At 48.5% G+C, this 220,352-nt stretch overlaps 2 protein-coding genes across 5 annotated transcripts; both read left to right on the top strand.

Moving 5' to 3' along the window:
• Positions 1–27,602: 27,602 nt before the first annotated feature.
• On the top strand, positions 27,603–73,106 carry LOC140732477 (flap endonuclease 1-like). The gene is made up of 7 exons (XM_073055188.1): positions 27,603–27,686; positions 31,031–31,162; positions 31,716–31,867; positions 34,427–34,571; positions 66,101–66,130; positions 72,131–72,209; positions 72,665–73,106. Exons 2-7 carry the CDS (start codon positions 31,052–31,054, stop codon positions 72,721–72,723), a joined length of 576 nt encoding a protein of 191 aa, XP_072911289.1. The 5' UTR covers positions 27,603–27,686; positions 31,031–31,051; the 3' UTR covers positions 72,724–73,106.
• Positions 73,107–79,631: 6,525 nt separating this feature from the next.
• Positions 79,632–202,660, top strand: ppp1r16a (protein phosphatase 1, regulatory subunit 16A). Of its 4 annotated transcripts, XM_073055184.1 has the most exons (12): positions 79,649–79,690; positions 85,331–85,439; positions 136,376–137,449; positions 142,730–142,800; positions 158,194–158,339; positions 163,119–163,222; positions 164,363–164,487; positions 178,601–178,726; positions 179,243–179,318; positions 193,522–193,651; positions 200,200–200,368; positions 200,750–202,660. In XM_073055184.1, exons 3-12 carry the CDS (start codon positions 137,203–137,205, stop codon positions 201,128–201,130), a joined length of 1,575 nt encoding a protein of 524 aa, XP_072911285.1. In that variant the 5' UTR covers positions 79,649–79,690; positions 85,331–85,439; positions 136,376–137,202; the 3' UTR covers positions 201,131–202,660. The 4 variants fall into 4 exon arrangements, with proteins under 4 accessions (XP_072911284.1, XP_072911285.1, XP_072911286.1 ...); XM_073055183.1 differs by lacking the exon at positions 85,331–85,439 and having other exon boundaries at positions 79,632–79,690; XM_073055185.1 differs by lacking the exons at positions 79,649–79,690; positions 85,331–85,439 and adding an exon at positions 87,967–88,095.
• Positions 202,661–220,352: the final 17,692 nt, after the last annotated feature.

The following is a 220,352-nucleotide window of genomic DNA, read 5'->3' as shown; positions in this document are numbered from 1 at the left end:
GTGTGATGGGATCAGTGTGGAGAGAGTTTCACTCTGTGTCTGACCTGGGAGTGTGTGATGGTTCAGTGTGGAGGGAGTTTCACTCTGTGTCTGACCCCGGAGTGTGTGACGGGACGGTGTGGAGGGAGTTTCACTCTGTGTCTGACCCCGGGAGTGTGTGATGGGACGGTGTGGAGGGAGATTCACTCTGTGTCTGACCCCGGGAGTGTGTGATGGGACCGTGTGGAGGGAGTTTCACTCTGTGTCTGACCCCGGGAGTGTGTGATGGGACGGTATGGAGGGAGTTTCACTGGGTCTGACCTCGGGAGTGTGTGATGGGACGGTGTGGAGGGAGATTCACTCTATGTCTGACCCCGGAGTGTGTGATGGGACAGTGGGAGGGAGCTTCACTCTGTGTCTCACCCCGGGAGGTGTGTGATGGGACGGGTGTGGAGGGAGTTTCACTCTGTGTCTGACCTTGGGAGTGTGTGATGGGACGGTTGTGGGAGAGAGTTTCACTCTGTGTCTGACCCCGGGAGTGTGTGATGGGACGGTGTGGAGGGAGTTTCACTCTGTGTCTGACCCCGGGGAGTGTGTGATGGGACGGTGTGGAGGGAGTTTCACTCTGTGTCTGACCCCGGGAGGTGTGTGATGGGACGGGTGTGGAGGGAGTTTCACTCTGTCTGACCCCGGGAGTGTATGTGACGGGACGGTGTGGGAGGGAGTTTCACTCTGTCTGACCCCGGGAGTGTGTGATGGGACGGTGTGGAGGGAGTTTCACTCTGTCTGACCCCGGGAGTGTGTGACGGGACGGTGTGGAGGGAGCTTCACTCTGTGTCTGACCCCGGGGGAGGGGTGTGTGATGGGACGGTGTGGAGAGGGAGCTTCACTCTGTGTCTGACCCCGGGAGTGTGTGATGGACGGTGTGGAGGGGAGTTTCACTCTGTGTCTGACCCCGGGGAGTGTGTGATGGACGGTGTGGGAGGGAGATTCACTCTGTGTCTGACCCCGGGAGTGTGTGATGGGACGGTGTGGAGGGAGTTTCACTCTGTGTCTGACCCCGGGAGTGTGTGATGGGACGGTGTGGAGGGAGATTCACTCTGTGTCTGACCATGGGAGTGTGTGATGGGATGGTGCGGAGGGAGTTTCACTCTGTGTCTGACCCCGGGAGTGTGTGATGGGGACGGTGTGGAGGGAGTTTCACTCTGTGTCTGACCCCGGAGTGTGTGATGGGACGGTGTGGAGGAAGCTTCACTCTGTGTCTGACCCCGGGAGTGTGTGATGGACGGTGTGGAGGGAGTTTCACTCTGTGTCTGACCCCGGGAGTGTTGTGATGGGACGGTGTGGAGGGAGCTTCACTCTGTGTCTGACCCCGGGAGTGTGTGATGGGACGGTGTGGAGGGAGCTTCACTCTGTGTCTGACCCCGGGAGTGTGTGATGGGACGGTATGGAGGGAGTTTCACTGGGTCTGACCTCGGGAGTGTGTGATGGGACGGTGTGGAGGGAGATTCACTCTATGTCTGACCCCGGAGTGTGTGATGGGACAGTGGGAGGGAGCTTCACTCTGTGTCTGACCCCGGGAGTGTGTGATGGGACGGGTGTGGAGGGAGTTTCACTCTGTGTCTGACCTTGGGAGTGTGTGATGGGACGGTGTGGAGAGAGTTTCACTCTGTGTCTGACCCCGGGAGTGTGTGATGGGACGGTGTGGAGGGAGTTTCACTCTGTGTCTGACCCCGGGAGTGTGTGATGGGACGGTTGTGGAGGGAGTTTCACTCTGTCTGACCCCGGGAGTGTGTGACGGGACGGTGTGGAGGGAGTTTCACTCTGTCTGACCCCGGGAGTGTGTGATGGGACGGTGTGGAGGGGAGTTTCACTCTGTTTGACCCCGGGAGTGTGTGACGGGACGGTGTGGAGGGAGCATCACTCTGTGTCTGACCCCGGGAGTGTGTGATGGGACGGTGTGGAGAGGGAGCTTCACTCTGTGTCTGACCCGGGAGTGTGTGATGGGACGGTGTGGAGGGAGTTTCACTCTGTGTCTGACCCCGGGAGTGTGTGATGGGACGGTGTGGAGGGAGATTCACTCTGTGTCTGACCCCGGGAGTGTGTGATGGGACGGTGTGGAGGGGAGTTTCACTCTGTGTCTGACCCCGGGAGTGTGTGATGGGACGGTGTGGAGGGAGTTTCACTCTGTGTCTGACCCCGGGAGTGTGTGATGGGACCGGTGTGGAGGGAGTTTCACTCTGTGTCTGACCCCGGGAGTGTGTGATGGGACGGTGTGGAGGGAGCTTCACTCTGTGTCTGACCCCGGGAGTGTGTGATGGGACGGTGTGGAGGGAGTTTCACTCTGTCTGACCCCGGGAGTGTGTGACGGGACGGTGTGGAGGGAGCATCACTCTGTGTCTGACCCCGGGAGTGTGTGATGGGACGGTGTGGAGAGGGAGCTTCACTCTGTGTCTGACCCCGGGAGTGTGTGATGGGACGGTGTGGAGGGAGCTTCACTCTGTGTCTGACCCCGGGAGTGTGTGATGGGACGGTGTGAGGAGCTTCACTCTGTGTCTGACCCCGGGAGTGTGTGATGGGACAGTGTGGAGAGAGTTTCACTCTGTGTCTGACCCGGGAGTGTGTGATGGGACAGTGCGGAGGGAGTTTCACTCTGTGTCTGACCCCGGGAGTGTGTGATGGGACGGTGTGGAGGGAGCTTCACTCTGTGTCTGAACATGGGAGTGTGTGATGGGACAGTGCGGAGGAAGTTTCACTCTGTGTCTCTGACCCCGGGTGTGTGTGATGGGACGGTTTGGAGGGAGATTCACTCTGTGTCTGACCCCCGGGAGTGTGTGATGGGACGGGTGAGCAGGGAGATTCACGCTGTGTCTGTCCCCGGGAGTGTGTGATGGGACGGTGTGGAGGGAGATTCACTCTGTGTCTGACCCCGGGAGTGTGTGATGGGGACGGTGTGGAGGGAGATTCACTCCGTGTCTGACCCCGGGCGTGTGTGTTGGGACGGTGTGGAGGGAGATTCACTCTGTGTCTGACCCCAAGAGTGTGTGATGGGACGGTGTGCAGGGAGATTCACGCTGTGTCTGACCCCGGGAGTGTGTGATGGGACGGTGTGGAGGGAGATTCATCGTGTCTGACCCGGGAGTGTGTGATGTGACGGTGTGGAGAGAGTTTCACTCTGTGTCTGACCCCGGGAGTGTGTGATGGGACGGTGTGGAGGGAGATTCACTCCGTGTCTGACCCCGGGAGTGTGTGTTGGGACGGTGTGGAGGGAGATTCACTCTGTGTCTGACCCCAAGAGTGTGTGATGGGACGGTGTGCAGGGAGATTCACTCTGTGTCTGACCCCGGGAGTGTGTGATGGGACGGTGTGGAGGGAGATTCATCGTGTCTGACCCGGGAGTGTGTGATGGGACGGGTGTGGAGAGAGTTTCACTCTGTGTCTGACCCCAGGAGTGTGTGATGGACGGTGTGGAGGGAGTTTCACTCTGTGTCTGACCCCGGGAGGTGTGTGACGGGACGGTTGTGGAGGGAGTTTCACTCTGTGTCTGACCCCGGGAGTGTGTGATGGGACGGTGTGGAGGGAGTTTCACTGGGTCTGACCCCGGGAGTGTGTGATGGGACGGTGTGGAGGGAGATTCTTCGTGTCTGACCCCGGGGAGGTGTGTGATGGGACGGTGTGGAGGGAGATTCATCGTGTCTGACCCGGGAGTGTGTGATGGGACAGTGTTGAGAGAGTTTCACTCTGTGTCTGACCTGGGAGTGTGTGATGGTTCAGTGTGGAGGGTGCTTCACTCTGTGTCTGACCCCGGGAGTGTGTGACGGGACGGTGTGGAGGGAGTTTCACTCTGTGTCTGACCCCGGGAGTGTGTGATGGGACAGTGTGGAGAGAGTTTCACTCTGTGTCTGACCTGGGAGTGTGTGATGGTTCAGTGTGGAGGGAGTTTCACTCTGTGTCTGACCCCGGGAGTGTGTGACGGGACGGTGGTGGAGGAGTTTCACTCTGTGTCTGACCCCGGGAGTGTGTGATGGACGGTGTGGAGGGAGATTCACTCTGTGTCTGACCCCGGGAGTGTGTGATGGGACCGTGTGGAGGGAGGTTTCACTCTGTGTCTGACCCCGGAGTGTGTGATGGGACGGTGTGGAGGGAGATTCACTCTGTGTCTGACCATGGGAGTGTGGTGATGGGATGGTGCGGAGGGAGTTTCACTCTGTGTCTGACCCGGGAGTGTGTGATGGGACGGTGTGGAGGGAGTTTCACTCTGTGTCTGACCCGGGAGTGTGTGATGGACGGTGTGGAGGTAGCTTCACTCTGTGTCTCACCCCGGGAGTGTGTGATGGGACGGTGTGGAGGGAGTTTCACTCTGTGTCTGACCCCGGGAGTGTGTGATGGGACGGGTAGGTGGAGGGAGCTTCACTCTGTGTCTGACCCCGGGAGTGTGTGATGGGACGGTGTGGAGGGAGCTTCACTCTGTGTCTGACCCCGGGAGTGTGTGATGGGACGGTATGGAGGGAGTTTCACTGGGTCTGACCTCGGGAGTGTGTGATGGGACGGTGTGGAGGGAGATTCACTCTATGTCTGACCCCGGGAGTGTGTGATGGGACAGTGGGAGGGAGCTTCACTCTGTGTCTGACCCCGGGAGTGTGTGATGGGACGGTGTGGAGGGAGTTTCACTCTGTGTCTGACCTTGGGAGTGTGTGATGGGACGGTGTGGAGAGAGTTTCACTCTGTGTCTGACCCCGGGAGTGTGTGATGGGACGGTGTGGAGGGAGTTTCACTCTGTGTCTGACCCCGGGAGTGTGTGATGGGACGGTGTGGAGGGAGTTTCACTCTGTGTCTGATCCGGGAGTGTGTGACGGGACGGTGTGGAGGGAGTTTCACTCTGTCTGACCCCGGGAGTGTGTGACGGGACGGTGTGGAGGGAGTTTCACTCTGTCTGACCCCGGGAGTGTGTGATGGGACGGTGTGGAGGGAGTTTCACTCTGTGTCTGACCCCGGAGTGTGTCATGGGACGGTGTGGAGGGAGATTCACTCTGTGTCTGACCCCAGGAGTGTGTGATGGGACGGTGTGGAGGGAGATTCACTCAGTGTCTGACCATGGGAGTGGTGTGATGGGACGGTGCGGAGGGAGTTTTCACTCTGTGTCTGACCCCGGGAGTGTGTGATGGGGACGGTGTGGAGGGAGTTTCACTCTGTGTCTGACCCCGGGAGTGGTGTGATGGGACGGTGTGGAGGAAGCTTCACTCTGTGTCTGACCCCGGGAGTGTGTGATGGGACGGTGTGGAGGGAGTTTCACTCTGTTGTCTGACCCCGGGAGTGTGTGATGGGACGGTGTGGAGGGAGCTTCACTCTGTGTCTGACCCCGGGAGTGTGTGATGGGACGGTGTGGAGGGAGCTTCACTCTGTGTCTGACCCCGGGAGTGTGTGATGGGACGGTATGGAGGGAGTTTCTCTGGGTCTGACCATGGGAGTGTGTGATGGGATGGTGCGGAGGGAGTTTCACTCTGTGTCTGACCCCGGGAGTGTGTGATGGGACGGTGTGTGGGAGAGTTTCACTCTGTGTCTGACCCCGGGAGTGTGTGATGGGACGGTGTGGAGGAAGCTTCACTCTGTGTCTGACCCCGGGAGTGTGTGATGGACGGTGTGGAGGGAGTTTCACTCTGTGTCTGACCCCGGGAGTGTGTGATGGGACGGTGTGGAGGGAGCTTCACTCTGTGTCTGACCCCGGGAGTGTGTGATGGGACGGTGTGTGGAGGGAGCTTCACTCTGTGTCTGACCCCGGAGTGTGTGATGGGACGGTATGGAGGGAGTTTCACTGGGTCTGACCTCGGAGGGAGTGTGTGATGGGACGGTGTGGAGGGAGATTCACTCTATGTCTGACCCCGGGAGTGTGTGATGGGACAGTGGGAGGGAGCTTCACTCTGTGTCTGACCCCGGGAGTGTGTGATGGGACGGTGTGGGAGGGAGTTTCACTCTGTGTCTGACCTTGGGAGTGTGTGATGGGACGGTGTGGAGAGAGTTTCACTCTGTGTCTGACCCCGGGAGTGTGTGATGGGACGGGTGTGGAGGGAGTTTCACTCTGTGTCTGACCCCGGGAGTGTGTGATGGGACGGTGTGGAGGGAGTTTCACTCTGTCTGACCCCCGGGAGTGTGTGACGGGACGGTGTGGAGGGAGTTTCACTCTGTCTGACCCCGGGAGTGTGTGATGGGACGGTGTGGAGGGAGTTTCACTCTGTCTGACCCCGGGAGTGTGTGACGGGACGGGTGTGGAGGGAGCATCACTCTGTGTCTGACCCCGGGAGTGTGTGATGGGACGGTGTGGAGAGGGAGCTTCACTCTGTGTCTGACCCCGGAGTGTGTGATGGGACGGTGTGGAGGGAGTTTCACTCTGTGTCTGACCCCGGGGAGTGTGTGATGGGACGGTGTGTGGAGGGAGATTCACTCTGTGTCTGACCCCGGGAGTGTGTGATGGGACGGTGTGGAGGGAGTTTCACTCTGTGTCTGACCCCGGGAGTGTGTGATGGACGGGTGTGGAGGGAGTTTCACTCTGTGTCTGACCCCGGGAGTGTGTGATGGGACGGTGTGTGGGAGGGAGTTTCACTCTGTGTCTGACCCCGGGAGTGTGTGATGGGACGGTGTGGAGGGAGCTTCACTCTGTGTCTGACCCCGGGAGTGTGTGATGGGACGGTGTGGAGGGAGTTTCACTCTGTCTGACCCCGGGAGTGTGTGACGGGACGGTGTGGAGGGAGCATCACTCTGTGTCTGACCCCGGGAGTGTGTGATGGGACGGTTGTGAGAGGGAGCTTCACTCTGTGTCTGACCCCGGGGAGTGTGTGATGGGACGGTGTGGAGGGAGCTTCACTCTGTGTCTGACCCCGGGAGTGTGTGATGGGACGGTGTGGAGGGAGCTTCACTCTGTGTCTGACCCCGGGAGTGTGTGATGGGACAGTGTGGAGAGAGTTTCACTCTGTGTCTGACCCGGGAGTGTGTGATGGGACAGTGCGGAGGGAGTTTCACTCTGGTGTCAGACCCCGGGAGTGTGTGATGGGACGGTGTGGAGGGAGCTTCACTCTGTGTCTGAACATGGGAGTGTGTGATGGGACAGTGGCGGAGGAAGTTTCACTCTGTGTCTGACCCGGGTGTGTGTGATGGACGGTTTGGAGGGAGATTCACTCTGTGTCTGACCCCGGGAGTGTGTGATGGGACGGTGAGCAGGGAGATTCACGCTGTGTCTGTCCCCGGGAGTGTGTGATGGGACGGTGTGGAGGGAGATTCACTCTGTGTCTGACCCCGGGAGTGTGTGATGGGACGGTGTGGAGGGAGATTCACTCCGTGTCTGACCCCGGGCGTGTGTGTTGGGACGGTGTGGAGGGAGATTCACTCTGTGTCTGACCCCAAGAGTGTGTGATGGGACGGTGTGCAGGGAGATTCACGCTGTGTCTGACCCCGGGAGTGTGTGATGGGACGGTGTGGAGGGAGATTCATCGTGTCTGACCGGGAGTGTGTGATGTGACGGTGTGGAGAGAGTTTCACTCTGTGTCTGACCCCGGGAGTGTGTGATGGGACGGTGTGGAGGGAGATTCACTCCGTGTCTGACCCCGGGAGTGTGTGTGTTGGGACGGTGTGGAGGGAGATTCACTCTGTGTCTGACCCCAAGAGTGTGTGATGGGACGGTGTGCAGGGAGATTCACTCTGTGTCTGACCCCGGGAGTGTGTGATGGGACGGTGTGGAGGGAGATTCATCGTGTCTGACCCGGGAGTGTGTGATGGGACGGTGTGGAGAGAGTTTCACTCTGTGTCTGACCCCAGGAGTGTGTGATGGGACGGTGTGGAGGGAGTTTCACTCTGTGTCTGACCCCGGGAGTGTGTGACGGGACGGTGTGGAGGGAGTTTCACTCTGTGTCTGACCCCGGGAGTGTGTGATGGGACGGTGTGGAGGGAGTTTCACTGGGTCTGACCCCGGGAGTGTGTGATGGGACGGTGTGGAGGGAGATTCTTCGTGTCTGACCCGGGAGTGTGTGATGGGACGGTGTGGAGGGAGATTCATCGTGTCTGACCCGGGAGTGTGTGATGGGACAGTGTGGAGAGAGTTTCACTCTGTGTCTGACCTGGGAGTGTGTGATGGTTCAGTGTGGAGGGTGCTTCACTCTGTGTCTGACCCCGGGAGTGTGTGACGGGACGGTGTGGAGGGAGTTTCACTCTGTGTCTGACCCCGGGAGTGTTGTGATGGGACAGTGTGGAGAGAGTTTCACTCTGTGTCTGACCTGGGAGTGTGTGATGGTTCAGTGTGGAGGGAGTTTCACTCTGTGTCTGACCCCGGGAGTGTGTGACGGGACGGTGTGTGGAGGGAGTTTCACTCTGTGTCTGACCCCGGGAGTGTGTGATGGGACGGTGTGGAGGGAGATTCACTCTGTGTCTGACCCCGGGGGAGTGTGTGATGGGACCGTTGTGGAGGGAGTTTCACTCTGTGTCTGACCCCGGGAGTGTGTGATGGGACGGTGTGGAGGGAGATTCACTCTGTGTCTGACCATGGGAGTGTGTGATGGGATGGTGCGGAGGGAGTTTCACTCTGTGTCTGACCCCGGGAGTGTGTGATGGGACGGTGTGGAGGGAGTTTCACTCTGTGTCTGACCCCGGGAGTGTGTGATGGGACGGTGTGGAGGTAGCTTCACTCTGTGTCTCACCCCGGGAGTGTGTGATGGGACGGTGTGGAGGGAGTTTCACTCTGTGTCTGACCCCGGGAGTGTGTGATGGGACGGTGTGGAGGGAGCTTCACTCTGTGTCTGACCCCGGGAGTGTGTGATGGGACGGTGTGGAGGGAGCTTCACTCTGTGTCTGACCCCGGGAGTGTGTGATGGGACGGTATGGAGGGAGTTTCACTGGGTCTGACCTCGGGAGTGTGTGATGGGACGGTGTGGAGGGAGATTCACTCTATGTCTGACCCCGGGAGTGTGTGATGGGACAGTGGGAGGGAGCTTCACTCTGTGTCTGACCCCGGGAGTGTGTGATGGGACGGTGTGGAGGGAGTTTCACTCTGTGTCTGACCTTGGGAGTGTGTGATGGGACGGTGTGGAGAGAGTTTCACTCTGTGTCTGACCCCGGGAGTGTGTGATGGGACGGTGTGGAGGGAGTTTCACTCTGTGTCTGACCCCGGGAGTGTGTGATGGGACGGTGTGGAGGGAGTTTCACTCTGTGTCTGATCCCGGGAGTGTGTGACGGGACGGTGTGGAGGGAGTTTCACTCTGTCTGACCCCCGGGAGTGTGTGACGGGACGGTGTGGAGGGAGTTTCACTCTGTCTGACCCCGGGAGTGTGTGATGGGACGGTGTGGAGGGAGTTTCACTCTGTGTCTGACCCCGGGAGTGTGTGATGGGACGGTGTGGAGGGAGATTCACTCTGTGTCTGACCCCAGGAGTGTGTGATGGGACGGTGTGGAGGGAGATTCACTCAGTGTCTGACCATGGGAGTGTGTGATGGGACGGTGCGGAGGGAGTTTCACTCTGTGTCTGACCCCGGGAGTGTGTGATGGGACGGTGTGGAGGGAGTTTCACTCTGTGTCTGACCCCGGGAGTGTGTGATGGGACGGTGTGGAGGAAGCTTCACTCTGTGTCTGACCCCGGGAGTGTGTGATGGGACGGTGTGGAGGGAGTTTCACTCTGTGTCTGACCCCGGGAGTGTGTGATGGGACGGTGTGGAGGGAGCTTCACTCTGTGTCTGACCCCGGGAGTGTGTGATGGGACGGTGTGGAGGGAGCTTCACTCTGTGTCTGACCCCGGGAGTGTGTGATGGGACGGTATGGAGGGAGTTTCACTGGGTCTGACCTCGGGAGTGTGTGATGGGACGGTGTGGAGGGAGATTCACTCTATGTCTGACCCCGGGAGTGTGTGATGGGACAGTGGGAGGGAGCTTCACTCTGTGTCTGACCCCGGGAGTGTGTGATGGGACGGTGTGGAGGGAGTTTCACTCTGTGTCTGACCTTGGGAGTGTGTGATGGGACGGTGTGGAGAGAGTTTCACTCTGTGTCTGACCCCGGGAGTGTGTGATGGGACGGTGTGGAGGGAGTTTCACTCTGTGTCTGACCCCGGGAGTGTGTGATGGGACGGTGTGGAGGGAGTTTCACTCTGTGTCTGACCCCGGGAGTGTGTGTGATGGGACGGTGTGGAGGGAGTTTCACTCTGTCTGACCCCGGGAGTGTGTGACGGGACGGTGTGGAGGGAGTTTCACTCTGTCTGACCCCGGGAGTGTGTGATGGGACGGGTGTGGAGGGAGTTTCACTCTGTCTGACCCCGGGAGTGTGTGACGGGACGGTGTGGAGGGAGCATCACTCTGTGTCTGACCCCGGGAGTGTGTGATGGGACGGTGTGGAGAGGGAGCTTCACTCTGTGTCTGACCCCGGGAGTGTGTGTTGGGACGGTGTGGAGGGAGTTTCACTCTGTGTCTGACCCCGGGAGTGTGTGATGGGACGGTGTGGAGGGAGATTCACTCTGTGTCTGACCCCGGGAGTGTGTGATGGGACGGTGTGGAGGGAGTTTCACTCTGTGTCTGACCCCGGGAGTGTGTGATGGGACGGTGTGGAGGGAGTTTCACTCTGTGTCTGACCCCGGGAGTGTGTGATGGGACGGTGTGGAGGGAGTTTCACTCTGTGTCTGACCCCGGGAGTGTGTGATGGGACGGTATGGAGGGAGTTTCACTGGGTCTGACCTCGGGAGTGTGTGATGGGACGGTGTGGAGGGAGATTCACTCTGTGTCTGACCCCAAGAGTGTGTGATGGGACGGTGTGGAGGGAGATTCACTCTGTGTCTGACCCCAAGAGTGTGTGATGGGACGGTGTGCAGGGAGATTCACTCTGTGTCTGACCCCGGGAGTGTGTGTTGGGACGGTGTGGAGGGAGATTCACTCTGTGTCTGACCCCAAGAGTGTGTGATGGGACGGTGTGCAGGGAGATTCACTCTGTGTCTGACCCCGGGAGTGTGTGATGGGACGGTGTGGAGGGAGATTCATCGTGTCTGACCCGGGGAGTGTGTGATGGGACGGTGTGGAGAGAGTTTCACTCTGTGTCGGACCCCAGGAGTGTGTGATGGGACGGTGTGGAGGGAGTTTCACTCTGTGTCTGACCCCGGGAGTGTGTGACGGGACGGTGTGGAGGGAGTTTCACTCTGTGTCTGACCCCGGGAGTGTGTGATGGGACGGTGTGGAGGGAGTTTCACTGGGTCTGACCCCGGGAGTGTGTGATGGGACGGTGTGGAGGGAGATTCTTCGTGTCTGACCCGGGGAGTGTGTGATGGGACGGTGTGGAGGGAGATTCATCGTGTCTGACCCGGGAGTGTGTGATGGGACAGTGTGGAGAGAGTTTCACTCTGTGTCTGACCTGGGAGTGTGTGATGGTTCAGTGTGGAGGGTGCTTCACTCTGTGTCTGACCCCGGGAGTGTGTGACGGGACGGTGTGGAGGGAGTTTCACTCTGTGTCTGACCCCGGGAGTGTGTGATGGGACAGTGTGGAGAGAGTTTCACTCTGTGTCTGACCTGGGAGTGTGTGATGGTTCAGTGTGGAGGGAGTTTCACTCTGTGTCTGACCCCGGGAGTGTGTGACGGGACGGTGTGGAGGGAGTTTCACTCTGTGTCTGACCCCGGGAGTGTGTGATGGGACGGTGTGGAGGGAGATTCACTCTGTGTCTGACCCCGGGAGTGTGTGATGGGACCGTGTGGAGGGAGTTTCACTCTGTGTCTGACCCCGGGAGTGTGTGATGGGACGGTGTGGAGGGAGATTCACTCTGTGTCTGACCAAGGGAGTGTGTGATGGGATGGTGCGGAGGGAGTTTCACTCTGTGTCTGACCCCGGGAGTGTGTGATGGGACGGTGTGGAGGGAGTTTCACTCTGTGTCTGACCCCGGGAGTGTGTGATGGGACGGTGTGGAGGAAGCTTCACTCTGTGTCTGACCCCGGGAGTGTGTGATGGGACGGTGTGGAGGGAGCTTCACTCTGTGTCTGACCCCGGGAGTGTGTGATGGGACGGTGTGGAGGGAGCTTCACTCTGTGTCTGACCCCGGGAGTGTGTGATGGGACGGTATGGAGGGAGTTTCACTGGGTCTGACCTCGGGAGTGTGTGATGGGACGGTGTGGAGGGAGATTCACTCTATGTCTGACCCCGGGAGTGTGTGATGGGACAGTGGGAGGGAGCTTCACTCTGTGTCTCACCCCGGGAGTGTGTGATGGGACGGTGTGGAGGGAGTTTCACTCTGTGTCTGACCTTGGGAGTGTGTGATGGGACGGTGTGGAGAGAGTTTCACTCTGTGTCTGACCCCGGGAGTGTGTGATGGGACGGTGTGGAGGGAGTTTCACTCTGTGTCTGACCCCGGGAGTGTGTGATGGGACGGTGTGGAGGGAGTTTCACTCTGTGTCTGACCCCGGGAGTGTGTGATGGGACGGTGTGGAGGGAGTTTCACTCTGTCTGACCCCGGGAGTGTGTGACGGGACGGTGTGGAGGGAGTTTCACTCTGTCTGACCCCGGGAGTGTGTGATGGGACGGTGTGGAGGGAGTTTCACTCTGTCTGACCCCGGGAGTGTGTGACGGGACGGTGTGGAGGGAGCTTCACTCTGTGTCTGACCCCGGGAGTGTGTGATGGGACGGTGTGGAGAGGGAGCTTCACTCTGTGTCTGACCCCGGGAGTGTGTGATGGGACGGTGTGGAGGGAGTTTCACTCTGTGTCTGACCCCGGGAGTGTGTGATGGGACGGTGTGGAGGGAGATTCACTCTGTGTCTGACCCCGGGAGTGTGTGATGGGACGGTGTGGAGGGAGTTTCACTCTGTGTCTGACCCCGGGAGTGTGTGATGGGACGGTGTGGAGGGAGATTCACTCTGTGTCTGACCATGGGAGTGTGTGATGGGATGGTGCGGAGGGAGTTTCACTCTGTGTCTGACCCCGGGAGTGTGTGATGGGACGGTGTGGAGGGAGTTTCACTCTGTGTCTGACCCCGGGAGTGTGTGATGGGACGGTGTGGAGGAAGCTTCACTCTGTGTCTGACCCCGGGAGTGTGTGATGGGACGGTGTGGAGGGAGTTTCACTCTGTGTCTGACCCCGGGAGTGTGTGATGGGACGGTGTGGAGGGAGCTTCACTCTGTGTCTGACCCCGGGAGTGTGTGATGGGACGGTGTGGAGGGAGCTTCACTCTGTGTCTGACCCCGGGAGTGTGTGATGGGACGGTATGGAGGGAGTTTCACTGGGTCTGACCTCGGGAGTGTGTGATGGGACGGTGTGGAGGGAGATTCACTCTATGTCTGACCCCGGGAGTGTGTGATGGGACAGTGGGAGGGAGCTTCACTCTGTGTCTGACCCCGGGAGTGTGTGATGGGACGGTGTGGAGGGAGTTTCACTCTGTGTCTGACCTTGGGAGTGTGTGATGGGACGGTGTGGAGAGAGTTTCACTCTGTGTCTGACCCCGGGAGTGTGTGATGGGACGGTGTGGAGGGAGTTTCACTCTGTGTCTGACCCCGGGAGTGTGTGATGGGACGGTGTGGAGGGAGTTTCACTCTGTCTGACCCCGGGAGTGTGTGACGGGACGGTGTGGAGGGAGTTTCACTCTGTCTGACCCCGGGAGTGTGTGATGGGACGGTGTGGAGGGAGTTTCACTCTGTCTGACCCCGGGAGTGTGTGACGGGACGGTGTGGAGGGAGCATCACTCTGTGTCTGACCCCGGGAGTGTGTGATGGGACGGTGTGGAGAGGGAGCTTCACTCTGTGTCTGACCCCGGGAGTGTGTGATGGGACGGTGTGGAGGGAGTTTCACTCTGTGTCTGACCCCGGGAGTGTGTGATGGGACGGTGTGGAGGGAGATTCACTCTGTGTCTGACCCCGGGAGTGTGTGATGGGACGGTGTGGAGGGAGTTTCACTCTGTGTCTGACCCCGGGAGTGTGTGATGGGACGGTGTGGAGGGAGTTTCACTCTGTGTCTGACCCCGGGAGTGTGTGATGGGACGGTGTGGAGGGAGTTTCACTCTGTGTCTGACCCCGGGAGTGTGTGATGGGACGGTGTGGAGGGAGCTTCACTCTGTGTCTGACCCCGGGAGTGTGTGATGGGACGGTGTGGAGGGAGTTTCACTCTGTCTGACCCCGGGAGTGTGTGACGGGACGGTGTGGAGGGAGCATCACTCTGTGTCTGACCCCGGGAGTGTGTGATGGGACGGTGTGGAGAGGGAGCTTCACTCTGTGTCTGACCCCGGGAGTGTGTGATGGGACGGTGTGGAGGGAGCTTCACTCTGTGTCTGACCCCGGGAGTGTGTGATGGGACGGTGTGGAGGGAGCTTCACTCTGTGTCTGACCCCGGGAGTGTGTGATGGGACAGTGTGGAGAGAGTTTCACTCTGTGTCTGACCCGGGAGTGTGTGATGGGACAGTGCGGAGGGAGTTTCACTCTGTGTCTGACCCCGGGAGTGTGTGATGGGACGGTGTGGAGGGAGCTTCACTCTGTGTCTGAACATGGGAGTGTGTGATGGGACAGTGCGGAGGAAGTTTCACTCTGTGTCTGACCCCGGGTGTGTGTGATGGGACGGTTTGGAGGGAGATTCACTCTGTGTCTGACCCCGGGAGTGTGTGATGGGACGGTGAGCAGGGAGATTCACGCTGTGTCTGTCCCCGGGAGTGTGTGATGGGACGGTGTGGAGGGAGATTCACTCTGTGTCTGACCCCGGGAGTGTGTGATGGGACGGTGTGGAGGGAGATTCACTCCGTGTCTGACCCCGGGCGTGTGTGTTGGGACGGTGTGGAGGGAGATTCACTCTGTGTCTGACCCCAAGAGTGTGTGATGGGACGGTGTGCAGGGAGATTCACGCTGTGTCTGACCCCGGGAGTGTGTGATGGGACGGTGTGGAGGGAGATTCATCGTGTCTGACCCGGGAGTGTGTGATGTGACGGTGTGGAGAGAGTTTCACTCTGTGTCTGACCCCGGGAGTGTGTGATGGGACGGTGTGGAGGGAGATTCACTCCGTGTCTGACCCCGGGAGTGTGTGTTGGGACGGTGTGGAGGGAGATTCACTCTGTGTCTGACCCCAAGAGTGTGTGATGGGACGGTGTGCAGGGAGATTCACTCTGTGTCTGACCCCGGGAGTGTGTGATGGGACGGTGTGGAGGGAGATTCATCGTGTCTGACCCGGGAGTGTGTGATGGGACGGTGTGGAGAGAGTTTCACTCTGTGTCTGACCCCAGGAGTGTGTGATGGGACGGTGTGGAGGGAGTTTCACTCTGTGTCTGACCCCGGGAGTGTGTGACGGGACGGTGTGGAGGGAGTTTCACTCTGTGTCTGACCCCGGGAGTGTGTGATGGGACGGTGTGGAGGGAGTTTCACTGGGTCTGACCCCGGGAGTGTGTGATGGGACGGTGTGGAGGGAGATTCTTCGTGTCTGACCCGGGAGTGTGTGATGGGACGGTGTGGAGGGAGATTCATCGTGTCTGACCCGGGAGTGTGTGATGGGACAGTGTGGAGAGAGTTTCACTCTGTGTCTGACCTGGGAGTGTGTGATGGTTCAGTGTGGAGGGTGCTTCACTCTGTGTCTGACCCCGGGAGTGTGTGACGGGACGGTGTGGAGGGAGTTTCACTCTGTGTCTGACCCCGGGAGTGTGTGATGGGACAGTGTGGAGAGAGTTTCACTCTGTGTCTGACCTGGGAGTGTGTGATGGTTCAGTGTGGAGGGAGTTTCACTCTGTGTCTGACCCCGGGAGTGTGTGACGGGACGGTGTGGAGGGAGTTTCACTCTGTGTCTGACCCCGGGAGTGTGTGATGGGACGGTGTGGAGGGAGATTCACTCTGTGTCTGACCCCGGGAGTGTGTGATGGGACCGTGTGGAGGGAGTTTCACTCTGTGTCTGACCCCGGGAGTGTGTAATGGGACGGTGTGGAGGGAGATTCACTCTGTGTCTGACCATGGGAGTGTGTGATGGGATGGTGCGGAGGGAGTTTCACTCTGTGTCTGACCCCGGGAGTGTGTGATGGGACGGTGTGGAGGGAGTTTCACTCTGTGTCTGACCCCGGGAGTGTGTGATGGGACGGTGTGGAGGTAGCTTCACTCTGTGTCTCACCCCGGGAGTGTGTGATGGGACGGTGTGGAGGGAGTTTCACTCTGTGTCTGACCCCGGGAGTGTGTGATGGGACGGTGTGGAGGGAGCTTCACTCTGTGTCTGACCCCGGGAGTGTGTGATGGGACGGTGTGGAGGGAGCTTCACTCTGTGTCTGACCCCGGGAGTGTGTGATGGGACGGTATGGAGGGAGTTTCACTGGGTCTGACCTCGGGAGTGTGTGATGGGACGGTGTGGAGGGAGATTCACTCTATGTCTGACCCCGGGAGTGTGTGATGGGACAGTGGGAGGGAGCTTCACTCTGTGTCTGACCCCGGGAGTGTGTGATGGGACGGTGTGGAGGGAGTTTCACTCTGTGTCTGACCTTGGGAGTGTGTGATGGGACGGTGTGGAGAGAGTTTCACTCTGTGTCTGACCCCGGGAGTGTGTGATGGGACGGTGTGGAGGGAGTTTCACTCTGTGTCTGACCCCGGGAGTGTGTGATGGGACGGTGTGGAGGGAGTTTCACTCTGTGTCTGATCCCGGGAGTGTGTGACGGGACGGTGTGGAGGGAGTTTCACTCTGTCTGACCCCGGGAGTGTGTGACGGGACGGTGTGGAGGGAGTTTCACTCTGTCTGACCCCGGGAGTGTGTGATGGGACGGTGTGGAGGGAGTTTCACTCTGTGTCTGACCCCGGGAGTGTGTGATGGGACGGTGTGGAGGGAGATTCACTCTGTGTCTGACCCCAGGAGTGTGTGATGGGACGGTGTGGAGGGAGATTCACTCAGTGTCTGACCATGGGAGTGTGTGATGGGACGGTGCGGAGGGAGTTTCACTCTGTGTCTGACCCCGGGAGTGTGTGATGGGACGGTGTGGAGGGAGTTTCACTCTGTGTCTGACCCCGGGAGTGTGTGATGGGACGGTGTGGAGGAAGCTTCACTCTGTGTCTGACCCCGGGAGTGTGTGATGGGACGGTGTGGAGGGAGTTTCACTCTGTGTCTGACCCCGGGAGTGTGTGATGGGACGGTGTGGAGGGAGCTTCACTCTGTGTCTGACCCCGGGAGTGTGTGATGGGACGGTGTGGAGGGAGCTTCACTCTGTGTCTGACCCCGGGAGTGTGTGATGGGACGGTATGGAGGGAGTTTCACTGGGTCTGACCTCGGGAGTGTGTGATGGGACGGTGTGGAGGGAGATTCACTCTATGTCTGACCCCGGGAGTGTGTGATGGGACAGTGGGAGGGAGCTTCACTCTGTGTCTGACCCCGGGAGTGTGTGATGGGACGGTGTGGAGGGAGTTTCACTCTGTGTCTGACCTTGGGAGTGTGTGATGGGACGGTGTGGAGAGAGTTTCACTCTGTGTCTGACCCCGGGAGTGTGTGATGGGACGGTGTGGAGGGAGTTTCACTCTGTGTCTGACCCCGGGAGTGTGTGATGGGACGGTGTGGAGGGAGTTTCACTCTGTGTCTGACCCCGGGAGTGTGTGATGGGACGGTGTGGAGGGAGTTTCACTCTGTCTGACCCCGGGAGTGTGTGACGGGACGGTGTGGAGGGAGTTTCACTCTGTCTGACCCCGGGAGTGTGTGATGGGACGGTGTGGAGGGAGTTTCACTCTGTCTGACCCCGGGAGTGTGTGACGGGACGGTGTGGAGGGAGCATCACTCTGTGTCTGACCCCGGGAGTGTGTGATGGGACGGTGTGGAGAGGGAGCTTCACTCTGTGTCTGACCCCGGGAGTGTGTGTTGGGACGGTGTGGAGGGAGTTTCACTCTGTGTCTGACCCCGGGAGTGTGTGATGGGACGGTGTGGAGGGAGATTCACTCTGTGTCTGACCCCGGGAGTGTGTGATGGGACGGTGTGGAGGGAGTTTCACTCTGTGTCTGACCCCGGGAGTGTGTGATGGGACGGTGTGGAGGGAGTTTCACTCTGTGTCTGACCCCGGGAGTGTGTGATGGGACGGTGTGGAGGGAGTTTCACTCTGTGTCTGACCCCGGGAGTGTGTGATGGGACGGTATGGAGGGAGTTTCACTGGGTCTGACCTCGGGAGTGTGTGATGGGACGGTGTGGAGGGAGATTCACTCTATGTCTGACCCCGGGAGTGTGTGATGGGACAGTGTGGAGGGAGTGTCACTCTGTTTCTGACCCCGGGAGTGTGTGATGGGACGGTGTGGAGGGAGTTTCACTCTGTGTCTGACCCCGGGAGTGTGTGATGGGACGGTGTGGAGGTAGTTTCACTCTGTGTCTGACACCGGGAGCGTGTGATGGGACGGTGTGGAGGGAGTTTCACTCTGTGTCTGACCCCGGGAGTGTGTGATGGGACGGTGTAGAGGTAGTTTCACTCTGTGTCTGACCCCGGGAGTGTGTGATGGGACGGTGTGGAGGGAGTTTCACTCTGTCTGACCCCGGGAGTGTGTGATGGGACGGTGTGGAGGGAGTTTCACTCTGTGTCTGACCCCGGGAGTGTGTGATGGGACGGTGTGGAGGGAGTTTCACTCTGTTTCTGACCCGGGGAGTGTGTGATGGGACGGGGTGGAGGGAGTTTCACTCTGTGTCTGACCCCGGGAGTGTGTGATGGGACAGTGTGGAGGGAGTTTCACTCTGTGTCTGACCCCGGGAGTGTGTGATGGGACGGTGTGGAGGGAGTTTCACTCTGTGTCTGACCCCGGGAGTGTGTGATGGGACGGTGTGGAGGTAGTTTCACTCTGTGTCTGACCCCGGGAGTGTGTGATGGGACGGTGTGGAGGGAGTTTCACTCTGTCTGACCCCGGCAGTGTGTGATGGGACGGTGTGGAGGGAGTTTCACTCTGTGTCTGACCCCAGGAGTGTGTGATGGGACGGTGTGGAGGGAGTTTCACTCTGTGTCTGACCCCGGGAGTGTGTGATGGGACGGTGCGCAGGGAGTTTCACTCTGTGTCTGACCCCGGGAGTGTGTGATGGGACGGTGTGGAGGGAGTTTCACTCTGTGTCTGACCCCGGGAGTGTGTGATGGGACTGTGTGGAGGGAGTTTCACTCTGTGTCTGACCCCGGGAGTGTGTGATGGGACGGTGTGGAGGGAGTTCCACTCGGTGTCTGACCCCGGGAGTGTGTGATGGGACGGTGTGGAGGGAGTTCCACTCTGTGTCTGACCCCGGGAGTGTTTGATGGGACGGTGTGGAGGGAGTTTCACTCTGTGTCTGTCCCCGGGAGTGTGTGATGGGACGGTGTGGAGGGAGTTTCACTCTGTGTCTGACCCCGGGAGTGTGTGATGGGACGGTGTGGAGGGAGCTTCACTCTGTCTGACCCCGGGAGTGTGTGATGGGACGGTGTGGAGGGAGTTTCACTCTGTGTCTGACCCCGGGAGTGTGTGATGGGACGGTGTGGAGGGAGTTTCACTCTGTGTCTGACCCCGGGAGTGTGTGATGGGACGGTGTGGAGGGAGTTTCACTCTGTGTCTGACCCCGGGAGTGTGTGATGGGACGGTGTGGAGGGAGCTTCACTCTGTCTGACCCCGGGAGTGTGTGATGGGACGGTGCGGAGGGAGCTTCACTCTGTCTGACTCCGGGAGTGTGTGATGGGACGGTGTGGAGGGAGATTCACTCTGTGTCTGACCCCGGGAGTGTGTGATGGGACCGTGTGGAGGGAGTTTCACTCTGTGTCTGACCCCGGGAGTGTGTGATGGGACGGTGTGGAGGGAGATTCACTCTGTGTCTGACCATGGGAGTGTGTGATGGGATGGTGCGGAGGGAGTTTCACTCTGTGTCTGACCCCGGGAGTGTGTGATGGGACGGTGTGGAGGGAGTTTCACTCTGTGTCTGACCCCGGGAGTGTGTGATGGGACGGTGTGGAGGTAGCTTCACTCTGTGTCTGACCCCGGGAGTGTGTGATGGGACGGTGTGGAGGGAGTTTCACTCTGTGTCTGACCCCGGGAGTGTGTGATGGGTCGGTGTGGAGGGAGCTTCACTCTGTGTCTGACCCCGGGAGTGTGTGATGGGACGGTGTGGAGGGAGCTTCACTCTGTGTCTGACCCCGGGAGTGTGTGATGGGACGGTATGGAGGGAGTTTCACTGGGTCTGACCTCGGGAGTGTGTGATGGGACGGTGTGGAGGGAGATTCACTCTATGTCTGACCCCGGGAGTGTGTGATGGGACAGTGGGAGGGAGCTTCACTCTGTGTCTGACCCCGGGAGTGTGTGATGGGACGGTGTGGAGGGAGTTTCACTCTGTGTCTGACCTTGGGAGTGTGTGATGGGACGGTGTGGAGAGAGTTTCACTCTGTGTCTGACCCCGGGAGTGTGTGATGGGACGGTGTGGAGGGAGTTTCACTCTGTGTCTGACCCCGGGAGTGTGTGATGGGACGGTGTGGAGGGAGTTTCACTCTGTGTCTGACCCCGGGAGTGTGTGACGGGACGGTGTGGAGGGAGTTTCACTCTGTCTGACCCCGGGAGTGTGTGACGGGACGGTGTGGAGGGAGTTTCACTCTGTCTGACCCCGGGAGTGTGTGATGGGACGGTGTGGAGGGAGTTTCACTCTGTCTGACCCCGGGAGTGTGTGACGGGACGGTGTGGAGGGAGCTTCACTCTGTGTCTGACCCCGGGAGTGTGTGATGGGACGGTGTGGAGAGGGAGCTTCACTCTGTGTCTGACCCCGGGAGTGTGTGATGGGACGATGTGGAGGGAGTTTCACTCTGTGTCTGACCCCGGGAGTGTGTGATGGGACGGTGTGGAGGGAGATTCACTCTGTGTCTGACCCCGGGGAGTGTGTGATGGGACGGTGTGGAGGGAGTTTCACTCTGTGTCTGACCCCGGGAGTGTGTGATGGGACGGTGTGGAGGAAGCTTCACTCTGTGTCTGACCCCGGGAGTGTGTGATGGGACGGTGTGGAGGGAGTTTCACTCTGTGTCTGACCCCGGGAGTGTGTGATGGGACGGTGTGGAGGGAGCTTCACTCTGTGTCTGACCCCGGGAGTGTGTGATGGGACGGTGTGGAGGGAGCTTCACTCTGTGTCTGACCCCGGGAGTGTGTGATGGGACGGTATGGAGGGAGTTTCACTGGGTCTGACCTCGGGAGTGTGTGATGGGACGGTGTGGAGGGAGATTCACTCTATGTCTGACCCCGGGAGTGTGTGATGGGACAGTGGGAGGGAGCTTCACTCTGTGTCTGACCCCGGGAGTGTGTGATGGGACGGTGTGGAGGGAGTTTCACTCTGTGTCTGACCTTGGGAGTGTGTGATGGGACGGTGTGGAGAGAGTTTCACTCTGTGTCTGACCCCGGGAGTGTGTGATGGGACGGTGTGGAGGGAGTTTCACTCTGTGTCTGACCCCGGGAGTGTGTGATGGGACGGTGTGGAGGGAGTTTCACTCTGTGTCTGACCCCGGGAGTGTGTGATGGGACGGTGTGGAGGGAGTTTCACTCTGTCTGACCCCGGGAGTGTGTGACGGGACGGTGTGGAGGGAGTTTCACTCTGTCTGACCCCGGGAGTGTGTGATGGGACGGTGTGGAGGGAGTTTCACTCTGTCTGACCCCGGGAGTGTGTGACGGGACGGTGTGGAGGGAGCATCACTCTGTGTCTGACCCCGGGAGTGTGTGATGGGACGGTGTGGAGAGGGAGCTTCACTCTGTGTCTGACCCCGGGAGTGTGTGATGGGACGGTGTGGAGGGAGTTTCACTCTGTGTCTGACCCCGGGAGTGTGTGATGGGACGGTGTGGAGGGAGATTCACTCTGTGTCTGACCCCGGGAGTGTGTGATGGGACGGTGTGGAGGGAGTTTCACTCTGTGTCTGACCCCGGGAGTGTGTGATGGGACGGTGTGGAGGGAGTTTCACTCTGTGTCTGACCCCGGGAGTGTGTGATGGGACGGTGTGGAGGGAGTTTCACTCTGTGTCTGACCCCGGGAGTGTGTGATGGGACGGTATGGAGGGAGTTTCACTGGGTCTGACCTCGGGAGTGTGTGATGGGACGGTGTGGAGGGAGATTCACTCTATGTCTGACCCCGGGAGTGTGTGATGGGACAGTGTGGAGGGAGTGTCACTCTGTTTCTGACCCCGGGAGTGTGTGATGGGACGGTGTGGAGGGAGTTTCACTCTGTGTCTGACCCCGGGAGTGTGTGATGGGACGGTGTGGAGGTAGTTTCACTCTGTGTCTGACCCCGGGAGCGTGTGATGGGACGGTGTGGAGGAAGTTTCACTCTGTGTCTGACCCCGGGAGTGTGTGATGGGACGGTGTAGAGGTAGTTTCACTCTGTGTCTGACCCCGGGAGTGTGTGATGGGACGGTGTGGAGGGAGTTTCACTCTGTCTGACCCCGGGAGTGTGTGATGGGACGGTGTGGAGGGAGTTTCACTCTGTGTCTGACCCCGGGAGTGTGTGATGGGACGGTGTGGAGGGAGTTTCACTCTGTTTCTGACCCGGGGAGTGTGTGATGGGACGGGGTGGAGGGAGTTTCACTCTGTGTCTGACCCCGGGAGTGTGTGATGGGACAGTGTGGAGGGAGTTTCACTCTGTGTCTGACCCCGGGAGTGTGTGATGGGACGGTGTGGAGGGAGTTTCACTCTGTGTCTGACCCCGGGAGTGTGTGATGGGACGGTGTGGAGGGAGTTTCACTCGGTGTCTGACCCCGGGAGTGTGTGATGGGACGGTGTGGAGGGAGTTCCACTCTGTGTCTGACCCCGGGAGTGTTTGATGGGACGGTGTGGAGGGAGTTTCACTCTGTGTCTGACACCGGGAGTGTGTGTTGGGACGGTGTGGAGGGAGTTTCACTCTGTGTCTGACCCCGGGAGTGTGTGATGGGACGGTGTGGAGGGAGTTTCACTCTGTGTCTGTCCCCGGGAGTGTGTGATGGGACGGTGTGGAGGGAGTTTCACTCTGTGTCTGATCCCGGGAGTGTGTGATGGGACGGTGTGGAGGGAGCTTCACTCTGTCTGACCCCGGGAGTGTGTGATGGGACGGTGTGGAGGGAGTTTCACTCTGTGTCTGACCCCGGGAATGTGTGATGGGACGGTGTGGAGGGAGTTTCACTCTGTGTCTGACCCCGGGAGTGTGTGATGGGACGGTGTGGAGGGAGTTTCACTCTGTGTCTGACCCCGGGAGTGTGTGATGGGACGGTGTGGAGGGAGCTTCACTCTGTCTGACCCCGGGAGTGTGTGATGGGACGGTGTGGAGGGAGCTTCACTCTGTCTGACCCCGGGAGTGTGTGATGGGACGGTGTGGAGGGAGATTCACTCTGTGTCTGACCCCGGGAGTGTGTGATGGGACCGTGTGGAGGGAGTTTCACTCTGTGTCTGACCCCGGGAGTGTGTGATGGGACGGTGTGGAGGGAGATTCACTCTGTGTCTGACCATGGGAGTGTGTGATGGGATGGTGCGGAGGGAGTTTCACTCTGTGTCTGACCCCGGGAGTGTGTGATGGGACGGTGTGGAGGGAGTTTCACTCTGTGTCTGACCCCGGGAGTGTGTGATGGGACGGTGTGGAGGTAGCTTCACTCTGTGTCTGACCCCGGGAGTGTGTGATGGGACGGTGTGGAGGGAGTTTCACTCTGTGTCTGACCCCGGGAGTGTGTGATGGGACGGTGTGGAGGGAGCTTCACTCTGTGTCTGACCCCGGGAGTGTGTGATGGGACGGTGTGGAGGGAGCTTCACTCTGTGTCTGACCCCGGGAGTGTGTGATGGGACGGTATGGAGGGAGTTTCACTGGGTCTGACCTCGGGAGTGTGTGATGGGACGGTGTGGAGGGAGATTCACTCTATGTCTGACCCCGGGAGTGTGTGATGGGACAGTGGGAGGGAGCTTCACTCTGTGTCTGACCCCGGGAGTGTGTGATGGGACGGTGTGGAGGGAGTTTCACTCTGTGTCTGACCTTGGGAGTGTGTGATGGGACGGTGTGGAGAGAGTTTCACTCTGTGTCTGACCCCGGGAGTGTGTGATGGGACGGTGTGGAGGGAGTTTCACTCTGTGTCTGACCCCGGGAGTGTGTGATGGGACGGTGTGGAGGGAGTTTCACTCTGTGTCTGACCCCGGGAGTGTGTGACGGGACGGTGTGGAGGGAGTTTCACTCTGTCTGACCCCGGGAGTGTGTGACGGGACGGTGTGGAGGGAGTTTCACTCTGTCTGACCCCGGGAGTGTGTGATGGGACGGTGTGGAGGGAGTTTCACTCTGTCTGACCCCGGGAGTGTGTGACGGGACGGTGTGGAGGGAGCTTCACTCTGTGTCTGACCCCGGGAGTGTGTGATGGGACGGTGTGGAGAGGGAGCTTCACTCTGTGTCTGACCCCGGGAGTGTGTGATGGGATGGTGTGGAGGGAGTTTCACTCTGTGTCTGACCCCGGGAGTGTGTGATGGGACGGTGTGGAGGGAGATTCACTCTGTGTCTGACCCCGGGAGTGTGTGATGGGACGGTGTGGAGGGAGTTTCACTCTGTGTCTGACCCCGGGAGTGTGTGATGGGACGGTGTGGAGGGAGATTCACTCTGTGTCTGACCATGGGAGTGTGTGATGGGACGGTGCGGAGGGAGTTTCACTCTGTGTCTGACCCCGGGAGTGTGTGATGGGACGGTGTGGAGGGAGTTTCACTCTGTGTCTGACCCCGGGAGTGTGTGATGGGACGGTGTGGAGGAAGCTTCACTCTGTGTCTGACCCCGGGAGTGTGTGATGGGACGGTGTGGAGGGAGTTTCACTCTGTGTCTGACCCCGGGAGTGTGTGATGGGACGGTGTGGAGGGAGCTTCACTCTGTGTCTGACCCCGGGAGTGTGTGATGGGACGGTGTGGAGGGAGCTTCACTCTGTGTCTGACCCCGGGAGTGTGTGATGGGACGGTATGGAGGGAGTTTCACTGGGTCTGACCTCGGGAGTGTGTGATGGGACGGTGTGGAGGGAGATTCACTCTATGTCTGACCCCGGGCGTGTGTGATGGGACAGTGGGAGGGAGCTTCACTCTGTGTCTGACCCCGGGAGTGTGTGATGGGACGGTGTGGAGGGAGTTTCACTCTGTGTCTGACCTTGGGAGTGTGTGATGGGACGGTGTGGAGAGAGTTTCACTCTGTGTCTGACCCCGGGAGTGTGTGATGGGACGGTGTGGAGGGAGTTTCACTCTGTGTCTGACCCCGGGAGTGTGTGATGGGACGGTGTGGAGGGAGTTTCACTCTGTGTCTGACCCCGGGAGTGTGTGATGGGACGGTGTGGAGGGAGTTTCACTCTGTCTGACCCCGGGAGTGTGTGACGGGACGGTGTGGAGGGAGTTTCACTCTGTTTGACCCCGGGAGTGTGTGATGGGACGGTGTGGAGGGAGTTTCACTCTGTCTGACCCCGGGAGTGTGTGACGGGACGGTGTGGAGGGAGCATCACTCTGTGTCTGACCCCGGGAGTGTGTGATGGGACGGTGTGGAGAGGGAGCTTCACTCTGTGTCTGACCCCGGGAGTGTGTGATGGGACGGTGTGGAGGGAGTTTCACTCTGTGTCTGACCCCGGGAGTGTGTGATGGGACGGTGTGGAGGGAGATTCACTCTGTGTCTGACCCCGGGAGTGTGTGATGGGACGGTGTGGAGGGAGTTTCACTCTGTGTCTGACCCCGGGAGTGTGTGATGGGACGGTGTGGAGGGAGTTTCACTCTGTGTCTGACCCCGGGAGTGTGTGATGGGACGGTGTGGAGGGAGTTTCACTCTGTGTCTGACCCCGGGAGTGTGTGATGGGACGGTATGGAGGGAGTTTCACTGGGTCTGACCTCGGGAGTGTGTGATGGGACGGTGTGGAGGGAGATTCACTCTATGTCTGACCCCGGGAGTGTGTGATGGGACAGTGTGGAGGGAGTGTCACTCTGTTTCTGACCCCGGGAGTGTGTGATGGGACGGTGTGGAGGGAGTTTCACTCTGTGTCTGACCCCGGGAGTGTGTGATGGGACGGTGTGGAGGTAGTTTCACTCTGTGTCTGACCCCGGGAGCGTGTGATGGGACGGTGTGGAGGGAGTTTCACTCTGTGTCTGACCCCGGGAGTGTGTGATGGGACGGTGTAGAGGTAGTTTCACTCTGTGTCTGACCCCGGGAGTGTGTGATGGGACGGTGTGGAGGGAGTTTCACTCTGTCTGACCCCGGGAATGTGTGATGGGACGGTGTGGAGGGAGTTTCACTCTGTGTCTGACCCCGGGAGTGTGTGATGGGACGGTGTGGAGGGAGTTTCACTCTGTTTCTGACCCGGGGAGTGTGTGATGGGACGGGGTGGAGGGAGTTTCACTCTGTGTCTGACCCCGGGAGTGTGTGATGGGACAGTGTGGAGGGAGTTTCACTCTGTGTCTGACCCCGGGAGTGTGTGATGGGACGGTGTGGAGGGAGTTTCACTCTGTGTCTGACCCCGGGAGTGTGTGATGGGACGGTGTGGAGGTAGTTTCACTCTGTGTCTGACCCCGGGAGTGTGTGATGGGACGGTGTGGAGGGAGTTTCACTCTGTCTGACCCCGGCAGTGTGTGATGGGACGGTGTGGAGGGAGTTTCACTCTGTGTCTGACCCCAGGAGTGTGTGATGGGACGGTGTGGAGGGAGTTTCACTCTGTGTCTGACCCCGGGAGTGTGTGATGGGACGGTGCGCAGGGAGTTTCACTCTGTGTCTGACCCCGGGAGTGTGTGATGGGACGGTGTGGAGGGAGTTTCACTCTGTGTCTGACCCCGGGAGTGTGTGATGGGACTGTGTGGAGGGAGTTTCACTCTGTGTCTGACCCCGGGAGTGTGTGATGGGACGGTGTGGAGGGAGTTTCACTCGGTGTCTGACCCCGGGAGTGTGTGATGGGACGGTGTGGAGGGAGTTCCACTCTGTGTCTGACCCCGGGAGTGTTTGATGGGACGGTGTGGAGGGAGTTTCACTCTGTGTCTGTCCCCGGGAGTGTGTAATGGGACGGTGTGGAGGGAGTTTCACTCTGTGTCTGACCCCGGGAGTGTGTGATGGGACGGTGTGGAGGGAGCTTCACTCTGTCTGACCCCGGGAGTGTGTGATGGGACGGTGTGGAGGGAGTTTCACTCTGTGTCTGACCCCGGGAGTGTGTGATGGGACGGTGTGGAGGGAGTTTCACTCTGTGTCTGACCCCGGGAGTGTGTGATGGGACGGTGTGGAGGGAGTTTCACTCTGTGTCTGACCCCGGGAGTGTGTGATGGGACGGTGTGGAGGGAGCTTCACTCTGTCTGACCCCGGGAGTGTGTGATGGGACGGTGTGGAGGGAGTTTCACTCTGTGTCTGACCCCGGGAGTGTGTGATGGGACGGTGTGGAGGGAGTTTCACTCTGTGTCTGACCCCGGGAGTGTGTGATGGGACGGTGTGGAGGGAGTTTCACTCTGTGTCTGACCCCGGGAGTGTGTGATGGGACGGTGTGGAGGGAGTTTCACTCTGTGTCTGACCCCGGGAGTGTGTGATGGGACGGTGTGGAGGGAGTTTCACTCTGTCTGACCCCGGGAGTGTGTGATGGGACGGTGTGGAGGGAGTTTCACTCTGTGTCTGACCCCGTGAGTGTGTGATGGGACTGTGTCAGGAAGGGGGAGGTGTGAGGGGATGAAGGGAAGTAAGGGGAGGCAATCAAAAGGGGAGGTGTGGGATTTGGGGAGGGGTTGGGTCTGTTGGGACAGTGCTGACAGGTCCGGTCTCACCCTACCCTCTCCCCTTGCCCAGGAGGGTGGAGGAATTTTCCTTGCCGGACATCCTGAAGGCACTGAATCTGACACAGGAGCAGGTGGGTGAAATGAGGGAGCCGCCCCTAACCCCCACCCTGGGGATTGTCATGGAATAAATAACGTTTACCTCAGATGATAAAATAAGTCAAAGTCAGCATGGTTTCTGTTAAGGGAAATCTTGCCTGACAAATCTGTTCGAGTTCTTCGAGGAAGTAACAAACAGGGTGGACAAAGAACAGGCAGTGGGTGTCATTTACTTGGATTTTCAGAAGGCGTTTGATAAAGTGCCACACATGAGGCTGCTTAACAAGATACAGTGCAATGGCGTTACAGGAAAGACACTGGCATGGATAGAGGAATGGCTGACAGGCAGGAGGCAGCGAGTGGGAATAAAAAGGGTTTTTTCTGTTTGGCTGCCAGTGACTAGTGGTGTTCCTCAGGGGTCGGTATTGGGACCACTACTTTTCACATGGTTTGCCAATATTTAGATACTGGAATTGATGGCTTTGTGGCAAACCTGTGGTCTTATGGAGTCAAAGTTAAGGTCAAAGTTTGCGGATGATACGAAGATGTGGAGAGGTAGGTAGTGCTGTGATTGCAGCAGGACTGAGACAAATTGGAAGAATGGGCAAAAAGTGTCAGATGGAATACAGTGTTGGGAAATGTATGATAATACATTTTGGTAAAGGGAACAATAGTGCGGACTATTATCTAAATGGGGAAAAGATTCAAACATAGCCGAGGAGACTTCATGCAAGATTCCCAGAAGGTTAATTTATAGGTCGAGTCTGTGGTAAAGAAGACAAATGCAATGTTGGCAATTTTTTCAAGGAGAATAGAATATAAAAGCAAGGAGATAATGCTGAGGCTTTATAAGACTCTAGTCAGGCTGCACTGGGAGTATTGCCAACAGTTTTGGGCTCCTTATCTCAGAAAGGATGTGTTGTCATTGGAGAGAGTCCAGAGGAGGTTCATGAGGATGATTCCGGGAGTGTTGGCAGCTTTGGGCCTGTACTCACTGGAATTTAGAAGGATGCGGGGGATCTCATTGAAACCTACCAGATGTTGAAAGGAGTAGATAGGGTGGATGTGGAGAGGATGTTTCCTCTGTTGGGGGTATCCAGAACTAGATAGCACAGCCTCACATTTAACTGGCAACCTTTAGAACAGAGATCAATGGGATTTCTTTTCAGACAGAGAGTAGTTAACTGTGGAATGCTCTGCCACAGACTGCGCTGGGGTCCAAGTCCGTGGGTAATTTAAGGCAGAAGTTGATCATTTCCTGATCAGTTATGGCATCAAGCGATATGGCAAGAAGAGAGGTGTATGGGGTTGAGTGGGATCCGGGATCAGCCATGATGAAATGGCAGAGCAGATTCGATGGGCAGAATGGCCTAATTTTGCTCCTGTGTCTTATGGCCTTACGGTGGAAGGATGTTGAGGCTTTGGAGAGGGTGCAGGAAAGGTTTCCCAGGATGTAGCTCGAATTAGAGGGTATGTGCTATAATGAGAAGCTGGACAAACTTGGGTTGATTTTTCCAGAATGGCAGAGGCTGTGGGGAGGATTCTCAGATTATGAGAGAAATAGACAGACATCTGGAATCTCTTTCTCAGGATCAACATGTTTAATCCTGGGCAGCATGTGTTTAAGATGAAGGCGTACATGTCAAAGGAGATGTGAGGGGCAGGCATTTTTACACAGAGTGGTGGGTGACCGGAGTGTGTTGCCTGGGGGGGGTGGTGGCAGCAGGTACAATAGAACCCACTGTTGGTTTATCATCATCTCGTGTTCCGAGATCGAGCGAACAACTTGTCTTGCAAGCTTCACGCTGATCAGATCACTCCACAGTGCACGGAGGTAGAATAACAATGCAGAATAAAGTGTTACACATACAGACTAGATGCAGTGAAGAGAGCAGGAAGGTGTGAGGCTCAGTGAAATAGATAGTGCCGTTAGGAAACCATTTCATAATCTGATGACCGTGTCCTTTAGCCTCATGGTTTGTCCACTCAGGCGTTTGTATCTACTGCCCGATCGGAGGAAAGAGAACGGCAAGGTGGGTGGGGTCTACTACCAGTGAGAACCACAGACTCTGTAGGTGCTTAAGGGGCTCTTAGAGAGACACATTTTTGTGTAGGGAACAGAGGGTCATGGACGTTGTGTACGGAATGGAGGGACGTGGACGTTGTGTACGGAATGGAGGGACGTGGACGTTGTGTACGGAATGGAGGGACGTGGACGTTGTGTACGGAATGGAGGGTCGTGGACGTTGTGTAGGGAATGGAGGGTCGTGGACGTTGTGTAAGGAATGGAGGGTCGTGGACGTTGTGTAAGGAATGGAGGTTCATGGACGTTGTGTAGAGAATGGAGGGTCGTGGACGTTGTGTAGGGAATGGAGGGTCGTGGACGTTGTATCGGGAATGGAGGTTCGTGGACGTTGTGTAGGGAATGGAGGTTCGTGGACGTTGTGTTGGGAATTGAGGGTCGTGGACGTTGTGTAGGGAATGGAGGTTCGTGGACGTTGTGTCGGGAATGGAGGGTCGTGGACGTTGTGTAGGGAACGGAGGGTCGTGGACGTTGTGTACGGAATGGAGGGACGTGGACGTTGTGTACGGAATGGAGGGTCGTGGACGTTGTGTCGGGAATGGAGGTTCGTGGACGTTGTGTAGGGAATGGAGGTTCGTGGACGTTGTGTAGGGAATGGAGGTTCGTGGACGTTGTGTAGGGAATGGAGGGTCGTGGACGTTGTGTTGGGAATTGAGGGTCGTGGACGTTGTGTAGGGAATGGAGGTTCGTGGACGTTGTGTAGGGAATGGAGGTTCGTGGACGATGTGTCGGGAATGGAGGGTCATGGACTTTGTGTAGGGAATGGAGGGTCGTGGACGTTGTGTACGGAATGGAGGGACGTGGACGTTGTGTACGGAATGGAGGGACGTGGACGTTGTGTACGGAATGGAGGGTCGTGGACGTTGTGTAGGGAATGGAGGTTCGTCGACGTTGTGTAGGGAATGGAGGTTCGTGGACGTTGTGTAGGGAATGGAGGGTCGTGGACGTTGTGTCGGGAATGGAGGTTCGTGGACGTTGTGTAGGGAATGGAGGGTTATGGACGTTGTGTAGGGAATGGAGGGTCATGGACGTTGTGTAGGGAATGGAGGGTCATGGACATTGTGTAGGGAATGGAGGGCAATGTATGACATCCTCCTGCCCCCCACCCTAGCACTGGTTGCAGGGATGTTGTTCCCCGCTCAGAGCAGTTTAGATGCCCTGCCCCCCAGCGATGGGATGAAGGTGGGGGTGTGTCTTTCTCTGTGAATTTATTTCTGTGGGCGGCCTGTGTTGGGGAGGGTGTGGATCTCTGCAGGACAGTTGACCTCAGGATCTGAGCTGTGATCCCGTCACCAGTTCGTGGACCTGTGCATCCTGATGGGGTGTGATTACTGCGAGAAGATTCGTGGTGTCGGTCTGAAACGAGCCCTACCCCTCATCCAGACCCACAAAAGCATCGAGGGCATCGTGCAGAACCTCGACACCAGGGTAGGTTGTGAAAGAGAATACCACCCAAAGCTCCCCAAGAATTCACCCTAACCTCCACCCCACCCTACTCATCTCTCACTTCTTCACTCTCACTCTCACCACAACCCCTTCAGCCCTGAATCTCACCCTCACCCTCCAGAACTCACCTTAACCTCCACCACTCCCTATTCATCCCTCACTTCTTCACCCTCAAATCTCACCCATACTCTCACCACTACCCCTTCAGCCCCGAATCTCACCCTCACCCCTCCAGATCTCACCTTAACTTCCACTCCACCCTGCTCTTCACCCTCAGTCCTTCAACCCGATTCTCACTCCCTTCCTCACTCACCACTCACCCTTCAAAATCACACACCATCCTCCTCTTCAACCCCTCTTACCCATCTTCTTCACCCCCTCACCCTCTGTTCCCTGCCTAATACTCCCCTTAACCCCCCACCCACCCCATTCAGCCCTCCTCTGTGTGTGTGTGTGTGTGTGTGTGTGTGTAGGGAGGTGGGGTGGGTGTCAGTGGCCACACGCTCTCCCTCAGCTCCCTGTCATGGCCTGGCAGAGATTCCCCGCCCCGGAGGACTGGCCATACCAGGAGGCCCGGACCCTCTTCCTGCAGCCCGAGGTGGTGGACCCTCACGATGTGGTGCTCGAGTGGGGGGAGCCTGACGAGGAGGGACTCGTGCAACTGCTCGTGCATGAGAAGAAGGCCAAGTAGGTGCCTCGCCATTTCCCTGCTGTCTATCTGCATCTTGCCCTGTCTCCCTACTGCCTGCCCTCCCCCCGCCGTCTCCCCCGACCGCCCACCATTTCGCCCCGTCCCCCCAACCATCTCACCCAGTCCCCCGCCGTCTCGCATGATCTCGCCCCGTCCCCCTGCCCCATCTTGTATGCTTTCCCACTGTCTGCCTGCTATCTCGCCTCGTTGTGGCCCTGCCTCCCCGACCGTATCTCTATACTCTCCCCATCTCACCCAGTCCCCCCACCGTTGCCCTCGCTCCAAACCAGAGATATGAGGTCCCCTGTCCTTTCATCAGCCCACATCTCACCCAGTCCCCCCACCGTTCCCCTCGCTCCAAACCAGAGATATGAGGTCCCCTGCCCTTTCATCACCCCACATCTCACCCAGTCCCCCCACCGTTCCCCTCGCTCCAAACCAGAGATATGAGGTCCCCTGTCCTTTCATCACCCCACATCTCACCCAGTCCCCCCACCGTTGCCCTCGCTCCAAACCAGAGATATGAGGTCCCCTGTCCTTTCATCACCCCACATCTCACCCAGTCCCCCCACCGTTCCCCTCGCTCCAAACCAGAGATATGAGGTCCCCTGTCCTTTCATCACCCCACATCTCACCCAGTCCCCCCACCGTTCCCCTCGCTCCAAACCAGAGATATGAGGTCCCCTGTCCTTTCATCAGCCCACATCTCACCCAGTCCCCCCACCGTTGCCCTCGCTCCAAACCAGAGATATGAGGTCCCCTGTCCTTTCATCACCCCACATCTCACCCAGTCCCCCCACCGTTCCCCTCGCTCCAAACCAGAGATATGAGGTCCCCTGTCCTTTCATCACCCCACATCTCACCCAGTCCCCCCACCGTTCCCCTCGCTCCAAACCAGAGATATGAGGTCCCCTGTCCTTTCATCACCCCACATCTCACCCAGTCCCCCCACCGTTCCCCTCGCTCCAAACCAGAGATATGAGGTCCCCTGTCCTTTCATCACCCCACATCTCACCCAGTCCCCCCACCGTTCCCCTCGCTCCAAACCAGAGATATGAGGTCCCCTGTCCTTTCATCAGCCCACATCTCACCCAGTCCCCCCACCGTTGCCCTCGCTCCAAACCAGAGATATGAGGTCCCCTGTCCTTTCATCACCCCACATCTCACCCAGTCCCCCCACCGTTCCCCTCGCTCCAAACCAGAGATATGAGGTCCCCTGTCCTTTCATCACCCCACATCTCACCCAGTCCCCCCACCGTTCCCCTCGCTCCAAACCAGAGATATGAGGTCCCCTGTCCTTTCATCACCCCACATCTCACCCAGTCCCCCCACCGTTCCCCTCGCTCCAAACCAGAGATATGAGGTCCCCTGTCCTTTCATCACCCCACATCTCACCCAGTCCCCCCACCGTTCCCCTCGCTCCAAACCAGAGATATGAGGTCCCCTGCCCTTTCATCAGCCCACATCTCACCCAGTCCCCCCACCGTTCCCCTCGCTCCAAACCAGAGATATGAGGTCCCCTGTCCTTTCATCAGCCCACATCTCACCCAGTCCCCCCACCGTTGCCCTCGCTCCAAACCAGAGATATGAGGTCCCCTGTCCTTTCATCAGCCCACATCTCACCCAGTCCCCCCACCGTTGCCCTCGCTCCAAACCAGAGATATGAGGTCCCCTGTCCTTTCATCACCCCACATCTCACCCAGTCCCCCCACCGTTCCCCTCGCTCCAAACCAGAGATATGAGGTCCCCTGTCCTTTCATCAGCCCACATCTCACCCAGTCCCCCCACCGTTCCCCTCGCTCCAAACCAGAGATATGAGGTCCCCTGTCCTTTCATCAGCCCACATCTCACCCAGTCCCCCCACCGTTGCCCTCGCTCCAAACCAGAGATGTGAGGTCCCCTGTCCTTTCATCACCCCACATCTCACCCAGTCCCCCCACCGTTCCCCTCGCTCCAAACCAGAGATATGAGGTCCCCTGTCCTTTCATCACCCCACATCTCACCCAGTCCCCCCACCGTTCCCCTCGCTCCAAACCAGAGATATGAGGTCCCCTGTCCTTTCATCAGCCCACATCTCACCCAGTCCCCCCACCGTTGCCCTCGCTCCAAACCAGAGATATGAGGTCCCCTGTCCTTTCATCACCCCACATCTCACCCAGTCCCCCCACCGTTCCCCTCGCTCCAAACCAGAGATATGAGGTCCCCTGTCCTTTCATCACCCCACATCTCACCCAGTCCCCCCACCGTTCCCCTCGCTCCAAACCAGAGATATGAGGTCCCCTGTCCTTTCATCACCCCACATCTCACCCAGTCCCCCCACCGTTCCCCTCGCTCCAAACCAGAGATATGAGGTCCCCTGTCCTTTCATCACCCCACATCTCACCCAGTCCCCCCCACCGTTCCCCTCGCTCCAAACCAGAGATATGAGGTCCCCTGCCCTTTCATCAGCCCACATCTCACCCAGTCCCCCCACCGTTGCCCTCGCTCCAAACCAGAGATATGAGGTCCCCTGTCCTTTCATCACCCCACATCTCACCCACCGCTGCCATTCCCAGGGAGAAGCGAGTTCGGGATCGAATCAGGAGACTACGGGAATCTCTCCGGGACGTGGAGCGTCGGAGCCGGATGTTCACGGCCGAGAAGCAGCAGCGGCTGGATGAGTTCTATCGCAAAGTGAGGGGACTCCGCTACTGCAGACAGGTGGGGTGTGGAGTACGGGTGGGTTGTGGAGTAAGGGGGGGCGTGGAGTACGGGGGGGCGTGGTGTACGGGGGGGCGTGGAGTACGGGTGGGTTGTGGAGTACGGGTGGGGTGTGGAGTACGGGTGGGGTGTGGTGTACGGGGTGGGGTGTGGAGTACGGGGTGGGGTGTGGAGTACGGGGGGGCGTGGAGTACGGGGGGGCGTGGAGTACGGGTGGGGTGTGGTGTACGGGGTGGGGTGTGGAGTACGGGTGGGGTGTGGAGTACGGGTGGGGTGTGGTGTACGGGGTGGGGTGTGGAGTACGGGTGGGGTGTGGAGTACGGGTGGGGTGTGGAGTACGGGGTGGGGTGTGGGTACGGGTGGGGGTTACAGACAGGTGGGGTGTGGAGTACGGGGGTGTGTGGGTACGGGTGGGGGTTACAGACAGGTGGGGTGTGGAGTACGGGGGGGTGTGGAGTACGGGTGGGGTGTGGAGTACGGGTGGGGTGTGGAGTACGGGTGGGTGTGGAGTACGGGGGGGGTGTGGAGTACGGGTGGGTGTGGAGTACGGGTGAGGGTTACAGACAGGTGGGGAGTGGAGTACGGGTGGGGTGTGGAGTACGGGGGGGGTGTGGAGTACGGGTGGGGTGTGGAGTACAGGTGGGGTGTGGAGTACGGGGGGGTGTGGAGTACGGGTGGGGGTTACAGACAGGTGGGGTGTGGAGTACGGGGGGGTGTGGAGTACGGGTGGGGTGTGGAGTACGGGTGGGGGTTACAGACAGGTGGGGTGTGGAGTACGGGGGGGTGTGGAGTACGGGTGGGGTGTGGAGTACGGGTGCGGTGTGGAGTACGGGTGGGGAGTGGAGTACGGGTGGGGAGTGGAGTACGGGTGGGTGTGGAGTACGGGGGGGTGTGGAGTACGGGTGGGTGTGGAGTACGGGGGGGTGTGGAGTACGGGGGGTGTGGAGTACGGGGTGGGGTGTGGAGTACGGGTGGGTGTGGAGTACGGTGGGGTGTGGAGTACGGGGGGTGTGGAGTACGGGGTGGGGTGTGGAGTACGGGGTGGGTGTGGAGTACGGGGGGGTGGAGTACGGTGGGGGTGTGGAGTACGGTGGGGTGTGGAGTACGGGTGGGTGTGGAGTACGGGGGGGTGTGGAGTACGGGGGGTGTGGAGTACGGGGTGGGGTGTGGAGTACGGGGTGGGTGTGGAGTACGGTGGGGTGTGGAGTACGGTGGGGGTGTGGAGTACGGTGGGGTGTGGAGTACGGGTGGGGAGTGGAGTACGGGTGGGGTGTGGAGTACGGGGGGGGTGTGGAGTACGGGTGGGGTGTGGAGTACGGGTGGGGTGTGGAGTACGGGGGGGGTGTGGAGTACGGTGGGGTGTGGAGTACGGGGGGTGGAGTACGGGTGGGGGTTACAGACAGGTGGGGTGTGGAGTACGGGTGGGGGTTACAGACAGGTGGGGTGTGGGGTACGGGTGGGGTGTGGAGTACTGGTGGGGTGTGGAGTACGGGTGGGTGTGGAGTACGGGTGGGGTGTGGAGTACGGGTGGGGGTTACAGACAGGTGGGGTGTGGAGTACGGGTGGGTGTGGAGTACGGGGTGGGGTGTGGGGTACGGGTGGGGTGTGGAGTACGGGGTGGGTGTGGGGTACGGGTGGGGTGTGGAGTACGGGTGGGGTGTGGAGTACGGGGTGGGTGTGGAGTACGGGGGGGTGTGGAGTACGGGGTGGGTGTGGAGTACGGGGGGGGTGTGGAGTACAGGGGTGGGTGTAGAATACGGGTGGGGTGTGGAGTACGGGGTGGTGTGGAGTACGGGGTGGGGTGTGGAGTACGGGTGGGTGTGGAGTACGGGTGGGGTGTGGAGTACGGGTGGGGTGTGGAGTACGGGTGGGTGTGGAGTACGGGGGGGTGTGGAGTACGGTGGGGTGTGGAGTACGGGGTGGGGTGTGGAGTACGGGTGGGGGTTACAGACAGGTGGGGTGTGGAGTACGGGTGGGGTGTGGAGTACGGGTGGGTGTGGAGTACGGGTGGGGTGTGGTGTACGGGGTGGGGTGTGGAGTACGGGTGGGTGTGGAGTACGGGTGGGGTGTGGAGTACGGGTGGGGTGTGGAGTACGGGGTGGGGTGTGGAGTACGGGGGGGTGTGGAGTACGGGTGGGGTGTGGAGTACGGGTGGGGTGTGGAGTACGGGGTGGGTGTGGAGTACGGGGGGGTGTGGAGTACGGGGTGGGTGTGGAGTACGGGGGGGGTGTGGAGTACAGGGGTGGGTGTAGAATACGGGTGGGGTGTGGAGTACGGGTGGGTGTGGAGTACGGGTGGGGTGTGGAGTACGGGTGGGGTGTGGAGTACGGGGTGGGGTGTGGAGTACGGGGTGGGGTGTGGAGTACGGGTGGGGTGTGGAGTACGGGTGGGGTGTGGAGTACGGGTGGTTGTTACAGACAGGTGGGGTGTGGAGTACGGGTGGGGTGTGGAGTACGGGTGGGTGTGGAGTACGGGTGGGGTGTGGAGTACGGGTGGGTGTGGAGTACGGGGTGGGGTGTGGAGTACGGGTGGGGTGTGGAGTACGGGTGGGTGTGGAGTACGGGTGGGTGTGGTGTACGGGTGGGGTGTGGAGTACGGGGGGGTGTGGAGTACGGGTGGGTGTGGAGTACGGGTGGGTGTGGAGTACGGGTGGGGTGTGGAGTACGGGGGGGTGTGGAGTACGGGTGGGTGTGGAGTACGGGTGGGTGTGGAGTACGGGTGGGTGTGGAGTACGGGTGGGGTGTGGAGTACGGGGTGGGTGTGGAGTACGGGGTGGGGTGTGGAGTACGGGTGGGGTGTGGAGTACGGGTGGGTGTGGAGTACGGGTGGGGTGTGGAGTACGGGGGGGTGTGGAGTACGGGTGGGTGTGGAGTACGGGTGGGGTGTGGAGTACGGGTGGGGTGTGGAGTACGGGGGGGTGTGGAGTACGGGTGGGGTGTGGAGTACGGGTGGGTGTGGAGTACGGGGTGGGGTGTGGAGTACGGGTGGGGTGTGGAGTACGGGTGGGTGTGGAGTACGGGTGGGTGTGGAGTACGGGTGGGGTGTGGAGTACGGGGGGGTGTGGAGTACGGGTGGGGGTTACAGACAGGTGGGGTGTGGAGTACGGGGGGGTGTGGAGTACGGGGGGGTGTGGAGTACGGGTGGGGTGTGGAGTACGGGTGGGGTGTGGAGTACGGGTGGGTGTGGAGTACGGGTGGGTGTGGAGTACGGGTGGGGTGTGGAGTACGGGTGGGTGTGGAGTACGGGTGGGGTGTGGAGTACGGGTGGGGTGTGGAGTACGGGTGGGTGTGGAGTACGGGTGGGTTGTGGAGTACGGGTGGGGTGAGGGGTACGGGTGGGGTGTGGGGTACGGGTGGGGTGTGGGGTACGGGTGGGTGTGGGGTACGGGTGGGTGTGGGGTACGGTGGGGTGTGGGGTACGGTGGGGTGTGGGGTACGGGTGGGTGTGGGGTACGGGGGTGTGGGGTACGGGGGGTGGGGGGTACGGGTGGGTGTGGGGTACGGGGGGTGTGGGGTACGGGTGGGTGTGGGGTACGGGTGGGTGTGGGGTACGGGTGGGGTGTGGGGTACGGGGGTGGGGGTACGGGGTGGGTGTGGGGTACGGGTGGGGTGTGGGGTACGGGTGGGGTGTGGAGTACGGGTGGGGTGTGGAGTACGGGTGGGTGTGGGGTACGGTGGGGTGTGGGGTACGGTGGGGTGTGGGGTACGGGTGGGGTGTGGGGTACGGGTGGGTGTGGGGTACGGGGGGTGTGGGGTACGGGGGGTGGGGGGTATGGGGTGGGTGTGGGGTACGGGTGGGTGTGGGGTACGGGGGGTGTGGGGTACGGGTGGGTGTGGGGTACGGGTGGGGTGTGGGGTACGGGGGGTGGGGGGTACGGGGTGGGTGTGGGGTACGGGTGGGGTGTGGGGTACGGGTGGGTGTGGGGTACGGGTGGGTGTGGAGTACGGGGGGTGTGTGGGTACGGGTGGGGGTTACAGACGGGTGGGTGTGGAGTACGGGGGGGTGTGGAGTACGGGTGGGTGTGGAGTACGGTGGGGTGTGGAGTACGGGTGGGGGTTACAGACAGGTGGGGTGTGGAGTACGAGTGGGTGTGGAGTACGGTGGGGTGTGGAGTACGGGTGGGTTGTGGAGTACGGGTGGGTGTGGAGTACGGGGTGGGGTGTGGAGTACGGGGGGTGTGGAGTTCGGTGGGGTGTGGAGTACGGGGGGGGGTTACAGACGGGTGGGTGTGGAGTACGGGGGGGCGTGGAGTACGGGGGGGCGTGGAGTTCGGTGGGGCGTGGAGTACGGGTGGGGCGTGGAGTACGGGGTGGGGCGTGGAGTACGGGGTGGGGCGTGGAGTACGGGTGGGGCGTGGAGTACGGGGTGGGGCGTGGAGTACGGGTTGGGTTGTAGAGTACGGGTGGGGGTTACAGACGGGTGGGTGTGGAGTACGGGGGGCGTGGAGTACGGGGGGGCGTGGAGTACGGGGGGGTGTGGAGTACGGGTGGGGGTTACAGACGGGTGGGTGTGGAGTACGGGTGGGGTGTGGAGTACGGGGGGGCGTGGAGTACGGGGGGGGCGTGGAGTACGGGTGGGTGTGGAGTACGGGTTGGGTTGTAGAGTACCGTGGGTGCAGAGTAGAGAGGGAGAAGGGAATGGGGGGGCTATTGCTGCAGACACATGGGGAGGTGGTGGTAGAGTATGGGGGAGGGGGAAAGGAGCAGGGAGCCACTACCTGGGACAACTGAGGGGGTTGCTGGGAGGGAACCTTCACAATCGAGTTCCAGTTTAATTATCATCCAACCACACCTGAACCTTCCCAACAGAGACGGCCTTCCTCTGGGAATCATTTTACCAACAACTCCGCACAAATATCGATGTAATTATTTAGAGCAGAACCGGTCTGCCTGGCCCTTCACAGCAGCCCACCCATTTGCCCATATCCTCATCGCAGGACCAATTAATCTACTGACCCGTACAGCTTTGGGCCGTGGCGGGACACCAGAGTACCCGGGGGAAACCCACGCGGTCCACAGGGAAAATGCAGAGTCTCCTTGCAGAACGGCCCGACTGCACTCACCGCTGTAGCAACCAAGCAGACGTGGTTTCCGTTTCGAAAAAGCATACACTGTATCGCCCGGAACTGAGTGGCACAACGAGATGGTAGGAGAGTCGGGGAGGGTGGTAGGGAACCTCTGACTAGAGGGTGGTAGGGAAGGAGGTAACAAGGATCACCCCACTCCAAGGGTGGAGAGTTGTAGGGTGGGGTACTCTCCCCGTTCTGGGTGTGAAGGGAGGGAGCTCTGGCTGCTCAGGCACCTCTGCAGCACTGATGTCTCCCCTTTGATCTGTCGCCCCCTGACAATTTTCCCCTCCTGTCTCCCCTTCACCCCTCCTTCCTGCACGTCTCCCTCTGCCACACTTCCTGCCTTTGCCTCTTCACTACTACCCCTCACCATCCCAATCTCTCCCCTCCCTCCACCTCTGGCCCCAATCCTCCATCCCTCTCCCTCCACTTCCTCCTCCATACAGGGAGATCAGCCCCACTTCCAGCTCTCTACCAAGAGACGTCGCACTGCCCAACGCAACCTCTCCCATCTCCCACTTCGCCGACGGCTTGTCCCCCCTCCTCGGAATGCCACTCCACAAGATCCCCTCCCTCAGATGTCTCCCCCCAACCCCCCTTTCCCCACAGAGCCCCTGCCGCTAGCCTGACCCACCAGCCCCTAACTACCCCCTTCCAACCCTCTTCCTTCCTCTTGCTCCCCCATCCTTAAGAGAAAGCCCATGTCCCAACCTCTTCCTCCCTCCTCCCCCTCACCTTCCCCTTGCTCCCTCTTGCTCTCCCTCCCCTCCCTCTCTTACCTCTTGTCCTACACATCCCTCTCCCCACTGTACCCCCCCTCTGTCCCCCAACAGCACGGGGTCCCAGGACACTGTCCCCTGCCCCCGAAGTGGTCTTTTTCATCGGCTCTGCCTCCACGTGGTCCAGCGTCACCCTCGACGACGGGAAACCAGAAGTTACCTCTATCAGCTTCCTGAGAAGAACCTTATCTGCTGCAGGAGTCCCAGACGAGGAGACAAGCCCTCGTCCGAGATTTTATCCCTCCTACTGTCCCACCAAGCAAGGTCCCAGTGGGAGTAGCCAAGGGGTCTACGGAGCAGTAGGCCTGTGGGAGATGTGCAGGAGAACACTGGGCCCTTACGGGTTTGAGGGCGGAGAGAGCTGAGTGTGTGGGCTGTGCCCCGAGGGGCTTCACTCGCCTGAGGCCAGTATAATTCACTGCACAATCCTGCAGCTACCGCACAGCCTGAGACAAAATCAAGGCCCATTGAGAACTCACGGCAGACTGAGCAGCGTCCGGGGATAGCTGAGACAAGAAGGGTGTCCCAGCTGGAGAGTCGAACCAACCACAACGTCAAAGGTTACAAGATCGGGGAGTGGAGAAAAAAATCAGCCATGATTCAATGTCGGAGCACCCCAGTGAGCCAAATGGTCTAATTCCGCTCCTGTTTTATGGTCTGACAGTCTGAGTTGGGAATTAAATCTGTAATTGGTTGGTTCGATCTCGAGGGAACTTCTCTCTCATGGGATTACCTTCTTTAAATTAATTTATTTAACAAAAGCTCTTAAATTAAAATGTGATCTTCCCTGTGCAGCACACACCCCTTCTCCCTTCTCCCAGGGTCCCTGGTCCCAGAATGTCTTCCTCAGAGTTGTCCGATACTGCACGCTCCCTCCACAGGGACGTCTGAGCACGGGTGCGTGCTGGTCGGCTCAGACTGAACCTCTGACCCTGTGCTCCTTGCACCCGTTAATGGCTCCCGTGCCCATTACCCAGGAGATACACCCCATCGCCTCTGCACTGCATAACCGAAGATCAGGAGGGTGATATGAAACTCAATGAGCAGCCCCTTTAGATACAGGAACGGAGGCTGCTCAGGTTCCTGCCCAGGTCCCTGGTGTATCGGAGGAGGATGCTGCACAGTGATCTGAAGTTGTAACTTGGTACATCTTCTCACATCACAATTAAACCATTTAAACAAAAACTGAAAGATTGCAAATGCTGGAATCTGAAACCACACACACGATGCTGGGGAACTCAATGGGTTGACAAGTCTCAGATCACCATGGCACAGAAACAGGCCCATGTAGTCCGTGCCAGGCCACTAATCTGCCGAGCGCGTTTGACCTGTACCCAGACCGCAGCTCTCCAACCCAAGTACCTATCCAAATTTCTCTTAGACATCAAGCTGGCATGCATGATTTCCACTGGTAGCCCATTCCACACTCAACACTGAGAGGACCTCAGTGAAGAAATCTCCCCTCTTGTTCCCCATAAACTTTTCACCTGTCACCCTTAACCCATGACTTCTAGCTCTACTCTCAGTGGGAAAAGCCTGCTGGCATTTACCCTGTCTATACCCCTCATAATTTTGGATATGTCTACCAAAACCCCCTTCAGTCTTCTGCATTCCAGGGGTAGGTCATGACCTATTCAATCTTTCCCTACATCTCAGGTCTTCAAGTCCAGCAACATCCTTGTAAATTTCTCTGTAAGTGAGAGAGAGGCATCGGGGGTGGGGGGGGGGGTCGAGACCCTGCGACAGAACAGAACAAAGTGAGCGAGGGGAGGGGAGGGGAAGTCTCTGTTACAGTCCAGACAAGCAAAGGAAATCTGCCTGCCTCACTGTCCTTGAGAAAGACGTGATTGAACAGGAAAGAGTGAGGAGATTTACAGGGATGTTAAACATGAGACACAGTTCTTTAGGTTGTCATGGCCGGGAGGAGCGGGGGTAGTGGGGATGGGCTCTCACTGCCTATGAAATGCTCCCAATGGTGTGTCTCAAACAGTCACTGACAACCAAGTCCAGCTCCTGAGCTTCTTGTGTGGCTTAGCTACTAAACTCAATGGAACCATTTCTACGGACAGGAGAAGGGGCAAAGGCAGGTTACTGGTACCTTAAAACCAGTTGCTTCAGGCAGATGGGGCTCATCGGCCATGGTTAGCAGCTCATCCAGGAGTAGGAAATCTCTGATCTCCAACCTTGCAGCTATATCCAGTCATGGGGAAGGTTTTGGGAGTAAACCCTGAGGAAAATTATCCTTGCAAGCAGAACAAATGCTACAGCTGCCCCTACACTGTCTCCCTCACAACAGCCAGGGCTCTAAACAGTTCTTCCAGGTGAGACGACACTTCACCTGTGAGTCTGTTGGGGTCACGTACTGTTTTGGTGCTCCTATGTGGCTTCTTGTTTATCGGTGAGACCCAACGTAGATTGGGAGACCACTTCACCGAGCACCTGCCAGAGAAAGCAGGATCTCCCAGTGGCCACCAATTTTAATTCCACGTCCCATTCCCATTCCAATATGTCCATCCATGGCCTCCTCTACTGTTGTGATGAGGCCACACTCGGGTTGGAGGAACAATACCATATATTCCAGTTGGGTAGCCTCCAACCTGATGGCATGAACATCAATTTCTCAAACTTCCAGTAATGCCCCCAACCCCACCCCCTTCTCCATTTCCATCCCCTTTTACTGGTACAGACCTACGTCGCCAGACATGAATGCCACAGATCTAGCCTTCAGCAGACGATGTACCTCCTGGTCCATCCACAGCTTTTTGTTTGGGCCCCATATCTTAGAAAGGATGTGTTGTCATTGGAGAGAGTCCAGAGGAGGTTCACGAGGATGATTCCGGGAGTGAAGGGGTTAACATATGCGGAGCATTTGGAAGCTCTGGGCTTGTACTCACTGGAATTTAGAAGAATGCTGGGGGGGGATCTCATTGAAACTTGCCGTAGGGTAGATGTGTAGAGGATATTTCCTGTGATGATGGTACCCAGAAATAGAGGGCACAGCCTCCAAATTGAGAGGCCACCTTTTAGAACAGGAGGAATTTTTTTAGCCAGAGAGTAGTGAATCTGTGGAATGGTCTGCCACAGACTGCAGTGGAGGCCAAGTCCATGGGGATATTTAAGGCAGAAGTTTCCTGATCGGTCAGGACATCAAAGGATATGCCAGTAAGACAGGTGTATGGGGTTGGGTGGGATCTGGAATCAGCCATGATGGAATAGAGGAGCAGACTCGATGGGCCGAATGGCACCTATGTCCTAAGGGATGGAAGACCCTGTGTGTGGCGATTTCTTTGGCAAGAGGTCCCTGCTGGGTCTCCAGCAATGGAAATGCCCTTCCCCTCCACCTTCCTGGCCACCACAGTGGCTAAGGTGCCCAGTACCTCGGTCAGGGGCTCAGTACAGTCACAGAACACTACTTCAGGCCATCTAGTCCTTGCTGAACTGTTATTCTGCCTAGTCCCACCGACCCATAGCCCATTGATACCCCTCCCATCTGTATACTTAACCAAACTTCTCTTAAATGTTGAAATCGAACCTGCATCCAGCACTTCCACTGACATTCAATAATCTCATCACCCACCAAGTCCACCTGAAATATTTCACCTTTCACCCTTAATCCATGACCTCTGATACTTGTTTCACTCGACCTCAGTGGAAAAAGCCTGCTTGCCTTTACCCTATCTACACCTCATAATTTTGTGTACAGTGCTAGCACTGTCTTTTTGCCGCTAACGGGGGTACATGAACAGTTGAAGAGCAGTGGTGAGAGACCGACCATTGGTGACTGAGTTAGCAATCTTGTCATGCGAGGCCCCTTGGGTAAGAGTGACCATAATATGGTGGAATTCTTCATTAAGATGGAGAGTGACATAGTTAATTCAGAAACAAAGGTTCTGAACTTAAAGAAGGGTAACTTTGAAGGTATGAGACGTGAATTAGCTAAGTTAGACTGGCAAATGATACTTAAAGGGTTGATGGTGGATATGCAATGGCAAGCATTTAAAGATCGCATGGATGAACTACAACAAGTGTTCATCCCAGTTTGGCAAAAGAATAAACCAGGGAAGGTAGTGCACCCATGGCTGACAAGGGAAATTAAGGATAATATCAATTCCAAGGAAGAAACATACAAATTAGCAAAAAAAAGCGGCACACCTGAGGACTGGGAGAAATTCAGAGACCAGCAGAGGAGGACAAAGGGCTTAATTAGGAAAGGGAAAAAAGATTATGAGAGAAAGCTGGCAGGGAACATAAAAACTGACTGTAAAAGCTTCTATAGAAATGTGAAAAGAAAAAGATTGGTTAAGACAAATCTAGGTCCCTTACAGTCAGAAACAGGTGAATTGATCATAGGGAACAAAGACATGGCAGACCAATTGAATAACTACTTTGGTTCTGTCTTCACTATGGAGGACATAAATAATCTTCCGGAAATAGTAGGGGACCGAGGGTCTAGTGAGATAGAGGAACTGAGGGAAATACATGTTAGTAGGAAAGTAGTGTTAGGTAAATTGAAGGGATTAAAAACAGATAAATCCCCAGGGCCAGATGGTCTGCATCCCAGAGTGCTTAAGGAAGTAGCCCAAGAAATAGTGGATGCATTAGTGATAATTTTTCAAAACTCCTTAGATTCTGGATTAGTTCCTGAGGATTGGAGGGTGGCTAATGTAACCCCACTTTTTAAAAAAGGAGGGAGAGAGAAACCGGGGAATTATAGACCGGTTAGCCTGACATCGGTGGTGGGGAAAATGCTAGAGTCGGTTATCAAAGATGTGATAACAGCACATTTGGGAAGAGGTGAAATCATTGGACAAAGTCAGCATGGATTTGTGAAAGGAAAATCATGTCTGACGAATCTTATAGAATTTTTTGAGGATGTAACTAGTAGAGTGGATAGGGGAGAGCCAGTGGATGTGGTATATTTAGATTTTCAAAAGGCTTTTGACAAGGTCCCACACACGAGATTAGTGTGCAAACTTAAAGCACACGGTATTGGGGGTATGGTATTGATGTGGATAGAGAATTGATTGGTAGACAGGAAGCAAAGAGTGGGAGTAAACAGGACCTTTTCAGAATGGCAGGCAGTGACTAGTGGGGTACCGCAAGGCTCAGTGCTGGGACCTCAGTTGTTTACAATATATATTAATGATTTAGACAAGGGAATTAAATGCAGCGTCTCCAAGTTTGCGGATGACAGGCGGTGAAAAAGGCAGATGGTATGTTGGCATTCATAGCAAAAGGATTTGAGTACAGGAGCAGGGAGGTTCTATTGCAGTTGTACAAGGCCTTGGTGAGACCGCACCTAGAGTGTTGTGTGCAGTTTTGGTCCCCTAATCTGAGGAAAGACATTCTTGCCATAGAGGGAGTACAAAGAAGGTTCACCAGATTGATTCCTGGGATGGCAGGACTTTCATATGAAGAAAGACTGGATCGACTAGGCTTATACTCACTGGAATTTAGAAGATTGAGGGGGGAATCTTATTGAAACATATAAAATTCTAAAGGGATTGGACAGGCTAGATGCAGGAAGATTGTTTCCAATGTTGGGGGAGTCCAGAACGAGGGGTCACAGTTTAAGGATAAAGGGGAAGCCTTTTAGGACCAAGATGAGGAAAAACTTCTTCACACAGAGAGTGGTGAATCTGTGGAATTCTCTGCCACAGGAAACAGTTGAGGCCAGTTCATTGGCTTTATTTAAGAGGGAGTTAGATATGGCCCTTGTGGCTAAAGGGATCGGGGGTATGGAGAGAAAGCAGGTACAGGGTTCTGAGTTGGATGATCAGCCATGATCATACTGAATGGCAGTGCAGGCTCGAGGGGCCGAATGGCCTACTCCTGCACCTATTTTCTGTGTTTCTATGACTGTCCAGCGAACCCTCAGACCACCATGTAATCACAGAACCGAGAGCAAAGGAGCTGGACGATGGGCGGGAAGGGTTAAGTCCAGCAAAGAGCCATACTGCATCGCAGCACAGAAATGGAATCCTAGCTTAATCAGAGGACAGCTTACAATGACCAATTAACCTACCTACCGATCAGTAGGTTCATTAACCTACCGGAATGTCTTTGCTCTGTGGGAGGAAACTCTTACAGTTCACGGAGAGAAAGTTCAAACTTAACGTTCTTCACAGGAAAGACTTTCTGACAGGATGCCGGAATTGAACTCAGAACTCTGATGCCCTGATACGCTACTGTGGTGCCCCAATCAGGTGAGAGAGGACGGTGTGTCGTGCTGTGGCTATGGTATCATCGGTAGACCAGTTCCGTCGGTAGGCGAATTGCTGCAGATGTAGTCTTTAACCAGCCTCTCAAAGCATTTGCTCATAACTCAGGTAGTGCGACAGGACGCCAGTCGTTCAGGCAGGCTACATTGGTTTTCTTAGGTACAGGGACAATGATGGACGATTTGAAACAGGAGGACACTGCAGACTGGGAGAGGGAGAGATTAAAAATGTCCGTAAACACACCAGGCAGCTGTTCTGCACACTGATCTATATCTTGCTGTATTCTTCGCCAGTCTTTACGCTGTTCGCAACTCCACCAAGCTTGGTATCATCCGCAAACTTACTAACCAGACATCTATATTTTAAAAGGTAACTGAGGGGAAACTTTTTCACGCAGACGGTGGTGAGTATGTGGAACGAGTTGCTAGAGGAAGTGGTTGAAGACCTTGGCTCGGTGTATGGAATGGTGGGGTTTATGGGCTGACACAGGGAACTGGGACTAAGTGGGTGGGCACTGTGGTCGGGGCGGACTGGCTCTGGAGTCTGTATTCATGCTGTTTTTCTTGATAACCAAGTCCACAGGGCCTGATGTGATATACCCAAGTTATTGAGAGATGTAAAAGAAGAGATTGCCTGGGGTGTGTCCGATATATTTGTGTTCTCGCTCGCCACAGGCGAGACCCCTTAGGACTTGTAAGTAGCAGTGTTGTTATGAATTATTCAAGGATCTAGGAATGATCGCAGAAACTGTAGACGAGTGAGTCTCCAATCAGTAGTAGGGAAGTTACTTGAGAGAATTATTTGAGGCTTTCCGTTGGTCAGAGTTGACCATGGATGTGGCGTTCCAGCTGAGTGCCGGCCAGTGGGACGAGGTGAGTGTAAGCGTCGGCACGGACTAGAAGGGCCGAGATGGCCTGTTTCCGTGCTGTAATTGTTATATAGTTATATCTATGTGATACTATATGGAGAGCAAGCTGTTACCCACGTAGCAGGTTCACGCTCTCCACACAGCTGATGAGGAACGGCAGACACTGATACAGTTTGGCTCCAGCAGCGTCACAGGAGTTGCCAGTCAGCGTTGAACTCAATGTAGGACTGCCTTAGGGAATCCAGCTCGGGATTTTCCCTCGGGGTCTACTCTCAAAACCTTCCCCATGAGTGGGTACAGCTGCGAGGTAGAGGAGATTTGAGATCAGAGTTCTCCTTCTCCTAGATGAGCTGCTATCTACCTGTGTAATCCCTGTTTGACCCGTCTCCTGACAGTAGAAATGGTTCCATCGGACTTAGTAGCTGAGCCACACGTGAAGGCCAAGAGCTGGACTTGGTTGTCAGAGGCTATTTGAGACGCACGCCATTGGGAGCATTTAATGGTGGGTAGAGGGAGCTCATCCCACCCCACCACATATAACAACCTTTGGCGAATTATTAGGAATAGGATTTATGAAAATGAGGTAAACCATGGTCTATTTAGAGATAGTCAGCATAGATCTGTGTATCTTACGAATTTGATTTGAGCTTTACGAGGAGGTGATGAAGGTGGAGCTATGAATGTTTCACAAAACATTTGATAAACTCCCTCAGAAAATTAAGATGCAGGGTTCCATGGGGAATTGGCCATTTGGATTTAGAACTGGTTTGCCAAAGAAGACAGGGTAGTGGTTGAAGGGTCTTATCGAGCTGGAGGTCTATAATTAGTGGAGTTCCTCAGGGATCTGCGCTGGGACCCCTGCTGTTTGTGATGTATATAAATGGCCTGGATGAAGATATAGATGGGGGGGGGGGGGGGGGGGGGGGTTAGTAAGCTCGTGGACATGACAACGATTGGTGGTGATGTGGATGGTGTCGAAGATTGGCAAAGAATACAGACCAATATTGATCAGTTCCAGATGGTTGGCTGTTGTATCCAGTGATGACAGGAAACCTGTGTGGGAGAGTTTTTAAAGAGGAAAAGCCGTTGTGCTGGGGGAGTTCCGCTCTCTTGAGCTTGAAAGCCCAGGTCCAGTGGTGTGAGTAGTCGTCACAAACTGGGGTCTTCCTTGGTCGCAATGGATGACTGTGACGTCTTCTGAGCCCAGTCATGCCCTTCGTTCTCCCAGAGCTTCGGAGAGCTGCCTTCCTGGCCGTTGGATCTCATCCACCCAAGCTGCCAGATTTGACTTTGCGTACTGGGACTGGAATGCCCCAATCTCACCAGGGTATGAGGCTCGCCAGCTACCTCCACCTGTCAAAGCAGCGTACTGAGGTGTGGACACTGTTGGATGCAAACAGCTACTGGGAGCCACAGGGGAGAGCTGCCCCAGAATGGACATGACAAACCCCTTCCTCAGAGGTGCTACCCCTCTCTAGATGCCGCCTGCACCCCTCAGTTGTGAGTGTGGGCATAGAAATGACAGATGGAGTGTAACTGGCCAAATGTGAGCTGTTAGACTGTGGGAGAACAAATGTCAGGACCTTCCGTACAGATGGATCCTGGGGTCCAAGTCCATACACAGGTTTAAAGGGTGATGAAGGAGACATATGGCATGTTTGCCTTTATTACTCGAGGCATTGAGCTCAGGGAATTATGTCGGACCTTCATAAAACTAGCCGGGCTTGTTGCAGAATTAGCTCGTGGGCCGGCTCGGCGAGAAGGCCACCTTTCACAAACGGTATACGTAAAAGGTCAGTACGACCAAGCAGGACGCCATTATGTTCTGATTCATGAAACCTCAGTTGGAGCAAATACCCATACACAATTGTCAGTCAGCAATAAATAACAGATCGTACACCACATGAAATTATAAAGAAAGTATATTTACAAATTTCAACTTTATCAAACAGTTAATGGCAAAGAGGAAAGAAAAATAAATGAAAGGGCCCATTACAGTTACCCAGTCCGACGTGCACGTAAAGTGGAGCCCATCCTGGAGTTGTGTTTACTCACATGCTGGACCCACGGTCTGTGAGAAAACACACCACATTCCCAACTCTGCTCGAAATCCATCTCCAACAAGCAGCCTCTCTCTCACGAGTATTGGCCCTTCCTCCTTGGAGCCACTCATCTGCATAAAACACCACATGCAACAGGGACACGCCTTCCCGTGGCATCTTCCATCCTGTCCGCTCCCAGCTCCTGCCAAAAGATATGTCTGTCACAAATCACTCTCCACCCCTCCCTCTCTAGAACTTTCTCCCAATTCCGCCATTCTGATTGACTGACACAACTTTCCTAAGTTGAACAGTCGGGCTTCTTTAGCCAAATCCAAAACATTCTGCCAACCGGTCACTCTGCTTTTGCAGAAAACTGCTGAAATGAAATAGCTACAGCATTGGAGTAGACATCACAGCCAAGGCTGGATTTGCAGTATTGCATACCACTCTGGTCACCCGGTTATAGGAAGGACAGTGTGGAGGGAGTTGTGTTCTGTGTCTGACCAGGGGTAGTGGGCAACCCAGGAACTGGCCCATTGGGTCCATGCAGGTCAGGTCAGACAGCATTGGAAACCTGGGACAGTCTTGGGGGAATGGGCAGGTATCATGGAATGGAGACACAGAGGGAGAGGGAGATTCCCTGGCTGTCATTTGACAGAAGCAAGTTGGGCAAGGGCTAGAGAGGGTGAAGCAGACAGAACTCAGGAAGGGAGGCTGAGAGAGGGGCAGAACGTTTCCCTCCCTGCTGTGTCAGACATGACACTGTCTCTCTGAGACACCAGCAGTGGCAGAGAGAAAAGAAAGAGCACTGGGTCATGACCAAAGGACTGTGAAACGTAATGACAGAGAACAGTGCAGTGCAGTGGGTGCTGCTCTCTGCTGGGTCGCGCCCCTCTCTCCCAGCTTCACTCTGTAATCAGGCTAATTCCAGACTAGGCACACTGTCATTTGGAGACCAGGAGCTTTGAACTCCTGTAGAGAAGCAGCCAAGCGGGACCTGGTGATTACATGAAGACATCTCTATACTCAGCCCTTCTGGGTGGTTGGCAGAGTCGAGGGAGACAGAAGGCAGCCTCGGGGAGAGAGGAGTTCAGACTTCGTAACGGCCCATCACACAGTCTCGGTGTCAGACAGAGTGAAACTCCCTCCACACCGTCCCATCACACACTCCCGGGGTCAGACACAGAGTGAAACTCCCTCCACACCGTCCCATCACACACACCCAGGGTCAGACACAGAGTGAATCTCCCTCCACTCTGTCCCATCGCACACTCCCGGGGTCAGACACAGAGTGAAGCTCCCTCCACACCGTCCCATCACACACTCCTGGGGTCAGACACAGAGTGAAACTCCCTCCACACAGTCCCATCACACACTCCCATGGTCAGACACAGAGTGAAACTCCCTCCACACCGTCCCATCACACACTCCCAGGGTCAGACACAGAGTGAAACTCCCTCCACACCGTCCCATCACACACTCCCAGGGTCAGACACAGAGTGAATCTCCCTCCACACTGTCCCATCGCACACTCCCATGGTCAGACACAGAGTGAAACTCCCTCCACACCGTCCCATTACACACTCCCGGGATCAGACAGAGTGAAACTCCCTCCACACCGTCCCATCACACACTTCCGGGGTCAGACACAGAGTGAAACTCCCTCCACACTGTCCCATCACACACTCCCATGGTCAGACACAGAGTGAAACTCCCTCCACACCGTCCCATCACACACTCCTGAGGTCAGACAGAGTGAAACTCCCTCCACACCGTCCCATCACACACTCCCGGGTTCAGACACAGAGTGAAGCTCCCTCCACACTGTCCCATCACACACTCCCATGGTCAGACAGAGAGTGAAACTCCCTCCACACCGTCCCGTCACACGCTCCCGGGGTCAGACACAGAGTGAAACTCCCTCCACACAGTCCCATCACACACTCCCATGGTCAGACACAGAGTGAAACTCCCTCCACACCGTCCCATCACACAATCCTGGGGTCAGACACAGAGTGAAACTCCCTCCACACCGTCCCATCACACACTCCCGGGGTCAGACACAGAGTGAAACTCCATCCACACCGTCCCGTCACACACTCCCATGGTCAGACACAGAGTGAAACTCCCTCCACACCGTCCCATCACACACTCCCATGGTCAGACACAGAGTGAAACTCCATCCGCACCATCCCATCACACACTCCTGGGGTCAGACACAGAGTGAAGCTCCCTCCACACCGTCCCATCACACACTCCCGGGGTCAGACACAGAGTGAAACTCCCTCCACACCGTCCCATCACACACTCCCATGGTCAGACACAGAGTGAAACTCCATCTGCACCGTCCCATCACACATTCCCGAGGTCAGACACAGAGTGAAACTCCCTCCACACCGTCCCATCACACACTCCCAGGGTCAGAAACAGAGTGAATCTCCCTCCACACTGTCCCATCGCACACTCCCGGGGTCAGACACAGAGTGAAGCTCCCTCCATACCGTCCTATCGCACACTCCCGGGGTCAGACACAGAGTGAAACTCCCTCCGTACCGTCCCATCACACACTCCCAGGGTCAGACACAGAGTGAAACTCCATCCGCACCGTCCCTTCACACACTCCCAGGGTCAGACACAGAGTGAATCTCCCTCCACACCGTCCCATCGCACACTCCCATGGTCAGACACAGAGTGAAACTCCCTCCACACCGTCCCATCACACACTCCCGGGGTCAGACAGAGTGAAACTCCCTCCACACCGTCCCATCACACACTCCCGGGGTCAGACACAGAGTGAAACTCCCTCCACACCGTCCCATCACACACTCCCATGGTCAGACACAGAGTGAAACTCCATCCGCACCGTCCCATCACACACTCCCATGGTCAGACACAGAGTGAATCTCCCTCCACACCGTCCCATCACACACTCCCGGGGTCAGAAACAGAGTGAATCTCCCTCCACACCGTCCCATCGCACACTCCCGGGGTCAGACACAGAGTGAATCTCCCTCCACACCGTCCCATCGCACACTCTCGGGTTCAGACACAGAGTGAATCTCCCTCCACTCTGTCCCATCGCACACTCCCGGGGTCAGACACAGAGTGAAACTCCCTCCACACTGTCCCATCACACACTCCCGGGGTCAGACACAGAGTGAAACTCCCTCCACACCGTCCCATCACACACTCCCGGGGTCAGACACAGAGTGAAGCTCCCTCCACACTGTCCCATCACACACTCCCGGGGTCAGACACAGAGTGAAACTCCCTCCATACCGTCCTATCGCACACTCCCGGGGTCAGACACAGAGTGAAGCTCCCTCCACACTGTCCCATCACACACTCCCGGGGTCAGACACAGAGTGAAGCTCCCTCCGCACCATCCCATCACACACTCCCAGGGTCAGACACAGAGTGAATCTCCCTCCACACCGTCCCATCACACACTCCCGGGGTCAGACACAGAGTGAATCTCCCTCCACTCTGTCCCATCGCACACTCCCGGGGTCAGACACAGAGTGAAGCTCCCTCCACACCGTCCCATCACACACTCCTGGGGTCAGACACAGAGTGAAGCTCCCTCCATACCGTCCTATCGCACACTCCCGGGGTCAGACACAGAGTGAAGCTCCCTCCACACTGTCCCATCACACACTCCCGGGGTCAGACACAGAGTGAAACTCCATCTGCACCGTCCCATCACACACTCCCAGGGTCAGACACAGTGAATCTCCCTCCACACCGTCCCATCACACACTCCCGGGGTCAGACACAGAGTGAATCTCCCTCCACACCGTCCCATCACACACTCCCAGGGTCAGACACAGAGTGAAACTCCATCCGCACTGTCCCACCACACACTCCCAGGGTCAGTCCAGTACATCACGAGTAAAGACCTCCAACCATTGAGTACATCGACATGTAAAGCAGCATCGATCATCAAAGATCCCCACCTCCCAGGCCATGCTCTCTTCATGCTGCTGCCATCAGGTAGAAGGTACAAATGCCTCAGGACTCACACCACCAGGTTCAAGAACAGTTACTACCCCTCAACCATCAGGCTCATGAACAAAGGGGATAACTCCACTCACTTGCCCAACCAATGAGACGTTCCCACAACCAATGATCTCACTCTTTATCTCATTACTTATTGCTATTTTTTAAATTTGCATTTGCACAATTTGTTGTCTTCTACACTCTGGTTGATCTTTCATTGATCCTGTTATAGTTACTATTCTATAGATTTGCTGAGTATTCCCACAGGAAAATGAATCTCAGGGTTGTAAATGGTAACGTATGTACTCTGATAATAAAATTTACTTTGAACTTTTGAAGATGTCCTCAGCTGAGGCTGGTGCTCATGGTGCAGCTGGCAGAGTTTACAATCCATTGGAGTCTTCAAACAAGTTGATGAATGCACTCCACAGTACATCTGTACAAATTTACAAGAGTGTTTGATGATAATCCAAATGTCCTGAAACCCCTGATGAAATCTAGCTACTGTCATGCCTCTTTGTAATTGCATCAGTATATTGGGTCCAGGATAGATCTTCAAAGATGTTGACACTCAGGAACTTGAAATTGCTCATCCTTTCCACTTCTGAAGCCTCAATGATGACTGGTAGATGTTCTGCCATTATCCTTCCTGAACTCCACAATCAATTCCTTTGTCTTACTGATGTTGTGTGCAAGGTGGTGGTTGTGACACCACTCAACCAGCTGATCCGTCTCCCTCCTGTACGCCCCCTTGTCACCACCTGAGATTCTACTGACAACAGTTGTGTCATTGCTGAATATGTAGACGTTTGATCTCTGCCTAGCTCAAGTGGATCAAATAAATCATTCCATTTGCAGATCGCAACTGGATCCTTCTGATTGTTTCCAGCCAATTTAGGAGTCCATTCCCCTGAGCTCAAGGAGAATCGGAGATGGAAGTCTCTCTGAGAGAAGAAATTCTTCCTCATCTCCATCTGAAGCCAATGATAAACAAGGAAGATGCTGGAAATCCAGAGTAACACACACACAAAATGTTGGATGAACTTAGCAGGTCAGGCAGCATCTATGGAGAGGAATGAAGAGTTGAAATGTTGGGCCGATTCTCTTCATCAGGATTTGCTGAGCCTGATTTTAAGAGTATCCATGAGTTGTAGTTCTCCCCAGTGGGGAGATGCCCTCTCAGGTTCTCATAGTGAGACTATCTCTTCCAGACCCACTCTGACCAGCTTCTCCTTGTTCACCAACTCTTCGTCTTGGGATGGTATGAATCTTATCACATTGTTTCCAATGAAAGTAAGCCCCTCCTGAAACCGGAGACCCCAAGTGTCCACAAACATCCAGCTGTGGGCTCACCAGCACCTTTGGAGATTGCATCAAAACTGCATATTCTTATATTACACAAAACTTCACACCAACCAGGGGAGAGAGTGGGGCAGGGAATTTGCATCATGGGACTCCATGGTAGTGTAGTGGTTAGCACAAAGCTGGAGACACCAGGGGTCAGAGTTCAATTCCATAGCTGTTTTGAAGAATTTCTTATGTCCTTCCTGTGTGTACGTGGATTTCCTCTAAATGTTCTGGCGTCTTCCCCCTTCCCAAAGATGTACTGGTTAGTAGCTCATTGTAAGTCATCCTGTGATTAAGCTAGAGTAAAATTGGTAGATTGCTGGGCGATGCAGCTTGATAGGCTGGAAGGCAGCGGAAGGAATGAAAATAAAAAGTAATAAAAATTTAACTTGGACAAGTGTGCAGTATGGTATCCTGGGAAAGTGAGTCAGGGCAAGGATTTGCAAATCAGAATCTAGTTAATTACTGACATATGACGTGAAATTTGTTGTTTTGTGGAAGTAGTTCAGGGCAAAGACATAAAAAATATGTGCAGTAAATTACTAAACAAAATAGTGCACAATAAAAGAATAGTGAGGCAATGTTGATGAGTTAAAGCTGATGACCAAGGGGAGAAGTTCCTCCTAAACTGTTCAGTGTGGGTCTTCAAGCTCCTTACCTCCTCCCTGAAGAGGAACAGCCAGGCTCTGGAGACTGCTGTAGAACAGAGTACAAGATAGCTTGATGGCTTTGTGGCCAAGTTCGTGGATGATACAAAGATAGGTGGAGGGGCAGGTAGTATTGAGGAGGCAGGGAGTCTTCAGAAGGACTTAGACAAATTAGGAAAATGGGCAAAGAAGTGGCACAGACTATTTTCTAAACAAAGTTCAAAGTACATTTATTATCAAAGGATGTAAATTATACAGCTTGAGATTTGTCTGCTTACAGGCAGCCACAAAGCAAGAACCCAATTATAAAAACAGGGTATCCCTCAATGCACAGAGAACGAGGGAAGAAACAGCAAACAAGAAAAGCAAGCATCAGCATTCCAGACAGAAGCGAGTCCATAGGCCCAGAGCCCGGAGCAGCTGGAGTAGGCCGTAGGCTCAGCCTCAGTTAATCACTCGGGCAGATTGCCGAGAAGCTCGTAGCTGCTGGAGCAGTCTCACAGCCTCTGTCTCAGTACCGAGGAGAAAGGAGTAAAACATCACGCCACGGAACCGACTCGACCGTCGCCTCTGGTTCTGACACCCTGCCTTTTCAGTCTATTTGGTCTTGTGTTTAAATTGTCAAAGGACTGGGCTGTTTCCCGCACTCAGACCGGGCTCCTCTGCAGTGATACGCACTCGACCTTTCCAAGTCGACCCAGTGCTTAGATGGATTAAACCCGAATTTGTTACAGGGCACTGCTCTATGCAGCAGCCTCCAGCCCAGAGGCATGGGCTGGAAGGGCCTGTTTCTAGCTGAATGGATGCAATGGCTTGTTGTGAGTCTGCACTGAGATAGAGATAGACCGAGAGATTGTGTGATAAGCTGGCAAATGGAGTTTGAAGTGGGGAATTGTGCGGTCACGCAACGGAAATCAAAAGGTTGATTATAATCTGAGAGAAGAGAGGCTGCAAGCGAGTGAGGTGTATTGGGAAATTTGGCAGATGGTTTAGTATTGTCAGGTGTGTAGTGCGCTGATGTACACATCACAACGGTACAAGAAGGTAAACCAATAACAGAGTGCAGAATGAAGTGTTACAGTGCAGACAGACAGTAAGGTGAAAGGGTCATAACTAGGTAGACTGGGGCTCAGCAGCCCACCTTACCATTCTGGTTCTTTTGTCTGGGGCAGGTTATGCTCCTGGTGCTTAGGGCAGCAATGAAGCTGCTCCATCTCCGTCTGTCCATGTCATCACACACAGATAAAGAAGGACTCTTCACTGTTGTTTCCATAACAATTACTTTTTGATCAGTCAGGGTTGTTAACCTCGAGCTCAACCCCTGAACCCAGAGGATCAGTGGATCACTCTTAGTCTGGCCTCTACCCTTTGACCTGTTTGGCATAGGTGACCCTACCTAGAGCCAAAGCACATCAATCCAGCCAACGTAGGTCTCCGGGTCACTAAGGCACGCAAGCCTCCAGACCCTACGACAAGGTTGTGGTCCTCTCAGAGATTGTCGTATTATGGGACCATTCAATAGTCAGATAGAAGCTGTCCTTGAGCCTGGTGGCTCGTGCCTTCAGGCTTTCGTATCTTCGTCCAGTAAGGGTGGAGAAGAGAGAATGTCTGGGATGGGTGTGGTCTTTGATTATGTTGACTGCTTTACTGAGGCAGTGAGGAACTAGAGGCATTGGTGAGCTCTCTCGGCCATGGTGGACCTGGACAAGCTATGAAGGTTCACACTAAGGAACCCTCTCAAACCCAACATCAGTGGCATTGAGGAAGACCAGAGCACGAGTACCGTTACTCCCACACCCCATCTTCCTGACGTCAATCTGTTGATATTGAGGGAGAGCTTGTTATTATTTTTAAGAGATGTTTATATAGGCATATGAATGAGAGGAAAATGGAGGGATATGGACATTGTGTAGGCAGAAGAGTTTAGCTTAGTTGTCCATTTGATTACTAACAACATTGTGGGCTTAAGGGCCTGTTCCTGTGCTGTACTAGTCTATGTACGTGACACCATGTTACGGACTTCTCACTCTCATTCCTGTATGGCCCACTACGGTGGTATAAGGCAAAGGAGCAGATGAGGCCATTCAGCCCATCAAATCTGCTTCACCATGTCATCATGGCTCATCTATTATCCCTCTCAATCCCATTCTCCTACCTTCTCCCTGCAACCTCTGATGTCCTGAGTAATCACAAACATATCAACCTCTGCTTTAAATAGACCCAATGAATTTGCCTCCACAGTCATCCAAAGTAAGGAATTCCGCAGATTCACTAAACAAGTTCCTGCTCAACCCTGTTCTAAATGGACATCCCTCTGTATCGTCTGGTCATAGACTCACCCAGAATATGAAACATCCTCTTCCACACTCACTCTATCCAGGCCTTTCAATATTCAATATAATGGTTAGTAAGTTGATGGAAAAGATCCTGAGAGGCAGGATTTATGAACATTTGAAGAGGCATAATATGATTAGGAATAGCCAGCATGGCTTTGTCAAAGGCAGGTCGTGCCTTATGAGCCTGACTGAATCTTTTGAGGATGTAACTAAACACATTGATGAGGGTAGAGCAGTAGATGTAGTGTATATGGATTTCAGCAAGGCATTTGATAAGGTACCCCATGCAAGGCTTATTGAGAAAGTAAGGAGGCATGGGATCCAAGGGGACATTGCTTTGTGGATCCAGAACTGGCTTGCCCACAGAAGACAAAGAGTGGTTGTAGATGGGTCATATTTTACATGGAGGTTGATGACCAGTGGTGTGCCTCAGGGATCTGTTCTGGGACCCCTTTTTGTGATTTTTATAAATAACTGGATGAGGAAGTGGAGGGATGGGTTAGTAAATTTGCTGATGAAACAAAGTTTGGAGGTGTTGTGGATAGTGTGGAGGGCTGTCAGAGCGATGTCAGTGAGACATTGATAGGATGCAAAACTGGGCTGAGAAGTGGTAGATGGAGTTCAACCCAGATAAGTGTGAGGTGGTTCATTTTGGTTGGTCAAGTATGATGGCAGAATATAGCATTAATGGTAAGACTCTTGGCAGTGTGGAGGATCAGAGGGATCTTGGGGTTCGAGTCCATAGGACACTCCAGGTTGCTATGCAGGTTGACTCTGTGGTTAAGAAGGCATACAGTGTATTGGCCTTCATCAACCGTGGGATTGAGTTTAGGAGCTGAGAGATGATGTTACACTATATAGGACCCTGGTCAGACCCCACTTGGAGTACTGTGCTCAGTTCTGGTCACCTCACTACAGGAAGGATGTGGAAACCATAGAAAGGGTGCAGAGGAGATTTACAAGGATGTTGCCTGGATTGGGGAGCATGCTTTATGAGAATAGGTTGAGTGAAGTCGGCCTTTTCTCCTTGGAGCGATGGAGGATGAGAGGTGACCTGATAGAGATGTATAAGATGATGAGAGGCATTGATCGTTTGGATAGTCAGAGGCTTTTCCCCAGGGCTGAAATGGCTAACAAGAGAGGGCACAGTTTTAAGGTGCTTGGAAGTAGGTAGAGAGGAGATGTCAGGGTAAGTTTTTTACACAGAGAATGGTAAGTACATGGAATGGGCTGCCAGCAACGGTGGTGGAGGCAGATACAATAGGGTCTTTTAAGAGACTCCTGGATAGGTACATGGAGCTTAGAAAAATAGAGGGCTATGGGAAACCCTACGTAATTTCTATAGTAAGGACATGTTCCGTACAGCTTTGTGGGCCGAAGGGCCTGAATTGTGCTGTAGGTTTTCTATGTTTCTATTCAATAGGTTTCAATGAGATTCCCCCCCCCCCCCCCCACCTTATTCTAAACTCCAGTGAGTACAGGCCCAGGGCCACCAAACGCTTCTCATACGTTAACCCTTTCATTCCCAGAATCATTCTCATTAACCTCCTCTGGCCCGTCTCCAATGTCAACACATCCTTTCTTAGATAAGGAGCCCAAGAGAAAAGGTGTGCTGACGTTGGAGAGGGTCCAGAGGTGATGTCATCTGCAACACTGCAGAGGAAGGCTGAGTAGAAACCAGCCCCGCAGTCAGGAGAGTGAAGGGGCCTGAGGATGCAGCCCTGTGGAACATCAGTTGCCATCTGTTGGTCTGGAAGCCAAAGATCCAATTGCACAGGAAGGCATTGATACCCCGGGTCCAGTATCTGGAGATTTTTTTAAAATTCTAGTTTTGAAGGCAGAGCTGGAGACAATAAAGGTCAGTGTGTCATCCCTTACCACCCAGATGCTCCAAGGATGGGTGTAGGGCCACAGAGAGGCTGACCACACTACACCTGTTTCAATGTTAGGAGAGTGTACGACTGGATGCTGCGGAGAGAGTCTCACTCTGTGTCTGACCCCAGGAGTGTGTGATGGGACGGTGTGGAGGGAGCTTCACTCTGTGTCTGACCCTGGGAGTGTGTGATGGGACAGTGTGGAGGGAGATTCACTCTGTGTCTGACCCCGGGAGTGTGTGATGGGACAGTGTGGAGGGTGCTTCACTCTGTGTCTGACCCCGGGAGTGTGTGATGGTACAGTGTGGAGGGAGTTTCACTCTGTGTCTGACCCCAAGAGAGTGTGATGGGACGGTGTGGAGGGAGAGCGTTACGGGACGGTGTGGAGGGAGTTTCACTCTGTGTCTGACCCCGGGAGTATGTGGTGGGACGGTGTGGAGGGAGTTTCACTCTGTGTCTGACCCCAGGAGTGTGTGACGGGACGGTGTGGAGGGAGTTTCACTCTTGTGTCTGACCCCGGGAGTGTGTGATGGGACGGTGTGGAGGGAGATTCACTCTGTGTCTGACCCCGAGAGTATGTGGTGGGACGGTGTGGGGGGAGAGCGTGACGGAACGGTGTGGAGGGAGTTTCACTCTGTGTCTGAGCCCAGGAGTGTGTGACGGGACGGTGTGGAGGGAGTTTCACTCTGTGTCTGACCCCGGGAGTGTGTGATGGGACGGTGTGGAGGGAGTTTCACTCTGTGTCTGACCCCGGGAGTGTGTGATGGGACGATGTGGAGGGAGTTTCACTCTGTGTCTGACCCCGGGTGTGTGTGATGGGACGGTGTGGAGGGAGTTTCACTCTGTTTCAGACCCCGAGAGTATGTGGTGGGACGGTGTGGGGGGAGAGCGTGACGGAACGGTGTGGAGGGAGTTTCACTCTGTGTCTGACCCTGGGAGTGTGTGATGGGACAGTGTGGAGGGAGATTCACTCTGTGTCTGACCCCGGGAGTGTGTGATGGGACAGTGTGGAGGGTGCTTCACTCTGTGTCTGACCCCGGGAGTGTGTGATGGTACAGTGTGGAGGGAGTTTCACTCTGTGTCTGACCCCAAGAGAGTGTGATGGGACGGTGTGGAGGGAGAGCGTTACGGGACGGTGTGGAGGGAGTTTCACTCTTGTGTCTGACCCCGGGAGTGTGTGATGGGACGGTGTGGAGGGAGATTCACTCTGTGTCTGACCCCGAGAGTATGTGGTGGGACGGTGTGGGGGGAGAGCGTGACGGAACGGTGTGGAGGGAGTTTCACTCTGTGTCTGACCCCAGGAGTGTGTGACGGGACAGTGTGGAGGGAGTTTCACTCTGTGTCTGACCCCGGGTGTGTGTGATGGGACGGTGTGGAGGGAGTTTCACTCTGTTTCAGACCCCCGGTTTGTATCAGGAATGTTAAAAAAGAAAGACTGAACTCCTCTCTCCGCTGAGGCCAACCTCTTTCCTCTGCCCTGGCTCCCTCGACTCTGCCAACCTCCCAGAAGGGCTGAGTATAGAGATGTCTTCATGTAATCACCAGGTCCCGCTTGGCTGCCTCTCTACAGGAGTTCAAAGCTCCCGGTCTCCAAATGACAGTGTGCCTAGTCTGGAATTAGCCTGATTACAGAGTGAAGCTGGGAGAGAGGGGCGCGTCCCAGCAGAGAGCAGCTGACTGGGGGCAGGAGCTCTGCCGTTGACAGCCCTCTCTGTATAAAGCTGTGTCTGCCTGCCAGCAGATAATGTTCAGGACATCTTTCCCTCTCCCTCCATTCCCAGCGGGTTGACGTCCATCGCTCAGAATGTCCAGCCGGACGCTCCGGGTAAACCTCGTCCTCCTGAGCACTCTGCTACTGCTGCACCCTGGGGGTAAGTGATAAGCTCAAGTGGTGGGATTGTCCGAAGCCCATTCTCCCCTCCCCCTCAGCACAGTTTGATTTGTGTTGTGCAAAAAGGGAGGAAAAGGACTTTTCCCATGTACACGACCTCACTAGTTTTGCACTAATTATCCAATTTAGCTTTTATATATTCTGATTGCAATATATTCCACTCACAGTCCCACCAGTCACGGGGTGGGTGGTACAGACACTCCTGATGATAGCTCACCCTCTGCCTTGCAGCAGGACGGGCCGAATGGCCTCTGGTAGGAGATACAGAAACATCTTAGTCAAGGCAGTAGATCAACAAACAGCTTCTTCCCGAGGGTTGCTGTGCAGCTAAGAAATGCTACACCCCGACTAAGGACAGTTACAGACCATCAGAATCATGTAAATGTGGGAATTGGTTTGATCAAGTCGCACCACACACATTATAAGTATCAGCTTTGCTCAGATTGGAGTAGCACCGTAATCTTGCTCTCTGAGCAATGGCAATAAAGTTCTATTCTCGATAACGGTTCCCACCCCATCTCTCTCACACCTCCCCCTCTCCACACTCCCCTCCCTCTCCCTGCCCATCTCTGCCCCTCTCCCCCTCTACTCAACCCTTCCCCCTCTCCACACTGTCCTCCTCCTCTCCACCCCTCTCTCCCTCTACTCAACCCTTCCCCCTCTCCACACTGTCCTCCTCCTCTCCACCCCTCTCCCCCTCTACTCAACCCTTCCCCCTCTCCACACTGTCCTCCTCCTCTCCACCCCTCTCCCCCTCTACTCAACCCTTCCCCCTCTCCACACTGTCCTCCTCCTCTCCACCCCTCTCCCCCTCTACTCAACCCTTCCCCCTCTCCACACTGTCCTCCTCCTCTCCCCCTCTACTCAACCCTTCCCCCTCTCCACACTGTCCTCCTCTTCTCCACCCCTCTCTCCCTACTCAACCCTTTCCCCTCTCCACACTGTCCTCCTCCTCTCCACCCCTCTCCCCCTCTACTCAACCCTTCCCCCTCTCCACACTGTCCTCCTCCTCTCCACCCCTCTCCCCCTCTACTCAACCCTTCCCCCTCTCCACACTGTCCTCCTCCTCTCCACCCCTCTCCCCCTCTACTCAACCCTTCCCCCTCTCCACACTGTCCTCCTCCTCTCCACCCCTCTCCCCCTCTACTCAACCCTTCCCCCTCTCCACACTGTCCTCCTCCTCTCCACCCCTCTCCCCCTCTACTCAACCCTTCCCCCTCTCCACACTGTCCTCCTCCTCTCCACCCCTCTCTCCCTACTCAACCCTTCCCCCTCTCCACACTGTCCTCCTCCTCTCCACCCCTCTCCCCCTCTACTCAACCCTTCCCCCTCTCCACACTGTCCTCCTCCTCTCCACCCCTCTCCCCCTCTACTCAACCCTTCCCCTCTCTCCACTCCTCTCTCTCCCCCTTTCTCCCCTTCTCTCACTCTGCCCTCCCTCACCGCCCTCCCTCGCCCCCTTCTCTCTTCCCCTTTCTCTCTTCCCCTTTCTCTCCCTCCTTCACCCTCTCCCTTTCCCTCTTTCACTCACTCTCTCCCCCTCCCCTTTCTCTCTTACCCTCTGTACTTCTCACACACACATCCCCTCTTTCACCCTGATCTTCACTCTCTCTCACCTTCACCCTTTCCCTCTTTCTCTCACCCGCCCTCTCTCTCTCACACCCCCTTTTTATCTCTCCCTTTCTGCCTCCCTCACACGCTCTGAATCTCATTTCTCGGAGACTTCAGCCTCGATGGACAGCGTGGTCTGTCCGACGGCGCGCCAAGGCTCTGTGGAGGTGACATTGAAGACCCCACCAAGGGGATTCCCTGTTTGCAAGAAGCCGTCAGCTGAGGGTAGACGGATGTGGGTGGTGCACTGGCCCACGTCTGACCCTGGTGCTGATGGAATTCCCGGGGTCTGGAGTCGGGGCGGCTGAACACCGGCTCCCCACCTCTGGCACTTCACGCGTGGGACGGGGCCGGTCCGTGGGTTCCCAGATGTCTGCCAGCTCGGTTCCGTCACGATGGTGAGGCTGGGACTAGACTGTCCGAGAATGGTGCTGAGGTCGAGGGTGGGCGGGCGGCGGGCTTTCCCTCTTCCTGCCAACCTCGTTACCCACTTCCAACCCATCTCACTTTCCCGGTGCACACCGAACCTCTCTCCACTGACACTGTGTTGACAGCAGCCTTCACTTTTGTCCCTGCAATATCGTGCCCTGGCCGGATACCATTGAAACCCACAGTCCTCCCGGCCATTCCTTCAACTCCTGGTTCCTAGTCTGACCTCTGACCCCATGGCCGTGACTTTTAATTCCATTGAATCTGATCTCTGATCCCTGGGTTCTTCACCTCTGACCTCTGGGCACTGACCTTTGAACAACCCCCCCCCCCCCCCCAAAACTGACCTACTGACCACTGGATAATGCCCTCTCACCCCTGGGTACTGAATCTGGTCTGACCTCCCACCCCCCTCGACACCACCGTTTAAACCCTGGACTGACTTCCCACTGCCTGGACAATAACCCTAGTCACCTGGTCTGACCTTTGACCCCCAGCCACTCCCTGCTGCCCTGGGACGGAACGGTAGAGTCCTAGGGAGTGTTGTAGAACAGAGGGAGCTTGGAGGCAGTTCACAGGTAGACAGGGTGGTGAAGAAGGTGCTTTGACACCCTGGCCTTCATCAGTCAGGTCATAGTGTAGTTGTACAGGAAGGACTTTGCTGAATCCGGACTTGAAATCTGGGCTACAACAGTAGTGTAGTGATTAGTGATGCTGTTAGAACTTGGGGTGTCAGAGTTCAGCTCAGGTGTCCCCTGGGAGCAAGTTGGTACATTCTTCTCTGTGAAAGCGTGGGTTTCCTCCCACAGTACGAACATGGACCCTGTTGGTAGGTCAATTGGTCATTGTAAATATAACCATATAACAATCACAGCATGGAAACAGGCCATCTCGGCCCTTCTAGTCCGTGCCGAACGCTTACTCTCACCTCGTCCCACCTACCTGCACTCAGCAAAAGTAAATTGTTCTGTGATTGGGCTGGGGTTAAGTCAGTGGGTTGCTGGGTGCTGAGGCTCGTTTGGCTAGAAGGGTGTGTTCCAGACTGTATCTCCAAATAAATAAATAAATACTGTGTGCTGTTTTGGTCACCTGCTATCAGAATGCAGCTATTAAACTGGGAGGAGTTCTAACATAGAAAACCTACAGCACAATACAGGCCCTTCAGCCCACAATGCTGTACTGTACTGAATATGTCCCTACCTTAGAAATTACCTAGGGTTACCCACAGCCCTCTGTTTTTCTGAGCTCCATGTACCTATCCAGGAGTTACTTAAAAGACCCTATTGTATCCACCTCCACCACCGTTGCTGGCAGCCCATTCCACGCACTCGCCACTCTCGACATAAAAAACTTACTCCTGACATCTCCTCTGTACTCACTTCCAAGCACCTTAAAACTGTGCCCTCTCGTGCTAGCCATTTCAGCCCTGGGAAAAAGCCTCTGACTATCCACATGATCAATGCCTCTCATCTCTGTCAGGTCACCTCTCATCCTATGCTGCTTTAACGAGAAAAGGCCCAGTTTACTCAATCCCTTCTCATAAGGCATGCTCCCCAATCCAGGCAACATCCTTGTAAATCTCCTCTGCACCCTTTCTATAGTTTCCACATCCTTCCTGTTGTGAGGTGACAGAACTGAGCACAGTACTCCAAGTGGGGTCTGACCAGGGTCCTGTATAGCTGTAATGTTACCTCTCAGCTCATAAACTCAATCCCACGGTTGATGAAGACCAATGCACAGTATGCCTTCTTAACCACAGAGTCAGCCTGCACAGTTTTATGAGGATGTTGCTGGGATTCGAGGGACTGGATTACAGAGAGAGGTTAAGCAGGTAGGAACATTTTTCACTGCAGTGTTGGAAACTGAGGGTGACCTTATAAAGGGTAGGTTAGGACTTCATTCCTTAGAACATTGGATATTGAGGAGGTGATCTTATCTGGAGACGCAGAGTAAATGCACACAGTCTTTATCCCAGTGTTGGAGAATCAAGAACCAGAGGGCTCAGATTTAAGGTGAGAGGGGAGAGATTTAATAGGAACCTGAGGGACAACTTCTTCACCCAGACAGTGGTTAGTGTTTGGATCCAGCTGCCGGGGAAGGGGTGGAGGCAGGTACAGTAACAACCTTTAAAAGGCACTTGGACAGGTTCATGGACACAGGCAAGTGAGACGGGTGTGGATGGGATTAGAACAACACACACAAAATGCTGGTGGAACACAGCAGGCCAGGCAGCATCTATAAGGAGAAGCACTGTTGACGTTTCGGGCCGAGACCCTTTGTCAAGACTGGGGTTAGCCCTGTTTCTGTCTGACCGCTCTTTAACTCTTTCTGTCACCCTTCCTGCTTGGGAAGGAGCTCCCAGCTGTCCCCTGGCCCAAGTCCAGGCTGTAACGGACCTTTCTCCTTTTCTCTTTTAGATGCCCATCCGCTGGAGGGAGAACAGACAGGTGGGTACATTCTTCAGCCCCTGGGCACACTGCTGGCAATGGGGTGGTTTCCAGCCTGCCCTATCCGATCTGGGCATCACAGGTCACAGCTACATACCTCGCACACCCCTGTCTACCCCGGGAGAAGGAAGGGGTGAGCCGCCTTCTTAAACGGCTCCAGTCCCTCTGGTGAAGGTGCTGGTGGGGAAGGAGTTCTGAGGTCTTACAGCACAGTACAGGCCCTTTGGCCCACAATATTGTGTCTACTTTTTAACCTACTCCAAGCTTGTCAAACGTGGCTGACAAGGGAAAAACAAAGCAAAAGAGAGTTAATACAACAAGGCAAAATTTAGTGGGAAGTTAGAGGATTGGGAAGCTTTCAAAACCTATGGGGAGCACCTTAAAGCATCATTAGGAGGGAAAAGATGAAAAATGAAAGCAAGCTTGCAAACTATAGCAAGGTGTACAGTAAAAGCTTTTTCAAGAATGTAAAAATTAAAAGAGAGATGAGAGTGGATACAGGACCACTAGAAAATGAGGCAGGAGAAATATTAATGGGGGACAAGGAGATAGCAGATGAACTAAATGAGTATTTTGCTTCAGTCTTCGCTGTGGAAGACACTAGCAGGGTGCCAGATGTTGAAGTGTGTGACAGAAGAGAAGTGGGTGTAGTTACTGTTACAAAGGAGAAGGTGCTCAAACAGCTGAAAGACCCAAGGATACATAAGTCACCCGGACCAGATGAACTGCTCCCTAGGGTTCTGAAAGAGGTAATGTTAGAGATTGTGGAGGCATTAGAAATGATCTTTCAAAACGCACTGGACTCCGGCATGGTGCCAGAGAACTGGAAAACTGCAAATGTCACTCCACTCTTTCAGAAAGGAGGAAGGCAGTAGAAAGGAAATTCTAGACCAGTTAGCCTGACCTCAGTGGTTGGGAAGATGTTGGAGTCACTTGTTAAGGATGAGGTGATGGAGTACTTGGTGACACAGGACAAGATAGTACAAAGTCAGCATGGTTTCCTTCAGGGAAAATCCTACCTGACAAACCTGTTGGAGTTCCTTGAAGAGATTACAAGTAGGTTAGATAAAGGGGATGCAATGGATGTTGTATATATGGACTTTCAGAGGGCCTTTGACAAGGTGCCAAAAGTCTGCTTAACAAGTTAAGAGCCCATGGTATTACAGGAAAGTTACTAACATGATTACAGCATTGGCTGATTGGTAGGAAACAGCGAGTGGGAATAAAAGGATCCTTTTCTGGTTGGGAGCCAGTGACGAGTGGTGTTCTGCAGGGGTCGGTGTTGGGACCTCTTCTTTTCATGCTGTATATAAATCATTTAGATGACAGAAAAGTGGCTTTGTTGCCAAGTTTGCAGATTCTATGAAGATTGGTGGAGGGGCAGGTAGTGTTGAGAAAACAGGTAGGATGCAGGACAAGTTAGGAGAATGGGCAAAAAAGTGGCAAATGAAATACAATGTTGGAAAATTCACCATCATGCACTTTGGTAGTAGAAATAAATTTGCGGACTATTTTCTAAATGGGGAGAAAATCCAAAAATCTGAGATGCAAAGGGACTTGGGAGTCCTTGTGCAGAACACCCTAAAGGTTAACTTGCAGGTTGAGCTGGTGGTGAGGAAGGCAAATGCAAAGTCAGCATTCATTTCAAGAGGTCTAGAATACAAGAGCAGGGATGTGATGCTGAGGCTTTATAAGGTTCTGGTGAGGCCTCACCTTGAGTGTTGTGAACAGTTCTGGGCTCCTCATCTAAGAAAAGATGTGCTGGTATTGGAGAGGGTCCAGAGGAGGTTCACAAGGATGATTTTGGGAATGAAAGGGTTATCATACGAGGAATGTCTGATAGTTCTGGGACTGTACTCACTGGACTTTAGTAGGATGAGGGGGTATAACAGGTAGACCTGTTGCCTTGACGTCGCACGTGATGAAGACCATGGAGCGGCTGATAATACAGAATCTGAGGCCACAAACCAGGCACGCCCAGGATCCTCTTGGTGGGAGTGGAGGATGCTATCACGTATTTGCTGCACAAATCACTCTCTCACCTAGAGGGGGTCAGTTGTGCAGTGAGGATTACATTCCTTGACTTCTCTAGTGCCTTTAACACCATCCAGCCCAAGATCTTAAGGCACAAACTAACGGAGATGGGAGTAGACTCGTCTTAATAAGCTGGTAAGGAAGGCGGGCTCTGTCGTGGGCAAAGTACTGGAGAGTTTAACATTGGTAGCTGAGCGAAGGGCGCTGAGTAGGCTACGGTCAATTATGGATAACTCTGAACATCCTCTACATAGCACCATCCAGAGACAGAGAAGCAGTTTCAGCGACAGGTTACTATCGATGCAATGCTCCTCAGACAGGATGAAGAGGTCAATACTCCCCAATGCCATTAGGCTTTACAATTCTACCGCCAGGACTTAAGAACTTTTTAAAAGCTATTATTAATGCTTTTTGAGATAGTGATTTAGATGCATATCATATTTTTTACTGAGTTAAGTATTGTATGTAATTAGTTTTGCTACAACAAGTGTATGGGACATTGGAAAAAAGTTGAATTTCCCCATGGGGATGAATAAAGTATCTATCTATCTATTTCATTGAAACCTTTCAAATGTTGAAAGGCCTAGACAGAGTAAATGCGGAAAAGATGTTTCCCATGATGGGGGAGCCTAGGATAAGCGGGGAGTCCATTTAAAACACAGATACAGAGAAATATCTTTAGCCAGAGGGTGTGTAAGTTGTTACCACGTGTAGCTGTGGAGGCCAGGTCTTTAGGTGTATTTAAGGCAGAGATTGACAGGTTCTTGACTGGACACGGCATCAAAGGTTACAGGGAGAAGGCTGGGGAGCGGGGCTGAGGAGGGGGAAAAGGATCAGTTAAGATTGAATGGTGGAGCAGACACAATGGGCCAAAAGGCCTAATTCTACTTCTATGTCTTAAGATCTAAGATCAATTTAACCCTTCCCCCCCCCCACATAACCATCCATTTTTCTATCATCCATGTGCCTGTCTGATCTATCTGCTTCTACCATCACCCTGGAAGTGTGTAACATGCATCCACCACACTCTGTGGAAGATATTTACCTCTGACATCCCATGAGAGTGACAAAAGTGCTGACCTGACTACAACAGTTCTTATCGGCAACATATCTGAGAAAGCTTCTGATATGTTAATCAGGTAATTACTTGATTAACTAGTTTTAAGCTAGAAGAGAGTTGAAGGAGCTTCAGGAAAGTTGCAAGCATTTGGCTCTTGTGAGTGTGAAGAACCAGAATCTACTCTGCTTGCGGTAAGGTTATCATCATGAATTTCAAGTGGGAGATAAAAAGCTGCTTGTAAACATAGATGCAACAACCAAAGCCCAGATGGGTGAATGGAAGGTCTTAAAGGAAGGAGTCAATGGAGATAGAAAAACAGAGGATTTGTCAGATGATGCTGTGGATGAGGAAACCAAGAGGAGAGATCAGATGGTAAAGGGAGCAATAGAAGGATTGATAAGAGGATTCGCCAGTGAACTCAATGCACCTTCCCAAGATCAGGATGCACAAACTAAAAGAAAAAGGAAACTGAAAAAAAGAAAGACAAGAAGTTGAAAAGGAGAAAAGGGATAGAAAGACAGAATGCAAGCGAGAAAGAGAGAAGGAACGTGAGAAAGAAAAAGTAAGGGATTGAAGTAGATAAGGGGGAAAAGGAGCAGAAAGGTATCCCGAGCTGTCAGAACAAGTTCTTACAGTCTTAGAATCAAATCCTACAACCACCACGGAGGAGGCCCCAGGCCTCAGATTGTTTCACAGCCATGAATCTCACCTGCCAAGCAGATTAAACCAGGGATTAAATCTTTAGGCCTAAATGGGACCATTTAAATTTACTATGCTGTGGATGTCTGTGTATAGTAGTGTATTATATAGTATACTGTGTATAATGTTGAGATGTATTCTATATTGAGCTAAGCAAGGGAGAGTGTTGCATATTTCATATTAGCAATATTGTAAATATATTGTTTGATTAAGCATTCTTTGTTATTAACAGAATGCATTGTGGGTTATATGTAAAAGTATGTACATGGCCTACGTCATCACGCCACCTTGTAATACGAGCACACCTTGCTTAAGGTAAAAAATGAAGTTAGACTCACATTCTGGACTCTTTTGTTTTTATTTTGTTTCATGTTTTGGAGTTACAAAACATAGCAGTGATGTTGAGGAAGTTTTAAATGAACCCGAGACTACTACCTACTTGTTGAAGTGCAGCAGGAAAGTCGAGTTGAAACAAAGTGCAGCACGTTTCCATGAGGTGCGTTTGATGGCTCTGAATGGGGACCTCATTGAAAACTATCAAATATGGAAAGACCTCGACATAGTGGGTGTGGAGAGGATGTTTCCTATAGTGGGGGAGTCTAGAACCAGGGGGTAAAGTCTCAGAATAGAGAGACATCTGTTTAGAACAAAGATGAGGAGGAATTTCTTTAGCCAGAGGTGGAGAATCTGTGGAATTCATTGCCACATACTGTCATTGGATATATTTCAAGTGGAGGTTGATAGGTTCTTAATTAGTCAGGATGCCAAAGGTTACAGGGAGAAGACAGGTGAATGGGGTTGAGAGGGATAAATCAGTCATGATGGAATGGCTGAGCAGACTTGATGGGCTGAATGGCCTATTTCTGCTCCCATGTCTTATGAAAGAGATAGAGGTATAGAGCACCCTGGTGCAGAATTCTAAGAGATCTAGGGGAGCATCTTCACCCTCATTCCAAAGATGTAAGGGTTGGGGTTAGTGTGTTGTGAGATGCTACATTTTTGTTTGGTTACATGCCCCAGCAAGTTAACGATTTAACCCTAGCCTAACCACAGGGCAATTTACAATGACCTACTGACTGGTACGTCTTTGGATTGTGCGAGGAAACCCTCGCACAGGTGGTGGAATTGAACTCGGAACTCCCTCGCCCCGAGCTGTAATAGCGTCATGCTACGTTGCTGTGAGACCAGAAGCGTGGCGACACTTACGGGCTGCCCTCACCATGTCCTCGGACTGTCTGCATCATCGACACAAGTGACGCTGCGTGTTTCAATGTTTTGGCAAATAAAGGTCATCTTTAAACAGTACGGAGGAAAAACAAGCACCCACGCGGACATGGGGAGAACGTCCAAACTCCGGACACACAGTGGTGGAATTGAACCCCGATCACTGGCAGTGTAAGGCGTTACACGGACCGCTAGCGGTGAGGATGTAGATCAGGTGGGCCACCTTGTCCTGGAGAGAGTCGAGCCCTTCGAGAGTTACAGGAGCTGCACTCACCCAGGCGAGTGAGGAGTGTCATTTTGGAGAGACCCAGGGAATCCCTCTGTCCCAGCCAATCAGAGGCTGGTGAACAGTGCGGGGGGTTTCTCTGATTGGCTTTGCCATCCCTGTCCAATCATGAGTGAGCCCTTGGTGGGTGCATTGGGTAGCGTTGCTCCCTCCCTGCTGTAGATTCCCAGGTTTGACCCCACAACCTATGGACTCTTCATCTCTTGTTCTCGATATTTATTCATTATTATGTGTCTCTTTGTATTTGCAGTTTATTGTCTCTTACACATTGGTTATTTGTCCTGTTGTGTCTGGCCTTTCATTGATTCTACTGTATTTCTCTGTACGTACTGTGAATGCCCACAAGAAAATGAATCTCAGGGTTGTATATGGTGACATATAGTATGCACTTTGATAGTAAATTTACTTTGAACCAAGTAACAGATGACCGTCTAGACTCCAGACAGGGAAGTAGTGGTGGAGGGGCTCTGCCCTCTTACTTCCCTACCCCCTCTATCCTCCCCCTTCTACCTCTTCAGGACCCACACTCTTGCCTTTTACCCTCCAAGTACACTTACTCCCCACCGCACATTGCCTCATCCCACCCTACACCTCTGACCCCTTACCCACCCACCACTTCTCACCCTTCCCCTTACACCTCACCCCTCACTCCTTGCCCATCCCAGCAGTTCTCACCGCTCTGTCTGATTTCTTGCAGATATATTCCTGGACCAGGACACCGCCAGCGAATTCCTGGGAGATGACAGATCGAGTGAGGTCAACGACTTCCTGGAGAGGTGAGGGTTCTGTGTGCAGTGGGCGTGAGAACGGGGACAGGTTAGTGAGAAAGGGATGGAGAGAGATATAAAAGCTAGAGGTTTGGAGGGAGAGGTAGAGAAAGAGAGAGTGAATGAGAGAGTGTAGGGAAGGAGGGTAATGGAGGGATAGAGTGGGGAGAATGAGGTCAGGGAGGGAGGGAGGGGAATGAATTTACAGAGGGAGGAGAGAGAGGTTTCAGAAAAAGTGGGAAGAGCAGAGAGAGAAAGGGAGGCAGGGAGATGGAGGGAGAGGCGTGGAGAACAGAGGGAGAGGGGAGGGTTAGGCAAACAGGCAGATGGAGGGAGGGGAGACGGAGGGTAGGAGAGGAGAGATGGAGGGTGAGAGGATAGGGAGGGGACAGAGGGGGAGGGGGAGAAGGATGGTGATGAAAGGAACTAGGTCAGTAAATCCAGCTTTCTGTTTCTGGTCACAGCATCACGGAAAATGTGGAGAATGCCTGGGAAAAAGTCAAGGAAGTCTTTGAGGAGATAACAGACTTTGAAATTGTTGGGTAACACGAGGACATTCGCAGGGCTGGATCATGGACCGATGGACAGGACAGCAAACAGACTGAGAAAGGATACTGCCTGAGATGTACAGACTCCTGTGGCATCTTCACTCTGTGTGTGTGTGTGTGTGTGTGTGTGTGTGTGTGTGTGTGTGTGTGTGTGTGTGTGTGTGTGTGTGTGTGTGTGTGTGTGTGTGTGTGTGTGTGTGTGTGTGTGTGTGTGTGTGTGTGTGTGTGTGTGTGTGAGACCCCATCTTTGTACAGTGGGGTATATGAGTGAGTGTGTGTGTCTGTGTGCCTCTCCCCTTCCAGCACCCAGTGTGTACAAGAATACAGTGATTTTAAATAAAGACTCTCTTTTCCTGTGTCCCCTGCCTCTCTGAACTCTGCACTGTCATCAGTGAACGGTGGGACCACTCGGAAGGGCATTGCTGTGGACTGCTTCATCAGCTCTGGCAGAGGGAGGGGGAGGGGCTGTACATTCTGACACTAGAGACAGGTTGGGTTCACCACCAAGCTGTCCTCCTTGGAACTCTGTTGCAGAGAAAGTCTGTGTCTAAAATACCCTGACTCAGACAGAGCTGTACCACACTGGAACAGGCCCTACAGCTGATCTGTCTGTCTACACCAATCCTATCTGCCCACTTTAGAGCCATGTCTTTCTGTGCCTTGCCTATGTAAGTGTCTGTCTAAATTCCTCTTAAAATGATCTGTTTCTATGTTCTCCTCTGACAGAGGGTTCCACAATAACAATCACTCTCCATATGAAAAGAAAACTGCCCTCAGATCCAGTTGAAGCCTCCTCTTCTCTCATCAAGCCAATGCCCACTTGCATGAGATACTCCATCAAGGGAGGACGAGTCCATCTACGTACTTCCAACCTGATGGCATCAACAACAATTTCTCCTTACAGTAGTTTTTTTTCTGTCTTTTCGTTTTGCCCATCCCTTCCCTCTTCTTCCATTTAGCACTCTGGGTTCCCACCTCTTCTCCTCACATGCCCATCACCTCCGCCTGCAGTCCCTTTTCCCCATTCTCCCATGGTCCACTTTCCTCTCATCAGATTCCTTCCTCTCCAGCCCTTTGCCTTTCTCACCCACCTGGCTTCACCCATCACCTTCCAGCGGGTCCTCCTTCCCCCCCCCCCCCCCCCCCCCCCGCCCACCAAACTTAGATAGATGATAGATAGATAGATAGATAGATACTTTATTCATCCCCATGGGGAAATTCAACTTTTTTTCCAATGTCCCATACACTTGTTGTAGCAAAACTAATTACATACAATACTTAACTCAGTAAAAAATATGATATGCATCTAAATCACTATCTCAAAAAGCATTAATAATAGCTTTTAAAAGGTTCTTAGGTCCTGGCAGTAGAATTGTAAAGCCTAATGGCATTGGGGAGTATTGACCTCTTCATCCTGTCTGAGGAGCATTGCATCGATAGTAACCTGTCGCTGAAACTGCTTCTCTGTCTCTGGATGGTGCTATGTAGAGGATGTTCAGAGTTATCCATAATTGACCGTAGCCTACTCAGCGCCCTTCGCTCAGCTACCGATGTTAAACTCTCGAGTACTTTGCCCACGACAGAGCCCGCCTTCCTTACCAGCTTATTAAGACGTGAGGCGTCCCTCTTCTTAATGCTTCCTCCCCAACACGCCACCACAAAGAAGAGGGAGCTCTCCACAACTGACCTATAGAACATCTTCAGCATCTCACTACAGACATTGAATGACGCCAACCTTCTTAGGAAGTACAGTCGACTCTGTGCCTTCCTGCACAAGGCATCTGTGTTGGCAGTCCAGTCTAGCTTCTCGTCTAACTGTACTCCCAGATACTTGTAGGTCTTAACCTGCTCCACACATTCTCCATTAATGATCACTGGCTCCATATGAGGCCTAGATCTCCTAAAGTCCACCACCATCTCCTTGGTCTTGGTGATATTGAGACGCAGGTAGTTTGAGTTGCACCATATCACAAAGTCCTGTATCAGTTTCCTATACTCCTCCTCCTGTCCATTCCTGACACACCCCACTATGGCCGTGTCATCAGCGAACTTCTGCACATGGCAGGACTCCGAGTTATATTGGAAGTCTGATGTGTACAGGGTGAACAGGACCGGAGAGAGTACGGTTCCCTGCGGCGCTCCTGTGCTGCTGACCACCGTGTCAGACCTACAGTCTCCCAACCGCACATACTGAGGTCTATCTGAGGATATTCTGCTTGCGCTTCCAGTCCTGATAAAGAGTCTCAGTCTGGAACGCCGACTGATTAAACATCTCCATAAAGGCTGCCAGACCTGCTGAGTTTGACAGCATCTTGAGTGTTGGTTCCAGCATCTGCAGAATCTCTTCTGTTTTAGACTATCAACCCTTCTGTGCTTGATAAACGTATAAATGTCCATCAGAACAGCCCCGTAACACTACACAGAAACGCCTTCAATGCCTCTCACGGCGGGGAGGGTAATACAGGTGAGAGAGGCAAATCTGAAATCACCTGCAGCCTCGTTCCAGGCTGTGATGCAACCAGTCAGAAGGATCCCCATTGTACACTGTAGATGGGATAATGATGCTCCTCACCGTTCACTGTAGATGGGATGACAATGTTCCCCAGTGCACATTGTAGATGGGATGACAATGTTCCCCAGTGTACACTGTAGATGGGATGACAATGTTCCCCAGTGCACACTGTAGATGGGATGATGATGTTCCTCACCATTCATTGTAGATGGGATGACAATGTTCCCCAGTGCACACTGTAGATGGGATGACAATGTTCCCCAGTGTACACTGTAGATGGGATGACAATGTTCCCCAGTGCACACTGTAGATGGGATGATGATGTTCCTCACCGTTCATTGTAGATGGGATGACAATGTTCCCCAGCGTACACAGTAGATGGGATGACAATGTTCCCCAGTGCACACTGTAGATGGGATGATGACGTTCCTCACTGTTCACTGTAGATGGGATGAGAATGTTCCCCAGTGCACACTGTAGATGGGATGACAATGTCCCCCAGTGTACACTGTAGATGGGATGACAATGTTCCCCAGTGCACACTGTAGATGGGATTACGATGTTCCCCAGTGTACACTGTAGATGGGATGACAATGTCCCCCAGTGTACACTGTAGATGGGATGACAATGTTCCCCAGTGCACACTGTAGATGGGATGACAATGTTCCCCAGTGCACACTGTAGATGGGATGATGATGTTCCTCACTGTTCACTGTAGATGGGATGACAATGTCCCCCAGTGTACACTGTAGATGGGATGACAATGTTCCCCAGTGCACACTGTAGATGGGATTACGATGTTCCCCAGTGTACACTGTAGGTGGGATGACAATGTTCCCCAGTGCACACTGTAGATGGGATGATGATGTTCCTCACTGTTCACTGTAGATGGGATGACAATGTTCCCCAGTTCACAGTGTAGATGGGATGACAATGTTCCCCAGTGCACAGTGTAGATGGGATGACAATGTTCCCCAGTGCACAGTGCAGATGGGATGACAATGTTTCCCAGTGCACAGTGTAGATGGGATGATGATGCTCCCAGTGCACAGTGTAGATGGGATGAAGATGCTCCCAGTGCACAGTGTAGATGGGATGACACTGTTCCCCAGTGCACAGTGTAGATGGGATGAAGATGCTCCCAGTGCACAGTGTAGATGGGATGACAATGTTCCCCAGTGCACAGTGTAGATGGGATGATGATGCTCCCAGTGCACAGTGTAGATGGGATGAAGATGCTCCACGGTGTACACTGTAACCTGCCTTTTCCCCTCCTCCTGTCAGTAGAAACAGTTCCGCTGGGATTAGTAGCAAAGCCACACGTGAAGGCCAGGAGCTGGATTTGGTTGTCAGAGGGTATTTGAGGCACACACCATTGGGTGCATTTACTAGGTAGTGGGAGCTCATCCTCACTACCATCAGCTCCTTCCTCTGGCTATGACAATCTTAAGGAACCATATCTCAGTACATGTGACAATAATAAACCCATTTCAATTGATTAATAGACTCGCATAGCATAGAATAGTTCTGTTAACACTCATACTTCTGGTAAGATGATGGGGCCAATCTAAGGTGTTCTTGTCTTTTTTTAAATGTATTTTGTATGCTCACGAGACCCTGCTGGACATTAAGAACCCAGTCAGTGAGTTGCTTGTTGGCGGAGAAACTGAAGGAGCTGCACTTGGTTTGGACTGGGTGGATTTGGTATGCTGTCGAATAGCAATAGCTTAGTCACTTTTCTTCTGACCCTGTTGAACATTGGTAATGTGGAACACTGCAAGCCCAGTTCACTGATTCTTCAGTGCAGAAATGGAGGAGCTGCGATGCCTTGGTTGTAGCGAGGACTAGGCCTCAAGCTGCAGTGCTTGCACTGTCCAGGGAGAGGGACGTCAAAATGGGTGCTGGAGGTGTCAGAGGGGCTGGCAGTGTTTGCTCGGCAGAGGATGGGCTGTGTCGTATTTGGCTGCAGATTGCTGAGGCATTTATGGACTCAGGGACTTGGACTCTGTTCTTTTTAGTGTGACTGTGTCTTGTATGTGCTGTGTGTCCCTACTGTGCAGACAGTGGGGGAGCTCTGTGGCTTCAGTTGTTATGAAGGCTAGGCCCAGGCCACGGTCTTTCCTACTCACAGACATTCACAGCAGCGGCATCAGAGTTAGAGCTGTTTTCCAGTGTTCGCTTGGCAGAATACAAGCTGTATTGTGTTTGCAGACTGCTGGATTCAGGAGCTTGGACTGTATTTTACAGCTAGTGAAATTATATGTGCTGTCTGCCTTGTGTTGTGGGTGACTGTTGGTACTGTGTTTTGCACCTTGTCCCCAGAGGAACGCTGTTTTGTTTGGCTGTATTCATGGGTGTTCAAAGGTTCATTTATTATCAAAGCATGTCTCCATCTATAACTCAAAGAAACAATATGAGCGTCATTCAAAGAGAAACATCAAACCCTCTGCCTGTAAAAACAAACTCCTATCATCAACCCCCCAAAATACCCCCACACCCCATGTATAGCTGAATAACAATTAAAACTTGGACTAAAGTCCTACCTCTGTCCAAACTCTTCTATAAATCAATCTCTCAAGACCTGGCAACATCCTTGTAAACCTATAACATCCTCTCAGAGGGCACAAGCGGAACTCACTCTGCAAAGGGCTGTAATTGTTCTATCTATTTATGGTTAGTTAGCCACCAAAGCATCAGGAGATGGCATTGATGGGATGGGGAGTTGGAGGGGCCAATTTCCCTCTCCTTGCTTCCTCCTCTTATCCCTCCTCATTGCCGGAGGAAGTGCATCAGTTTAAATCATCTACAGGGGTAAGCCCCCATTTGGCGCAATTAGTGGTTCTCTAACCCGCGACTGAGTTCCCACGTGACCAAAGCCCCACTCATCCACGTGATCCGCTCCCCTCCTTCGACCTGAACAGCATCGGCTCCCACGTGACTCGCTCCCAATCCTCACACTGGCGCCTGACATCATCTCAGTGCGTTACCCCGGCAACCGCCGACTCTCTCCCTGGCAAATCTCACCTCTAATCTCCAGTCCTGGCGAAGGGTTTCGGCCTGAAACGTCGACTGTGCTCTTTTCCAAACATGCTGCCTGGCCTGCTGAGTTCCTCCAGCATTTTAGAAACATAGAAAACCCACAGCACAATACAGGCCCTTCAGCCCACAAAGTTGTGCCAAACATGCCCCTGCCTTAGAAATTACTAGGCTTACCTATAGCCCTCTATTTTTCTAAGCTCCATGTACCTATCTAAAAGTCTCTTAAAAGACCCTATCGTATCCACCTCCACCACCATTGCCGGCAGCCTATTCCACACACTCACCACTCTGTGTAAAAAACTTACCCCTGTTCTACCCCACCAGCACCTTAAACCTGTATCATCTTGTGGCAACTATTTCAGCCCTGGGAAAAAGCCTCTGACTATCCACTCTCATCATCTCATACACCTCTATCAGGTCACCTCTCATCCTCCTTCGTTCCAAGGAGAAAAGGCCGACTTCACTCAATCTATTCTCATAAGGCATGCTCCCCAATCCAGGCAATATCCTTGTAAATCTCCTCTGCACCCTTTCTATGGCTTCCACATCCTTCCTGTAGTGAGGTGACCAGAACTGAGCACAGTACCCCAAGTGGGGTCTGACCAGGGTCCTATATAGTGCAACATCATCTCTCAGCTCCTAAACTCAATCCCACGATTTATGAAGGCCAATGCACTGCATGCCTTCTTAACCACAGGGTCAACCTGTGCAGCTACTTTGAGCGTCCTATGGACTCAGACCCCAAGATCCCTCTGATCCTCCACATTGCCAAGAGTCTTACCATTGATACTATATTCTACCATCATACTTGACCTACCAAAATGAACCACTTCATATTTAGCTGGGTTGAACTCCATCTGTCACTTCTCAACATTTTCTGTGTTGCTTGGATTTCCAGCATCTGCATATTTTGTCTTGTTTCTATTGGAACAGTTACCTTTTGTTTATCAACTGTTTTATAAAATAATATACGTTTAGAACAAAGAACATGTCGATCTGAGAAACACAAAATAAAATATCCAGGAGGGAATAAAGAGTTGAGCGACAGTTTTGTGAAGCTGTTGCTAGGCGACGTTGGCGGGGTCAGAGTTGAAGGATTAAACCCCCCCCTCCCCCCCCCCCCCACCCAGCCGTCGTCCGGGTGTAAGATGTAAGGAGTTAGGGTAGAAACTAATTCGTACAGAGCAGCCGAGGTCCGGCACTGAAATCAAGTGGGAGAGCAGAGGCAGGAGGAAGGTCCAGGCAAGATGGCGGCGGTTGCTAGGCAACGGGCGGAGGCGCGGCTCAGGCAAGATGGCGGCGGTTGCTGGGCAACGGGCGGAGGCGCAGCCCCGGGGTGGAGTGCGCAGGCGCGGATCGCCGGCGTTGAGCCCGGGTACCGAGGCGAGGCGGTGAGTATCCGGAACGGGGGCGACGTGGAGCTGGGAGGGATGAGGGGGAGAGGGCGGGGAGCGAGGAAAGAGAGCGGGGTGTCCGGGGCTGGGAGGGCGAGTGGAGCGGTTCGGGGCCAGGGAACGGGCTCTGGGTTCCGGTCGCTGGGCCCTGGGACGCGGATCCACCGAGATCGCGCTGTCTTCAAGCAGCCGCTGCAGTTGGAGTCAGGGTTTCTCTTTGGTCTTCACTTTGGCAATTTCGGGGGATTGATGTTTATTTTAGTTTGGGGCAGATGTGCTGGGGTCGAGGTGTAGCGGCCTAAGCCGAGGGCAAAATTCGGAGATGTGGGCGAGGTTCAAGGTGCAAAGGTTAGAGATCGGGCAGGGGTCGGAGGTGAGGACAAGGGTTGGAGTCGGGGCAGGGGTCAAGGTGCAAACGGAATTGAGCACAGGGTCTGAAGTCCCGGAACAAAGTCAAGTGGGATTCAAGTGTGAGGGTTGAGTTCGGGGGTTGTGGTTCAAGGGTCAGACTCAAAGAGCAAGGGTCATTTGAAGGGTCGGTGTCGGGGAGCAGAGGTGAGGTTGCTGAGTTGGGTACGGGGTTAGTGTACAGTAGGTTTAGGACCAGCGTTGAGCTGTCATCATCAATATGTCTTTAATACTTTAACGATGCCTGTAATCTTAGTGCCTGACGTGTACTGAAACTGAGTCATTAAATGTTATTAACACAATTGGCAACAAGCTTTAATTTTCAAAGTGTATGTTGTTTTTAATGGCTCCATCATCGCTAGAAATGCCGTGGTCTTAAAAGCTCTAGAAACCCCTCCCTAAACCTCCCCTTCTCTTCACCTTTCCTCCTCATAAAACTCACTGTGAGCCCAACTGTGTTTCCCTGCGGTTGACTTGTCAAAACTTCTGTGGAAGGCTTTGGAATGATTCATTGCATGAATGTGTTACACAACTGCATTGTTGGTATAAAGATAAGGCATCTTTCAGCAAGATATCCATGCCTATGAGTCGAGATTTATCTGAGGATCTGAGGGTTGTCATAATCACCTGATTGCACTGTGCTGCTTTCGTCCTTGGTATTGTACTGTTCGCATTACTGTGCAGACTATTCATTAAATGTCTCTGCTACCCTGTTTACTAGAATTGTGAGGAGACTTACTTTCCTTTGGACTAGGAGACGAAGACTAGTACAGCACAGGACAGGCCCTTCAGCCCACAACGTTGTGCCAAACCAGTTAAATTAGTAATCAAATGGCCAACTAAACTAATCTCTTCAGCCTGCACAGTGTCCATATCCCTCCATTTTCCTCACATTCATGTGCCTGTCTAAACTTTCGCATTGTATCTGCCTCGACCACCACACCTGGCAGCACAGTCCAGGCACCCATCACTCTCTGTGAGAAGAAAGAAGCTTGCCCCTCACATCTCCTTTGAAATGACCCTCTCTCACCTGAAATGCATGCCCCCTGGTGTTAGATTTTTTTTGTATATTTTATATATTTCAATTTCAGGAGATGATGGGCAGTGGAAAAAGATTGGGAAGAGTCTGTTATAATAAACAGTTCTTTAGTACAAGAAGATGGATTCAACCTCGTAGCTACCTTGTTATGACATTGCACGTTATTGTCTGCCTGCACTGCACTCCCTCTGTTGCTGTTACACTTCAATCTGCACTCTATTACTTATTAGAGATACAGCATGGTAACGGGCCCTGTGGTCTTGTTGAGTCTGTGCTGCCTAACTACACCCATTGTGACCAATGACCCTACTAACCAGTATGTCTTTGGACTGTGGGAGGAAACCCACATGGTGACGAGGTGAACGCACAAGCTCCTTGCCGACAGCAGTAGGAATTGACCCCAGATCACTGGTGCTCTAGTCACTTTGTGCTCACCACTAAGCTACAGTGCGCTCTATTGTTATAATTTTACCCATGAACCTGAAAAAAACATCTAAATCTGAGCTGAGACTCCACAGAGGCTGCAGCTTGGATGTGTCATTGTGAGCATCCATATGACGCTGGAGGGTATCAGTCCAGGGGCTACGGAAATGGCAACAGTGCTGGGCTTTTAACGGTTAACACTTATTCAATAGAGTGACCACAAGGAATTCAGATTGAGATTCGGTCTGGGCATGACAGCTCAGTTTTGTCAGTGTCTGTGTTGTCTGTTTCACATTCAGTCACTTTATGCATTTGCTCAGTTTTCAATGTGAAACTCTTTACTTTGTGTGTTTTTTCTCATTGGCTGTGCTTTTATCTTACTTGCACACTCTCTCTATGTGACCTCGTCTGTGACACTTCCACACTTCCTGTTACCTGCAATCATTTGCATCATGGGAGGATTTGCCACATCAATAGCATTTTTGGCTTTATGCACCATTCATGGCATTTTGTGCATTTCATTTTCTAACCTCCTTTCCTATAGTGCTGCAGTCTCTGACGATATTGTAGTGGTCATGCCCGTCCCTTAATGTATCAGAAAGTCCATCTGTAAAGTCACAGTACTGGGAAAGTTTGTGCAGTTCTACAATGTATTCAGAAATGCTTTTGTCTTTTGGTTCCTTTTGTAAAATCTAAATCTCTCAGCTATTGCCAGTGGTTTAGGGCTCAAGTGATTTTGTAAAATTGTAACAATTTTGTTGAACATCTTGATTGCTGGCTTTTCAGGGGTTACTGAGACTTGCACCCATTAAGCTAAGAAGTTGAGGGGTTTTCTTTTGCTCCTCAGTGTTGTTCACGTTACAAAAGAGTTCTACCCTCTTGATATATGACACCCAGCCTTCATTAGCGCTATTGAATTTGTCAACTTTCCTGACTGAACCCATTGCCACATTATTTTCACTTTAAATTCATTGTTGTGTCTTTCACTGTGTGCTACGCACTGTAATCACACCTTTGTTAGTGTCCGTGATGGCTTTCTTGTGCTGTTTAACTCTCACTGTTTTGTCCCATTGTAATTGTCGTGATATTTTCTGGCATTCAGGTTCATACTCGTCGCCAATTTGTTGTGTCTGTGCAGAACTACATATCAGTGAAATAAAAACACATGTGGGAGATGGCTTTAACTGGTGTATTCACATTGCAGCACGAGAGAGAGAGAATGGTGTGCATGTGCAGACAACAGATATATGTAGTATTACGGCACTAGGGGGGTCATTGCTCTAAAAATAGATCCATAGTCCTTTCCAGGTAGGACTAAAGAGAATCCCAAGGCATCCTGTACATACATCAAGAAGATAGGTTCGAACCACTCAAGGATAAAGGGAGGCAGATGATGTGGGTGAGTTCCTAATTGAAAACGTTGTGTTGGTGTTGACAAGGTAAAGGGTTTAGAGCAGGGGTTCCCTACCTGTGATCCACAGGCCCCTCAGTTAATGGTAGGGGCCCATGGCCTAACAAAGTTTGGTAACCCCGGTGTAGAAGATAGTGATGTCATCACTGATAATAAAATACAATAGCTAAAATAACTGGGTCCAGAACACACACACTCTTCCGAGTGCACTGGAGAACGGCATGGCCCATCATCCGTACTGTTCAGAAAGCTGCTGTTTTTATACTGAGTTGGCTTATCAGTTACAGATACCGATTAGTGTAAATTGTATACGTTTCAATTCCTTACTTGTGACACCAATCGACATTCAAAATAGAGATGCTAGAAGTCATTGGAACTGATGACACTTAAGTTAGTAAAGCAAGTGTCCCTTAGTTGTTAGATGTATTTCACGTTTTTCCATTATTCCTAATGCGTCTGTCTCCGGCACCCTCTACTGTGTAAAGGGAAGCTATCTTCTAGGTTGATTATGCACTGCCACAGTCATTCTTACCTATCTGTCTGAGTAAGCAAGGTTAGCTCTGGCAGTCTCATTTCAAAAGGTCTCCTTAGTGTGGATTTGACTACACACTGCCATGGTCATTATCACCTGGATGCTGTCTTTAACCTTGCCTCACTGTAACTTCCACAGTGAGCCAAATAGAGGAGAGTGCAATACGCTGGGCTGGGCTGGGCATTTTGAGATTAGGAGCAAGATGGTATTAGGACTCTTGACAACTTTAGGTTCAGATTTGTCACACATACATCAAAGCTACAGTGACATACGTTGTTTGCGTTAACAACCAACACACCTGAGGATGTGCTGGGGGCAGCCCGTAAGCATCAGCACACTTTCTGATGCTGACTTAACATTAGCTATTGACGTTGAGGTGAGTAAGTCCTTTGGGCCTGATGGGATGTACAATAGAGAGGTGAAGAAGAGATTTCTGGGCCCTGACCAAGCTCTTTGTATTTTTACTAGCCACAGGTGTGATGTTGGAGGACTGGCAAGTTCCTTTGTTCAGGAATGGAAATAAGGGTAACCCTGGGAATTACAGATCCGTGAGCCTCACATGGTAGGGAAACGAATGCAGAGCATCCTTAGGGATAGGATTAATCAGCATTTGGAGTCTACTTGGGGTCAGTGTGCCCTATATGTGCTAGGTCGAAGATGCTAGGTGGAGAGTATACTGACTGGGTTGCATCATGGCCTTGTATGGAAACACCAATGCCCTTGAACGGAAAAGACCAGAAGTAAGGGATATGGCTTAGTCCATCATGGATAAAGCCCTCCCCACCGTTGAGCACATCTGCATGAGGCATTGTCACAGGAAAGCAGGATCCAGCATCAAGAACACCCACCACCCAGGACCTGCTCTCTTCTGGCTGCTGCCATCCGGAGGAAGGTACAGGAGCCTCAGGACTCGCACCACCAGGTTCAGGAACAGTTATTGCCCCCACAACCATCAGGAAGATCGTGTGGATAGTCAAAGGCTTTTTCCCAGGGCTGAGATGGCTAACACAAGAGGACACAGGTTTAAGCTGCTGGGGAGTAGGTACAGAGGAGATGTCAGGGGTAAGTTTTTTACACAGAGAGTGGTGAGTGCGTGGAATGGGCTGCCAGCAACGGTGGTGGAGGCGGATACGATAAGGTCTTTTAAGAGACTTTTGGATAGGTACATGGAGCTTAGAAAAATAGAGGGCTATGGGTAAGCCTAGTAATTTCTAAGGTAGGGATGTGTTCGGCACAACTTTGTGGGCCGAAGGGCCTGTATTGTGCTGTAGGCTTTCTTTGTTTCTATAACTTCACTCACCTCAACACTGAACTGTTCCCACAACCTATGTACTCACTTTTAAGGATGCTACAATTTGTGTTTCCAATTAATTGCTTATTTATTATATTTTTTCTCTTAGCATTTGCAGTTTGTTGTCTTTTGCTGAGTAATCACTTGTCCGTCCTGTTGTGTGTGATCTTTCATTGATTCTGTTCTGTTTCTTCGTATGTACCGTGAATGCCTGCAAGAAAATGAATCTCAGAGTAGTATATGGTTATAATAAATTAACTTTGAGTAATCTGGACATGCTTTTCAAGAAGGTAAAGCAATGGATTTTTATACGTGGATTTTAGTAAGGCATTTAACAAAGTCTTACATGGTAGGCTTGTCCAAAAAATTAGGGTGCATGGGATCCACAGTGACTTGAGTGATTGCATCCTAAACTGGTTTGCCCATAAAAGTCAGAGGTAGTGTTCAAGGGGACTTGTTCTGACTGGAGGTCTATGACTAGTGGGGTTCCAAATGGGGTCTGTTCTGTAACTTCTGTTTTTGTCTGTCCACAGCCTCTTTCTTCTTGCTGCTAAAATGCGATCAAACTCAGGATGGAGGAGCAAAACCTCAAATTTCCAACCTCCAACCTGACAGAATGAACATCAATTTCTCTAATTTCTGGTAATTTCTCCCCCCTCTCTTTCCCTTCCCCATTCTGGTTCCCCTCTAATCCTTTCTCCCATGTTCCACTCTCCTATCCTATCAGATTCCCTCTTCAGCCTTTACCTCTTCCACCGATTACCTCCCAGATTTTTACATTGTCCCTTCCTACCTGCTCTCCATCGACCTACACCTGGTCTCATCTATCACCTGTCAGCTTGTACTCCTTCCCTTCCCCACCTTCTTATTCTGGCTACTGCCCCTTTCCTTTCCAGTCCTGATGAAGGGTCTTAGCCCAAAATGTTGACTGTTTATTCTCCTCCATAGATGCTGTCTGATATGATGTGGTAGTTAGGTCATGAAAATGTAGATTTTGAGTACTGTTCAATAACCTTATAAGAATGGGATAGAAGCTGTCCTTGAGCCTGGTCAGATGTGCTTTCAGGGTTTTGTATCTTCTGCCTGATGGGAGAAGAGAGAATGTCTCGAGTGTGTTGGGTCTTTAATTACACTGGCTGCTTTACTGAGGCAGTGAGAGGTATAGACAGAGCCCATGGTGGGGGGGAGGCTGGTTTCCTTGACATGTTGAACTGTGTCCACAACACTCTATTGTTTTTTTGTGGTCTTGGGTAGAGCAATTGCCATACCAATCGTGATGTGTCTGGGTAGGATGCTTTCTGTGGAGCGTTTGTATAAAAGAAAATTAGTGAGGGTAAGAGGTGACTTACCAAATTCTGTAGCCTCCTGATGAAGTAGAGGAGTTGATGAGCTTTTTTTGGACCAGGACAGGCTGTTGATGATGTTTACTCTGAGGACCATGAAACTCTGAACTCTCTTGACTGCAGTACCATTGATGAAGACAGGAGCATTGTGCACTGCATCCTACCCCTTCCTGTAATCTATGATCAGCCCTTTTACTTTGCTGTCACTGAGGGAAAGACTTTTGAGAGAACTGCTGACAAAACTCAGAAAATCTGCAGAAGCTGAAACAAAACCAGAGGTGCCAGAAACACTCAACTGGTCAGGCAGCCTCTGACGTGGGGTCTCTGATCTGAAACTTGACTGTGTCTCTCTTTCCACAGAGGCTGCCTGACTTGGTGAGTGACTTGGTGCAGCACAGAAACAGGCCCTTCACCCATCTAGTCCATGCTGAACTATTATTCTGCTTATTCCTATGACCTACACCTGGACCATAGCCCTCCACACCTCTACCGTCCATGTACTTATTCAAACTTCTCTTAAATGTTGAAATCAAATCTGCATCCATCACTTTCACTGGAAGCTTATTCCACACTCTCCCCACCCTCTAAATGAAGTTCTCCCTCATGTACCCCTTTAACATTTCACCTTTCACCCTTAACCCATGACCTTTAGTTCTAGTCTCACTCAACGTCAGTGGAGAAAGGCTGATTGCACTTACCCTATCTGTACCCGTCATAATTTTGTATCTGAGGTCTCTGTCACTAAGAGCTGACCATGGATATTGCGTCCGAACTGTCGAGATACGCAAGCCTGGGCAGTACGATACGGAGAGCCAGCTGTTGCCCATGGAGCAAGCTCCCCCTCTCCACACAGCTGATAAGCCCAAAGGAACGGCAGAGGCCGATACAGTTTGGTACCAGCCACGTCTCAGGAGTTGCCAGTCAACATTGAACTCTATGTAGGACTACCTCAGGGACTCCAGCTCTAGATTATTCCTCGGGGTTTACTCCCGAAGCCTTCCCCATGAGTTGGTATATCCGCAAGGCAATGAAGGTTTGAGATCAGAGTTTTCTTTCTCCTAGATAGGCTGCCTACCACGGCTGACGAGCCCCATCTGCCAAAGACGATTAGTTTTAAAGCAGCAGTAATCTGCCTTTGCCCCTTCCCCAGCAGTAGGAACGATTCTGCTCGGCTTAGTAGCTAAGCCACACGTAAAGTCCAAGAGCTAGTTGTGGTTGTCAGAGGCACAGCCATTGGGAGCATTTAATATGTATTAGGAGCTTGTCCTCATTACCACTCCTGGCTGTAACTCCTGTTTGGTATACTTCCATCAAATCTCGCCTCATTCTCCTATGCTCCAGGAAATAAAGTCCTAACCTATTCAATCTTTCCTTATAAATCAGGTTCTTAAGACCTGGCAACATCCCATTAAATCTTCTCTGCACTCGTTCAATCTTACATCTTTCCTGAAGGTAGGTGACCAAAACTGCACACAGTACTTCAAATTAGCCTTCATCAATATCTTTTACAACTTCAACATAACATTCCACTGTTCTTCAGTGCTCTTCTGTTCCTTGTGTAAGTCCTACTAAAGTACATACTTTGTTGGCTTTTAATTCCCTCTGCCATTTTTCAAGTGTTCCGAGCGCTTGCTGTTTGTATTTCAGATTGCTGGCATTTTTAAAATTTTTGCCATTCAGAGTGGCAAGTTTTCCCAGAGGCCTTGTGGTTTTATGTCCTGTGATGATTTAACTGAATGTTAGTGTAGAGCCTGTGAACCTGTAGGAACTGACTTTAAATTGAGTCATAAAGTGCTGTAGGCTGAATGATAACAAACAGAGCCACACCTTCCTATTCTGGCATTGTTCAGAACTGTAGACACCCAAGGAATCGGGACATGCAATCTGTTCAGAGAGCGGTGGTATATTCTCCTTCCTGAAAGCAGAGCTCATCCACCAGCCCCATCGCCTTCCAGGTAGGTGGCTCATTAAATCCTGTTTTGTCGGGGGGATGAAGGAGGTGTTTTCACTACACAGCAAGGTTTCACAGCATTGCTGAGCTTTCTTAGTGTGTGTTTTGGAGATACTTGTGTTTAATGCCAATCTGATAGTGAATCTAGACAAAGGAGCAAGGAGACTTGCCTAAGTCCTGTCACTCCTCCTGGAGCTCACCAGAGTCACCTACCCTGGGCCAGTCTTTCACGTTGTCTCCAGGGGTAGCCCAGCTTTGAGGATCCTTCCTCTCTCATGGTTGAGGTTTTTGGAGCTTCTGTTGGCATTTCTGCAGCTCTGGGTTGTTACCAGGGTGGGTTATGTCCTGTGATAATTTAACTGAAGGTTAGTGCAGGGCTTGTGAATCTGTGTGAGGTTCATGTCCAACTCCCCTCCTTTCACAGCTGGGCTTGGGACCATTCATGGCAGAGATGCAAGGAGACAGGTACATGGAAAGATTGTTGGCAAGTTCTCCCGGTGTTCTCAGCAAACCTCACTGGGGAAAAGACAAGCCACAATCACATTACTGTCTGCCAGATCTTGCTGTGGGCACTCTCAATTTGGTCAGATTCACAGTTGTGACTGCAATTTCAAAGCCCTTCATTGTCTGCAAAGGGCTTTGAGATCCCTCGAGTTGATACATATGAAGAAATGCAGTAAGCCCTCAGTTGCTGATAGCAAAGAGGTGATATTGAGGCTTTATAAGGCATTGAGCAGATTGTGTTTGGAGTATTCTGAGCAGTTTTAGGCCCCATATTGAAGAAAGGATATGCTGGTATTGGAGAGGGCCCAGAGGAGCTTCAAGACAATAATCCCATGGATGAAAGGGTAACTGTATGAGGAGTGTTTGATGGCTCTGGGCCTGTACTCACTGGAGCTCAGAAAATGTGTTGGGGGGGGGGGGGGCAGGAATCTCATTGAAACCTACTGAATATTGAAAGACCTAGATAGAGTGAATATGGAGAAGATAGTCTAGGATCAGAGGGTACAGTTTCAGAATAGAAGGATGCCCCTTTAGAACAGAGATGAGGAGGAATTTCTTTAGCCCAATTCCTTGCCACAGAAGGCTGTGGTGGTCCAGTCATTTAAGACAGAGGTTGATAGGTTCTTGACTAGTCTGGGCATGAAGGGTTATGGGGAGAAGGCAGGAGAATGGAAATGGATCAGCCATGATGAAATGGCAGAACATACTTGATGGGCTGAATGGCCTATTTCTGCTCCTATGTCTTTGGTCTTATACTGTGGATTGTGCAGACAAGAGGCTGTGGAGCAGTACCGGGCCATGAGGAAATGGTATGATTTGGCGGTATGAAGCGATATGAGTCACTGCTTTTTGAACACAAGCACACACAACCGACGGTATTTGAAACCTGTTTGTACCAAGCACAGTGTAGTGTTTAACGGCCACACAAGTGCACACAACTGACATTAGTTGGAACCTGTTCGGCAACAGTGTCCTGTCCCAATTAAGCAGCATAGTGTCTCAAATAAATGAAGAGAATCCAGGGTATTTTCTCAATTAGATTTTGTTCTTTGAAAGTTGTCCTAAATAAGCGGCTGCCCCAATTAACCATAATCCACTGTATGTGCTAAAAGAGAACAAACATCATGAGGTGGTATTGATGGGTTCATTATCTGTTGAGAAATCTGATGAAATTGGATGGGTATCTGAAGGTATCCCAGTCGGCCAACTCTTCCTAGGATAGGAAGAAAAATGGAATTGTTTGGAACCAGCTGTGGAAAAATATGGTGCCTCATCTTTTGTCTCTGGAGACTGGAGTGTTCTTACATAATGAGCAAATCTGAGATGTAGCCACTGTTTATGTGTAGACACATGAGCCATGTTTGCATTACATTCATTACTGAGTTATCGGGTGAACCAGTGCACTGGTTTGCTGTTGTGTCTCCGGACGGAGAATCCTGATGCTGTCGATAATCCACGCACATAACCAGGGTTATCTGTCAGACAACACGAGTGAATCTGCAGATGCTGGAAATAAATAAAAACACCAAATGCTGGCAGAACTCAGCAGGCCAGACGGCATCTATGGGAGGAGGTAGTGACGACGTTTCAGGCCAAAACCCTTCATCAGGAGGGGTTCTGATGAAGGGTTTCGGCCCGAAACATTGTCACTACCTCCTCCCATAGATGCTGTCTGGCCTGCTGAGTTCTGCCAGCATTTTGTGTTATCTGTCAGATGTTCAGTCGTATCCACACACACACACGGTAGCTGTGCTGCATTAGTCTGGTTTATATAAATTGTTAGTATTCAGTATTTGCTTTCAGTCATTAACATCAAGGATGTTGTTATTGGAAATATCTAATGCAGTCTTGATAATATTCACAATCTGGAAATTAAATCCAGTGTGTGTTCACTCCCAATGGTGTGGGCCAGATTACAGCTTCATCTCCCTTTCAGTAGGCAGTGGTTGTGTTTCTCCAAACTGCTTTTCAGGGACCAACTCCATCCTAGAGGGCCTTGAGTCTCAACTGTGGACCACTGTATAAGGTACACCTGTTTATTAATGCAAATCTCTAATCAGCCAATCCCGTGGCAGCAACTCAATACGTAAAAGCATGCAGACATGGTCAAGAGATTCTTTTGTTGTTCAGAACAAGCATTAGAATGGGGAGGAAATGTGATCTCAGTGACATTGACTGTGGTATGATTGTTGGTGCCAGATGTGGTTCAAAGTTTGAAAGTAACATTTATTATAGAAGTATGTGTGCAACTCTGAGATTCGTCTCCTTGCAAGCAGCCACAGAACCCGCTAAAAGAAAACATCAAACATCTAACATGCAAAAAAAAAGAACAAATTGTACAAACAGCAAAAAGTGAGTGAATTACACACGGAAAATTAAACATCAAACCGTAGAGTCCCCGAAATGGTTCAGGGGCCACAGACACTGAGTCAGTTCAGTTTAGTGCTGTGTCGATGATTGAAGGCCTCAGTCGCAGAGCCAGTTCTGCACCAAGCACCTTGATCAAATCATGTAAATAGTGGAAAAAGAATAATCAGAAACACATAGAGTATGTACCACAGAATCCTCCAAAAACGAGTCCACAACTGCAGAGCACTGAGGGCAATAAACATCAAAGTGCAGGGCACTCACCAAAAGAAAAGGGTCCCACAGCCAGATGCTGTGCCAAAGTGATCAAACCTGCACCTTCCTCTGGCAGCTGCAAGAGGGAAACCAGTCAAACGCAGCAGGCAGGTTGAACACCTGCTCGTCTTCAACTCTCGTTCTTGTCGATTTCAATCTTGCTCAACGTTTTAATTGGTGAGGAGTAGAATTGCTGGGGAGCAGGCGACAGAGCCACTGGACTTATCCAGCCCAGGAAAGAGGAGTTGAGGTACGATCCTGCCAATGTATTAAAACTGAAGAAGTGGAAGGATAAAGTTCAAGCAGATTACATGAGCAGGACAAAATGGAGCTGAATCTGTCCCCACTGATGTGTTCAACTCCTCTGAAATAGTCCAGAGTTCATACAGTTGGGAGTTATCTGTGAATTAGTGTTAAAATTCATTTGGGTCCAGGAGTGTGAGACCATAAGATGTAGGAGTAGAATTAGGCCATTTGGCCCATCGAGTCTGCACCACCATTTCATAATGGCCGATCCATTTTCCCTCTCAGCCCCAGTCTCCTGCCTTCTCCCTGTATCCCTTCATGCCCTGACCAATCAAGAATCTATCAACCTCTAGAAGTGTATGTTCTCTATTCACTGCCTCTTTTCGATACCTAGAGCTTCCGATGCCCACTAGCAGCTCATGTAATGCTATGTTATTAGATTTTTTTCTCATAAGGAGTGTGGCGACCATGGAAGAAAGGGAAGGGGGAGGAGCACCAGAGGGAGGCGAGAGGAGGAAACGGGAATGAGGGAATGGCAAAGGGGCAACCAGCAGAAGTTCGAGAAACCGATGCCTGTGTCATCAGGCCGGAAGCCACCCAGACGAAATACAAGGCAAGGAAGTTAGGGGCATGCCTGTGCCTCCTTTGCGCTCCACATAAGTAGCCCAGGCATTAGAGCTGGTTGTCACTTCCCCTTTCTACCGTGCACTGCACAGCTCAGCTTTGTACATGCAGACTAGATGGAGGAGAGTATTGTCATACATCGGTATAAACTGTTCTTTATTAACTGCCAATTTCAAAATCAAAATCTGAAGATCTCTTACAAAGGAGGATGAGAGCTGACAATAGAAATGTACAAAATGATAAGAGGCATAGATAGAGTGAACAGACAGAGACATTTTCCCAGGATGACAGTGGCTGATATGAGGGTTCATAATTTTAAGGTGATAGGAGGAAAGTAAAGATGATTGAGAGATTTAAGAAACTGAATGATAGAAAAAAAAATGGAGTGCTATGTGTGAGTGAAGGGTTATCTTAGAGTAGGTTAAAAGGTTGGCACATTGTCGACCGAAGGGCCTGTACTGTGCTGTTGTGCTCTATGATGGTGATTCTTGTCTAAAATAGTTTTGGATCTTTCTCCTTGCCTAGAGTTTTCCTCCTAAACCAAGTGGGTAATGTGGTAGGAGCTGTGTATTGCATTTTAATAGGTTCAGTATGCATGTTTGTGTCTGACACTGATAATCATCACTAATTCACTACCACAAAGGGGTTTGTTCTTTTGTTCACTCCCAATATCACCTGTCACCTGGAATCAGAATTACCTCTGTTAGGTGCCTTTGAGTAAAAGAAACAAATTGGAGTGCAGGGGCCATGGCACAAGATCGGAAAAAGCTGCAGAAAGTTGTAAACTCAGCCAGCTCCATCATGGGCACTAACCTCCCCAGCATCCAGGAAATCTTCAAAAGGCAATGCCTCAAAAAGGCTTCATCCATCATTAAGGACCCCTGTCACCCAGGACATGCCCTCTTCTCATTGCTACCAGTAAGGGGAGTACAGGAGCCTGAAGACACACACCTAACGATTTAGGAACAGCTACTTCCCCTCTGCCATCAGATTTCTGAATAGACAATGAACCCTCGGATACATTTTCCCCGCTCTTTTTGCACTACTTATTTAATTTAATTTTAAATATGTTTCTTATTGTAATTTATAGTTTATTATTATTATGTATTTCAGCATGCTGCAGCTGCAAAACAACAAATTTCATAATATGTACCTGTGATATTAAAACTGATTCTGATGGTGAAAGCACACAGATCATGGTGTGGCAAGTATAGTGAATCTGCTGCATGGTCGAGAAGACTTTGCCCTTCACATGTAAGAACGGGCAGAACTGCACACCTCATTTCACAGTCAGTTGAGTTTGTTGTCATCTGCACAAGTGTGGGGCCAATATGCAAAACACAATACCAACAGCAACACACAGCACAAGGCACATACAAGATACATTGGGAGCGTGGGTACACTCTAAACAACTTGCTTTTGGGCAAGCTTTTAATGTCCCTGTCTTTCTACTGCTAACTCTGAAGCAAGTAGGGTCGAAGTGCATGGGCCGGGTTTAAATACCTACCCTGCTGTCTGTGTTAGTCACCCCAATGACAAGAAGATGTCCCCTTGTATGGTAAGTAGCCATGTGATGGGAAAGAGACCTGCTCTGTTGTTTGTGTTCTACTGAGCAGGGTGGGTATGCTATTTTGGCGCTGGAAGTGGCTTGTGTTGGTTGTTGATGCAGACGATACATTTCACTGTATGTTTCAATGTGGAAGTGATAACTAAATGAATCAGAATCAGAGTCAGCTCTACGAGTGAGGATAGCTTTCAATGGGGCCAGTTCCATGTCTCCCAACAGATTCTTCAGTAGTGTTGTTGTGCTGATCAACTTCACCTATCACTTTCTAGTTTGTCCTCCTCCTCCTCACCCCCATCTTTTTATTCTGTCATCTTCCCTCTTATTTTCCAATCCTGATGAAGGGTCTCAGACTGAAACGTCGACTGTTTATTCCTCTCTGTGTATGCTGCCTGACTTGCTGAGTTCTTCCGGTATTTTGTGTGTGTTGTTCTGGATTTCCAACATCTTCAGAATCTCATGTTTACTTCTTCATGTTCCATGTCATTAATGGTACACGCATTCCCTAGCTGCCTTGGGTATCAGACGACACAGTCTGCTGGAGGAACTCACCAGTCAGGGGGAGAGAGAGGGACTTTGGTGTTTCATTTGGAAACCTTGAATCGCCCAAAAGTTGACAATTCCTTCCCCTTTCACAGATGCTGCTTGACCTGCTGAGTCTCTCTAGCAAATTGTGTGTTGCTTCAGATTCCACTGTCTGTAGTCTCATGTGAATCCACTGATTTCAGCTCTGATTCACCAGATAGTTATGCTATGAATTACTGATGTGGTAACATCACCACCACACCTGAGTTATAGAGAAAGGTTGAAAGGATTAGAACTTTATTCCTTGGAGTGGAGGAGAATGAAGGGATATTTGACTGAGGTGGAATGAGCAAGTGCTAGATGTGAGGTCAATTTCAACATTTAAAAGAAATTTGGATGGCTACATAGATGGGAGGAATGCGATCTGGGTGCAGGTCGATGGGATTAGGCAGATTAACAGTTTGGTTCAGACTAGGTGGACGGAAGGGTCTGTTTCTGTGCTGTAGTGTTCTATAGTCTATGACCAATTCCCTTCTGTAGTCTTTCATTGTGTAGATACTATAGATAAAGCATTAACTTATGGGGCAATATGAATAATATATTAATAACAATAGATAATAGTAGGTCAATCAATATCACTCTGTATTACTCAGAATGTAGTCCTGTCATTCACGCATCTGGAATGGTGAGTTGCTCTCATACTGTTTAACTTGGCAATTCCTAAGGAGTTGTCAGTTTTCAGTAGGGGCGTCACCTGGCGGCAATGAGGATAGGGACGTATAGTGATTTTGTTTGTGAAGAGGGAAACAGTTTAACTCCATACCTGAAGCATTAGCTGCTGTGGTTCATTGTTACCTGGGCAGCAGAACTGGTTCTCAACCCCCTCTGGAAATGAGCATGTAAATGAAAAGGGAGTGGTGTGGCACGAACAGGAGCTGGGTCTGGATCTGCTTCTGTACTGAGTGATTCTGTAACATCAAAATTACTTTCCGTACTGCTGAGCTGAATTGCTTTGTTCCTGAGTGTGGTTGTGAGATGGTCAGAATGTATGTGGACAACATGTGGAGGTCCTGACTGGCCCTGTGTGTAGGTGTGGACTATGAATGGTATTGACGTGGTGCCGCGTACCAACGTGTGGAGGTCCTGACTGGCCCTGTGTGTAGGTGTGGACTATGAATGGTATTGACGTGGTGCCGCGTACCAACGTGTGGAGGTCCTGACTGGCCCTGTGTGTAGGTGTGGACTATGAATGGTATTGACGTGGTGCCGCGTACCAACGTGTGGAGGTCCTGACTGGCCCTGTGTGTAGGTGTGGACTATGAATGGTATTGACGTGGTGCCGCGTACCAACGTGTGGAGGTCCTGACTGGCCCTGTGTGTAGGTGTGGACTATGAATGGTATTGACGTGGTGCCGCGTACCAACGTGTGGAGGACCTGACTGGCCCTGTGTGTAGGTGTGGACTATGAATGGTATTGACGTGGTGCCGCGTACCAACGTGTGGAGGTCCTGACTGGCCCTGTGTGTAGGTGTGGACTATGAATGGTATTGACGTGGTGCCGCGTACCAACGTGTGGAGGTCCTGACTGGCCCTTTGTGTAGGTGTGGACTATGAATGGTATTGACGTGGTGCCGCGTACCAACGTGTGGAGGTCCTGACTGGCCCTGTGTGTAGGTGTGGACTATGAATGGTATTGACGTGGTGCCGCGTACCAACGTGTGGAGGTCCTGACTGGCCCTGTGTGTAGGTGTGGACTATGAATGGTATTGACGTGGTGCCGCGTACCAACGTGTGGAGGTCCTGACTGGCCCTGTGTGTAGGTGTGGACTATGAATGGTATTGACGTGGTGCCGCGTACCAACGTGTGGAGGTCCTGACTGGCCCTGTGTGTAGGTGTGGACTATGAATGGTATTGACGTGGTGCCACGTACCAACGTGTGGAGGACCTGACTGGCCCTGTGTGTAGGTGTGGACTATGAATGGTATTGACGTGGTGCCGCGTACCAACGTGTGGAGGTCCTGACTGGCCCTGTGTGTAGGTGTGGACTATGAATGGTATTGACGTGGTGCCACGTACCAACGTGTGGAGGTCCTGACTGGCCCTGTGTGTAGGTGTGGACTATGAATGGTATTGACGTGGTGCCACGTACCAACGTGTGGAGGACCTGACTGGCCCTGTGTGTCGGTGTGGACCTTGAATGGCGCCAAGCAGTGATGTCTGTCGAGGTCATGGCTCTGACTTGGTTGTTTACTGGTCCTTGTAGGGGGGGTTTTGGGGCCAGTGCAAGGAGTTAAAGGACAGGTTAGGGATTATGGACAGGGATAAGGAGAGTTAGAAGTCAGAGCCAGTCCAGCACAGAGTGCTCAGCAGTAGAAGGCCAGAAATGCCTACAGATGGATGCTGGACCAGGAGGTGCTGAGGATGAAGACCAGTGATCTATGGAATCAGTGATTGAGGTTAGCAGGCCCTGTGCATAAGGGTTGGTGACCCACTCCCTACGTTGGTAAGTTAGGATTGGAGGTGTGTGCAAGACCGGAGTTTGAGGCCTGGACCCTAAAGTCCCGTGCTCAGCAATTCTTTGGGTCGATATCAAAGGTCAAAGACAGAAGTCGATGAGCTAGAAGTCAAAGGCCAATGTCTCTGAGTCCAGACAGAGGACTGTAAGCAGGAGGTCTGTCTGTGTGTGGGTGGCTGGCTGAGAAGGTGGGAAAGGGGCATGTTCTGCTACCATTGCTGCTTGCGTTCTGTTGAGCTTTGCAGATCTACTAAGTTGGCACTGGAATATGTGGCAATGCTTGCAGGCTTATCCTCAGCATGCCCTTAGATGGTGTTGGTTGTTAACACCTTTCACTGCATGTTTCCATGTACACGTAAAATGCCACAAGTCCCATTCACTGGTTTACTGGTGGATGGTGGGGGAGTACAGCATCAGCCATGGCGAGGACTAGGCCACAAGCCGCATTGTCACCTGTCTACAGCCGTCCCGGAGAGAGGCATTGGAGTCAGTGCCCCCTACAAGAGTGCCAGAGGCAGTGGGGCACAGTGTGCAAGTGGGAGTCAGTGCCCCCTACAAGAGTGCCAGAGGCAGTGGGGCACAGTGTGCAAGTGGGAGTCAGTGCCCCCTACAAGAGTGCCAGAGGCAGTGGGGCACAGTGTGCAAGTGGGAGTCAGTGCCCCCTACAAGAGTGCCAGAGGCAGTGGGGCACAGTGTGCAAGTGGGAGTCAGTGCCCCCTACAAGAGTGCCAGAGGCAGTGGGGCACAGTGTGCAAGTGGGAGTCAGTGCCCCCTACAAGAGTGCCAGAGGCAGTGGGGCACAGTGTGCAAGTGGGAGTCAGTGCCCCCTACAAGAGTGCCAGAGGCAGTGGGGCACAGTGTGCAAGTGGGAGTCAGTGCCCCCTACAAGAGTGCCAGAGGCAGTGGGGCACAGTGTGCAAGTGGGAGTCAGTGCCCCCTACAAGAGTGCCAGAGGCAGTGGGGCACAGTGTGCAAGTGGGAGTCAGTGCCCCCTACAAGAGTGCCAGAGGCAGTGGGGCACAGTGTGCAAGTGGGAGTCAGTGCCCCCTACAAGAGTGCCAGAGGCAGTGGGGCACAGTGTGCAAGTGGGAGTCAGTGCCCCCTACAAGAGTGCCAGAGGCAGTGGGGCACAGTGTGCAAGTGGGAGTCAGTGCCCCCTACAAGAGTGCCAGAGGCAGTGGGGCACAGTGTGCAAGTGGGAGTCAGTGCCCCCTACAAGAGTGCCAGAGGCAGTGGGGCACAGTGTGCAAGTGGGAGTCAGTGCCCCCTACAAGAGTGCCAGAGGCAGTGGGGCACAGTGTGCAAGTGGGAGTCAGTGCTGCCTTCCGGCGTTCATCGGCAGAAGCCATTGTGCTCAACTGCAGATGGCTGCAACATTCAGAACTCAGGAACATGGACTATGTATAGTCTTGTGTGTGACTGTATTTTACTATTGTATGTTGTGTATGACTGTTGGTACTCTGTTTTGCACCTTGGCCGTGGAGGAACACTGTTGTGTTTACCTGTATTCATGGGTATTGGTGTATGGTTGAGTAACAAATAAATTCGAATTTGAACTTGAATCTCACTGGAGGCTGAATAACTTTCAGGACTGTGAGTCTCTGGCAGAATCTGAATATTGTTGGACTCTAATGTTTTAACCCAAGGTTCTTTCTGAAGTTTTGATAAAGGTACAGAACTTGTTGCCTTTACTAAGCATTGATAGAACAAAGAAAAAATAAAACAGACAGTTGATGGAGCTCTGCTAAGCAAAGGAAGATAGAAGCAAAAAATGGCACTGGCCCCATGGTCAGCTCTTTTATACTACAGAGATAAGAAAATTCCATTCAAATTTGTAGATAAGAGTCCGAATAATGCAGCAGCAGGAGAAGCTTCTAGAATCATAGCAGTGTAACCACTAGGAAACACATTGAACAGCAGCATATAGACACTACACTGTAGCCACTAGGAAGCATACCAAACAGTTACTTGTATATAGCAGTAGTAGTCTCTCGAAGTCCGAGGAAGACGAATATGTTGCGCAGTCAACGTCTGTGGGCATGCATATGACTTCTGAGGCCGAAGTCCGAAGCACAGATACGGTTGCAGATGGGGCAAGGAGCACCGCCTGTTGGGGCAGGAGCGGACGCCTTCCTGTGTCTTTCTTGACTCGCCTTGAGGCGCTGCATGCACCAGTTGGCTTGGAAGTTGTTTGCTGCCTTGGAGCGTAGATTGCGCCACTTGGACCGATCAGCAGCAGTGTGTTCGAGATCGCGGGGCTGGAGTTTGGCCCACTTAAGGTTTGACTTGAGGTTGTCCTTGTACCTCTTCCTTGGGCGACCTTGGGCACGGTTGCCCTGCTCCAGTTCTCCGTAGAACAACTGACGTGGCATTCTGGACTCATCCATGCAGATCACATGGCCGGTCCATCTGAGCTGAGCCTTCAAAACCTTGGCTTCAATGCTTGTGGAATTGGCTCGGTCCAGGACTGTCAGGTTGGAGATACGGTCTTGCCAGCGGATTTGCATGATTGATCGCAGAGCACAATTGTGGAATTGTTCAAGCTGTTTGACATGTCTGCAATACAGTGTCTTGTATATAAGTAATTATATAAAATGAAAGCAGATAATTAATTGTTAAACTACAAAGAAAAAAACAATTAAACAGTTGGATCCAGTGATATCCTTCAGGACAACAGATGGTGGAGCAGGTTTTTATACAAGGAGTGGTCAGTGTCCAGAATGTGCAGTGTCGGAACCAGATATGATAGTGGCCTGAGTCTGCAGGGCAGGCAGAAAGCTTAATTTAGCATCACAGATATAGTGGGCCAAGGGCTTGTTCATGTTTTGTACTGTTCTATGGTCAGTCAGCGATAGTTTCTTGATAAGTAAGGAAGGGGGTGAAAGGTTACTGTGGCAAGGCAGGAATATGAAGACGCTGGAGTCTGAGCAGCACACTGATGAGGAGTTTTGGTCTGAAAGGTTGACTTTTGATTCTCGTCCGAAGGATATATAAGGTTGGGATTCCAGTCTGATCAGTCTTGATCTTTTTGAATGATAGAGCAACCTCAAGGAGCCCAGAGGCCATGAATTCTCAGCAGAGGCTGATGGGAGATCTGATCAAGGTTTTTAAGATTATGAGAGGCATAGATAGAGTAGACAAACAGTATCTTCTTTCCAGGGGTTGTAATGTCTAATATCAGAGGGCCTGCATTTAAAGTGAGGGGGGTAATTTCAAAGGAGGGGAGAGGGGCATTTTTTTTCACACAGTGGTGGGTGCCTGGAGAGGGGGGAGAGGCAGATGCACTAGATACTTTAAGAGACATTTAGATTGGCACATGAATATGAGGAAAATAGAAGGATATGGAATTGTGTAGACATTATTGTGTAGAGATTCGTTAGCCATTACTAAAATTGCTTGTTCATGTGCGGTCAGCCAAGGGCTGGGCTCCTGCCGCCCTAATTCATCCGAGTCAGCAATCCTCGAACAGGCCCCTGGGTCAGCCTTCAGCCTGCCCTGGCACCGTCTCCATGGGCCAACCAGATCAGTGTGGTTACTAATTTAATTGGTGTGGCACAACATAATGGGCTGAAGGGCCTGTTCCTGTCCTAGCTGACCATTCACAACCACTGGAGCACCCTCAGTGCCCAAGGGTAAGGTTAGTCCATTCTATGTTCTGACTGGAGTGATTAATGCCCAGCCACACTGATCTGGTTGGCCCATGGAGACGGTGCCAGGGCAGGCTGAAGGCTGACCCAGGGGCCTGTTCGAGGATTGCTGACTCGGATGAATTAGGGCAGCAGGAGCCCAGCCCTTGGCTGACCGCACATGAATGAGCAATTGTATATGTAAATACCAGGGGAGCTATTGTACCAATGGCAGGAAGCCATGAAATTAATAACTAGTTTTTTATTGTCACTTGTACAGTGGAACACTCTCATCTCATTACATTGGTAAACATGTCAATTGATTTAGTATTTTTACACTTTGTGGATACTGAGGTGTGCAAGTCTCCCTGTCCCCATTAGTGACATTTACCGGGAGCTTAGCAGACAAAGGGCTGGAAACATTGTTGAGGATCCCTAACACCCACCACACAATCTCTCTGACCCACCACCGTCAGGAAGGAGGTTCAGGAGCATCAGGACTAGGGCTGCCAGACTGGGTAACAGCTTCTTCCCTTAGGCTGGGAGACTAATGGATTCTCTGCCACCTCCGAGATCTCGTCACTGGGACAGTGAGCTGTTTACTGTTTACCTGTGCTGCACATTGCACATAAGTGTTAGATTTATTTATTTATTGAGCTACAGCATGGAACAGGGCCTTCCAACCCTGAGCCATGCTGCTCAGCACCCCACCTATTTAACCTTGGCCCAATCACCAATTAACCTGCTAACGCTGTACCTCTGCGGACTGTGGGAGGAAACCAGAGCACCCGGAGGAAATCCACGGTCATGGAGAGAACGTACAGGCTCCTTACAGGCACTGGCGGGAATTGAACCTGGATTGCTGGTACTGTAAAGTGTTGAGCCAGCCATTATGCTACCGTGCTGCCTGATACCCCGACTTATTTTGGTTTATGTGTTGTGAGTATGTTTTGTGGGTGCATCATGGTTCAGAGGAACATTGTTTCATTTGGTTATGCATATATACAGTCAGATGAGAATAAACTTGAACTTTGTACCAAGGATACTGTTCACACAGATTAGTTCATTGCAACAGTGCGTCAGGGTCATGCAAGGTAAAACAGTAACGGAATGCAGAGTAAAGTCTTCAAGAAAGCAGTGCAGATAAGGTGTAAGGCCATAAAGAGGTAGTTTGTGAGGTCAAATTTTATAATGGTGGGATAGAAGCTATAATTAGTCATAGAACTGCAGATTTAAGAGTAGAGCAATTACCACAGAAGTAATGGGTAGCTGATAACAAAAAAAAGGCAGCCAGAGACTTTTCCCAGAGTGGAAATGGCTAATACAAAGGGACGTAATTTTAAGGTGATTGGAGAAAAGTATAGAGGAGATAATGATATACTGTAGGTGATTTCACAAGCATAGGAAAATTGAAGTACAATAAAAATAACGATTCAACACCCCAGTCAAACACTACCCTATCCACTTGTTGCCACCTTTAGGGAGTTCTGGACTTGCACACCAAGGTGCCTCTCCTTCACTCTGTAATATCCCATCAGGATTTGTCTTCCTAATACCAGGATTAACTTCCACTGCTCCACCCAATTTTCCAGTTCTCCATCCCTCTGTCCCTCTCTATCCTTAGATAACATTCTATTATGGCTCCATCAATTCCTAAACCTATCACCTTCATACTTACTTTACATATAGTCAACGAGGTTGGAGGCAACATCGGATGTACGACAACTGTGGCAGGGTTTGCAGGGCATTACTTCCTACAAAGCACAGCCCAATAGCATGATAGGCAGTGATACTTCACTCAACAACTTCTATGTTTGCTCTGAAAGGGAGAATATAACTGCAGCTGTGAAGATCCCTACTACACCTGGTGACCCTGTGATCTCTGTCTTGGTGACTGATGTTAGGCTGTCTTTAAAGAGAATGAACCCTTGCAAGGCGGAAGGTCCCGAAGGTATACCTGGTAAGGCTCTGAAAACTTGTGCCAACCTATTGGTGGGAGTATTCAAGGACATTTTCAACCTGATACAGGTGGAAGTTCCCACTTTCTTCAAAAAGGCAACAATTATACCAGTGCCTCAGAAGAATAATGTGAGCTGCCTTAATGACTATCGCCCGGTAGAACTCATATCTAGGACTGCAGTGACTAGTGGGGTACCGCAAGGCTCGGTGCTGGGACCCCAGCTGTTTACAATATACATTAATGATTTAGATGAAGTGATTACAGACAGACAGACATACTTTAGTGATCCCGAGGGAAATTGGGTTTCGTTACAGTTGCACCAACCAAAAATAGAGTAGAAATATAGCAAAATAACCAGAAATAATTAAATAATAATAAGTAAATTATGCCAAGTGGAAATAAGTCCAGGACCAGCCTATTGGCTCAGAGTGTCTGACACTCCAAGGGAGGAGTTATAAAGTTTGATGGCCACAGGCAGGAATGACTTCCTAAGACGCTCAGTGTTGCATCTCGGTGGAATGAGTCTTTGGCTGAATGTACTCCTGTGCCTAACCAGTACATTATGGAGTGGATGGGAGACATTGTGCAAGATGGCATGCAACTTGGGCAGCATCCTCTTTTCAGACACCACCGTCAGAGGGTCCAGTTCCAGCCCCACAACATCACTGGCCTTGTGAATAAGTTTGTTGATTCTGTTGGTGTAAAGTAACATTAGCAAATTTGCAGATGACACAAAGCTGGGTGGCAGTATGAAATATGAGGAGGATGTTAGGATAATGCAGGTTGACTTGGACAGGTTGGGTGAGTGGGCAGATGCAGTTTAATGTGGATAAATGTGAGGTTATCCACTTGGGTGGCAAGAACAGGAAGGCAGATTACTATCTGAATGGTGTCAAGTTAGGAAAAGGGGAAGTACAATGAGATCTAGGTGTTCTTGGACATCAGTCACTGAAAGTAAGCATGCAGGTACAGCAGGCAGTGAAGAAAGCTAATGGCATGTTGGCCTTCATAACAAGGGGAGTTGAATATAGGAACAAAGAGGTCCTTCTGCAGTTGTACAGGGCCCTGGTGAGACCACACCTGGAGTATTGTGTTCAGTTTTGGTCTCCAAATTTGAGGAAGGACATTCTTGCTATTGAGGGAGTGCGGCGTAGGTTCACGAGGCTAATTCCCAGAATGGCGGGACTGTCATATGTTAAAAGATTGGAGAAACTGGGCTTGTATACACTGGAATTTAGAAGGATGAGAGGGGATCTGATTGAAACATATAAGATTATTAAGGGATTGGACACGCTAGAGGCAGGAAACATGTTCCCGATGTTGGGGGAGTCCAGAACCAGAGGCCACAGTTTAAGAATAAGGGGTAGGCCATTTAGAACGGAGTTCAGGAAAAACTTTTTCACCCAGAGAGTTTTGGATCTATGGAATGCTCTGCCTCAGAAGGCAGTGGAGGCCAATTCTCTGGATGCTTTCAAGAAAGAGTTAGATAGAGCTCTTAAAGATAGCGGGGTCAAGGGATATGGGGAGAAGGCAGGAACGGGATACTGATTGTGGATGATCAACCATGATCACATTGAAAGGCGGTGCTGGCTCAAAGGGCCAAATGGCCTACTCCTGCACCTATTATCTATTGTCTACAGTGATGAAATGCTTTGAGAGGATAAAATGACTAGACTGAACTCCTGCCTTAGCAAGGACCTGGACCCGTTGCAATTTGCCCATTGCCAGAATACGTCAATGGCAGATGCAATCTCTTCACATGATCTTAGACCACTTGGACAATACAAACACTTATGTTAGGATGCTGTTCATTGACTGTTGCTCAGCATTTAATATCACCATTCCCACAATCCTGATTGAGAAGTTACAGAACCTGGGCCTCTGTACCTCCCTCTGCAATTGGATCCTCAACTTCTCTGTACCTCCCTCTGCAATTGGATCCTCAACTTCCTAACTGGAATCCATAATCTGTGTGGATTGATGATAATATTTGCTTCTCGATGACAATCAACACTGGTGCACCTCAGGGGTGTGTGCTTAGCTGACTGCTTTACTCTCTCTATACCCAGGACAGTGTGGCTAGGCATAGCTTAAATACCTTCTTTAAATTTGCTGACGATACAACCATTGTTCATAGAATCTCAGGTGGTGACGAGAGGGTGTACAGGAGTGAGATATTCCAACATGTGGAATGGTGTCACAGCAACAGCCTTGCACTCAAAGTCAGTCAAACCAAAGAGCTGATTTTGGACTTCAGGAAGGGTAAGATGAAGGAACACATAACAATCCTCATAGAGGGATCAGGAGTGGAGAGAGTGAATGGTTTCATGTTCTTGGGTGTCAAGATCTCTGAGGACCTAACCTGGTCCCAACATATCGATGCAGTTATTAAGAAGGCAAGACAGCGACTATACTACATTAAGAAGGAGTTTGAAGAGATTTGGTATGTCAACAAAAACACTCAAAACTTCTATAGATGTACTGTGGAAAGCATTTTGACAGGCTGCATCACTCTCTGGTATAGTGGTGGGGGGAGCTACTGCACGGGACCAAAAGAAGCTGCAGAGCATTGTAAATTTAGTTGGCTCCATCTTGGGTACTAGCCTATAAAGTACCCAGGACATCTTCAAGGAGCAGTGTCTCAGAAAGGTAGTGTCCATCGTTAAGGTCCCCAGCGCCCAGGGCACACCCTTTTCTCACTGTTACCATCAGGTAGGAGGTACAGAAGATTGAAGGCACACACTCAGCGATTCAGGAACAGTTTCTTCCCCTCTGCCATCAGATTCCAAAATGGGCATTGAACCTGTGAACACTACCTCACTTTTTTAGTATACATTATTTCTGTTTTTGCACAAGTTTTAATCTGTTCAATATGCATGTACAGTCATTGATTTACTTAATAATTTTTTATTTTTTTCTTCTATATTATATATTACATTGAACTGCTGCTGCTAAGTTAACAAATTTCACGACACATGCCAGTGATAGTAAACCCAAGTCTGATTCTGTCCTTCTCTATCCTTGGATAACATTCTTTGATGACGCTATCAATTACTAACCACATCACCTTCATACTCACTTTACATGCAGTGCACCATTTGTTGCACATTTCCAGTCAGACACAGTAGTGTGGTGGTTAGCTTAACACTTGACAGTACCAGTGACCTGGGTCCAAATCCCACCACAATCTGTAAGGAGTTTGTACGTTTCCTCCGGGTACTTCAGTTTCCATCCACATTCCAATGACTTACGTGTTAGGATTAGTAAGTTGTGGGCATGCTATGTTGACACCAGAAGCAGGGCAACACTTGTGGGCTGCCACCAGCACATCCTCAGACTGTGCTGGTCATTGACAGGAATGACACATTTCACTATGTTTCACTGTACACATAGTAGGTATTTAATACAAATCAAGCTAATCTTTAGACATGCACCAATCCTCTGTATCTGTCTCTTATCACTAAGCGAATTTTGGAGTCAGTAGTGAAAAGATTTCTTAGTGACATGGCAAAGTTGGTCACTATCAAGTTCAAGTTCAGTTTATTGTCATTCAACTGTACACGTGTACCACCCAACGAAGCAACGTTCATCCAGCTCACATAAAACACATAAAATAATATTGCTACATATAAATGAGCAAATAATTAAGGTGCAGTTATGACAAAAATTGAAAAGTAAACACTATAATGCTACACGAGGAAATCTGCAGATGCTGGAAATTCAAGCAACATACAAAAAATGCTGGTGGAACACAGCAGGCCAGGCAGCATCTATAAGGAGAAACACGGTCGACATTTCGGGCCGAGATCCTTCGTCCTGATGCTGCCTGGCCTGCTGTGTTCCACCAGCATTTTGTGTGTGTTACTGTAATGCTACAGCTGCTTCACATGTGATGAGACCTGGGTGGTGGCAAGGAGTTCAGTAGTCTCATGGCCTGGGGACGAAGTTGTTTCCCATCCTATCAATCCTTGTCCTAATGCTATGGTACCTCCTGCTTGATGATGGTGGGTCAAAGGGACTGTGGGAGGGATCGTTGACAATCCATACACAACACTCTTGATAAATACCTTTGAAGTTTGGCCGACTCCTGTACGAGTTGAAATCAATACAGATACTGAGTTATAAATAAAGTTAGAAGGCAAGGCGTGTACATTATGGATTAAACAATTTTATTTACTGGAGACATGGGGGACTGCAGACACTGTATCTGGTAGAACGAGACACTGGAGGAACTCACGTTGAGCAGCATCCATGAAGGTAAATGGGCAGCCGGCAATTTGGGTTGAAATGGTGCAGTTACGGTTCTAGAGCAATGCAGCGTAGATATTAGTACTTTGGCCGATGCTAACTACGGTAGCCACCCGACTAGTCACAATCGCCTGCATTCAGCCCATATCCATCTAAGCCCCATCCTTCCAATCATAAACCAGAGAAAAATCTGCAGATGCTGGAAATCCAAGTGAAACACCCCGGTTTCCTTGGCTGCGTGAGTCTGGGGAAGACAACCTCTGTCCCTGTCAAACTTGTGAGATTGAGGTGTGCTTGATCCCATCCCAAACCCGGTTTGTGTGGTTGCTGTGTCATTTGCTATCCTGTTACAAATTTATGCCACGAAATAACAGATAGTACGCTGTATGCAATTAAAGGAATTATACTTATGAATCTTAACTGAATGGTGAGTAAAGAATAGCAAAAAGAAAAGGGCCCATTCTAATTAAACTGTCAAATGTGCACAAGTTGGAGCTCATCTTGAACTTCTCTGTCACTCACACGCTGGGCCCTCAGTCAACGTGGATGCTCACACCACCTTCTAAACATCGCTCACAATCCATCTCAAACAAATGAGTCTCCCACCGGATCGTACGCTACGACCGGTTTTCCCCAGCGTCTTCTCTCGAACAAAAGCCCCAAGCCCAACCCTAGTGTCCCTCACCAAAAGAAACCTCCCACTAATTGGATGGCACACATTCCACTTCATCCCTTATCTTTAACAATAACCCAAACAGGCTGAAAGCAGAACAGACAGCTCTTATAGAGCTGCTAAATGAAATACCTACAGCAGGACAGTAAAGATGCAAACCAGGGCATTGCACAAACATCACACACAAAATACTGGAGAAACTCAGCAGGCCAGGCAGCATCTATGGAAAAGAGTATTGTCAACATTTCGGGCTGAAACCAAAGGGTCCTGCTAAAGAAATAACAGATTGTACACCACATAAAATTGTAAAGAAAGTATATTTGCCTATTTCAGCTTTTTCAAATCAGTCTAAGTGTGCACATGATCTTTGGAACTGTTATACTGCTGAACCCACAGTCCAAACTTCCCTCAAAGTCCATCTCAAACAACCTGGCTCTCTCTCAGGAGTATTGGCCCTCCTCCTCTGCACAAAGCATTTCTTTCAGTGGGACTCTCCTTCCCAGGGAATTCCCTGCTCCACAGTTCCCGCCTCAAAGACCCCAAACCAGACTACTGTCTGTCACAAATCTCTCCCCATGTGAAAATGAATCTTAGGGTAGTGTATGGTGACGTATATGTACTTTGTTAATAAATTTACTTTGCACTTTGAACTTTATGACACACTGGCCTACATAACTCAAATGTATTGAGTACAGGAGTCGGAATGTTATGTTGAAGTTGTATAACACATTAGTGAGAGCTAATTTGGGAGTATGGTGTGCAGTTCTGGTCAACAACCCACAGGAAAGATAACATAAGATTGAAAAAATACAGAGAAAGTTTACAAGGGTGTTGCCAGGGCTCAAGGACCTGAGTAAAAGGGAAATGTTGAATAGGTAGAAAGAACTTTATTCCCTGGGGTGTGTAGGAGATTGAAGGGGGATTTGATAGAGATATACAAAATTTTGAGGAGCATAGATAGAGTAAATACAATCAGGCTTTTTCCACTAAGGTTGGGTGAGACTAAAATTAGAGGGAGCACACACAAAATGCTGGTAGAACACAGCAGGCCAGGCAGCATCTATAGGGAGAAGCACTGTCGACATTTTGGGCCGAGACCCTTCTCCAGGCCTGCTGCATTCCACCAGCATTTTGTGTGTGGTGCTTGAATTTCCAGCAGCTGCAGATTTCCTCGTGTTTGCTCAAACTGGAGGTTATGGGTTCAGGGTAAAAGGTGAAATGTTTAAGGGGAGCATGAGGGGAAATTTCTTCACTTAAAGAATAGTGAAAGTGTGGAACGAGCTGCCAGCACAAGTGAAAAAGGATTTGCTTTCAACGTTATGAGAAGTTTAGATAGGTATATGGAGGGATATGGTCCAGGTATGAATGGATGGGACTAGGCAAATTAACAGTTTGGCAGATAGACCGAATGGCCTTTTTCTGTACAGTAATACTCTATGACTCTTTGTGGACCAATGTTCCTAGTCTGTTGTAGCTCAAAACCCCCTCTAATGCTGTTGAATGGAATTGTAGGGACTGATTAGCTGCAAGTCCTGGTTAGAGGTTAATTGCATCCTGTAAACTGTCCCTGACATAGGTGGCTGGAAGGAGAACTGGGGTGGGTTGGCGGGCAGGGGAGTGGGATTGATTCACTGGTCGAAATGGCCTCCATCGGCATCCCAACGCCCAGTAACTTGTCCCTGAGGATACAGTCAATAAACGGAACTGCAAGAGAAATGCTTGCCACTGGACAACCTTTATTGCCAGCTAGTCAGAACATGGTCGTAGAGATGCAGAGCGGGCGGCCCAAACTAACCTAACACTTTAGATTTGAGAAGATACTCTTCTTTGGGGGCTTCTGCTTACAGTACAGCACATAGATCTCGGGTGACCGTGGAGCGGCTCTCTTCCTGACTCTCCGCTTCGTGACTCTCCTCTTCTGTCTGTTGGGCCGGTAGCAGGTCACCTGATCGACCTTGAAGTTAGGGCGCCGGAACCTCTTGACGCATAGCTGTGCCGGTTTGGTCTTGTGCTTGCGCCGTCTTTGTGGTGTTTTCCTCTTCCTGTTACAGGGGCTGCGTCCTCGTCGTCTCATCGCTCAGCTTGCTCTCCTTCTGCCGAGTAGCCTCACATTGCTCCAGTGCTTGCCAGTGATGCAGTGCATTGTGAGGTCCTGCTTACCACGTGGCCTACATCAGGCATGATTGTTATATCACCCTGCGGCCCGTCTACAAGAGTGGGTCATATCAGTTTACTGCTGCTGCTCTCAGTTGCTCCCTTCTTTAGGGGCTTGAGTCACGAGGAAGTGACTGGCTGCTGCTTTAGAACGTAGAACAGTACGGCATAGAAACAGACCCTTCTGTGCTTCCCGTAATCTTATAAACCTCAATCAGATCTCCCCACAGCTCCTACCACTGTGGATAAAGCAACCCCAGTTTGTCTAATTATAGCTCACACCCTCTAATCCAGGCAACATCCTGGTGAACCTCTTCTGCATCCTCTCCAAAGCCTCGATTTTCTAGTGGTGATTGCTGTTATCTCCTTACAATACCTCCTTGTGTTTTCAGGCTGGACTTACTGCCTGCTGATGGTTGTCAGTTGTATAACATAGAGCAGCACCATCAAAAGTTAAAAGTCAAGGTAAATTTATTAACAAAGTAAGTGTCACCAAATACTACCTTGAGATTACAGTACAGGCCCTTCAACCCCCAATGTTCTAATGACCATTTCACCTTCTCTAAGATCAGTCTAGCCCTTTCCTTCCACATAGCTCTCCATTTTTCTATCAATCATGTGCCTATCTAAGTGCCTCTTAAATGTCCTTAAAGTATCTGTTTCTAACACCACCCCTGGGCAGGGCATTCCACACACTTACCCACCTACCATTCTCTGTGTTAAAAAGAACTATCTCTGACCTATATTTCCATCCAGTCACAAAATTATGCCCTTTGGTATTAGCCATTTCCACCCTGGGAAAAAGTCTCTGGCTATCCACTCAGTCTGTGCCTCTTATCATCTTGTACAGCTCTATCAAATCACCTCTCATCCTTCGCTCCAAAGAGAAAAGTCCTAGCTCGCTCAACCTATCCTCAAATGACATGCTCGCTAATCCAGGAAACATCTTGGTAAATCTCCTCTGCACCCTCTCTGAAGCTTCCACATACTTCCTGTAATGAGGTGACCAGAACACAATATTCCAAATGTGGTCCAACCAGTTTTATAAAGCTGCAAAATTACCTCATGGCTTTTGAACTCAATCCCTCAACTAACGTAGGCCAATGCACCATGTACCTTCTTAACCACCCTATCAACTTGCAAAGCAATTTTGACAGATATATGTTTGGTTTATTTATCAGAATCTGAAGTAAGATCACTGAAATGTGTTGATTTGCAACAGCAGAACATTGCAATAGATAATAACTATTAATTACAACAGGTAATTAGTAAAAAAAAAGTAGTAAAAAATAGTAAAAAAAGAAAATTGAATTAAAGTAGTGCAAAAAGAGAAGGAAAAAATAGCGAGGTGGTGTTCATGGGTTCGGTGTCCATTCAGATGGCAGAGGGGAAGAAGCTGTTTCTGAAACACTGAGTATGTGTCAGCTCTTGTACCTCCTCCTTGATGGTAGCAATGAGAAGAGGGCATGTCCTGGGTAATGGGGATCCTTAACGATGGATGCCGCCTTTTTGAGGCGTTGTCTTTTGAGGGGTTATTCCCATGTAGTGTCAGTTATTGATTAATTAGTACCAATGATCTTTGTCACAATGAGAAGAAATTATCTCCCTAATCTAACCAGATAATTGTACTTCAACAATTCCATCATGTTTTAGATGAGTCCGAAGATCAGTTGCACACGCACACAACCTGACAAATTTTCAACAGACAGAATTGAAATTAAGCCATAATAATCTACTTTGGTTAATGAACAGGCTTCTTTATAGATCATCTAGTCTCTTTGTAAACTCAGTACAGAAGGAAGCTGTAACTCAGCTTAAACACAGTAAAGTACCACAAGTCGGGTTCACTGGTTTACTGGTGAAACCGATGGTGGGGTAGCTGCGAGCCACGGTTGTAACAAGGACTCGACTTCATTGCTTGTTACAGTAGTTCAGGTGAGGAGACGTCAGAGGGGGTGTGGGAGTGCTGGAGTCTGTGCTGGGTTGTGACTGGCCACTTTCACCAGTGCTGCCTTCCCGTGTTCACCTGATATAAGACAAACTGGACTGTGTGCATTATTGCATTTGTTTGTGTTCTTGCTGACAACAGCCATGCAGCATTAGTTTTTCAGCACATGGATAGCATAGCCCAAGTCCCTGAGTGGCTTTTTGTGTGACTGTATGTTTACTGCTATGTTACATGTGCTGTATGTGCCTTGCTCTGTGTGACTGTTGGTTCTGTGTTTTGCACCTTGGCCCCAGAGGAACACTGCTTCCTTTGGCTGTATTCATGTATGGTGGAATGACAATCAAACTTGAAATCAAATGACAAGAAAGCCCATCTCTCACACCACTGCCAGTCATTGGAATTGGAGATTCAATTCCCACCGCTGTCCGTAAGGAGCTTGTACGTTCTCCCTGTGACTCTGAGTATAGTGTAGCATCTAGCAGCCACTCAAACCTACGTGAGTAACACTAGTTAGAAACTCACAAACAAGAGAAAATCTGCCGATGCTGGAAATCCAAGCAACACACACAAAATACTGGAGGAGCTCAGCAGGTCAGGCAACATCTATGAAAAAAAGTACAGTCTATGTATCGGGCTGAAACCCTTCGGCAGGACAGGAGAAAAAAAGCTGAGGAGTAGATTTGAAAGGTATGGTGGGGGTGAGAGAAACACCAGGCGATAGGTGAAACTTAGAGGGGGAGAGATGAAGCAAAGAGCTGGGAAGTTGATTGGTGAAAGAGACAGAAGGCCATGGAAGAAAGAAGAAGGGGTGTGGGAGGAGCAGCAGAGGGAGGCGATGGGCGGGCAAGGTGATAACATGAGAGAGGGAAAGGGGATGGGAAATGGTGAAGGGGTGGGGGGTGGTGGAGGCATTACTGAAAGTTTGAGAAATCGATGTTCATGCCATTAGGTTGGAGGCTACCCAAACGGAATATAAGGTGTTGCTCCTCTACCCTAAATGTGGCCTTATCCTGACAGTGGAGCAAACATAGAAAACCTACAGCACAATACAGGCCTTCGGCCCACAAACTGTGCCAAACATGTCCCTACCTTAGAACTACCAAGGCTTTACCCAGAGACCTCTATTTTGCTAAGCTCCATGTAGCTATCCAGGAGTCTCTTAAAAGGCCCTATCATTTCTGCCTCCACTAGCGCCACTGGCAGCCCATTCCACACACTCACCACTCTCTGCATAAAAAACTTATCCCTGACATCTCCTCTGTACCTACTTCCAAGCACCTTAAAACTATGCCCTCTCGTGTTAGCCATTTCAGCCCTGGGAAAAGCCTCTGACTATCCACACAATCAATGCCTCTTATCATCTTGTACACCTCAATCAGATCACCTCTCATCCTCCGTTGCTCTAAGGAGAAAAGGCCGAGTTCACTCAATCTGTTTTCATGAGGCATGCTCCCCAATCCAGGCAACATTCTTGTAAATCTCCTCTGCACCCTTTCTATGTTTTCCATGTTCTTCCTGTAGTGACCAGACTGAGCAAGTGGACATATGGGAATGGGAATGGAAAGTGGAATTAAAATGGGCTTTGCCGTTTTGGCAGAGCTCGGCAGGTCAAGCAGCATCTGTGGAGGGAGACGGACACAGCGGATGGGACTTCACCTCTGTGGAGGTAGTAGTTGTATGATCACTCGAGTTGAGTGTGATGTTCTCCTCAGGAGTTATTCACTTAATGGAGACCATGTGTGTGAGCTTAATGTGGGGAGGATGACGCAAGGACATCCACCACACCGTCTTGGTCAGATCAGGGTCAGGTTCCAGTGACGTGGACAACAGAGGACCCTTCACTACTCAGATTTCCTCCACCTTCACTGTCGTTGTGATGTGTTTTTATCTTCTGCCAGCTTTACCTTTAAGGTCTTAGTCGGGTTGCTCTTTGTCTGAAACCTCCCCCTTGACCTTACCACCACCTGTGACCCCACCAAGAGCTAAGCTCCAGACGGCATCACTCTTGGGATCTCAGCAGCTCACAAGCCTTTCCACCACGACAAGGTGACGGTCTTTGGAGATGTTCTCTGTCCATTGCAGTGAGCAGACTGAATCCGGCAATGCTCAGTGTAACACAGTGAGGCTCTCACTGCCCAGCAGGCCCACGCCTGTTTACCTTGCAGTGACAGTGAAGGTTTGCACTGTAGTTGTATCATTTACCCCTCAACCACATATGCAGCAATGGGCACAGTGGTATGAATGGTCTGCCAACCGCGAGCAGGTACCAAAGTACAAACTTCAAAGTAAGTTTATTATTACAGTATGTATAGAGCCACAAGGTGAGATTCATTTTCTTGTGGGAATTCACAGTGAATACCAGAATCAGTGAAAGACCACACACAACAAGATGGGCAAACAACAAGGTCCAAGAAACTGCAACCTGTTAAAATTCAAAAAAGAAAAAAAAAGCAATAAATATTGAGAACATGAGATGAAGAGACTTGAAAGTGAGTCCATAGGTTGTGGGTACAATTCAGTGTTGGGGTGAGTGAAGTTATCTCCTCTGGTTCAGGAGCCTGATGACTGAGGGGTGATAACTGTTCCTGAACCTGGTGGTGGTGTGGGTCCTGAGGCTCCTGTACCTTCTTACAGATGGCAGCAGTGAGAAGCAAACATGGCCTGTATGGTGGGGGTTCTTGATGATGGATGCAAGTGCTCCTTGTAAACATGCTCAGTGTTGCATTTACCCAGGTTTGGCCCTCATGCCTCACCTTTCCTATCCATCTTCCATATCTTTTAAACCTTGTGATTATCATCTCTATAACTTCCTCTGGCAGTTTGTTCCATACACCCAACCCCCTCTGTGTGGAAAATTGCCATTCCTCTCACCTTAAATATGAGTGCAGCATGGCAGGGTAGTGGTTAGCACAACATTACAGTGCCAGTGATTGGGGTTCAATTACTGCCTCTGTCTGGAAGGAGTTTGTACATTCTCTCCGTGCCACATGGTGCTCAGGTTTCCTCCCACATTCCAAAGACGTACAAGTTAGGGTTAGTAAATTGTGAACATGCTATGTTGGTGCCGGAAGCATGGCAACACTTTCGGACTCTCCAGCACAGTGTGTACTGTGCTTCATCCGATCACTTAGAACCATAGAACATTACAGCACAGAAACAGGCCTTTTGGCCCTTCTTGGCTGTGCCAAACCATTTTTCTGCCTAGTCCCACTGACCTGCACCTGGGCCATATCCCTCCAAACCCCTCTCATCCATATACCTGTCCAAGTTTTTCTTAAGTGTCAAAAGTGAGTCCACATTCACCACTTCATCTGGCAGCTCATTCCACACTCCAACCACTCTCTGCATGAAGAAGCCCCCCCTAATGTTCCCTTTAAACTTTTACCCCTTCACCCTTAACCCATGACCTCTGTTTTTTTCTCCCCTAGCCTCAGTGGAAAAAGCCTGCTTGCATTCACTCTATATATACCCATCATAATTTTATATACCTCTATCAAATCACCCCTCATAGGGAATAAAGTCCTAACCTATTCAACTTTTCTCTGTAACTCAGTTTTTCAAGTCCCGGCAACATCCTTGTAAACCTTCTCTGCACTCTTTCAACCTTATTAATATCCTTCCTGTAATTAGGTGACCAAAACTGTACACAGTACTCCAAATTGGGTCTCACCAATGTCTTATACAACCTCGCCATTACATTCCAACTCTTATACTCAATACTTTGATTTATAAAGGCCAATGTACCAAAAGCTCTCTTTATGACCCTATCCACCTGTGACGCTACTTTTAGGGAATTATGTATCTGTACTCCCAGATCCCTCTGCTCTTCTGCTCTCCTCAGTGTCCTACCATTTACCTTGTATGTTCTACCTCGGTTTGACCTTCTGAAGTGCAATACCTCACACTTGTCCACATTAAACTCCTATCTGCCATTTTTCAGCCCATTCCTCCAACTGGTCCAAATCCCTCTGCAAGCTTTGAAAACCTTCCTCACTGTCCACTACACCTCCAATCTTTGCATCATCAGCAAATTTGCTGATCCAATTTGCCACATTATCATCCAGATCATTGATATAGATGACAAACAACAATGGACCCAGCACTGATCCCTGTGGCACACCACTAGTCATAGGTCTCCACTCAGAGTAGCAATCCTTCACTACCACTCTCTGGCTTCTTCCATTGAGCCAATGTTTAATCCAATTTACTACCTCTCCACGTATACCTAGCGACTGAATCTTCTTAACTAACTTTCCATGCGGGACCTTGTCAAAGGCCTTACTGAAGTCCATGTACACAACATCCACTGCCTTCCCTTCATCCGTTTTCCTGGTAACTTCCTCGAAAAACTCTTATTTCCTCTGGCAGGGTAAACATTACCTACCACGCTCAAAGCCATGCTGACTTTTTCTAATAAGTCCCTGTCTATCCAAATACTTGTAGATCCTATCTCTTAGTATTCCTTCCAATAATTTACCTACTACTGATGTCAAACAAACCGACCTATAATTTCCCGACTTACTTTTTGAGCCTTTTTTAAACAACGGAACTACATGAGCTTTCCTCCAATCCTCCGGCACCTGACCCGTGGATATCAACATTTTAAATATTTCTGCCAGGGCCCCCGCAATTTCAACACTAGTCTCCTTCAAGGTCCAAGGGAACACGCTGTCAGGTCCTGGGGATTTATCTACTCTGATTTGCCTCAAGACAGCAAGCACGTCCTCCTCTTTAATCTGTATAAGTTCCATGACCTCCCTACTTGTTTGCCTTGTTTCCATAGATTCCATTCCAGTTTCCTTAGTAAATACAGATGCAAAAAACCCATTTAATATCTCTCCCATTTCTTTTGGTTCCATACATAGCCGACCACTCTGATCTTCAAGAGGACCAATTTTATCCCTTACTATCCTTTTGCTCTTAACATACCTGTAGAAGCTCTTAGGATTATCCTTCACCCTGACTGCCAAAGCAACCTCATGTCTTCTTTTAGCCTTCCTGATTTCTTTCTTAAGTATTTTCTTACTCTTTTTATACTCCTCAAGCATCTTATTTCCTCTCTGTTGCCTATACATGTTATACATCTCTCTCTCCTTCTTTATCAGAGTTCCAATATCCCTTGAGAACCAAGGTTCCTTATTCTTATTCACTTTGCCTTTAACTCTGACAGAAACATACAAACTCTGCACTATCAAAATTTCTCCTTTGAAAGCCTCCCACTTACCAATCACATCCTTGCCAGAGAACAACCTGCCCTAATCTACGCTTTTTAGATCCTTTCTCATTTCTTCAAATTTGGCCTTTTTCCAGTTTATAACTTCAACCCGAGGACCAGATCTATCTTTATCCATGATTAAGTTGAAACTAATGGCGTTATGATCACTGGAACCAAAGTGCTCCCCTACACACACTTCCATCACCTGCCCTAACTCATTTCCTAATAGGAGATCTAATATTGCATCCTCCCTAGTTGATACATCTACATATTGATTTAGAAAACTTTCCTGAACACATTTTACAAACTCTAACCCACCTAGACCTTTAACAGTATGGGAGTCCCAATCAAAACTTGGCCTCAGTTTCCACTGAGCCTGCTCTGGGATGGGCCACAGAGACCGTTTCTCCTTTGGGTCCTGTTAGTACTTCCAAAGTATCTTCCGCCTTGTGTGTGGTCCCGTCACCAAGAGCTGGTTACACTTTCTGCCCTGCCTCCTTCTCCCCACTGTTCTGATGTGTGAGCCCGACGCTGTAGCATATTGTGCCCCCCTCTCCCTTGGCTCTGCCACACTGGATCCTGACTGCGTTGCATGAGGGGGCACTGACACAGCGGGTGGGCCTCCTATGAGGGGGTAACATGGTGCTGCAGTACTCTGATACCCTGTCTATAGTGTGAGGGGCATGTGTTATTAATCCCTGCTTTCACCCAGTGCATATTATTTATAACAGTGCCAGAAGCATTATGCTGTACTATATTTAGCTAGATATTGTACGTGCACTTTGTACATTTGCAGAATATTTTAAAATATTTCTGTTATCTGTTAATACTATCATGTTAATATTGTTTCACGTGCTGTTTGTGATATATGTACTGTGTTTTGCACCTTGGTCCCTGAGGAACGTTGTTTTGTTTAGCTGTGTACATGTGTATGGTTGAATGACAATTGAACTTGAACTTGAATCAGCCACTTGGGGTTAGCTTTGCTCACCCAGAGGCAGGCACATCGCCACTCAAGTGTAGCAATGGAATTGGTTTATTACTGTCACGTGTACAGAGGTACGGTGAAAAGCTTGTCTTGCAAACTGTTAATAAGATCAGATCATTACACAGTGCACTGCGGAAGTACAAGGGATAACTGAATGCAGAGTAAAGTGTACCAGCTACAGAGAAAGTGCAGGCAGACAGACATAAGGAGGTAGGTCGCGAGGTCAAGAGTCCATCTTAATATACTAGGCAATCATTTAATTGTCTTATGCCAGGGGGTAGAAGCTGTCCTTAAGCCTGGTGGGATGTGCTTTCAAGCCTTCGCCTCTTCTGCTCGATGGGGTGGGGAGAAGTGAGAATATCCAGAGTGGGTAGGGTGTATGATGATGATCATCATCGTACAACAAAGTTGATCATAGTCTTCCATGACCATGATTGGTCTTGGCAAATTCTTCAATGGATTCTTCTGGTTTAAGATGACACTACCGAAGACATGTGATAGTGTACTGGTAGTTCGAAAGCAAAGAAATTTGATTAAAAACATTACTATATGGAGCTTCCATTGGTCAGGTTTGACTATTGCATCCTAGCTATCTAGATATGCGAGTCAGGGCAGTATGATATGGAGAGCAAGCTATTGTCTATGTAGCAAGTTCCCCTGTCCACGCAAAAGAATGGCAGAGACTGGTACATTTCAGCACCAGCAGCATTGAAGGAGTTGCCAGTCAGTGTCTTCGATGCTGGAGAAGTTAGTGTCCGTGATGGAGCTGGCTGAGTTTACAAATTTCCACAGTCTTTTCTGATCCTGTGCAGCGGCACCTCCATACCAGCCAGTGATGTAACCCACATGCTCTCCACGGTACATCTGTGGAAATTTGAGAAGCTTTGATGACATATCAAGTCTCCTCAAGCTGTTAGTGAAATATAGCCACTGTCTTTGTAATTGCATCAAGATGTTAGGCCCAGGATAGATGCTCAGAGATGTCCGTCCACCTCCTCTTTAAACTGCATCATTCCTCGGGTTATACAACACTGCAACAGGTCCTTCAGCCCAGAACTGGCTGCTAGGGATGGTAGCAAATTAAACTAAACCCTTCTGCCTGTCTTCATTTTCTGCATACTCATCTGCCTGTCTAAAAACCTCTTAAACATCTCTATCATATCTGTATCCACTAAGGGAGTACATTCCTGACACGTACCACTCTTTGTGTGTAAAAATAAAACAAACCCACACATACCTTTTAAATTTGCCCCCTCTCACATTAAATGCACGTGCTCTAGTTTTCAGCGTTTCTTCCCTGGGGGGAGAAAAAGCAGCTGTCTTCTTTCGGCATTCTTGTAAACTCCAGATCTATCTTGTGTTTTTTGTTTTTTGACATGTCCACTCACTCAACCTATGTACATCCTGTTGCTGAATCACTGTTTATTTTTACTATTTAGAGATGCAGTGCAGAACAGGCCCTCCAGCCCAACAAGCTGCACCCTCGGCAACCCATCTATTTAATACTCGCCTAATCACAGCAAGGTTCCTTAAGGTTGTCATAGCCGGGGGTGGGGATAATGTGGATAAGCTTCCGCTACCTATTAATGTTGTCTGTCTCAAATAGCCTCTGACAACCAAGTGCAGCTCCTGGCCTTCACGTGTGGCTTAGCTACTAAGCCCAACAGAATCATTTCTACTGACAGAAGGGGCAAAGGTGGGTTACCGGCGCCTTTAAACAGTCACTTTGGGCAGATGGGGCGTATCAGCAGTGGTTGGCAGCTCATCCAGGAGAAGGAAAGCTCTGATCTCAAACCTCCACTTCCTTGCGGCTGTACCCACTCATGGGGAAGACTTCAGGAGTAAACTCTTGAGACACCGCTGGTGCCAAATTGTATCAGTGTCTGTAGTTCCTTTTGCTTCATCAGCTGTGTGGAAAAGGGGAGCCTGCTGAATGGATAACAGCCTGTTCTCCATGTCGTACTGGTTTGCATATCACATAGACAGCTAGGGTGCAACATCCGTGGTCAATCCAGCCAACGGTGGTCCTCAATCATAGGATCATTTACGATGACCAATTAACCAAGCCTACTAACTGGTACAATTTTGGACTTTGAGAGGAAACCAGAGCACCCGGAGGAAACTCAAGCTGTTCACAGGGAGAACGTACTCCTTGCAGACAGCTCCGGTCTAGAACTCTGAACTCAGAGCTCTCCGAGCTGTGATAGCGTCACTCTAACCACAGTGGTACCGAGGAACCTATTGCAATAAGCCTTTCCAGAATCTGCCAGTCCGGCCAAGGGGCTGGAGGCTGAAAACCCAATGTCTAAGAGTCTGGAGCCAAGGGCTGGGGGCAGCCTGTCTGTACATGTGTGTGCGTGTGGGTGTGTGTATGTCTGTGTGGCTGTGTGTGTGTGTCTGCGGGTGTATGTGTATGTGTGTGCACGTGCGTGTATATGTGTGGGGGTATGTGCCTGTATGGGTGTGTATCTGTGTGTGGGCGGGGTATGTTTCTGTAGGTCTGTATGTATGGGGTGTGTGTATATATACTGTATGTGTGTGTCTGTGAGTATGTGGGGGATGTGTCTGTGTTTGTGAGGGTGTTTTGCTGTTGTTTTGTTCTGTTATTGTCTTGTAGTTGATGCTTGTGTTCTGTTGAACATTCTGGACATGCTATATTGCCGCTGGAATGTGTGGCACCACTTGCGGGCTGCCCCCTGTACAGCCTGTGGTTGTGACATTTCATTGTGTGCTTCAATGTACACATGGTAAATCAATGAAACTGCATCTGAGAGCTGGCAAACTTAGATACCTTACTCTTCCTCCCTCGTTAGCCAGAGGGTGGTGAATCTGTGGAATTTTTTACCTCAGACAATTGTGGAGGCCAGATCATTGGATAATTTAAAGCAGTGGTTGATAGGCTGGATAGTATGGGAATCAAAGGTCACAGGGAGAAGGCAAGAGAATGGTGTTGGGAGGGATAATAAATCTGCAAATTCCACTCCTATGTCTTATGGTCTCAACGTCACAGTATCAGCTGTAAACAGTTGAGGGCTGAGCACTGATCTAGGGGCACTGGATAAGGCAGAACCTCCTTCCCATGGAAACTGTGAATGCTGTAGGGTGAGCAGGTTCACTTTTTGCTATTATTACGATGAAGCTGGAAAGCTGGGCACGTGTGTGCAGTGTAATCACTGGTCTGATTTGTAAACATCCACTCTCCCTTTTCCCGTCAGTCACTTTTATCCAGCACAATTTCTGATCTGCCTGCAGGGCAGGGAGCACAGGCTTTTGGCTTCAGACACAGGTTCTTGAGCTGAGCTGAACAGAGCAGAGATCAGGAGGAATTTCTTCCACTAGAGGGTGGTGAATCTGCAGAATTCATTTCTACAGACAACTGTAGAGGCCAAGTCATTGAATATACTTAGAGCTGAGGTTGACAGGTTCTTGATTAGTAAGGACATCAAATGTAACAGAGAGAAGGCAGGAGAATGGTGTTGGGAGGGATAATAAATCAGCCATGATGGAACAGCAGATCAAAATTGATGGGCCAAATGGCCTAATTCTACTCTTATGTCTTATGGTCTAACTCTGTGTATCAATGTGTGAGTGTAGGTGTTGGGAAGTTGTTGCGTTTGTCTGGGATGTTGGCAGGGTCACACTTGGAGTACTGGGTATCTGGGATGTTGGTGGGACCATATTTGGACTACTGAGTACAGGTTTGGTCAGCCTATTAAAGGAAAGATGTTATTAGACTAGAAAGAGTGTAGAAAAGGTTACCAAGGATGCCACCTGGACTTGGAGGCCTGAATTTAAAAGAAAGGTTGTGTAAACTAGGTCTTTGTTCCTTGGATTTTCAGAGGTTGAGGGGTGACCTGATAAAGGGATACTAGGCTGAGGGTTATAGAGAAGGTGAAAGCACATAGTCATTTTCTGAGGGAGAGGGCACTAAAAACAAGGTGGCAGTGGAATAACATCAGAAGCAAGAGATTTCAACGGGATATCTGGGACAGCTTCTTCACATAAAGGCTGAAGTATATTTGGAGTGAGCTGTGCGATTCACTATTCTGATAACAGCAGGTTAGAAGCTGTGTCTAGAGAGAGCAACTAGAAAATATTAGAAACTGAAACCTTGTGAATAACAAACTCACAAAGAATGTGGTTTCCCCTAATATTTGTGTGGTTTGTTAATGTTAGTACACTAACTCAGGCTGGTGATATCCCATGTTGTGTTGGACCACCTTGGTCAGTTTCTCAACTGTTTCACCGATGCCCACATGTAGGGTAGGGCCGAGGGCTACAACCTGAAACACATCTGATGTGCCTTGTGTAGTCGTGCCAACTGTTGGTGCCTCAGCGGCCGCACTCTTCACCTCTGTCTCTGCTGTGTCCTTCTGCACTGATGCATTCTTTCCCTGGCCATGGCACTGATGCCCTCCCCTTACCACCACTAAAGCCTGTGGGCGCAATGATGCAGCATATTGTGATGGGTTTCTTATGAACTGTTGCTATCTGCCTTATTGTGATCTATAATTACCTCAGTGGTAATGTACAGAGTCAGCCAGGTAACCCTACTGAGGTGTATAAAATCACGAGGGGTGTCACTGTAGCACAGTGATTAGCACGTCGCTTTACGGCACCACTGATCAGAGTTCAATTCCTACCACTGTCTGGAGGAAGTTTGTATATTCACCCAGTGACTGTGAGAGTCAAACATATGATAACTCTTTCATTCCTGGAATCATCCTTGTGAACCTCCTCTGAACCCTCTAACACATTCCTTAGATAAGGAGCCCAAAACCGTTTGCAGTGCTCAAGGTGAGGCCTCGCCAGCGCCTCATAAAGCCTCAACAACACATCCCTGCTCTTGTATTCTAGACCTCTTGAAATTGATGCTAACATTACATTTGCCATCCTCACCACTGACTGATCCTGCAAGTTAACCTTCAGGGTGTTCTGCACAAGGACTCCCAAGTCCTTTGCATCTCAGATTTTTGGATTTTCTCCGTTTAGAAAACAGTCTGTACATATATTTCCTCTACCAAAGTGCATGACCAAGCAGCACCCACATGATGCTGGAGGAACACAGCAGGCCAAACAACAACTATGCAAAAGACTGCAGTCGATGCTTCGGGCAGAGACCCTTCATCAGGACTGGAGAAAAAAAAAAGATGAGGAGTTAGAGTAAGAAGGTCAGAGGAGGTGAAGGGTGAAGTAAAGATCTGAGAAGTTGGAGAAAGATGCAGGGCTGGAGAAGAGGGAATCTGATGGGAGAGGAGAGAAGGCCATGGAGGATGATGGGCAGTTAAGGAGATTAGGTGAGAGAGGGAAAAGGGAATGATGAAGGAGAGGGGTGCTTCAGGAAGTTATAGAAATCTATATTCATGCCATCAGTTTGGAGGCTACCCAGACAGAGTATAACATGTTGCTCCTCCACCCTGAGTGTGGCCTCATAGTGACAGTCAAGGAGGCTGGTGGGATGGTAGGTGGATCAAGAGGAACCCTATCCCTGGTAGAATGGTGGGAGGATGGGTTGAGGGCAGATGTGTATGAAATGGAAGAGATGTGGTTGAGGGCAATGTTGATGGCGGTGGAAAGGAAGCCCTTTTCTTTGAAAGAGGAGAACATCTCCTTTGTTCTGGAATGAAGAACCTCATCCTGATTGCAGATGTGGCAGAGATGGAGAAATTGAGAGAAGGTAATGCCATTTTTACAAGTAACAGGGTGGGAAGAGGTACAGTGCAGTTAGCTGTGAGAGTCAGTGGGGTTATAATAGAGATCAGTGGATGTGTCTCCAGAGATAGAAACAGAGAGATCGAGGAAGGGGAGGGAGGTGTTGGAAATGTCCACTCAGGCTGGAGGAGCAACACCTTATATTCTGTCTGGGTAGCCTCGAATCTGATGGCATGAACATCAATTTCTCGAACTTCCGGTAATGAGCCCCCCTCACCATTCACCATTCTCCATTCCCTTTTCCCTCTTTAACCTTATCTCCTTACCTGCCCATCACTTCATCACCTCCCTCTGGTGCTTCTCCCCCTTTTCTTTCTTCCATGGCCTCCTGTCCTCTCCTATTAGATTCCTCCTTCTCCAGCCCTGTACCTCTTTCACCAATCACCTCCCCAGCTCTTTACTTCTACCTGCCCCTCCACCAATCTTCATATCATCTGCAAACTCGGTAACAAAGCCATCTATTTCATCATCTAAATCTTTGATATACAGCGTAAAAAGAACCAGTCCCAGCGCCAACCCCTGTGGAACACTGCTAGTCACTGGCAGCCAACCAGAAAAGGATCCTTTTATTCTCACTCGCTGCCTCCTACCAATCAGCCAATGCTCTAAACATGTTAGTAACTTTCCTGTCATACCGTGGGCTCTTAGCTTGGTAAGCAGCCTCATGTGTGGCATCTTGATAAAGGCCTTCAGAAAATCCAAATATACAACATCCACTGCATCCCTTTTGTCTATCCTACTTGTAATCTCTTCAAGGAATTCCAACAGGTTCGTCAGGCAGGATTTTCCCTGAAGGAAACCATTCTGACTCTGTCTTATCTTATCCCATGTCACCAAGTACGCCACAACCTGACCCTTAACAATGAACTCCAACATCTTCCCAACCACTGAGGTAAGGCTAACTGGTCTATATATTCCCTTCTGCTGCCTCCCCCCTTTCTTAAAGAGTGGAGTGACATTTGCAATTTTGCGGTCCTCTGCAATTATACCAGAATCTAATGAGTCTTGAAAAATCATTACTAATGGTTCCACAATCTTTACCACTATCTCTTCAGAACCTTAAGGTGCAGTTCATCTGGTCTGAGTGACTTATGTACCCTTGGGTCTTTCAGCTTTTTGAGCGCCTTCTTCCTTGTAATAGTAACTGCATTCATTTCTCTTCCCTCACACCCTTCAACACCTGGTACACTGCTCTTGTCTTCCACAGTGAACACTCATTTAGTTCATCTGCCATCTCCTTGTCCCCTGTTGTTATTTCTCAAGCCTCATTTTCTAGTATGCCTATATCTGTTTTCATCTCTCTTTCATTTTTATATACTTAAAAAGGGTTTTTCTATCCATCTTGATATTGTTTGCTAGCTTGCTTTCAGATTTTATCTTTTCCCTCCTAATAATTTTAGTTGCTTTCTGTAGGTTTTTAAAAGCTTCCCAAATCCTCTATCTTCCCTCTAATTTTTGCTTAGTCTGTCCTCTCTTTTGCTTTTACTTTTGCTTTGACTTCCCTTGTCAGCCACGGTTGTACTATTTTGCCAATTCAGTATTTCTTTGTTCTATCCTGCACCTTCCACATTTTTCCCAAAAATCAAAGCCATTGCTGCTCTGCTGTCATCCCTGCCAGCATCCCCTTCCAATTTACTTTGGCCAACTCCTCACTCTGACCACTACGATTTCCTTTCCTTTACTCCACTGAAATACTGCTACATCAGACTTGACTTTCTCTCTATCAAATTTCGAGCTGAACTCAATCACATTGTGATCACTGCCTCTATGGGTTCTTTTACCTTAAGCTCCCTAATCGTCTCTGGTTCATTACATAACACCCAATCCAGCATAGCTGATCCTTAACAACAAGCTGCTCTTGAAAAGTCATCTTGTAGACATACAAGAAATTCACTCTCTTGAGATCCATTAACAACCCGATTTTCCCCAGTCTACCCTCATGAACTTTAAAGTGTAAGTTGATAGGTTCTTGATTGTCAAAGATTATGGGGATAAGGCAGGAGAATACATTGAGAGGGAAAATAATCAGCCATAATGGAATGGCAGAGCACACTTGATGGAACAAATGACCTAATTTTGCTCCTATGTCTATGGTCGAGTAGGGTGGGAATGAGCAAGGTCATGATGAGATGGAGAGGTGCATCCAGAGTGTATGTGAGGCAGACCAGAGAGAAGGGACTTACTCTAAACAAAGATTAGCTAAGTTTAGCTTTATTTGCCGTATGTACATCAAAACGTACAGTGAAGTGTGTCGTTTGCATCAATGACCAACACAGTTTGAGGATGTGCTGGGTGGAGCCGCAAATGTCGCCATGTTAATGCAGCAACGTAGCAAGTCTACAACTCACTAATCCTAACCCATAAGTTTTTGGAATGTGGGATGATATCAGAGCACATTCACAGAGAGAATGTACAAAACTCCTTACTGACAAGTGGTAGGAATTGAACTCCGATTGCTGGCACTATAAAGTGTTGTGTTAACCACTACACTACCATGACACCTGGTATGTTATTTTAAATAAACATAACTTTCAATGTGCCTGCACTGTTATTCTTCTGATGTGGGCAGATAAATGATAGGGTAGGTTGCACATCTGTAACTTCATAGAGATGGTAAATGTTTTTCTTATGTCACGATGACTGAGTTGTGTGTACTGTAAAGGGTGCTGAAAGCTACTGAGCACAGTCAGCATTGGTTGGAGGAATGCAGCTGATGACGACAGAGGTCAGAAGTGCTGAAACCCTCTTGCAGCTCGGCAATGATTTCCTTCTAAGGTTCAGAGTAGTGGACCCAACTGCATGGTGCCCATGTCCCTCTGCTTAGGTAATCCCTCCATTCCTGGTATGGCCTGAGGTGGCTCTTGCAAATTTCTACAGATGAACTGTGGAGAGCGTTCTAACTGGTTGCATTATTGTCTGGTGTGGAGGGGCCACTGCACAGGATTGTAAAGAGCTGCAGAAAGTTGTAAACTCAGCCAGCGCCATTATGTACGTTAGTCCCCCTAGCATCCAGAACACCTTCAAACAGCTAGCATCTGTCATTAAGGACCCCATCACCCAGGACATGTTCCCTTCTCATTACTCCTTTACTCTCTGTGTACCCATGATTGTGTCGCCACCCACAGCTATAAATTTGCTGAGGATACTACATTGATTGGCCTTACCTCAAATAATACAGAGAAGTCATCACCCTGACACGGTGGTGTCAAGATAAAAACCTCTCTCTCAATGTCACAAAAACAAAGGGGCTGGTTGTGGACTACAGGAGGAATGGAGACAGGCTAATCCCTATTGACATCAATGGATCTGGGGTTGAGAGGGTGAACAGCTTTAAGTTCCTCGGCAAAAACATCACCGAGGATCTCACTTGGTCTGTGTGGTGAAAAAGGCACAACAGCAAACACGAGGAAATCTGCAGATGCTGGAAATTCAAACAACAACACACACAAAATGCTGGTGGAACACAGCAGGCCAGGCAGCATCTATAGGGAGAAGCGCTGTCGACGTTTCTGGCCGAGACCCTTTGTCAGGACTAACCGAAAGGAAAGATAGTAAGAGATTTGAAAGTAGTGGGGGGGAGGGGGAAATGCGAAATGATAGGAGAAGACCGGAGGGGGTGGGATGAAGCTAAGAGCTGGAAAGGTGATTGGCGAAAGTGATACAGAGCTGGAGAAGGGAAAGGATCATGAGACAGGAGGCCTCAGGAGAAAGAAAGGAGGGGGGAGGGGAGCACCAGAGGGAGATGGAGAACAGGCAAACAACTAAATATGTCAGAGAAGGGGAGGAGGGGCATTAACGTAAGTTAGAGAAGTCAATGTTCATGCCATCAGGTTGGAGGCTACCCAGCCGGTATATAAGGTGTTGTTCCTCCAACCTGAGTTTGGATTCATTTTGACAATAGAGGAGGCCATGGATAGACATATCAGAATGGGAATGGGACATGGAATTAAAATGTGTGGCCACTGGGAGATCCTGCTTTTTCTGGCGGACCGAGCGTAGGTGTTCAGCGAAACGGTCTCCCAGTCTGAGTCGGGGTCAGCACCTCTTTCACCTCAGACGGTTGAAGAAGTTTGGCATGAGTTCCCAAGTCCTAAGGACTTTCTATAGGTGCACAGTTGAGAGCAGCCTGACTGGCTGCATCACTACCTGGAATGGGAGCTGGACTTGTCTCAATCACAGACCTTTGCAGAGAGTGGAGCGGACAGCCCAGCGCATCTGTAGATGGGAACTTCCCACTATTCAGGACATTTACAGAGACAGGTGTGTAAAAAGGGCCCACAGGATCATTGGGGACCCGAGTCACCCCAATCACAAACTGTTCTAACTACTACCAGAATCAGAATCATGTTTATTATCACGTGAAATTTGTTAACTTAGCAGCAACAGCTCAATGAAGTACATAATCTAGCAGAGAAAAAATAGTAATGAATAAACAAGTAAATCAATTACATATATTGAAGATACTCTGAGTGTTTTCAGAGTCCTTTTCCTCCTCCCTGATGGCAGCAGTGAGAGAGTGCATGTCCTATATGGTGAGGGCCGTATATCGTTGATGGATGCTGCCTTCATGAGCATCGCCTTTTGAAGATGCCCCTGATGGTGGGGAAACTAGTGCCCATGATGGAGCTCACTGAGTTTACAACCCTCTGAATATAGAACACTACGGCACAGTACAGACCCTTCAGCCCACAATATTGAGCTGACATTTTAACCTACTCCAAAATAAATCTGTCCCTTCCTTCCTATACAGCCCTCCAGCATTCTGTTATCAGTGTACTGTACCACCTAGCTAAAAGTTTCTTAAATATCCCTAATGCATCTATGTTTACCACCACCCCAGCAGTGCGTTCCATGCACCCACCACTCTGAGTGTTTAAAAAACACCTATGTCTGACATACCCCCTGGTATTAGCTATTTCCACCCTGGTTAGAATTCTCGGGTCGTCCACCTGATCTATGCCTTTTCTCATCTTATACACCTGCATAAGGTCACCTCACGTCTTCCTTCACTTCAAAAACTGAAGGTTTTTTTCCGATCCTGTGCATTGAAGCCTCCAGACAGACGGTGATGCTCTCCATGGTACGTCTGTAGAAAAGTGCCAGTCTTTGGTGACGTACCAAAGATACTCATGTTCCTCATTGTAAATGATTGTCAGAATTTTTCAGGTGTTTCCAAGATGCTGAGCCCATCTGTCTGGCAGGGTTTTGAAAGCTTTAATCAGGTGTATTACCCAATGATTGTAGGGAATGCGTAGAATTCCTCTCTCGAGCACTGGTTGAGTTACATGGGCAGATGAAGGTTCTTTATTCCTATACACTGGTCTGTGAGGTTGATTGTGGCCATGTCAATATGTCAGTATTGCATGAGGGCATTTCACTGATATCCCTGTTATTTTTATTTATTTATAATAATAATAATAATAATAATAATAATAATAATAATGACCATTTATAGATCACTTTTCATGCAGATAATGAAGAAGATAATCAAATTTCACAACATGTTGGTGATATTAAACCTGATCTGAATCTGATTTGGATTCTGAAAGTGCTTTAGAATGGGATAAAAGTATAAACATGAAAATAAAAGACAAAATGATGTTAGTTAAAGCAAGGTTAAATAAATAGTTTTTGAACTGGTATTTAAAAGTGTCAACTGAGTTTGTGTCCCTTATACTTTTAGGTATTATGAGCGGTGACCTAAATGAAACCTATTGAACAGTGAAAAGCCTTGATAGAGTAGATGTGGAGAAGATATTTCCTATGGTGGGAGAGTCTAAGACCAGCGGACACAGCCTCAGAGTAGAGGGGTGTCCTTTTAGAACAGAAATGAGGAATTTCTTTAGACAGAGAGTGGTGAATCTGTGGAATTCTTTGTCACAGGCAGCTGTGGAGGCCAAGTCATAGTTAAGGCAGAGGTTGATATTTATTGGTCAGGTCATGAAGGGATATGGGAAAAAGCAGGAGACTGGGGCCGAGAGGAAAATTGGATCAGCCATGATGAAATGGGAGAGCAGACCTGATGGGCCAAATGGCCTGATTCTGCTCCTATATCTTATGCTGTTATGGTATTTAATTCTGTACTTAAGGAGTTTAGTTCAGAAAAGCTGACCTGCCATTATCTGGACTGATAGAAGGGTATGATGATATGAGAGTCATGGAGCAATCAGTAAAGCAGTACAGTGTTGTGCAAAAATATCCTTGACAGAAAATCCTACAAAAGGTTGTGGATGCAGTCCAGTTCATTACGGGTAAAGCCCTCACACCATTGAGCACATCTACATAGAACGTTGTTGCCGGAAAGCAGCATCCATCATCAAGGACCCCTGATACCCAGGTCATACTCTCGTGTCACTGCTACCATTAGGAAGGAGGTACAGGAACCTCAGGACTCACAGCACCAGGTTGAGGGACAGGCATAGCTCAAATACCATCTATAAGTTTGCTGATGATACAACCATTGTTGGTAGAATCTCAGGTGGTGACGAGGGGGTGTACAGGAGTGAGATATATCAGCTAGTGGACTGCTGCCGCAGCAACAACCTGGCACTCAACATCAGTAAGATGAGCAAGCTGATTGTGGACTTCAGGAAGGGTAAGACAAAGGAACACATACCAGTCCTCATAGAGGGATCAGAAGTGGAGAGAGTGAGCAATTTCAAGTTTCTGGGCGTCAAGATTTCTGAGGATCTAACCTGGTCCCAACATATCGATGCAGTTATAAAGAAGGGAAAACAGCAGCTATACTTCATTAGGAGTCTGAAGAGATTTGGTATGTCAACAAATACACTCAAAAACTTCTATAGATGTACTGTAGAATTCTGACAGGCTGCATCACTGACTGGTATGGAGGGGCTACTGCACAGGACCGAAAGAAGCTGCAGAGGGTTGTTAACTTTAGTCAGCTCCATCTTGGGACTAGCCTACAAAGTACCCAGGACACCTTCAAGGAGCGGTGTCTCAGAAAGGCAGTGTTCATTATTAAGGACCTCCAGCACCCAGGGCATAGCTCTTTTCTCACTGTTACCATTAGGTAGGAGGTACAGAAGCCTGAAGACACACACTCAGCGATTCAGGAACAGCTTCTTCCCCTCTGCCATCCGATTCCTAAATGGACTTTGAACCCATGAACACTACCTCACTTTTTAAATATATATTATTTCTGCTTTTTGCATGATTTTTAATCTATTCAATATATGTATACTGTAATTGATTAATTTATTATTATTATTATTTTATTTTGTTTTTTTTTTCTTCTTTAGAAAACATACAGCGCAATACAGGCCCTTCGGCCCACAGAGCTGTGCTGAACACGTCTCTACCTTAGAACTACCTAGGCTCTTCCCATAGCCCTCTATTTTTCTAAGCTCCATGTATCCATCCAGGAGCCTCTTAAAAGACCCTATCGTTTCCACCTCCACCACCGCCGCCGGCAGCCCATTCCACGCACTCACCACTCTCTGCATAAAAAACTTACCCCTGACATCTCCTCTGTACCTACTTCTAAGCACCTTAAAACTATGCGCTCTCGTGCTAGCCAATTTAGCCCTGGGGAAAAGCCTCTGATTATCCACACGATCAATGCCTCTCATTATCTTGTACACCCCTATCAAGTCACCTCTCATCCTCCGTCGCTCCAAAGAGAAAAGACCAAGTTCACTCAACTTATAAGGCATGCTCCCCAATCCAGGCAACATCCTTGTAAATCTCTGGCACCTGGGAGGCAAACTAGCATCTGCGTTTCTTTCCTGCATCCACAGAATTGCCTATCTGACCCCCTAACTATAGAGTCCCCTATCACTGCTGCCTTCCTCTTCCTTTCCTTACCCATCTGAGCCACAGGGCCAGACTCTGTACCAGAGGCACGACTGCTGTTGCTTCCCCCAGGTAGGCCATTCCCCCCACCCCAACAGTACTCAAGCAGGAATACTTATTGTTAAGGGGAACAGCCTCTGAAGTACTCTCTAGTGCCTGATCTTGCCCTTCCCTCTCCTGACTGTTATCCACTTCTCTCTCCTGTGGTCCCGGATTGACTAGCTGCCTTTAGCTCCTCCCTATCACCTCCTCACTCTCCCTGTCTGGACCAAGGTCATTGAGCTGCAGCTCCAGTTCCCTAACGCGGTGTCAAAGGAGCTGCAGCTCGACGCACCTGGTACAGATGTGGTCATACAGGAAACCGGGAGTCCCCAAGAGTTCCCACATCTGACACCGAGCACAGAAAACCAGCCTCACACACGTACTCTCTGTCGTTATTTTAAACAGATAACCTACCTGGCCTTGACCCTTTCCCGCCAAAGCCCCATTGAGCCAAATTACAAGGTGCCAGGAAAGAGCTCAAGAATAAAATTAGGAGAGCCAGAAGGGGCCAGGCAAAGGCCTTGGCGAGCAGGATGTAGGAAAACCCCAAGGCATTCTACAAATATGTGAAGAGCAAGAGATGAGCTGTGTGAGGCTTAGACCAATCAGGAGCCAAAGTGGAAATGAGTATGGAGGTAGTGGAGGTATTTAATGAATACTTTGCTGCAGTATTCACTACGGAAAAGGACCTCAGCAATTGTGGGGATAACTTATAGCGGACTGAAACACTTGAGCATATAGACATTAAGAAAGAAGATGTGCTGGAGCTTTTAAAACATATTTATTGTGAGATAAGTTACTGGCACCGGATGAGATATACCCCAGGCTACTGTGAAAAGTGAGGGAGGAGATTACCGAGTCTCTGGTGATGATCTTTGCATCATCAACAGGAATAGGAGAAGTACCAGATGATCGGAAGGTTGTTCACTTGTACAAGAAAGGGAGTAGAGATAACCCAGGAAATTATAGACCAGTGAGTCTTACTTCAGTGGTGGGCAAGTTGTTGAAGACGGTCCTGAGAAGCAGGATTTGTGAGCATTTGGAGAGACATAATCTGATTGGGAATAGTCAGCATGGCTTTGTCAAGAGCAGGTTGTGCCTTATGAGCCTGATTGAATTCTTTGAGGATGTAACAAAGCACATTGATGAAGGTAGAGCAGTGGATGTAGTGTATATGGATTTCAGTAAGGCATTTGGTAAGATACCCCATGCAAGGCTTATTGAGAAAGTAAGGAGGCCTGGGATCCAAGGAGACCTTGCTTTGTGGATCCAGAATTGGCTTGCCCACAGAAGGCAAAGGGTGGTTGTTGATGGTTTGTATTTTGCATAGAAGTCAGTAACCAGTGGTGTTCCGCAGGGATCTGTTCTGGGACCGCTCCTCTTTGTGATTTTTATAAATGACCTGGATGAGGAAGTACAAAGGTGGGTTAGTAAGTTTGCTGATGACACTAAAGTTAGTGGTGTTGTGGATAGTCTGAAGGGTTGTCAGAGGTTACAGTGGGAATCGATAGGATGCAAAACTTGGCTGAAAAGTGGAAGATAGAGATCAACCCAAATAAGTGTAAAGTGGTTCATTTCGGTAGGTCCAATGTGAAGACAGGATATAATATTAATGATAAGACTCATGGCAGTCTGGAGGATCAGCGAGATCTTGGGGTCCGTGTCTATATGACATTCAAAGCTGCTGCTCAGGTTGACATAGAAAACCTACAGCACAATACAGACCCTTTGGCCCACAAAGCTGTGCCGAACATGTCCCTACTATAGAAATCACCGACGGTTACCCATTGCCCTTTATTTTCCTAAGCTCCAGGAGTCTCTTAAAAAACCCAATCGTATCCGCCTCCCCCACCATTGCCTGCAGCCCATTCCACGCACTTACCCGACATCTCCTCTGCACCTACTTCCAAACACCTTAAAACTGTGCCCTCTCATAATAGCCATTTCAGCACTAACTATCCACACAATCAATGCCTCTTATCATCTTATACACCTCTATCAGGTCACCTCTCATCCTCCGTCACTCCAAGGAAGTAAGGCTGAGTTCACTCAACCCATTCTCACAAGGCATGCTCCCCAATCCCCAATCCAGGCAACATCCTTGTAAATCTCCTCTGCACCCTTTCTATGGTTTCCACATGCGTCCTGTAGTGAGGTGACTAGAACTGAGCACAGTACTCCAAGTGGGGTCTGACCAAGGTCCTATATAACTGCAACATTACCTTTCGGCTCCTAAACTCAGTCCCGCGGTGGATGAAGGCCAAGGCACCGTATGCCTTCTTAACCACTGAGTCAACCTGTGCAGCAGCTTTGAGTGTCCTATGGACTCGGACCCCAAGATCCCTCCGATCCTCCACACTGCCAAGAGTTTTACCATTAATACTATATTCTGCCATCATATTTGACCTACCAAAATGAGCTACCTCACACTTATCTGGGTTGGAATCCATCTGTCACTTCTCAGCCCAATTTTGCATCCTATCAATGTCCTGCTGTAACCTCTGACAGCCCTCCACACTATCCACAACACCTCCAACCTTTGTGTCATCAGCAAACTTACTAACCCATCCCTCCACTTCCTCATCCAGGTCATTTATAAAAATCATGAAGAGTAGGGGTCCCAGAACAGTTCCCTGAGGCACACCACTGGTCACCGACCTCCATGCAGAATATGACCCCTCTACAACAACTCTTTGCCTTCTGTGGGCAATCCAGTTCTGGATCATCTAAGTAATGTCCCTTTGGATCCCATGCCTCCCTACTTTCTCAATAAGCGTTGCATGGGGTACCCTATTAAATGCCTTACTGAAATCCATAGACACTACATCTACTGCTCTACCTTCATCAATGTGTTTAGTCATATCCTCAAAAAATTCAATCAGGCTTGTAATGCACAACCTGCCCTTGACAAAGCAATGCTGACTATTCCTAATCATATTATGCCTCTCCAAATGTTCAGCAATCTCCTCCCTCACCTCCCACAGTAGCCTAGGGTATATCTCATCCGGTCCCGGCGACTTATCCAACTTGATGCTTTCCAAAAGCTCCAGCACATCCTCATCCTTAATATCTTTTCAGTCTGCTGTAAGTCATCCCTACAATTGCCAAGATCCTTTTTCGTAGTGAATACTGAATTAAAGTATTCATTAAGTACCTCTGTTATTTCCTCCGGTTCTGTACACACTGGCCTTCATCATCCTTGGGATTGAGTTCAAGAGCCATGAAGTAATGCTACAACTATATCAGACCTTAGGTAGACCCCACTTGGAGTAGTGTGTTCAGTTCTGCTCACCTGATTACAGTAAGGATGTGGATGCTATAGAGAGAGTGCAGAGGAGACTTACAAGGAGGTTGCCTGGATTGGAGAGGGTGCCATATGAGAATAGGTTGAGTGAACTTGGCATTTTCTTCTTGGAGCGATGGAGGATGAGAGGTGACCTGATTGAGGTGTATAAAATGATGAGAGGCATTGATCGCGTGGCTAGTCAGAGGCTTTTTCCCAGGGCTGAAATGGCTAACATGAGGGGCACAGTTTTAAGGTGCTGGGAAGTAGGTATAAGGGGGAAGTCAGAGGTAAGTTTTTCACGCAGAGAGTGGTGGGTGTGTGGAATGAGCTGCCAGCGATGTGAGTAGAGGTGGATACAATAGGGTCTTTTAAGAGCCTCTTCAATAGGTACATGGAACTTAGAAAAAAAGAATGCTGTGCAGTAGGGAAATTCTAGACAGTTTCTAGAGTAGGTTACATGGTCGGCACAACATTGTGGGCCAAAGGGCCTGTAATGTGCTGTAGATTTCTATTTCATTGTATTTTTCAAAGTTAATTATAGGGAAGATATCAACAAAATAGAGAGAGTACAGAGAAGATTTACTAGAATGTTACCTGGGTTTCAGCACCTAAGTTACAGGGAAAGGCTGAACAAGTTAGGTCTTTATTCTTTGGACCGTAGAAGGTTGAGGGGGGACTTGATAGAGGAATTTAAAATAATGAGGGGGATAGATAGAGTTGATGTTGATAGGCTTTTTCCATTGAGAGTAGGGGAGATTCAAACAAGAAGACATGATTTGAGAGTTAGGGGGCAAAAGTTTAAGGATAACACGAGGGGGAATTTCTTTACTCAGAGAGTGGTAGCTGTGTGGAACGAGCTTCCAGTAGAAGTGGTAGAGGCAGGTTCGGTATTGTCATTTAAAGAAAAATTGGATAGGTACATGGACAGGAAAGGAATGGAGGGTTATGGGCTGAGTGCGGGCCAGTGGGACTAGGTGAGTGTAAGTGTCGGCACGGACTAGAAGGGCCGAGATGGCCTATTTCCGTGCTGTAATTGTTTTATGGTTATATAACCTAATGTTTAAAATGATGATTGCTTAGCGGTGTGAACGGAGTACCAGCTTCTCGTTGACAAGGTAATCCACATCAGACAGTCTGCTGGAGGAACACACTGGGTCGACATCCTTTCTGGGAGGAAAGTGACTGTTGGCATTCTGTCTCAGCATTTTCTCTGATAAGCAGGCATCATATTTAAACCCAAAACGTCACCCGTTCCATTCCTTCCCTTCCCACAGACGTTGCTGGACCTGCTCAGTTCCTCTAGCAGATTGTTATTTGCTCCAGATTCCAGCATCTGCCATCTCTGTATCTTCACACAATACACAAGGAGTGCACAACTTTAAACCCAGAGAGGTGTTATAGCAAAATGGAATAAAGCAGGAATGTTCAAAGTAAATTCATAATCAAAGTACGTATACATCACCAGTAAATCCAAGAAACACAGTAGAATCAATGAAAGACCGCACACACCAGGACTGACAAACAGCCAATAACAAACTGTGCAAGTACAAAATAGAAAAAAATAATAATAATAATATTGAATAAATAAGCAATAAATATCAAGAACAATTCTGATATCTCTCCTCTCGTTAAGGATGTTTTAGATATCTCTGAATCTGTGGAATTCATGTGTCACAGGCAGCAGTGGAGGCCAAGTCATTGGGTATATTTAAAGAGACTGTTGATAGGTTTTTGATTAATAGGGGCATCAAAGGTTACAGGAAGAAGTCAAGGGAATAGGGTTGAGAGGCATAATAATCAGCCGTGATGGAATGGTGGGGAAGACTCAATGGGCTGAATGGCCTGATTCTGCTCCAATATCTTATGGTCTTAATAGTTGAGGTCAGTGAGTTGGGTGATGTTAGAGAAGGTGCAGCACTGAAAGGGTTAAGTCCGAACCACTCTAACTCCAATACTTGCAAGCAATGCATGTTGCATAATAGTCTTTATTGACAGCTTTCTCTCTCCTTTTTTCAGCATCAAAACATCACCGGGAAGCGTGAACACCAGCATATGGGGTAACAGCTTCAGTCTTACGTAAAGGACCAACACTGCGTTAATCAGCAGACAGAGGAGGCGACAAGTGCCAGGATCTCCTGCGCTGCAATTGGGTCAGGGCACTTACTCTGAGGGAAGAGATCTTTACAGGGCACAGGCTCCCTTATAGCTGTCAGAAATACATTTGCAAAGAAAGTTAGCAACTGTCTGAGAGCACACCACAGGACAAATTTGCTTTGAGATTATCCATTCAGGGCGTCCTGCACAGTAGAGTCCACCATGGAGAGGAGACTTAGTGTGACAGGGGAATAAACTTCTAATGCTGTCTGCTGGGCTTCAGGGGTGCTGACTGGAGTCTCCTCTCCAGCTGCTACACGTTCCCACCATCATCGACCTCTCTGCCCTTTTGAGAATGGTATCCCAACAAGCAAGTAGCAGAGGAGGACTCACCGTGTCCGGCTAATGTCTCACCTCCCATGGTGGCAGCAGCAATGCTCATTGTCTCTCTGCACTCACCCTTGGCTGCTGTGTTGCAATTGAAGAAACAATCAGCCCTTGAATTCCTTCTCTCCATTCAGTCGTAACCTCCTAGCGCACAGACTGAGAGGGTGGGGAAATGGTTCCATATCCAACCACAGCTTGAAAGGTAGCAATCCCTGGGATATGTGACGACAGCAAGCATCCGTCCTCCAGGATCTACCACAGTGAGAGGAGCCCATTTCTCACCTCAGAAGTATACTCTATATCACTGCCAGCCCCTTCTGCCCGGAGCAGGAGCTGGGTAGGGAAGTGAGAGGTGCCCAACCATGGCAGAGCACAACGAGCTGATGGCAGAGCTGCCACTGGTTGGCCAGATGACCACGCAAGAGCGGCTCAAGCATGCCCACAAGAGACGCATGCAGCAGCTGAAGAAGTGGGCACAGTTCGAGAAGGAAGCCCGGGACAAAGAAGCCAAGTCTGAGAAGAGGAGCAACAAGAGGGCTCCGAGAAGGATCTGTTTCCCTGACAACATCAGGTTGCTGGAGGCCGCTTCTCGCAATGACGTCGAGGAAGGTAATGACCGCTCCTGGGTACAGTATGTGGGATTTTGGAAGGATTAGACTATAGATCATAGAACACTGCAGCAGGTCCTTCAGTCCACGATGTTGTGCTGACCTTTTCACCTACTGCAGGATCAATCTAACCATTTTCTCCTACATAGCCCATTGCTTTTCTATAATGCCCTCTTGTGTTAGCCATTTCTGCCCTGGGAAAAAGTCTCCAGCTGTCCACTCAGTCTTTGCCTCTTATCATCTTGTACACCTCTAGCAAGTCACCTCTCATCCTCCAAAGAGAAAATCCTTATCTCACTAAATCTATCCTTATAAGATATGCTTTCTAATCCAGGCAGCATCCTGGTAAATCTCCTCCACAGCCTCTCCGAAGCCTCCACATCCTTCCTATAGAAGATGACCAGAGCTGAACACACTATTCAATGTGTGGTCTAACCAAGGTTTTCTACACCTGCAACATTACCTCATAGCTCTTGAACTCAATCTTCAACAGATGAAAGCCAACACACTATACACCTACTTAACCACCCTATTAGCTTGCACAACAATTTTGAGGGATCTATGGGACATGAACCCTAAGATCCCTCTGTTCCTCCACTCTGCTAAGAATCCTACCATTAACCCTGTACTATCTTCTGGTCTGATTTTCCGTAGTCAATCACTTCACACTTTTCCAGGTTGAACTCCATCTGCCACTTCTCAGCCCATCTCTGTATCCCATTGTAAACTATATCTGCACTATCCACATTGCAGTGGGGTCCCACTGCAGGGTAACTGAAGGCATCTTCACTGAGAAAGGGCTCTTGTTTGTACTGTGGGTGTGGGAAGGAGATCAACTCCACACTACAGGACCCAACTGAGCTTAAGGTGCAAGGTGTGGGGAATCTGAAGTGGAAAATACTGGAAATCCAAGGCAGGCTGGACAGCATCTGCGAGGAGAAGAGCAGAATTTCAGCTCAGGATCATCAATAACTCAACATAGGGGACTTGAGCTCTGATGAAGTGTCTTCGCATGAAACATCAACTGTTTGTTCATTTCCATAGATGCTGCCTGGCCTGCTGAGTTCTATGTGTATTGCCATAGGGGCATTTATTCCATCTGTCAGATCCGTATTGCTTCTGACAATCTGTCCAACACTGGGTACGAGCACTGCTGTTCAAATAGTCAAATGCACACTGAGACTGACCCTTTGGCCCATCTGGTCCATGCTGATCGAGATGCCCACTAAGCTGGTTGTATTTGTCAGCTTGATGCATCTTTATTTTTATTATTTAGCATACGACATGGAACAGACCCTTCCAGCCCAATGAGCCATGCCACCCAGCAACCCACTTATTTAACTCTAACCTCATCATGGGACTATTTACAATGACCAATTAACCTACTAACCAGCACATCTCTGAACTGTGGGAGGAAACTGACACAGTGTCATTGAGAAGGTACACACCGCTTACAGATGGTGGCGGAATTGAACACTGAATTCCAGAACATCAGGAGCTGTAAAAATGTCACGCATTCGTGCTGCCCACTACCCTATGCATACATCTTCTGGGTGCCCACTACCTTGTGCATACATCCTCTGGATGCCCACTATCATATCCATACGTCCTCTGGATGCCCACTACCCTATGCATACATCCTCTGGGTGCCCACTACCTTGTGCATACATCCTCTGGATGCCCACTATCATATCCATACGTCTTCTGGGTGCCCACTACTATATCCATAGGTCCTCTGGGTGCCCACTATCATATCCATATGTCCTCTGCGTGCCCACTACCATATCCATACGTCCTCTGGGTGCCCACTACCCTGTGCATACATCCTCTGGGTGCCCACTACCATATCCATATGTCCTCTGGGTGCCCACTATCATATCCATACGTCCTCTGGGTGCCCACTACCGTATCCATATGTCCTCTGCGTGCCCACTACCATATCCATACATCCTCTGGGTGCCAACTACCATATCCATACATCCTCTGGGTGCCCACTATCATATCCATATGTCCTCTGGGTGCCCACTACCCTGTGCATACATCCTCTGGGTGCCCACTATCATATCCATACGTCCTCTGGGTGCCCACTACTATATCCATATGTCCTCTGCGTGCCCACTACCATATCCATACATCCTCTGGGTGCCCACTACCATATCCATACATCCTCTGGGTGACCACTATCATATCCATATATCCTCTGGGTGCCCACTACCATATCCATATGTCCTCTGGGTGCCCACTATCATATCCATACATCCTCTGGGTGCCCACTACCATATCCATATGTCCTCTGGGTGCCCACTACCCTGTGCATACATCCTCTGGATGCCCACTACCATATCCATATGTCCTCTGCGTGCCCACTACCATATCCATACATCCTCTGCGTGCCCACTACCATATCCATATGTCCTCTGGGTGCCCACTACCCTGTGCATACATCCTCTGGGTGCCCACTATCATATCCATATGTCCTCTGGGTGCCCACTACCCTGTGCATACATCCTCTGGGTGCCCACTATCATATCCATATGTCCTCTGGGTGCCCACTACCCTGTGCATACATCCTCTGGGTGCCCACTATCATATCCATACGTCCTCTGGGTGCCCACTACTATATCCATATGTCCTCTGGGTGCCCACTATCATATCCATACATCCTCTGGGTGCCCACTACCATATCCATATATCCTCTGGGTGCCCACTACCCTGTGCATACATCCTCTGGGTGCCCACTATCATATCCATACGTCCTCTGGGTGCCCACTACCATATCCATATGTCCTCTGGGTGCCCACTATCATATCCATATGTCCTCTGGATGCCCACTACCCTGTGCATACATCCTCTGGGTGCCCACTACCATATCCATATGTCCTCTGCGTGCCCACTACCATATCCATATGTCCTCTGGGTGCCCACTACCCTGTGCATACATCCTCTGGGTGCCCACTACCATATCCATACATCCTCTGGGTGCCCACTACCATATCCATATATCCTCTGGGTGCCCACTACCCTATGCATACATCCTCTGGGTGCCCACTACCATATCCATATATCCTCTGGGTGCCCACTACCATATCCATATATCCTCTGGGTGCCCACTACCCTGTGCATATATCCTCTGGGTGCCCACTATCATATCCATATATCCTCTGGGTGCCCACTACCCTATGCATACATCCTCTGGGTGCCCACTACCATATCCATATAATCCTCTGGGTGCCCACTATCATATCCATATATCCTCTGAGTGCCCACTACCCTATGCATACATCCTCTGGGTGCCCACTACCATATCCATATATCCTCTGGGTGCCCACTATCATATCCATATGTCCTCTGGGTGCCCAGTACCATATCCATATGTCCTCTGGGTGCCCACTACCATATCCATATATCCTCTGGGTGCCCACTACCCTGTGCATACATCCTCTGGGTGCCCACTACCATATCCATACGTCCTCTGGGTGCTCACTATCATATCCATATGTCCTCTGGGTGCCCACTACCATATCCATACGTCCTCTGGGTGCCCACTACCCTGTGCATACATCCTCTGGGTGCCCACTACCATATCCATACGTCCTCTGGGTGCCCACTACCCTGTGCATACATCCTCTGGGTGCCCACTACCATATCCATATGTCCTCTGGGTGCCCACTACCCTGTGCATACATCCTCTGGGTGCCCACTACCATATCCATATGTCCTCTGGGTGCCCACTATCATATCCATACGTCCTTTGGGTGCCCACTATCATATGCATATGTCCTCTGGGTGCCCACTATCATATCCATACGTCCTCTGGGTGCCCACTACCATATTCATATGTCCTCTGGGTGCCCACTTCCATATCCATATGTCCTCTGGGTGCCCACTACTATATCCATACATCCTCTGGGTGCCCACTACCATATCCATTTGTCCTCTGGGTGCCCACTACCATATCCATATGTCCTCTGGGTGCCCACTACCATATCCATACATCCTCTGGGTGCCCATTACCATATCCATATGTCCTCTGGGTGCCCACTACCATATCCATATGTCCTCTGGGTGCCCACTACCTTGTGCATATAATGAAGAAGTTGCCCCTCATGTTCCTTTACAAGTCTTTTCCCTTTCACCTTAAAGCTTTGCCCGCTGCTGTTTGATTCTCCAACCTTGGAGGAAAAGATTGACTATATTCCCCTTATCTCTGCACCTTATGATTCTGGACACCTCTATTTGGTCACCCCTCAGTCTCCTGCGCTCAAAGGATAACACCGAGCCTGTTTGATCTCTCCCTTTAACTTTCCCTGCACTCTTTCCAGCTTAATAATGTTCTTCCTATAACAGGGTGACCAAAACTGCACACAGTACTTCAACTGCAGCCTCACCAACGTCTTGTATCTTTGCAGAAATAATGCCACAACTCCTATACTCAATGCCCTGACTGAAGGCCAACATGTCTTCAAGTGCTGTTTAAATCTGGTGAAGGTTCCTTCATCTCCCTCTATACTCTTCTATCACACACTCCTGGAGTCTGACACAGAGTGAAACTCCCTCCACACCGTCCCATCACACACTCCCGGGGTCAGACACAGAGTGAAACTCCCTCCACACTGTCCCATCACACACTCCCGGGGTCAGACACAGAGTGAAACTCCCTCCACACTGTCCCATCACACACTCCCGGAGTCAGACACAGAGTGACACTCCCTCCACACCGTCCCATCACACACTCCCGGGGTCAGACACAGAGTGAAACTCCCTCCACACTGTCCCATCACACACTCCCGGGGTCAGACACAGAGTGAAACTCCCTCCACACCGTCCCATCACACACTCCCGGGGTCAGACACAGAGTGACACTCCCTCCACACCGTCCCATCACACACTCCCGGGGTCAGACACAGAGTGAAACTCCCTCCACACTGTCCCATCACACACTCCCGGGGTCAGACACAGAGTGACACTCCCTCCACACCGTCCCATCACACACTCCCGGGGTCAGACACAGAGTGAAACTCCCTCCACACTGTCCCATCACACACTCCCGGGGTCAGACACAGAGTGAAACTCCCTCCACACTGTCCCATCACACACTCCCGGGGTCAGACACAGAGTGAAACTCCCTCCAGACCCTCCCATCACAAACTCCCGAGGTCAGTTACAGAGTGAAGGGAACTTCACTCTCTGTCTGACCCATGTGACCCCCTGTCCCTAGCATTATCAGACTGTCTGAATCACTTCTGAACCTTGATGCATGATTTTTTGTCTTCTCTTTCAGTTCAGCAGTTATTGCGGGATGGTATATGCCCAGACCTGTACAATGAAGATGGTTTGACTGCACTGCATCAGGTGTGTTTGAGTCTTTGGCTAATGTATCTGGCAGGGTCCTCTCTTCGACTGACTACCAAAGTTTTCAATCTTCTGCCATTATAGAGAACAGCAGCAGGAATTCAGTTGGTGATTCATTCATAAAGTGCAGTGGATTCCGTTTAATTGGGACACTTTGGGACCAGAACATTCTGCCCCAATTAGCTGAAGTTTCATGGAAATAGTTGAAAAGGTATAAAAGAGACAAACTGCCATTTAACTGGGTGACAAATTATATATTTAAATGAGATACAGAACAAATTCAAACAATATCTACAGTATTATAAAACTGTGTATTACTTCCAGATAGTTATCCTTGGAGGATTTTATCCATGCACATTCTTTTCATTGACTGAGCACAGGTACCTAGTGTAGATAATGGACTACCTTCATACAATCGTTTTGACGACTGCATCCTCCAAATCCTCATTTCATTCAAACATTTAAGATATTTTCGACTTCTTCGTAATTCCTTATGTAGCAAAATACTTTCATTTTCATTCCCGGCCGTTTCTGGCATCACAAAGCCTGAATAGTTGGAACCGTGGTGAGCAAAACAGTTCTGAATTGTCTTACTGCTTATTTTTCAACTATCAGTGACAAAAATCACTGATTTTTGAACACAAACACACACAACTGATTCTATTTAAAAACTGTTAATACTAAACACAGCGTAGTGTCTAACGGTTACACCGGTTCACATGACTGATGCTAGTTAGAAACTGTTCAGCAACAGTCTGCAGTCCCAGTTAGGAAGCATAGTGTCCCATAGGAACTAAGAGAATTTGGTTATTAATTAATTAGTTATTATCTTAATAATTTATTGCTGTTTAAGAGTTATCTCAAACAAATGGCTGCCCCAGTTATTCAAAATCCACTGTGCTGGAACCTTATTAAATGACATGGGAGAAGGAAGCTGCACTGTCCATGTCTGGTTGGACCTCCTGATTAGTTGTCACAGACTTACTCGTGTTTCCTTTCTGATAGTGTGCTGGGGGAGAAGGGAACGATGTGGTCAGTTATACAGCTTGGAACAGGTCCTGCGGCCCAACTGCTCCACACCTGACCAAATGCCCGTCTCTGCCTGTCCCAATTGCCTATAGCTGGCCATATCCCGCTCAATTTTTCCTGACACGTACCTGTCAAACTACTTTTAAATTGTATCACTTCCTCTGGCAGCTTGTCCAGAAAGAACCACCTTCTGTGCAGACAAAACTGCCTCTTTTGTCCCATTTATGAACATAAGAAATGGGTTGGGGTTGGCCATTGGCCATCAAGCCAGCTCCACAGTTCAGTAAGATCATGGCTGATCTGGTTGTGGACTCAGCTCCATCTACTGCCTGCCTTTTCCCCATAACCTCTGTTTTGCAAAAATCTATCGAACTTTCTTAAATATATTTAATGAGATGTTGTAACGTCTACTGGTTCCCTGGGCAGAGAAATACACAGATTCACTACTCTCTGGGAAAAGCAGTTTCTCCTAATCTCCATTCTAAATCTGTTCCCTTAAATCTTGAGAATGTCTTCCCAAGTTCCAGTCTCATCTACCTGTGGAAACAACTTTCCTGCCTCTATATTATCATTCACTTTCATATTTTATGTCTCTATGAGATTGTCTCTCGTTCTTCTGAATTCCCAGTACAGAACGTCCATAGAAATTCGTAGCTGAAGAATTGGAGTGGGGGGGCAGGGATTCATGTTTCTGGATCATTGGGACCTCTTCGGGGGCAGGTGGGACCTGTACAAAAGGGACAGGTTGCACTTCAATCTAAGGGGGACCAATATTCTTGTGGACAGGTTTAGTAGAGCTGTTGGGAGTGGTTTAAACAAATATGGCAGGGGGATGGGAACCAGTATGATAGAGCTGAGGCTAAGCCAGCAGGTTTACAAGTAGATGATGTGTAATGAATGTAAGGAAGAACAAGCCAATGACTGGGTACAACTGCAGAGAGAGCAAAGAATTAAGTTCTATCACAGAGGCAAAATTCATAAGGGCAAAGAATGCAGGACTGAAGATACTGTATTTAAATGTGCATAGCATTCAGGATAATGTGGACGGAATCATGGCGCAATTAAAGATTGGTCGGTATGACATTGTGGGCTGAGTCATGGCTGAAAGAAGGTCATAGCTGAGACTTCAACATCAAAGGATACACTTTGTATCAAAAGAACAAATAGGAAGGCGAAGGCGGTGGTGTGGCTCTGTTGGTAAGAGATGGAATTACATCTTTAGAAAGAGGTCAGAGAATGTTGAATCTTTGTGGGTGGAGTTAAGAAACTGCAAGGGTGAAAATAAACATTATGGGAATCATATATAGGCCTCCAAATAGTAGCCAAGATGTGGGGTTGAGATTGCAAAGGGAGCTGGAAAACTCATGTTATAAGGGTAATGACGCAATTGTAATGGGGGACTTCAATATGCAAGGGAATTGGGAAAATCAGGTTGGCATCGGATCATGCGAGGAAATTTGTTGAATGCCTACGAGATGGCTTTTTAGAGCAGCTTGTGCTTGAGCCCACTCAGGGAAAGGCCATCTTAGATTGGATGTTGTGCAATAACCGAGATCTTATCAGAGGGCTTAATGTAAAGGAACCCTTCGGAGGCAGTGATTGAATTCATACTGCAGTTTGAGAGGGAGAAGCAGAAGACAGATGTATCAGTATCGCAATGTAATGTGTATCGTAAAGGGAATTACAGAGGTATGAGAGAGGAGCTTGACCAGGTGGATTGGAGAGGATACTGGCGAGGATGACGGCAGAACAGAGGTGTCTGAAGTTTCTGGGAATAGTTCACAAGACACAGGATAGATATGTCCCACAGAAGGACAAGTTCTCAAATGGCAGGGCTAGGCAACCGTGGCTGACAAGGGAAGTTAAGGACTTCATAAAGCCAAGGAAAGGGCATATAAGGTAGCAAATGTGAGTAGGAAGATGGATGATTGGGAACGTTTTAAAACACAACAAAAGGCACCTAAAAAAGCTGTAAGAAGGGAAAAGATGAAATATGAGAGCAGACTAGCCAATAATGTAAAGCAGGAAACTCAAAGTTTTTTTCAGTTATATAAAGAATAAAAGGGAGATGAGAGTCGATATTGAACCACTGGAAAATTATGCTGGTGAGGCAGTTATGGGGCACAAAGAAATGGCAGATGAATTTAATAAGTACTTTGCTTCTGTCTTCACTGTGGAAGACAGCAGCTGTATGCCAGAGATCCATGAGTGTCAGGGAGCAGGGGTGAGTACCATTGCTATTACAAAGGGAAAAGTGCTAGGCAAGTTCAAAGGTCTTAAGGTGAATAAGTCACCTGGGCCAGATGGACTACATCCCAGGGTACTGGGAGATGTTGCTGAAGAGATAATGGATGCATTAGTCATGATCTTTCAAGAATTGCTTGATTCTGGCATGGTCCTGGACAACTGGAAAATTGAAAATGGCATTCTACTCTTTCAGAAGGGAGGAAGACAAAACAAAAGAAATTATAGGCCAATTAGCCTAACCTCAGTGGTTGGGAAAGTGTTGGAGTCCATTATTAAAGACGAGGTTTTGAGGTACTTGGAGACTAATGATAAAATAGTCAAAGTCAGCATGATTTCTGTAAAAAAAAAGCTGGCCTGACAAATCTATTGGAGTTCTTCAAGGAAGTAACAAACAAGGTGGCAAAAGAGAGGCAGTAGATGTCATTTACTTGGATTTTCAGAAAGTATTCGATAAAGTGCCTCACCTGAGGCTGCTTAACAAGATAAAATCCTATGGTGTTACAGGAAAGATACTGGCATGGATAGAGGAATGGCTGACAGGTAGGAGGCAGCGAGTGGGAATAAAAGGGGCCTTTTCTGGTTTGCTGCCAGTAGCTAGTGGTGTTCAGGGGTCAGTATTGGGACTACTACTTTTCACATTGTCTTTCAATCATTTAGATGGTGGAATTAATGGCTTTGTGGCAAAGTTTGCGGATGATACGAAGATGGGTGGAGGGTAGGTAGTGCTGAGAAAGCAATGCGATTGCAGCAGGGCTTCGACAAATTGGAAGAATAGGCAAAAAAGTGGCAGATGGAATACAGAGTTGGGAAATATATGATGTAGGTCAATAAGGTGGTTAAGTAGACTTATGGAAAGCTTGTTTTTATTAGTCGAGACATTGAGATCAGAAGTCAGGAGGTTATGTTGCGACTTTATAAAACTCGGGCTAAGCCACATCTGGAGTACTGCACACAGTTCTGGTTGTCCAACTATAGGAAAGACTTCAAGGCTTTGGAGAGGGTGCAGAAGAGGTTTGCCAGGATGCTACCCGGTTTAGAGGGCATGTGCTATCACAAGAGGCTGGATAAACTTGGGCTGTTTTCCCTGGAATGGTGGAGGATGAGGGGAGATCTGATTGAGGTTTACAAGATTGAAAGGCATAGATAGAGTAGGTAGAGAGTACCTGTTTGCCAGGGTTGAAATGTCTTGTACCAGAGGGCATGCATTGAAAGTGGGAGGGGGTAGGATCAAGGGGGATGTGAGCTGTAAGTTTTTTATTCAGAATGGTGGGAGCCTGAAGTGTGCTGCCTGGTATGGCAGTAGAGACAAATACATTAGAGGCTCTTAAGACACGTTTGGATAGGCACATGGATGTAAGGAAGATGGAGGAATATGGACATGGTGTAGGTAGGAGGGATTCGTGTTTAGGTGTTTTTGATTTGCTTTTCAGCTGGTTCAGCACAACATTGTGGGCCGAATGGCCGGTTGCTGTGCTGTAGTCTTCTATGTTCAATGTTCTTTACACTTGTGTACTGGAAATGACATCAAACAGTCTTAAATCCAGAGAAAGCAATCCCGACCTATCCAGCTCTGAGCACTAGTTAAAACCCAGTCTAACATAAGATTCCCACTTGCACAAAGATATTGTCCCTTCAAGAATCTGAGATAACTTTTACCTAGTATTTTTCCATCCCTTAGTGGTGCCAGCCCATACAATATGACTTAAAATGTGATCAGATCTTCACTTAAGTCCTAAAACTAGATAAAGAGATCCAATTCAATAAATTACACAAAAACATTGTACTTGTTCATTTATTTATTGAGAAAAATGATCCAATATTACATGTATTTGTTGGAAAAGGTATGTGAACCTCCGGGGTAACACTACAAAAGCCATTTGGAGTCAGGAGGTGTGGGTTGTACCCTGTCCTATGTAACACCCCGGGTTCGGCTGGTGGCACTGGTCTCTGGCCCCTCCAAACTTGCGAAATCTGAGGTGCAAAACGTGCTGCTCGTGTGGATGCTGTGTGATCTGTTCCCCCGTTACAAATCAGTACCACGAAATAACAGACAGTACACCATACGCAAGTAGACGATTCAGCTTTATAATTCTTCATTTGACTAAAGGCTTAGTAAAGAAAACAAAACGAAAAGGGTCCATTTTAATGAAACAGTCTAATGTGCACAAGTTGGAGTTCACAGTTTCCCTTCCGCTGGTCCTCCATCGATTTCCTCGGGCTTCGTCGACTCTCGGCCCCACTCCAAGTCCACTCCGTCCTGCTGTCTATGACCTCCCCTTTCTCGCATTTTCTCACTTCATGCCTCACCAAACAAAAGATCCAGATCACCTCGCTCTCAGGCACACACAAGAAAGAAAACTCTCCCTTCATTAGACAGCGCACATTCCAAAGCCCCCGTTATCTCTAGCCATAACCCAAACACTGCTGCTACAGAAAAACCATTGCATTAGCAGTGAACCCTTTCCCAGGGCATTAAACCTATATAAAAAAAGACACACAAAGTTAGGTTACTGACAGAAAGATCTGCTTATGTGCACCATGCCTTGATCAAAACTTTCAGAGGACCTTCGAAGAAGAATTGTAGAGATGCATGAAGCTGGAAAAGGCAAAAAAGCATTTCTAAAGACCTGAGTGTTCAGCAGTCCACAGGAAGAGAAGTTGTCTACAAATGGAGGAAACTCATCTCCCTAGGAGTGGCATCCTGCAGAGGTCACATCAAGAGCACAACGTGCAATGCTGAAGGAAGTGAAAAAGAACCCAAGGGTAACAGTAAAAGACCTGCAGAAATCTCTAGAACTTGCTAAAGTCTCTGTTCACTTGTCCACCACGAGAAAAACACTGAACAAGAATGGTGTGCATGGAAGGACACCATGGAGGAAACCACTGCTCTCCAAAAAAAATATTGCTGCATGTCTCAGGTTTGCAAAAGACCACCTGGATGTTCTACAGCTCTTCTGGGACAATGTTCTGAGGACATATGAGACAAAAGTTGAACTTTTTGGCAGAAATGCATATTACTATGTTTGGAGGAAAAAGGGCACTACACACCAAAACCTCATCTAAACAGTGAAGTATGGTGGAAGGAGCATCATGGTTTAGGGCTGTTTTGCTGCCTCATGGCCTGGACAGGTTACAATCATTGAGGGAACACTGAATTCAAAATTGTATCGAGACATTTTACAGGAGAATGTCAGGGTAGCGGTCTGATACCTAAAGCTTAATAGAAGTTGGATAATACAACAAGATAATGATCTGAAAGACAAGAGTAAAACAACAACAGAATGGTTTAAGAAGAAGAAAGTTTGTGTTTTGGAATGGCCGAGTCAAAGTCCTGACTTTAATCCTATAGAAATGCCGTGGAAGGACCTGGAGCAAGCAGTTCATGCAAGGAAGCCCACCAACGTCCCAGAGCTGAAGCAGTTTTGTAAGGAGGAATGGCGTAAAGTTCCTCCAAGCCAGTGTGCAGGACTGAGCAACAGTTACCGAAACATTTGGGCGAAGTATTGCTGTACAATGGGGTCACACCAGTTACTGAAAGCAAAGTTTCACATGCTTTTTCCAACAATTATATGTAATATTGGATAATTTTTCTCAGTAAATAAATGAACAAGTATCATGTTTTTTGTGTTATTTATTTAATGGGATTCTCTTTATCTAGTTTTAGCACTTGCATAAAGATCTAATCACACTTTAGGTCATAGTTATGCAAAAACAGAAAATTCTACAAGGTTCACAGACTTTATAGCACCACTGTACCTTTTTATGTCTTGTGCCCTTCGTCCTCATCAAATAACCTAGAAACAGAGACACCACTATCTCATCTCACAGGCACACATCTGTGTACATCTCCAGATGATCAGCACATTACAAGGTGTCACCAGTTTGTCTTACAAACTTCCACTTGTGTTTCCCATCTTGGTAGTCACCAAGGAGAGTCAAATTTATATTGGAACGCAGAAGAGTGCAACACAGGAAGAGAGCCTTCAGCCTACATTGTGCCAAGCCAATTAAATTAGTAATGAAACGGATAAGGAAACTAATCTCTTCTGCCAACACAATATCTATATCCCTCCATTTTCCTCACATATTCCTATTTAAATGTCAGCACCGAATGGCTGGTGCTGGATTCCAAGAGGGGGAATTTCTAGAGTGCCTACAAGATGGCTGAGTGTCCAAGGTTACAGGTTATATTTGAGGGATAGGAAGGTAGGAAGAGGGGGTGGTGTGGCTCTACTGGTGAAGAATGGCATCAAATCAGTAGAAAGAGTTGACATAGGATCGGAAGATACTGAATTCTTGTGGGTTGAGATCGGAAACTGTAAGGGTAAAAGGACCCTGATGGCAGTTATATACAGGCCTCCCAACAGGGGCTGGGATGTGGACCACAGGTTACAACAGGAAATAGAAAAGGCATGTCAAAAGGGCAATGTTATGGTAGTCATGAGAGATTTTAACATGCAGGTCGATTGGGAAAATCAGGTTGGTAATGGATCTTGAGAGACTGAGATTGTTTAATGACTAAGAGATGGCTTTTTAGAGCAGTTTGTTGTTGAGCCTATTAGGGGATCAGCTATACTCGATAGGGTGTTGTGTAATGAACCAGAGGCGATTTTGGAGCTTAAGGTAAAAAAAGAACCCTTAGGAGCCAGTGATCACAATATGATTGTGTTCAACTTGAAATTTGATAGGGAGAAAGTAAAGTCTGATGCAGCAGTATTTCAGTGGAGTAAGGGAAATTAGAGTGGTATGAGAGAGGAGTTGGCCAAAGTAATTTGGAAGGAGATACTGGCAGGGATGTCAGCAGAGCGGCAATGACACGTGTTTTTGGGAAAAATGAGGAAGGAGCAGGATATGTGTATTACCAAAATGAAGAAATACTCAAATGGTAAAATAATACAACCGTGGCTGACAGGGGAAGTCAAAGCTAATGTAAAAGCAAAAGAAAGGACATGCAACAAAATAAAATTAATGGGAAGATAGAGGATTGGGAAGTTAGGAAAAAATGAAATATGAAAGCAAACTAGCAAATAATATTAAAGTGGATAGTAAAAGTTTTTTCAAGTATGTTAAAAATAGAAGAGAAATGAGAGGACTGCTAGAAATTGAGACAGGAGAAATAATAACAGGGGACAAGGAAATGGCTGATGAACTAAATCAGTATTTTGCGTCATTCTTCACTGTGGAAGACACTAGCAGTATGCCTGATGTTGTAGTGTGTGAAGGACAAGAAGTGCGTGTAGTTACTGTTACAAGAGAGAAGGTGCTCAAAAAGCTGAAAAACCTAAGGGTACATAAGTCACCCAGGCCAGAGGAGCTGCAGCCTAGAGTTCTGAAAGAGGTAATGTTAGAGATTGTGATGGCATTAGAAATGATCTTTCAAAACTCACTGGACTCCGGCATGGTGCCAGAGGACTGGAAAATTGCAAATGTTACTCCACTCTGTAAGGTAGTTAGCCTGACCTCAGTGGTTGGGAAGATGTTGGAGTCAATTGTTAAGGATGAGGTGATGGAGTACTTGGTAACACAGGACAAGATAGTACAAAGTCAGCATGGTTTCCTTCAGGGAAAATCCTGCCTGACGAACCTGTTGGAATCCTTTGAGGAGATTACAAGTAGGATAGATAAAGGGGATGCAGTCGATGTTGTATATTTGGTCTTTCAGAGGGCCTTTGACAAGTTGCCACACATGACGCTGCTTACCAAGTTAGGAGCCCATGGCATTACAGGAAAGTTACTAACATAGAGCATTGGCTGATAGGGGACAGCAAGTGGGAATAAAAGGATCCTTTTCTGGATGGCTGCCTGTGACTAGTGGTGTTCGGCAGGGGTCGGAGTTGGGACCACTTATTTTTATGCTGTATATAAATAATTTGGATAATGGAGTAGATGGCTTTGTTGCCAAGTTTGCAGATGATAGGAAGATTGGTGGAGGGGCAGGTAGTGTTGAGGAAACAGGTAGGATGCTGAAGGACTTAGACAGATTAGGAGAATGGGCAAGAAAGTGGCAAATGAAATACAATGTTGGAAAATGCATGGCCATGCACTTTGATAGTAGAAATAAATGTGTGGACTATTTTCTAAATGGGGAGAAAATCCAGGAATCTGAGATGCAGAGGGACTTGGGAGTCCTTGTGCACAACACCCTGAAGGTTAACTTGCAGGTTGAGTCAGTGGTGAGGAAGGCAACTGACATGTTAGCAATGATTTCTAGAGGTCTAGAATATAAGAGCAAGGATGTGATGCTGAGGCTTTTTAAGGCACTGATGAGGCCTCACCTTGAGTATTGTGAACAGTTTTGGGCTCTCATCCTAGAAAAGATGTGTTGGCATTGGAGAGAGTCCAGAGGAAGTTCACAAGGATGATCCCAGGAATGAAAGGATTATCATATGAGGAATATTTGATGGCATAGCTATGGAAAGGGATAAAATCAGACAAAATGGTAAAGTGCTTAACTGGGGAAGGGCTAACTTTGAAGGGATGAGGTAGGAACTAGCGAGAGTAAATTGGAAACAGACGTTCAATGGGGAAAGCACAGAAGTAATGTGGGAGAAGTTTAGGGACCACTTGAGCTGGGTTCAGGATAGGTTTGTCCCACTGAGGCAAGGAAGAAATGGTGGGAAAAGGGAACCGTGGCTGACGAAACACGTGAGGCAACTCGTCAAGAGGAAAAAGGAAGCATATGTTAGATATAAGAAGCAGGAAGTAGGAGGGGCTTATGAGAAATATAGGGTAGCCAGGAAGGGGCTAAAGAAAGGACTTAGGAGAGCTCAAAGCGGGCATGAGAAAGCCTTGGCATGTAGGATTAAGGAGAACCCCAAGGCGTTCTATGCATATGTGAAGAACAGGAGAATGACGAGAACGAAGATGGGACTGCTAAAGGATAAAGAGGGCAACATGTACCTGGAGGCGGAGGAGGTTGGGGAGGTCCTAAATTAATACTTTGCTTCAGTATTCACAAGCGAAAAGGATCTTGATCAGGATGAGGTCAAAGTAGAGCGGACCTGTGTGCTGGACAATGTGGAGATTAAGGAAGAAGAAGTGCTGGATCTTCTTAAAAACGTTAAGATTGATAAATCCCCAGGGCTGAATATGATACATCCCAGGTTGTTGTGGGAATTGAGGGAAGAAATCATAGGAACATTAGCTATGATCTTTGAATCCTCTTTGGCTACAGGGGAAGTGCCGGAGGACTGGAGAATGGCAAATGTAGTTCCCTTGTTTAAAAAAGATAATAGGGAGAAACCTGGGAACTATAGACCGGTGAGTCTTACGTCAGTGGTCTGCAAACTACTGCAAAGGATTCTTAGAGATAGGATCTACGAGCATTTGGAGAAGTACAGTCTACTCATGGATAGTCAACATGGCTATGTGAAGGGAAGATCATGCCTCACGAGCCTGATTGAGTTTTTTGAAGAGGTAAAAGAAATTGATGAGGGTAGGGCAGTGGATGTGGTCTACATGGACTTTAGCAAGGCATTTGACAAGGTCCCTCACAAGAGACTCATCCAGGAAGTCATAAGGCATGGGAGAAGTGGAACCTTGGCTGTTTGGATAAAAAATTGGCTTAAAGGAAGAAAGCAGAGGGTAGTTGTGGAAGGAAAGTGTTCTGCCTGGAGGTCGGTGACTAGTGGAGTGCCACAAGGATCTGTCCTGGGACCCCTGCTATTTGTGATTTTTATAAATGACCTGGATGTAGAGGAGGGAGGATGGGTGAGTAAGTTTGTGGATGACACAAAGATTGGAGGAGTTGTGGATGGAGCTTCAGGTTTTCGAAGGTTTCAAGAAGATATAGACAGGCTGCAGAGTTGGGCAGAAAAATGGCAGATGGAGTTCAATCCGGACAAATGTGAGGTGATGCATTTTGGAAGGACAAACCAGAAGACTGAGTACAGGATTAATGGTCAGTTACTTAAGAGTGTGGATGAACAAAGGGTCTTTGGGATTCAAATCTATACATCCCTCAAGGTCGTTGCACAGGTTGATAGGGTAGTTAAGAAGGTCTATGGGATGCTAGGCTTCATTAACAAGGGGGATTGAGTTCAAGAGTAGAGAGGTCATGTTGCAACTCTACAAATCTCTGGTGAGACCGCACTTAGAGTATTGTGTTCAATTCTGGTCACCTCATTATAGGAAGGATGTGGAAGCTATGGAGAGGGTGCAGAGGAGATTTACCAGGATGTTGCCTGGATTGGAGAACAAGTCATATGAAGCAAGGTTAGCAGAGCTGGGACTTTTCTCTTTGGAGTGTAGAAGAATGAGAGGGGACTTGATAGAGGTCTACAAGATTATGAGAGGCATAGATAGGGTGGATAGTCAGTACCTGTTTCCCAGGGCACCAATAGTAAACACCAGAGGGCATATGTACAAAATTAAGGGAGGACATCAGGGGTAAGTTTTTTACACAGAGGGTTGTGAGTACCTGGAATGACTTGCCAGGGATGGTGGTGGAGGCTAAAACATTAGGGGCATTTAAGAGCCTCTTGGACAGGCACATGGATGAAAGAAAAATAGAGGGTTATGGGGTAGTGTGGGTTTAGTACTTTTTTAAGGATTATATGGGTCGGCATAACATGGAGGGCTGAAGGGCCTGTGCTGTGTTGTAGTGTTCTATGGTTCTATGGTAAAGGGAATTATGGAGGTATGAGAGGAGTTGGCCAGAATTGATTGGAAAAGAACATTGGCAGGAATGACAGCAGAGCAAATTTCTGAAAACAGTTTGGAAGACACAGGATATATATCCATCCCAAAGAAGAAGAAGTATTCTAAAGGAAAAATGACACAACCATGGCTAACAAGAGAAGTCAGAGCCAACATAAACTCAAAAGAAAGGATAGATAATAAAGGAAAAATTGGCAGAGCATTAGATGATTGGAAGCTTTCAAATACCAACCAGAAAGCAACTCAGGAAGTCATTAAGAAGGTAAAGATGGAATATGAAAGGATTCTTTTTACATTATGTGTTAATGATTTGGATGATGGAATTGATGGCTTTATGACCAAGTTTGCATACAATATGAAGATAGGTAGAGGGGCAGGTAGTTTTGAGGATGAAGGGTATGTTTTGAAAGTCTTAGACAGATCAGGAGAATGGGCAAAAAACTGGCAGATGGAATAGTGTTGGGAAGTGTATGGTTATGCACTTTGGTAGAAGAAATGAAAGGGTTGACCATTTTCTAAATGGAGAGAAAATACAAAAAAACTGAAGCACAAAGGGTCTTGGGAGTACAGGATTCCCTAAAGGTTAATTTGCAGTTTGAGTGTGTAGTGAGGAAAACAAATGCGATGTTGGCATTCATTTCAAGAAGACGAGAATATAACAGCAAGGATGTAATGTTGAGGCTTTGTAAAACACTGGTGAGGCTTCACTTGGAGTGTTGTGAGCACTTTTGTGCCCCTGATCTTAGAAAGGATGTGCTGAACTGGAGAGGGTTTAAAGGAAGCTCACGAAAATGATTCCTGGATTGAATGGCTTGTCATATGAAGAGCATTTGATGGCTCTGGGCCAGTATTCACTGGAATTCAGAAGAATAAGGGGTGACCTCATTGAAACCTATCGAATGGTGAAAGAGTGGATGTGGAGAGGATGGTAGGAGAGTCTTAAGACCAGAGGACAACATCAGGTTAGAGGGGTATCCTTTTATAAAAGAGATGAGGAGGAATTTCTTTAGCCAGAGAGTGGTGAATCTGTGGAATTCATTGCTACACACTGCTGTGGAGGCCAACTCTGTATGTAAATTTAAGGCAGAGGTTGATAGATTCTTGGTCAGTGCATGAAAGGATACTGGTAGAAGGCAGGCGATTGGGGCCAGAAGGAAAATTGGATCAGCTATGATGAAATTGCGGAACAGACTCGATGAGCCAAATGGCCTGTTTCTGCTCCTATATCTTATGGAGTTACAGTCCCTAATGTAAGCCCCTACCACCACCCCAGACAGTAAATTCCTTGCAAGCAGAACAAGTACTACACCTGCCTCTACACCTCCTCCCTCACTACCATTTAGGGGACCAAACTGTCTTTCCAGGTGAAGTGACACTTCACCTATAAATCTGTTGGGATCATCTGCTGTATCCAGTGCTCCCAGTGTGGCCTTTTGTATATCGGTGAGACCCAGCACAGACTGGGAGACCGCTTCACCGAGCATCTATGCTCCGTCTGCCAGTAAAAGCAGGATCTCCCAGTGGCCATCCATTTTAATTTGGCTTCCCATTCTCATTCCGACATGTCAGTTCATGGCCTTCTCTACTTGTCACGTTGAGGCCACACTCAGGTTGGAGGATCTGAATAGCCTCCAGCCTGATGGTATGAACATCAATTTCTCAAACTTCTGATAATACTCCCCCCACCCCCCTTCACCATTCCCCATTCCCCTCTCTCCCCTTATCACCTCCCTCTGATACTTCTCCCCCTTTTCTTTCTTCCACGGACTTCTCTCCTCTCCTATCAGATTCCCCCTTCTCCAGCCCTGTATCTCTTTCACCAATCAACTCCCCAGCACTTTACTTCCCCCCCCCCCCAGCTTTACATATCATCTTGTGGTTTTTCTTCCCCCCCCCCCCCCACTCTCTCATTCTGATTCCTCATTCTTTTTTCCAGTCCTGATGAAGTGCCTCGGCCCGAAACATTGACTGTATTCTTTTCTGTAGATGCTGCCTGGCCTGCTGAGCTCCTCCAGCATTTTGTGTGTGTTGCTTTAGATTTCCAGCATCTGCAGATTTTCTTGTTTGTGCATTCCAGACACCCACCACTCTTTGCGCAAAAAAAACCTTGCCACTCACATCTCCTTTGAAAGTACCCCTCTCATCTTAAATGCACATCCTCTGGTATTAAGACATTTCAATCTGTGGGAAAGGATACTGTCTGTCCTCTCTTATTTATGCCTCTCATAATCTTGTAAACCTCCATTAGATCTCCCCTCAGCCTCCACCGCTCCAGAAAAATCAACCCATTATCCAACCTCTCGTATTTGCACATGCCCTCTAATCAAGGCAGCATCCTGATAAACCTCTTCTGCACCCTCTCCAAAGCCCCAACATCTTTACACAGAGGTGTCTGACTTGCTGAGTTCCTCCAGCATTTTATATGTGTTGCTCTGGATTTCGCACATTTGCAAAATCTCTTGTGTTTAAAATTCAGCTCTTTCCTTACAACAACCTTCTTCACAGTCTGCTAGTGCTAATGGTGGAGCTGTTTGGGAAAGGGAGGTTACTCCTGGCCTCACTCCCCAGTCATAGCCCTTCACTCCGTTCCCCTCCTCTTTGAGAGATTTGGTACGTCACCAAAGACACTCACAAATTTCTACAGATGCACTGTGGAGAGCATTCTAACTGGTTGCATCACCATCTGATATCGAGGGGCCATTGCACAGGGTCGGAAAAAGCTGCAGAAAGTTATAAACTCAGCCAGCTCCATCATGGACGCTAGCCTCCCCAGCATCGACAGCATCTTCAAAAGGTGATGTATCAAAAGGACCCCGATCACCCAAGACATGCCCTCATCTCATTGCTACAGTCAGAGAGGAAGTACAGGAGCCTGAAGGCACATGCTTAATGTATCAGGAACAGCTTCTTCCATCTGCCATCAGATTCCTGAATGGACATTTTCCCTCTCTTTTTGCACTACCTCTTTAGGTTCACACACGTGCAGCCTCTGACTTCCAAATTTCACATACCTCACTGCCTGGTATGGGAACTGTACCTCCCTTAATTGCAGGACTTTGCAATGTGGCGTGGACAGCCCAGTGCGTCTGTAGTTGTGAACTTCCCATGATTCAGGACATTTACAAAGACAAGTGTATAAAAAAGGCCCATAGGATCATTGGGGACCCGAGTCACCCCAACCACAATCTTTTCCAGCTGCTACAATCCGGGAAACGGTACTGCAGCATAAAAGCTAGGACCAACAGGCTCCGGGACAGCTTCTTCCACCAGGCCATCAGACTTATGAACTGATGCTAATTTGAGTGTATTCTATTATTATAAATTACTATGATCGCACATTTAGACAGAGACATAACGTAAAGGTTTTTACTCCTCGTGTATGTGAAGGATGTAAGAAATAAAGTCAGTTCAATTTCATGACATATGACAGTGCTTTTAAACCTGATTCTGATCTTGCAGTGCTGTATCGACGACTACAGAGAGATCGTGAAGCTTTTGCTGGAAGCTGGAGCCACTGTCAATGCGTGTGACAGTGAAGTGTGGACTCCTCTGCACGCAGCCGCCACCTGTGGACACCTACACCTGGTGCAACAACTGATTCAACAGTTACGTACTGTGCCTTCTTACATCCTGAGAACCGGTGGGAGGGGGGCTGGGGAGAGTGGCAGTGACATCCAGCTCCTTCTGAACCCTGCCCTCAGTCAGGGCACTGGCTATACGAATCAGTGTTTCATGTCACACTTGGGAGAATCATGTGCAGTTCTGGTCACCCTGGTTCCTTGGGGAGGTAGTGGGGATAAGCTCCCACTGCCTGTTAAATGTTCCCAATGGTATGTGTCTCAAATAGCCTCTGACATTCAAATCCTGCTCCTGGCCTTCATCTGTGACTCAGCCCAGCCGAACAGTTTCTACTGACAGGAGAAGGGGCAAAGGCGGGTTACTGGCATCTTAAATTCAGTCGCTTCCGGCAGATGGGGCTCATTGGCCATGGTTGCCAGCTCATCCAGGAGAAGGGAAACTCTGATCTCAAACCACTTCAAAAGAGGTTCATAAAAATGATTCCAGGATTGAACAGTTTTTCATATGAAGAGTATTTGATGGCTCTGGGCCTGTACTCACTGGAATTTAGAAAAATGAGTGGTGACCTAATTGAAATCTATCAGCTGTTGAAAGGCCTTAACAGAATATTAGTGCAGAGGATGTTTCCAATGGTGGGAGAGTCTAAGATCAGAGGACACAGCCTCAGAATAGAGTGACATCCTCTTAAAAGGGAGTTGAGGAGGAAGTTCTTTAGTTAGGGAGTGGTGAATTTTATTCGTTCCCATAGGCATCTGTGGAGGCCAATTCATTTGGTCTATTTAAGGCAGAGGTTGATCGGTGAGAAGACACGAGATTGGGACACGAGATCAGCCATGATGAAATAGCAGAGCAGACTCAATGGGCCAAATGGCCTAACTCTGCTTCTGTATCTTATAGTCTTATTACAGGAAAGGTGCAGTGGATTTGGAGAGGGTGCAGAAGAGATTCACCAGGAGGATGGTAGTTTGTGCGATAAGGAGAGGCTTGATGAACTTGGGCTGTTTTTTCTGGAGCATCAGAGGCTGAGGGGAGACCTGATAGAGGTTTATAAAGTGATAAGATGTGTGGATAGGATAGAGAGAATAGCTAGACCTACTGAATATTGAAGTACTGGAGGTGGAGTGAATTTCCTATAGTTGGGGAGCCTAGGACCAGAGGGTACAGCTTTAAAAATAAAGGGACCTCCCTATAGAACAGAGATGAGGAATTTCTTTAGCTAAAGAGCAGTGACTCTGTGGAATTCATTGTCACAGAAAGCTCTAGAGGCCAAGTTATTGGGTATATTTAAAGTGAAGGTCGATAGGTTTTTGATTAATCAGGGCGTCAAAGATTAAGGGGAGAAGGCAGGAGAATGGGATAATAAATCAGCCCTAATGGAATGGCAGAGCAGACTCGATGGGCTGAATGGCCTAACTTTTCTCCTACTGTATGTCTCATGGAGAGATTGCACTTGTGAATACTGTGTGCCGTTCTGCTCGCCCCCATTACTGGAAGGGTGTGGAGGCTTTGGAGAGGGTGCAGAAGCTGGTAGTTTGAGAGGCTAGGGTTGTTTTCTCTGCAGCGGTGGAGATCTAAGAGAGCTTTATAGAATGATGGGAGGCATAGGTAGAGTAGAGCTGTTTCCCAGAGTCGAAATGTTTAATACTAGAGAACATAGCTTTAAGATGGGGGGTGGGAGTTATTTTACACAAAGGGTGGTGGACCTCCCGGAGTAGTGGACGCAGAAACAATGGGTTTTGGTAGATACATGAACAGGTAGGGAACAGAGGGATGTGGATCATTCTCATGCAGTTGGGCTTACGTTGATGCAGGGCACCATAGCATTTAGCATAGCACGATTACAGCTCGGGACACTTGGAGTTTGCAGTTCAATTCGTGTCCTCTGGAAACAAGTTTGTATGTTTTTTTTGCTGTAGCATATGGATTTCCTCCAGTTGCTCCAGTTTCCTCCCACAGTCCAAAGACATACTGGTAGATAAAACATAGAAAACTTACAGCACAATACAGGCCCTTCGGCCCACAAAGCTGTGCCGAACATGTCCTTACCTGAGAACTACCTAGGCTTACAGATAGCACTCTGTTTTTCTAAGCTCTATATACCTATCCAGGAGTCTCTGAAAAGACCTCATTATTTCTGCCTCCACCACCGCTGCCAGCAGCCCATTCCACACATTCACCACTCTTTGCGTAAAAAAAACTTACCCCTGACATCTCCTCTGTAAAGCTATGCCCTCTCATGCTAGCCATTTCAGCCCTGGGAAAAAGCCTCTGCCGATCCACACGATCAATGCCTCTCATTATTTTGTACACCTCTATCAGGTCACCTCTCATCCTCCGTCGCTCCAAGGAGAAAAGGCCGAGTTCACTCAACCTATTCTCGTAAGGCATGCTCCCCAATCCAGGCAACATCCTTGTAAATTTCCTCTGCACCCTTTCTATGGCTTCCACATCCTTCCTGTAGTGAGGCAACCAGAACTGAGCACAGTACTCCAAGTGGGGTCTGACCAGGATCCTATATAGCTGCAACATTATCTCTCAGCTCCTAACCTCAATCCCACGATTGATAAAGGCCAATGCACTGTATGCCTTCTTAACCACTGAGTCAACCTTTGTAGCAGCTTTGAGCATCCTTTGGACTCGGACCCCAAGATCCCTCTGATCCTCCACACTGCCAAGAGTCTTACCATTAATACTATATTCTGCCATCATATTTGGCCTACCAAAATGAACCACTTCACACTTATCTGATTTGAACGCCATCTGCCACTTCTCAGCCCAGTTTTGCATCCTATCGATGTCCTGCTGTAACCTCTGACAGCCCTCCACACTATCCACAACACCTCCAACCTTTGTGTCATTAGCAAATTTACTAACCCATCCTTCCACTTCCTTATACAGGTCACTTATAAAAATCACAAAGAGTAAGGGTCCTAGAACTGATCCCTGAGACACACCACTGGTCACCATCCTCCATGCAAAATATGACCCGTCTACAACCACTCTTTGCCTTCTGTGGGCAAGCCAGTTCTAGGTCCACAAAACAATGTCCCCTTGGATCCCATGCTTCCTTACTTTCTCAATAAGCCTTGCAATGGGTACCTTATCAAATTCCCATTTAACTGGCGTACTGTATATATGCCAGTTTAATATCACTGGCGTATATACACTACATCTACTGCTCTTCCTTCATCAATGTGTTTAGTCACATCCTAAATTGGTCATTGTAAATTGTCCTGTGATTAGGCTAGGGTTAAATAAGTGGGCTGCTGGGCGGTGTGGCTCAAAGGGCTGCAAATGTCTGTTCCCCACTGGAACGCCCCAAGCTGTATCGCAACGGACCAACCACTATGCTATTGTAGCACCCAAATGCGTTAAATGTCCCTAATGTATCTGTCTCTCCCACCACCCCTGTTTCTGTGCACTCACCAGTCTCTGTGTGCGGAAAAAAACTTACCTCTGACATTTCCCCTCACCCCCCATTACTTCCTCCAATCACTGTAAAGTTATGCCCCCTGGTATTAGCCATTTCCACCGTGGGTAAAAGTCATTGGCTGTCCACTCAATCTATGCCTCCAACCATCTTAACATTTACTCCCTTATGTTGCTGTATTTCACTGGACATTGGTCAGTGTGGCCCTGTACTGTGGGGCTGGGTTTTCTCAGCAGTCCCACGTGGACGTTGGTCAGTGAAACACTGTCCGGTCTGGGTGGCCCTGTACTGTGGGGCTGGGTTTTCTCAGCAGTCCCACGTGGACGTTGGTCAGTGAAACACTGTCCGGTCTGGGCGGCCCTGTACTGTGGGGCTGGGTTTTCTCAGCAGTCCCACGTGGACGTTGGTCAGTGAAACACTGTCCGGTCTGGGCGGCCCTGTACTGTGGGGCTGGGTTTTCTCAGCAGTCCCACGTGGACGTTGGTCAGTGAAACACTGTCCGGTCTGGGTGGCCCTGTACTGTGGGGCTGGGTTTTCTCAGCAGTCCCACGTGGACGTTGGTCAGTGAAACACTGTCCGGTCTGGGTGGCCCTGTACTGTGGGGCTGGGTTTTCTCAGCAGTCCCACGTGGACGTTGGTCAGTGAAACACTGTCCGGTCAGTGTGGCCCTGTACTGTGGGGCTGGGTTTTCTCAGCAGTCCCACGTGGACGTTGGTCAGTGAAACACTGTCCGGTCTGGGCGGCCCTGTACTGTGGGGCTGGGTTTTCTCAGCAGTCCCACGTGGACGTTGGTCAGTGAAACACTGTCCGGTCTGGGTGGCCCTGTACTGTGGGGCTGGGTTTTCTCAGCAGTCCCACGTGGACGTTGGTCAGTGAAACACTGTCCGGTCTGGGCGGCCCTGTACTGTGGGGCTGGGTTTTCTCAGCAGTCCCACGTGGACGTTGGTCAGTGAAACACTGTCCGGTCTGGGCGGCCCTGTACTGTGGGGCTGGGTTTTCTCAGCAGTCCCACGTGGACGTTGGTCAGTGAAACACTGTCGGGTCTGGGTGGCCCTGTACTGTGGGGCTGGGTTTTCTCAGCAGTCCCACGTGGACGTTGGTCAGTGAAACACTGTCCGGTCTGGGTGGCCCTGTACTGTGGGGCTGGGTTTTCTCAGCAGTCCCATGTGGACGTTGGTCAGTGAAACACTGTCCGGTCTGGGTGGCCCTGTACTGTGGGGCTGGGTTTTCTCAGCAGTCCCATGTGGACGTTGGTCAGTGAAACACTGTCCGGTCTGGGTGGCCCTGTACTGTGGGGCTGGGTTTTCTCAGCAGTCCCACGTGGACGTGGAATTCTCACGCTGCATGGCCTAATGGTGAACTCTTTCCTCTCCAGTGGCGCTGACCTCCTGGCTGTAAATGCTGATGGCAATATGCCCTATGACTTGTGTGAGGACGAGGTAACTTTGGACTGCATTGAAAATGCAATGGCTCAACAAGGTGGGTGTGTATGAGGCTACTGTGTGTTTATTTTCTGGAGGGTAACATTAAAGATTAACTTTATTTGTCATGTATCCATTGAAACAGTGAAATGCATCGGACTTGAGGTTCAATATCACTGGCGTATGGTATGTGGTGAAATTTGCTGATTCTGATTCTGTAAAGATTAACTTTATTTGTCACGTGTGCATTGAAATAGACAGTGAAATGTGTCATTTTGTGTCACTGATCAACACAGTCTAATGATTATGCTGAGGGCAGCCCACAAGTGTCCATGAGACAATAAGACATTGGAGTACAGTAAGGCCTTTCAGCCCATCGAATCTGCTGTGCCATTCCATCATGGCTGATTTATTATCTCTCTCAACCCTATTCTCCCGCCTTCTCGCTGTATCTTTTAACACCCTGACTAATCAAGAACCGCTCAACCTCCATTTTAAATGCGTCCAATGACCTAGCCTCCAAAGACATCTCTGGCATTGAATTCCACAGAATCACCACCCTTTAGCTAAAAAAAATTCCTCCTCATCGCCATTCTAAATGGACGACCCTCCATTCTGAGTCTGCTCTCTGATCCTAGGCTCCCCCACTCTAGGAAATATCCACTCTATTGAGGCCTTTCACTATTCGATAGGTTTCAGTGAGATCTCCCACAAACACAGACATAGACTGAATGTATGTTTATAAAGTGACACTAGGTACAGGAGTGTCTGTATAAGGGCGACTCTGACAGAAGTTGATAAAGTGGTGGTGGTTGGGGTGTGGAGGGGGTGGGTTAGTGGGTGGAGGGGTTGATCAGCCTTACTGCTGGGTAAAAGTCACTGTTTTTGAGTCTGGTGGTCCTGGCGTGGATGCGGTGTAGCCTCCTCCCTGATGGGAGTGGGACAACAGTCCATGAGCAGGGTGTGTGGGATCCTTCTTGATGTAACTGGTCCTTTTCTCCACCTTTCTGTATCCAGGTCCTGGATGGTGGGTAGGCTTTGTGCTAACCTGTGTGCATGGTTTAGCCTGCTCAGTGAAGGGGAGACAAAAAGACACGATAAGGTGTACATCTGTTAGGTGTAGCTCTCCCTGCTGTGTGCTGTGTTCCAGTTGGAGCGATCATCTTGTGAGCTGACCCGTGTTGGAACTACTTTCTAGGTGTCACTCAAGAGAAGATCGACGAGTGCCGCATGGCCACTGAAAGATGGATGATCAGCGATATCAGGACGCTGGTGGAGTCCCAGGCAGACCTGAATCATGAGAATGAACTTGGTGCTTGTCTGGTACGTCCCTGCCACTCTCGTGGTACATTTCTGCCCCTCTTCATCACCTGGACATTGTTTCCCTCAACAGAACACCCTGCCAGGTGTAGGGGTAGAGGCAGATACATTAGAGATTCTAAGAGAGAAATAAAACTGGAGAGTTATATAGGAGGGAAGGGCCAGATTGATCTTGGAGTAGGTTAAAAGGTTGGCACAACATCTTAGGCCAAAGTGCCTGTACTGTTCTGTGATCTTACGTTCAGTAAAGGTGATTGGAGGAAAGAACTGGGGGATGTCTGAGGCAATTGCACAGAGAGTGGTGGGTGTGTGGACACGATGCCAGGCGTGGTAGTAGAGGCAGCTAGAGTCTTAGGATCACAGAAAAGTACAGCACAGAAAGAGACCCTTCAGCCCATCTAGTCTGTGCCAAGCCATTTAAACTGCCTACTCACTTCAACCTACACCTGGACCACAGCCCTCCATGTACCTATTCAAACTTCTCCTAAGTGTTGAAATCGAACTCACATGGAGCACTTGTGCTGCACACTCTCATCACCCACAGAGTGAAGAAGTTCCCCCTCATGTTCCTCCTAAATGTTTCACCTTTCATCTTTAACCTATGACCTCTGGTTGTAGTCCCATAAGATATAGGAACAGAATTAGGCCATTTGGCTCATAGAGTCTGCTCTGCCATTTCATCATGACTGATCCAATTTTCATCTCAGCCCCAAACTCCTACCTTCTCCCTGATTCCCTTCATGACCTGACCAATCTAGAATCTATCAACTTCTACCTGTGGTAAAGAATTCCACAGATTCACCACTCTCTGGCAAAACAAATTCCTCCTCATCTCCGTTCTAAAATGACACCCCTCTATTCTGAGGCTGTGTCCTCTGGCCCTCAACTTTCTCACCATTGGAAGCACCCTCTCCACATCCACTCTATCGAGGCCTTTCACCTTTCGATAGGTTTCAATGAGGTCACCCCTCATTCTTCTGAATTCCAGTGAATACAGGCCCAGAGCCATCAAATGCTCTTCTTATGGCAAGCCTTTCTATCTTGGAATAATTTTTGTGAACCTCATTTGAATCCTCTCCAGTTTCAGCACATCCTTTCTAAGATAAGAAGCCCAAATCTGCTCTCAGAACTCCAAGTGAGGCCTCACCAGTACACCATTACATCCTTGCTGTTGTGTTCTAGTCCTCTTAAAATGAATGCTAAGATTACATTTGCCTTTCTCACCTCAGACTCAACCTGCAAATTACCCTTTAGGGAATCCTGCACGAGGACTCCCAAGCCCCTTTGCACTCGGGTTTTGGAATATTCCCTCCGCTTAGAAAATAGTCAATCCTTTCATTTCTTCTATTAAAGTGCATGACCATACACTTCCTGACACAGTATTCCATCTGCCACTTCTTTGTCCATTCTCCTAATCTGTCTAAGTCCTTCTGTAGCATCTCCACTTCCTCAAAACTACCTGTTCCTTCACCTATCTGCATATTGTCGGCAACCTTTGCAACAAGGCCATCAATTCCATCATCCAAATCATTGACATGTAACGTAAAAAGAATCAGTCCCAACATGGACTCCTGTGGAACACCACTAGTCACCAGCAGCCAGACAGAAAAGGCTCCCTTTATTCCCACTTTTGCTTCCTGCCAATCAGCCATTGCTTTATCCATGCTAGAATCTTGCCTGTTTTACCAGCTTGTTAAACAGCCTCATGTGTGGCACCTTGTCAAAGGACTTCTGAAAATCCAAGTACATATCAACTGGTTCTCCTTTGTCCATCCTGCTTGTTATTTCTTCAAAGAATTCTAACAGATTTGTCAGACAAGATTTTCCCTGGAGGAAACCATGCTGACTACGATCTATTTTGTCATGTGCCTCCAAGTACCCTGAGACTTCATCCTTAGCAAATCAACGCCAACATCTGACAGAGGTCAGACCAGCTGGCCTATAGTTTCCTTTTTTTCTGCCTCTCTCCCTTCTTGAAGTGTGGAGAGACATTTGCAATTTTCCAGTCTTCCGGAAGCATTCCAGAATCTAGTGATTCTGGAAAGATTACTACTAATGCCTCCACAATCTCTTCAGCCACCTTTTCCAAAACCCTGGGGTGTACACCATCTGGGTCAGGTGACTTATCTACCTTCAGACATTTCAGTTTCCCAAGAACCTTCTCCCTGGTAATGGTAACTTCACACCTTCATGATCCCTGACACCTGAAACTTCCACCATGCTGCTAGTGTCTTCCACAGTGAAGACTGATGCAAAATACTCATTCAGTCCATCCACTATTTCCTTTGCCCCATTACTACCTCTCCAGTATTGTTTTCCAGTGGTCCGATATCCATTCACACGTCTCTTTTACAGTTTATATATCTCAAGAAACTTTTGGTATCTTCTTCAATATTATTGGTGAGCTTACTTTCATATTCCATCTTTAACTTCCTAATGACTCCTTTAGTTACCTTCTGTTGGTTTTTAAAAGCTTCCCAATCCTCTAACTTCTGACTAATTTTTGCTCTCGATCTGATATAATCCGGATCTTGGCACCCAAGAGGCAACATACCATCTGAAAATCTCGTTCTTGCCCACAGAAACTCCTGCCCTAATGAATCCCCTATCACCATCGTGTACCTCTTCACCCCACCACCCCCCCGACTCTGTGCCAGAGAGCTGCCCACTGTTAGGCCATTTACACAACAATATCCAGAGTGATATAAATGTTGTTTGGGGGGGGGGGGGGGTGGCCACAGGATTGTACTGGCTTATTAACCCTTTCCTCTTCCTGACCGTCTCCCAGTTTCCTGTATCCTGCACCTTGGGTGTAACTACCTCTCTATATGTCCTATCTATCACCCCCTCAGCCTCCCAAATGATCTGCAGTTCATTGTATTCCAGCTCTAACTCCTTAACGCAGTTTGTTTGAAGCTGCTGCTGGATTATTTCATAATTGTAGTCGTCAGAGACACTGAAGGTCTCTCTGCCTTCCTCCACCCCGCAAGAGGAGCATTTCAGAGATCACACCCAAGCTCAGCAGAAAAAGCCTGCTCACACTCATCTCCTCTTGTAGGCTTATCCACATATTGTGTCAGGAAACCTTCCTGAACACACCTAACAAACTCCACCCCATCCAAACCCCTTGCTCTAGGGGGATGCCAGTCAATATTGGGGAACTTAAAATCTCCCACCATGACAACCCTGTTATTATTACACCTTTCCAGAATCTGTCTCCCTATCGATGTCCCTGTTACTATTGGGTGGTCTATAAAAAACCCCCAGCAGAGCTATTGACCCCTTCCTGTTTCTAAATTCCACCCACAGAGACTCAGTAGACAATCCCTCCATGACTTCCTCCTTTTCTGCAGCCGTGACACTATCTCTGATCAACAGTGCCACGCCCCCAACTCTTTTACCTCTCTCCCTGTCCTTTCTGAAACATCATAGGAAGTCATTCCTGCCGGTGGCCATCAAACTTTACAACTCCTCCCTCGGAGTGTCAGACACCCTGAGCCAATAGGCTGGTCCTGGACTTATTTCCACTTGGCATAATTTACTTATCATTATTTAATTATTTATGGTTTTATATTGCTATATTTCTACACTATTCTTGGTTGGTGCGACTGTAACGAAACCCAATTTCCCTCGGGATCAATAAATTATGTCTGTCTGTAAAGCCTGGCACTCTAAGTAACCACTCCTGCCCCTGAGCCATCCAAGTCTCCATAATGGCCACAACATCATAGCTCCAAGTACTGATCCACACTCTATGCTCATCCACTTTGTTCATGATGCTTCTTGCATTAAAATAGACACATCTCAAACCTTCCATCTGAGTGCAACCCTCTCTATCACCTGTCTATCCTGCCTCTCGCACTGTCTCCAAGCTTTCTCTATTTGTGAGCCAACCACCCCTTCCTCCATCTCTTCAGATTAGTTCCCACCCCCCAACAATTCTAGTTTAATCTCTCCCCAGTAGCCTTAGCAAACTTTCCTGCCAGGATATTGGTCCCCCTCGGATTCAAGTGCAGCCCGTCATTTTTGTACAGGTCACGCCTGCCCCAAAAGAGGTCCCAGTGATCCAGAAATTTGAATCCCTGCCCCCTGTTCCAATCCCTCAGCCATGCATTTATCCTCCACCTCACTCTATTCCTATATGTCTATTCCTGTCATGTGGCACAGGCAGTAATCCCAAGATTACGTTTGAGGTCCTGCTTCTCAACTTTCTTCCTAACTCCCTGTAGTCTGTTTTCAGGACCTCCTCCCTTTTCCTACCTATATTGTTGGTACCAATATGTACCACGACCTCCGGCTGTTCACCTTCCCACTTCAGGATATTGTGGACGCGATCTGAAACATCCCGGATCCTGGCACCTGTGAGGCAAACTACTATCTGTGTTTCTTTCCTGTTTCCACAGAATCACCAGTCTGACCCCCTAACTATAGAGTCCCCTATTACTGCTGCCTTCTTCCATTCCCTGCCCTTCTGAGCCACAGGGCCAGACTCTGTGCCAGAGGTGCGGCCACTGTTGCTTCCCCCAGGTAGGCTGTTTCCCCCCCAACAGTACTCAAGCAGGAGTACTTATTGTCAAGGGGTACTGCCATAGGGGTATTCTCTAGTATCTGACTCTTGCCCTTCCCCTCCTGACTATTACCCACTTATCAGTCTCCCGAGGCCCCAGTGTGGCTACTTGCCTACAGCTCCTCTCTATCAACTCCTCGCTCTCCCTGACCTGACGAAGGTCATTGAGCTGCATCTCCAGTTCCATAACACGGTCCCTCAGGAGCTGCAGCTCGATGCACCTGGCGCAGATGTAGCCATCCGGGAGGCTGGGAGTCTCCCGGACATCCCACATCTGACACCTAGTATAGAACTCCGGCCTCATAGACATACTTTTTGTTTCTATTCTACACAAGTAACGTACCTCACCTCGACCCGTTATCGCCGAAGCCCTGTTGAGCCAAAGCCATCCTACTGTGTCTACATCTTCTGTCACCCGCTCTTTCAAGCTGTTTTCTTTTTAAATTCTTCCCTCTGGTCTAACTCACTGACGTCCACCCGCTTGCACAATTGTGCCTCGATCAAACCACTTAGTTGGGGTGGAGTTTGTTAGGTGTGTTCAGGAAGGTTTCCTGACACGATATGTAGATAAGCCTACATGAGGAGTGGTTGTACTTAATCTGGTATTGGGAAATGAACTGAGAGGTAATGTTGCAGTTATATAGAACCCTGGTCAGACCCCACTTGGGAGTATTGTGCACAGTTTTGGTCACCTTACTACTGGAAGGATGTGGAAACTCTATAAAAGGTGCAGAGGAGATTTACAAGGATGTTGCCTGGATTGGGGAGCATACCTTATGAGAATAGGTTGAGTGAACTCGGCCTTTTCTCCTTGGAGCGACGGAGGATGAGAAGTGACCTGATAGAGGTGTATAAGATGATGAGAGGCATTGATCGTGTGGATAGTCAGAGGCTTTCTCCCGGGGCTGAAATGGCTAGCACGAGAGGGCACAGTTTTAAGGTGCTGAGGGGTAGGTACAGAGGAGATATCAGGGTTAAGTTTTTTTATGCAGAGTGGTGAGTGCGTGGAATGGGCTGCTGGCGACCATGGTGGAGGCAGATACGATAGGGTCTTTTAAGAGACTCCTGAATAGGTACATGGAGCTCAGAAAAATAGAGGGCTGTGGGTAACCATAGGTAATTTCTAATGTAAGGACATGTTCAGCACAGCATTGTGGGCCAAAGGGCCTGTATTGTGCTGTAGGTTTTCTGTTTCTAATAAACCCCTTGCTCTAGGGAGATGCCAATCAACATTGGGGAAATTAGAATCTCCCATCATGACAACCCTGTTATTATTCGCCTTCACCTTTCTTTTAAAATCTTTTTATTAATTTTAAGAAAAACATAGATGAAATATGAATACAAAGCGTTTGAGAATACATAATTAATAGTTTAAATAGACAATCAGATATATAATAATCAATATACAAGGCCTCCCAAACTCACAGTATTTATGTAAAAGAAACAGAAAAAGAGAAAAAAAAAAGAGAAAAAAAAACCCCCAAAAAAAGTGAAAAAAAAACTAACCAACATGGGCCATTATATAATGTTAAATACATACAGTAGTGCCAATAACTCCGAACCTCCATCCAAATAATTAAGGATAATAAAAGTAAGGTTTAGGAAAAGACCATTTAACTCATGAAAATGTTGAATAAATGGTCTCCAAGTTTCTTCAAATTTAACTGAAGAATCAAAAACCACGCTTCTAATTTTTTCTAAACTCAAACAAGAGATAGTTTGAGAAAACCACTGAAATACAGTTGGAGGATTAATTTCTTTCCAATTCAGTAAAATAGATCTTCTAGCCATTAATGTAACAAATGCAATCATTCGTTGAGATGAAGCGGATAAACGGTTATTATCCATCATTGGTAAACCGAAAATTGCAGTAAAAGGATGCGGTTGGAAATTGATATTTAAAACTCTTGAAGTAATATTAAAAATATCTTTCCAATAATTTTGTAAACAAGGACAAGACCAGAACATATGAGTCAATGAAGCAACATCAGAATGACATCTGTCACAGGTTGAATTAACCTGAGAATAAAATCAAGCAAGTTTGTCCTTAGACATATGAGCTCTATGTACAACCTTAAATTGTATTAGGGCATGTTTAGCACAAATAGAGGACGAATTTACCAATAATAAAAATTTTTCCCATTGCTCAGTGGATATAGGACAATGCAATTCTTCTTGCCATTCCTTCTTAATTTTTTCTGATACATCTGGCTGTAAATTCATAATCATATTATAAATGATAGCTACTAAACCCTTTTGACAAGGATTGAGGGCTAAAATTCTTTCTGTAATGTCCAATGGACATTCTTTCGAAAAAGACTTTAATTCATTATACAAGAAATTTCTGACTTGCAAATATCTAAAAAAAATGGGTTTTAGGTAAATTATATTTATTAGATAGCTGTTCAAAGGACATAATGTTATCATCCAAAAACAGATCACGAAAACATGTTATACCTTTTGTTTTCCATAAAAGAAAAGCTTGATCCATAGGTGAAGGCCGAAAGAAATAGTTAGATATTATAGGACATGATAAAATAAACTTATTCAAACCAAAAAATTTACGAAATTGAAACCAAATTCGTAATGTATATTTGACTATGGGATTAGTTATCTGTTTATTCAATTTGAATAAAGAAAAAGGAAGTGAAGATCCTAAGATTGAAATCAGTGAAAAATCTTGCACAGATTTACATTCCAAATTTACCCATTGTGGGCAAGCAGCTATAGTCAATTCTTGTGTCCAGAATATTAAATACCGTATATTAACTGCCCAATAGTAAAATCTTAAGTTTGGTAGAGCCAAGCCGCCCTCCTTCTTAGGCTTCTGTAAATATTTTTTGCCTCGTCTAGGATTTTTGTTCTGCCACAAATAAGATATTTTAGAGTCAACAGTATCAAAAAAAGATTTAGGAATAAAAATTGGTAATGCTTGACATAAATATAAAAATTTAGGTAGTATCATCATCTTAATAGCATTAACTCTGCCAACCAACGACAAAGATAGTGGAGACCACCTAATAGCAAGTTGCTTAATTTGGTCAATTAAAGGTAAAAAATTAGCTTTAAATAAATCTTTATGTTTTTTAGTAATTTTAATACCTAAATAAATAAAATAATCTGTAACAATTTTATATGGTAAATGTTTATAAATTGGAACTTGTATATTTAATGGAAATAGTTCACTCTTATTAAAATTCAATTTATAACCAGAAAAGTTACTAAATTGAGCAAGCAAAGAAGAAATAGCAGGAATAGATCTTTCAGGGTCAGATATATATAATAACAAATCATCAGCATATAATGATACCTTATACGTCATCTCCCCACGGGTAATACCCAGAATATTGGGTGATTCACGAATAGCTATAGCCAAAGGTTCTAAAGCGTTGTCAAATAGTAAAGGACTTAAAGGACAACCTTGCCTTGTACCACGAAATAACTGAAAAAAAGGGGATCTTTGATTATTGGTAACAACTGAAGCTAAGGGTTTATGGTATATTAATTTAATCCATGATATAAATTTTGAACTAAAATTAAAATGTTGCATTGTATTAAATAAATATGGCCATTCAACTCCATCAAATGCTTTTTCGGCACCTAAAGAAATGACACATTCTGGTATTTTAGATGAAGAGGTATAAATAATATTAATTAATTTTCTAATGTTAAAAGATGAATAGCGATTTTTAATAAATCCAGTCTGATCTTCAGAAATAATTTGAGGTAATATATTTTCTAATCTAATAGCCAAAATTTTACTAAAAATCTTAAAATTCATATTCAACAAGGATATAGGCCGATAGGATGCGCATTCAGTAGGGTCTTTATCTTTTTTAAGAATTAAAGAAATAGAAGCTTCATAAAAAGATTGTGGTAATTTGCCTATACTTAATGCATCTTTAAAAATTTTACAAAGCCAAGGAGAAAGTATAGAAGAAAAAGATTTTAAAAATTCTGCAGAAAAACCATCTGGACCAGAAGCTTTACCCGAATTCATTGAAAAAATAGCCTTTTCTATTTCAAACTCCGTAATAGGTGTATCTAAAAATACGCTATCCTCAACAGTTACTTTTGGGATATTCAATTTCCTTAAAAATTCATTTATTATAGAAGAGTCCTTAGTAAATTCTGATTGATATAAGGAATTATAAAAATCTTGAAAGGCTTTATTTATCTCTTTGTGGTCGATTGTCAGAGTACCATCTTGTTTACGAATCCTAGTAATCTGTCATTTATCCGAAACAATTTTCAATTGGTTAGCCAATAATTTACCAGACTTATCTCCATATATATAGAATTGGGTTTTTGATTTAATTAACTGACTTTCAATCGAAGAGGATAATAATAAGCTATGCTCCATTTGAAGTTCCACTCTTTCTTTATAAAGTTCTTTGCTAGGGGTCATTGAATAAATCTTATCAATTGCTTTGATTTTATCAACTAATGTTAATATTTTAGAATTAGTTCGTTTCCTAACTCCAGCAGAGTATGAAATAATCTGTCCACGAATATATGCTTTAAAAGTATCCCATAAAATTCCACTAGAGATCTCTGCTGTAGAATTTGTTGAGAAAAACAAATCAATTTGTTGTTTAATAAAGTTAACAAAGTCAGAATCCTGCAATAAAACAGGATTGAACCTCCAAAATTTAGCATTAATATATGAATCCGTTATCTTAATAGATAACTTCAGAGGTGCATGATCAGGTATGTTAATAGAGTCATATTTACAATCAATAACATCTGTAAGTAAATGGTGATCAATGAAAAAGTAATCAATTCTTGAGTAATTATGATAAACATGGGAAAAGTATGAGAACTCTTTGTCATTAGGGTGTAGAAAACACCAAATTTCGTAAATAGCTGAATCAATCATAAAAGAGTTGATGAGAGAAGCCTATTTATTCGGAAGAATTTGGGTGGGCTTGGATCTATCCATCAAAGGGTTTAAACAACAGTTAAAATCCCCACCCATGTTCGCCTTCACCTTGTCTGCTCGGGCAGCCTCAAGCCACCTTTTAGCTGCCCTGCTTCCTACTTTGTGTTCTCTTGCATTTCGAATACTTCGTAAGCTGCTCTTTTTTTCTTCTCTGCCTGTACTTACTATGCACCTTTCTCTCTTAAGCAGGGCTTCAACATCTCTTGAAACGAAGATTTTCTACATCTGTTATCTTTACCATTTTTTCTCCAGGCACATACAAGCTTTGTACTCTCAAAAATGCACTTTTGAATGCCTCTCACTCCCCAGTGTGATACATTTGGGGCTCTTAAGGGACTCTTAGATAGACACATGAATGTAGAAAAAGAAAGGGTTATGTGGGAGGGAAGGGTTAGATTGACCTTGCAGTAGGTTAAGAGCCTGGCACAACATGGGCCGAAGGCCTGCACTGTGCTGTACTGTTCAAATGTTCCAAAGGGACTGGTTCAGCTGCAGCTTGTACTTTGATAAGCTGACCATTGTCTGGGCTGTCACTAACCCGAGCATCTTTAATTCCCCCATCTTTGTTCCAACTGAGTTGCTTTGAGACTGGGTATAAAGTTGGAGTGGTGTCCTAGCTTTTCTGAACACCTTTCATGTGGCATTTTATCAAGTATCTTCTGGAAACGCAAGATATTGTATCATTGGAGCACCATACAAGCTTCCAGCAGGTCAAGCAGCATCTGTGGAAGGAAATTGGCTGTGGAGACCCTCCATCAGTCCAGCACAGTTTCTGCAGTCTCTTGTGTCTCCTGAATGATAATCGGTTTATTCCTGTCACGTGTACTGAGGCATAATGAAAAGCTTTTGTTTATGTGCCATTTAGCAAGACCAATCCATATGTACGTATGTACATAAAGGTAGTGCAAATGGTAAATATCAGAATGATATTTCCACAGCCGCCTGTGGTAATCAATTCCACAGATTCACCATCCACGAGCTAAAGAAATTCTTTCTCATCTCTGTTCTAAATGGATTTCCCTCTATTGTAGGAAACATCTTCTCCACATCCGTAGAAACATAGAAAATAGGTGCAGGAGTAGGCCATTCGGCCCTTCGAGCCTGCACCGCCATTCAGTATGATCATCCAACTCAGAACCCTGTACCTGCTTTCTCTCCATACCCCCTGATCCCTTTAACCACAAGGGCCATATCTAACTCCCTCTTAAATATAGCCGATGAACCGGCCCCAACTGTTTCCTGTGGCAGAGAATTCCACAGATTCACCACTTTCTGTGTGAAGAAGTTTTTCCTCATCTCGGTCCTAAAAGGTTTCCTTTTTATCCTTAAACTGTGACCCCCCTCGTTCTGGACTTCCCCAACATCAGAAACAATCTTCTTCCCCAACATCAGTAACAATCTTCCTGCATCTAGCCTGTCCAATTCCTTTAGAATTTTATACGTTTCAATAAGATCCCCCCTCAATCTTCTAAATTCCAGTGAGTATAAGCCTAGTCGATCCAGTCTTTCTTCATATGAAAGTCCTGCCATCCCAGGAATCAATCTGGTGAACCTTCTCTGTACTCCCTCTATGGCAAGAATGTCTTTCCTCAGATTAGGAGACCAAAACTGCACACAATACTCTAGGTGCGGTCTCACCAAGGCCTTGTACAACTGCAGTAGAACCTCCCTGCTCCTGTACTCAAATACTTTTGCTATGAATGCCAACATACCATTTGCCTTTTTCACCGCCTGCTGTACCTGCATGTCCACCTTCAATGACTGGTGTACAATGACACCCAGATCTCGTTGCACCTCCCCTTTTCCTAATCGGCCACCGTTCAGATAATAATCTGTTTTCCTGTTCTTGCAACCAAAGTGGATAACCTCACATTTATCCACATTAAATTGCATCTGCCATGAATTTGCCCACTCACCTAACCTATCCAAGTCACCCTGCATCCTCCTCACCGCTACACCGCTGCCCAGCTTTGTGTCATCCGCAAACTTGGAGATGCTGCATTTAATTCCCTCGTCTAAATCATTAATATATATTGTAAACAACTGGGGTCCCAGCACTGAGCCTTGCGGTACCCCACTAGTCACTGCCTGCCATTCTGAAAAGGTCCTGTTTACTCCCACTCTTTGCTTCCTGTCTGCCAACCAATTCTCTATCCACATCAATACCATACCCCCAATACCGTGTGCTTTAAGTTTGCACAGTAATCTCCTGTGTGGGACCTTGTCAAAGGCCTTTTGAAAATCTAAATATACCACATCCACTGGCTCTCCCCTATCCACTCTACTAGTTACATCTTCAAAAAATTCTATAAGATTCGTCAGACATGATTTTCTTTTCACAAATCCATGCTGACTTTGTCCGATGATTTCACCTCTTTCCAAATGTGCTGTTATCACATCTTTGATAACCGACTCTAGCATTTTCCCCACCACCAATGTCAGACTAACCGGTCTATAATTCAGGCTAGGCAGCATCTATAGGGAGAAGCGCTGTCGACGTTTCGGGCCGAGACCCTTCGTCAGGACCCAGGAAACGTCCACAGCGCTTCTCCCTATAGATGCTGCCTAGCCTGCTGTATTCCACCAGCATTTTGTGTGTATTGTTTGAATTTCCAGCATCTGCAGATTTCCTTGTGTTTGCGGTCTATAATTTCCCGGTTTCTCTCTCCCTCCTTTTTTAAAAAGTGGGGTTGCATTAGTCACCCTCCAATCCTCAGGAACTAATCCAGAATCTAAGGAGTTTTGAAAGATTATCACTAATGCATCCACTATTTCTTGGGCTACTTCCTTAAGCACTCTGGGATGCAGACCATCTGGCCCTGGGGATTTATCTGTCTTTAATCCCTTCAATTTACCTAACACCACTTCCCTACTAGCATGTATTTCCTTCAGTTCCTCCATCTCACTAGACCCTCGGTCCCCTACTATTTCCAGAAGATTATTTATGTCCTCCTTAGTGAAGACAGAACCAAAGTAGTTATTCAATTGGTCTGCCATGTCCTTGTTCCCTATGATCAATTCACCTGTTTCTGACTGTAAGGGACCTACATTTGTCTTGATCAATCTTTTTCTTTTCACATATCTATAAAAGATCTTACAGTCAGTTTTTATGATCCCTGCCAGCTTTCTCTCATCTTTCATCTTTTTTCCCTTTCCTAATTAAGCCCTTTGTCCTCCTCTGCTGGTCTCTGAATTTCTCCCAGTCCTCAGGTGGGCGGCTTTTTTTTGCTAATTTATATGTTTCTTCTTTGTCAAGGCCACTCTGTCAAGGCCTTTCAATTCTTGATAAGTTTCAGTGAGATTCTCCTCCCATTCTTCACATATACCACAATATAGTCACTAGTTTGGCTTGCATACTAATCATAGATATCAAATCATTACACAGTGTATTGAGTAGAACAAGCGATGATGCATCTGGTTAGGAGGCTTTCTATGGTGCATCGATAAAAATTAGCAAGGATTCATTACTGTTGTAACAAATTTGATCCGGGTTTATGGAATGAACTGCCAAAGGAAGTGTTTGATGCACATAAACACAAGGGATTCTGCTGATGCTGGAAATCCACAGAATTCTGGAGGAACTCAACCGCTCAGGCAGCGTCTATGGAGGGGAATATACAGTCGATGTTTCAGACCAAGGGCCTTCATCAGGACTAGATGCTAGAATGAGAAGGTGGGGGTGGGGGGAAGGAGTACCAGCTGGGAGGTGATAGGAGAAGCCAGGTGGGTGGGGGAGAGGGGATGGATAACAAGCTGGGAGGTGATAGGAGAAGCCAGGTGGGTGGGGGAGAGGGGATGGATAACAAGCTGGGAGGTGATAGGAGAAGCCAGGTGGGTGGGGGAGAGGGGATGGATAACAAGCTGGGAGGTGATAGGAGAAGCCAGGTGGGTGGGGGAGAGGGGATGGATAACAAGCTGGGAGGTGATAGGAGAAGCCAGGTGGGTGGGGGAGAGGGGATGGATAACAAGCTGGGAGGTGATAGGTGGAAAAGGTAAAGGGCTGGAGAAGGAATGTGATGAGTGGAGGGCAGACTATGGAAAAAAGGGAAAGAGAAAGGCACCAGGGGGTGAGAAGAGGAGGTAAGAGGCTAGAGTGGAGAATAGAAGAAGAAGAAAGGGGGAGAAAAAAAGAATTTTTACCAGAAGGTATTCATGCCATCAGGGTGGAGGCTGCCCAGAAGGAATATGAGATGTTGCTCCTCCAACCTGAGTTTGGCCTCATCGTGCAGAAGAGGAGGCAATGACAGACATGTCAAATGGGGATTGGGGATTAGAATTAAAATGTGTGAGGCAGGTACATTAACAATTTTTTAAAGACACATGGATAGGAAAGGTTTAGAGGGATATGGGCCAAACATGGGTAAACAGAATGAGCTTAGGGACTTGGTCAGGGATTGGGAGGGTGGGGTGATGCGTGGGACGGGGAGGGCGAGTGTGGGACGAGGTGGGGGTGGGGACAGTTGTACTGAGCTCTGTGCCTGCTGTCGAGCGGCACGTTGATCAGGGATTTGGAGGGTGGGTCAGTGATTGGGGACGAGGTGGGATGGGGTGGGGATGGGATAGAGGTGGTGACGGCCATACCTAGCTCTGTGTCTGCTATCGAGCAGCTCCACGTTGCGGCAGCCAACGGCTACACAGAGGCGGCGGAGTTACTGCTGAGCAACAGAGCGCGTGTGGACGTGAGGGACACTGACGGATGGGAGCCGCTGCACGCCGCTGCCTGCTGGGGACAGGTCAGTCTGTGGCAAGGGTTTCAGCTGCGAGGGTGGTGTTGGGGCAAGGGTCTGTCTGGCAAGGGAGAGCAGGTCGAGAACATACGGAGTGTCTGTCTCTTAGGGGAGAGGGGTCTTACCGGGAGGGGACAGGGCGGGGTCAGTCCGTCAGGAGACATCTCCTGCTACAGGTGCGTCTCACGCTACAGGATCACCTCCTGCTACTGCCGCACCTCCCACTACAGCTGTACCTCCCACTACAGCTGTACCTCCCACTACAGGTGCATCTGACATTACAGGCACTCTTCCCCTGTAGTTGAGCCATTAGCCATATATCAGCTGATTCCCGCTATAGGCACAGGAGTCCTCACCTGTTGTCGAGGGTCACTGACCAGATGTTGCTGAGACTGTGTTGAGGCTCTGACAACAGCAGACAGCCATGTAGATCAGGATGTGTTGTGGGCCTGTCTGGCCTCTTCCCGGTCAGCCTGTAGTACCTGGGATTAGTTACACACACATGCTGCCCCCCCTTTGCAGGTTCACATGGTGGAACTCTTGGTGGGTCACGGAGCCAATCTCAACGCCAGGTCCGTCTTGGATGAGTCTCCAATCGGTAAGCTGCCTTCTGTGACATTACTGACTTTTGTGTCCTGTGCTGTTGTTGTCCTTTGGGAACTGGCGGTATTTCATTCCCCATCCCACATTCCCATCCCCGTCCCATTCCAGGGGTGTTTTGAGTATTGGTATGTGCAGTTGCAGGGACCAAAGCCGGTGAGGGCAGTGAGCTCCTCACTGGTTGGGACATTGATTTTCATTTTCTGTCCATTTCTCCCGCATTTGTTCTGTCTCCTGCACTCTGGAATGTGTTCATCTACATTCTGTGTGACAATAAACTCAACCGTCATTATAGGATTGTCTTCGTTACAGACTTGCCTCTGATTACTTTTCCCTGTGCTGGCTCCGGTGCTTTTGGGATGCCCGTAAACTCACTAACTGGGACTTGTACAGTGTCTACGGATTCAGGAAATGTTCCTTATTCAATACACAGAAGTCCCAATGAGAGGGTGCAATACTGGATCTCCTATTGGGGAATGAGACAGGGCAGGTGACAGAAGTCCCAATGAGAGGATGCATTACTGGATCTCCTATTGGGGAATGAGACAGGGCAGGTGACAGAAGTTGCATCTAGTGATCATATGCCATTAATTTCAAAGGTAGGTCTGGTTCATGGGTCGTGATTCTATATTGGAGAAAGGCCAATGTTGATGTTATCAGAAAGGATCTGGCAAGTGTGGATTTCTGGCAAAGGTGTACTTGGTAAATGGGTGGCCCTCAAAAGTGAAATTTTGAGAATAGTGTTTGCATGTGCCTGCCAGAATAAAAGGCAAGGATAACAAGTTTAGGAAACCTTGGTTTTCGAGAGGTATCGCGACCCTGGTCAAGAAAAAGGAGGTGCATAGCAGGTATAGGCGGGTAGGAACAAATGAGGTGCTTATAGAGTATAAGAAATGCAAGAGAACACTTAAGAAAGAAATCAGGAGGGCCGAAAGAAGACATGATGATGCTCTAGCAGACAAGGTGAAGGAGAATGCTAAGGGATTCTACAGATATGTTAAGAGCAAAAGGATTTCAAGGGACAAAATTGGTCCTCTGGAAGATCAGAGCTGTTATCTATGCATGGAGCCAAAAGAGATAGGGGAGATCTTAAGTGACACACTCAAAATGCTGGAGAAATTCAGCAGGCCAGGCAGCAACTATGGAAAAGAGTAAACAGTCGACGTTTCGGGCCGAGACCCTTCATCAGTGCTGATGAAGGGTCTCGGCCTGAAGCGTTGACTGGTTACTCTTTTCCATAGATGCTGCCTGCCCTGCTGAGTTCCTCCAGAATTTTGTGTGTGTTGCTGCATGGAATTCCAGCATCTGCAGATTTTTTCATTTTTGAGATCTTAAGTGGATTTTTTTTGCATTTATTGAGAGACAGACACATAGCATATAGATGTGGACACTTATACAGATTACAGAGGAGGAATTGTTTGCTGTCTTGATTCAAATTAGGATGGATAAATCCCAAGGTGCTAACAAGGTGATCCCTTGGACCCTGTGGGAGGCAAGTGCAGAAATTGCAGGGACCCTCGCTGGAGAATTGGAGGATAGCTAATGTTGCTCCATTGTTTAAGAAAGACTCAGATTAGGCCAGGACATTATAGGCCAGTGAGCCTGATATCAGTAGTGGATCAGTTATTGGAAGGTATTCTAAAGGAACAGATGTACAAGTTTTTTGGGCAGACAGGGACCGATTAGGGATAGTTAACATGGCTTTGTGTGTGGTAGGTCACATCTAACCAATCTTATAGAGTTTTTCAAGGAAATTACCAGGAAGGTTGATAAAGGCAAGGCAGTGGATGTTGTCTGCACGGACCTTTGTCTGAATTCCACAGATTCATCACCCTCTGGCTAAAGAAATTCCTCATCAGTGTTATAAGTGGATGTCCCTCAACAGAGGGTTGTGCCCTCTGATCCTAGACTTGCCCTCTATAGGAAACATCCTCTCCACATCCACTATCTATGCCTTTTAATACAGAAACATAGAATCACACAATATTACCCTAATGTGAAAGCAGCTTAATAGAAATATAGAAAACCTACAGCACAATACAGGCCCTTCGGCCCACAAACATGTGCCGAACATGTCCCTACCTTAGAAATTACTAGGCTTACCTATAGCCATCTATTTTTCCAAGCTCCATGTACCTATCCAAAAGTCTCTTAAAAGACCCTATTGTATCTGCCTTCACCACCGTTGCCAGCAGCCCATTCCACGCACTCACCACTCTGAGTAAAAACTTATCCCTGACATCTCCATTGTACTTACTCCCCAGCATCTTAAACCTGTGTCTTCTTGTGGTAACCATTTCAGCCCTGGGAAAAAGTCTCTGACTATCCACATGATCAATGCCTCTCATCATTTTGTACACCTCTATCAGGTCACCTCTCATTCTCTGTCGCTCCAAGGAGAAAAGGCCGAGTTCACTTAACCTATTCTCATAAGGCATGCTCCCCAACCCAGACAACATCCTTGTACCTCCGCGCCCTTTCTAAGGCTTCCACATCCTTTCTGTAGTGAGACGAACAGAACTGAGCACAGTACTCCAAGTGGGGTCTGACCAGGGTCCTATATAGCTGCAACATTACCTCTCCACTCCTAAATTCAGTTCCATGATTGATGAAGGCCAATACACAGTACGCCTTCTTAATGATAGAGTCAACCTGCACAGCTGCTTTGAGTGTCCTACGAACTCGGACCCCAAGATTCCTCTGATCCTCCACATTGCCAAGAGTCTTAGAAACATAGAAAATAGGCGTAGGAGTAGGCCATTTGGCCCTTCGAGCCTGCACCGTCATTCAGTATGATCATGGCTGATCATCCAACTCAGAACCCTGTACCTGCTTTCTCTCCATACCCCCTGATCCCTTTAGCCACAAGGGCCATATCTAACTTCCTCTTAAATATAGCCAATGAACTGGCCTCAACTGTTTCCTGTGGCAGAGAATTCCACAGATTCACCACTCTCTGTGTGAAGAGTTTTTCCTCATCTCGGTCCTAAAATGCTTCCCCTTTATCCTTAAACTGTGACCCCTCGTTCCAGACTTCCCCAACATCGGAAACAATCTTCCTGCATCTAGCCTGTCCAATCCCTTTAGAATTTTATACGTTTCAATAAGATCCCCCCTCAATCTTCTAAATTCCAGCGAGTATAAGCCTAGTCGATCCAGTCTTTCTTCATATGAAAGTCCTGCCGTCCCAGGAATCAATCTGGTGAACCTTCTTTGTACTCCCTCTATGGCAAGAATGTCTTTCCTCAGATTAGGAGACCAAAACTGCACACAATACTCTAGGTGCGGTCTCACCAAGGCCTAGTACAACTGCAGTAGAACCTCCCTGCTCCTGTACTCAAATCCTTTTGCTATGAATGCCAATATACCATTTGCCTTTTTCACCGCCTGCTGTACCTGCATGCCCACCTTCAATGACTGGTGTACAATGACACCCGGGTCTCGTTGCACCTCCCCTTTTCCTAATCGGCCACCGTTCAGATAATAATCTGTTTTCCTGTTCTTGCAACCAAAGTGGATAACCTCACATTTATCCACATTAAATTGAATCTGCCATGAATTTGCCCACTCACCTAACCTATCCAAGTCACCCCGCATCCTCTTAGCATCCTCCTCACAGCTAACACCGCCGCCCAGCTTTGTGTCATCCGCAAACTTGGAGATGCTGCATTTAATTTCCTCGTCTAAATCATTAATATATATTGTAAACAACTGGGGTCCCAGCACTGAGCCTTGCGGTACCCCACTAGTCACTGCCTGTCATTCTGAAAAGGTCCCGTTTACTCCCACTCTTTGCTTCCTGTCTGCCAACCAATTCTCTAACCACATCAATACCATACCCCCAATACCGTGTGCTTTAAGTTTGCACAGTAATCTCCTGTGTGGGACCTTGTCAAAGGCCTTTTGAAAATCTAAATATACCACATCCACTGGCTCTCCCCTATCCACGCTACTAGTTACATCTTCAAAAAATTCTATAAGATTCATCAGACATGATTTTCCTTTCACAAATCCATGCTGACTTTGTCCGATGATTTCGCCCCTTTCCAAATGTGCTGTTATCACATCTTTGATAACCAACTCTAGCATTTTCCCCACCACCGATGTCAGACTAATTGGTCTATAATTCCCTGGTTTCTCTCTCCTTCCCTTTTTAAAAAGTGGGGTTACATTAGCCACCCTCCAATCCTCAGGAACTAATCCAGAATCTAAGGAGTTTTGAAAAATTATCACTAATACATCCACTATTTCTTGGGCTACTTCCTTAAGCACTCTGGGATGCAGACCATCTGGCCCTGGGGATTTATCTGTCTTTAATCCCTTCAATTTACCTAACACCACTTCCCTACTAACATGTATTTCCCTCAGTTCCTCCATCTCACTAGACCCTCGGTCCCTTACTATTTCCAGAAGATTATTTATGTCCTCCATAGTGAAGACAGAACCAAAGTAGTTATTCAATTGGTCTGCCATGTCTTTGTTCCCATGCTTGCCATTGCATATCCACCATCAACCCTTTAAGTATCATTTGCCAGTCTATCTTAGCTAATTCACGTCTCATACCTTCAAAGTTACCCTTCTTTAAGTTCAGAACCTTTGTTTCTGAATTAACTATGTCACTCTCCATCTTAATGAAGAATTCCACCATATTATGGTTACTCTTACCCAAGGGGCCTCGCACGACAAGATTGCTAACTAACCCTTCCTCATTGCTCAATACCCAATCTAGAATGGCCTGCTGTCTAGTTGGTTCCTTGACATGTTGGTTCAGAAAACCATCCTGTATACATTCCAAGAAATTCTCTTCCTCAGCACCCTTACCAATTTGGTTCACCCAATCTATATGTAGATTGAAGTCACCCATTATAACTACTGTTCCTTTATTGCACGCATTTCTAATTTCCTGTTTAATGCCATTCCCAACCGCACTACTACTGTTAGGTGGCCTGTACACAACTCCCACCAGCGTTTTCTGCCCCTTAGTGTTATGCAGCTCTACCCATATCGCTTCCACATCCTCCAGGCTAATGTCCTTCCTTTCTATTGCATTAATCTCCTCTCTAACCAGCAATGCTACCCCACCTCCTTTTCTTTCCTGTCTATCCCTCCTGAATATTGAATATCCCTGGATGTTGAGCTCCCATCCTTGGTCACCCTGGAGCCATGTCTCTGTGATCCCAACTATATCATATTCATTAATAACTATTCGCACATTCAATTCATCCACCTTGTTACGAATGCTCCTCGCATTGACACACAAAGCCTTCAGGCTTGTTTTTACAACACTAAGCCCTTATACAATTATGTTGAAAAGTGGCTCTTTTTGCTTTTGCCCTGGATTTGCCTGCCTGCCACTTTTACTTTTCACCTTACTACTTTTTGCTTCTACCCTCATTTTACACCCCTCTGCCTCTCTGCACTTGTTCCCATCCCCCTGCCACATTAGTTTAAATCCTCCTGAACAGCAGTAGCAAACGCTCCTCCTAGGACATTGGTTCCAGTCCAGCCCAGGTGCAGACCGTCCTGTTTATACCGGTCCCACCTCCCCCAGAACTGGTTCCAATGCCCCAGAAATTTGAATCCCTCCCCCTTGCACCATTTTTCAAGCCACGTATTCATCTGAAATATCCTCCTATTTCTACTCTGACTAGCATGTGGCACTGGTAGTAATCCAGAGATTATTACCTTTGTGGTCCTACTTTTTAGTTTATCCCTAAATTCACCTTGTAGGACCTCATCCCATTTTTTACCTATATCGTTGGTACCTATGTGCACCACGACTACTGGCTGTTCACCCTCCCATTCCAGAATGTCCTGCAGCCGCTCAGAGACATCCTTGACCCTTGCACCAGGGAGGCAACATACCATCCTGGAGTCTCGTTTGCGGCCACAGAAACGCCTATCTATTCCCCTTACAATTGAATCCCCATCACTATAGCTCTCACACTTATTTTCCTTCCCTCCCGTGCCACAGAGCCACCCATGGTGCAATGAACTCAGCTGCTGCTGCCTTCCCCTGATGAGACATCTCCCCCAACAGTATCCAAAACAGTATATCTGTTTAGGAGGGAGATGACCTCGGGACTCCTGCACTACCTGCCTACTGCTACGCTGTCTAGTGGCCACCCCTTCCCTTTCTGCCTGTGTAGCCTTTACCTGTGGTGTGGCCAACTCACTGAATGTGCTATTCATGACTTTCTCAGCATCGCGGATGCTCCAGTATGAATCCAATCGCAGCTCCAGCCGCTCAATGCGGTCTGCCGGAAGCTGCAGTTGGACACACTTCCTGCACACATAGTCGTCAGGGACACTGGAATTATCCCTGATTTCCCACATGCTGCAGGATGAACAAACCACAGGGCCGATCTCAGCTGCCATGACCTACCCAATACTTGCCTCAACTTTTGAAACTTTCTCCTTTGAAAGGAACTTACCCGGCCTTACATCACTTGGAGTGAAGCTCGTCCTCCGCCTCTTCTCGTCGAAGCCTCTCGAGTCAAACCCTCAAATCTCCACTTCTTCACTGGCCCACTCACTCACTGGCCGCTTTCCACAGGCCACTCCACTTGAGGTAACCCTCGATTTATTTGTTTGAGCTTTTCAAACTGCTTGGTCACCTGACCTCGATTGCCCAATCAGCTGCTTTCTGCTGAGTCTGAGCTATTCAAATCTTGATTGTTTAATCAATGGCTTTCTGCCGTGCTATTCAAATCTTGATTGACTTGATTGCACAGTCCAACTGCCAAATCTGCCAGAATCTCTCAAGTCAAAGCCTCAAATCTCCACTCCTTCACTGGCCCACTCACTCACTGGCCGCTTTCCATTAATACTATATTCTGCCATCATATTTGACCTACCAAAATGAACCACTTCACACTTATCTGGGTTGAACTCCATCTGCCACTTCTCAGCCCAGTTTTGCATCCTATCAATATCCCGCTGTAACCTCTGACAGTCCTCCACACTATCTACAACACCTGTATCATCAGCAAACTTACTAACCCATCCCTCCACTTTCTGATCCAGGTCATTTATAAAAATTATGAAGAGTAAAGGTCCCAGAACAGGTCCCAGAGGCACTCCACTAGGTTTCAATGAGATCTCCTGTTGTTCTTCTGAACTCCAGCGAGTGCAGGCCCTAAGCCTCAAAACCTCCTCATATATTAACTTCTTCATTCCTGGGATCATTCTTTTGAACCTCCTCTGGATCTTCTCCAATACCAGCACATCTTTTCTTAGCTAAGGGGCCCAAAACTGCTCCCAATATTCCAAGTGCAGCCTGACCAATGCCTTATAAAGCCTCAGCATTATATCCTTGCTCTCAAAATGGTTGCTAACATTGCATTTGCCTTCCTTACCACCAATTCAGCCTGCAAGATAACCTTTAGCAAATACTACACAAGGACTCTCAATTCCCTTTGCACCTCAGATTTTGAATTTTCTCCCCATTTAGGAAAAAGTCCACACCTTTATTCCTTCTACCAAAGTGCATGACCTTGTGCTTTCCTATACTGTATTCCACCTGCCATTTCTTTGTCCGTTCTCCTTATCTGTGTAAGTCTTTCTGTAACTTCTCTGCTTTCTCAATACTACCTGCTTCTCCACCTATCTTTGTTTCACCCACAAAGCCATCAATTCCATCATCCAAACTATTGACATATAACATGAAGAGACACTGGCAGCCAAGCAGAAATGCTGCCTTTACTCTGTAATACCATGAGTCTTATCCTGTTAAGTAGCCTCACGTGCAAAAGCCATTTGAAAATCCAAATATACAAAATCCACCAATTCTCCTTTATCTATCCTGCCTGTTATTTTCACTTAGAATTCTAAAAAAATTCGCCAGGCAGGATTTCCCTTTGAAAAAACCTCATCCTTAATAATGGACTCCGACATCTTTCAAACCACTGATGTCAGACTAACTGGCCTATAATTTCCTTTCTTCTGGCTCTCTCCCTTCTAACAGAGTGGAGTGACATTTGCAATTTTCCTGTCCTCCACTACCATTTCAGAATCTAGTGATTCTTGAAAGATCATTACTAACGCCTCCACAATTCCCATCGCTGCCTGTAAGGAGTTTGTACATTCTCCCCGTGACCGTGTGGGTTTCCTCTGGGTGCTGCAGTTTCCTGCTGCAGTCCAAGGACGTACTGATTGGTAGGTTAATCGGTCATTGTAAGTTGTTCCATGATTAGACTGGGATTAAATCGGGGAATTGCTGTGCAGCGTGGCTCGAAGCACCAGACAGGCCTATTCCACGCCGTATCTCAATAAAAATAAATAAATAAATGTCTTCCACCGCCTCTTTCAGAACCCTGAGGTGTAGTCCATCTGGCCGAGGTGACTTACCTACCTTCAGCTTCCTTCTCCCTTGTAATAGCAACTACACTCACTTCTGCCCGCTGACATTCTCTTACTTCAGGCATGCCGTTAGTATCTTCCACAGTGAACTCTGATGCAAAATCCGACCTCGCAGATGTTATCGAAATTCTGACATTCGTACATTGGACTCTGGTTCATATTAGCTTCGTTCAATTCTATGTTGTTACCGTGTTCTCGCCCATTCTTTCTTCTTGCTGATTAGCGGGCTGGGGCTTGTTAGTTTTTGTGCGTGGAGTGGTGGGGTTTGTGAGTTCTTCTTTCTTTTCCTTTTCGTGCGGGGTGGGGGTGGTTGATGTCTTTCTTTCAACTTCTGTGGGTTTTCTGTATTCTATGGTAATCTGGAGAAAACAAATCTCAGAGTTGTATTCTGCCTATATACTTTCATAATAAAATGAACCTTTGAACCTTTGAAATACTTAAATTTGTTCGCCATTTCTTTGTCCCATTACTACTTCAACAGCAGTCCGATATCCACTCCTGTCTCTCTTTTACTCTTCATATATCTGAAAAGACTTTTAGTATCCTCATTTATATTACTGGCTAGCTTACCTTCGTATCTCATCTTTTCTCTCTTTATGGCTTTTTAGTTGCCTTCCATTGGTTTTTAAGTTTCCCAATTCTCTACCTTCCAACTAATTTATTATTAGTGGGACAACCTTGCACTCAGTTTCAGTCAGACCAAAGAGCCGATTGTGGACTTCAGAAGGGTGAGGCAAGTGAACAATAACAAATCCTCATAGAGGGATCAGAAGTGGAGAGAGTGAGCAGCTTCAAGTTCCTGGGTGTCAAGATCTCCAAGGACCTAACCTGGTCCCAACATATCAATGCAGTTATAAAGAAGGCAAGACGGTGGCTATATTTCATTGGAGGTTTTAAGAGATTTGGTATGTCAACTAAAACACTTGAAAACTTCCAAGATGTGCCATGGAGAGCATTCTGACAGTCTGCATCACTGGTACGGGCAATGGGGGGCACTACTGCACAGGACCGAAAGAAGCTACAGAAAGTTGTAAAATTAGTCAGCTCCATCTGGGGTACTAGTCTTTGTGGTATCCAAGACATCTTCAAAGAGCGATGCCTATGAAAGGCGATGTCTGTTAAGGACCCCCTTCACCCAAGGCATGCCCTCTTCTCATTGTTACAGTCAGGAAGGAGGTACAGAAGCCTGAAGGCACACATACAGCAATTCAGGAACAGACTTCCCCTCTGCCATAGAAACATAGAAAACCCACAGCACCCACAAAGTTGTGCCGAACATGTCCCTACCTTAGAACTACCCAGGCTTTACCCATAGCCCTCTATTTTTGTAAGCTCCATGTATCCATCCAGGAGTCTCTTAAAAGATCCTGTCGTTTCCACCGTCGGCAGCACTCACCACTCTCTGCGTAAAAAACTTACCCCTGACATCTCTGTACCTACTTCCAAACACCTTAAAACTATGCCCTCCTGTGCTAGCCATTTCAGCTCTGGGAAAAAGCCTTTCATTATCATGATCAATGCCTCTCATTATCTTGCACACCTTGATTGGGTCACCTCTCATTCTCCATCGCTCCAAGGAGAAAAGGCTGAGTTCACTCAACCTATTCTCATAAGGCATGCTCCCCAATCCAGGCAACATCCTTGTAAATCTCCTCTGCACCCTTTCTATGGTTTCCACATCCTTCCTGTAGTGAGGCAACCAGAACTGAGCACAGTACTCCAAGTGGGGTCTGACCAGGGTCCTATATAGCAGCAACATTACCTCTTGGCTCTTAAACTCAATCCCACAATTGATGAAGGCAATACATCAATCTGCCATACATTTGTTAAATGGACATTGAACCTAGGAACATACCTCACTTTTTTAGTATATATTATTTTTGTTTTTGCACCATTTTTAACCTATTCTATATACATATATATACTTACTGTAACTGGTTTATTTATTTCCATATTATCATTCATTGCATGGTACTGCTGCTAAGTTAACAAACTTCACAACACATACTAGTGATAATAAACCAAATTCTGATTCTGTTTTCACTATATCATATGCCCTCTCTTTTGCTTTAATGCTGTCTTTGACTGCCCATATCAGCCACAGTTGCCTCATCTTCCCTTTAAAGTAATTCTTCATCTTTGGGGTGTATCTATCCTGTGCTTTCCAAATTGTTCCTGGAAACTCCAGTCATCGCTGCTTTGCCGTCATCCCTGCTAGTATTTCCTTCCAGTCAACTTTGGCCAGCTCCTCTCTCATGCCTCTGTAATTCCTTTTACTCCACAGAAATACTGACACAAAAGACTGTAGTTTCCCCCTCTCAAGCTGCAGGGTAAATTCTATCATATTATGATCACTGTTCCCTAAGGATTCCTTTACCTTGGGGTGAAGATGGGATGTGAACTTCCCACTGTTCAGTTCATTTACAAAGCCAGGTGTGTAAAAAGGGCCTTGAGGATCATTGGGGACCTGAGTCACCCCAACCTCAAACTGTTCCAGCTGCTACCATCCGGGAAACGGTACCACAGCATAAAAGCCAGGTCAGTTTGTGCTGACCTTTTAACCTGCTCCAAGATTAATCTAACCGTTTCCTCCTTCAACACCCTTCTGTTTTCTCCCAGCCACGTGCTTCAGTGTTTCTTAAATAATGTATCTGCCTCTACCACCACCCACACACACACACACAACTCTCTGTGTAAAGAACTTAACTCTGACACCCCCCCTATACTTTCCTTCAATCACCTTAAAATGGTGCCCCCTTGTATTAGCCATTTCTGCCCTTGCTTTGGGAAAAGTCTGTGTCTGTCCACTTGATCTGTGCCTCTTATCATCTTGTACACCTCCATCAAGTCACCTCTCATCTTCCTCTTTTCTCCAAAGAGAAAAGCCCTAGCTTGCTCAACCTAACCTCGTAAGATATACTCTTTAATCCAGCCAGCATCCTGGCAAATCTCCTCAGCACTCCCTCTAAAGCTTCTACATCCTTCCTACTTGAGGAAGGAAGAACTGAAGACAGTATTCCAAGTTTGGCCTCCCTCCTGTAAACTGCCTGCACCCATCCAGGTTTTTCCACAACCAGTAGTTGCAGTTGTAGCCCCGGTCAGAATCAGGTTTGATATCACTGGAGGATGTTGTGAAATTTGTTGTTTTGCAGCAGCAAGGATCCAATACATAATGCAAACTACAATTACAATAATTATATATACAATTCACCTACCAACGCAACCGATCAACAGATGGCACCATAGCCACAGCTCTACACATCGTCCTTACACACCTGGAGAAGAGGGATGCTTCTGTGAGGATACTGTTCTTGAACTACAGTTCAGCATTCAACACCATAGTTCCATCCAGACTCAACAAGAAGCTCAGAGACCTCGGCCTTCACCCTGCCCTGGACTTCCTGTCAGATCACCGGCAGGTGGTGAGAGTGGGCTCCCTCACCTCTGCCCCTCTGACCCTCAACACAGGTGCCCCAAAGGGCTGTGTCCTAAGCCCCCTCCTTTACTCTCTGTATACCCATGACTCTGTCGCCACCCACAGCTCCAATCTGCTAATTAAATTTGCTGACAACACTACATTGATTGGCCTAATCTCAAACAATAACGAGGTGGCCTACAGGGAAGAAGTCGTCACCCTGACACAGTGGTGTGAAGAAAACAACCTCTCCCTCAATGTCACAAAAACAACAAAGGAGCTAGTTGTGGACAACAGGAGGAATGGAGACAGGCTAACCCCTATTGACATCAATGGATCTGGGGCTGACAGGGTGAACAGCTTTAAGCTCCTCAGCATACACATCACCAAGGATCTCACGTGCTCTGTACATATTGGCTGTGTGGTGAGAAAAGCACAGCAGCACCTCTTTCTCCTCAGACAGTTGAGGAAGTTTGGTATGGGCCCCCAAATCCCAAGAACTTCTTACAGGGGCACAGTTGAGAGCATCCTGACTGGCTGCATCACTGCCCGGTATGAGATCTGTACTTCCCTTAATCGCAGGACTCTGCAGAGAGTGGTGCAGACAGCCCAGCACATCTATAGATGTGAACTTCCCACTATTCAGGACATTTACAAAGACAGGTATGTAAAAAGGACCTTAAGGATCATTGGGGACCTGAGTCACCCCAACCACAAACTGTTCCAGTTGCCACCATCTGGGAAATGGTACTGCAGCATAAAAGCCAGGACCAACAGGCTCCGGGACAGCTTCTTCCACCAGGCCATCAGACTGATTAATTCATGCTGATACAACTGTATTTCTAGGTTATATTGACTGTCCTGCTGTACATACCATTCATTATAAACTACTATAAATTGGACATTGCACATTTAGACAGAGACGTAACATAAAGATTTTTACTCCTTGTATATGAAGGATGTAAGTAATAAAGTCAATTCAATTCAAAAGAAATTTAAATTAAATAAGTTGTGCAAAAAGAGAAGAGAAAAACAATGAGGTAGTGTTCATGGATTCAGTGTCCATTTAGAAATCTGAAGTTGTTCCTGAATGGTCAAGTGTGTGTCTTCAGGCTCCTGTACCTCCTCCCTAATGGTAGCAATGAGAAGAGGGCATGTCCTGGGTGATGGGAGCCATCAATGATGGATGCCCCCTTTAGAGGAAGTCATCGATGTTGGGGAGGCCAGTGCTCATGATGGAGCTGGTAGTGTTTACAATTTTCTGCAGATTTTTCTGACCCTCTGCAATGGCCCCTCCATACCAGACCGTGATGCAACCAGTACATCTGTAGAAATTCGTGAGAGTCTTTGATGACATTGAAAGTCTCCTCTGTTCGGATCAAGTTTCTTGGTGTTTCAGCATAGCCCAGTCTCTGACTAGGTTATCTGCTGCCCAGTGGTCATGGGCAGTGGCAGTTCCCGTGGTTGTGGCTGCAGTCAGGTGGACAGCCCAACGCTCTTGGCATCAGATTCAAGTTTAATTATCGTTCACCCATACACATGAATACATCCAATGAAAACACCATTCATCCAAGGCCAAGGTGCAAAACACATTGTGGTGGCAGAAAACATTAGTATGTACTTACTGCCCGTTACACCTGAGGGCATTTAGTACAGCAATGAAGGTCTTCCATCTTTGTTCTTTGCCATCTTTCCAGAAACCAGTTTTGTTCCTGGGCTTCCTCCATCGTGCCAGTAAATCCCTCTCAATTTTCACTGAGTCATACAAGTTCCGGATGGAGACTCAGGAATACCACCACTCACAGATGTAGGATTCTTCATTGCTGTTTCTGTAACAGTTTGTTTGACCAGTCAGGGTTGTTCGCCCTGAGCTGAAACCCCAAAACTGGAGGACTGGTGAATCCCTCTTAGTCTGGTCTCTACCTTTTGACCTGTTTGACATGGCTGACCCTACCAAGAGCCAAGGCATAGCCCTTGACTCCAGCCAACATAGCAGTCCAGGTCATTGAGGCACACAAGTCTCCAAACCATGACAAGCTTCTGGTCCTGTTGGAGGAGAAAACATACAGTCACAAAAAAATCTAGCCCAAGTCCCTATGTAGCCTGTAGACTGATAGTGAATGGGATGTTGTCCTGGGCCAGCTTCAGCGGTCTCTCTGCCAGTGGAGACATTGGTCACTGTGCAGTATCTTCACTTCTGCTATTTTAACATGTTTACTTCTCAGGAACAACCATTCCAGCTTCATACTCCCGCACCCTGTTTTGCACAGCCAGCCACGTTTGGGCCGCAGTGAGCTGGTGCAGACTGGCTCCAGAACAACATGGCGGTGGTCTCAACTGGGAGGGGACGCACGGGGGTTTGGGAGGGGTGGAATGGGGGTTTGGTGAAGAGGGCCACAGTGTTTCCATCTCTCCTACCCCCTAGACGTGTGTGGGGATGATGAGGTACGGGCCAAACTACTGGAACTGAAACACAAACGAGACGCTGTCCTCCGCTCACACGACAAGCACAGGAGCGCCCTGCAGAGGAGGACGTCCAGCACTGGCAGCAGGGGGTGAGTGTGGGTGGGTCCAATTCCCCATGAGGGTGGGGTGGGGGGTGTGGGTGGATCCAATCCTCACGGTGGGGCGTGTGGGCGGATCCAGATCCCAGAGTGGGGACATGTGAGCTTCCTGTGTGGGGGTAGTGTGTGTGTGGACCGATCACTAGTGTGGGTGGGGACTGATCCCTAGGGTGGGGAGTGATCTCGAGGTTGGGGGTGATTGTGAGTCGTGACCAATCCCCAGGGTGGGGGGAGTGTGAGTAGCCTTTCTCTCCTAAGGTGGGTGAATGTGTGTTGGGTTCTAATCTGCAGGGTGGGGACTGATCCCCAGGGTGAGGAAAGTATGGGTGGGGGTACTTTCCTAGGATGGGAGAGTATTGCTGGCATTATTTCCACAGGGTGGGGATCACTCCCCAGAATGAGGGAGTGTGGGTAGGGGTACTTCCCCAGGTTTGGCAGAGTGTGGGTGGGGACCAATTTCCAGGGCAGGGGTACTGTTCTAGGGTGGGAGATTGGGCTTGTTCTCCAGGGTGAGGGACATGTGGGTGGATCCAATCCCCAGGGTGGGGGAGTGCATGCAGGGGTTCAGTCCCCAGGGTGGGGGAGTGCGTGCAGGGGTTCAATCCCCAGGATGGGGGTATGTGTGTAGGGGTCAATCCTCAGGGTGGGGGTGTGTGTCGGGGTCAGTCCCCAGGTGGGGGTGGGGGTGTCGGGGTCGGTCCCCAGGATGGGGTGTGTGTAGGGGTTCATTCCCCAGGGTGGGGAGTGTGTAGGGGTTCAGTCCCCAGGGTGGGGGTATGTGTGTAGGGGTTCAATCCCCAGGGTGGGGTGTGTGTAGGGGTCAATCCTCAGGGTGGGGGTGTGTGTCGGGGTCAGTCCCCAGGTGGGTGTGTGTGTGTCGGGGTCGGTCCCCAGGGTGGGGGTGTGTGTAGGGGTTCATTCCCCAGGGTGGGGGTATGTGTGTAGGGGTTCAATCCCCAGGGTGGGGTGTGTGTAGGGGTCAATCCTCAGGGTGGGGGTGTGTGTCGGGGTCGGTCCCCAGGGTGGGGGTGTGTGTCGGGGTCAGTCCCCAGGGTGGGGGTGTGTGTCGGGGTCGGTCCCCAGGGTGGGGGTGTGTGTAGGGGTTCAGTCCCCAGGGTGGGACAGTATGGGTAGTGGATCAATCCCCAAGGTGGGGCAGTGTGATTAGGGGTACTTCCTGTGTGTGGGGGTAGTGCGGGTGGGGACCGATCTCCAGCGTCGGGGGATTGTAGCTGAGGAGTGATCTCCAGCGTGGTGGGGGATTGTTAGTGGTGACAAATCCCATGGGTGGGGGGAGTATGGGTAGCCATTCTCTGCTCAGGTGGATGAATGTGTGTTGGGTTCTAATCTGCAGGGTGGGTCTGATCCCCAGGGTAGGGGAAGTATGGGTCGGGGTACTTTCGTAGGATGGGAGTGTGTTGCTGGGTTTATTTCCACAGGCTGGGGGGAGTGTGAGTGGTGTCCAATTTCCAGGGCGGGGTTACTTTCCTAGGGTGGGAGAATGGGCTTGTTCTCCAGGGTGAGGGAGTGTGGGTGGTGCCCAATCCCCAGGGTTACCTCCAGGTAGAATAAGTCCTTTTGATCACCACTCTCTGTCTTCTGTGGGCAATTCGGTTCTGAATCCATATGACCAGCTCTTCTGGGTGTGAGTAAAATCCATGTAGAAAACTCGAAATACTCAAGACAAGCCCCACACAAAGCCATCTCTGCTGTCCATATTTAGACCATGGTTTTCCAATTCCTCATAAATCCGATCCCTAAGAATCCTCTCCAGTATCTTCCCGACCACTGATGTGAGACTCACCAGTCTATAGTTTCCAGAATTGTCCCTTCTTGAATAATGGAACAACATTAGCTACTTGCCAGTCGTCTGGGCTGGAGAGGACTTGAAGATATTGGTGAAGGCCCAAGCACTCATCTCTTACCTCTCTCAATAGCTTGGAGTGTATCCCATCGGATCCTGGAGACATCAACCTCAACGTGCTTTAAGAGGCTCAACATTGCCTCCTGCTTTGTCTCAAAATGCCCCAACGTATTAGCACACTCCACTCTGATCTCTCTCTTCCACATCCTATTCCTTGAAAAATGCTGATGTAAAGTCCTCATTAAAGACTTCACCCACACACTCTACTTCCAGCAGTTATTCCCTTCTTTGTACTTAACTGATCTTTCCCCTCTTGCTCTCAGTGTTTCTATTGAATGCCTTGGGGGTCTCTCATGGCCCCTCCTGAGTTTCCTAATTTTCTTCTTGAGTTCATTTCTGACTTCTTTATAATGCTCGAGCACTTAGTTTGATCTCAATTTCCAAAATTACATACATTTCCTTCCTCTTGATTAAATTTATCACTTCTCTCAACAGCTAAGGTTCTCTTACCTTGCCATCCTTCGGACTGGATCATACCTGTCCTGTACTCTGCAGTTCATTGTTAAACTCCCTCCACATGTTGGATGTGGGCATCTTCCCAGTTATTTGGCTCTTCCCAAATAACTCTTCCTAGTTCTTGCCGAATGCTCTATGAATTTGCCCTAGACATGTGTGGGGATGATGAGGTACAGTGTTTGGGTCTCTGCCACTGAATCGACCTCTGTGACTCAAAAAAAAAGGGGGTAGAAGAGGCACACTGTAGTGATAGGGGATTCATTAGTTAGGAGGTCCTGTCAGCAAGAATGGGATTCCCAGATGCCAGAGTCCAGATCGAGTCCTCAGCGTTCTTAAGTGGGAGGATGAACAGCCAGATGTTGTGGTCCAATGATGTGGGTAGGACAAGTGATGAGGTTCTGCAGAGGGAGCTCAGAGTTAGGTGCTAAGTTAAAGGGTAAGACCTCCGGATTGTGATTTCAGGATTGCTACCCGTGCCACGTTCTAGTGAAGCCAGAACTAAGAAGGTTATACAGTTTAAAACTTAGCTAAGGAGTTGCTATAGGAGGGAGGACATAAGATTTTTGGATCTTTGGGCTCTCTTAAAAGGAAGGTGGGACCTGTACAGAAGGGATAGTTTGCACCTGAACTGGAGGGAGACTAATATGCTAGCAGGAAGGTTTGTTAATGCTGCACAGTGGGGTTTAAACTAGAGTTTCAGGGGGATGGGAACCAAAGTGCCAGAACAGTTAGTGGAGATGATGTGGAGGCAGATATTGGTAAGACCTCAGACAAAGTCAGGAATCAAAAGGCTGAGCATGGTGTGACTGGTGTCCTGAGCTGCTCATATTTCAATGCAAGAAGTAATGTAGGAAAGGTGGATGATAGTGCTGAAGGTGAGGTGGCTGGTTTACAAATAGAGGCAATGAGGAGAGGCTGTTAATCGGGCAAAATTGCATCAACTGTGAGTTGCAACGTAAAAGGTGGGTAAAACTGAAAAGGGTGAATTACAGGACTGAAGGTGTTGAATCTGAATGTGTGCAGTATATGGAATAAGGTAGATGAACTTGTAGCACTGTTGTAGATTGGCAGGCGTGATTTTGAAGGCATCACGAATCATAGCTGAAAGGAGGATGAACATTACACCAAAAGGATAGGCAAGAAGGCAGAGGGGGTGATGTTGCACTGTTGGTAAGAAATGAAATCAAATCATTATAAAGAGGTGACAAAGGGTCGGAAGGGGTTGGTTCATTATGGATAGAGATAAGGAACTGCAAGGGTAAAAGTACACATCCCCAAACAGTAGTAAGGATGTGGTCTACAACGTGTCAAAAGAGCGATGTTAATACAGTCATGGGAGACTTCAGTATGCATGTAGGTTGGTACTGGATTACAGGAGGGGGAGTTTCTAGAGAGCCCACGAGATAGCTTTTTAGAACAGCTCATGGTTGAGCCCATGAGGGGATCAGCTATTCTGGATCGGGTGTTGTGTAATGAATCAGAATTGATTAGCGAGTTTAAGGTAGAAGAACCTTTATGGGAAAGTGATTATAATATAATCAAATTCACCCTGAAATTTGAGAAGAGAAGCTAGTCAGATGTATCAGTATTACAGTGGAGTAAAGGGAATTACAGAGGCATGAGAGAGGAGCTGGTTACAAATGACTGAAAAACAACACAGGCGTAATGACAACAGAGCAGTAATGACTTGAATTTCTGGAAGCAATTTGGAAGGCACAGGATATATACATCCCAAAGAGGAAGAAGTATTCTGAAGGAAAGATGACACAACCATGGCTAACAAGAGAACCCAAAACCAATCTAAAAGCCAAAGAGAGGGCATATAATAGAACAAAAATGAGTGGGAAGTTAGAGAATTCAGAAGCTTTTAAAAACTAACTGAAGGCAACAAAAAAAGTCATTAAGAAAGTAAAGTGGAATACAAAAGTAAGGTAGCCAGTAATGTCAAAGAGGATACCAGAAGTTTCTTCAGATACATAAGGTGTAAAAGAGAGGCAAGTAGATACCAGACCGCTGGAAAATGATGCTGGAGAGTTAGTAATGGGGGAGAACGAAATGGCAGATGAACTGAATAAGTATTTTGCTTCCCATTTGCATCAGACTAACTTCGGCCGTGAAGTTAGTCTGACCTCAGTGGTTGGGAAGATGTTGGAGTCGATTATTAACGATGAGGTCTCAGGGTACTTGGAGGCACATGCTAAAATAAGCCATAGTTAGCAACGAAACCCAATTTCCCTCGGGATCAATAAAGTATGTCTGTCTGTAGTTTCCTTAAGGGAAAATCTCTGACAAATCTGTTGGAATTCTTTGATGAAATAAGCAGGATAGACAAAGGAGAATCGGTTGATGTTGTGTATTTAGATTTTCAGAAGGCCTTTGACAAGGTGCCACACCTGAGGCTGCTTCACAAGCTATGAGGCCATAGCAGTACAGGAAAGATTCTAGCATGGATAAAGCAGTGGCTGATTGGCAGGAGGCAAATAGTGGGAATAAAGGGAGCTTTTTCTGGCTGGCTGCCTGTAACTAGTGGTGTTTCACAGAGATCTGTGTTGGGACTGATTATTTTTACATTACATGTCAATGATTTGGATGATGGAATCGACGGCTTTGTTGCAAAGTTTGCAGACGATATGAAGATATGTGGAGGAGCAGGTAGTTTTGAGGAAGTAGGAAGGCTACAAAAGGACTTAAAAGGAGATTGGGCAAAGAAGTGGCAAATGGAATACAGTGTTGGGAAGATATGGTCACGCACTTTGATAGGAGGAATGTATTTTCTAAATGGAGAGAAAATAAAAAATCTGAGGCACAAAGGGACTTGGGATCCTTGTGCAGGATTCCTTAAAGGTTAACTTGCAGGTTAAGTCTGTGGTGAGGAGGGAGATGCAAAGTTAGCATTCATTTCAAGAGGACTAGAATATAAAAGCAAGTATTTAATGTTGAGACTTTATAAAGTACTGGTGAGGACCCACTTGGACAAAATTGTGAACTTTTTTGGGCCCCTTATCATAGAAAGGATATGCTGAAACTGGAGAGGGTTCAAAGGAGATTCACGAAAATGATTCCAGGTTTGATCAGCTGGAGAGTAATTTGATGGCTCTGGGCCTGCATTCACTAGAATTTAGAGGGGTGTCCTTTTAAAACAGAGATTAGGAAGAATTTCTTTAGCTAGAGAGTGGTGAATCTGTGGAAATCTTTGCCACAGGCTGCTGTGGATGCCAGGTCTTTTTGTGTATTTTAGGCAGAAGTTAATAGATTCTTGATTGGTCAGGGAATGAAGGGATATAGAGTGAAGACAAGAGAATAGGCTGAGGAAAATTTGATCATGATGAAATACGGGAGCAGACTCAATGGGTCAAATGGCCTCATTTTGCTACTATATCTTATGGTCTTATTGGAACCCTGCACTGCCGCCTTAATCCCCTTATCGCTCCTGTTGGTAACCCATCTACTGTCGAAAGCCTGATCTAAGTCCCTGTTCTAAAGGGGCATCCTTCTATTCTGAGACTGTGCTCACTGGTCCTAGGCTTTCCTGCTATAGGAAACATTCTCGCCATATCCACTCTATTTAGGCCTTCCGATATTCGATAGGTTCCCCCCACCCCCAACTCTTCTTTACTCTGGTGAGTACAGGCCCAGAGTTATCAAGTGCTTCTCATCATTAACCCTTTCATTCCCTCAATCATTATCATGAGCTTCCTCTCCAATGCCAGCAAATCCCTTCTTTGATTAGGGGTTCAAAATTGTTCACAGTATTCCGATTGTGGTCTTACCATTACCTTATAAAGCCTTAGCATTACATCTAGTCCATATTCTAGTCCTCGCAAAATGAATGCTAACGTTGCATTTGCCCTCCTCACTCCCGACTCAACCAATGGCCCCTTTCTTGGACACTGATTTAAGAAGCCCTCCCTAATACACCTAACAAATTCCACCCCGTCTAAACTTCTTGCACTGAGAAGGTCATGGTTGATAGTGGGGATGCTGAAGTCACCCACTGCGACAACCCCAGTACTTTTACGCCTTTACCTAATCTGCCTCAATGTCCTAGTGACTTTTGATGGGTCTGATCAGAGTGATTGTGCCTGGCATATTTTTTGAGCTCTGTGGTATTCTGGCAGTTTGTGTGTATGACGATGTTGCCTCCTGCTCCCCCCTACAGGAAGGTGGTGCGTAAGGTGAGCGTGACGGAGAGGACCAACTTGTACCGGCAGGAACACAGGGACGAGGCCAGGGCCTGGCAACAGGTCGGCAGCAAGGACACCGAGCCCGAGCCCGAGCCCGAGGACGAGGACGCACAGACCAACTCTGAGCTCAGGCTGTACTGCTCGGTGAGGCCAGCCTTCCCTGTCCCAGGGTTAGCAGAAGGTCAGCGTTGGGGAGAGGGTCTGGGGATTCCAGGTAAAGGGAGTTTTATTCATTCAGAGTCAGGCCAGGGTCAGATAGGCTGCAGATTCAGAATCGGGTATCAGTGAGTTGCTCTTTTAGTGTAGAGGGAGGGTATTGAAAGTCGGGGCTGGGAATGTGAGTTATGCGTCAGGGTGGGGCTGTGAGTAGCTAATTAAGTGTTGGGGTAGGATGTGTGAGTTACGGGTCAGGGTGGGGCTGTGAGTAGTTAATTCAGTGTCGGGGTGGGGCTGTGAGTAGTTAATTCAGTGTCGGGGTGGAGTGTGTGAGTTGTCGGGGGTGCTGACCATCTCTTCCCTCCGCAGGACTCGGTGCAACAGCCAGAGGGGGGTGAGGCTGCCGGGGTCCCGTCCCTGGTGAATGGTGCAGTGCTGCCAGAAGCTGCTGCACTCGAAACAGAGCAGGGAGCGGAACTGGGGCCCAGGACGGGGCCAGCACCGGGGGAGATGAGCAGGAACATTTCCCACCAAACCCTGGCTGACCTCAAACGGCAGCGGGCCACCTCCAAGCTACAGCGGCAGGTTCCAGGGGAGGATCTGCCAGCTGACGGAGGCAGCTCTGGCCCTGCACAGCCCAGCTCCATCTACTTCACCAGCTCGAGTGGAGACCCCCCTCTCGTCAGGTTCACCGCCCCAGTGGAGGAAGCACCTGAACCCAAGTCCCGGAGGTGCTGCCGGATGATGTGAGGGTGGCCCCAGGGTGGGGGAAGTTATGACAAGTTCAGATCAGTCCACACCCCTCATTCACTGATCCACAACCCCAGACCTAAGATCCCCTCTCCACCCACGTCAGCGGTTAGTGTCCAGTTGTCCAACTGTGCCCAAGTAATTAAAGAGCAATCAATGTCTGAGGGCAGAGGGGATCCTCTGCGTGTTCTGTAATCCTGGCAGAGCCCAATCACTGCTGGTACCTGCGGCCTCTGTTGTAACACTGTGGCTGTTAAACAGGCCCCCCCCAACAACTGCTGCTCTCCATCTTCCTCCCACTACTGCCTGGGGTGTGTCCTGTTTGAGCCCAGTCCAGATGCTTTGTCAGATAAGCCGAGTGGGGAGGGGTGTCTCTCACATCTCCTGTCATGAGCGGTGATTCCTTGATGCTACAGGTGGGGTGAGGTGGTTAGTGACACAGGGATCTCTCATACATGGAAACTTGCCGTTATCAGACCGTAAGACACAGGAGCAGAATGAGGCCAGTCTATCATGGCTGTCTATCATTATCCCTCTCAACCCCATTCTCCTGCCTTCTTCCCATAACTTTTGACACCCTGACTAATCAAGGACCTATCAACCTCTGCTTAAAACATACCCAATGATTTGCTGCCTGTGGCAATTAATTCCACAGATTCATTGCCTCTGGCCAAAGAAATTCTCCCTCATCTCTGTTCTAAATCGACACCCCTCTGTGTTCTCTTACCATAGACTCCTCACATCCATTCTATCTTGGCCTTTCAATATGTGATAGTTATCAAGCCGCAATGACAGTGGGGTGAATTCAGATCCCACCAACCCATATGATCTCCAGGCCTGGCCCTCAGCTAGAGTACCACCATCGGTTACTCCGGGCCCTGCTGCAGCTTCAACAGGGGTTTCGGTATGGAGCAGTGTCAGGTACAGATCGTCCCCAGATTTTAGGCTGTTTGGGATCAGCACATCACTGATCTTTTGGAATTGACCCATAAATTGCTTCGGGGAATCAGGGATGAGTCCAGGACATCGGAACTGAGTCTGGTGTCCAGCCCCTGTTAGGGGTTTATCAGCTGGAAACTGATCGTCTCTCTGTCATCGAGGAGAGAGCATCAGGGTGCAGGCAGAGCTGATGTAAAGCACAAAGCAGAAACCATGCAAATCAGTTGTTGGTGGCCTGCATTGACTCAATGGGCTGAAGGGTCTGTTTCAGCACCACATCTCTGCGTCAGATATACCGAGTGATTCTCAACTTCAGAGTGACCTTCTGCACACTCTTTTGTCAGAACCTGTGCTGCGTATCGCCAAGCAAAGTGGTGGCAGTACGATCCTTGTATCAGAGCAGTCTCTGCTCGGGGTAACTGCCTTCGCCATGGGCAGCACGAAGAACGGATTGGACAATCGACGCTATGCTGTTGCAGAGACAGATCTTCCCACCCTGCCACTGATGCAGTGTCTGATAGCAGATTGTATAAAATGTAAATGTACAGTTTATTAAAATCTAAAATAACAAATTATGAATAAAATAGAAAAGTTGCCTTGTGCGTCAATGAAGAATACAATTAAAACCAGAACATAGATGTGAGCTGTTGGGTGAGTTACGGAGGGCTGGGTGGGTACTGAAGGCTATGGTCAGGTGCAGTGCAGAGCTTTAAAAAGCAGGAGTCTTCGATTGGACTACTGCACAGACACGACAGAAACATTTCCGCAAAGGTCCAGTGCAGGGTTTTATAAACCCAGTTTCTATAAATGAGAATACTGTCTAGTGGAACGGTCCTAATGGGAGTGGCCATCATCAGAGTCAGAGCATTAATTGGAGCAGGGAAATGTGGCCAAAGTTCAGGGATGTTTGCATGGCGTTCTGCATAGGTATGTTCCAATGAGACAGGGAAAGGATGGTAGTGTACAGGAACTGGTGTACAAAGGCTGTTGAAAATCTAGTCAAGAAGAAAAGAAAAGCTTACAAAAGTTTCAAAAAACTATGTAATGATAGAGATCTAGAAGATTATAAGGCTAACAGGAAGGAGCTTAAGAATGAAATTAGGAGAGCCAGAAGTGGCCATGAAAGGCCTTGGTGGACAGGATTAAGGAAAACCCCAAGGCATTCTACAGGTATGTGAAGAGCAACGGGATAAGACATGAGAGAATAGGACCAATCAAGTGTGACAGTGGAAAAGTGTGTATGGAACTGGAGGAGATAGCAGAGATACTTGATGAATACTTTGCTTCAGTATTCACTACAGAGAAGAATCTTAGCGATTGTAGGGATGACTTACAGTGGATTGAAAAGCTTGAGCATATCGACATTAAGAAAGAGGATGTGCTGCAGTTTTTGGAAAGCATCAAGTTGTTTAAGTCTCCAGAACTGGACGAGATATACCCCAGGCTACTTTGGGAGGGGAGGGAGGAGATTGCTGAGCCTCTGGCAATGATCTTTAACCATATAACAATCACAGCACGGAAACAGGCCATTCCGGCCCTCCTAGTCCGTGCCGAACTCTTAATCTCACCTAGTCCCACCTACCCGCACTCAGCCCATAACCCTCCACTCCTTTCCTGTCCATATACCTATCCAATTTTACCTTAAATGATACAACTGAACTGGCCTCTACTACTTCTACAGGAAGTTCATTCCACACAGCTATCACTCTCTGAGTAAAGAAATACCCCCTCGTGTTTCCCTTAAACTTTTGCCCCCTAACTCTCAAATCATGTCCTCTCGTTTGAATCTCCCCTACTCTCAATGGAAACAGCCTATTCACGTCAACTCTATCTATCCCTCTCAACATTTTAAATACCTCGATCAAGTCCCCCCTCAACCTTCTACGCTCCAATGAATAGAGAACTAACTTGTTCAACCTTTCTCTGTAACTTAAGTGCTGAAACCCAGGTAACATCCTAGTAAATCGTCTCTGCACTCTCTCTAATTTATTGATATCTTTCCTATAATTCGGTGACCAGAACTGTACACAATATTCCAAATTTGGCCTTACCAATGCCTTGTACAATTTTAACATTACATCCCAACTTCTGTACTCAATGCTCTGATTTATAAAGGCCAGCGTTCCAAAAGCCTTCTTCACCACCCTATCTACATGAGACTCCACCTTCAGGGAACTATGCACTGTTATTCCTAGATCTCTCTGTTCCACTGCATTCCTCAATGCCCTACCATTTACCCTGTATGTTCTATTTGGATTATTCCTGCCAAAATGTAGAACCTCACACTTCTCAGCATTAAACTCCATCTGCCAACGTTCAGCCCATTCTTCTAACCAGCATAAATCTCCCTGCAAGCTTTGAAAACCCACCTCATTATCCACAACACCTCCTACCTTAGTATCATCAGCATACTTACTAATCCAATTTACCACCCCATCATCCAGATCATTTATGTATATTACAAACAACATTGGGCCCAAAACAGATCCCTGAGGCACCCCGCTCGTCACCGGCCTCCATCCCGATAAACAATTATCCACCACTACTCTCTGGCATCTCCCATCTAGCCACTGTTGAATCCATTTTATTACTCCAGCATTAATACCTAACGACTGAACCTTCTTAACTAACCTTCCATGTGGAACTTTGTCAAAGGCCTTGCTGAAGTCCATATAGACTACATCCACTGCCTTACCCTCGTCAACATTCTTCGTAACTATTTCAAAAAATTCAATAAGGTTTGTCAAACATGACCTTCCACGCACAAATCCATGCTGGCTACTCCTAATCAGATCCTGTCTATCCAGATAATTATAAATACTATCTCTAAGAATATTTTCCATTAATTTACCCACCACTGATGTCAAACTGACAGGTCTATAATTGCCAGGCTTACTTCTAGAACCCTTTTTAAACAATGGAACCACATGAGCAATACGCCAATCCTCCGGCACAATCCCCGTTTCTAATGACATCTGAAAGATCTCCGTCAGAGCTCCTGCTATCTCTACACAAACTTCCCTCAAGGTCCTGGGGAATATCCGGTCAGGACCCGGAGATTTATCCACTTTTAAATTTCTTAAAAACGCCAGTACTTCCACCTCTTTAATTGTCATAGGTTCCATAACTTCCTTACTTGTTTCCCACACCTTACACCATTCAATATCCTTCTCCTTAGTGAATACCGAAGAGAAGAAATCGTTCAAAATCTCTCCCATCTCCCTCGGCTCCACACATAGCTGACCACCCTGATTCTCTAAGGGACCAATTTTATCCCTCACTATCCTCTTGCTTTTAATATAACTGTAGAAGCCTTTCGGATTTACTTCCACCTTATTTGCCAAACCAAACTCGTAACTTCTTTTAGCTTTACATTATCTTTACATTATCAATGGGGACGGTAGAGGTTCCAGAGGATTGGAGGGTGGCAGTTGTTTCATTATTCAAGAAAGGGAGTAGAGATAGCTCAGGAAATTATAGACCAGTGAATCTTACTTCAGTGGTTGGTAACTTGATGGAAAAGATCCTGAGAGGCAGGATTTCTGAACATTTGGAAAGACATAATTTGATTAGGAATAGTCAGCATGGCTTTGGCAAGGGCAGGTCGTGTCTTACAACCCTGATTGGATTTTTTGAGGATGTGACTAAACACATTGATGAAGGTAGAGCAGTAGATGTAGTGTATATGGATTTCAGCAAGGCATTTGATAAGGTACTCCATGCAAGGTTTATTGAGAAAGTAAGGAGGCATGGGATCCAAGGAGACATTGCTTTGTGGATCCAGAACTGGCTTGCCCACAGAAGGCAAAGAGTGATTGTAGACAGGTCATATTCTGCATGGAGGTCGGTGATCAGGGATCTGTTCTGGGACACCTTCTCTTCATGATTTTTATAAATGACCTGGATGAGGAAGTGGAGGGATGGGTTAGTAAATTTGCTGATGACACAAAGGTTGGGGATGTTGTGGATGGTGTGAAGGGCTGTCAGAGGCTACAGCGGGACATTGATAGGATGCAAAACTGGGCTGAGAAGTGGCAGACGGAGTTCAACCCAGATAAGTGTGAGGTGGTTCATTTTGGTAGGTCAAATATGATGGCAGAATATAGTATTAATGATAAGACTCTTGGCAGTGTGGAGGATCTTGGGGTCTGAGGACATTCAAAGCTGCTGTGCAGGTTGACTGTGTGGTTAAGAAGACATATGGTGCATTGGCCTTCATCAACTGGGATTGAGTTTAAGAGCCAAGAGGTAATGTTACAGCTGTATAGGACCCTGGTCAGGCCCTACTTGGAGTACTGAGCTCAGTTCTGGTCACCTCACTACAGGGAGGATGTGGAAACTATTGAAAAGGTGCAGAGGAGATTTACAAGGATGTTGCCTGGATTGGGGAGCATGCCTTATGAGAATAGGTTGTGTGAATTCAGCCTTTTATCCTTGGAGCGACGGAGGATGAGAGGTGACCTGATAGAGATGTATAAGATGATGAGAGGCATTGATCATGTGGATAGTCAGAGGCTTTTTCCCAGGGCTGAAATGGCTAACACTAGAGGGCACAGTTTTAAGGTGCTTGGAAGTAGGCACAGAGGAGATGTCAGGGGTACTTTTTTTACTCAGAGAGTGGTGAGTGCGTGGAATGGGCTGCTGGCGACAGTGGTGGAGGCGGATACAATAGGGTCATTTAAGAGACTCTTGGAACTTAGAAAAATCGAGGGCTATGGGTAACACTAGGAAATTTTTAAAGTAAGTACATGTTTGGCACAGCATTGTGGGCCAAAGGGCCTGTACTGTGCTGTAGGTTTTCTATGTTTCATTAAGGCTTTGGCTCTACAGGGCTTCAGCAAGAACAGTTGGAGGCAAGGTAAGTTCATTTTTTTTCCTGAATTAACTCGAGGAGGTATGCCTACAGGGCTAGTGTTCTGTTCTGGATGTCTGGGAGAGCTCCAGCCTCCCTGATGGCCACATCTGCACCGAGATGCAGCTCCTGAGAGACTGAGTTAGGGAACTGGAGCTGCAGCTCAATGACTTTTGGCTAGTTAGAGCAAGTGGAGCAGTGATAGACAGAAGCTAGAGGGAGGTAGTCACCCCAAGGCTATGGAAGACGAAAGGGAGAATGCCAAATAATGGAGAGCACCCCTGTGGCCATCCCCCTCAACGGTGAGTACTGTACACCATTTTAAGTAGTGTTGTTGTGGGGGGGGGGGTATGGCTGTGACTCTGTGGTTTATAAGGACAGGGGACTAAAGAAGTTGGCAGCAGTAAGAAGGGACTCTATAGTCGGGGCAGACAAGCAATTTTGTGGATACAGAAAGGAAACAGATGGTAGTTTGCCTCCCAGGTGCCAGGGTCCACAATGTTTCAGAATGCGTCCACAATACCCTGAAAGGGAGGGTGAGCAGCCAGAAGTCATGGTACATAATGGTACCAACGACATAGGTAGAAAAAAGGAGGAGGTCCTGAATGCAGAATACATGGAGTTAGAAAGGAAGCTGAGAAGCAGGACCTCAAGGCTAGTAATCTCGGGATTACTACATGTGACAGTGAGGATAGGAATACAATGTGGCAGATAAATGTGTGGTTGAAGAATTGGAGCTGGGAGCAGAGATTAAAATTTCTGAATAATTGGGACCTCTCTGAGACAGGTGTGACCTGTACAAAAGGGACAAGTTGCACTTGAATCCGAGGGGGACCAATATTCTTGCAGGTAGATTTACTAGAACTGTTGGGAGTAGTTTAAACTAATATGACAGGGGGATGGGAACCAGGATGATAGAGCTGAGGATGAGCCAACAGGTTTACAAGTACAAACGTTTGTAGATGATGGATGTAACATGAATGTAAGGAAGGACAAGCCAATGACTGGATAGAAATGCAGCCAGAGCAGAGTTAAATTGTACCACAGAGGCAAAATACAAAAGGGTGAACAATGCAGGACTGAAGGTGTTGTATTTAAATGTGCGAGCATTTGGAATAAGGTGGACAAACTTGTGGCACAATTAGTGGGCTGAGTCGTGGCTGAAAGAAGGCCATAGTTGGGAGCTTAACATCAAAGGATATAGTTTGTATTGAAAAGACAAGCAGGTGGTGTGGCTCTGTTGCTAAGAGATGGAATTACATCTTTAGAAAGAGGTGACATAGGGTCAGAGAATGTTGAATCGTTGTGGGTGGAGTAAAACTGCAAGGGTAAAAAAAACATCATGGGAATCATATAGGCCTCCAAATAGTAGCTAAGATGTGGGGTTGAGATTGCAAAGGGAGCTGGAGAGGGTGTGTAATAAGGGTAATGTCACAATTGTAATGGGGGACTTCAATATGCAAAGGGATTGGGAAAATCAGATTGTTGTCAGATTGCAAGAGAGGGAATTTGTTGAATGCCTGTGAGTTGGCTTTTTAGAGCAGCTTGTGCTTGAGCCTACTCGGGGAAAGGCAATCTTAGATTGGGTGTTGTGTAATAACCAAGATCTTATTAGGGAGCTTAATGTAAAGGAACCCTTAGAAGGCAGTGATCATAACACAATTGAATTCATAATGCAATTTCAGAAGGAGAAGTACAAGTCACATTTATCAGTATTATAATGGAATAAAGGGAATTACAGAGGCATGAGAGAGGAGCTTCCCCAGGTGAATTGGAGGAGGATACTGGTGGGGATGATGGCAGAACAGAGATGGCTGAAGTTTCTGGAAATAGTTCACAAGGCGCAGGATAGATATGCCCCACAGAAGGAGTTGTTCTCAACTGGCAGGGGTAGGCAACCATGGCTGAAAAGGGAAGTTCAGGACTGCATAAAAGCCAAAGAAAGGGCATAAGTTAGCAAAAGTGAATGGGAAGTTGGAAGATTGGGAACCTTTTAAAATCCAACAAAAGACAACTAAAAAAGCTTTAAGAAGTGAAAAGATGAAATATGAGGGTAAACTAGCCAATAATATAGTTTTTCGGTTATGTAAAGAATAAAAGGGAAGTGTGTGTTAATATTGGACCACTGGAAATGATGCTGGTGAGGTAGTAATGGGGGACAAAGAAGTGGTAGATGAAATTAATAGTAACTTTGCATCAGTCTTCACTGTGGAAGACACTAGCGGTGTGCCAGAGATTCATGAGTGTCAGGGAACAGGGTAGTGCAGTGGATGTAATCTACCTGGATTTTAGTAAGGCATTTGACAAGGTACCACACGGTAGGCTTATTCAGAAAGTCAGAAGGCATGGGATTCAGGGAAGTTTGGCCAGGTGGATTCAAAATTGGCTTGCCTGCAGAAAGCAGAGGGTCGTGGTCAAGAGAGTACATTCGGATTGGAGGGTTGTAACTAGTGGTGTCCCACAAGGACCGGTTCTGGGACCTCTACTTGTCATGATTTTTATTAATGACCTGGATGTGGGGGTAGAAGGGTGGGTTGGCAAGTTTGCAGACGACACAAAGGTTGGTGGTGTAGATAGTGTAGAGGATTCTCGAAGATTGCACAGAGACATTGATAGGAAGCAGAAGTGGGCTGAGAAGTGGCAGATGGAGTTCAACCCGGCGAAGTGTGAGGTGGTACACTTTGGAAGGACGAACTCCAAGGCAGAGTACAAAGTAAATGGCAGGATACTTAGGAGTGTGGAGGAGCAGAGGGGGAACATGTCCACAGATCCCTGAAAGTTGCCTCACAGGTAGATAGGGTAGTTAAGGAAGCTTATGGGGTGTTAGCTTTCATAAGTCAAAGGATAGAGTTTAAGAGTCATGGGGTAATGATGCAGCTCTATAAAACTCTGGTTAGGTCACACTTGGAGTACTGTGTCCAGTTCTGGTTGCCTCAGTATAGGAAGGATGTGGAAGCATTGGAAAGGGTACAGAGGAGATTAACCAGGATGCTGCCTGTTTTAGAGAGTATGGATTATGATCAGAGATTAAGGGAGCTAGGGCTTTACTCTCTTGAGAGGAGACATGACAGAGGTATACAAGATATTAAGTGGAATAGATAGAGTGGACAGCCAGCGCCTTTTCCCCTGGGCACCACTGCTCAGTACAAGTGGACATGGCTTTAAGGTAAGGGGAGGGAAGTTCAATGGGGATATTAGAGGAAGGTTTTTAAATCAAAGAGTGGTTGGTGCGTGGAATGAGTCAGTGGTGGAGGCAGATACACTAGTGAAGTTTAAGAGACTACTAGACAGGTATATGGAGGAATTTAAGGTGGAGGGTTATATGGGAGGCAGGGTTTAAGGGTCAGCACAACATTGTGGGCCGAAGGGCCTGTACTGTGCTGTATTGTTCTATGTTCTATGAAATCTACTGAATGTTGAAAGACCACATAAGGAATTTGGAGAAGGAAGTCTGAGAATCAAAATGCGAGTGCTGCGGGAGCCATTTTGATTTTTTCTTCTCATTGGAGTTAAGAGAGGCAGGACTGCGCAGGCGTGTGACGTCGGCAGTGAAGCGGGGAAGATTTAAAAGGACACAGCCTTATACAGCGGGCAGAGGAGTGAGCCGGGAGTAGAGTGACGGCTTAAGGGCTTTGGCTCAACGAGCTTAGGCAGAAACGGGCGAGGCAAGGTAAGTTTAGTTTTCAATTTTTCCTGTTATTTGAGGAAAGGGGAAGTATGAGTGTGAGGGCAGCTTGTTGTTCTCGGTGTCGGATGTGGGAGGTCCTGGAGTCTCCGAGCCTCCCGGACGGCCTCACCTGTGCCGAGCTGCAGCTCCTAAGGGACCGTGTCAGGGAACTAGAGCTGCAGTTTGATGACCTTCATCTGGTCAGGCAGCATGAGGAGTTGATAGAGAGGAGTTACAGACAGGTGGTCGCCCCTGGGCCATGGGAGGCAGACAAGTGGGTCACGGTTAGGAGGGGTAAGGGGAAGAGTCAGGTACTAGAGAGTACCCCAGTGGCTGTACCCCTTGACAATAAGTACTCCTGTTTGAGTCCTGTTGGGGGGGTGTGGGGGGGGGCAACGGTTCCTCCAGCACAGAGTCTGGTCCTGTAGCTCAGAAGGGTAGGGAAAGGAAGAGGAAGGCAGTAGTAATAGGGGACTCGATAGGGGGTCAGATAGGTGATTCTGTGGATGCAGTCAGGAGACCCGGATGGTAGTTTGCCTCCCTGGTGCCAGGGTCCGGGATGTTTCTGATCACATCCAAGATATCCTGAAGTGGGAGGGTGAGGAGCCAGAGGTCGTGGTACACATAGGTAGGAAAAGGGAAGAGGTCCTGAAAAGAGAATATAGGGAGTTAGAAAGGGAGTTGAGAAGAAGGACCGCAAAGGTAGTAATCTCGGGATTACTGTCTGTACCACGCGACAGTGAGAGTAGGAATGGAATGAGGTGGAGGATAAATGCGTGGCTGAGGGATTAGAGCAGGGGGCAGGAATTCAAGTTTCTGGATCATTGGGACCTCTTTTGGGGCAGGTGTGACCTGTACAAAAAGGACGGGTTACACTTGAATCCTAGGGGGACCAATATCCTGGCGGGGAGATTTGCGAAGGTTACTGGGGAGACTTTAAACTAGAATGGTGTGCGGGGTAGAAATCAAATTGAAGAGACTAGGGGAGAGGAGGTTAGTTCACAAATAAAGAAAGCTTGTAGACAGTGTGTGAGGGAGGATAGGCAGGTGATAGAGAAGGGGAGTGCTCAGACCGAATATGTAGGGGAGAATGAAGGAAAAAGATAATAAAGTTGTTTGCACTGCTAGGGATAAACAGAGTAAGAGGTGGAAAATTTCTTAAATGCATACATTTTAATGCTAGGAGCATTGTAAGAAAGGTGGATGAGCTTAGAGCATGGATTGATACCTGGAAATATGATGGTGCAGCTATTGTTGCAGGAGGGGTGTGATTGGCAATTAAATATTCCTGAATTTCATTGCTTCAGGTGTGATAGAATTGGAGGGACAATAGGGGGAGGTGTTGCATTGCTTTTCAGAGAAAATATTACAGCGGTGCTCTGGCAGGATAGATTAGAGGGCTCGTCTAGGGAGGCTATTTGGATGGAATTGAGGAATGGAAAAGGTGTAGTAACACTTATAGGGGTGTATTATCGATGCAGGACCTCCAGGGTAACAATCTCTGGATTGCTACCTGTGCCACGTGCGAGTGAGGCAAAGAACAGGAGGATTATAAAGATTAATACGTGGCTGAGATGATGGTGCAGGAGGGAGGGCTTCAGGTTTGTAGATAATTGGGCCTTGTTCCAGGGAAGGTGGGATCTGTTCCGAAGGGACGGTTTACACCTGAACTGGAGCGGTACTAACATTCTTGCAGGGAAGTTTGCTAGAGCTTCTTGGGGGGGTTTAAACTAAATTTGCAGGGGGCAGGGATCCAGAATGTGAGAGAGGATAGCGAGAGGAAGAATGAAGGACAGGTGGGGACTACACGGTTCCGGAATATTAAGTGTGTAGTAGAGGAAGGTGGGGCGGAACAAGTGATAAGGAGGACTAGTGTACAGAGGGATGGTCTGACGGAACATGGAGTTAAATGTGTTGAAAGAATAAGTAAATGTAGGAAGGACAACAAAATTCTAGGGGCGTATAGCCCGATGGGAGTTCGGGGAGCTGGGTTAAGCACAATAGGCAGCGATTCAAACAGAGAGAGGAGAAATGGGTTAAAAATTCTATATCTGAATGCACGAAGTGTCAGGAATAAAGTGGATGAGCTTGAAGCCCAGGTGCGAATGGGTAACTATGATGTTGTTGGGATAACGGAGACATGGCTGCAGGGAGATCAGACCTGGGAAATGAATGTACAAGGGTATACGTGCTATCGTAGGGACAGAAATGTGGGCAGAGGGGGTGGGGTGGCCCTGTTGGTGAGGAATGAGATTCAGTCCTTTGCAAGGAGGGACATAGGGTCAGGAGAAGTAGAGTCTGTGTGGATAGAATTGAGGAACAGTAAGGGCAAAAGGACCCAAATGGGTGTTGTCTACAGGCCCCCAAACAGTAGGATGGATATTGGGTGCAAGTTGAATAGGGAGTTGAATAGAACAGCTTGTACGAGAGCCGACCAGGGACAAGACTATTCTGGATTTAGTGTTATGTAATGAACAGGATTTGATAAGCGATCTCGCAGTAAAGGAGCCATTAGGAGGTAGTGATCACAATATGATAAGCTTTTATCTGAGAGGGTGCAGAGGAGATTCACCGGGATGCTGCCTGGATTAGAGAGGGTGCAGAGGAGATTCACCGGGATGCTGCCTGGATTAGAAAGGGTGCAGAGGAGATTCACCGGGATGCTGCCTGGATTAGAGAGGGTGCAGAGGAGATTCACCAGGATGCTGCCTGGATTAGAGTGGGTGCAGAGGAGATTCACCAGGACACTGCCTGGATTAGAGAGGGTGCAGAGGAGATTCACCAGGATGCTGCCTGGATTAGAGAGGGTTCAGAGGAGATTCACCAGGACGCTGCCTGGATTAGAGAGGGTGCAGAGGAGATTCACCGGGATGCTGCCTGGATTAGAGAGGGTGCAGAGGAGATTCACCGGGATGCTGCCTGGATTAGAAAGGGTGCAGAGGAGATTCACCGGGATGCTGCCTGGATTAGAGAGGGTGCAGAGGAGATTCACCAGGATGCTGCCTGGATTAGAGAGGGTGCAGAGGAGATTCACCAGGATGCTGCCTGGATCAGAGAGGGTGCAGAGGAGATTCACCAGGGTGCTGCCTGGATTAGAGAGGGTGCAGAGGAGATTCACCAGGATGCTGCCTGGATTAGAGAGGGTGCAGAGGAGATTCACCAGGATGCTGTCTGGATCAGAGAGGGTGCAGAGGAGATTCACCAGGGTGCTGCCTGGATTAGAGAGGGTGCAGAGGAGATTCACCAGGATGCTGCCTGGATTAGAGAGCATGTCTTGTATTTGGAGCCAGCTGTGAAGGGAGAAGGCAGGAGAAAAGGGCTGAGAGGAATGATAAATCAGCCAATGAATAGCGGAGCAGAATCAATGGACTCAATAGCCTCATTCTGTTCTTGAGTCTTATGGTCTTAGGATAGGCCGAGTGAGCTCGAGCTTTTCTCTTTGGAACAAGGGAGGATAAAAGGTGACTTGATAGCGGTGCACAAGATGATAAAAGGCAGAGTTTGTGTGGCCAGCCAGAGATCTTCTCCCAGAGCATAACCAAGTGCACCCCAGAATTTTTTTTTTTTAATTTTTTTATTAGTTTTTCAAAACATTTTACAAAATTAAAAACCCCAAATCCCAATGAGGAGCATTAATACAGAGCAAGGTTAAGCATACAATAACAATATGCTACAAAGGAAGAGAATTTAACAAAAAAGCACCTAAATTAAAGACAAGTGAGCTTAGTGTCCTCCCCAAGCCCCACAACACAAGAAAAAAACAACAACTACTCCAGACCAACCACCACACAATATAAAGAGTATAAGTCCGGACAGTCAAACTCCCAGACTGTGAATACACTTAGCAACAGAGGATAATAATGCCTACTACCAGAACAAAAAAGGGAGCTGAAAGCAAGGGACCGAAAAGAAAAAAAAACCCTAGTCAAGAGGAAGGTTATGAAAGTACTCGATAAAAGGCCCCCAGACCTTATGGAACTTTAAATCCGAATTGAGAACTGAATAATGAATTTTTTCGAGGTCCAAGCAGGCCATAATGTCGTTAAGCCATTGCGCATGAGTGGGCGGGGCAACATCTCTCCATCTAAGGAGGATCAAGCGTCTCGCCAGGAGAGAGGCAAAGGATAGTATTCGGCATTTGGTCGGACCCAGACATAAATCTGTCTCGCCCCAAAAACCGAACAGAGCAATTAAGGGGTTTGGTTCTAGGTGCTGATTCAGAATACCCGATAGTGTAGTGAAGACATCTTTCCAGAATTTCTCCAAGCTAGGACAGAACCAGTACATATGGATGAGAGAGGCCACGCCCCTCTTGCATTTATCACAGAGCGGACTAATGCCAGGGTAGAATCGAGATAGTTTGGATTTAGACATATGGGCTCTATGAACAATCTTAAACTGTAAGAGACAATGGCGAGCACAAAGAGAGGTTGAGTTAACCAATTTGAGAACTGAGTCCCAGCTCTCCTCGGATAAGGAGATATTTAAATCCTGCTCTCAGGCCATTTTAATTTTATCCACAGGGGCCCGTCGTAAGGCTGCTAGCTTATCTTGGATAATTGAAATTAAACCTTTACCTAGTGGATTAATGGAAAGAAATAGGTCCATAGCATTTTTCGCAGGCATTTCAGGAAAGTTAGGAATTAAAGGAGTAGTAAAGTGTCGGATTTGGAGATATCTGAAAAAGTGAGCGTTAGGCAGGTTGAACTTAACAGAGAGCTGTTGAAAAGAAGCGAAGCGATTATCAATGAAGAGATCTTCAAAATGTCTAATGCCCTTCCTATACCAAACATGGAATGCTGAATCGAACGTGGTAGGTAAAAAAAGGTGATTATGTGTGACAGGGCTAGAAACGGAAAACCCCTGGAAACCATAGCATTTCCTGAACTGAGCCCATATACACAAAGTGTGTCTAACCAGAGGATTAGCTATTGATCTGGGCAGACTGCTAGGGAGTGCAGAGCCAAGAAGTGCAGATATAGATAATTCTTTAGTGGAGCTCAACTCCATTGCCACCCAGTTAGGGCACTCAGGTTGACCATGGAAGAAAGACCAGAAGGCAGCACAACGTATATTAGCTGCCCAGTAATATAAGCGAAAGTTAGGTAAAGCCATGCCACCCTCTTTTTTAGATTTTTGGAGGTGGATTTTATTAATTCTAGAGCGCTTATTCTGCCACAGATATGACAAAATAATAGAGTCTAAGGAATCAAAAAAGATTTAGGAATAAAAATTGGGATAGATTGAAATAAGTATAAAAATTTGGGGAGAACATACATTTTGACAACATTGATACGACCTACCAAGGACATAGATAGAGGTGACCATTGTACCAGACTCTGTTTTGTAGCATATGAAAGATTGACAAAGTTTTCACGAAAGAGATCTTTAAACTTCCTTGTGACTGTAATTCCAAGATAAGTAAATTGATTATGGACTACTTTAAAAGGGAGATCACAAAATATTAGTTCTTGTGCTTCTTTATTAATTGGGAAAAGTTCACTCTTATGTAAGTTGAGTTTATAGCCAGAGATCTGGCTAAACTGGTCAAGAAGTGAAAACATTAGAGGTAAGGATGTAGACGGATTTGAGAGAAAGAGTAATAAGTCATCAGCATAGAGAGAGACTTTATGCTCAACACCCCCTCTCCAAATCCCGGTCAGTTCAGGACATTTTCGAAATGCTATCGCCAGAGGTTCTATAGCCAAATCAAAGAGAAAGGGACTTAAGGGGCATCCCTGACGGGTGCCACGTTTGAGATTGAATACTTGGGATTTCTGAAAGTTAGTTAGAACAGAAGCAGTAGGACACAGGTACAGCAATTGGATCCAAGAGATGAAACTTTGGCCGAGATCAAATTTTTCTAAGACTGCAAAAAGGTAGTTCCACTCTATACGATCAAATGCTTTCTCCGCATCAAGGGAGATAACACATTCGGGAGTCCCAGTTGGAACTGAGTATAAAATATTAAATAGACGCCGAATGTTAAAAAAAGGGAGACGGTTTTTAATAAAGCCTGTTTGGTCATCAGAGATAATGGAGGGAATAACGGTTTCTAATCTATGAGCCAACACTTTAGCTAAGATCTTTACATCAACATTGAGCAGAGAGATCGGCCTGTACGAGGAACACTCTGTTGGGTCTTTGCCCTTTTTTTAAAAGAAGAATAATAGATGCCTCATTGAAAGAGGGTGGCAATTTGCCGTAATTAAACGAGTCAGATAATACTGAAAGTAACTGAGGAGAAAGAAGTGAGGAGAATGATTTATAAAATTCCACAGGGAACCCATCAGGTCCAGGAGATTTCCCTGAGGACAGTGCAGAAATTGCAGAAGATATTTCTTCTAGTGATATAGGCGCATTGAGTTTGGCTTTGAAATCAGATGAAAGTGAGGGGATATTCAGATTCTGCAAAAATTGATCCACAGAGATATTGTCATTCAGGGATTCAGAGGAATAAAGCCGAGAATAAAAAATTTTAAATGCGTCATTAATTTCTAAGTGATCCAATGTAAAGTCTCCGTTCTCCTTCCGGATCTTTGTAATATGTTGTTTGGCTTTGGAACGCCTCAGCTGATTGGCTAGGAATTTACCAGACTTATCCCCATGAATGTAAAAGCAGCTCTTGCTTTCGAGAAGTTGGCGTTCAACAGGTTGAGCAGACAGAGGGTTAAATTTAGTTTGGAGTTCAACGCGCTTCTTGTATAGTTCAGGGTTCTTAGTTTGGGCATATAGTTGATCCACATCTTTAATCTGGTTAATGAGGTCTCTCGATCTGCACAGGATCTTCTATTGAGATTTGCTGTGTAAGAGATTATTTGACCCCTCAAATATGCCTTCACGGCATCCCAGACAATCTGGGATGGCACTTCAGGTGATGTATTAGTGTTAAAATAGAAGGTTATCTGGTCTTTAATAAATTTTACGAAATCATCATCTGATAATAAAGTTGAATCGAACCACCAGTGTTTGTTCCTCTGAGGGAGACCGGGAAAGTTCAGAGAGAGAGTAATTGGGGCATGGTCAGAAATCAGTATACTCTGATAGTCACAAGTGTGGGCAAATGGGATAAGTTGGTTATCGAGTAGGAAATAGTCAATTCTAGTGAAGGTATGGTGAACATGTGAGAAAAAGGAATAATCTCTCTCCGTAGGATGGAGGAAACGCCATATATCAGAGATACCAAAATTAGAGAGAAACGACTGAATAGCTAAGGCAGATTTGGTAGGTGATCTGGTAACAGAGGACGATCGGTCCAGTTTAGGATCCAACCAACAGTTAAAGTCACCACCCAATATAAGAGAGTATGAGTTTAAGTCTGGTAGTGAGGAAAAAAACCGTTCAAAAAAGTTAACATCATCAAAGTTGGGGGCATACAGGTTTGCTAGTGCAACTTTAGTGTTATATAGTTTACCAGAAACAATAATAAAACGGCCATTTGTGTCTGATATTTTATTATGGAGTTCAAAAGGAATATTTGAGTTAATAAGAATGGAGACTCCCCTAGCTTTAGCGGCAAAGGATGAATGAAAATGCTGACCCGCCCACTTTGACAGAAGCCGGGAGTTATCAAAACAATGAATATGAGTTTCTTGGAGGAAAGCAATATGTCAGCTTTGAGTTGTTTAATATGTGAGAATACCTTCCTCCTTTTGACAGGGTGGTTCAGTCCCTTTACATTCCAGCTCACAAATTTAAGTGCACTAGCCATTATCAATTACTAATGCATAAAAGGCAGCAGGCATATAAAAAATCAAGCGGTACAATAGCAGTCTGGGAGCAGAGATGTAAACATAGATTCATAAGGTCAAAATATAAACATGTCCTAAACAATAAAGAAATGTTGGAACTGGAAAATTCACCCCACCCACACAACCCAAAACTAGACGGCTACCAAAACAAGTAGCTGGCTCTACCAAAAAAATTAACCCAAATACAACTTCCAGGTCTGTGTCATTGACAGCAGTTCCATATAAATGCTATAACAAACAGTAACTAGTTTATGCACTAGAAAACATAACTACAGATTAGAACACCTTCTGCCGAGATATACAACTTAATACAGAGAGAATCGGAAGAAAACCAAAACTAACCTACCCGTGAAATATTATAGAAGAATAAAGTAAGAGAAAGGGAAAAAAAGGGTAAGAAGGAAAAAGAAAAAAAGAGGAAGGGGAAAATTATAAATTCAAGACGAGTATTTATCAACCGTTTACCGAGAAGGGAGAAAAAAAATTCAGAGAATGGAAAAAAAAGGAGTGAAGAAAAGTAAAAGATAAAATAAATAAATATTTAAAACAGAGGAAAAATAAATCAGCAGTTGAACTGTGAACCGACAAACAGGGAGGCCTTCACTAAAGACTTGGAACCTCCAAAACAAGTTAGAATTAGTTGTAGAACTCTGTAGGTAAAGTTATACAGAGGTAAAAATAGATTACACACACACCAAATCCCGGGAGAGATTGTCAACAGCTTTTAGAGTTTCAGTGAATAATGTCTGAGTGATTCAAGTGAATTCCGAGTCCAGAGAAAGTAATGTTACTACGAGGAGTACTTATCCACCATTTTAGGAGGTCCGATCAGATTCCGAAGATGACTGGATAGCCGGAAGACTTGCCACAAACGCTTCAGCTTCCCTCGCTGATTTGAACCACTTGAATTCCCCGGTATTAAACTTGATTCTTAGGTCAGCAAGGTTACGAAAGGAAGGTTTGAAACCACGATCAAAAAGCACTTTCATTACGCCTTTATACTCAGCGCGCATCTTTAAGGTCTGGGGTGCAAAATCTTCCACAAAGCGAATGGTTGTATCCTGGAAAGAAAAAGAGCCTCTGCGATGTGCCTCCTCAATCAGACTGTGTTTTACCTGGTATTGATGGAAACACAAGATTACTGGTCGCGGGCGGGAGCCCAGAATTCCAGGAGGAACGTAAACTCTGTGTGCCCGTTCGAGCTCGGGCGGCTTCGGAAGCAAATCTTTCCCGAATAACTCACAGAGAAACTCAGCGAAAAACTTCATGGTTGACCCCTTCTCAGTTGCCTCTGGTAATCCCAGAATTCTGATGTTGCAGCGTCTGCTGCGATTTTCGAGATCCACCATTTTGGAAAGAAGTTTGTTGGATTTTTCCTCTAAGCTGGAACAGAGAGTCTCCAAGTATCGAACCTGACTTTCTAAAGCTTCAGAAGTCGAATCGATGCGAGATAAGTGTTCAGCATGTTTGTCCACTTTATCGTTGATCCGATCCTGTTTCTCTTCTAACTGTTTGAAAGCGGTTTTAAGTTCCTTTAAGATTTCGTCTCGGAGATTTTCAAGCGCCTCCATCGTCACGTCCGACGAGGTCGTAGTTTATTTTCTTCCAGATTTAGAACTCTTGCTAGGCATTGTAGGTTAGATATATTCACAGGCAAGTAAGAGATACCGAAATAATTCCTAACTAAGCTTTAAAAAATGGAGACATTTAGTGCAAAGGTAGCGACAGTAACGGAACAAAAGTTCGGAGCAGCTAAGCAATTGCCATCTTACCGGAAGTCCCCCCACCCCAGAATTTTTGAGAGGCCAGAGAAAAAATTATGAAGACCACATAGAGATATTTGCTTCATTGTTAAGTTCCAAAAGTAGTGGTGTTAGTATCTAGGATCCCCATAACTGGATTCACTTCATGGGGAACACCTGTGCGTGACTTTGTTTAATGTGGGGCAGCCACCACACAGTCCTTGACAGATCGGGTTCAGGATCCAGTGGCATGGAATACAAGATGACTGCC

Source organism: Hemitrygon akajei, chromosome 8, assembly GCF_048418815.1.
Source record: "Hemitrygon akajei chromosome 8, sHemAka1.3, whole genome shotgun sequence".
In the NCBI taxonomy this organism is placed as follows: domain Eukaryota; kingdom Metazoa; phylum Chordata; class Chondrichthyes; order Myliobatiformes; family Dasyatidae; genus Hemitrygon; species Hemitrygon akajei.
The sequence above is the reverse complement of the archived record's forward strand: the minus strand, read 5'-3'. Positions and strand labels throughout refer to the sequence as shown.

What these genes read in the sequence shown, in the direction of transcription:
- ppp1r16a (XM_073055183.1), top strand. Translation starts at nt 137,203, where the DNA reads ATGGCAGAGCACAACGAGCTGATGGCAGAGCTGCCACTGGTTGGCCAG. An exon ending in ATGAACTTGGTGCTTGTCTG is followed by an intron (nt 164,488 to 178,600) that starts GTACGTCCCTGC and finishes GCTATCGAGCAG; the next exon opens with CTCCACGTTGCGGCAGCCAA. An exon ending in CCGCTGCCTGCTGGGGACAG is followed by an intron (nt 178,727 to 179,242) that starts GTCAGTCTGTGG and finishes CCCCCTTTGCAG; the next exon opens with GTTCACATGGTGGAACTCTT.
- LOC140732477 (XM_073055188.1), top strand. Translation starts at nt 31,052, where the DNA reads ATGGGGTGTGATTACTGCGAGAAGATTCGTGGTGTCGGTCTGAAACGA. An exon ending in TGCAGAACCTCGACACCAGG is followed by an intron (nt 31,163 to 31,715) that starts GTAGGTTGTGAA and finishes ATGGCCTGGCAG; the next exon opens with AGATTCCCCGCCCCGGAGGA. An exon ending in GACTCCGCTACTGCAGACAG is followed by an intron (nt 34,572 to 66,100) that starts GTGGGGTGTGGA and finishes TTTCTCTTTTAG; the next exon opens with ATGCCCATCCGCTGGAGGGA.